Source organism: Acromyrmex echinatior, chromosome 15 (assembly GCF_024713525.1).
Source record: "Acromyrmex echinatior isolate Ae372 chromosome 15, ASM2471352v2, whole genome shotgun sequence".
Classification (NCBI taxonomy): domain Eukaryota; kingdom Metazoa; phylum Arthropoda; class Insecta; order Hymenoptera; family Formicidae; genus Acromyrmex; species Acromyrmex echinatior.
In genome coordinates this window covers 6,903,221-7,191,578 of record NC_141866.1, presented here as the reverse complement: position 1 = coordinate 7,191,578, position 288,358 = coordinate 6,903,221, and the positions used below count along the sequence as shown (strand labels likewise).

General features: G+C 30.3%; 29 protein-coding genes, 2 long non-coding RNA genes and 2 pseudogenes across 57 annotated transcripts; 20 read left to right on the top strand and 13 right to left on the bottom strand.

Annotated features, from left to right (window-relative positions):
* Nucleotides 1-2,455: 2,455 nt before the first annotated feature.
* On the top strand, nt 2,456-4,809 carry LOC105147033 (peptidoglycan-recognition protein SC2). The gene is made up of 4 exons (XM_087413841.1): nt 2,456-2,624; nt 3,633-3,793; nt 4,104-4,266; nt 4,348-4,809. The coding sequence occupies exons 1-4, from the start codon at nt 2,555-2,557 to the stop codon at nt 4,530-4,532; spliced, it is 579 nt and encodes a 192-aa protein (XP_087269967.1). The 5' UTR covers nt 2,456-2,554; the 3' UTR covers nt 4,533-4,809.
* LOC105147034 (hypothetical protein) lies at nt 4,529-6,491 on the bottom strand. Its single transcript, XM_011057758.2, has 4 exons — nt 5,906-6,491; nt 5,365-5,507; nt 5,161-5,286; nt 4,529-5,047 (listed from the first exon to the last, which is right to left on the bottom strand). The coding sequence occupies exons 1-4, from the start codon at nt 5,949-5,951 to the stop codon at nt 4,922-4,924; spliced, it is 441 nt and encodes a 146-aa protein (XP_011056060.1). The 5' UTR covers nt 5,952-6,491; the 3' UTR covers nt 4,529-4,921.
* A 3,772-nt stretch (nt 6,492-10,263) lies between these two features.
* On the top strand, nt 10,264-30,447 carry LOC105147016 (uncharacterized). 8 transcript variants are annotated; one of them, XM_087413724.1, is made up of 22 exons: nt 10,264-10,543; nt 13,625-13,782; nt 13,921-14,130; nt 14,773-14,974; nt 17,421-17,581; nt 17,708-17,839; nt 17,928-18,107; nt 18,196-18,414; nt 18,725-19,240; nt 19,838-20,026; nt 20,122-20,285; nt 20,767-20,914; nt 21,147-21,261; nt 22,195-22,329; nt 26,036-26,095; nt 26,173-26,294; nt 26,399-26,542; nt 28,608-28,812; nt 28,887-29,035; nt 29,123-29,338; nt 29,610-29,711; nt 29,780-30,447. In XM_087413724.1, the coding sequence occupies exons 2-22, from the start codon at nt 13,633-13,635 to the stop codon at nt 29,861-29,863; spliced, it is 3,603 nt and encodes a 1,200-aa protein (XP_087269850.1). In that variant the 5' UTR covers nt 10,264-10,543; nt 13,625-13,632; the 3' UTR covers nt 29,864-30,447. The 8 variants fall into 8 exon arrangements, with proteins under 8 accessions (XP_087269850.1, XP_087269849.1, XP_011056025.2 ...); XM_087413723.1 differs by having other exon boundaries at nt 19,817-20,026; XM_011057723.2 differs by having other exon boundaries at nt 19,814-20,026.
* Nucleotides 22,336-24,080, top strand: LOC147907249 (arginine kinase-like). The gene has a single exon (XM_087413730.1). The coding sequence runs from the start codon at nt 22,395-22,397 to the stop codon at nt 23,571-23,573; it is 1,179 nt and encodes a 392-aa protein (XP_087269856.1). The 5' UTR covers nt 22,336-22,394; the 3' UTR covers nt 23,574-24,080.
* A 121-nt stretch (nt 30,448-30,568) lies between the features above and the next one.
* On the bottom strand, nt 30,569-32,546 carry LOC105147017 (uncharacterized). Its single transcript, XM_011057729.2, has 4 exons — nt 31,992-32,546; nt 31,444-31,806; nt 31,067-31,370; nt 30,569-30,936 (listed from the first exon to the last, which is right to left on the bottom strand). The coding sequence occupies exons 1-4, from the start codon at nt 32,124-32,126 to the stop codon at nt 30,680-30,682; spliced, it is 1,059 nt and encodes a 352-aa protein (XP_011056031.1). The 5' UTR covers nt 32,127-32,546; the 3' UTR covers nt 30,569-30,679.
* LOC147907248 (allergen Tha p 1-like) lies at nt 32,294-37,731 on the top strand (annotated as a pseudogene).
* Nucleotides 37,732-39,787: 2,056 nt separating this feature from the next.
* On the top strand, nt 39,788-40,975 carry LOC105147018 (ejaculatory bulb-specific protein 3-like). Its single transcript, XM_011057730.2, has 2 exons — nt 39,788-40,042; nt 40,752-40,975. The coding sequence occupies exons 1-2, from the start codon at nt 39,829-39,831 to the stop codon at nt 40,916-40,918; spliced, it is 381 nt and encodes a 126-aa protein (XP_011056032.1). The 5' UTR covers nt 39,788-39,828; the 3' UTR covers nt 40,919-40,975.
* Nucleotides 40,976-41,116: 141 nt separating this feature from the next.
* LOC147907247 (ejaculatory bulb-specific protein 3-like) lies at nt 41,117-43,950 on the top strand (annotated as a pseudogene). The gene is made up of 2 exons (XR_015547534.1): nt 41,117-42,875; nt 43,561-43,950. The product of XR_015547534.1 is annotated as an ejaculatory bulb-specific protein 3-like (transcript).
* A 2,055-nt stretch (nt 43,951-46,005) lies between these two features.
* On the top strand, nt 46,006-48,751 carry LOC147907246 (ejaculatory bulb-specific protein 3-like). Its single transcript, XM_087413731.1, has 2 exons — nt 46,006-47,713; nt 48,394-48,751. Exons 1-2 carry the CDS (start codon nt 47,518-47,520, stop codon nt 48,558-48,560), a joined length of 363 nt encoding a protein of 120 aa, XP_087269857.1. The 5' UTR covers nt 46,006-47,517; the 3' UTR covers nt 48,561-48,751.
* A 2,337-nt stretch (nt 48,752-51,088) lies between these two features.
* LOC105147035 (ejaculatory bulb-specific protein 3-like) lies at nt 51,089-53,500 on the top strand. The gene is made up of 2 exons (XM_011057759.2): nt 51,089-51,324; nt 53,159-53,500. The coding sequence occupies exons 1-2, from the start codon at nt 51,129-51,131 to the stop codon at nt 53,305-53,307; spliced, it is 345 nt and encodes a 114-aa protein (XP_011056061.2). The 5' UTR covers nt 51,089-51,128; the 3' UTR covers nt 53,308-53,500.
* Nucleotides 53,501-58,523: 5,023 nt separating this feature from the next.
* On the top strand, nt 58,524-62,783 carry Pex5 (peroxisomal biogenesis factor 5). 2 transcript variants are annotated; one of them, XM_087414109.1, is made up of 10 exons: nt 58,524-58,824; nt 59,383-59,747; nt 59,889-60,011; nt 60,153-60,272; nt 60,360-60,783; nt 60,873-61,416; nt 61,474-61,642; nt 61,708-61,865; nt 61,957-62,124; nt 62,462-62,783. In XM_087414109.1, the coding sequence occupies exons 2-10, from the start codon at nt 59,406-59,408 to the stop codon at nt 62,499-62,501; spliced, it is 2,088 nt and encodes a 695-aa protein (XP_087270235.1). In that variant the 5' UTR covers nt 58,524-58,824; nt 59,383-59,405; the 3' UTR covers nt 62,502-62,783. The 2 variants fall into 2 exon arrangements, with proteins under 2 accessions (XP_087270235.1, XP_011056033.1); XM_011057731.2 differs by having other exon boundaries at nt 58,525-58,714.
* Nucleotides 62,784-63,391: 608 nt separating this feature from the next.
* LOC105147020 (Hermansky-Pudlak syndrome 3 protein-like protein) lies at nt 63,392-69,507 on the bottom strand. Of its 2 annotated transcripts, XM_087414108.1 has the most exons (5): nt 68,080-69,507; nt 64,685-67,929; nt 64,483-64,597; nt 64,209-64,397; nt 63,392-64,046 (listed from the first exon to the last, which is right to left on the bottom strand). In XM_087414108.1, the coding sequence occupies exons 2-4, from the start codon at nt 67,901-67,903 to the stop codon at nt 64,216-64,218; spliced, it is 3,516 nt and encodes a 1,171-aa protein (XP_087270234.1). In that variant the 5' UTR covers nt 67,904-67,929; nt 68,080-69,507; the 3' UTR covers nt 63,392-64,046; nt 64,209-64,215. The 2 variants fall into 2 exon arrangements, with proteins under 2 accessions (XP_087270234.1, XP_011056036.2); XM_011057734.2 differs by having other exon boundaries at nt 63,392-64,397; nt 68,147-69,496.
* Nucleotides 69,508-69,869: 362 nt separating this feature from the next.
* Nucleotides 69,870-72,603, top strand: Cndp2 (Cytosolic non-specific dipeptidase 2). Its single transcript, XM_011057735.2, has 5 exons — nt 69,870-70,393; nt 70,688-71,138; nt 71,239-71,667; nt 71,756-72,229; nt 72,326-72,603. Exons 1-5 carry the CDS (start codon nt 70,359-70,361, stop codon nt 72,368-72,370), a joined length of 1,434 nt encoding a protein of 477 aa, XP_011056037.1. The 5' UTR covers nt 69,870-70,358; the 3' UTR covers nt 72,371-72,603.
* LOC105147022 (alpha-L-fucosidase) lies at nt 72,261-75,341 on the bottom strand. The gene is made up of 6 exons (XM_011057737.2): nt 74,285-75,341; nt 73,944-74,195; nt 73,501-73,863; nt 73,165-73,383; nt 72,834-73,057; nt 72,261-72,706 (listed from the first exon to the last, which is right to left on the bottom strand). Exons 1-6 carry the CDS (start codon nt 74,550-74,552, stop codon nt 72,614-72,616), a joined length of 1,419 nt encoding a protein of 472 aa, XP_011056039.1. The 5' UTR covers nt 74,553-75,341; the 3' UTR covers nt 72,261-72,613.
* Nucleotides 75,242-78,694, bottom strand: LOC105147023 (alpha-L-fucosidase). 4 transcript variants are annotated; one of them, XM_011057739.2, is made up of 7 exons: nt 78,422-78,694; nt 77,583-77,848; nt 77,103-77,348; nt 76,663-77,022; nt 76,306-76,524; nt 75,978-76,201; nt 75,242-75,911 (listed from the first exon to the last, which is right to left on the bottom strand). In XM_011057739.2, exons 2-7 carry the CDS (start codon nt 77,839-77,841, stop codon nt 75,813-75,815), a joined length of 1,407 nt encoding a protein of 468 aa, XP_011056041.1. In that variant the 5' UTR covers nt 77,842-77,848; nt 78,422-78,694; the 3' UTR covers nt 75,242-75,812. The 4 variants fall into 4 exon arrangements, with proteins under 4 accessions (XP_011056041.1, XP_011056042.1, XP_011056040.1 ...); XM_011057740.2 differs by lacking the exon at nt 78,422-78,694 and having other exon boundaries at nt 75,242-75,927; nt 77,583-78,129; XM_011057738.2 differs by lacking the exon at nt 78,422-78,694 and having other exon boundaries at nt 77,583-78,120.
* Nucleotides 78,695-78,867: 173 nt separating this feature from the next.
* Uch (Ubiquitin carboxyl-terminal hydrolase) lies at nt 78,868-81,405 on the top strand. Its single transcript, XM_011057742.2, has 7 exons — nt 78,868-79,036; nt 79,109-79,120; nt 79,295-79,423; nt 80,130-80,272; nt 80,347-80,488; nt 80,617-80,692; nt 81,057-81,405. The coding sequence occupies exons 1-7, from the start codon at nt 79,004-79,006 to the stop codon at nt 81,200-81,202; spliced, it is 681 nt and encodes a 226-aa protein (XP_011056044.1). The 5' UTR covers nt 78,868-79,003; the 3' UTR covers nt 81,203-81,405.
* A 3,710-nt stretch (nt 81,406-85,115) lies between these two features.
* LOC105147025 (proton-coupled amino acid transporter 2) lies at nt 85,116-103,417 on the top strand. 3 transcript variants are annotated; one of them, XM_011057747.2, is made up of 11 exons: nt 85,116-85,590; nt 93,392-93,480; nt 95,542-95,661; nt 96,888-97,038; nt 97,211-97,338; nt 97,755-97,839; nt 98,099-98,371; nt 98,755-98,933; nt 99,042-99,074; nt 99,278-99,450; nt 99,734-103,417. In XM_011057747.2, exons 2-11 carry the CDS (start codon nt 93,392-93,394, stop codon nt 99,973-99,975), a joined length of 1,473 nt encoding a protein of 490 aa, XP_011056049.1. In that variant the 5' UTR covers nt 85,116-85,590; the 3' UTR covers nt 99,976-103,417. The 3 variants fall into 3 exon arrangements, with proteins under 3 accessions (XP_011056049.1, XP_011056048.1, XP_087270241.1); XM_011057746.2 differs by lacking the exon at nt 85,116-85,590 and adding an exon at nt 89,179-89,492; XM_087414115.1 differs by lacking the exons at nt 85,116-85,590; nt 99,042-99,074 and adding an exon at nt 89,180-89,492.
* An 8,835-nt stretch (nt 103,418-112,252) lies between these two features.
* Nucleotides 112,253-120,433, top strand: LOC105147026 (uncharacterized). Of its 5 annotated transcripts, XM_087414110.1 has the most exons (10): nt 112,296-112,358; nt 112,701-112,767; nt 113,648-113,736; nt 114,525-114,644; nt 116,447-116,654; nt 116,873-117,348; nt 117,912-118,089; nt 118,177-118,398; nt 118,887-119,116; nt 120,137-120,433. In XM_087414110.1, exons 1-10 carry the CDS (start codon nt 112,332-112,334, stop codon nt 120,302-120,304), a joined length of 1,785 nt encoding a protein of 594 aa, XP_087270236.1. In that variant the 5' UTR covers nt 112,296-112,331; the 3' UTR covers nt 120,305-120,433. The 5 variants fall into 5 exon arrangements, with proteins under 5 accessions (XP_087270238.1, XP_087270237.1, XP_087270236.1 ...); XM_087414112.1 differs by lacking the exon at nt 112,701-112,767 and having other exon boundaries at nt 112,253-112,358; XM_087414111.1 differs by lacking the exon at nt 114,525-114,644 and having other exon boundaries at nt 112,293-112,358.
* Nucleotides 120,434-122,916: 2,483 nt separating this feature from the next.
* LOC105147036 (luciferin 4-monooxygenase) lies at nt 122,917-134,745 on the top strand. 3 transcript variants are annotated; one of them, XM_087414105.1, is made up of 10 exons: nt 122,917-124,481; nt 127,537-127,583; nt 128,897-128,989; nt 129,164-129,286; nt 131,728-131,935; nt 132,120-132,595; nt 133,165-133,339; nt 133,417-133,638; nt 133,817-134,046; nt 134,463-134,745. In XM_087414105.1, exons 3-10 carry the CDS (start codon nt 128,972-128,974, stop codon nt 134,628-134,630), a joined length of 1,620 nt encoding a protein of 539 aa, XP_087270231.1. In that variant the 5' UTR covers nt 122,917-124,481; nt 127,537-127,583; nt 128,897-128,971; the 3' UTR covers nt 134,631-134,745. The 3 variants fall into 3 exon arrangements, with proteins under 3 accessions (XP_087270231.1, XP_087270233.1, XP_087270232.1); XM_087414107.1 differs by having other exon boundaries at nt 127,537-127,622; XM_087414106.1 differs by lacking the exon at nt 127,537-127,583.
* Nucleotides 134,746-136,341: 1,596 nt separating this feature from the next.
* Nucleotides 136,342-143,928, top strand: LOC147907244 (uncharacterized). The gene is made up of 9 exons (XM_087413853.1): nt 136,342-136,524; nt 137,148-137,236; nt 137,425-137,541; nt 139,062-139,269; nt 139,451-139,926; nt 140,425-140,602; nt 140,712-140,933; nt 141,123-141,352; nt 143,351-143,928. The coding sequence occupies exons 2-9, from the start codon at nt 137,189-137,191 to the stop codon at nt 143,519-143,521; spliced, it is 1,650 nt and encodes a 549-aa protein (XP_087269979.1). The 5' UTR covers nt 136,342-136,524; nt 137,148-137,188; the 3' UTR covers nt 143,522-143,928.
* On the top strand, nt 141,359-142,825 carry LOC147907245 (uncharacterized). Its single transcript, XR_015547558.1, has 2 exons — nt 141,359-141,994; nt 142,077-142,825. It is a non-coding gene; the product is annotated as an uncharacterized LOC147907245 (long non-coding RNA).
* Nucleotides 143,929-148,230: 4,302 nt separating the features above from the next.
* Nucleotides 148,231-155,886, top strand: LOC105147027 (uncharacterized). Its single transcript, XM_087413807.1, has 8 exons — nt 148,231-148,266; nt 152,076-152,192; nt 152,646-152,853; nt 153,041-153,516; nt 154,128-154,305; nt 154,429-154,647; nt 154,743-154,972; nt 155,415-155,886. The coding sequence occupies exons 1-8, from the start codon at nt 148,246-148,248 to the stop codon at nt 155,589-155,591; spliced, it is 1,626 nt and encodes a 541-aa protein (XP_087269933.1). The 5' UTR covers nt 148,231-148,245; the 3' UTR covers nt 155,592-155,886.
* Nucleotides 155,887-158,546: 2,660 nt separating this feature from the next.
* On the top strand, nt 158,547-163,757 carry LOC147907243 (luciferin 4-monooxygenase). Its single transcript, XM_087413808.1, has 8 exons — nt 158,547-158,762; nt 160,022-160,141; nt 160,575-160,782; nt 160,990-161,465; nt 162,012-162,189; nt 162,273-162,494; nt 162,742-162,971; nt 163,359-163,757. The coding sequence occupies exons 2-8, from the start codon at nt 160,031-160,033 to the stop codon at nt 163,521-163,523; spliced, it is 1,590 nt and encodes a 529-aa protein (XP_087269934.1). The 5' UTR covers nt 158,547-158,762; nt 160,022-160,030; the 3' UTR covers nt 163,524-163,757.
* Nucleotides 163,758-164,772: 1,015 nt separating this feature from the next.
* On the bottom strand, nt 164,773-169,899 carry LOC105147028 (zinc carboxypeptidase). 2 transcript variants are annotated; one of them, XM_011057752.2, is made up of 7 exons: nt 169,854-169,899; nt 169,429-169,588; nt 168,194-168,706; nt 168,026-168,113; nt 167,661-167,863; nt 166,310-166,394; nt 164,773-165,516 (listed from the first exon to the last, which is right to left on the bottom strand). In XM_011057752.2, the coding sequence occupies exons 2-7, from the start codon at nt 169,573-169,575 to the stop codon at nt 165,305-165,307; spliced, it is 1,248 nt and encodes a 415-aa protein (XP_011056054.1). In that variant the 5' UTR covers nt 169,576-169,588; nt 169,854-169,899; the 3' UTR covers nt 164,773-165,304. The 2 variants fall into 2 exon arrangements, with proteins under 2 accessions (XP_011056054.1, XP_011056053.1); XM_011057751.2 differs by having other exon boundaries at nt 169,769-169,877.
* A 1,357-nt stretch (nt 169,900-171,256) lies between these two features.
* LOC105147037 (zinc carboxypeptidase) lies at nt 171,257-174,881 on the bottom strand. 3 transcript variants are annotated; one of them, XM_087413842.1, is made up of 8 exons: nt 174,630-174,879; nt 174,121-174,274; nt 173,346-173,858; nt 173,154-173,241; nt 172,881-173,083; nt 172,540-172,624; nt 172,274-172,309; nt 171,257-171,559 (listed from the first exon to the last, which is right to left on the bottom strand). In XM_087413842.1, exons 2-8 carry the CDS (start codon nt 174,265-174,267, stop codon nt 171,504-171,506), a joined length of 1,128 nt encoding a protein of 375 aa, XP_087269968.1. In that variant the 5' UTR covers nt 174,268-174,274; nt 174,630-174,879; the 3' UTR covers nt 171,257-171,503. The 3 variants fall into 3 exon arrangements, with proteins under 3 accessions (XP_087269968.1, XP_087269969.1, XP_011056064.2); XM_011057762.2 differs by lacking the exon at nt 171,257-171,559 and having other exon boundaries at nt 171,610-172,309; nt 174,630-174,881; XM_087413843.1 differs by lacking the exons at nt 171,257-171,559; nt 174,630-174,879 and having other exon boundaries at nt 171,609-172,309; nt 174,121-174,271.
* A 1,967-nt stretch (nt 174,882-176,848) lies between these two features.
* Nucleotides 176,849-182,292, bottom strand: LOC105147038 (zinc carboxypeptidase A 1). 2 transcript variants are annotated; one of them, XM_011057763.2, is made up of 7 exons: nt 181,535-182,292; nt 180,755-180,915; nt 179,101-179,619; nt 178,918-179,005; nt 177,835-178,025; nt 177,529-177,613; nt 176,849-177,243 (listed from the first exon to the last, which is right to left on the bottom strand). In XM_011057763.2, exons 2-7 carry the CDS (start codon nt 180,911-180,913, stop codon nt 177,029-177,031), a joined length of 1,257 nt encoding a protein of 418 aa, XP_011056065.1. In that variant the 5' UTR covers nt 180,914-180,915; nt 181,535-182,292; the 3' UTR covers nt 176,849-177,028. The 2 variants fall into 2 exon arrangements, with proteins under 2 accessions (XP_011056065.1, XP_087269871.1); XM_087413745.1 differs by lacking the exon at nt 180,755-180,915 and having other exon boundaries at nt 181,535-182,289.
* A 364-nt stretch (nt 182,293-182,656) lies between these two features.
* On the bottom strand, nt 182,657-187,101 carry LOC105147039 (zinc carboxypeptidase). Its single transcript, XM_087413746.1, has 7 exons — nt 186,953-187,101; nt 185,847-185,992; nt 185,028-185,558; nt 184,851-184,938; nt 184,509-184,711; nt 184,184-184,271; nt 182,657-183,450 (listed from the first exon to the last, which is right to left on the bottom strand). The coding sequence occupies exons 2-7, from the start codon at nt 185,985-185,987 to the stop codon at nt 183,251-183,253; spliced, it is 1,251 nt and encodes a 416-aa protein (XP_087269872.1). The 5' UTR covers nt 185,988-185,992; nt 186,953-187,101; the 3' UTR covers nt 182,657-183,250.
* Nucleotides 187,102-188,473: 1,372 nt separating this feature from the next.
* LOC105147029 (threonylcarbamoyladenosine tRNA methylthiotransferase) lies at nt 188,474-190,732 on the top strand. The gene is made up of 2 exons (XM_011057753.2): nt 188,474-189,180; nt 189,388-190,732. The coding sequence occupies exons 1-2, from the start codon at nt 188,780-188,782 to the stop codon at nt 190,604-190,606; spliced, it is 1,620 nt and encodes a 539-aa protein (XP_011056055.2). The 5' UTR covers nt 188,474-188,779; the 3' UTR covers nt 190,607-190,732.
* Nucleotides 190,733-192,523: 1,791 nt separating this feature from the next.
* Nucleotides 192,524-231,245, bottom strand: LOC105147031 (uncharacterized). 2 transcript variants are annotated; one of them, XM_011057755.2, is made up of 3 exons: nt 230,252-231,240; nt 228,673-230,060; nt 192,524-194,448 (listed from the first exon to the last, which is right to left on the bottom strand). In XM_011057755.2, exons 2-3 carry the CDS (start codon nt 229,903-229,905, stop codon nt 194,194-194,196), a joined length of 1,488 nt encoding a protein of 495 aa, XP_011056057.1. In that variant the 5' UTR covers nt 229,906-230,060; nt 230,252-231,240; the 3' UTR covers nt 192,524-194,193. The 2 variants fall into 2 exon arrangements, with proteins under 2 accessions (XP_011056057.1, XP_087269870.1); XM_087413744.1 differs by lacking the exon at nt 192,524-194,448 and adding an exon at nt 228,296-228,582 and having other exon boundaries at nt 230,252-231,245.
* Nucleotides 231,246-239,194: 7,949 nt separating this feature from the next.
* LOC147907242 (uncharacterized) lies at nt 239,195-244,778 on the bottom strand. The gene is made up of 2 exons (XR_015547574.1): nt 241,123-244,778; nt 239,195-240,778 (listed from the first exon to the last, which is right to left on the bottom strand). It is a non-coding gene; the product is annotated as an uncharacterized LOC147907242 (long non-coding RNA).
* Nucleotides 244,779-252,993: 8,215 nt separating this feature from the next.
* LOC147907241 (DNA-directed RNA polymerases I, II, and III subunit RPABC4-like) lies at nt 252,994-254,321 on the bottom strand. Its single transcript, XM_087414000.1, has 2 exons — nt 254,120-254,321; nt 252,994-253,810 (listed from the first exon to the last, which is right to left on the bottom strand). The coding sequence occupies exons 1-2, from the start codon at nt 254,175-254,177 to the stop codon at nt 253,692-253,694; spliced, it is 177 nt and encodes a 58-aa protein (XP_087270126.1). The 5' UTR covers nt 254,178-254,321; the 3' UTR covers nt 252,994-253,691.
* A 323-nt stretch (nt 254,322-254,644) lies between these two features.
* On the top strand, nt 254,645-255,542 carry Rpb12 (DNA-directed RNA polymerases I, II, and III subunit Rpb12). Its single transcript, XM_011067625.2, has 3 exons — nt 254,645-254,875; nt 255,205-255,297; nt 255,410-255,542. The coding sequence occupies exons 1-3, from the start codon at nt 254,818-254,820 to the stop codon at nt 255,430-255,432; spliced, it is 174 nt and encodes a 57-aa protein (XP_011065927.1). The 5' UTR covers nt 254,645-254,817; the 3' UTR covers nt 255,433-255,542.
* Nucleotides 255,543-287,566, bottom strand: shn (zinc finger protein schnurri). Its single transcript, XM_087413765.1, has 8 exons — nt 284,540-287,566; nt 268,276-268,775; nt 265,215-268,041; nt 264,538-264,658; nt 262,361-264,433; nt 261,735-261,921; nt 261,402-261,650; nt 255,543-261,308 (listed from the first exon to the last, which is right to left on the bottom strand). The coding sequence occupies exons 1-8, from the start codon at nt 284,547-284,549 to the stop codon at nt 260,748-260,750; spliced, it is 6,528 nt and encodes a 2,175-aa protein (XP_087269891.1). The 5' UTR covers nt 284,550-287,566; the 3' UTR covers nt 255,543-260,747.
* Nucleotides 287,567-288,358: the final 792 nt, after the last annotated feature.

Genomic DNA, 288,358 nt, shown 5'->3' with positions numbered 1-288,358 from the left:
CAAATTGATGTTGAAATCATCATATTTATATTGATTCAACATCAATTCGACTCATTTTTCACTGGATAATATTTACTTTTTAAAAATAAAGTTTTTTTAAAAAATATTTTCTCTGTATGAATACTTTTTGCACTCACTGTATCTTTCAGAAAAAAGATTTTACGATTGACACATTGACAAAACCACTTTTTGGAATTTGCGTTACACATATATGTATATCTGTTGAACACACTGACCTGTATATTGCATTCTTCACTCTCATTCATCAGCCGAAAATAACGGACGATTTAAATACTTACGAGTAGTAAATCTGCAAAAAAAAAACGTTAATTTACTGTTAGTTTATCACGAAGATTATCTCCTGGGAACGCTCATAAAAATATCATTTTGTCAGACACGTGGAATCAATAAGATAATCGTGTATAGTATAATATTATCGCAACTTCATTATCATATACTGAGTAAAGTTCAGAAAGATCAGATGAGATAAGTGTCCGAATTAGATTTTCATACTGCGTTTCGTTGCATGTGCTAATCAAAAGATTTAATCAAAGCGTAAACAAATTGAAACGTTAGTACGCATTTATCAATAATTTCACGTTATCTTACTAGTAAATTAATTTGTGTAATTAATGATGGTTATCGTTCCTTAAAAAAACCCCAGTCTTTTTTAAGTAACACATGAATGACGTACTATCTCTTATATTTATCATTTTCATTCATACATATTTAAAATATAATTATGTATTGTCTCGTTATTTCGCATTTCTTATTAGCCAATAATACGTAGTTCTGTATATAACAGTATTTGTATATAATGTATATGTATTATATGTATTATAAAATGTAATGTATATGTATTATAAAATCCTTCCCATTTATAGTTAGTTTAAATAATTATACACATATATTAAACACATATATAACTATACTAAATAATTAAGTTTTCCGCAACTGTTACAAGATAATTTGTTAATAAAAAAGTTATCTAATTATTTAATAAATTATTTTAATGACAAAATTCTATGAATTATACAAATTTTGTTGTAAAATATATAAATATATACCTATAAATAAATCAACATTACAATTAAATGATTTAAGCACTATTATCAAATTGCAGCACTAAAATTCCGTTAGTCTTCCCCTCCCCTTTCTCAAGTCATTAGGTTAACAGGAAAATCCCGTTTGGAGATTATTTCAAATGTGTATGTATGTATATGGACATACGTACACATCTGTTATAGGCCATGTGAGAAGTCAAAGATCGTGTCCTGTACAATATCTTGCATTAAAAGTACTTATATGTATATTGGTATAGTGTGTGTTCGGGGAGACGTTATCAACGCTATTCATAGAGCCAACAACTCGATAGTATTAGTAAATTCCATGAACAACAAATGTAGTGTTGGTAGCATTCGTCGAATTAGATTAAAATGGAGTACAGTAACATTTTATTAAAAAAAATAGAATATATTTATAAAATAAATTATATTTATAATAAAATGTCAAATTTTTTCCAACTTATGAAAGAAAAATTATTTTATGTATTACACAGTTTAAATCATATTTTCCTTATAATAGAAATAATTTATTTATGTGCATTATTTTTAGAATTTAAATTGTTATGGTAAAATAATTTATTTCTTATTGTTAGCAAATCGTATCGTAAATGATATCAACAATAATGTAAAATATTAATTGTTGAATCATAAAAAACTAGAAAAAATATTATTTAATGGAGATGCGAGAGAATATGTCATAATTTATGTTACGAAATATTTTGAATAAATCTTTATTATTTACAAAAATATATTCATATCATGTTCAAATAGAGATGATGATACAAAAACAGATCAAAAAATTAATTAAGGATTTATAAATTTTACAATAATTAAATATTTACAATTAAAAAAAATTAAAAATAGTATTTTATATTAGGAAAGTACATCTTAGAATCGACTAAATCTTTTTCGTTTAATATACTTGGAATTATCTCTACAACTTTTTCTCCTTGAATCGCCTCCATGGCCGTCTTTTTTTCTAAAATTTGTTTCCTGTTTTTCTTCAGTGATTTAATTGAATTTGGATATACAGGGAACTATAAACTATAATGGTTCTTGAAACGACGTTTAAGCCTTATATGATATAAGTGCTGCAAAGACTAACGCTGCCCATACACTTAAGAATTACTACATCTATTGTAAATCAAGACTAATACAGAATAACGCGGCAGAGAATTCAAAATAAAAAATTTAGAAGATTTTCCCCGGACGCCTTTGGAAAAAATCTTCTGGACATCCCCGGCTCTAAAAAAAAAAAAGAGGATGGTGTCCGGGGAAAAGAGGATGGATGGTAACCCTACCTCGAAAGGAATAGCGTTGATAGCGCGCAGTTACGACGTAAAACGCTACCATTGGTGATCTTATAATTGTTAATATTATCTATAGTTCCGCGAACAGCTTGTAGCGTTAAATAGCGCATACAGCGTCCCTCCGAACGCATCCTTACTTATTAAGTTGCATATGACATTAGTATCGTTTTGTAAGTCAAAATGTACGTCGCGACGACATCAATTTTCGTGACAGTTTATGTAATACTGATCATCCAGGAGACTGCTGCCAGTAATTCAATTAATATATTATTTATACCGCAAGTTTAAACTATGAATTTCGCTTTGTACCTCCATGAACATCAAAATTTTTAAAGATATTTCTTATAGTGCGTGTTGTTAAAGTTGTTAAAAGAATATTTTGCGTAAGCATAATAAAATTCTTATCCTTGTGATTAGTTTCAAAGATAATTAATTAGAAATTAATTTGTAATAGTAATTGCAAGTAAGTAATAAGATATAAAGTTGTAAAACTAAAAGTTAATTTTCAATAAAAATGAGTTTCTTATCCTGATGTCTTCGTATTTTCTTGATAAATTGAAACTGTTATTATATTTATGATGATTCATGGAGAAACGCTAATTGTTATCGATTGATTACTTAATAATGTATTTGCGCGATAAGTATAGTAGTTAAATATATTTGCATAAAGCAAAATATTTTTCGACGTGATAAATTATTATGGAAATATCCCGTGTGTCAAGATTGATAATTGTTATTACGTCAATACAATGACATTATTTGCATTTCGAATAATTTTTCCTTCAAATCAGAATACGATATTAATTTCAATTTGTGAGTGAGAAATATTTTTACTCTTCACAGTATTTATAAATATTTTTTATATTCTTATTTTTTTGTCAGTAAAAATCAGAGCATGTATGTAATTATCTTATAATAGCATTCATTTAATATTCATAAGGATCTAATTCAAAAAATAATTTTATCCACTAAGCGATAAAGTATTCCGTTCATGTAAAATTTAGAAGATACATATAAAAGCATGCAGGCTCATAAATCTTCGCGTTCAAAGAATTCCTTTAGAAAAAAACAATAATGTAAAATATAGTTTTATCTTTAAAGATTATTAAAATAGTAGCTTTTTTAAACTCAATTAACTAAAGTGGATTTTAGAATTACATTTTAATCAATTAATTTAATTAAAATTTATAATTCATTGTTAATGCTTATGCTTACATAAAGCATAATCATTCATTTTTAATTTTAATTGCTTTTTCAGATAGTCCAAATATCATTTCTAGAACAGAATGGGGCGCTAGAGAACCGAAATCGCAAACTAATCTTAAATTAAAACCAGCACCTTATGTGATCATTCATCATTCGGTTGGCTCCGGTTGCGAAACTCAAGCTGTATGTCAATTAAAAGTGAGACAGTTCCAGGTAATTAATATATCAAAAAACAAATCTTTTTGTGAACGGAAAATCTTTTTGTATTTAAATAAATGAACTTTTTGTATTTGTGTAACTCATTGTACGCAAACAGCCATATAGGTACAACTCAAATAATATTTTACATAAATATTTTACATAAATATTTTACATATATCTATTTTAATAGAATAAAGTTGATTCTTTTTTATTTTACGTTTTAATAAATAATAAATTTATAAATAATAAGTAAATACTGATGTTAATAAATAATAAATACTGGTACTTGCATATCACAACAATTATCAAATTTTGTTTCAAGAATGAGCACATGAATAAAAGAGGCTGGCCCGATATTGGCTATAATTTCCTAGTCGGTGAAGACGGAAACGTGTATGAGGGTCGCGGATGGGGTAAAAAAGGCGCTCATTCTATACCTTTCAATAGCAAGAGTATTGGAATTTGCATCATCGGAGATTACAGAAGTAAGCAACCAAAAATAAGATGGATTTGTAATTAATATCGCATATAGGTAACATGTATTTCTCTAACGTTTTTCTTATTAGACCGAACACCAAATGCAGCAGCGGTACAAACAGTGGCTAATTTGATTGCTTATGGAGTAGAAAGTAACGAAATAAAGAGTAATTACAAGCTTCTTGGACATCGACAAACCTGGTCAACCGAATGTCCCGGAAATAGTCTTTACACAATGATAAAGTCATGGCCTCATTGGTCGGAAAGTCAATGAATAATAATGTATATTGTTTTTAATACGACATGTAATAAAAATCTTTTTTATTGGTCGCTATTAGAACGATCATAAATCATGATTGCGTAATCAACAATTAATGAATATTTACGAAATTCACAATGCATTTAACTCTATAAATGTCAAAATTTACCATAATATCGTAATTTTTCATACTAATGTATATCGCTTTATCAGATTAATTAATATATATAAATATTATAATACATAAATATTTATAAAAATAAATCAAACAATCGTTGTTTATAAGCATAAATGATTTAATTCAATTCCATATATATTATATAACGTAATTATTATAATTATTATAAAATATTAATTTAATAATATTATTAGCAATAATCAAGTATATAATTTCCATGTAATTATTATATATAGATAGTAACAAAATCGTTGAGATATTTATCGTAAGTATCTTCCTCAGTCCTGACGCAAATTTCCAATCTCGAGAAATCGATTAGTTTATTGCTTTCGTAATCACTCTGATCCCTTATCTAAAATAAATTATTTTATTCTTTCTATATTTTCAATACGTGCCATGGAGAAATATCATTACCGAGTCTCATATTTTATAATATAGCAAACATAATATATAATAATTATACACCTGCAGGGGAATTTGTTTCCCGAATTGCTCATTCAATTCTTCTATACATATCTTCGTTCCATATGGAATGCCAGATTTCAAATTACCAGCGACAGTAACATAACGAGCACGACCATCAAGATAATCCTAAAATGAATTCGTATATATTAAAGAGAATGGTATGTAAGTCGTTTTTGCCACATTGCATCTGTCACGCTTATGAACCTGAAGAGTCTTCAATCCATTTCCTTGATCATCTAAATAATTACGTTTATCGTCCGTCTCGAATACAGGATAATATGCGGAAAGAGATACGTTATGAATAGCAAATCCCGCACATTTCAAATCCGTTCTATTCAAACTCTTGTCTAAAATCAATTATACTAAGCGTTAAGTAAATTTAACGAAATTAAACACTTAAAAAATTTAATCATTATAAATATTTTGAGAAAAACATATTTGATATTTATGACTATAATTAGACTATAATAAGATACTTATAATTAGGAGCCTTTTTCTTAATATTATTATTGCTATAATATGTTAGTAATAATAATTACATTTATGGTTTTATAAAATTTTAAAAATATTTAATATTTGTATAAATTATTATTATATTATTAATATTATAGCAGTAATAATTATAAAAATAGAGTTCCTAACCATAATTAATCTACTATGCAATTATAGTACCAAATATCAAACACTTTTCTCTCATTGTAGTAGTTTTTTATTGATATGCTAAATTATTAATAAAACTGCTTACCAGATGCGAAGACTATCGAAAACAGAAGTGCGAAAATTGCGAACATTTTTGTAATTAAATAACACAACTCGTATATCGTATCACGCCAATAATCGTTCTGATTACCAAATGACCAAGTACTTTTTTTAAAGCTGACCACTTTTAAACAATGATGATCGGAATTTGCTAACGCTTGACAATTTATTCAATCGCTTCTGAATACATTCTAAAGTCGGTTCCAAGACAACACACGCCTACACGTCACCATTAGCCAATGTAACATTGTCCTGTCATGTATAAACTCCATTTCCACGAATTATCAATATTGATGTTAAGTGATATTCGTTATAAAAACAATGTAATATTTTTTTCGAACGAAATGACATTGGTGTACAATGTTAACCAATGCGCACATTTGACAGTTATACACATAAAAAAATACATACCATACACAAATAATAATTATTTGTTTCAAACATTTCGAAAGTTTCTATAACTGCAAATCTATCATGAGTTCATTACAAAGGTCAAATTTAAGATATGTTCTGAATCCTAGTAAATTTAATACTTCAATCAAAATTATTAAAGTAAATCGATTTGATTATTATATGTATAAAATTGTTTCTTCGATTAATTTTACACAATATTCTTTAAAAGAAAATTAATTTAAGTTTTGAATACATAATAACAAATGAGTTGTTAAAATTTATAAATATATTTTAAGCATAAAAGAAATAAATATATATTTTAAGATTATCAAAAAAATATTTTAAGAATAAGCGCGTTATTTAAAAGAAAGAAAATTGAATAATAGAATGATATTTTTCTATGTGTTACAATAAAAGAATAATCCAACTTTGCTCACATTCATTAAATATTGTAGTATATATTCATATGCTTAATTATGTATACAATAATACAATGGCTATAGACAACATAGCCGAAATATACCAACTTTGCGCATATTCGCTTGGCCTATATTCATATAATTATGCATGGCATATGTGTGTATATGCTAATATTAATATACATTTACCACGTCCGAAGCCGTTACTAATGTATATCAATCATTATCATAAAGGATATCAATCATACTGTATTTATATATGATCAACATTAGCTCAGTATTGCTGATCTTTTATAAACAAAAGAAATCAAAATCACCATATATTAGGTGTAGTAAAAAGAAATCCATTATTTTTCCAATAGATGGCTTTAGTAATCTGTATTACGCATAGACGAGATACTAAAGCTATCTATTGGAAAAATAATGGATTTCTTTTTACTACACCTAATATATAAACATGGTATATATATATATATATATATATATATATTATTCTCATACCTATGTAAATTGTTCATCTTATAAGGAATCATGTCATTTATAATAATCAGCAATACTTTTTCCTCGATACATAATTATGATATCTATCCTAAATTTCAATAGATTTAAACAGAATCGATCGATTTAAAAATATATTTTTAATGCCATATTAGAAGCAGATTATCATTAAAAATATAATGTTTATTTCATAGCTTTACATAAGTTCTTTCCGGGAAAAAGTTTCACTAATGAGATATCGAGTAAGAGCAGTGACGACATATAAAAACAATCAGAAGTAATCCAAACTGCCTCGGTAAAAAATTTTTTATGCATGGATATGTATAAATATAAGTATGTATAAACAAACATAAATATTCGTAAACATACATAATTTTATATAAAATATATCCACACATGTTCATACATGTGTGGATATATTTTATATAAAATTATGTATGTTTATGAATTCTTCTTCTTTTGTAAAATTACTTTTTAATGTAATAGAGATAACAATAATAATCTAAAAACTTCAAAAATAATTTAAAAAGTAATTTTCACACTATTTATTTTAGAAAAAATCAAGTTCGAAGAAATATAAAAAAATTACTTATGTATAATTATATATAAAATTATACATAATTCTGTATGAGCAATTTTTTTAACATTTTTTCAAACTTTTTTTCTAAAACAAACAATGCGAAAATTATCCCTTTAATTCCTTTTTTAATGTCTTCACATTACTATTGTTATTCCTATTACTACTAAAAATAAAGAAAAAATGATATTTACCATAAAGTTGCTCCGCTGGTGCTTGATACCTCTCCCAGACCTCCTCCTCCTCTCAGAATTGGGTTGACATCCTCTCGCACAGGACACTCGCGTGGAACACTCGCGAATAATATACTATAATCGCGCGCGGACTAATTATTTAAATAAAAGTCTTTCGCGCGATACTGCAGCACTCCACGTTTACAAAATCCATGATAGGATTTCCATTTCGATCGGTGAAATCAATATCACATGTCGACGAGTACTTGCGAAACACACGATGAATGCCAAACAAGAGTTAAGCCCCACACGAAAGAAGACGAAATCGATCGTATCGAGTCCGTCACCTCTGTTTTACGCAAAATCATGTTTAAAATTGACTCAGTCATACGCCCTAACTGCTAGTTCTAGTGGGACACAAGTGGTGCTGTACCTCGAGCGATTTCCAAGAGACTGGTAGACGTGACGAGCTCCTCTAATAAGAGTAAAGTTGGTACCATCACCGATTGTCTAACAATCTAGACAATTCAGGAATGGAATCCAACCCCTCGGCACGAAGCTAGTTTTTTTTAAAAAAACTACTAGAGCTAGGCTCTGACCAAGTCAGATTAAACGCGATTTAGGCTGGTAGATAATGACAGAGAAATGAGCGCCCTGATCCAGAGTTATACAACTCCTTTTTGGACGACTCACCAAGGCGGAATTCTATAACTCGTTATGTAATCGTTATGTATAACGACTGCATAACTCGAGTTATCGAATACAGGCCCAGAGAAGAATCCGAATCGATCGATCACTTCTTAGCGCTAAGGGCCGAACTATTGACCGACAGACAGAGCGCGTCCTCAATTAGCCGACAGCAACAGTAGTTGCTAAACCGCGCGAACACGCACCACGAAGTGCGTGACATTACGCGGCTGGCATCACCTCGTGCCCGGAGTGCACTTGGCGTGAGAGCGTTGCAGTGACCGTAACCACCTCAGCAACGTCTCAATGAGAGTTCCGCTTTCCTGTCGAAACGTCGCAGATATGATTCCATCGCCGAAATAGAATTCCATCAAATGGGTTTTGTTAAAAGTCCATTAGTCCGATAATTTTAACGGCACTCCCGAAGCAAACGCGCGACGCGACGAACCGGCTGCGGTTCGTTCACTTTCAATTAAATCGGCGGACGAGGGTACGTTAGCTTCCCCTTCGTTGGATTTTTACACGAAGAGAATGATTTTACTCAAGTATTTAAAAATTTTCCTAGGTATATCATTCTGATAGATTCGAAAATTTTTAGATACTTGAGAAAAACCATTCTTTTCGTGTATATCCTCCAGGTACTGAGCCCTCACACCACGTCAAGGTGTACCCGTGAGAGGGAAAATATCGTCTGAAAAATGTAATATATTTTCTATGTTACTGTACAATTGTCGGTTAACTTGTAGAAATGAATATCAAACACATGTCACTATTGCGAAATAAACTCAGAACAGATAAAAGGGCTGATTCTCTTTTATTACGATGTCTGTAAAATACAATTAGAGTCAATGAAATGAGCTAGAGATTAATAAAAGAGAAATGTTTCTTTTATTACCGATAAATAATTTCGAAGTTACACTCAACTTTTTTATCGTATCACGGAAAATGCACGAAAAATTAATTAAATTATTAATTACATACATTATATTAATTGTGAAAATAGGAATCGCATAAATTACATTATTTGCATGAAAGTATTTATTAACGTTGCTTTTTTATAACTCGTGCGATACTGTTCGAAGAATAATCGAAAGTTATACTTAAGCGAGACACAAAAATGTTACATTAAACAAAAATAATTGTCCGTAATTATCGCGAAATAGTAATAAATTCTCTTTTTCCATCGCGTTTTGATTTCAAATGAATGAATCGAAATATCTGTTCCGTGATATACGATTGTTCTTCCCGGAAAAAAAAGTTTCATATATAATTATACATATATAAAATTAACATATTTTATATACAATTATATATAATTATATAATACAAAATATGTTCATACATATATAATATCATATATATGTTCATATATGTTCATATATATGTTCATATAACATTTTTTCCCGGTTGAATTTAATGAAAATATTTACGCACGCTTAACGCGTTCAAGTTTTTTCGCTTCTGAATGTGGAACAATAAATATTCAGAATTAACCATTAGGTAGTTGATTGTCGCTTTCATGGCGGCATTACGGCACCAAAGCTATACTTGCTAGCTATATCCCTCATAAATAATATAGAACTTGAGTGAATAGGACACGTGGAAAACGATACATCATCAGTCTTACAAAGTGGCTCGTAGCTTTCGAACGTGTTTTGTTCCATTTCAACACAAAAGGTGCTTTACGTAATACGATGAATCAGAAAGAAGCTTTCGACATAATAGTGGCGAATTAATCGTATTATTAATAATTAACGTACCGATAAGAATCGAAAATGGGGTTTTTCATTAAATAGTACGCGAGACGATATATTCACGATATTGTAAAGGCGACTTCGATAATTATCTTATTTCTTGGTAGAGTTACGATCAAAAAGGTGATTATCGTAGTTTTAAGACTATAGATTTATAGTTTTAGACTATAGATTTATAAACAATACCTACACTTTTATATAATATATTTTTGTTTTTCGTTCAATTACTACAAATTCAATCTAGCTTGTTAAATTAAAATATAAACTATTACTAATTTCATCTGAAATCACAAGCTTTTTAATTTTTAAATTATCTTTGTTACAACGCATTGTATGTTTCAACAAAAGCAAAATTTGTTGAAGAGTTCACGCGACACGGAGGTATCTATAAGCCGTAGTATGATCGATGTGTCATTGCACTGTACCCACTAACATCGATTGCAACACTGTGATATAAGAACAAATATGTGAAAATAGAAAACGCACGTATAAAACGTAACAAATAAAGAGATAGACATACCGAATGAAAGTGCGACAAAATATGATAGTTCGTTTTACTAGTCCATCACTCGATCAGGATTACTGCGACAGTGTCGATGAATGAAAGATAAAAGTCATTCCTGAAAATTTTCTTTCACGAAGATATTGATAAAGTTAATTCCATTTCAAACATTGATCAGAGAAAACACACATTTTGTGATAAATTCGTTTTTGCATCATTTCATCATATTAGACATTGCAATATTAATTACAATTGTACTGTTGAATATTACGAAATTAGTCTCATTTATAATTATAATTATATATTAACGAGTACTTCCATGAAAAGTCCCATTTCAGGGAAATATTTATTTCTTTGACCTTGTCGCTCAATTTTAATAATGTCATTGCGTGTCATTTGTACAATGAAATTACTTTGTTTGATTAGCAGCTTACACTGGGAAAAGAATGAGCTTGATTAAAGCGCATTTCTGTGATATTCCATTTTGATTAATTATTTTATCTTCCTTTAATTATTTTTTTAGTTAGTAATTGTTAGTTGAAGAAAGAAATACTGGTTACTAAAAAAATATAGCACAATGGGAACTTTTGATGTTTTTTTTTAGCAAATTCTCGTAGGCGATGCTTCTATCATTATAACATAATTTATCGTTATTTTGACACGTGGTTATTGACGCAGGCGGAGAAAATAAACATATACTACGTATCTTATTTCATTTTACGATCAAATGTTAGTCTGCCGAATGAAAGAATGCAGTTCCGTCGCAGGAAATCAATGATTGTCAAAGTATCTGTAACATGAATTCTTGATTGATGTTAATTCTTTATTTATTCGCCTAAACTGGACGTGAAGGAAAATTGTCCTCTTTTATGTCTAGTTCAGGCGAATAAATAAAGAATTAACATCAATCAAAAATTTATGCTACAGATACTCCAAAAACCGCAAGCATAGACTTTTCGCTTGTGAAAAACGCAGGTTTGCACAGGTGGCGTCGTGACGCCGAGCGTCAGCTTCATTCGACGCGCGACGCTTCCTCGTGTCGCAGCGTCGCGACGCCTGTGTGTCATATCTTTTTAGAACGCGATACAACGCACATTTTCCGACCCGTATAGTCATTTGATCGACACAGAAATGAAGCGAATCAGACCTATTCAGGTACCACTTTTTCCTTAATGCACTGCCGAATAAAGCACTATTAATTTGATTTATCTTTTAGCCGTATATTTGTTTAACAATTTTTTTGTTAACACAAAAAAAACGTCTCTTTTAGATATGCTTAGTGGAAATATTCATAAGTTTTAATGTTAGCCATTGATAACTTAATATAATATGTCGAATTTATCTTACCGGTGTGTTTTAATTTTTGAATCTATAAAAAAAATGTTAATTTTTAACTAGCGAAAGTTCGCATAATATGCTTTTATTTCCTTATAATATTAGACTTCGTGTAATTACTATAATTACAAAATCATCGATTGCTTTCGTAACATTCGCGATTGAAATCTAAAGCACAATTTAATTTATCTCTTTGTTTAAATTTAAAAAATTTAATTTCTCTCTTTGTTTAGATTTGTTAATTCATATTAACAAATGTTTTTTGCAAAGATATATAAAATTCATTTTAGAAGCTTATACATGAAAAGCTTTATTCATTATTTTACGAATACTAATCAAGCCATATTTTTTAAAACATACAGGATATATTGAAACATTATTAACCTAATAAAATATTATTAACCTAATTTTTATAATCACATTAATATTTGAAATAATATATCACATAATTATATAAAACGAAATTATATGGAACGCTAAACAACTGCACTTATTCATATTTAAGGATACATCGCAATTTCCAAAAAGAATAGAAATTGTTTATTAATGCTTAAAATAATAAAAATACATGTAATTAAAGAATACTTAATAAATAAATGTGCTTTAAAATAGGAAAACACAAATAGGAAACATAAATCACGATGATAGAATCTAAACGATGTGTTTATATTCTATTACAATAATCTATGCGGCATTGAATAAAAAGAAATAGGGAATTCACCGATTGCTTTTCGCAAAAGGAAAAGTTCAAACGCGTATATCAAATTAATGACAAGGTTACAATAATAAATAAATAACCGACGAGATCCAGTGCGATAATGCATAATGAAATCATTCCCACGACGTAATAGCCAAAACCATAGTATGATATGATCTTTTGCAATATAGCGAGAATAGTTAGCATGATTATGCAGTAATTGAAGAAAATCTGTCGGAACGCAAACTCTCGACAAACTACATATTGAAGCTTTCTAACTATGTATTAGAGAATCTCTATGCGCGCTTTCGACTGATATTACTTTTCGCGTGTCATGAATATCGCTGTTACATCCTGACCCGCCAATCATTCATAAAGCACTATGAATATGCAAGCAAAAATATATTTGAATGCTGCAGAACATGCAAATCAATAACAAAGAGAAGCCGGTAATGACGAAATGTCTGCTAATCCTCTATAAAACATAAAATACATTAAAAAGCTCTCATGTGGATTTCAATCAATAACAAATGCAATTACACACTTTATAAAATAGGATAGAGTGTCACTTTAAATAAAAAATTGGTACTCTTGCAAATAAACTGCGTCATGATTATTTTATATTTATAATATTTATCTTTTAAATTTTTGGATTGTCATTCTGTTGCAGGGGCTGAAATGCATTCGGCTGTAAAAAATTGGTTGAATCGTGGCGAACTTGAGAGACTCGAAAATGTTGTATTGGAGGGTCGGGGCATGCGTTTATTAGGTGAACAATCGCAAGATCTTAGAACTCGTGTCTTCTTGAAGGGACTCCCTAACTATTTGGTAAGTAATTAGACAAGATATATTTTAAATAGCCACTAAATTTTATCAATCTGAAAAATTCAAGCTCTCAAGCTGAAAGAGTTTCATTAGAAAAAAAAATATTGATAAAAATCAAATAAATCGTTCGATTTATTTTAGACGAAGATCTCTCAAGTGCACGATGCTGTTGCGCGCGGCTCGTTAGCTGAAACGCAGAAGATAATTTCTGAGGAATCGAAGAAAAAGCTGGCGATCGCGAAGGATTCATGTGGAATACCTTTGATACACAAAGCGGTCTACTATGATCAACCCGAGATAGTGTCTTGGCTCGTAGAAAATTACCCTATTACGCCACAACAGAAAGATAGAGTAAATCTTCTCCAACATTGCTATCCATAAGCCGTAAAAACAAATTACATGCATCATAAAAAATTTTACACTCAAACTTGAACACTCAATCGGTTTCAGTCAAAGCATCTTAAATATAACAATAAAGAGCTTGTTTAATGGTAGCAGTTTTTGTAAAACTAATCCACTGAATTTCTCTCTTTTTAAATTGCTCTATTTAAAAAACAATATCTTAATGGTCTTAATTTACACGAGCTTTAACATAGTAACGCGAGTATTAACTTCGATCGGTTATCTTCTATAATTCACAAAGTTCGCCTATTTTTACGATGGAATCGTGTCGCAAACGCTTGTTAACTTGCTCGAGAAGAAGCTCCTGAATAATCGAAGTACTTCTTCCTAGCAACGTTTGTCACGACCCCGCATCGCGTGACGCTGATAATAACGAAGTGTAAACCACCTGTTCTTTCCTTGCCAGCCATGAGCTTGCACTAACAGATATATACAAATACACAAAAACGAATGAAACAATTTTGATCTAACGCATATCGACTTTACCATACACATTTGTTTGACACCCTCTCATCGAAGACGTAAATCTCGAAAACTTTAAATCTATTTGATTAGACGATTATACTTAATATGTTATTCTTTACGATTTAGGAAGGACGTACAGCCCTACACTATTGTTGTGTGTGTAAAGATCCTGATCCAATCTGGGATATTCTCATAGAAGGCGGATGTGACACTAGTATTTGTGACAAGAAAGGAAATCCGGCTTCTTATTACTTGGAACATTCTTCGGAGATTGAATTACCGGAAGTAGAGATGACAACTCGACGAAGAAAAAGTACCGCAAAGGATAGTGAGTATTGTTATTTCATTTTAAAAGATAAAAATATTAAGCATATTCTTAATTTTATGATAATATTAGGTGTTGGAATTAATTCGTAGCGTTTTTTAATGAAAGAATGTTATTTATTTCACATGAGCATTAAAAAATACATTAATGAAAGTACTTCCCATCACTTGTAAAACGCTACGAATTAATTCCAACACCTAATATAAAAAAAATTATTTTTCTTGATCGAAAATTATATTTTTCTTTTGCTCTACATATCATGTAAGATATTCTTTAAAACTTTTAAATACTCTCTAAAATTTTTAGAATGGAATCTCTTTAAAAATTAAGCTAATCTTGAAAAAGAGTGGCTCAATTTTCATTCTTTTAAGTGAGATTCCACTCCAAAGAATTTAGAGAGCATACATAATATCCCCCTTTTGTAAAAATGAAATAGATAAACTAAGTACTTATAAAATGTTTTATATTGTTAAAATATATGCACATATAAAGCATATCCTGACTTTTTACAATCAATACCAGTGAATAAGCGTGCTTAAACATTAATTTCGTCAGCAAGTCGTTAAGACAATTTCGAGGAAATATCGCGAACGATTCGATAGGCAACCTTGTGACCGACGGAATGCTATAGCATTTTTCGCCTGTTTCCTACTTTCGCGGATATAGATTCTTCGCCTTATGCCCCACATATCCGTTTCTAATGACCGTGAAGAATCGATAGCACATAAATTTGTAAGGCAAGGCTAACTGCGGCGTTCGATACAGAGATACGGTCGAAATGAAGAATCACCTCGTGCGAATTATAAAATCTAAATAAAAAAGCAAAGCTTTAAACTTTTTTAATCGCAATTACACAACTTTATGCTATGCAAAAATTATTTCATTCTTAGTCTTAACATCTCTTATCTTAAATATTCATCTCACTACTGACACAAAAACAAGACTAATTTAAAAAATTGCAATGTAACGTAATTACATGGAACTACAATTATCATTACAACTATCATTATTTTTTCGTTCGTTAAATGACTTCGCAAACAAATATGCCGTGGATCGACCTATCATCCTAACAATGGCTGAGTTCTAATTTCACCAATGATAAGAACTCATCTTCCATTCTTCGATCGCATTGCTATGCTAGCAATTACGCTCAAGGATCGAAGTCAAGCAATTTCCTGTAAATATACATTCCAACAATCGACTTCTTATGCGATTGTACATAAGCAATTCTTGTAAAATTGCTTGCGCACGATACAAATAAATATACTTATATTACTTAAAAAATAAATTAAAAATAATATCTTTCGTTAAAACGCTGCTAATAATATTCTTTCATGTACAAAAATAATTTAATAGATATAATTCTTCTTTTCGCTATAAATTCAAAGATTGGTCTTGCATAATTAGAACTATCCATTAAATCATTATATTTTCATACAATATAGACTTATCGTTTTCGTATTTACACGTTCAATCCTTGAGAAATCTCGCGTGATCGTAAAATTTCACGAACCATTGCGGCAATAATAATTTATTGGAAATACTGAAGCACGACAGGTAAAAAGTTGTAAATAGAGTACAGATAGAGTAAAAACAAGTTCTCTTTATCGTGAAACAAAATGTCTACGTGCGCAACTGGAAACATGTCAGTAATATGACAAACTCTGCTACACTGCTCAACCTTTTAGAAAATTTATTAACTAGCAACTGTACTTGCCATCCGCGTATTCAAGACGTTATAAAATATTAAATGTAGCGTGCATGCAACTATTATAAAAGGCGCGCATCAATAGATCTAACTGAGCCACAATTCATTTTTAACGACAGATATTTCTGAATATAGCGGGCAGAATTATTTCCAATGTAATTACAAAGACACCAACTTTCGCAACTTAAATTATGCAAACAATCTTTGATACAAATATAATGTAACTTTTGAAATTATAAAATTACATTCAGAGAAAACAAATCTATTAAGAATAATAATCATCAACATTTTTACTATGATAAAGATGTGACATTCTAACGGAATTTCCCTGTCATAAAGAACATGTCATAAAGAACACTCTAAACACGGATTGTTCTAACATTTAATATTTATTGAGCCATAAACTTCTTGTGAATTATAAATTTAATGTAATAGTACGTAGCTCAAGGAGTCATACCGTTCACGAATATTTCATAAAAACATCGCTATTTAAATGTCATATTTGTAAAAGCTAGTCAAATCTATCTTATACTATAATGTCCGCGATGATCATGTGAAATTATTTATTTTTATTTCATATTCTTTGTTCATTATTTACCCAAATATAAATTGACTTGATATAGCTACATCTAAATAATTTTTAAAATTTATCGAAAAAATAGTACAGTGGTAACTATTTAAATTTATATTTTGTAGTTGATCTAATATTATCTAAATGATATTCATTCATTTTATGCTCAGATATGGATTTCAAGCCCTCCAATATCAGGATATGGATACACAACAAAGACATCGGAAAATTACAGCAAGTGTTGTGGGAGGGACATGGATCTAAACTTCGATGCGAGACCAGCAATAATCCGCGGATAAGAAGATTCTTAGAAGCCGTGCCCTTTATTATGGTACATCAATAGATGAATTAGTAATTACACGTATTTCTCAATTGTTCAATTAATTATAAAAAAATAAAAATCTCAATATTGCAGTAGCTAAAAAATTATTAAATAAAATTATTATGGTTTCGACAGGGCACAATAAAGGATATTCATGCAACAGTCATTAATAATGATTTGGAGGGTCTCAAGACAAAATTGGAGGAACCTATTTTGCCTATTATTTTATGCGGCAAGGACGCAAATGGCTTAAATGCCCTTCACAAAGTAAGCTTTTATGATGAAAGTCCAATAAATTTTTTCAACTGCTAAAATTCGAAGCAAGAAAAATTTATCCTATCTTTTTTATCGTAAGGCTGCTGGTTTGGGATACACGGACATCGCACGTGAAATCCTTGAAAGATGCCCTGCAACGGTAATGGCTCAAGACAATGAAGGAAAGACTCCACTGCATTATGCAGCTGCACTTAAGGACGACGGCGTCATGTATGATCTTTTAACAGAGCATGGAGCCGATGAAAGTAAACTAGATAACGTGAGTACCAGTCCATTATTTATAATTAAAAGGAAATAATTAATCGATAAGATTCTACCATAATTCTATAAACCTTGTTGTTAATCAGAGACAAAAAGCGCCTGCATTTTACAAGAACCGCCCTTCGGACGTAGACCTGTCGAATTTGTCAATGATACCGGAAGCTCCCCGAGTTTCCGATACTTATCCAAAAAGTTGGGACTGGAGGATCTTGGAGGGAGCCATTATACGAGGCATGAAGAAAGTTAACAGTGATGATAGCGCTTTCGGTAGTGCCGAATCCACAATGAAGGATTCGGATGAGAAGGTACATTTGTCATTGTTATCTAAGTTATATGCACGATATTTTGCCTGCCTAAGTTTGGATTTGATATATTTATTATTGTATAATACACACATCTATATCGATTAATAATTATTTAGTGCACCATCAAATCACTTATAGCCGGACATAGAATGGCATCCCGGTCAAAATGTAGTGTCGTAGTCGGAATGAGTAGTTATATAAACAAAAATTTTTTTCTTTTTTTTTTCTCTTTCGATACGAGGGGGGTTTCCAGTTCATAATTCCAGGTCAATGATATGATGGATTATATATGCGAGATTTGGTAAAACAGAAAGGCGATGATGAGCAAGAAAACGAGGAGGCTGAAACTCCGAATGGAGACGAGGAAGTTGAGAATCCAAATGGAGAAGAGGAAGCACAGAATGAAGAACAAGAAGTACAGAATGAAGAACAAGAAGCACAGAATGAAGAACAAGAAGCACAAAATGAAGAAGAGGAGGAAGCACAGAACGGAGAAGAGGAAGCACAAAATGAAGATGAGGCGAATGACGGAGGAGACGAAAATGAAGCCGAAGCAGAAAATAACGAGGAAGATGCCACCAATGAGAACGAAGAAGAGCAAGAGGAAAAAGCATCATCTGACGATGATGTGGTAACTGGACCTGTCGCGGAACCAACGAAAGACGAGGAGGATGGGCCTGAAGCTGTCCATAATGAGGATAGTATCTACGAGGAATCCCCGAAGATTGAGGAAATCGCTAATGATGAAATCGTCGAACACGAAGAAAGAAACGAGCCTAGTACTGGCGATTCTGGCGTTGACGATCCTGCACAAGATGAAGAGCAGGTATTGTCTTAATCGAATTGTCACGATCACTGCACTGCGCCTTGTATAATACAAAGAAGAAGCCGGGATATTTCAATCTATGTCCGTCCCTGGAATTACGATGTTATATAATATCTATGTATAATATGTAACAGTAATTACGTTCAATAATAACATTTTTTAAATTGAGAAAAAATTTGCAATTCACTTCCTCCAATAAAATGAAGAAAAGAAATTCTCTTACTTTCTAAAACTTTTAGAGTGAATTGTCACTCTGAAGAATGAAATATCACTCTTAAAGATTAAAAATTGAACCACTCTTTTTCAAAACTGGCTCCATTTTCATTCTTTAGAGTGAGAATCATTCCAAAGAATTTAAAAAGTACGATTCCTTAGACAGAAGTCTATTTGTAAGACTCGAGTTACCCACAAGAAGAGTTACCAACAAACTTTTTTTTACGGACACCCTGTGTGCTATACACACGTGCGTAGGCATGGCGAGAGACACACGATCGATTCGCATGTAGGATTAATATCTCCTATCGATCGTGTGTCTCTTAGCCGCGCGCATGATTTTGTACTTAAATATGACAGCAGGTCATCGTCGGCGAACATCAGGAGCCCGCGGAAGTAGAATTGACTGAGGGTAGTATGGGCCGAGATCTAGAAGTAGATAGTTTACTAGAGAATGACAATATGGAACAATTAGCGGTTCTCGTTCTCAATGGTGAAGGCCGACGATTGGTCGGACGACAGTGCGGAAATCCCGAACTCCAAGCTTTCATCGACAATGTTCCGACTTATATGGTATGTTATTGTTATAATAACAGAAAGCAAAAGCGTTTTATATATATATATATATTTATTTATAAAATATATATATATATATTATATAATATTAGGGAAAAATTCATGCTGTGCACATGGCAGCGCGAGAAGGAAATCTTCGAGACCTGCAAAGCGCACTGGATCGCCGTAAATTCGCAGTGGCGCGAGACGAATCGTCACCCCATGGCGCAACGCCATTACATGTGGCCGTTATCTTTGGACATACCATTATCATTAGGTATTGTTAACATATTTTCACAATATAAAATATATATATACACATTTAATTTTATATTCAACATACATTTTATGTTTGCTCTGCGTTTTGATAACAAAATTTTATAATTTCTTCCTTCTAATCAATAACGCTTTTAACCTTTAGAAAATGAAGATCTATATTTAAAATCTTACAACTTTTTCTTGAGTAAGATTTGTTACAATTCATTATTTTATTGTATTTCTTGTTTCAAAATATGACAATGTTCCAGTGCCACTATAGTGGCACTTTTCCGTCCTATAAAGGTTAAAAATCTCGTTATTGATAAAAAGGATATAATGCAAGAGTATTACTTGATAAGTAACTCGTCTATGTAACTGTTAGACAAACCGTCGATAGCTCATAATTTATCTCTGCCATATCGATAGATTTTTATTCGAATGATAGGTTATAAACTAATACTATCAAATCCATTCAGTTGAATATTTTATACTTGATTTAGGTATCTGGCAGGAAGATTTCCAGAAACTACTAACGCGATCGATCTCGACGGACGAACTCCGTTACATTACGCTGCAACGCTCGCAGACAATGGTCATTACTATAATCTTTTGCTACATTTGGGTGCCAATCCCTTAATAGAGGATAATGTGAGTTAACCTACTATTATAATGTCTTATTGCATTCTTTATTATTATCATAATTCGACAATCATGAATAGTGCAATTTTGTTCTCTCAAATGAAATAATAAAATTTAAAAAAAATTTTGAATTCTAGTAGAAATAAAGAATTAATTTATGCTAAGAAAATACTCGCAGAATTTTCACAAATTAACTATTCTGCTAAGCAAGGTATTGATAAAATCTTATCTTTTCACGCAGTTCGGACAAAAGGCAGATTATTACAAGCGAAATCAAAGCGACTTATCGCACAAAAAACTTCTTCGCAGTTTCGGGGCTAGCGAGACATTCGCCGATGAAATGTTGACAGATAAAGGTATTTCTTGATTTGCAACATTTTAAAGCACCATTAGCAATATAAATATTTAAAAAAAAATCGCGACATAAATCCGGGCACTCTCATCTCGCGACGTCACCCTTCGTATTTTGTGTTCAAAAAGATGTTTCTAATCCAAATTAAGATCTCGTAAAGATCCTCGACAATGTCGCACTTGGCACAAATATTCTATGTGTCGCGATTTCGTTAAGTATCTATTAACTGTTTCCCGTTTGCACATAAAAACATTGTTAATTTAATTATTTTAGGATATCTCATTTCGTACACGATCGATTTATTATATTTTTTAGACAAGCGCAATCAGGTCATCCCTCAAATACCGTGTAAGAATCCTAGTCGAAATACTTGTTGAAATGTTTTCCCATTCTAATTTTCTAATTTTGTAGATTGATTAGTGCTTTGCTCAATTATTTTTATAATAGCATGTATCCAAGTCAACACTTAACACTTCAGCGCGTTGATCGAGCTAAGGTGTGAAATATAAATTCGCTACTTATATATATATATATATATATATATATATATATATATACTTTTATTACCCCAATTTAATAATTTACATTAGAACGTTATAATTACTAGACCATTATAATTATTGTAAGATTAAGAAAAAGAAAATTTTGATCGTAAATGATTTAGTCATCACAATTGCATGAAATTCTTGCAATAATTATTCTTTACAAAACTATACAACATCTCAAATATGCAAAAAATCATCATCATAAATTGTAAAAACAACCAATTTCATTTTCTCATATACTTCAAGTGAAGTATTTTATTTGAAGCTTAATTTATTAATATTTATTCTTTGATAATTGCTACTAACATCACCGCAAAATTTGCTTATTCACTTTTCCTCATCAACCAACCATCTCTCAACGCCGCTGCTACTGATTCAACCGAGATCTACAGTACCCGGAGGTGATATCTACTCGGCTCGGCGTGACGTAAGCGAGCCTGAAATCCTGGCAACTCTGGAACGATGTTTCCGATTACTGGCGGGCAATCGGCGATCGTCGTTACCAAAAACTCCGTCGTCGAACGCCGGTACACTAGTCGCTCGTTGCCTAAAACGGCCCGTGTTCGATTTGATCAAGCACCGTGTGACTCGCATGGATCACAATCTTTTTGACGTGATCTGGCCTTCTCTGAAAAGGTACGGTACCGTCACAGGCAACGGCAGCAAGACCAGCAGTGCTCGCTCGAACATCAGCATCGCAGACGAGGATCATGGTTATGGCGTGGTCGCGCCTGATTTTGAAAGTTATGTCGTCTTTACGGAGTTCTTCGATCCCTTCATTCGGGAGCTGCACTGCGTAACTGCAAGTGGCGATCTACCCGATCATTCGCTACCACGTTTCTTCAGCGAAAGCGAAGAGGGCGAGGAGGCTCCGCCGGATGAAACGATTGTCACCGCACTCGAACAATACGATCTAGACCCGACCGCCAAATATATCCAAGCCGGTATTTTAGAGTGTACCCGGAACCTAGTTAATTACAGCCTACCATTGACTTTGACGGTCAATCAGCTGGAAGAGGTCGAAAGGGAAATCACCAATCAACTAATGAGTTCAGAGATAACCGACCTGATGGCAGAAGGAAGCAGTGAGGACGAAGCTGGCACGTACTTCACTCTTAATGAAATTCTCGAACAACCCAGCCAAATACGGGCGCAATTAGCGGCAGCCGGTCTATTGTTACCAATCACGGAATTCGAGCCAAACGACGAACGACGTCTTCACGGCAAGCATTGGCCCTATGGACGTGGTGTGTATGTCACTACCGCCGGCGATCTCGCGGCATGGGTAAACATTCAGGATCACTTGAGGGTCATCTGTCGCACCAATGAGAACCGACCAGGTTTACTGGGTCGCGCTTATGTTAGGGTAGCTAAACTAATGATGATATTCGACCAAAGACTAAAATTCAAACGAGATCAGAAACTAGGTTTTCTGTCCGCCCGTCCACACACCCTCGGCAACACCATCAGATTCTGCCTGATCATACGATTTTCTGAACTTTCGAAAACACCTGACAATTTGCGACATCTATGCGTGGTGCGTGGCTTGAACGTGCGTGACACCGTGAAAAGCGATATGGTGAGGATCGGTAATCAACAATCACTAGCCATTACCGAACTGCAGACCCTCCAGGACTTCTCCAGAGCGGTGCACAATATCATCACGCTGGAGAAGGAATTATCGCTGAACAACTCGATGAAGATCGCCAATCTCATCACCGGCATATTCCGCAAGCGAGCGAACGCGGCGAGGAATCTCGCGAAGACATAAAATTGGTGGTCACAATTTCGAGAAACAATAATATTAGATTTTAAGTTATTAAAAATGATCTATTTAATCACCTTCTGCTCGCTTTAGAGACAAAATTGGCAAGTAACAGTTTGTTAAAAACAAACTGCATAAGGCAAACGAGAATTATCGAAAATAATAATTTCTATAAAATGTATATGTATATATATTACATAACTTATCAAAAAAATTAATTTTAACATGGTTTGAGGAATTTTACATGGCAAAAACTCTTATTCATTGTCAGACATATTTAGATAAGCAAAACGACTGATTTCACTTTTATTCGTTATTTAACAATACTAATGATTTATCTTTGAGAGCCTCCGTTCTTTAAAATTTCTCTCCAGTTTTTCTATAAGAAACACGCTTTCGTGAAAATTTTCTGTGATAATTATCAGCCAATGTTATCAGCCAAAATTAATCGTCAATTACAATTGACAGACTGAACTTTTTAAATAATATTTAGACTATAATGAGCGAGAGGGAGAGAGATAGAGAGAAAGAAGGAGAGAGAAATGCGTTGGAAAGATGTGTGAACGTTATTTTATTTCCTCTCGTGCACCAGCGTCTCTCTTATGAAATTAAACTAAATTACACTCGTAGTCGCTCTATTAATCGGATTAACCGGCGACGAAATCGCAGGATTGCTGATTAGGTTAGTAATAATCAGCATTGGTATATATTATACACGATATATTGTTGCACAATATCTCACAATCATATCTTGTAAATATTTGTTCTCTTGGAGTAATTCGGCAAATTGTAAAAATTTTATATATTTTAACATTACTCATAAGAGCAACGATTTTACATGAATTCTCCTCGATGTATATAACAAAATAAATGTTTATTCAAATCAAATCTAACAAATGCAAACTAGCAGTAACAGTGTTTTATATCAATGTTATAATTTCCCACTCTACAATATAAATGTAATATAATACATATTGCACGTAACAATTATATTATTGAGTGAAAATTATAACATTGATGTGATGTTACTGTTAGTTAACATTTACTGAGAAGATTCGTAATTACAAATGTGAGAATTATAGGAAATATTTAATAATATTTATCGATAGATTGTCGTGTTTATATAAATTCTTGATAAGCATGACACTATTTTCATGTAAAGTCGAATATATAAAAATTTTTTAGGCGATATTGGTGGCACAATAAGCTTGAAATATGTTAAAGTTTTTTCAATAGCTTTCTTTATATGTAATGCACGAGTCGATGTTCACACAAAATAAAAATGGCGAAGCACACGTCTTTCCAACTCAGTGTTATTATTCGTACTAAAATAGACCTATGTACCCTTCTCTTTTATTCTTATTCTAAGCATCGCGATGTAAATTTGTTAATTAAAAAATGAGCCAATAGGCATCTAAGTGTCAAATTGTAATTAATTTTTATAAATATATACGGGTATACATGTATACTTCATACATTTTTATTACTGTTATCCTGTTTTGTGTAATATATTATGCAATAACTATATTTTATCACACAATAAAATATTTACTATAATGGAAGAGCAATAAATAAAAATTGATATTCTACTCAATAGTAGAAAATAACTTTATTATCGATAAATCGATAACAAATTGACATTTATACGTCTATTGATTAAGAATTGCGCGCGATTATAATTATTCATTGTATTATACAGTATAATTTACGAATGTACTTTTTTAGATAAATCAATTGTCTTTATGTTATGCAATTGTGTTTGTTTATGCTTTTGCACATTAAATTTGAGCTTGTGTGTGTGCGTGTGTAGTATCGTAATAATATTAATTCTGTGTTGCTATCACGTTTGCCGAGTTGTTATATTGCACAGAGTTTCTGGTATATCTTTAATATAGCTGAAAACAATTATCGCATGAATATAAAAAATTCTCTTAAATCATAGGAGATAATTAAAATATAAAAAAAAAGAACTTTTTGCTTGGGATTTCACTGAAACTTCATTAAAATTTGCATGTTATATAAAAATGTATTAATCATTTTCAGTAAAAAAATAGCAAAAGTAAATTAAAGCTAAAAACGTGCATGCTAGTTTTTATAACAATAAAATTTTAATTTATGACTTAATTATACGGAAAGAACGCTTTTTTTGTTGAAGTATCTAAAAATTAAGCTAGATGTAAAATTAAAAATAATGTTGCTTATATCATTAAAATAATTATATAAGATGGTAAAACTAATTGCTAGAATATCAAATTTGTTTAAAGCATCGCTCTTCGTGTGTGCTTGAGTTTCCTAATTTCCTACATAATTATTTTGATGATACAACAAAATAATTTTCAGATCTGTATCTAGCTAAAAATATTTAGATACTTCATCAAAATTGTTCTTTCCGTATTTTTTAAAATTAAAATAATATGCGCACAATATTTTTTAAATTATTATTCGACCTAATGGATTTATTTTTACAGATGATAGTGGAGTTGATGTTCCAATATTTCGTACGGAGGAAGGACATTATTTAGCATCATGTAAGCATAGCATACACATAGTCATAGCATACTTTTATAAAAATCTATTATATGTAACAAAATCATTTGTTCTTCAGCGCTGGGTGATCCTTTAATTAAAGGATTAACAGAAGTAGCTAATGCACGTCCAAAGGATCCGATCACATATCTTGCAACATATTTATACAACTTTGCGAGCCAGAATAAAGCCAATGAACAGGTATATGTTCGATTCGATCGATTGAAGAATTGAATGTCATGGAATATTATTATCGTATTAATATTGGACTGTTTCCCGCTGACTTTTTTTCACTCTGCTTTCAGGAATCTGATGTCCTCTTAATATCCGATCACGAAGAAGAAAATTTGGATAATAATATCGAGAATGACACTTTCGACGATGACGCTGGCTATCCTCAAAGCCCAGATTCTGATATACCTGAATCCACATTTAGCAATCCTAATAGGGTATGTGAATAAAAATGTATTTCAACTTTCATAGGATAAAATTTTTTAGAATTTACGCTAAAATTTATTTGCAAGATCCTTTGCAACACACACGGAAAGACACATACTATACGCAAATAATAATTACTTGCTTCAAGTTTTTCAAAAGTTCATATATTTACAAATCTATCATAAATTCATTACAAGTATCAAACTTATTTAAAATATATTTTAAATCCTAGTAAGTTTAAATTAGATTGATATTTTTACTCAATTATTTTAGTCTTTCAATTTTTATATATAAATACTATTATATTATATAGCAATTAGATAACACCAAGGATAACATGAACAAGTCAGTTAAAATTTCATTTTTGTGAGCAAAATATCGAATTTCTTCTTTTGAAAAATTAAATAATCCATTATTTATTCTACATAAAAAGAACTTATTCTTTTAATTTAACATAAAACAACATAAAAAGAATTTATTCTTTTAATTTAACATTTTCGTATATAGAAAGATTTATTAAATCTATCACGTTGACGCAATTAAAATGATTTAAAAAGTTAAGGATCCATTATTTTTAACCCTTAATACACCCCTCTGGATCATTCGTGTCCTATGCATTTTTTTTTCCCCTAATACTAAGAGCACCTGGTCAAATATTGGTCTCTTTTCTATTCCTAAAAAAAGTTTGGCATCTAGAGAACAAGTTTTGTTCTCTATTTTTTTTATATTATGTAAAATAAACTAAAATCCCAGTAGTATTTCGTCGCGGAATTTATAAAATAATTTGTTGCATCGATTTTTTTCAGAAATTAGCAGTTTAGTTTTAGCGACGTGTGTTATTTATTTTATAATTTCAAATATTTCGTTTAAATAAGCAATATATTAAATAAATTATATGTGCACTATTAAAATATATATTTTTTTAATAAAAAGATAAAAGAATTATTTAGAATTTATTATTTTAAATAATTTCTGACCTGTTTCTTAACCCTTATTACACACCTTAAAGTTTTGAGCAACCTTACCTTTACATAATTCGCGTTCATAGATATCTAATTTTTACGAATTAATGCGCCATTCGAAACGATTCGTACCACTGCCATCCCCTTCGAAGGTCGCCGAGCGAATGTCAAAGTGATGACGCAGCAATCGCGCTCCCCCACGCTGTTCGCGCTCCCCCTCTCCTGATATGCCGCGCCGTTGGGATACCCAACTGTCGCGTATGAAAAATATTCAGTTTATTCAAATATTCGTATTTTATATGATTTTGACAAATGAATATTGTACATTTCGCGCTTTGCTTTGTGCTGACACTTGTTTCTATTAGGTCATTTAAAAAGTATCCGCGGTTTTTTGTTCAATTTTTGAATGAAAAAACCGTGGATACTTTTTAAATGACCCAATATATTACTTGCGCAATTCCTTTAAACCTAATTAGTAATTATTTGCGTCAGATATTTTTGATATTTCAACATTATGTCTCATCTCATTATTCTTTTTAATCATTTATATTTAAAGATTGATATTCTATATATTCTTTTTAGATAAAGATACATGCAAATTTTCTTAAATTAATATATTATTTCTAGCGATTTTAAATTATAAATTCCTTTTTTTTTAAACATCAGTTTCGTGATTTCCAAAAACTATAAACGATATTTTTTTAAATAAGCTCAAGTTCCATGTATCTTCTCCAATACAAAATTTGCTAAACCATCGTTGAATTGTGTACTCATTAATATTTCGATCAAAATCATTAAATTAAAACAAATTCGATTCGCTTGTTATATATAAAGTTGCTTTTTCGACAAAATTTTATGTTGTTCTTCAAAAGAAAATAAATTCTTGTTTTGAATACATGGTTAACGAATTTTTTTAAATTTCTAATAAGCATATTTTAAGATTATTTTAAGAAAATATTCTTTGTTGAAGATAAGTATTACTTAAAAGAAAGAAAATAAAATGAATAATCAGTGTAATCATTTTTCTTAGCAATAGAATAATATTTTTCTGCATGTAAAAATAAAAGTGACTTTTTGTAAAATGGCAATGAATAAGAATAAAAACGTTTTTTAGGACGAACATGGGCAAAGTATGATCCACTTCGCTGCGGTTCGTTCCTATTCAAAAGATGGCTTGTATCACCTGCTGCTGGAGACGCAAGTCAATGTCGGTTTCAGGGACGAATTGTATCGGACAGCCAGAGACGTTGCTGAACAGGCGAATATCCGGGAGAACATCGAAGAGATCGACCGCTTCGTTGTTTATCTTGCGGCAAGAGGTAAAAAGAGAAAAATGCAGCTTATGTAAAAGTTAGGAGAATTTATTTCAATCCGATCTCAATCTGATACGCAGGAGAGACTGAAAAGTTGGTCGAGCTTCTACTTGAGGGCTACGATCACATTCTAGACGCCGAAGACGACGAAGTAAGCATCATCGAGGTAGCCGCGCAAAGAAAACACGAAGCTACTGTACAATTTCTACAATCAATTCCTAATTACATAGTAAGTTGATGTTCAATAAGTAATAAAAAATATTATTTTGTGAATTATGGCTTAACGTGATCGTCTAATTACTAATATATATTTTAGAATCAACGTGAAGAAGTACATGCTGCTATTCGGGCCAACGACGAGGAACGTGTAAAGGAACTTTTGAGTAAAAATAATGGAGGTGGAAAATTACTGGCGGTTGGAAAGAACTCGATGAGCCGATGCGCTCTGCATATCGCTGTACTTCAAGAAAATGAAGAACTTGTCAAGTTTATCGCAAAAACATATCCAGAAACATTACGCATCGGTGATAATGTATGAATCATTGAATTGAAAAAACACATAACGCCGAAATATTGTCGTATCTCTTGATAAATAACAAAAAAAAATTGAATCAACTTAATTTCGTAAGAATCGCTAAGAATAACCGAGTAATGTAAATCTCTAATGTTGACATGATTACAAATCGTTAGCATTAAGATAATTAATTGATGACAATTATACGATCAATACTAAAAAAACATATTCTAAAAAAATAAGAAATGCTGCAATAAGATATAAGAAATATTAATCCTTCTTATTCTAGTTGGAGAGAACAGCTCTTCATTACGCAATGGGTGTGACGTCCGTGGAGGTCTTGAGTAACATATTGATCAAGGCGGGTGCAAAACGCATCGTCAAAGATCTGGTACGTCGCATATATATGCATTTCTATAATTAGTGACAAAGCAGAGAGCTAATTTTCTTGGCTTTCAGAAATCCCGGCAACCTTCATATTACTTCATGAATAAGTCTGATATCGAGCGACTTCAGGAAGAGGAAAAATCCATGATCGCGTAAATATAATCATACAATGTTAAATATGCATGGTCGCCGTAATAACACGATCATACACTTTGATATGTTCATGTGTTCCATTGAAATGTTATATTGAGAAACAAAAGCTGATGAGAGAAAGGAAAAATCGATATCAATAAAGAACACGAACAGATAAGCCGTTACACGTATCAATTTACAATGTCAAATATAGAATAAATATATAATTTCGAAGATATCTTAAAGATATCTTTATATTTAATATATGTATTCTACGTTACGTTTTATTTGTACATATACTAGACAAAGAATACTTTGTAAAAAAGTTTCGTCATCAGGATAGCGATCTTGTAACTTTTTTCCTTAGGCGAAAATATGAAAAATAAACTATTATTAAAGATAAAATCTTAACTTTTCACGTTTCCATCCTACGGAAAAAGTTATACATAATAGCCCAGGACCTGAATTAATTCTCGGCCCATTAAAAATACAAGTGTTAGTATGTATAGGTACATCAAAAATATATGAAATTATAGATTATATGAATTTTGTCAAACTTTGTCGGCAGTTTAGTGCCTTATAAATAAATGTAATGAGACTACAACACATATATTACTATCATTTCGCTTAATTCTACCAAGAATGTAATCATAAAAAAATTAAGAAATGAAAAAAAAGAGTAGATTCAGGATTTAAAGGTATTAGATGCCTTTGAAATGTAACTTCAAATTTGTTCATTTCGCTATTTATTATAATTTAAATGAATACTTAACAATCTTAAATTAAGTTGTGCTTATCCGACGTATTAATTACCTAAGCTAAATTGAGATCAAAAAAGATTTAGCGCTCCTGAATGAAATTCTTAACGTTGGTCTCGGTGGCATTATTTTGTCGTGTGATCGTAAGGTATTCTTCGGTGATCTCTTCGGGCTGAATTTTATTAAAGTACGTTTCCTGCTCTTTGTGTATATAGTATGTATCATCAAAGTTAAAATGCAATCCCAAAACTATATTTAGCGCAGAAGTGTCATATGCGTGACAACCAGAATATCGATATTGTGGTTTTTTATTGAATCTACAGCCTGCCGATTGCGCACCTACAAATATTTAATTAAAAACTTAACATATATAAAGAATTAGATACTTATTAATACATATAAAATTATTTATGCAAATACATCTACATAAAATTTAGAAATATTTAACATTTAAAAGAAAGATACCTACCAATAGGGGAAATACAATCTCTCGTCAATGCACACTGGACCCAAGGTAGCATTACTTTTTCTCTGATGTCTTTGAAATTGCTGATTATTAAGTGTGATGCTCTAATTAGTGGGAGAAAAAAGAAGCTCTCAGCAGAGGCATGAAAATACTCATACATCTTTGGATGTGTTAATGAACTAATAGCGTGCCTTGTAGGCCAAGTTAAGATTCCATATTTTGGACAAAGATATTTCGCAATGTCTGAAGAATTGAGGCGTACATTGGAATCCATATAAATTATACTACCTAGTGTATTTAAAGCTGTCTGCGGCATAAAAGCATTATTCAATTAGTATCTTCCTTCTGAAAATCTATAGACTTTTTCAATGATTACTTACTTGAATAACTAAAGGTCTATAAACATGTAGCGTGTCATCTTCGACATGAGCAGGAAATGGACTTAGATCAAAGTGAGTTACGTTACATCTTGTAGAATTACAGACAAGTCTAATACTTTGTAAGGAATCTTCATTTAAACCAACGCTATAAATTACAATACTATTATTTGGCAAAAAGTGGCTGATGTTTCTAACGAAGCCATATATATATTGCTCGTTCCCAGGCCTTACGAGCGACACAACCGTTACATTGTGAGATTTGGAACTGATCGGCGTGGTGACTGTCTGTCCATCCAGACCAAGCAATGCAAGGTACTTGGAATCTGTCACTAGACGTTTCTCCTCAACATCTTTTAAATTTTCCTAAAAACAAGATCTTGCACATGAGAGAAACAAGGAAAAATAATCCAAGTAGAATTTACTGAATATTAATAGGTACTTTAGAATAACTTCTTGTACAGTTGATCTTTTTCTCTTCAACGTGAAAAAAAAGAAGAGATAAACCGTATAAAAAGTTCATTTAAAAACAATAAGTTTATTATACTTGCCTGGAAGCTCCGTAATTGCTTGTGAGTCTCCGTCACTATAGTCTGAATGGAAGATCGTTGATTGCTGAAGGCGATAAAAACAATGCTGCTCCCTGCTATGCAGATAAGCAACAATAGCAGGCCTTTGATACGCATCGCTCATCGTTTAATAAGATTTTGTGGCCAATCGGAGACAATAATATACCGACTACGTTACGTCAAGAACGTCCACTTAAGGTTAATTTCTCGTCGTAACTTCATAATACATCACGTTGCGATAGACTGAGCACTGTAGGACCCCATATCTAATGCATGAGTGCAAAATGCGGTTTATCAACCTAATATTTACAAATTTACCGGCGATTAGATCAAGGTCTTTGATAACAAATTATTTCCGCGAGTCTATGGGACCTTTTCCACGTAAGCGATTGCATCTTACATAAAACACGACTGAACGCGATGTGAAAACAGGCAATAATACCAGAACACCAGGGCAGAAGGCCAAAACTAGAATGCGGCTTACCGTGAAACCAAATAGAGGGGATACACATTCACAAAAGAATACACACACACACGCACACGCACACACACGCGCGCACACACGCGCGCGCGCGCGCACACACACACACACACACACACACACACACATACACGTGCGTCCGGAGCTTCGACCATCTTCCGATAATATAGAAAAGGACAAATAGATAATCTATTTTTTCTCGCGCTAAATTTGCATTATTGCCAGCTGGCTTTACAATTCCGATATACACTGTCATTAAAAATCTATACTGCACGTTACTTGTATTACAGATTTTCATTACTGCGCAGTTACATCGGAACACGATCTAAATTATGCGTACTTTACTATGTACTTACAATGTTTTTATATGTGTAATAAGATACGATCAACATAATGTTACAAATGCTTTGAAACATTCCTTGATTGGTCAATTTGTAAAATTCTTTCTTTTGATTGATTAATCAAACGCTTCAGAACATTTGTAGAGACTTCGACCACACCCATAGAAGAACACGAGGTTATAGCCACCACTATTTTATACAATAACTTAATTTTGTTAATATTTAAATTTAAAACTTAATCAATTACATTCGGCAAGTTCAACTCAGACATTTATGCATAAGATGTATAAAAAATATTTTTAAATGTCTTATATCTAAAACATATCTAATTAACATTTTTTAGATATCTTATACAACACATTATCTGGGAATTGATCTTAAATTAGATTCAAAGTTAAATGAAATATTTATTACTTCAGGTTCGTTTATTGAGACGCTGTATTGATTGTATCAAATTAATTGCTACGTACAGTTTTATTACATTTTTTTTTAAATATATTTCATAATCTTGAAATCTGTAAGATATGAGGCATAGTAAAATATCTATTCGATATATCACGTAGAATTGTAAAATAATTCTTAAAATAATGATACATTTCTCAACTATCAAAACCGTATCATTTCATAATTATTTTACCTTTCTATTATGAAATATATCGGACAAATATCTCAGTTTGACGCATATTTTACAAATTTTAGGATTATGAAATAATTATGTTTTTAAGAAAAAAAACTAAAAAATAAAGTTGTATGTAGCAATTAATTTGATATTATACAATATAGCGCCTCAAGGTAGCAGAGTCTTAATATTATTTATTTATAGAAATATAACAACACTTCATAACGAATTGAAGAGAAGTAGAGACAGTAATTAATGTGAGCCCTTTACAAAAATAGATTTAAAAAATTGGTTTTGTTTAAAAAACAGTATTTGATTACAAAAATTATACATTCACAAAAAAAAACAATAAAATATTACAGGATGTATGGAAACATATATACGTACACATAACTTTTGCATACAGCCTGCTTAGTACTAAAAATCTATAGTATCCACATATAGTATGAACTGTAGATTAGCAGTAGAGTTACAATCGATTTATCGAATAATTATTTTTATATATGAAAACCTCGAAAAAGAGACCGTCAGCGATAAGTATGCTCAGGAAGCTACATTAATAAAATGTTAAGCTATTGTTTAAATTATAAGTGCATCGAAATGTTTGTACAGCTAAATAAAATATTAAATAGCGAGCAACACACACAATTATATACAGAGTATTTCTTAAATAGCGGACATTAACTATATAGCGCTATTTCTAATCAAAAATTGAGTTAAAAAGTCCTTTACTATTTTGCAATTTTCGTAATAGTTAATGGTTGGGCAGCCGGATATATGCTTATTCGGCAATCTTTAGAAATTAATATTTCGTCAATCATTTAATTTTTAATCAAGAATAGCGCTACATAAATAATGTCCGCTATTTAAGAAACATTGTATATCGTGATAATGCACAAAAAAGATATACATATTAAAATGAGGAAAGAAAATCGTAAATACTTCATTAAATTATTCATTAGCTATAATAGTTTCTTACAATTAAATGAGATCCATATCAATTTTAATAGTAATGTTTTGAGATAAAAATCCGGATTATCATTTATCTACATCTGTTTATGAAATAACAGAACAAAATAAGATTGCTTTTATATAAAGCTATTTTTTTCTGTTATTTCAAATAGATAATAAAACAGGGAAAAAGAGAGAAGAGAGATGATTCGAAAAGTTAAACTGAAAAAAAAATAGACCTAATATGATCGAATGCAAGAGATCTTACGTCAAAAATAATTTTTTTTACATTATTCAATACCTATATAATTAAAATGATACAATTTTATAAAAAGTTAACAAATTTGAATGTAGAAATATTTCAGAGAAAAGTCGTTTAAAACATTTTAACAGAACTGCAATCTCACAAGACAGATCCGTTCAAAGAATTGATCCCTATCGCCGAAAAGTTAAGTCTAATTATAGCATATTTGTTATAATAAATAACATTATCGCAATATGTTATTTTATTTTAAAATAAGTGCAAAATTGACTATAAAAAATATTATATTATGAAAATTATTTTAATGCTTGGAAATTTCATTAAACGTAGAAAACAGGTTTTGTAAACATTAAACATTTCCGGGATAATCAAAATGTTCTATCTTTTATATGTATAATGCATTACTTATATAATAAAGAATAATTTATGATAATTACAATGGTTACTTTTTTCATTGACAATCCAAGGAAAGCGATTTATAAATCAGAGTTTTCGTCATCTTACACATGTTAATTTTTTATCTTGTATTAAGTGTATAAATAAGAAACACATTTGATCGGTTGTCCAGTATCTCATGTATTAGTGTAAAAGTAAAAGAAACGATAACTCAATTTAGCTACATTGTAGCGATCATCAATATCGCATATGTTCTGGCAGAAGAATTCTACTTCAATCAGTACGACCACATTGACGTCAAGAGTATTCTTCAGAACGATAGATTGCGAGATCAATATTACAATTGTTTGAAATGGCGCCATGCATAACAGCAGATGCGAAATTCTTCAAAGATATACTTTTATGCACAAAATATTTCAATGAATAAATTTTCACAACAGACTCTTTAATCACTTAGAATCAAGTATTTCTCAACAATCTATATGTATTAGTAGTTTTGAAATAATTAATGACCGTATAAGGAACTTCTAACAATAAAAATAAATAAAAAAATTATCAAATATTTTTTACTTAATTTGGGAAAAACATTTTTATTCAAGAGACTAATGCCTAAATTCTAAGTAAATCGTAAGGCTCATAACATATTCTTGTAAGACTGGTAAAAATTTTTAAATGTTTATACTTTATATTTTTACAGACAGCTTCTTACTAGTCACAAAATTTATAAGAAATCATAGATATTTACAAATAATCTTATGATACATACACAGAAAATTAGAATACTAGTCGTTCTTACAAGTTTTACGAGCTTTACGATTCTAATTAGAAATGATCCATTAGACCCCTATTCTATATAACTCTTAATGACGATATCATTACAATATCTTTGGGTAGGTTTCACAAAAAAAGTTGCACAACGACATAACAATATCATTACTGCCATTAAAAAGTACAGAATAGAAGCCTTAATAAAAAATATACATATAACTAAAAAATCGAAAGTTACTAAAATTGAATACATATTCAAATTCTTCCTACAAAATTCTTCCTATTAAATTGCTCGAAGATTGCATTATAAAGTAATGAAGTATGTAATACATATGCAAGATAAATATTACGTATCTTTCAAGACAATCACTGATTTTTGTATTGTTGAGTTTTGAATAAATTTTTTATCTTCTTAAAAATATGACAAAAGAGGTCATCTCGAGAGGAAATTATTATTTTTTATAAAAATCGCATAGATCTCAACTTCAAAAATATTTCTTGCTTCTACTTAATTTTCCAATATTCCATACATGTTAATTAGAAAAAAGATGAAAAAAGAAAAAAAGGAAAAAAAGAAAATTTTATGCAATAAATTAATTAAAACCAATATGTCAAGAATTTTGTAATTTAATTTCAGAGATTGCCAGCGAAGCTCTCCAAGATGAATGTAGGAGATGTAAAACAAAAGGAAACATTGAATTTAATAATGGATTGGTATACAAAAAATAGATCTGAACAATGGAAAGCTTTCATCGCAAAGACTATTGACAATCTAAAAAAGAAAAACGAAGATGCATAATTATTAATAACTGCTGAAATAACTCAAATAATGAGAACATGGAAAAAATAAAAAATGCCAAACCATCTACAAAATTACTGAAGCTACTTTTATATTCAAAAATATTTCTTTAGAAAACAAAAAATGTCTAGATACTATAATTATTATTGGAATCAATTGTATTATAGTGTGTGCGTGCGTGTGTGTGTGCGTGCGTGTGTGTGAGTGTGTGTGTGTGTGTGTATTATGTTATAGATATTGGAAATAAAATGAAGAACAATTGAGACTTCATCTTCTTGAAAATTATAATCATTAATTTGGTCGATACTATTACTTTTGCAGTATCCTTATTTAATAAATACGCATAAAAGAAGATGATAGTTTTTATATAATAACAATATAATAATTATTCTCATGTTTATAAATGTATAATATTAGAGCACATGCATACAAATAATTATGTACTACACTTCATCTGATATTCTTAAAGGAGTGCCAGTGCATCCTTGCTAATAATTAATTGAATATCAGGAAACTAATGACTAGTAATATCAGAAAATAAAAAAAAAATGCAAAATTTTCCGAGATTAAAAGTCTGATTTTAATTTCGGATAATTTTGCATTTTTATACGCCTAATGATTTCAACGATATAACAATTTAAATGTTCGCATGAGCGACGTTTTTTATAAATTTATGAAACTTACAATTTATGAACTTACTCAATAAAATTTCATTAAAATTTTTTTCACGGAAAACTTATCTCATATTTTTATGTGTAGACTAAGAGGTATGTTAGCAAATTTAAAAAAAAATAAAATGATGTTAAAGGTGCCCGGTTTGACGTGGAATATCTCATAAATTATAAGTATTATAAATAAAAACTAATAAAGTCATTTAAAGAGAGAACATGTAAAATATTAACTTATTTTTAATGGTATATATAAATTAATACAAATTCAATCGTGTTAATTTTTGCCCTGTGTTATTTTCTTTACGGTCCTGCCAGCTTAAATATTAAACTATTAAATATTAAATATTAAATATTAAACTACACCGTTACTGTTTTCTTTGAAATGACATATAATATAGAATTGTTTTTGGCAATATAAAATAGTACAAATTCAATCATATTGATCTCTAATATTTTTTCTTTTTTTCTTTTATTTGGAATTGGTCCTGCCAGCTTAATATTAAGTCAACAGTGCCATGATTTTTTTCGAAATCGTATACGATACAAAAGTATCATTAATAGATTTTGTACAATTTAGTACAAAATGAATACTAAAAATTTCGAGAGGTCCGATTTGACTGATTTGGTCCTGCTAGCTTTATAGAGCTCGAAACCATGCAACTTTTATCTGAAACATTTTTTCGTATCTTCTATCGTATCTATTTATATCGTATCTATTTTCCGAGATATAGAATTTGCCTGGAGTAATTAAAATAAAACACGTGGTATATGTATGTATAATATGAGGTTTGTTTTTCCTAGAACATTTGTTAGATATTTTCTTTTATTTGATGCACGAATTGCGTGTTTTACGTTTTACATTGCGTGTTACATTTTTGCACGTTTCGCATTTCGCGATCGAGTCCTTCATTGTTAGAGCGGAATTCTCTCTTCATATTCCATAGGTCCGTTTTTTATTGCTACACTCTGAACCGGTGCAATGAGTTAAAGTGACATAAACATATATTTGTTTCACTTCAACTTATTGCACTAGTGTACTAATTCAGAAAGTGTAGCAAAAAAAAACAGACCTATGGAATATGAAGAAAGAACTATTCCGCTCAAGCAGTGAAGGACTCGATCGCGAAATGCGAAACGTGCAAAATGCAACACGCAATGTAAAACGTAAAACACGCAATTCATGTATCAAATAAAAAAAATATATCTAGCAAATGTTCTAGAAAATAATTACAACATATTTTGTACATTCTTCTTAAAACTCTTTGTAATGCGTAAGACAAAAAATGTGCAAAAAGAAGAGATAATAAAAGATATCTGTTAAATAATTTGATCAATTTTTCCTTAGAAATTGCATTTAGACATTTTTTTTATTATATATAATGGAGTTTTAATAAATAAATAATGTTAAAAACATTTGCTAAACTTTGACATAATGTATATTTTCTATTCAATTTTGTTCTACTTACAGAATATTTAAAATTATTCAATAATCATAATATAAGCCATTATAAATTTTTTTAAAGTAATAAAGAATGACAAAAATATAGAGGGAAAAAAAGGAAAGATAAATAGTGCAAGAATTATTAAAAAAAAAAAACAGATCTAATGTAAGATTGAATATAATATAATCAAGTTCGTAAGATTTCTTGTGTCAAAAATAATTTATGTTTTTGTCTAGTACATAATCAAATAATTCTAGAAACATTTTAAGACCAAAACTGGTCAATTAATGTACTTTACTCTTGTGTGCGAGCTAGCACCGCCACACTATATAAGTTGATTTTTTTAAACAATGAGCAATAAATTCAGAATCGGGATATTCTTAAAACTAATAATTCTATAAACATTTTTATTTGCTCTAAATAATAATCATTGAAAATAATAATCATTGCAAATAGAATGAAAAAGATTTTATTTTTTAATATATGTGTATAAAATATCTGTATCTAATCCTTGTTTCTTTACCTGATTCAAATAATATTTGAAATTGTTTGGGTGTGGACATATTTTAAAGAAAAGATAGTCATTTAAAATATTTTAAGAAAGCTACAATCTTAGAGACATTCGATAAATTTAAAATTTGAATAGAAATTATTCTATTGCCAAAAAGTTCAATTCTAATTTTAGCATATTTGTTACAATAAATAAAATTTCTCTCTCTCTCTCTCTCTCTCTCTCTCTCTCTCTCTGTCTCTCTCTCTCATCATAACATATTATTTTATATTAAAACAAATGCAAAGTTGACTCCAAGAAATATTATACTACATGTATAAGAATTATTAATATATGGAAATTTCTAGAAACTAACGAGTTAGGGAAAACATTTATATAATGCATGATCAATAAAAAATAAGTTGGTTAAGATAATTAACACAGTAAATTTTTTTATTAGCAATCAGAGACATGCAATTCATATTACTACCAGGTATATACTATAATTCATCATCTTACACGTGATACTTTTTTTATCTCGTGTCAAATGTATAAAAAGATAAGCACATTTAAACGATCGCTCAGTCTCATAAGTTAATATGAAACTAGAAGAAACGATGGCTCGATTTAGCTACTTTATGACGATCATCAGTATTGCACTGTTGTGCGTTTCGGCGGAAGAACTCTACTCTGATCGATACGACCAAATTGACGCTGAGGATATACTTCAGAATGATAAATTGCGAGATCAATACTACAATTGTTTTATGGAAACAGCACCATGTGTAACAGCAGATGCGAAGTTCTTCAAAGGTATACTAATTCACAAAATATTTCAATAAATAAATTTTCACGACAGATTCTTTAAACACTTAAAAATCCATTATTTCTCAACAATCTATATGTATTAATAGTTTTAAAATAATTAATGACTGTATAAATAAAGTACTTTTAACGGTAAGGATAGACATAAAAACTACCAAATAAATATTTGTTATTTAATTTGAGAAGAATATATTTTCATTCGGAAGACTTAATCAAAAAGATATACACATAATAAAAAATTTTTAAAGTTGCAATAAGTGAAATAATGACATATTTTAAATTTTTCCTAAAAATTGACACAAAGTTGTTCAAAGATTGCATTATTTAAATAATTAAATGTAATGAAATAATAATATAAGCAAACATTTAATATATATATATATGAGAATATTACGATATTACGTACCTATCTTCTCATTCGGATCATAGATTTTTTATAATATACATCGTAGTTTTTTGACTAAATTTTTCTGATTTCTTAAAAATATAGAAAGTTCTGGATCTTATTTTTTGTAAAAATTGCATACATATCAATTTGTCAAATATTTTTTGTTTCTAACTTAATTTTTCAATATTCTACATACATTATACGTGTTAATTAGAAAAAAGATGAAGAAAGAAAGAGAGGAAAGAGAATTTTTATGCTTACTATGAATTAAAATCAATATGTCAAGAGCTTTGTTTGGTTTGATTTTAGAGATTGCCAGCGAAGCTCTCCAAACTAAATGTAAGAGATGTACTGAAAGACAAAAGGAAATAATGAACTCAATAGTGGATTGGTACACAAAAAATAAACCTAAACAATGGGAAGCTTTTATCGCAAAGACTATTGAAAATCTAAAAAAGAAGAACCAGAATGCATAATTGCTAACAACTGCTGAAATAACTCAAACGAGGAAAGCACAGAAAAAAAATAGAAAATGAATTAATTATTTATAAAATCACTAAAGCTTTTATATTCGGAAACATCTCTTTAGAAAACAAAGAAATTTCTAAATTCTATAATTATTAATACAATTAATGTTTGTATTGTAGTATTATGTAGTATTATGTTATAAATATTAATAATAAAATAAAAGTGTAATTAATTTCACTTGTGTTGCTTGAAAACAGTAACCGTTACTTTTATCAAATACAAATTAGGATATTTATTTGCAACATCCTTGTTTGACAAACACACTTAAGAAAGAAAACATAATTTTTATATAAAATCAGAATATATATTATTATTCTCTCACAATTAATAGCACATAGTCACCTTAATATACACATGCATATTTAATTTAATATTTCACGTGAATTTTCACTGTCAATTTTTGACTGTTAACTTAATTTTTCATGAAACATTATCTCTTTGTCTAATCAACTGAAATTTTTTCCAAAACAAAAAACGATTCGATTTCGCAAAATAGGTAATGTAATGCATACAAATATGCAATAATGAATAAAAATATTTAAATAACGTGATGTATTAGGTGTTGGAATTAATTCGTAGCGTTTTACAAGTGATGGGAAGTACTTTCATTAATGTATTTTTTAATGCTCATGTGAAATAAATAACATTCTTTCATTAAAAACGCTACGAATTAATTCCAACACCTAATATAATATATAACATAATTTATGAATATAAGTATGTGTGTAAATATTTTGTGAGCGTTTTAACTTATTTTTCTTTATCATTAATGTTTTTGTACATATTTATCAATGATTAATATTAAGACGTATCCTTAGCAAACGTATCCTTAACAGGTAATCATATTTCTCCCGGAACAATAATACCATGTTATATCAAGAATATCTACTTTAGATTAGTTTCTCATCGCAGGACCACATCTTATAAGTTAGCATAATTTGTTGCTCTTAAAATATATAAGTTTCGAATTTGTTATTTGCAAAATATGTGAAAAACAGCGATACTAAAGTGCCAGCAAAAAATTACTTAAAATTGATATTGAGATATTGTCTGAATTTATTGCTCTCAACGTATCCAGAGATTAAGACCTTAATATCAAAGAGAGAAACAAATTTTTTCTGGTATTTTACTGTTTCAATCGTCTGCACGCTGAGACGTTTTTCGTTGTTACATTTATTTCACAATCAACAAAATTTAAATGTTTCGACAAAAACAACAATTAGCAACAACATTCCTTAACATTATTATTAAGTACAATTTCGTTATTATACATATATATTATGTTCCGCTAACTTAATGTTCCTTTAGAGGAACATTATTTTTTAAGAAAACTTACAGAGCAATAAATTTATTTCCTTGGAATTTTTTACAAATAAAAACAATAATTAGAATTAATTCTGTTAATTTTATTCCGCTTATAAGCATTAAAAATTATTACCTGGAATAGAAACTTCATGAAAACATTTACGTTATTTACGTAACATTGCTATTAACCACATATACTCAAATTTATTATCTGTATGACTGAGAAGATAATTTAAGACACTATCGCAGTTGATTTTTTCTTATTATGCAATAAGACAAGCTACTTTAATACTACAAGGTATTCGTCATTCTTACACGTCAATGTTTTTATCTCGAGTGTATAAATAAGATGCACATTTGAGCAATTGTTCAGTTTCTTAAAAGTTAGTGCAAAAATAGGAGAAATGATGGCTCGATTAAGCTACATCGTGCTTATCGGAATTGCACTGATGTGCGTTCTGGCGGAAGAACTTTACTCCGATCGATTCGACAATATTGACGTCTCAAGTATCCTTTAAAATAACAAATTGCGAGAAGAATATTACAATTGTTATATGGAAAAGAGCCCATGCCCGACAGAAGACGCGAAATTCTTTCAAGGTATACTTACACTTAGAGTGTTTCAACGAATAAATTTTTATAATAAATTCTTTAATCTCTCTCAAGAAATTAGAAATCAAGTTGCCAAGTTTATACATATATATCAGTAGTTTCAGAATAATTAATGTTGTATAAGAAATTTTTAATGATAAGCTTAAACAAAGAAAATAACCGAATAAATAAATATTTTTCATTTAATTTGGGAAAAATATATTTTCTATCAGAAGTATATTAATCAAAAATATACACATATAATAAAAAAAAATTTGAAAGTTGCAAGAAAATTTGAAATAATAACATATAATATTTCAAATTTTTTTCTAAAAACTGGTACTAAATTGCGCAAAAATTACGTTATTCAAACGCAATTTAAAAATAAACATCCCATATATACTCATGCATAAGAAATATTAAGTTTTATTTAAGACAATCAAAAGTTATTGTAACGTTAATTTTTGGATAAATTTTCTAATTATCTTAAAATATGACGAAAGAGAATTATATTTTAATTTTATATATTTTTGTAAAAACTGCATAAATATCGGTTTTTTTATTTCAAATGTAATTTTTCAATATTCCATACATATTTGTTAATTATAATGAAGGAAAAAATAGAGAAAGAAGAGAGAATTTTACGTTTGCTATAAAAACCAATATATTAGGAGCTTTCTTTATTTAATTTCAGGAGTTATGAGTGAAATTATCCAAACTAATTGTAAAAAATGTACTGAAAAACAAAAAGAAATGTTTACTGAGACGAAGAATTGGTTTACACAAAATAAACCTGAACAATGGGAAGCTCTTGTCGCAAAATCTGCTGAGGATATGAAAAAGAAGAATGCTGGTTTATAATTGCTGAAATACGATAATAAAGAAGAGTGCTGGTTTATAATTGCAGAAAGAATTAAAAATGTTAATCATATAAAGTTATTGAATGTTTTATATTTAGAAACTCTCTTTAGACAACATAGAAATTTCAAGATGGTATAATTATTAGTGTAATCCATGCTTCTATTGTAGTTTTATGCTATAAAATGTATAGAAATCATGAAATAAAATGTATAAGTATATTTAATTTACACTTTTTTCGTGAAAACCATTAATCTTTTTGACTGAGATTGAAAATAATTCGTTATTTGTAATGCCATTACTATTATAGTTAGTTTCTTTTGATAACAGATTGGTACTTTTTTTTTATAACTGTAACAGTAATACAGTAATTTAAGTCTTTAAGATGCCAAAACGGCTTTGTGATTGGTTTATAATATTTTAAGGTATCATTAATCAATCACAGGACTGTATTATAAAAACAAACTTTATGAATATCAATCTTTAAATTTGACGAAAATAATGCATGTATAAAATTTATTGTAAAAAATAATTCAAATATCAAATTAACCATGTTATTGTTTTGCTTGCTGTGTTCTATAATGTATTCTATAATGTGTTCATACTATTTTAAAATAAATAAGAATATTAAAATCAATAAAATTATGTTATTATCAGTTAAATCAAAATAAAATCAATAATTTATTAAACAACTTGAATTTAAATTGTATTAATTGAATAGTTAAATAAAGTATCCCTAAAGCATATTTTATATAAAGCCTATTCTACAAGTGCGTAAGCATAGTTGTAAGTGATTGTGTAGTTATAAAAATTCACCAGCCAAAAATACGAGAAGAATATTTAATCGTGATTGATCAATTTTTATAACTACAATCACTGACAATTATGCTTACACAATTGTATAATAGTTTTAATGTTTGCTTTATAATGTTTGCGATATGAACAATACAATTTTTACGATATGTATATATCACAAATAAAAAATGAACTAAATGGCATATGTTATGCGCTACTTCATTGTTTCAGTTATCGTAAATTTCACAACATGATAAAAGAAATATTGTCGAGAGAACACGCAAAAAAATCTGTACCACTGATATACATATATTACATAGACTGCTGATTAATATTGCCAAGGCGTTTGTTTTGCAAGGACAGTTGCTACGTGTGCATCAATAATAATTTGATATTAAAACGTGACATATAGTGCCTTTATAAAAATATTATTAAAAAATTGTGAAATTAAAAATGGAATATTGTTGTTTATGTAATATTATAATAAATAAAGTATCAAAATGACAATAGTGTGCTTATAAAACGGCAAATGTTCAATTGACATTTAGTAACATTAATCAACAATTCATCTAATACACATCAGTGAACAATTATAACAAGGATTTGGACCAATAAAAATAAATTTAATTAAATAAATGAAATCCTATATTCGGTCAAAGCGGATCTTAGTGATTAATATTTCTATGTAAATTTATATATATATATATATATATATATATATATATATATATATCTGATTTTGTAAATCGCACGTTAAAATATTTTTCGATTTTAAAATGTAATCATGAACGGAAATAAAGTAGTATTATTAAATTGATTTATTAAATTGATAAGCAGTTTTTATGCTAATAAGCATCTTTATAAGAATATTAATAATCTAATTAATCTGATGTTAATGAGAACCTTAAATCTGCGAATAATTTGTTGAAAAATACTTGCCTCAGTTGGCAATGGTTTATTTATCGACACGTTCGAATAGAAGAATTGACTGCGTTCAGCAGAAAAAGGAACTTTGCAACTATTGTAATTCTTCAATATGATTAGTTTATACATTTAGATGATCCAATGATGATTTAAGGGCAAGACCAATCGTATTAAAGAATTTTACAACAGTTGCAAAACTGCTTTTTCTGCTGAACGCAACCATTTATAGAACAGTAATATATGTTGTGTTATAAAAAAAAAACTAACTGTTTTATATAATACATAATTGCATAAAGTATATTTTCCTTATTTCCGATGTACAATGTGATTCATGATATAATCGCTTGATTATCTCGATTTAATGAATGGAAAAGATTAATGCTTGCAACACATGAACAATATAATTTTTATTCGCAATCAGAGGTGTAATCGCATATTTATATATCCGGACTATATATACATTTTTCCATTTAAGGATGTTTTATACATATTTTCAAAATAATAAAATTATTTTAAAAATTATGAAAAAATTACAGATTACTCTAAATTAGATTATTTAAAAATAAAATGACAAATTTAATGACAGTTTACTATCTGGGTCATAAGTTATTTTAATAATTAATATTTTTTTTAATTTGTGCTCTAATATAGTTTATTTAAAGTGTAAATATTAAACACATTTTCCAAATTTAATTTTCTTTGCAAGGGTTATACGTGTGATATATCCTTGAGACTTGTATAATAAAAATAATTAAACAAATTGCAGAAAAATAGATATTCTTTTATTTCAAATAAAACAAGTAACGAACTCTCGAGAATGTTCATCGTTTGTGTCAATCGAATACATATACATTTCAGAAAAAAAAAAATTATTTTAAACATTGTTTTAGAGAAAACTAGTCCAAGGCTAATACAATATTTCATGCGTATGATTGCAGACAGAGAGATTCTCGAATCTCTCTATCTTATAATTAATCAATAAGCTTGAAAAATTTATCGTATGACAAAAACGTATAAATATCTCACCCTTAAGCTATGTCCAACAATCTAAGATTCGAAAAGAAATGGTTCTATTGCTACTAAATATTTGTTACAATAAATAACATCTTTGCAACAATTGTTATTTTATATTATCAAGTGTACAAATAAGTTTCCGCCATTTGACAAAAGACGGCGCCACTAGCAAGCTATGGTTAAAATTGTCTGATGTAAAACATTATATTATAAGGTTGGACATCTGTCAATAACATAACCTTGAAGTACTAGCGATTTTGTATCAGCATCATATATTTTTTTTTGTGCGAAAATGCCGAGTTTTGAGCCGAATAAGCGTCATTTGCGGGAACTTTCGATTTACTACTTTAATTTGAAGAAATCTGCAGCTGAGGCTCATCGATTGCTTGTAGAAGCATATGGTGAGGCTGCCTTAAGTAAGAGAAGTTGTCGTGAATGATTTCAAAAATTTAAGAACGGTGAATTTGATGTCGAAGACAAAGAACGTAGCGGAAGGCCGAAAGTGTACGAAGACGCGGAATTGAAAGCATTATTGAATGAAGATCGTGCCAAACGCAAAAAGAACTTGCACTTACATTTTGACTTACATCAATAAAACATTATCGTTCTTTCACAATAAATGCTTAATTTAAAACGGCGGAAACTTATTTGTACACCTAATAAATAAATAAAAGATAAAGTTATTATATACAGGAAACACTATATTATATTTATGAGAATTATTAATGCCAGAAAATTACTTGGAATTACTTGGACATTTTATGAGACTATTTTCGTTATTTGCATTGTTATTAGCTACAGAATATATATTGTATAATATCGTATAATATATATTCAAATTTCATCTAAATTTATATTATCATTTCAAATTGAAAGAATAATTTAAATATATATAACTGTCGACTTTTTCCCATTGCATTAATGAGGCAAGCTATCTTATATTATAACATTCATCTTCTGTAAATGTCAATTTTTTTATTTTATGCTAGGTATAAATAATATACGCATTTGATTGACCATTCAGTTTCTCTCACGAGTTAGTGTGAAAATAACAGAAGATATGGTTCAATTAAGCTACGTTGTGACGATTATCAGTATAACACTGTTGTGCGTTTTAGCGGAAGAATTATATTCAGATAAATATGACAACATTGATCTCACAAGTATCCTTCAAAACGATAAATTACGAATTGAATATTTCAATTGTTATTTGCAAAAGGAGTTATGTCTGACAGAAGATGCGAAGTTCTTTCGAGGTACACTTATACTCGGAGTATTCCAACGAATAAATTTTTACGACAAACTTTAATTAATTAGCAATTAAGTTGTCAACAATTTATACATATCAATAGCTTTAAACTAATTAATACTTGTATAAGAAATTTCTGGCAATAAGCATAAATAAAAATATTAAAATAAATAATGTTTTTCAATTAATTTCGAGAAAACATTTTTTCATTTGAAAAATATAAGAAAATATAAAAATTAAAAAATCAAAAAGATAAATAATTAAAGAACTAAAAAATTGCGAAAATTATAATAATAACATATTTTGAACTTTTTCTATTCTAAACTCTGACATTAAATTGCGCGAAGATTGTGTCATTCGAACGCAATTTAGATGTAGACATCCCCTATCATAGGACATTGCTTTTCATTAGAGACGAGTTCAAAGATTATTGTAACGTTTAATTTTTGGGGATAAGTTTTCTAATTTCTTAAAAATATAAAGAAAAAGGCTTATTTTTTAATTTTACTTTTGTAAAATTTGCATAAATATCGGCTTATTAAATTTTTATTGCTTCAAACTTAATTTTTCAAAATTTCACATATATACTTGTTAATTAAAACAAAGGAAAAATTAGAGAAAGAAGAAAGGAAAGAGAATTTTATGCTTACTATGAATTAAAACCAAAATATGGCAATTTGATTTTAGGAATTGCGAATGAATCTATCCAAACCAAATGTAAGAAATGTACTGAAAAACAAAAGGAACTACTACTTATGCTGCAGAATTGGTTTGTAGAAAATGAACCTGAACAATGGGAAATGATACTTGCAAAGGCTAGTGAGGATACGAAAAAAAAGAATGCTAGTAGATAATTGCTCAACAAGGACAGCACGGCAAGAATAGAAAATGTTAATCATTTATAAAATTACTTAATATTTGAAATTACTAAATATTTGAAAACACCTTTTTAAAAAAGATAGAATATTTTTAGATACTATAATTATTGATATAATTTGTACTTATGTTATTATGCAATAAAATAAAATGTAAAAGTGCATTTAAATCAATTTTTTTCTTAAAAATCATAACTATTAATCTTTTCGATACAAATTAAATCGTTTATGCGATTGTGAAATAATATATGTAGACTGTGCGCTGTCTATTTTAAATAATCTTAATATTTATATTCGCTCAGAAAGAGAACGCGATATTGAAAAGTAATAGCCTTTTTAACTCGTTTTGTGTTAAGAGGCAGGACTATTTAATATTATCATATTATTATCCCCATTACTAATATTTTAAAGAAAGGTCAATACACACCAAGCTCTTTCTCTCTTTCTAAATCAACACAGACAATTTTATTGGAATGCTCGGTCCACATATCTATTGCGTCCGCATTTTTATTTAATCTAATGATATGTATAATGCTAATATTTTTATTTAATAAATGTGAATGTGAACCGCTTACTGATTTCTTTAATATGATTGATTCTTGTTTTTAGTTCTTCACTCTAACAGTAGGTATAGAAACTAAATACAATATAATAAAGAATAATTGAGCGCTTATTGAACAGCTGTTTCTGCTAAATTCTCTCACAATCAGTCATATTAAAATATACTCAAATATATTCAAATGATATTCTATTTCTTATTGTTATATAAAAAGAAATTATTATTTAAATTTATTTATATGTCGTATCAATCGTATTGCTATTTCATTTTGAAAACCATTAGATATTTAAAACCCACCCTGTACATAACAGTTTATTATATTAATGTAATATTTATAATTTAGATTGTTTGTACTTTTATTTAATTTATGTGTACTGCTAAATTTAAAGAAATTAATCATTTGTCTAAAACTCGAGCTAGAGTACATAATACCTAATTAATAAATAATACAGCTTGCACGTGCCGTAAAGAAACTGCAACAGAAATATTAAATAATTAACGAAGAATTAAAGAAGATTATCAAAAAGAAAGAAATTAAGATAGCCCAGACAGAAAAAATGCGGTAAGAAGCCTCCAAACGTAACGTGTGAAGGAAAAATTGAGAAAAATCTTCGAAAATGTTTAAAATGCACGATCGTTAAAAATAAATAATCATTCCAACGTTATTCTTTTTCCTATTCTATAGGCGTTAAGAACTAGCTTTTGATTTCCCTATTATAACTTTCTTCTTCAATTTTCCTCCTGTAGTAAATTTTTCGCATCTTCATCTCTTCGGATAAATCTTATCATCTCGTGAATCACTGCATCTTCTTTATGGCACATGCAAGAGACAGTGCATATTGCGCGAAGTGATAATTTACTACATCAACGCGACTGATAATGAGATCGTTGCGAATACGACCGGCTTCTCGTATCACGTTTAACGCGTGTCTAACGTCGACGAAACCTTTATAACCACAATACTCTGCGAACCACAATAGTTTGTGTCACACCAAGTGCGTAAATCACATGGCTGATAGACGTAACGCGAGACAATCCATTTTCTGGGGCGGTATATATTTGCTCGCATCTCTCGTGCGTTAACCGTGATTAATCGGCGTTAATCGACTTATCGGCTTGCTAGATGCTAATCTCACGAGACAAGCTCGATGGTAAACGTGGCAAGAATTGGGCACGTATTGCAATGATCTCACATATCGGACCATATCCCGCGCATATGTAAGTAAATTTCAATTCAAACCCAAGAAAAAATTCCGAAAAAAATGCAATGTCCTTTGCACGTGCCGTAAAGAAGTTGCAACAGAAATATTAAATGATTAGCGAAAAATTAAAAAAGATTATCAAAAGGAAAGGAATTAAGATAACCGAGACGGAAAAAATGCTATAGAAGGGAGACGCTTTATACATAAAACGTGTAAAGGAGAAATAGAGAAGATTAAGAAGAGTCCTTCAAAGAGTCCTGACTTTTCCCAGTTTCCTTGATCAATTTTTATTTCCCTAACTTTTCCCGGTTTTCTGTGGCAATCCTGATAAGTGCAAAATTGTCTCCAGGAAATTAATATTATACTTTTTTCATTTATGTAATCAGAAAAAATGTTATGCTATAGGTATATTTCATTTATTATACTAGCTCATTTATGAGAATTACGAGTGCTTGGAAAATTTTATGTAGAAACTTTATGAAAACATATACATACTGTATTGTTAATTAGCCATATGTATTCGAATGCAAATGTTTGTATTCCGGATCGGTATGACAAAGTTGTCGCAGAAGATATCCTTCAAAATAATAGATTGCGAGATCAGTGCATTGATTACTTAGAAATAACCACAGCTCATTTTTTTATTTATAATCAGATACATTCTGTTTATAATACCATGTGTATTCATTATCTTACATATGATAATTTTTTATCTAGTGCTAAATGTATAAATAAAATGCACATTCAATCAGTATCTCATAAGTTAATGTGAAAACAGAAGAAACGATGGCTCGATTAAACTACGTCGTGACGATCATTGTTATTACACTGATTTGTGTTTTAGCGCAAGAATTGTACTCCGATCGGTATGACAAAGTTAACGCAGAAAATATTCTTCAAAATAATAGATTGCGAGATCAATACTATAATTGTTTTATGGAAAAGGCGCCATGCATAACGGCAGATGCAAAATTCTTTAAAGGTATACATACATGATTTCAACGAACAAATTTTCACGAGACTCTTTAACTCATAGACTCTTTAACCCTTCGTAGTCACATCTCTTGAAAATTTTACGTTGGTCACACAGAGGGCAAAATAATCCCAATATTTTAATTGATTGCCATATTTACAGCTTTATTTCTTTAAAATCACATAAATTACTGAACATACTTTAAACATTATAGAATATGGAATGCAGGATTTTTAAAGTTTTTATTTTAACATATTTAAAAAAATCGCAAAGGCTGACATCCAAGGAACAACACGCGGTTGAAAGTGCAAAAAGAATATTTTAAATTTTGGACAGTTTAAATCCCATTTTTAAAAAAAGACTTTAGGAATATAAAGTCTCATACCTTTTTGGGATCTTCTAGATGATCAATCCGTCATGATCACCTCCAGGTGAAAGAGTAATCAATTAGAAATTAAATATTCCTCAACAATATACATGTAGTTACAGAATAATTTATGATTGTATAAGTAAGAAACTTCTGGCAAAAAAATAACCAAAATAGTATTTCGCAGTTAATTTCGAAAGAACATATTTTCACTTGGGAAAATATACTCAATCAAAAAGATATGTAATTAAGAAATTTGAAAATTGCGAGAATTGAAATATTAACATACTTTAAGTTTTTCTTAATAACTGACACTAAAAGTGCATCAGAGAGACGCTATTTAGTGCTATTTGTGTCACTTTACTTTTAATTTTCATTCCATATAAAACGAGGATAGAATACAAATAATGCTAATAACATCCCCCCCGAACCCTAAATATTGTTCAAAGATTGTATTATTTAAATGTAACGTATATTAGATGTAGAAATAGATTAATAGATATGCAAAAGGAATATTATATATAATATAATTTGAAACCATCAAAATATTTTGTATCATTGATTTCATAATAAATATTCTCATTTCTTAAAAATATGATGGAGAAAATGTTCAATATTATTTTTTGTAAAATCATTTTTTGCAATTGATTCACTAAATATTCTTTGCTTCAATTTCAATTTTATATTCATACTTATTAATTGTAAAAAAGTTTGTTATAAAAAAGAAAGAAAGAAAGAAGAAAAGACGGAAGGAAAGGGGAAAAAGAGAATTTTATGTTTATTATAAATTAACCTTTTCTCCCCTTTATTTTTTCTCCACTTGTCATTATGGGATCATTCGTTTTTTACACTTCTATTAAAGAATTACATTGTAATGAGATGGTTTTCAATCATAATTTTACTTAGTTTCAACTTCTAGTTAATTCTACGATTAAAAAGTGAAATAACAGTAACAATTGAAACGACAGGCGCATGCAGCATGTATTTTACCGATATATGTGACGCGCAAAATTTTGCTAACAGAAGCGAGAATAAGAGAATCTAAAGGTTAAAATCTCTATAGCAAAAAAAGTTACAATATTACAATAAAATATTACAAAATTACAATAAAGTAGTGACGTGCGAATGTTCAATCAAGCAAAACAACAAATCATCTTGACATTAAACTGATGTTATAATAAATCGTAAATGATTGAAAAGTGACTTTTAATTATTATTTTGGTATCATTTTGATGTCATAATGACTGATGTTCTACTTGAGGATTTTGCTAAGTATGATATCATTATGATATTGTTATACAAATATAATAAAAATTGCATCTCATTGTAATTTTTTTTGCATCTCATTGCTATTTATGACATATACTGCTCAAAATAATAATGTGTATCACTCTGATATTTTAACAATCTGACAGTGACTTTTTTAATATGACATGTCAAGAATTCGGTTAAAAATTTTTTTTTTATTGATTTCAGAGATTATTGTAGAAGCTTTTCGATCTAAATGTGAGAAATGTACCGAAAGACAAAAAGAAATGATGAATTTAATACAGGATTGGTATAAAAAAAATAAACCTGAACAATGGAAGGCTTTTGTCACAAAGTATCAACAAGAAAAACGCTGAAATAACTAACAAGGAAAGTACGGAAAGAACCAAAAATATTAATTGTTTAAATAAAATATTATTGTTTACAACATTATTAATTTTTTTATATTTCGAAAGATCTCTTCAAAAAAGAGAAAAATTTCCGAATACTATCATTATATAGCATAATCAATTTTTGTATTACGTTATGAAATAAAATGTAAAAGTACAATGGTTTCAGCTTCATTTCATAAAAATTGTAACCATTAATATTTTCTGATATAAATTATGCTAGATTTTCTAATAAATGTAATAGATGTGGACTGCGTTCTCTGTCTTAATTGGTCTTAGTATCTTCAATCTGTTAGAAAGAGATCGCAATTAAATCTTATTAGTATCTCTCTTTAATTCGCTTTGAGTGGGAAGCGCAATAAAGAAAGCAATAAAAAGAGCAATTTAATTTTTATGTAATTATCGCCATATTTGAGTGAGAGAGAGAGAGAGAGAGAGAGAGAGAGAGCGCAATATGTATCTAATTACCTCTCTCTCTTTCTAAATTATATAACAACTTAGTAAGAATGCACAATCTAGATATTACGTCAATGTTTATAATATTCTTATCTGATAAATACATAAAAAAAGAATGACATAGTAGTTTTATATAATCAGAATGCAATAATTGTTCTTGCATGTTTATAAATATATGGTGCTAGAGCACATGTACACAATTATATAATAGTTTACTACGTTGATATATTTGTATTTTTAATTAATTTACGTTTACATGCATTGTTAAATAATTGTTAAGAAATCAACAATCTATCTAACAACACCATATATACTCGGGAAAAATGTTTCATATACAATTATATATAATTATATATAAAATTGACATATTTTATATATAATATAATTATATATAAATATATAATCTATCCGTCATATAACATTTTTTCCGGATCTACAATCTGAAATACAAAAATATCTATTAGGTGTTGGAATTAATTCGTAGCGTTTTACAAGTGATGGGAAGTACTTTCATTAATGTATTTTTTAATGCTCATGTGAAATAAATAACATTCTTTCATTAAAAAACGCTACGAATTAATTCCAACACCTAATAATTAACAAATAATATGCGCACTTTCTGCGATAAATATTTTTATGCTTGTACAAGTATTATAGATTTCTATTCTCAAAACCCCCCTATTGCATTATTCTATCATATTCGCTTTTCTATTATCACTATTTTAAAATGTCATAACTTTTTGAACATTATTTTACCGTTTTAATTTATCTATTATTATATATATATAATCTATTATATAGATATATAGATATATAGATATTTATATCTATAAAATTATTAAATTTTACTTAAATATCCTAAATCACCATAAATTACCATTAGGCGAAAGCAAAATATCCACCAGCTAATATATTAAACTACAATGTGAGAAAGACTTATAATGTCTAAATTCTAAAGTTCGTAACATATTCTCTAAAACTTGTAAGAATTTACAAATGCTTATAACTTTATACAATATCTTTGCAGATAGCTTCTTGCTAGCCGTAAGATTTACGAGAAATCATTGGATATTTACGAATTATCGTACATGGTACATATACACATAAAATTAGAAACATCAATCATAAGTTCTTATAAATCTTATGAGATCAAATTACGAGCCTTACGATTCTACTTAGAATTGATCCATTAGTTTCAAAGAGTGCTGATAATACACGCAATTATTAATTTCAGTAAATTGTAGAATACCTGCTTACTCATATTATTAGATAATAAGGAAAACAATATAATTTTTTCCTTTGAGAAGATTTTGCTTTATTATATCGGACAACGTCTACATTTAATTACAAAAATTATTATTAATTATACATTTATTATATAAGTAATCACAATCATCATATATTTAATACGACTATCAATTTTTAATTCAATTTTCCAAAAAATATTATTTCTCGTTATCTACCCGAGAAAAAATGTTTTATACATAATTATATAAAATATAATTATATATATAGTATTTTTTAATCAATTCAAATTTCTTCCCAAACAAAATGCAAACTAGAAAATAATAAATTTAAAAATAATAAATTTTTAATTTTGCAAACTAGAAAATAATAAAAATAATGTATAAAAATATATATATGTAGTATAAAACGTGATATAGCATAATTTGTGTAAATATCTTTATATGACGCGTTTTATTCGAGTAATAGTAAAAAGTCTTTACCATTAATGTTTTTCATATTTACCGACGATTAATATTTATCGACATATCTTCGACAGATAACCATATATGTATCTTCCAGTTACCATCTATTACTTTGATTCGATAGATTCTACTTTTCACCATATTGGCGAGGGTATTTCATCGTTGATCATACATCTGCGTTCAGTTTGATCACACGCTTTAAACTTTTATGCCCATTTCCACCAATATAGATTAACTTTAATCTCAGTTCAACTTACTCTTCATCCTTTTCTAGTTCTAAAAATTAAAAAAAGATGAAGAGTAAGTTGAACCGAAATTAAAGTTAATCTACATTGGTGGAAACAAGCATTAGTGAATTCGATTACTGAATCAGGACATATATTAAAAGCTGCTTTATATATTAGGTGTTGGAATTAATTCGTAGCGTTTTACAAGTGATGGGAAGTACTTTCATTAATGTATTTTTTAATGCTCATGTGAAATAAATAACATTCTTTCATTAAAAACGCTACGAATTAATTCCAACACCTAATAAAATATCTTAATATACAGTAATTATACAATATAATCAACTTCGACAATTAATTGATACATATATATTTTGTTAAATAATGTAATAATATCATTAGTAGATAGTCAATCATTTAAAATATTTATATACTTTTACATTTGAATTTTGCCAATTTCATGCATACAGGATGGTCCACTTAAATCGATTCTGAAATATCAAATATCTCACTTATTTTTGATGATGTAAAAAATGTTTAAACCAAAGTGGAACGATTTCGAGAGGGATGTATTTTAGTCAATTTGCTTTTATTCTAGGTGGAGACATCAAAAAAATATGGAGATCACCTCCACTTTTTTAAATAGAATTGTACAATTTTTTTACACAATATGATTCCTTTTACTATTCTGCATATAAAAAAGGATTAGACTAATTCTATAATGTGCTTTTTGTTTTCTGTTTCTTGCTGTTTGTTTCTTGTCTTATTGATCAAAAAGGCAAGAGACAGAGACAAACAGCAAGAAACAAAGAATACATTATAGAATTAGCCTTTAGATAGGTAGAGGTATCAAAAAACCAATAATTTTGAGATATTTTATACTTTATTCCGATACATATTGACATAAATAAAAATATTAAATAATTCATAAACTATTAATTTTTTTATAATCGTAATTTTCATTAATACTTTAATGAAAAGAATAAAAGATGAATAAATTGGTGTAAAGAAAACAAATTGCTTTAAACAAATTTTATGCAAAATCGATAATTTTTTAAATAAGCATTTATGTGTTTCCTTTCCATCAACTGATTCATTTCATTATTCTTTTCATTAAAGTATTAAGGGTCTATAGGTCATGGAATCTTAAGTCGTAAGAAACCAACCAATCACAATCGAATATAAGAAGAATACTCGATTAGAATTGGTCAGTTTTCTACGACTTAAGACTCCACGACCGTCTACGACTTCTATGTAGAGGACCCTTTGACAATTATTAAAAAATTAATAGTTTACGAATTATTTAATATTTTATGTCAATATGTGCCGGAATAAAGTATAAAATATCTCGTAAACTATTGGTTTTCTTGATATCTCTATCTTAATTATTTTTATATGCAGATTAATTAAAGGAATCATAGTATATAAAAAAATTATACAATTCCATTTTAAAAAGTGGAGGTGACCTTCATATCTTTTGGCGCCTCCACTTAGAATAAAAGCAAATTGACCAAAATATGTCCCCCTTGAAACCGTTCATTCATTTGAAACATTTTTTTATATCAAAAATAAGTGAGATATTTTTGTTCGATTTAATGGATCATCCTGTATAACACCTTTTAGTATGCACTGATCTAGTGTGCAGCAAGTAACCGAATTCACTATTAATTCTATCTTTATTACATATGGAAGAAAAAAATGATAAAATGAAGCCGACAGCGCGTGAGCAGCCAAAAGTCTTTTCATGCTGACGCTCATTTTCAGCGTCAAAATAGATGTAATCAAAATTGATGCTTGATATTCGTCAATTTCTATTACATGACTTATTTTGACGCCGAAAAAGAACATCGAGCATCAGCATGAAAAGGTACCTAAATGAAAGCAGCCATATAATAAATTTTTAGCGCGCCAACACTGTACAATTCATCAGAGACATGGATGACAATCATCAACAACGCAGCCAATTTTACAGATTATATACATGTACCTGGTAATACTCGAGTTTTCATCGTGCTGTCGATGTACCTGGTCGAGAAAGTGATGAGAATAAGCGTAGAGAACAATCCAGATTCCCAACCCACCAAAAACTGCTTCTCCGAGATCCTCGCCATTAGCTCGGTATTATTAGCACACAACAGCAATCGCAATCAATGTTTTATACATCACGACGATCGAACGACGTTTTACAAAACACTCGCGATCACTATTTGCGTCTACGAGTCCCCTTTTTTCGGACAATAATTACCACGAGAAATACGAAATGTCCTCCCGCCTTCCGACTTCGATGTATCCCGCAACAAACAACTGAATAACAAGTTCGAGAATCGCAATATCGCAGTTCAAAATTTCGATAATCGAAGGAATTCAACATGGCCGAAGCAGCGAACCAATCAGCGTCCAGCAACTCCGAGCTGCACGCCTAGCATCACTTCAGGTGTGTTCGGGGAGACGCTATTAGCGCTATTAGCGCTATTGTGTCATTCTATCCTTGTTTTACGTCTAATAAACAACGAAGATAGAATAATAGAATAGCACTAATAGTCTCCTCGAACACACCATTCACTTGCCGCGGCCACAAATATGCATTTCTCTCAAGGTGCAGAAGGCGCAGATTATTGAAATAACGGACGAAATAAATAACATATTGCTCTGAATTCATTACTAAAGCAGATTAATATATTTTTCTAATCAGTGTCCTATCGGAAAAGGGAAAAATGTATGTTTTCCGTTTTTCAAGTTTCTCGGTTTACATCTCTTTTCTCGCTGTCTCTCTCTTTCTCCTTCTACTCACCGATCTACTGCGCGCGTTCGATCGGCGAGAGTTCAGTCCTCTTCGTACTTTTCCCCTTCTCCAATTGTTCCAGTGCAAAGTCTCGATCGCCAAAATCTTGCTGCTCTGTAATGTTCTGAGAAAACACGTCACGATAACGCTGAGTGTCACAACAAGGACGGAACGGACGAAAGCGACGAGGAAATACCGAGGTGGTTCCGTTGATCGTTGTTTTTACGCGACTCGCGAGCGAAACGGCACCGACAGAATTAGCTGACTAACGTCATCAAACTTCACGCGATGAGATTTCTTTTTGACGATCGTACGCCAACTTCAGATTCTGAACGCTCAATCGCAGCTATCTTCTTGTCCTTCTTGTCTTTGAACAATTTATTCTACATAATACGAGATTAAAATCTTTGCAATTGCCTATCTATGCTTTACGCGTATGATACATTGACTTCTGTCTACAGCTTTCTATGATTTTACATTAAATTTTGTGCATCTAAAATATTTATCTCTTTGATTCAATTTTTAGATAAAAACACGTTTCATATGTTCAATATTTCTTGCATTTTACCATTTTTTACCTTTTACCTTTTACCTTTTCTCTTATTCTGTTTCTTCGTTTTCCGTCAAGATAAAAGTGAATTTCGAAAGAAACAAGAAACATATGATGTAACAAGAAATATGATTGTTATTAAAACAGTCGCAAAAAGAGAATATGACAAGAGATAAAAAGCAATAAGCAAAGAGCACTGTAGATTAGGCTTTAGTATCTATTATTGAACTCATATACTTAATATTTAATGTAAATAATATAGCAGATGTCTATATAAAAATATATAAGAAAATAAAATAGAAAATTTTTTCAATACAGGAATCCAATAACAATATAAAACGATGGCATTTCGTGAATTAGTAGAAGGAGATTGTGGAGGTTCCAGCTCTCTGATACATTTGGCATCACATTATGTGCGAGATCATGGCTTCAAGGAAGAAGGAATTCATCGACCGTTTAGTTCGTCAGAAACGTTCCAAACACCGGACGCAGATCAATTGGTCCAACAATTTTTAGAGGAACCTGCCTGCCCACAGACATTTCGAATGGATAATCTATTACAAGAAATGAGGGAAATAGATCAGAGTATTCATCCTCCCAAAACTGGACCTGAGATCATAAGGGAATTAAAGAATGACTTGGACAAAGCTTGGGGACCTTATCTTACATCTCTTACATCAGACGTAATTTTATTAAATTTATCTCTGTACAATTATACTTATTTCTAATATTGTAAAATATTTCATTATTGCAAATTAATTATCCTACAATTCTTGGAGAAATCTGCTTGCCTGCAGATGTTTTGAATGAATAATCTATTACAGAAAATAAGGGATCAGATTCATTCAGGTCTTCATTCAGAAACTGGACCTGAGAACATAACGGAATTACAGAATGATTTAAATGCAGCTTGGGGAAATCCTTATCTTACATCTCTTACATCAGACGTAATTTTATTAAATTTATCTCTATACAATTATACTTATTTCTAATATTGTAAAATATTTCATTATTGCAAATTAATTATCCTACAATTCTTGGAGAAATCTGCTTGCCTGCAGATGTTTTGAATGAATAATCTATTACAGGAAATAAGGGATCAGATTCATTCAGATCTTCATTCAGAAACTGGACCTGAAAGCATAACGGAATTACAGAATGATTTAAATGCAGCTTGGGGAAATCCTTATCTTACTAAATCTCTAGATGTAATTTTATTATTTAATTTATCTGTGTAGAATTGTACTTATTTTTAGATTTAATACAAGATAATTATTGCAAATGAATTCAATTAGGAACTTCATGCAGACGATATATGGAGTGCATCTATTTTGCCTGTTCAAGAGGAAGAAGGTACAAATTATGAGATAAATGAATTTGGATTAGATCCAAAATGGGCAGAAGATTTTCTGGAATATAAGACGGATGCTGTACAGAACATTACTAATAAAAATGATATTGCTCAAATTAAAGAAGATGAAGAGCCAAAATTGGCATACTCAAGGTTTATGAAATTCATGGAACGAGAAGGTGATATTCCTATAGAAAGCAATCAAGCAGCAATCAACTTGGATGGTACAAGCGAGGAATGGATAGAACAATTTATAGAAAATGATGCAACTAATCTCAATGACAATACAGTTTTGAATAAAGTAGAAGAAGAATTAGAATTTGCAGGTACATGGATAGACGAATTTGTAAAGGAAAATCCTGTTGCAGGTAATATTTTAATTTCTTTTTTTGGAACTAAGCATGTGTGTCTTTAATTACAATGACTCTGATTAATATAAGAATAATTAACATTTTAGGAAATAATATGGAATCATTATGGAAACGATTTCAAGAAGAATGGGACAAGATCTCTGCAGATGGAAACTCCTATACGCACCCGTGGGTATCAGAATTCGACACATATTATGATCCATTTAATAAGGAATATGATTTCTCTGAGACAAATCCTATGAAAGATTTGCCAAATGCTTTGGCAGAAGGCAAGAAACGACTAGAGGCAGGTGATTTACCAAGTGCTGTACTATGTTTTGAAGCTGCCGTTCAACAGGATGAAAATAACATTGAAGCCTGGCTACTTCTTGGCAAAACACAAGCTGAAAATGAGCAGGATCCTTTGGCCATCTCTGCTTTAAATCGTTGTCTGTGTTTGGATCCATCGAACAGCGTTGCTCTCATGACATTAGCAGCTTCCTATGCAAACGAGTCTTATCAAAAGCAAGCCTGCCTAACACTAAAGGAATGGTTATTAAAGAATGAAAAATACAAACATCTTGCAAGTTCAGAATCTAATATTAAAAAAGATGAACATCCGAATTTCAATGTGTCTACTTTATTATACGAGTAAGTCAAAAGTCATTTTAATTTTAGAACATTTTTTTACATGTTATTTCATTGTAGCAAAATATATGATGAAGTCAAAGATCTATATATTCAAGCCGCAAGAATGAATCCTCGAGATGAAATTGATGCGGACGTACAGTGTGGATTAGGTATATTGTTCAATTTATCGAATGATTACAACAAAGCTGTGGATTGTTTTCAAACAGCGTTGCACGTGCGTCCCGATGTAAGTAAAATTTATTTCTGTTGTGATAAATGAAACTAATACGCATATTTGAATATTCCCGAAAGGATTCCAGATTGTGGAATAGATTGGGAGCTACTCTAGCTAATGGTCAACGATCAGAAGAAGCTGTAAATGCGTATCATCGTGCCTTAGAATTATCACCTGGATTTATTAGAGCACGTTACAATCTCGGCATATCTTGCGTTAATCTTGCAGCGTATCAGTAAGTATAGATAAATATAAATAATTCTCAAGTTACAAAAAAATAATGTATCAATGAAATTATTATATTAAAATTATATACTATGTTAAAGGGAGGCAGGTGAGCACCTTTTGACAGCATTGAACCAACAAGCTGCTGGAAGAGGTCCACAAGCTAATAGTGTACCTCCTAAAGCAATGTCGAATACAATATGGTCAACGTTAAGATTAGTTATATCATTGATGCGTAAATATGATTTAATGGAAGCCGTAGAAAGCAGGTAACATTTTACACAGAAAAAAATTCTTTGTTCAATTTTGCTTTGCATGTATTTAAATACAAGCAATTATTTATATTTTTCTTTTAATACGATTTTACACAATATTTTGTAGCTATATATTAGGTGTTGGAATTAATTCGTAGCGTTTTTAATGAAAGAATGTTATTTATTTCACATGAGCATTAAAAAATACATTAATGAAAGTACTTCCCATCACTTGTAAAACGCTACGAATTAATTCCAACACCTAATATATAGATATATATATAGATTGCGCCTATAAAAGCATTATAACAATTACTCACGTATTTAAAATATCCATAATATATTCTTCTAGAGATTTACCAAGACTAAACAAGGAATTTGGAATAATGTAAACGGACGCAAATACTATCAGGGTTTATACAATAGTTCATTTTTATATGGACTATTTAGAAATACATTCGGAATTACATAGGTATTCAACAAATAATAGAATGTCTTCGATATACTCTAGCATTTAATTAAATTCTAAGATATTCTAATTAAACAAAAAAATGTACATACAAATAGATGACATTTAAGATATTGTTGAGTTATTGCATTTTTATATGTACTGGCTCTCTAACTTTGATATTCTGTATATACATATATAAGAAATATAAAACTGGGACAAATAATTCATTTATTGTTAACGTTAAATAAGATTTATGAATAACAAATGAATAATATTTCAGGGTAATCTATTATACTAACTGTAAGGACTTGTCAATATCTTACACTTCTAATATCTATTTTTGTTTTTATAAAAAGTAGATGTAAGTGTATATTTTAAATTGATTTCTATTGAAAATATTCCAATTACTCAAATTTAAATCTTGCTATTCTATTCCAATTTTGAAATCTAATTTTAAACTCTCTCTTGATTTTGATACTTATAAAATTGTTATTTAAAATTTTATGTACACTCATGGACTGAAAAGTTTTAACTTCTTTTTTAATAGATTAATTTCAAAAGGCAATCTATTCACCAACCGATTGATTCTTATGGATCTATTAAGTGGTGAGTAGGTTGCATTCTGAAACCCATCAAAAAGAAAGTTGCAACCTTTTAGTATTATTCTATGAGTATATATACTGAAACTATATTTTATGAGTTATTATTACAACATTAATAAAAATATAGAATTTTATATTTCTTCTTTTATTAATAGTTCTAATAGTTATTATTGATTACTTTGTCAGGAATAGAAAATCATGGATAAGATATATAAGATAAAAATGCAACTGAGAGGTTATTATGTATTTATTTTTTATGATGAATTATAAATATTATTAATCATTCTAACATAATTAGATTTATAATAAAGAGAAATCATTGCTAAAGGCACATCAAAGTTACATATTTTGTAACACTCAAAAATTGATTACGTAAAACTACTCGTTAGTATCAACAGATTTGATAAAAACTATTTTAGTAAAATTCATTTCACTAAAGACATACCTTCTGTTCCAGAGCAGAACGAATTCGATTGATAATTAAACACTAAAAAAATCTTGGTATGATCTATGTAGAGCATTCAAACATTGTATAATTATTTGTAAATACAATCATTAATTAATTATACTTAAATATTTTTATGGATGTAATGCACTCCAAATTTCTAATTTCGTATACATTCGTTATTTTAGATAAAGCTTTATGTAAGCTTAAGTATTATTACTTTTGCTCTGGGACAGACTTTACATTTTTAGTTATAATATAATATATCTATATAGAACGATTCAACAGTTAATTATAGATGAATTCTATTTATAATATCTCTTTTCGAATTTCATTTAATAATTGATGAAAGTTATTGATTGTTAAAAATGCGTGCATCGGCACAACTATTAACTAACGAACATCAGTTTACATGACTGCATTAATCAGGAACATATGTCTGAAATGTTTGTAGAAATGGTTAATCTGCGAGTATAAGTGCACACAAAGTAATTTTCTGCAATATTGTTAAAACGTGATATATCAGAATTTATATTCGTAATTCCTTAGTATTATCACTTCCTTGTCTAGAAATTAGCTAATAAATGATATTTAATGGAACCTTATATTCACAACTTTAGAGTTGTCAAAAGTTGTTGTCCAGTTTCCATTATCAACGATTTTACGTGATCCGCATGCATAATTTGATTGCACATTTCGGTGCATCTTTGAAATGCTGCCATGTCATCTCTTGGCAATATGCGATGTAGACTTTTCATAGGCAATGCATGCGGCAAATAATTTAGGATTTCTATAAATTTAGAAAAAATCGTTGTGTTATATATTGTCTATTGCATATTCTGTTTAAAGTATTGTTCATATTATGTTCGACTTACCTTTCATAATTTGTGTGTACAAGAGATGTAACTCCTGTTCCATCGTTGAAGTGGCAATTTTGTCCCGCGTTAATTCAATAAGAAACTTCCACTCAGTATCCTTCGTATATTTATCCTGAAACATGGCAAAAAGATTTAAATTATCTTATAGCAAAACGTTTACATAAAAATTCGATATCTCATGTTACTATGTTAAAAATACCTTCGCATATTGTACTACAGTTTGTGGACAGCTGTCCATCAGAATTATCGTTACTTCTTCCGTATTCTGAATGCATAATGTCTTGAGAGATAAATTTCCGTCGATATTTTGCGTTTCGAGAAACTGCTTGACTTCGTGCAAACATTCAATCGGCAGAAATTCGCATGACAATACGGATTGCAACTTAAACAATTCCTTAGGTATAGTTTTTTCGTTTTCGGATGTGTTGCTAAAATTCGTTATATCCTTAAAATCGTTCATGCTTAAAATTTTTTGATAATCTTTGGCATACGGTGGCATTTTGTTCAAATAACTCGGTCGATATTTCGCGAACATAAAGTATTCTTTATCATTTTCTTCCTGATCCTCTTTGGGATCCGTTTTATACACTCTTGTTTGAGTTAATTTCCCTAAATATGATCGCACTAATAGCTTGAATGCCTCAATAAGAGCAAAGTCTGATCGTATCTGATTTTTATTTACAGTTGGCCATTCCATCATGAATTTCGAACTGAAATAATTATGTAAATACTTCTCGAGAAAAACTTGCAAAGTGGTGGCTGCGTTGTGTCCATCTCTTCCAACTCGTGATGGCAAATACTCCAGGAACACCTGTATGATTTGATGTAATGACAACGTACCTTCTTCTTCTATTATCTGTATCAGAATATCGGCGAAAGTAGTGTTCTTTATGAGCATCAAAGTACCAGCAAAATCCGAGAAAGTAGCGATCATAGGACTCCTCTTTTTTATTACAGTTACATCGAACAGCAGTTCCCAGCGTTCCAAAACAATCTGCTTGATACATCGCACGGAAACTGGTTCCAACGCCTTCTCCGCTTGTTCTTGTTTGTCTGCTTGAATATATAAAAGCGTCAAGGCGAGTTGAACGATATCGCTGGTTTCATGTGTTAGCAGAAGATTTATCAATTTCTCGGTAGCGTACTCCCTTAACACAGAACTGCCGAAGATCAATTTCAACAAATCCTCTGTCTCCAACTTACAGATGATTTCTATTATATTTTGTCCTTGGAAAAGCGCGTCCGCCTCGGATCCGCTTTTCATTGTGAGAAGCGCATCCGTCAAGAACGTCAAAAGTCCTGCTGCGTCCTGACAGCATTTTCTGGATAATACTTCTGAAGGCTTTAACCCAGACATTTTGTAGTAAGAAATACATAAATCCCAATCCGATTCATTCTCCGATCGTATGTAGTAATCCGCGAGCAACGCGCACGATTGATTGTAGAGATTTTTTAACTTGAGATCGTTCTTGCGTGTCATATCGTCGAATTCCTCGTTATTCATATCATAGAAAACATCCTTTGCTAAGCGTATCAAGGCGTGTGCTTCTCCCAATAAATGTCGATAAGTGCTTGGACTAGAGGATTTATGATTCCTTGCTGCATTCAATATATCGAAATATACGTTCTCGAATTTAGGTAAATTCAAAGAGTACATTGTCCATGAATTGTCGGCTTTAGCCAACAGAATTATATAATTCCTTGTATGCAACAATTTCTGTATTCCTAAGAACGGTCTTAAACCAATCAAACTTATCGGTTCGATCATACTGGGACAAGTCACTCTCGTACCATCTGTATTATTTGACAATTTCACGATATGATGAGAAAGACGTAATGTGTAGGACTCGAGACCAGCCTCGGTCAATGCATGAAGTACTGTGTGCTCCAGCGCCACATGATGAACAGGTGCGGTGAATGGATAAGTGGTCAGGCACGTCGCATCCACAGAACTACTGCTTGCCGCGGCAAAGTGATACAAATATCCTTCTTGCGTAGTACAAATAAAGCAACTTATACCTTGCAAGTATCTATACTTGTCAGATCGCAACATAGACTTCTTAACACCAGTGGTGTTACATTCCTTCTTCATATACAATGGCTTCAACACCATGCATTTGAAGATTTCTAAAATTCCGTTTACCTTGGCATTATTATTTCCAGCATTGATTTTTAGACATAATAAATTTTTTATCATATAATTTTCAGACCAGCCTACATCAGGTGAAGTTGTTTTAATAAAAATCCTTATGTCCGCTGGATTTAATATAAAAGGACTGAAAGCATGACCTGGACCAACTCTTTCTAAACTTATCAACGGCAGATTCACCGTCAATGGTTGTGAAGAGGGATCAATAATTCCTTGCGTAATTAGCCTTTGCATCTCATCTTTTTCATTGTATATTAGATGTTCCCAGTCTATGTAATTCTTATTATTACTTGCCTTTTTATTGAAATCACCTGTTTCTGACTTATACCATGTACTTCCTGTGCCCTTGTATTTTTTATCCTTAGATTTTACATTGGATATTACCGTCTCATTATTTTCAGATGTCACGTATTGACAATCTTGATCTACAGTTTTGTGCTTTATATTTGTTCCCTGCAGTGATGCATCGTCATTTCCAAGACTACTGCTATTTTCTACAAGAGATGAATCTGTGGATATAGACGTTTTGTCGACGGAAGAAGAAGTGGAAGTTAAAGAGCTAAGTTGGTCAATATCTTCGTACATTGAGTTTGTAAGACGAAAAACGGATAAAGTTGTATTATCCATGATTGCTATAAAATCCTCTATGATTTCCATGCGCGTAGGTATAAACGTGAATCCTAATGACCATGGTCTAGGCTCAAAATCTATAAACTTTATCTTTGATACTTGTTGCGTCTCAATCTTGAACTCGTGCAGAATGGCACTATTTCCCGAGGCTATCAGTAAGTTTCCTGTGCACTGGCAGCAAGCAATCAATGTAGGCTGCACGCTCAGAGGTAACTCTATCATTTCTAAGCTGTTCAAGGGTCGATTTAAACTCGGCGTGACCCGACCGGCAATCCTGGCTCGCATTGGCTGACTCTGATCCTTCGCTATAGCCCAATTTACATAAATCCTTACAAAATTAGAAGTAGCTCTATTTGCATGATTATTGCTCGCAGTATCTCTGAGATATTTTGATTCCAGCGTCACGACATAATCTCCCTTAGTGCAATGTACCATTTGATTGATCATATCCACTGTGGGGAAAATAGTATGCAGTTTAACGTCCGAATTCATCAGCTCCCATACCTCCACGCAATGTGTGGGCAATGCCAGTAGGAGCATCTCTTGTCCCTGGTTGATTGCTGTGCACATCGCCGTGGGCTCCTCGATTTGGGCGACATTCTGCCCTAGGAAATTGTGTACCGTTATCACACGTACCATCTCTGCACTCCGTTCTTATCGTTTATCTAAATGAATAGAATAGAAATTTATTACTTCAACTTCGTCTATCTAATTGTTAAAAATATGTTTTCAGAAACAAATTATTATACAAGTTAAAGATAGTAAAATGAATAACTAGAGAATCAGATATGTATATGTATTCTCCCTTTACATACCTAATTTATCTAGGACTCTACAACTTTGGGAATTACATGCAATGTAACACAGGCATTATAATTATACTTCTGTCTTCGTTGAAGTTTCTGCTTCGTTGACAATTGATGTGTGAGCGTCGTAACGAATGAGCATTCGGTTGATGTTTGCTTAGTAAGTGCCAATGGAATATGACTCAACGCACGGAGTTACGATTTGTGGAGAAGCGACATGCTGCCAAGTATCTCGTTATGGAGCAATGGGCCGGTGAAGTCGTGAGTACGTTTATTGGCATTATGTCGTTTGTGAGTTAATCTCACGGAAATCACGATGCAATGCGACACACACGGTGGAGGATTCACAAAAGAGAGTTGTAGCAAATCGCATCAACAAGCGCGATCGCACGGCGTATTCTCCTCGGCCGGCGTCATGCTTGGCGTCATGCTTGAGATGCGTTTCATTCGACGAAAATGATTATCTAACGCACAGTAGGAGGGAGAAAGAGAGAAAGAAAAGAGTTGGTCTGTTTGACATTTCCTGGCAAATTGCGCTTGCGCGTGAAGAGCTTGACAGCGCGATGTATGCATCCTTGCAGCCCCTGCATTGCATTATGCTTACAGTCTGACTTAAAAAGAAACCGATACATAGGATTAGATATGCAGAAAAAAGAGAAAATAGATGAAAAATATAGTTTGACTGCAAAGAACAAGTTGGAGTACACCACCGTTGAAGTCAAGTTATGTCGACAATAAAATCTATATATCGATGGACAGTCGACTTTTGACGGATGCATGACATGCGTACTGCAGGGATAGTTTCGGGTGAATGTACTCACAAAAGAGGCGTCCTGTATGTTACCCATTTTGATAGGCTTTAAATATATTGTCAAGCATCAAAAAGATTAGATATTTTTTTCTATATTTTTATAGTCTAAAATTGTACTAATTGTAAGTTAAAGACAGTATATTCATATGCGATTTTGCATTCAATATCATCTTAAAGTCTGATTTCAAGTGTAATCTCAAAAGCTCATCCCATGAAATAATATTGTGCGGTATATATCTCGAGGTCAAAAGATATTTGTGACCTGATTAAGAGCGTTTTAAATCTATTCTTGCATCTATTATTTTAATCTAAAATGAATTGCATTTTAAAAGAAATTCTCATACCACATATTAATAATATAATCGATGAAATGATTATATGTCTTATTATGATAATATTTAAAACGATATTAAACACACAGCGCTTACAAAGCGTTAAAAAAGTGCATATAATCGTTTTTTAGTGCTTTACACAAGCGTTGCTGTAAGCGTTGCTGTTTTACTTGGGTAAAATATTCATAATCAATTGATTATATTATTAATAATATGTATGATAATTTATTTTAAAATGCACCTTTATATCTTAATCTATTAACTTGAAAAAAAAATTTTAAAAACGTTATTTCAGTAATTATGTGAAAATATATTCTTGTATTTAAATATGTAGTTAAATGATACATATATGCATAAAAATATTTAAACAACGTTTTATGTAAAATATACTAGTAATGATAATTATCAATGTAATTACAATATTACAATGGTTGCATTTTTCATTTTTCGAAGCAGAATAACATATGTTATAATTATTTCACTCTGATATCTTATTCTGATGACTTTTTTTTTATTCTTCTTATGATTAAACGAAACTTTTATTTATGAAATATTACTTATAGACCAAAATAAATTAATGTATAATACGTCAAACAGAAAGAGTTACGCGAGAAAAGTAAAATTGAAAAAATATATATGGACGTTCTACGCCAATGTTCTGTATTTCACAGTCACATGATAGTAGAGATAATACGCGACATGTTTATTTGACATTAATATTGGATAGATAACGCTGAATAATTAACCATAACTTTTAACTGTTTATAAAAACGTAAAATGCAAGATACACGCTACAATATTACGTTTCTATGAATTTCTGTATAAAATATTTTGATTGGTCATATTCGAATCATGAATGATTAGATATTATTATGTGCCAATATTTCTTATACATTTGTGTCAGAGAAGTGTTACGTTATTGTTGAGTTCGCAAGACGTTCTCTAGAGAAAAAAAGAGAGAAAGGGAGGGAGAGGGAGAGAGAGAGAGAGAGAGAGAGAGAGAGAGAGAGAGAGATGGAGGGGGCAGGGAGGACGATCACGATAAGAGTACTTGGCCATTGATGTATCAGTTGTGCCTGAGTCACAGTTGGCAGTCGCATTAGTTTCAGTTTGTACTGTGTATGATCTGCATTTGAATTATTACCATGGCGTTACCAATAGAATTGACAACTTTGTTTCAGTACGTTTCGTTTTATTCTTTAAAATATTTCCAATTTGAGAACAAAAGCAAATGTATTCGAAGAGATTTTTAAAATTCAATATACACGTATATACACGTTCGTGTGTTCTCAAGCAGAACAAATCATTATGATATCAAAATGACTCCAAAATGATCACTAAACATCATTTTTCAATCATTTTTCAATCCATTTTCGATTCATTTTGATGTCATTTTAACGTTATCGTGACTTGTTCTACTTGGGTACATTTTATTTCTAATTGTCGTTAATCTTTCACTTTTTTATACTTCTAGCTATATAGATGAACAAAAAGAGAGATATATAAATAACTTGAAAAAGGCAGTAGCTATTAAATCTGTGTCAGCATGGCCGGACCACAGAGACGAAGTGATTAAAATGATGAAATGGGCAGAAACGAGATTGCAGGATCTTAAAGCAATTACGGAATTGGTTGATATAGGAAAACAGACTCTTCCTGATGGCAGTGAAATCCCACTTCCTCCTGTGTTACTTGGAAATCTTGGCTCAGATCCGAAGAAAAAAACCGTACTTTTATATGGGCATTTGGATGTACAACCCGCATTAATGAAAGATGGCTGGGATACTGAGCCGTTTACTCTTATCGAGAAGGATGGAAAACTCTATGGTCGAGGCAGTACAGATGACAAAGGACCTGTTCTTTGTTGGATACATGCATTGCAAGCTTATAAAGCAACTGGAATCGAGATTCCTGTCAATCTCAAGGTACGTTCTCACGAAATTAAGAATATTTAATTCGGTATTGTTAATCAATATTTATTTTATAATACATTCATCTCAACTTACCTTTGGAATCTTTGCTTAGTTTGTCTTTGAAGGAATGGAAGAAAGTGGTAGTGAAGGTTTGGATGAACTTCTTTGGGCAAAGAAAGATAGCTTTTTAAAGAACGTAGATTATGTCTGCATATCCGACAATTATTGGCTGGGCACCAAAAAACCATGTGTCACTTATGGTCTACGAGGTATTTGCTATTATCTAATAGAAGTCACTTGCGCCACTAAGGACTTACATAGCGGTACTTTTGGTGGATGTGTATACGAAGCTATGGCAGATTTAATTTATTTAATGAATACTCTGGTCGATGTTAACGGTCGCATCTTGATAGATGGCATTTATGATAATGTCGCAGAATTGACGAAAGCCGAATTAGAGAGTTATAAGGATATAGATTTTGATGTACATGAATTTAGGAATACAGTTGGAACTAAAGAACTAGCACATAAGGAAGATAAAGTATGTACATATTTAGTTTCTTTTTTCTACTAAAAAAATTCTGAAATCTACATTAAATATAAGTCTCTATTTATATCAATTTTTACAGACTAAACTCTTAATACATCGTTGGAGGCAACCTAGTTTGTCTCTTCATGGAATAGAGGGTGCTTTCAGTGAATCAGGAGCAAAAACAGTAATTCCGAGTAAAGTTACTGGCAAATTTTCGCTTAGAATAGTGCCTGACATGACTCCAGACGAGACGACTGACAAGGTGATCAAGTATATAAATAAAAAATGGCAAGAGAGAGGCAGTCCAAATATTATGAACGTGAGCTTGTTCCACGGTGGCAAACCATGGTCCGAGAATCCCGATCATCCGAATTACGTAGCTGGTCGAAAAGCTACTCAACATGTTTACAACGTAGAACCTGATCTCTCTCGCGAAGGTGGATCGATACCAGTTACTTTGACCTTCCAGGAAGTTACTGGTAAAAATGTATTGCTTTTACCAGTCGGTCAGGGTGATGATGGTGCACATTCTCAAAATGAAAAGTTAAATGTACATAACTACATCCAAGGGGTAAGTATAACTATTGAAATTAGCAGTCGTCTAAACATTCACTGACTTTTTATTATAATCATTATATTAAATAATTTATTTTCTCACTGTTTCCAGACGAAACTTCTTGCAGCTTATCTATATGAAGTAGCTCACGTGTAATATTTTGCTGTGACAATAGCTTATCCTGAGGTGCTTGGAATTTTTTTTATTATTAATTTACTTTGAAGCGTTACACAAAATCTTAACTTAGTTAAGATATATAAAATTTTGCATTTACAACATTGTATATGCCTTTTTTAAAAATTTGACAAAAATTCTATAAAAATGTTTTTTAAGATTTATACAGATTTTTAAAATTAATGTACAATATAAAATACATTCTCAGTAAATAATATGTACATTTTAAAGAGTTCCAATCCTTAGTACCCAAGCTGGCTCACCTCTGTGTGCGTTAGCTGGTAAAGTTATTACTAGCTTATTATCGGATTGTTTCCACTGAAATGAATATTCAAAATTACTGTCATTTACTATTTACTATCATTTTCATAATATATACTTAAATAAATAAAAGCAACATATATTTAACATATATTTAATTAAATAAAAGTAACAATACACTTACTGGAATTATCGATGAATAACCAAGTAGATGTATCTGAGAATTCTTCGAAAGTTTGAGCGAGCCTAACAATAAGATATTATCATCTGGCCATTCTAAAATTGAGGCATACAATTGTTTTTCATTTTTGCTTAATGTGTACCAGACACTTCCTGTTAAAGTATCATTTTGTACTGTCCAAGGCTTAGTATCATAAATAGCTTCGCCGTTAACTGCTAGCCATGCACCTAAACGATAAATTTGTGGATCATTAAGATCATTAGAAAATTGATATTCGAATTAATCGAGATAATAAAAAACTAATAAAAAAACATGAAAAATATAAAAGATATACCCATTCCGCGTAGTCTTTCTTCAAATATTGGCGTAATGATGCCATCTTTTGTTGGCCCAACGTTCATCAGTAAATTTCCACCGCAGCTTACAGTAATTACTAACTCCTTCACTAATCCCACCAATGTATAATATTCGGATAAAACAGCGTTTCTGCGGTATCCCCAGGATTTTTTATCAATAGTCATGCAGTTTTCCCACTTGTGTGGGAGAAGTACGCCTAACAAATAAAATTTTATTAATTGTAAATTCACCTATGTACAATATATATCTTCATTTAATGATATTATTCTACACATAATTTATATTGTTATATTATAATTTTTGTGCTATTTACCAGGATTAAAACGATCTGTACATGTAAAGAAATCACCATGATGGCACGGTATATTACTACCCCATCTATCATTCACCACAACCGTATCTTTTACAGGACTTTTATTATATAACCATGCTAGAAATTCCTTCGATTTCCAATAAGAATCCGATGCTTCCCAATCTCCATCTGACCAAACTACTTCTGGCTTGTATGTTTCTATCAACTCATACAATTCTGGTATTATTTTATGAATCACGAATCTATCTGTTGTAAAATTGTTTTGTTTGTCTGTTACATAAAGGGGATTATACCATTCATACATAGAATGATATAAGCCAAACTTTAAATCTGTCTTGCTACGAATAGCTTCTGCTAGTTCACCTATTTTATAGAAAAAGAAATACATATGAGAATTGTGTACTTAATACGAAATCTTATTGTTAGATATATATTTTTATTACCAACAAGATCCTTTTGAGGTCCAACATCCATAGAATTCCAGCTGAATGAATACTTCGATGGCCACAATGTATATCCTTCATGATGTTTGCTTGTCAGTACAACATACTTTGCACCTGATGCCTTGAATAACTCAGCCCATTCAGAAGCATTGAAGAACTCGACAGTAAAATCACGTGCAAAGTCTTGATAAGTAAAATTCGGAGGATATCTTTGTTTCATAAAGTCGGAATATTTCGTAGTTTCAGTTTCCTCTATAACATCACACAAATACATAACATTATATAAATATTATAGGTACTATAAATACTCATTTATAAATATAAATAGTATGACACTTTACTTTTCCAATTGTTCCAAAACCATTCAGAGCCAAAACTAGGCACACTGAATACACCCCAGTGAATAAAGATTCCAAATTTTGCAACATCATACCAAACTGGTAACGGCCGACTGTCTAAACTGGGCCAAGTTGGAACATATTTGGGCGTTTTTGTTAAAATTGACACAAAATTTTCTTCTTCCGTTCTCACTATCACGGTATAATCCGCCTTTACTGATACGCAAAAAATTAACACAATGCATACAATTATGTGTACAAATAGCATCATTCTGATCCGAGGCTTGACATAAATGAAAGCAACAGATGTCAAGTCGATCTTTTATTCCTCGGTTGTATGAAATCTCGACGAAGATTCTATTTCTGTGTGCTGTTTTGTATCGTATCGTATTTCGAGATTAGATTAGATCATTACTGTGAATTGTTCCACAGAAAACATTTTATATTTATGTTAGAAACGATTCAAGAACGATTCAAGTTAAAATTTTGCATTACATTTTTAATATACTCGAGTATTAATTTAATCCAATGTGATTATGTTATTAAAAAATTTTGTATTAATTATTTTGTGAAAAATATTTAATATTTTTCAGTACGAAAATAACACAACCTGTATAAATAACCTAAATAAACAAAAATAATGTATTGTATAATATTCTAAAACGTAAATTCTAACATAAATGAATAAAATATACGTTAACTTAACATATAAATATTAATTTTACTAAAAAAATGTAAACGTGTGTTTATCATCTGTATTAGCTTTGAGAATTGACTACATAATTATGTTCGCATTTTGTTCCAATCGTCATAATTAAAAAATATAAAACTAAAATATACTAATATATTCGATATACAATTTATGTTATAAAAGAAAAGAAAGCGATACAGTGAAGGAAATAAATGTAAATATAAGAAATTGCTTAAAAGTGAAAAATGATACACTAAGATTCTATAAAATTTTCTTTTTTTTTTTTATGAATATCTTTTTGTATAGAAAGTATTATTTGTGCCAATTTTAAGGAACGATCACTATATGTTAATGGCTAGTTTGATGTGTATAATACATATATGATTTACTACCAATTGTATGGTTATCACTATGACCAATCGCACAAATATTTCAAGAATATTATATCGCACAATTCGAGAACGAGAATCTCGATTTGTGCTTTTCATGAAAATAAGATCGCAGGAATTTAAAATAAAAGGAAAGAAAGAAGAGTTTGCTATGTGGACAACACCTCATATTAGTATCCATAAGATAAAATCTATTTTTAATACATATATTTTATATACATATGTACATATTACATACATACATATTGTGTGTGTGACAATCTATATATTTTATATATAAAATAAAACTAATTATTAGGTGTTGGAATTAATTCGTAGCGTTTTACAAGTGATGGGAAGTACTTTCATTAATGTATTTTTTACTCATGTGATATAAATAACATTGCTCATGTGAAATAAATAACATTCTTTCATTAAAAACGCTACGAATTAATTCCAACACCTAATATATTTAATCAATATTTTTCTTAATCCTTAATACCCAAGCTGGTTCACCTCTGTGTGCGTTAGCTGGTAAACTTATTTCTAGTTTATTATCGAATTGTTTCCACTGAAATGTGAATATTCTAAATTATTTTATTATCACTTTCATAACATATACATACGTAACACTTACGGGAATTATTGATGAATAACCAAGTAGACGTATCTGAGAACTCTTCGAAAGTTTGAGTGAGCCTAACAATAAGATATTATCATCTGGCCATTCTAAAATTGAGGCATACAATTGTTTTTCATTTTTGCTTAATGTGTACCAGACACTTCCTGTTAAGATATCATTTTGTACTGTCCAAGGCTTAGTATTATAAATTGCTTCACCATTAACTGCTAGCCAAGCGCCTAAAATGACAAATTTACTTGTATATCATTAAGATTAAAAAATTGATATCTGAATTAATCAAGATACTAATAAAAGAACATGATAAGATATAAAAGATGTATACCCATTCCTCGTAATCTTTCTTCATATATTGGTGTAATGATACCATCTTTTGTTGGTCCAACATTCATCAGTAAATTTCCACCGCAGCTTACAGTAATTATTAACTCCTTTACTAATCCCGCCAATGTATAGTAATCGGATAAAACAGCGTTTCTGCGGTATCCCCAGGATTTTTTATCAATAGTCATGCAGTTTTCCCACTTATGTGGGAGAAGTATACCTAAAAAACAAATTTTGTTAATAGTAATGTAATAACAGTTATTGATATCTATTAATGCCTATCTATTAATATCTATTAATTTGATAATTATAATTATACTTAATTGTAGACAAGAGGAAAAATATGATAATAAATTACCAGGATTAAAACGATCAGCACATGTATAGAACCCACCATGGTGGCATGATATATTAATGCCCCATCTATCATTTACCACTACTGTATCTCTCACAGGACTTTCATTGTATAGCCAGGCTAAAAATTCTTTTGATTTCCAATAAGAATCTGTTGCTTCTGCCTCTCCATCTGACCAAATTATATCTGGCTTGTATGTTTCTATTAACTCATATAATTCTGGTATTACCTTCTGAGTTACAAATTTATCTGTTGTAAAATTGTTGTTTTTGTCTGCTACATAGAGAGGATTATACCATTCAAATAAAGAATGATACAAGCCAAACTTTATGTCTGTCTTATGAATAGCTTTTGCCAGTTCCCCTATTTTATATAAAAAAAGAAATATTTACAAAAATCATTATATTTAATGCAAAATCTTATTAGAATTACATCTTTATTACCGACAAGATCCTTTTGAGGCCCCACATCCATAGAATTCCAGCTGTACGAATACTTCGACGGCCACATTGTATATCCTTCATGATGCTTGCTTGTCAATACAATATACTTTGCACCTGATGCTTGGAATAACTCTGCCCAGTCGGAAGCATTAAAGAATTCAGCAGTGAAATCTCGTGCAAAGTCTTGATAGGTAAAATTTGGAGGATATCTTTGTTTCATAAAATCGATTACAGTCTTCAATCCTCCTGCAATATTATTTATAATTATAAGATATTACATTAATCTTCATAATATTTTTTCATAATATTTATTATAGAAGTAGAGCATATGAATATCTTTCAGCAAAAAAACACAGATAACATGGCACAGATAACACAGTGAATCAATATCTTTGTTTGCCAATGTTTAACAAAAATGAAATAAACACTGTGTTATAATACTATGTCTCTTACTGGAAAGTATCATATCATATATTCAACCTTTCCAATAGCTCCAAAACCATTCAGAGCTAAAGCTGGGTACGCTGAATACACCCCAGTGAATAAAGATTCCAAACTTTGCCTCATCGTACCAGGATGGTAGCGGTCGACTGTCTAGACTAGACCACGTTGGAACATACTTTGCTTTTGTTGAAAATGATACAAAATCCTCATCTCTTTTCGTTATCACATTAATATACGTCTCTGACAATGATACACAGAGGATCAAAATGACACACGAAATATGTACAAGCAGCATCGTCCTGCTAGGAAACTTATTATATAATGAAAGCAATGATATTGTTGGACGACGCATTTATTTCTATCGTCTGCCTTAAACATCATCGAGAATTCTATTGCTATATATTGTTTTGTATATTCTGAGATTAGATTAGATCGAATCTCTTGGTCTATCTAATTTTTAAGACAAAGATTACATTACTATTGATCTCGATGCATCTAATATCTTTATACGTTAAATATAATTTAACATTTATTGATCGGAATTATTACGCTGTAATTCCACAAAAATAAAAGCACTAGAACATCTTATAAATGATATTTAAATTAAAAATAATGTATATATGTACAAAAATTTTTATTATAAGATATAATTAATTTAATTAATCTTTATTAATTAAGATGGATTAGGTATTATCATAACAGAAATCTATAAAAATCTCAAAAAAATAGTATGTATTTAGAAAATTGACAATTGCAGATTTATAAACTTAAATTTATTGATATTTTTTTACAAATAATGCTGAATAAACAATTTCGTATTTACAATATTATTAATCATATAAGTGATAAGTGTAAATACTATTACTTTCTCCTACCATTGGAGTATATTATATTATCTTTGACCAATACATGATCATGTGTGTATCTTAGGTCCACTTTGATCTCACAGAGATTGTTTACAAGTAATTACATCATCCAAGATGCGATTTATAAAGTAGATGCTCGTGCAATCTATGTTGCACTTGCATAAAAAGAGATATATTGGGTCATCTAAAAAGTATCCGCGGTACTTTGTCATTAGATATATGACCATCAACACACATCTAGTGACAAAAAACCGCGGATACTTTTTAGATGACCCAATACAATAATTTCATACATTTTTGTATGCGACATTTTTCAAGAATACAGCCCCAAGTAGTCGCCCGCGTTCTGGAATATTTTCATACGCGTCCAATTGCAAGTGAAATCGCACAATTTGAAAACGAAACGTAGCGTGATTTGTCGTTTTTACACTTTCATGGAAACAAGGCTGCAAGAATTTGAATCGACTTTGTGAACAAGGACGTGAAACGAAACGTGAGAAGATCAGCTCGTTAAAGGATAAACCGGATAAATAGCATTTACCGGCGTTTTGGAACAGAATTTCTTGTGGGAGATATCACGAGATATTCAACATGGCTTGGGTGCCCTTGGAGTCGAATCCAGAGGTAATTGACTCTTCTATCGAATTGCGATACGTTGTTCGTACAGCAATTGAATAAGCGTGTTTTCTGTTTTAGGTTATGACGAAGGTAAGCAATTGCAACGTTCAGTCAGTTAATTTCATTATTTCCTCAATTTGAACACGATACTTCGTCGATCAATAACACACTTCTGGTGAAAAAACAGGGGAACCAGTCTTCCAGATTTCTCCGGCATGATTTTTGAATGTACAGAAATTCAATGTACGATTTTTGTTTTTATAGTTCCTCCACAAGTTGGGTGTACCAAAGAAGTGGTCGATCTTAGATGTATATGGCTTAGATTCGGAATTGTTGGCGATCATCCCTAGGCCTGTCCTTGCCATCATTTTGCTTTATCCGATATCTTCAAAGGTACATACATGACGTATGACAATATACTGGATATCTCATAACAACATGCATTGAACATAATAACGAAGTTCTCATTTTTAAACAATGAAGTTCAAGACACAATTTAATATTATAATTATAAGTCTGGTTTTGATGATTAATCTGATATATACTTTTGGAACTTAAAATGAGATAGATATATGTTTGATAAAATGAGATAGATATATGTTTGAAAAAAGCAAATAAGAAAGTTACATACTCATATTCATAGGTCTTATATTTAAGACTTCCTTAAATTTATCAAATGCTGTACGAATTATTAGCTGTAAAGTATCTAAAGATGAACTTAAGGAAAAGTGAATGAATACAGGCACTAATACAGTCTAATACAAAAATAAAAAACAGATCTTATATAAAACTGTATTCAGGACTCTATTCGCAGAGCTGTGCAGGCTGCAATTCCACTCATGCTTACATATGTCTGACACATATGAAAGAGTTTTATTTTACTGTATACTTCACAACCTGTTAGAAGTCCAGTACTTTATCACATTTGATTTACATGGCATTTTGACTTCGAGTAGAAAACCATTGGGCAAAGAAAAAGGGAAGATTTTGTGCGTTAATTCAAGGTCATTCATTATGAGGTTCCAATGTATAATTAAACATTTCGAAATTTGACTGGTGTGTTTTTACAAACAAGATTTGTTTTATTATCATCCCTTAGATTGAAAAGACTAAAGAAGAGCAAGTAGAAACTAAGGATAGCAAGAATGATGCTGCAGAATCTGTTTATCATATAAAGCAATCTATTTCGAATGCGTGTGGAACCATTGCATTACTTCACAGCGTGGCGAATAATTTGGATGTGTGAGCATCTACGATCATACATAATTCAATCTATTATAATGATAAACAATAAAAATATCCTTTTTTCGTTACAGAATACAGTTGGAGGATGGCTTTTTCAAAAAGTTTTTAGAGGATACCAAAGGACTTTCGTATATTGAACGTGGCGAACGTTTAGAAAAAGCGCAAGACATCATTGATACTCACATGGAATCTGCCCAGGAAGGACAGACTGAGGTACTTTCTATTTCATAACTGAAAATGATTTTCTTTTAAACCATAAATTTCAACCATTTAAACAATAAATTTAAACAATAGATTTTATATTACTATATATTTCACTATATATTTCTTTTTTATTTTAGGCACCGGCTGAAGATGTGGAAGTGTACCATCACTTTGTCGCGTTTGTCCATAAAGACGGTTCCCTGTATGAACTGGGTATGTATTCGATCCACATTGACTTTACAACACAGTTAAATTAATAGCGAATTTGGATTATTAGATTAGTGTATATCTATTAAAGCTGCTATACATGAAATTAACGAAGTTTAATAAAAATTTATACAAGTATTTTAAAGATTAAATTTTGTTTTATTTAAATATCTAATAATGATATTGTTACGTTATTTAATAGAATATACATGTATTATTTTATTATTTATGTATTGTTTTATTATTTCAAAATTATATTATGCCGTTGCATTTAAATACTTTATATAAAACAGCATACTAATTTAATGTACTAGAAGTGATTATCTACCGAATTTATAGTAACCTGCACTAAAAAACATTGTTTTGCCAGACGGTCGAAAATCTGTCCCTATCAATCACGGTTCAACTACACCGGAGACACTTCTCGATGATGCCGCTCGCGTGTGCAAGGAATACATGGAACATGATCCTAATGAAGTGCGTTTTACGGTGGTCGCACTCGCTGCTAATGAGTGAATGGCGCCTCATCCTCAAGTGCATTCGCCTTTAAGCTAATTTAAGCCCAAATAATTTATCTTATACGTTATATATATATTATATAATGTTACATATATTTTACTTTAGCAACACATTTGTTTTGTCAATTTTCTTAATTGCCAGCTTTTTTAATACTGTGTAACTATGTATGTTGAATGAAAAAATTTATATACGCAGTTGTATATGGCACTGTTTCGTTTTTATTGCAAACAATAAGTTCTTATTACAGTACATTGACTTTCCATGCACAGTTATATTGAGTTTGTCACAAGTTTAATAATATTGAGAGTGATATTGAACGTAGATATTTTTGACTCAAAAAGACGATAAAAATATGCGACGTGAGTTGCTACAGAAGAAGCATTTAAAACAAACTCCTACTGCGCGTCGGTCAAGGTCTAAGCTTTACGCAACAAGACGAACGACTGCCAGAGCAAATTCTGGTTTGCAAGTTGGAATTGATGATAAATTAGGACTAATAATTCTCACATTTGGCATAGACTTGACGCATTGATTTGGTGATATTCGCTTTTAATCATCAACTTTTTAGTCATATATCTCGCGTCCGTTTTAATTTTCATTGAAAGTGTCGACCATTTATTTTTTATGGTATTTAATGCTCTTATAGTAATTATGCATTACATCAGAACAAGATAAATATTAATGTTATTATAAAAGATAATAACGAAGCTTTTTGGAAATTGATCAATTGTCGCAAAAATGGTACGGGACATTATTTTTATGAAATTGTATTACATTACATAATTGCTTTGTTTCTTAATTTTGTGTAAAAATTCAGAGTGTACTTACAAAGATAATAATCATTTTTACAGATTTTATTTGATTAAAATATTTTATAAATAATAAAAAATTTACCTATTATAACGGGTAGTTTAATGATTGAGGGAAACATTTAAATAAATAAATGAGAATCGATATGTTTTATAAATTTTATATTTTGTTAGAATATAAACCGATTTTTAAAAGATTTATTTTTTTCTTTCTTAACATTTATGAGGATTTGTTATACATAGAGGCTTTGTTTAATTTGATGTTTAATTCTTATGTTATTAGGAATTACGAAATGGGTCGGTCACTGACCAGCCTCCGAAAGCGTCTGCTATTTTGGATACCTCTTCCACGTATCTTGGCACTGATTCTCTAAATAGTGTGTGCAAAATATAAAATAGATTTACCTTCCAGTAACGCGATCTGCCTATATTATATAACGCTGCTTCGTTCCAAATCGCGATTTAGAAACTTGCCTATGACGAACTGCAATTTTAATTACAAAACATAAAACTTAAGACAATATGGCAGGATGTCATTAGTATAAATTTTGAATTGTTACTATTTTGTACTTTATGGATTATTTTATAGTATTTATAAACAGTACAGAATTTAATCGAAAAATAAACATAGAAAACGATTTTTTCTTTCAAGTACACGCATGGAATTTTTTCATAGGCAAATGTGTTATCTCGGGATTAATAACATAAATGCACGATGATCTTTTTAAAGTTTGTTTACAGTAAGTATATTCTTATAGTTATCAAAGACCTCTTGAAGTGCTGCGTCATCCTAATGGAAAATTTTACACTCTCTTGTAATTTGCCGCGAGGACTGAACCAGTTAGTATCAATTATCTTGGACCGGTCACATTCTAATTAATATGTGATAAATAGCCACAGATCATACATAACTTTTACGCTATTAATATTATAGTAGAAATATCGCTACCTCGTACAGATTTCTTAAAGTTCGAAGAAAATATTGATCGAATAAACGCAATTGAATAGCACAAAATTCCATTACGTCACAATCTAATCAGTATATTTGTCTTCAAAATTATCATATTTGATATAATCATGATAATTTGTTTAGCGATCTTTATTTCTTATCATTAGATTTCAATAACGTGATTGAATGATAAGATGAAATTATTAAATGTATCTAATATCTCTAATAAAAATAATTTTAAGAATTCGAATATTTTTGAAAAATAAAAAAGAATGTGTACTTTTTAGAGCTAAACTCAACGAGAAATGACCGTCAATTCAACATCAGTTGCTGAGTTATTTTTTGTTGGGAAGGTATTAGTGAAGGTTTATTCGTTCTATCATATTATTTATTGAGTTCACGTATCAGCCCTCCAAGATGAAATCCACGATTGCGAATATTATGTACTCTTGATATTTTGTACGCTTCTCAATAGAGAAACTGTTAGCTGATAAACGGGGAGCCTAAAGCAAATTTACTAATCGCACGACGAGTATTACTTAAATTGATGAAATCACTTATGATGGCAATAACGCGAAGCTTTGCGATTAACCGATGATATCTGTGTTTCGCCAGAGATTCACAGATTTCGCAATGCAGGAGAAACAGCACTTACGCAATTACATATAAGAGAATAAGTCGCCAAAATAAGAGCCATCTGTTCTTGATTAATTCTAATTGTAAATGTAGATCCTTACATATATATTTTTGTGAAGGAAGTGCAATGCTGAATTAATTAATTAAAATATTTTTCTCAATTTCTAGACTACTCGAATATTTATAAATTTTCTGAAAAAACATTAATGAAATATAAAAATATTATGGATTTATACAAATTTATATTTTTAAAGTTTTTGATCAAACAATGTATAAAAGAGGAATTACCATCTTTTTAATTATCCGAAATATGTATTTTTATGTGAAATTAAGAAAGGCAATTTAATTTCATCAAAGTGATCATTCAATCAAATGATCATTTTGATGAAATTGAAAATGAAGAAAATTTCTATTCTCTTCATATCGACCATTATATGGCTTCCGAAATAACAAAATATCTTATGAAATAGGAATAAAAAAATTCTGTTCCGGTATTCGAGTATACATTTGCACATAAGTGCGTGCGTATTCATCATTGCACAATGGTTTAAGGTCAACTTACGTCTATAAAATCATATGCATGGCCTCGTTTCTGTTTCTAAACAGCGTACTTTTACGCGAGTCGTTCGTTTTCGTTAAAGTCGAGACGTTTGCTGAAGTAACAGATTGACGCGTGTAAATTTTTCAATATATTATCCACCATATGCACTTCTTATCTTGCTCCTTTACCACGACTCTTATCGCTTTTCTGATCGCATCGGTTTTAGTTGCGGTTTGTGCATATGCATGTGCGCGAAGGCCTTGGGTGTCTCAAACTTTTACTTTCAAATAAGGAACCAAGAGGAAACCTTCCTCGTGCCGAAGTCGAGGACGCGTGTCAATAGCAAGGTTGGATTTCTATCGAAACCATTGTTTTAAACTCTCGCGACGCGTATCCTTCGTTATTAAGGAAGTAGAGTTGATATTTAGATTATTAAATGCGATGTCACGTCATCTGCTGAGTTTAATATTCCCTTCCCGTCGCGATTACATGCGAACTTTCGGGTCAGAAAACATTTCTCTCTTTTTCTAGCTTTTATTGGCTTATAGTGTCTGCGAAGTTCGACCTTTGGTGTGAAAGCGAGTGCATTGACCGGTATAATATATCAATCTTTGCACGTTAATGCCGCGCGCTATTGAAGTCATTTATGCTAATGAATGACAATATTCACGCAAGTTATTTCGACTTGTTAATCTTTAATTGCAATCACGAGAAAGTGTAAGGCGATCACAATCATATACGACGCGACGCTTTGATACGACAGTTAATTTGGTCAATTATGATCTTTCTTTGGCCTCGCCAAGGTCATTTTTAACTTGCGATTTATTAAATTTCTTTTTTTAGTATCCTTTATTTGAAATTACTCTGAGTAATCTGTTAATAATCAATTTCCTAAATACGCTAAATAATTAAATCATCTATTATTCTATTAAGTAATATTTAAATGATTATTCTTTGCCATTTTATCGCTGTGTTACGACAAGTTTTACTTATGATTTTGCTTTTTTCTTTCGCAAGAAAAAATTTTATTATTTCGTTAACGGCCCTATTAAATCCCACAATCAGTAAATGAGATCCGTAAATGAGGTACATTCCTAAGTGAAGTTATGGCCTTCCTCCGGATTGAAGTATTAGATTTTCGGTCCGTGCACTCGATGATGAAACCGACACGGTCTCTGCCTCGGACTGCAACAAGTCTGATGCCAAGAATAAAGGGACACGGCATTTCGGCACCAACAGCAGCAAGCGAATAGTCAGAAGGACGTAGACAGCCTTCGAGTGATTGTTGCGCCGAGTATTCTTCGACGGTTTCATACCGACATCATTTCAGTCGCGAGTAAGCAGCCGATCGTTGAACGTTGCGTCGATTGACGGCATCGATGGGTTATCAGCATTCGTGTCCTTTTATTATTTGGATATAATCAAACCGAACAGCCAAATCGAAAGAAAGGTACATACTTATGTTAATTGTTGTTAGATTTTGACATGTTTAATTCTTCATCGGTCTGTTGTTGACTTTTTCTAATTTCTGGCGTGCCACAGGCTTTATTTACTGTGCGATTTTGAATAGCGAATGATCTCTTCTCGCGCGCATTCTTCCTTGGAACTAATGAGAATAATTTATTTTCGAGATTTAAATATTGCGAATGGATCAACATAAAATTTTAACATGTGTACTAATCATCGCATGAATAAAACAAATAAAATTTCTTGATTGAAGAAATAAGCATATGAAATTGCATTTATAATTATCCTATTGTTGTTCACAACAACAACAATACACAATTAACAATTGACAGTTGATAATTAGACTAATATTGCTCTAATATTTGAATTCTGATTAAAAAAACAAAATTTTTCAATGATTTTAAAAATATTTTATCATAACAGAGAAATCACACATATAAAAGATACGACAGTAAAGATTCGATAGGTATAAAAAATATGACACGCATAATGTCATATAAAATTTTAAATTTATTACCGCAATTATAAAAGTACACCAAATAATAATGCATTGCAAAAAAATTGTTGCATTGGCATTGGCATAATATCATAATTATTAATAACTTTCTTAATAACAGTCCTTATGGAAATCAAGGCAATTTATTTTTCTAAAATAGAAAGCTGAGAACTTTTAAAAGTATACATAATTTTTATCTTGTTATAAAGATATGAAACATCTTTCGCACAAATTAAAATAAAAATCCAATTTGAAATAAATACGTAGAATTAAGTGATTTACAGATCTAAACTAGATATTTTTTTTGTCAATTCTTCTGATTATGAGTATTGCATGCTTTTAAAATTTTCGATCTTTTTGCTAGATCATCTGTAACAAATATTGTACATAAATGTGCAAGTGTAAAAAAGTTTAAAATTTTAAATATCATTTGATAATTGAACTAATTAATTCAATTATCAAATGATAATTCAAGATTTATTATCTTTTTCGTCTGTGTGTAGGTAATGAAAGATTAAACTTGAATTACATGTTATCTTGAAAATTTGTGAATTGAATTATATAACAGTAAGGATTCATTCTATTTTGAAGATTGGGTACCTTTGTTTTGTGTTTATAAACTTTGTCAGAATTATGAATTTTCCCAAACGGAACAACAAGTCGTTATGATATCAAAATGATGTCAAAATGACTCTAAATAATCAATAAAAGTCATTTTTTAATAATTTCCGATTTATTTTAATGTCATTGTGACGTTATAATGACTTATTGTTCTCTTTGAGTTAGTATGAATGATGTCACTTGCATTTACTTACTTTTTTTTGCTTTTGTTTTGCTTGATTCTTAATATTATCGATTTATACTCGAATTTTCTTTTTTAATAGCCAAATAGTAAAAATTATTTCAGTCATGAATATTGTCATTTCGAGCATCATCTTAAAATATCTTCGTAACATCTTTGAACACTTATACGACATGCGACAGTTTCATCATGTTGTTTTCAGATAAGTTTTACTTAGACAGTTAGCTTTAACTGCAAGTACATTCGTTTATCTTTTTTTACGGCATCGTTTTTACGTCAAGACTGTGACATTAATTTTCTTGTAAGTGCCGAAATTGTATTTAATGACGCACTATATATATATAGGCTTAGCTCCGAAATATAGATACGATTCGATCAATATAAACACGTGATGTGGCAATATGTTTCACGTATAAAGATGCAAATTTCTCAGAAGCCAAATGATCAATCGCACTTTCAGTGTATTTCGTACATAATTTTAAAATACCGACACGTGCATAAATATATATATATATATATATCCCCGGGAAAAAAAATGTTTTATATATAATTATATATAATTATATAAAATTATATAGTTATATAGTTATATATATAAAATTGATATATTTTATATACAATACATATACTTATATATATATATATACAATATGTCTACATAGTATATAGCTTTTTCCTGGGTCTCTACTCTTTGTTTCACGAAATTAAACAGTTTGCTTCTGCGAGGCTCGTTTATATTAATGTAGCAAGGTGAAATAAAAATTTATGGTAATAGCAACTTGTACTATCGAATGTATTTTAAAAATTGCACCTATATGTTATGTTACACCTAGGATATATCATGTGCACATCACATGATGCAATTATGTATTGCATCATGTAATATGCTTCACTGCACCTTCGTAAATGTTAATACACCTAGAAAAAAAAATTTATCCCGGTAACGTACTTCAAGGATATCAAGTGCAACAATTTAAATTAATGATTGCAATGAATTGCAGTTATGTATTAAAAAATTTGCAGGAAATAATAAAAATCAAGAATAGCAGAAACAATTTTTACTGAATGGAAATTTAAATATTCTGTTTTTATCTGTAATTTTTGTCATGATTTCACTATTATGTATTATCCATGTTACATAAATTAAATGAACGATACCTTCACCTACTTTAACTGCTAGGGAAGTGCAAGTGAAAGTACGCTTTATTTCTTGTATTGCGCGATCGAATTTTTTATAGACAAGGAATATACGTTATACGTGAATTATCGCAAAATGATGTCAGCTTATCGTATGATGACATTCCGTTGTGATTGCGGTTTCATATTGTTGCTTGCTCGCGAATTGCCGAGAGCGATAACTACACACATTTATATACATATATGTATATAGGTATATATACATATACATATATACATATATACCGCGTGTTCCGGAACTTATGCCATATCTCTGAAATATTAGATATTAAAACTGAAATGAACATCTATCGTTCCATATTTGAGACATATGTTTATAAAGATAACTAAGTCTTCAGAGCAGAAATTGTCAAAATCTGTAATATAATTACTGTTGTTATCTGTAAGACCCATTCAATTGATGTTGATTGATGAAGACACTAATTAATTTTAAAAAATCAAAATGACATAACTGATACAAAAAAGAATGGATACTAAGTTTGTTTTAATAACATAATAATTCAAATTTGCAAATGTAACATAAAGAATATATTTAATTGAGTGAGTCTAATAGACCGTCAGCTTTGAAGGATTAAAGATAATTATTTCCTGTAAGTTTCTCTTCTTAAGTCATCTCTATTCTTTTAAGTTATCGGGGGCACTTCAATTTAATTTTAGAGATGTTTATCTTCCGAAAACTGTTTCATTCTTATAAATTCTCCGAAAGATCGACGCATCAATTCCTCGCGCAATGTTTATCAGTCGTGCTAAATAATAATCTAATCACACTTGACAGTTTAAACAGATCGCATCTTAATCGCGACTCAAATGTCATAATCATAATTTATATAGCGACATCTGATAAAATCTTGCAATCGCCGATATCCCACTCGGGTGGTCAAAATCAATCTATGAGCTTTTCTTTCAAAAATTTATTTCAGAGATAGAATTTAGTGCATTTCAATGCAATCGCGGCTCGTGTTTGATAAAAGGTGCACGTGATCGAGAACCAAAAGAGCGCTGATGAACGCTTCTATTTCGGTAATATCGTCGCCGGCAGCGGTAACATTGCCAAAAAGTGAATTCGCGTCAGTCAGAGTAGATCAAGCTGCAGTTTCCTCGAGTGAGACACGTGAGACAGAGATTTAGGTCGACCAAACTTCAATGGTTGCTCGCACCGTATACCGTGGGATCGTGAAATTGCAAACGTGATCGTGATTGACTCATATATGATTGACGCGAATCTAATAATACCGTGGGTGATTCCGAATGTAATTACCTCTTGTCATGTGGATTATGAAATATAAAAATATTTAATACCCTCACAATGCTGCTTCACCTCTCTCCGATTAAAACAATCTTGTGGAGCCTGTTGAAAAAAGCCTTCTGACAAATTACGACAGCAGTTATGGTGATTACATTAAGTTAGTTAACTGGATAAGTACGTTGTTAGTATTTGCCATATGGTCGTGTGATTAACTTACAATGAAAAGGTAGAATACAAATTTTTGACGAATGACATATCATTTCCTTTCGTTCCTGTATCATTATAGATAATAAAGACGTGTTTGTCACTGATTTACTGATTTAATATTATCGTTTTGTTTTTTTATCACATGTCTGGATAAAACATATTTATCTAGTTTATTTAACATGTACCTTCATAACTGATTTAAATTTTGATTGATTATTTGAATATTTGTGAAAATCTCCAATCGAACTTATCTAATCAAATTTTAATTTAAAAGATTTGAAGAAATCATAACGTGAGCTTATCTCAACGTATATAACTCTTTTTCTGCAATTATATTTTTACTCCCTCCATCAGAAATCTAGATCTTTTTTGTCCAACTCATTTTTTTTACTGTTTTAAAGATATTTTTTTTTAAATGTGGAAAAATTCCAGTAATTTTCCAAAATCTCTATTACATTAAAATAGATATATAAGATATTTTAAGAGGGGGAACGCCCCTCTTCTTTATTTCGAAGACATTTGAGAATGAAATCTCGCTCGTGTTAAAAAAGATCCAAATTGTAGATGGAGAGTTAATCGTGTTTAAGTTTTCTCAATGTTTATTATAAAAGTTATTATAAATTTTAATCTTTAAAGAAGTATGAGATAAAAATTCTATTTTTATAGTTATAAGTTTTTAATAGTATGTATATATAGATAAAATTTACATTATTTATATTTTTATGAGCTATAAAAAAGTAAAAATGATGAATTTTAAGATTTTTACACAATATTTTTTTTCAGGTTTTTAAGATAATTATGCGTGCTGTAACTACTTATTTACTTATTTACTTAATGTGAGCAGAATTTGCTCAATACACATGCGTTTATTTTCATATAAATGCTTAATCAAACGAAAGTAGTTTAGAAAAGCGATACACAAAATAACAGTAATCAAATTAACAGTAATGATCTAATAACTAGCTAATTAACTAAAATAAAATTTTTGCTAATAACTAGCTCAAGTATGTAATATATCTATGAGATTAAACGGATTATTATCTTTCAGAAATATCATATTGTTCTTGCTGCTAAATCGTAAAGCTCATTTGTCTGTGTGCTGCAATCGTTTAGTGATAAATTACATATCATTCCAATAAATCATATATTTATTATAAATGAAATACAGTATCAATGATTCAATACGGTACATTTTAAGAGGAAAATACAAAATAAAAAAATGTGATATGTAAATAGAGATATAAATATGCTATTATTATTTATCATACGCATACATGCATAAAACATGTAGTTATTACGTATTAAATGTAAATAAATAAAACAATAGAAATATGAATAATACCAAAATTCGACCTTGCACATGCGATCATATTTTATCTTTGCTGCGTTCAAATCAAATATTTGTAGCGTAAATTCGAGCCTGCATTAATTTAATTGTCTTATTTATATCTCCCTGGAATTTGAATTTCTTTCTGACTATAATATTTTATATCTCTAAACTTGGAAACAGTGAAAAACATCATTTAGCGTAATTATTTGCCGAATCTATGCAAATATGCATAAGCAATGCATCTATCGTAGTTCTGCGCGAGAGATCAGATTTAGATCTGATTAAAGATCATGATTCATAATCTATTAGTATAACACATTACATTTAGAGGATATTATCTAATACAGACAATAATCTGACATCTCCTCCTATATTTAATTCGTACATTTTTACTCAAACATTTTACATTCCATTATGACTAATGCAAGTTTCTATGTAAATTAATTTTAATCTCGGTTCATCTTACTCTTCATCTTTTTCTAACATTTAGAAAAAGATAAAGAAATAGATATTTTAAGCAGATAAAATTTTTTAATGATGCATAGATATTTCAAGCAGATAATTAATACGGTAATCGTTGTTTTCCATTGTTTCCGAGCTTAGAGATACGGAATATTAACAGAAATGGGCACAAATGTTTTTTTCTGATATGTAAGCTACAAAAAGTATTGGCGATGTTTACATTTCTCTGCATGCGTTTATCTATTTTTGGTGTTATCTATTCTTCTACATTGGCATACTGTCGATGTCATGCACGAAGCTACATAAAATAATCGCATAAGTACGGTGTAATTATCTATTGTTTGTCTACATTATCATTGACTGTCTGGTATTTTTGCAAAGTTACAGTTTTTTTAGAATATTATGCATATAAAGATATATATCTTGCATCAGCTAAGCTATCGTCTTACATTAGCTGTAAATATCTCATGTTGTTCCACTTGCGCCGGGTGACAATTCGGCACTTCCACGTGGCGTTAAATTTACTACACGTTGGGTTTACTACATTAAGTATATAATAGCTTTTCGGGTTGTAACCTGAAGAATATCTCGATTAAGATCGTTTATGTTATTAAAGGTAAGTGGCACAGGAAATGATTACAGGCGCGTTTTACATGATAATTAATATATAAGGTCATTCCTTTTTATTTCGTTTGAAGAAATGCTTGATAATGATTATACTTTTTACGTTACAAAGTTCTCTTCGTTAAAGACACATCATCCGTTCTTCATATTTACTACGTAACAATAACTAGATATCACCGATAAATCTTTTATCTTTCTCAGAAATTTTATTTTTAAATTCCATTATATCTACCAGATAAAATGGAAAATTTATACCCAATTTGTAGATCAATGATTCATTGCAAACAACAATGAACTTAGTAAATCGCGCGCGATTAAGCATAACATCAATCACTATTATAATTTCACATTCAACTCAATGTAATTGTTACATACATATATTACATATTATATTACATTTATGAATGTGAAATATTGATGTTATATTACTTTTTTAATGTTTACTGGAAGATGTATATTTATTTAATCTCGTCAGAGACAAATTAACAGAAGAATTGATTACAAACAGAACTAAATTGTTTGTTCTTAGTCGTATGTAATTTATGAGCAAACGTTGCGATTAAAGAGCAATATTCAAAGTAAATATTTTGATTATGAGATTGATCAATCTATTTATCTGATGTATCGATTAATCTTCATTAAGTGAAGAAAAAAGTTAAAGATTTTTATTATTGTTTAAAAAGTTAACGACTGTAACGATTTATATAACATATGATCACAACTATTTGCAAGCTAGACTTATCACGTTTCTCACACGTGTTCGCACATGAGCGTTTTTCCTCTTTTTCTTTTTTCTCAATCTTTCAACATTATATTGATCTCTGACGTAATATTAAATGCTGTACACGCTATACGGATTAATTAAAAAGCCAATCAATATACGGAGTCGTGCAAGGCGCGTTCAATTGAACAATATGTTGTTAATAATGGAATAATACCGAAGAAATCACTTTTGATCTATCTCAATTTGTCACGTTTTCAGTGAGACAAAAACAATACACGGCAAAAGGATGTAATTCGAGTAAAAATATATACTCGAGCCAACACTTGATGCCAATGACAGTTTAAGTATTTGGCGTTTGATTGATCGCATATATACATACGCGTTTCATTCACCACGTTGTCGTAATACGTCTAGACGGTTGAACAAAGGATTTTTGACGTATTTCTGACGTATTTGTTACGAAAAGTGCGAGTTCGGAGTTTCGGACTTGCAAATAGAGTCGCGTGCGAGAATATTAATTCTTTAGGTATACATTATTCTATACGTATAAACATTTAATATAATATATAATATATTATATATTATACAAAATAATATGTACATAATAGGATATTATACATACCTTATACTATATATGTTTTTTGAACATATTCGAAAATGTGTTTTCACTGTTTTATACCTCTAATTATCTTACAGATGGAAATGAACAACAGTCCGATTTCTGTGATCTCGTCGAAGAAGAACTCTGTTCACGACGATGAAACAACTTTTAAGCAGCCACTTGGGTAAGTTTATCTTAACGTAAACAATCGAGAGTGTAGAAACTCTATTAAGAGAGTTTCTCTCTCTTTCTCTTTCTCTCTCTCTCTCTCTCTCTCTCTCTCTCTTCTGTCTCTCTATTCTTCTATTAATATATAATCTATTAATATTGTGTTTCACTTAATATTCCAATAAACTTAATATTCTAATAAACTTAATATTCTAATAATAGTCATTTAATCATAAGTTCATTCTACTAAAGATGTTTATTAATGAGCTTTGTTCAAGGAAAAACATTTGTTATCTAATAATCGAAAAGTTGATTATTATAAGACACTGTGACAAGCAATATGAACCGCTGTGACGGATAGTAATTGCATGAAGATTAGTACAATCGCAAATGTATGACACTGTAGCTAATTCTGATTATACGTGCCACATGAGAAATGTGATTTAATTACTTCGATCTAACTTAATCACTTGCTGAGTTGCATAATTACAACGGACGGTCATTAAATGATGATTTGGTGTTACGCGACTTGTGATAAGCGGATTAAAAAAATTTTTTTTTTATGTTACAACTATTGAACATGGATAATCAATTGTTATCAGTATCTTTTGTACTATCATGATTATTTCTCTTGTCTAATTGCTTTTTATAAATATTTGTATGCTTACTAATAGTGATAAAAAAATATCATAATTTATAGCATTGAGATAAGATACATTGAAATAAGAACAATACGGAAACAATTAATAAACGTCGAAACAAACCTTTGCCTTAAATTTATAGACATGCTATTTCAGGTATCAAATCGTTGCCAAGAATGTCGTATTGTTCCACTGGCACGATCATGTCTATTGAACTCGTTAAGAAAATATTTTTCAACTATATATTTTTCTATCTGTGTCACTCTCAAGTTGTTATTAATGTTAGTTGTGAACACTTAAAAATTACAGTATTCATCATATATATATATATATATATATATATATATATATATATATATATCTCCGATAATTAATACCATTGTCTAAGGAAAATTCTGTGAAATATCAAGGTTATGGATGTACATATTCAGAGAGCAAAGTCGTCTAAAAAATGACTAAAAGATGACTAAACTGTTATAAAGATATCTTTTATGGAAAGAAGATAGTCGACGAAAAGATAACTAAAAGACGACAGATGTCGCACCGTTAATCATCTTGTAGTCTTATTCATATAACTAAAGAATGATGACTTCTTTGAATATCTTTTGGTCGTCTTTAAGACAATGCTTAGTTTTTATATTGGCACATATAACGTTTAATAACATCGAATTCCTAAATTAATTTTTACACAAAGCGAAATGAAATTGCATGACTGATAAATATATACATCCCATTTCTATTTTACAATGTTTGTCGGTGGCTTAAGAACTATTATCTTGGATCACAGATCTCCTTTGGGAACTCGATTATAAAAAATAATTTATTAGTGTTTATTAGAATACGCATATAAAATTGCATCTTTTATTCTATCCTGCATGGTTTTCAAACACAAGAAACTAATTTCCATCATGTCCGTCTGGTGGCAATCCCGCATACTACTCGCGGATGATAAAAAATACTAAAATAACAGAAAAATATCTTTTTCATATTGTCTTTTTAGCAATACGAAAAGATATCTTTTAGTCAACTTTCTGCTTTGCGAAAATGACAACCATAGAAAGATGACGAAAATTTTTTTTAAGTTGTCTTTTCGACGAAACTAAAAGATGTCTTATTATATAGACATCTTTTCATCTTGCTGAAAAGACAATTTAAAAACGATATCTTTTCGTCATCTTTTAGACTTTTCGCTTTGTCAGAAAGACAACTTTAAAAACATCTTTTTTCATTATCTTTTAGTATTATTTTGTGCTATCTGGATAGCGACAATTAATATAATTGCAACTAATTTCTTCACCCTGATAATTAAATAGAATTTTTTTAGAAAAATTTTTTTACTTAAAAATAGGTCTGTCATTCGTGATGATTAATAATTTATTATATTATAACGTATATAGTATAATCTCCAATTTTTACAAATTCTTGTTTTATTACAGAAATAGTGGAACTTATGGAGCATTCCAGTCGAAGGATCCTATTCTAGCGATAGAGAAGAATAGCGATACCACAAAGAATGGAAGTAATGAGCATGGTATCTCTGTAAACCATCCTACCTCGTAAGTTTGATTTGCGTTAACATAACATCATTTACAACCACATAGATAGATTTATAGCAAAGCGTGTTAGATAAACATCGCGTTAACAAAAACAGAAGATCATTCAGTGTACGTCATATACGAACGATAAAAATAATATTACATCTTAACAGTAAATGTATCTAGAGAATCAAACAAACATTGCAATGTGATTAGATACGGCGAAAAAAATGACACATGATTGCAAAGTATGTGATTTGAAAAAACGGAAGCGAGTATTTTATTATCTCGTTACTCGTTTACGATAGTCCGATAAAATACCTGTACTTCCGTATGAATGGTAATTACTTTTTTCCGGGAAGAATCACGTTTTGTTGGAATATGACTTTGTTTTGACATTGACTTGTTACAATTTTCTAGCATTTTCAGCTGTGCAAAATACATTTGCAGATGCATTGGTATGGTCGAATCGCAAGAGAAAATTCGTCTTTTAATCGTGTTAGGGAATTGACAGACGAGATGTCCAAAATAAACATTTTTGGCACAATGATACACATAAATGTGCATCAATTTACATTAATAATAGGATTTAGCTTGTAATTTATTAAGGATCCCGAATTATCGAGCTTTTATGTTCTAAATATAATTTTTTAAATTTATTGATATTTATTTGAATTATATTTAAAAATAAATTTTAATTATATTTCCAAATTATAATTTCTTTAATAAAAAATTTAAAAATTATGTACGTACGATTATTTCATAATTATACGTATATAATTATGAAATAATCGTACGTACGCAGATAGCAAAGTTGTTCATATTTATTAAAAATATTGATAAATCATGAGAATTTATTAATTGATTAACCACGAATTACAGCCGTAAAATTTTTGAAAAGTTAATTGTTTTTTAATATTTATTTTGATATTTAAACCGAAAGATAATTACATGCTAAAATTGATTCATATAATTAAGTAATATAAAAAAATGAATTTAATAAATTAAGTAAGCAAAATTGAACAAAGTTAATGACTAGCAAAATTCAAAGATTTCCAAAATCTGTGCTATATATGTATATTTCTTTCTTAGTATATTTTAAAATATATTGTATATTAAATATTCATACTCACTTTTCGTGATGTATAGTCATAATCTTTATAATGATTGGAATTTCGTTTTCGACACATTGCATAAAGTTGAGAATAAATTAAATGCATTAACTAAAGTGAAATGGATAACTGCAGGTATCTGGAAACGATGATGCATCTATTCAGAGGTAATGTCGGTTCGGGAATCTTTGCATTGGGAGATGCTTTCAAGAACGCTGGATTGCTGTTGGCACCACCACTAACGATCTTCCTTGGTATCATTTGCGTGCACGCTCAACACATTCTCGTACGATTAATTAATAATAATAATAATAATAAATTATATAAGCAAAATGGGAAATAATGACTCTATTATAGGAGAACAATTAAATATAACAAATTAATAATATCTTTTATAAATACTTATGAATTTACAAAAGTATACTCTTAATTCTTATGATACTTAATATTTCTTGCAGATTAAATGCAATAAAGAGGTGACGCGTCGTGTTGGTCATGATACTAACACAACTGGATTCGCCGGAACAGTAGAGATGTGCTTCGCTACTGGTCCCATTAGATTTCGTAAATATTCGACTTTTATCAGGTGCGTGATAGACAAAATAGCGAAGCCAAAGGATCGATTGCGTATCTTGAAACGAGGTAAAAATTATGAAAGTGAGCAAAATTCACGATTGTGTTGACCAATGAAATTATAAATATTTTAGTAAATTTGCTCATTTTTGTAATTTTCATCTTGTTTTAAGATATACAATCGACTCTCAGAAAGCAAAATAACAAGATATACAAGCTCACGCAAATCACGTTTTTGTTTCTACTTATACTTTTCAGATTTTTTTCATCTGGATTTTTCATCTGGATTGCGCCTTCTTTTCAGTTTACTCTTTACGCACTCTTTTATATATAACACAATTTTTTAATTTAATTATTTTCTATAATTTTTTATTAGTCTTTATCAAAAGCGCATGTTGTTTATGTTGCTCTCTCGTAATTTTGTTGCAGAAAGTTGGTTAATGTATTTTTGTGTGTCACGCAATTTGGATTCTGCTGTGTTTATTTCGTTTTCATTTCCACAAACATGAAACAGGTAAGGGATCTTCCATTGATTCCATCTTAACTTTTCTTAATTTTAATATATTTCGTTCGCTACGTGTCCGTTCTTTTCTGTCGCAAAAATATAAAATTGCCCAAGAATTGCTTACAGATAACATTATCTTCACCGTATACATTAAGTAATAATTTATTAGGAAACCCAGAAAACTGTACTTTTAATTTAATCTTTATATTTAACAGTAAATAAAGATTTTTTAAATAAATATTACAATCTGTTTTATTTTGCGTGGTAGGTACTTGACGCGCATGGAATTGAGATGGATGTTCATGAGCATATGGCCGTAGTATTGATTCCCATAATGCTTAGTACTTGGATCAGGAATCTCAAATATCTAGTACCTGTGACCTCGATAGCGAATTTCCTAATGATCGCTGGTTACATCGCCACCATATACATCATGAGCTACGATCTGCCATCCATTCACGAGAGAAGATTCGTCGCGGATTGGAACAATTTACCTCTGTTCTTCGGCACTGTGATATATTCTTTCGAGGGTATTACTTTAGTGAGTAAAATACCTTTTGTTAATGTAACTCGCAGATAAAAATAAGAGGAAAAATGATTTTGCTGAAGTATCTCAAAATTTAGCTAAATACAGATCTGAAAATTGATATTGTTGAACCATTAAAATATATAGTTATATGTAGAAAACTCAAGTGCAAAATGAGCAATATTGCAAAAAGTTTTAATATATTCTAGCAACTAATTTGAATATCCTACGTATACAATTATTTTGATACTCTAATAAAATTATTTTTAGAACTATATATAGCTGTATACTTTTAAATATTTCAGTAAAACCGTCTTTTCCGCCAGAATTGTAAGAATCGGCATTATAACATATTTTTTATGTTGATAACGTACTTTCTATGTTCTGACAATGTACAGGTACTGCCATTAATGAATGAAATGAAGAAACCTAGCAATTTTAATAAAGCATTTGGTGTTCTCAATGTCGGTATGGTGATAGTCGGAGTTATGTTCGTCACAATGGGTTTCTTATCTTATTTGAAATATGGTGATGATGTCGCCGGTTCGGTCACACTCAATCTTGCACCACAGGAAATGTAAGTAAGCTAATTATATTTCGTGAAACTATTCTTTGTGACTTATCTTATGTCAGCTTAATCGTTGGCCGACTACATATTATAACATTTTCTTTTCTGTATTCAAAGGGTGGACGGAAAAGTCATCTATAATCAATTAAGGTTTATACCTAAACATTTGCTGTGATAAATATTAGCCAAAATAGCTTCATAATTTCGCAAGAACTTAACACAAATAATGTGTGCTTCGTGCATGTTTTAATTATTAATCATAAAGCTTGAATCATATTTCAGTTTTTTAATTTTTATTAAGTAAGATATAACAGACTATCTTTCCTCGACTAACAAACTGATTTTCTGTACAGTTTACCGCAATGCATCAAGATTGCCATCTCTTTGAGCATATTACTTACCTACGCATTGCAATTTTATGTCCCGATTGCAATAATGTGGCCTGGCATCGTTGACAGATTTGGTCCATTTAGATGGCCAGTGTTCACGGAAATCCTATTCCGTTCTACCATGTGTTTTATTACATGTAAGTACAAACTAAAGTATTGTATTAAACTAGATTATTTAAATCACAAACTTATAACTTATAACATATAATACTTTTTTTACCAAACTTGTCTCTCAAATTGTAATTTTATATCTTTTTTAAAAGGTATTTTATTATAAATATAAATGCAGAGAATAAAAAATTTTGATGTTTATCTGGAGTGTATCTAAAGTTATAAATTTATTAATATTATTTGGGATGGAATTAAATACTTTGCAGCTTGTTTATGTACATTATGATCTAAAATTGAGTGTTTCTCTAGTTATTTTGGCAGAGGCAATACCAAAATTGGGTCTCTTCATATCGCTGGTCGGAGCTGTTAGTAGCACCGCCCTGGCTCTCATGTTTCCGCCGATGATCGAGATGATCGTCTGTTGGCATAACACCAATTTCGGTTTCTTCACAATCACAAAGGACATGATCATAATACTAATCGGCGTGTTGGGTTTCATCACTGGAACGTATGAGAGCGTGACGTCGATCGTTAAGTCGTTCAGCAATTAAATTAAATTATGCACTTCAGACACTCTGTACAAATTATTCTTAATTTATCTCTCGTAAAGACGTACGCGCGCAAGTTTAAATGGACCATGACACCTACGGTATTTCCGTGCGTGGATAGTGAAGTTCACGCACTTCAAAATTTTGCATGCTCGTATAGATGTCGGCCGCGTCTCATGCACTGACATTAGCCATTTTAACGTGACGGTAATAATTTATGTGTGATATATCAATAGATAGCTAATAAGGTGTAACGTAGGTTGCGCACACCAATGATTGTTAATAATAGTCAAACAACGCACTCCTTTGAGTTTGTCTTGTTTGACTTGTGCTTTATTTATGCGTTTAATAAATTCATATGGATTAATTTGGACTTTAATAGAAAGAGTAAAAGCCATAGTGATATAAGTCAATTAATTATGACTTTGAGAAACAAAAGATTTTATTGATTTGATCTATCCATAGTTAAAAATCCGTGAAAAGAATGAATTGAATGTTAATACTAGATTATGATTTATTTTATTTTTTCTTTCAACATATTTGCTTCAGTAGACTAAAAAAGTGACTTACACTGTTATGACTTTTACCCTTTCAATTCATAATAATCCATATAGCACAGCAGGGGTGTGCAACGTTTGTACATATGCAGCCAGAAGTTATTGAGAGAGATGAACTGTACCGAGATTCGTTGAACTGTACTTGAACGTATTATAAATGAAACGCAATTGCAACTTCCTGAATGTTGACAGCGTCTTCATTAAAATTGTCTTTTTTTATTGTTCATTTTTATCAATACAGAGAACTTCGATTTCAATTTAACTTATAAAATCTTATAGCGAATTTGGTTGGACGCACTAGTGAGTATACAGTAAAACCATTGTACATAAAATAACGTAAAAAATGTGTTTAAATATACTTGCAAATATAAAATCAGATAAAATCTTCAATATACTTTATTGTATTTATTGTGTTGTTTAATAAAATATGTACCCGAGAAAAAATATTTTATATATAATTATATATAATTACATAAAATTATTAGGTGTTGGAATTAATTCGTAGCGTTTTACAAGTGATGGGAAGTACTTTCATTAATGTATTTTTTAATGCTCATGTGAAATAAATAACATTCTTTCATTAAAAAACGCTACGAATTAATTCCAACACCTAATATATAAAAATTACATATATAATTATATATAATTATATATAAAATATGTCCATATATATAACATTTTTCCTCGATGGATATTTTATAATTCGAAATTTATTTATTATTTACATTTCGCTTTTACATTTAGATCAATATGACAACTTTAATATGCACCAATGCGAATTAATGCATCCAATCAAACTTGCTATTAGACACAATTGAAAAATATAGGCAATAAGAATGTTTCTGATGGGTTGGAATCTATTATTTATTTTTGTTGGTTTTCAATTGTATCTAAGATTTATCTATATCTTTTTCTACTTAGAATTAGAAAAAGATAAAGCACAATTTATATATAGCATACTTTTTTGTCTCCTTTTTTAATCGATTTCTATATATAAATAATATATACACATTTTTGAAACGGAAAATTATTTTTGGCGGCTGGCGACCAACTCTCTTTGCATACCTCTGTAGCACAGACCTTCAAAAAACGATTTAAAGACGTTCAGAGAATGTTCTATGTTCTATGAATGTTCTATAAAGACGTTTCCCGATGGTCTCTCGTACAAAGTGCTGTGTGAAAATGAATTGAAGTACAACAATGTACAGTAATTTATATAACGTAAAACGAAAATGTAAATAAAAATACATGATCCCTTCCGCAATTATATGCAGATCTTGCAGCAGCGATGCAGATAAATAAAATACTCCTCAGTCTCGATTAGTGCTTGTTATTTTTTTTATATTGAAGGATTCGTTACAATTAGCGAATTATAGATATTTGCTTTAATACCCTATAAATAGAACATGGATTGTTAAGTAATGAGACTAGTCGATTGTAATATCTAATTGAAACGATCATTGTGGATTAAGAAAAAAGTATTCATTTGCTAATTACCGTTAAATTTTCTACAAAAACAGAAATCTTGTTTTAGAAAAATATTAATTAATTAATATTTACAATAAATAAATTAAGAATCATAAGATTGCAATTTATATTAAATTAATTAATTCTAAAAGTAATGTAAAATTATACTGCATGTTACTGCAAAGAAAACTGCATGTCTCGAATATAAAGAAATTGTATTATTTTTTAGTTGAAAAAAAATCAGTTAAAAGTATTCGTGACGAGGATATACATTGCCTAAATGACTTTGTTTGTAATTTCAACATTATAACAGCGACGTAACTGTACGTTATATTTATTTATATATGCTTCAGAGTTAGTTTCACCAACATTATTGAACGTTATATTTAACGCTCTGTGAATCATATGGGATGTGATATACTCTAGCAAAATAAATTTTTATAACTTTTTAAAAAGAACCGAGCGCATGTTTTTTCGTGCAACTGGAGAATGTGTTGTTATCAATCATATTGAATTATAATTATATTTATAATGAAGTATAGCATAGAGTATGAAATACACCCACATATGATCCATGTTGATTTTCTATCTGGTTCGTGAAGAATTAACGTTATTAAACGTTATTATACTTAAAATTTATTTTTTCTGTATTTGCTATAAATGTGAAGAAAAAAGAGAGAAGCAAAAAAGATCGGTTAATATAGGTGAAACTAATTCTCCACAGAAATCGGTATTTTTAAGAGACACAATATGTGAACTAAAAGAGCCAATAGTATATGATGTTATAGACTTACTTTATTGTTAAACTTTTTATATTCGTAGTGACGAAACATAATGAACTGCAAACACAGTATCTTAAAAAATGAATCATCGACTATGTACAATTTCGATACCTTATATCAATTGATATAATTAATTTCCCCATACTATTCGGAGGTTCAGCGAAGATCCTTCGTAAATTTCCAAATCCTGTTAATATATATTATATTATACATACACAGTTAATTTATTTTAAATTAACTGTATTAACAAAAAAAAAGACACAATATTAATCGTTAACATCGCAAAACTTTTCTTATAGGAAAACTCAAATCTCTCTCAATCGAGATTGAAACGATTTTCCATCTCTACGTAAATAGTGTATGTTTAAACAGTATTAATGAAAATTGAAGGGAAATACTCATTAACGATAAGACGGTGTAAATATCAATAGACAATATGAGCGATACAATAATATTATCGTGTCTTTTTACTAAAGTATGTTGTATTATCAAAGTACAAAACTCACTCAGGGAAATTTATATTAAAAAATACGTATATGCTTTCTTTCTTTATATATTTAATAGCAGTGTGTAAGATGGCCCTCTTAGCTGAGGTTGATGGAAGAGAAAGAGATATCAATAAACATGTGGCACAACGAATTGTCTATTCATGTACCATGTGTTTCCACGTCGAACTATCTCGCAGATTTCTCATTGCTTCTCTGTGAAAATTGATGCAATTATCTTCAACGTAAACGAGTTTCGAAATAATACAGTAACAGCTGCTCAATGTTTAAGAAAAGTGTTATAAACGTAAATTATAGAGCTATTTTTGATAGCAAGATCGTGTTTCAAGGTTGGGCTCTATATATAATATAGTAAAAAAGATAATTTCTTTTAAAGATAATAAAGCAATTGTCGATTACAATGGTAAGAGCAGATTAAAAATTTTTTTTCAATTCAAGTAAGTAGAATATTAATTTGTAACACACACACACACACACACACACACCACACCACACAATACACACATGTATAATTATATATAAAACATATCCATACATATTCATACATTCCTCTTTCTTTTATTAAATTACTCTTTAGTGTAACATAGTTATGTGAAAACACAAAAATAATTAAAGGGATAATTTTAATATTGTTCGTTTAAAAAAAAAACAAATTTGGAAAAATATTTAAAAAATTGTCGCAAGCAATATTAACAATCAATATAAAAAAAAATCAACATCCATCAAATACAAATTCAATTTAAAAAACATTCATATTTATAAAAATTTATACACAAAATAATTTTATATATAATTATACATAAGTGATTTTTTTACATTTCTTCAAACTTGATTTTTTTCTAAAATAAATAGTGTAAAAATAACCCTTTTTATTATTTTTAACATTTTTACATTACTTGTTATTTCTATTACATTAAAAAATAATTTTACAAAAGAAAGAAGAATATATGAATATGTATGGACACATTTCATTTAAAATTATATATGTTTATGAATATTTATGTATGTTTATACATATTTATACGTATTTATTCATGAAAATTTTTTACCGAGATATTTACATTCTGGTTAGGTTTGGATTACCAAAAATTATAAAATTTCATAAGCTGAATCAGACGTAAAATAAACTTTGATATTAAGATATTAAGCAATTTATAAACACATAAATAACGCTAAAAAGAAATAGTTTGCAAGGTCTCAAAGTTCCGATCAAAAAACTGAAGAAGCGGATTCTCTCAGAATTACGTAAGAAAGTTGTCGCTTGTTTTCACAGTGCATGCTTGTAATTTAACAGTATATGACATGCGATGTAGTTAATCATCATTCCATTGTATATCTTCTCAGCAGGTTGAAATTAGACGTTCTCATTCCTTCTAAGAGAATACGCTCGAATCATGAATGGGTGTAAGGAAACTAAAATGCATTTTCAGCATATTTACCTTCACATGATAACATTATCATATATTATACATCTAATAAATAAGAAACATCAGTATTTAAAAATATCGAAGCATTGATTTTGTATGATTTTTATCAACGTGTATTTTTATACATATATTTTAGAAATGTCATTAAAACTATCAACTATTTTTATAAATATCACTATGATTCAATGTTGATATGTTAAAATGTGAATATTTTTTAAATTGAATCTGTTTGATTAATGTTGATTTTTTTTATATTAAATGTTAATATTGCTACAACAATATTGAATAAATTAATATTAAAGTCGCTCACTCGAAGATAGTATGTGATATTGTTCTTAATAGACGCAGCGGAGTAATTTTCTCGTAACTAAAAACTATATTGGATAAAATAAAAATAGTGCTATAAGATTTTTTATCCGGATTTTAATGAAATAATTTTTAGAAGCTGATCCGAAGACTCTAAGATAAAAGTAATATATTTTGGATTTAATTTTATTTAATTTTAGGTAAAAATTAATTTCGGAATCTAATATTCTTAGAATTTATATGATATTAGAAAAATATTGAATTGCAACGTCTGCAAGATATTACTTCAATGGACATTTCAATAAATGTTTCTGGAATAATATATTTTTACAATTCAATGTTTCTGAGATGTTGACTCAATATTATCACAATATTGTTTGTAACGATCGATATTTCTGGATCGATATATCAGCACTAATTATGAAATCATGATTTTTTTTTTGTTGATTAGACATTATAAAAAAATTGATATGGATTTAACATCATGTTTATGTTCATTAATTCTTATATTAATACCAACATGAGAATTATGTTAAATTATTATAATTAAAAGTAAATATATCTTGAAATTATGTGAAATAATGTTAAAGAGAGAAGGGAGAAGGGAGAGGGAAGAAGGGGGAGAGTGAGGGAGGGAAGGAGGGAGGGAAGGAGGGAAGGAGAGAGAGAGAGAGAGAGAGTCATGATTATTAAGCAATTCAATCTTTCGTCTTATGCATTATTACTATAATGTTGTTTTTTAAATTCTAACAAATTATATAAACATCGTATAATGTCATATCTATATTCCTTAGAGCGTACATTTGTAATTTTAAACCGTTTACGAAATTTTATTAAAACACCAGAATGCGGTAATTAATAGAAGATGAAAGCGATCTATCAGCGATATTAAAACTTGAGGAGAAAAAGAAAAATAAATGCGTGAAATGAGAAGGATCAAGAAAAGCATTCGAGTGCGTTATTATCGCAAAAAAATGCTATTTTTGCTAAGCAATTATCGTTAAGCGATACTAAGTTGCAGACAGGTAAAAGTTTATTACGTTATATAATAAGCAAATATCAAATCTAATGTTATTTATAATATAATCTATACCAGAAAAAGAAGGATGATAGTAAATGTCGCAGCATATTTTAGAACATTCGTGCCGCACGAAACATTCGCGTCAAATCGTCGGAATTGTCAACATCCGCTCACGTCATAACTCAATTTTCTTACGTATATATTATTCGTTTGTAATACTTACAGCCTTATATAACTAATAATTATTTGCTTTACTAGTACATGTAATCTTTACTGATCCGTACGTATTATAATTACGTTGTGAATTGATATTTTATAATATGTATACGTTCAAGAAGTATATTAAAACTAAAATAATAATTATCTTTCTAAGAAAAAAAAGGAATTGTATATGAAACTGGAAAAACTAAGATGGAATTGGAACCGAGAAGCGGCAAAGATAATCGAGAAATGTCACGCGATGTAACAAGCTACTCGCAAGGCTTTCAATTTAATAGTAAATGAAAAACGGAAAAAACATATTGATAATATTTATAATGTATAATATTTATTAATGTATGTATAAAAGATACCTATGTATGTATAAAATAAAATAAGATAATAATTAAATTTGCAAAAGCTGTCAAGATTAATGAGGAATCCCAGCAACTGAAATTAACTAACTAAATAAAAAAATGAAGACGTTCAAAGAAAAATTTTTTTATAAAATATTTTTAACTCAGGTCCATTTAACATCATTGTTATTATGCAAACTGAATTTTACAAACTTGAAAGAAAATGAAATTTTTTATGTTACAGCTAAAAGAAGAATTGCCGTTTATGAAGATAAAATAGAAAAAGAAGTGGAACATCGAAATATCGCCATTTGACGAGAACGCGAGAAAAGGAAGAACTTTATGAAAAACAATCAAATGAAGATTCATACTTTTGTATCCTACCATGACCAACTTTTTATTTAAACATGATGTTTAATTAACAATGTTAGATAATTTATCTATAAATAGAATTATAACAATCTTTTCCTTTGTTCAATCGTATCTGTGTTATCCTCTGCATCATTGACATTGCTCAATTTTGAACACTTTTCTTACTAAAGAGCTTTTTTAATCTAATATTAATTTCTCTGAAGATAATTTCCAATGGATATCCATTTTCAAGAAGCAACTTTATATATAATTCTAAATTCTCTTTATAAAATGTAGGATGAGATAATAAAATCATTCTCCACAAGATTGTAAATCATTCCAATCTTGAGACATAATGGATGGTTAGAAAGAGACGACAGAAATCTGAAAAGATTTTCTTTTGAAACCGATTTATAATTATTATGTCATCCTTTACAATTAACAAGATATCTAAAAAGCTTAAAGAACGATTACATTCCATTTCAAAAGTAAATTGCAATCTCTTATAAAGACTATTGAACACATCAACAATATTTTGAATCTGATGTGAAGGTGCAATTAAAACAATATCATCCACGTATCGATAATAAAAAAATAATTCTAAATTAAGACTATTTAATGCTTTTTCTTCTAAATCTTGCAATATCATGTCAATTATTATAGATGACAATGGGAACCTCATTGAGATATCAAAGATCTGTTTGTATATCTTGTTATTAAATAAGTAGTTAATATGAATTCATTAATGGAGATGAAGTCCTCATATGGAATATTAGTATTACATTCGATTTGTCTCCACCTTTTTTTCTATATTTCACAAGATCCCGGGGAATGTTCGTGAACATTGACTACATCTAAAGAAACCAAGACATTCATCAATACTATTATTTATTTTCTTACTCGACAGAGACTTATATACCTCAAAACTATTCTTAACGTGTCCATTATTAAAAATTACATACTATTTGTAATGATATAATGTATAAATTTAGCAAGAAGATACAAAACCGTATTAATTGATGATACAATTATTCTATATAATAATTCTGATTTATGTATTAGGTGTTGGAATTAATTCGTAGCGTTTTACAAGAGATGGCACAAGCAGTACACTATTTCGTTGTTACCTATAGTTCTGTATACATTGTAAACATCTATCATAGGACGTCATTTGCCGTACATAACCTTTCTTGAAATCATAAATAACAATACTGTATAATTCATTGAATATGTCAAAATTTGTGCCAGATAAAGTGTTTTTGCGGGGAGTTTTGCTTCATTACTTTAATATGAACAAAAGTGCAGCTGAAGCTCATCGTATTTTAGTGGATGTGTATAGTGAACATGCTCTGGCTGAGCAAACGTGTAGGAAGTGGTTTGCACGTTTTAAAGCTGGTGATTTCGACTTGGATGACAAGGAGCGACCTGGTCAGCCGAAAAAATTTGAAGATAACGATTTGCAGGCACTGCTCAATGAAAACTCATGTCAAACACTTAAAGAATTATCTACGTCATTGGAAGTTGACTTCTCAACAATAGGAAAACGTCTTAAAAGTTTGGGCATGATCCAGAAGGAAGGACATTGGGTCCCATATGAATTGAAACCAAGGGATATTGAGAGACGTTTTCTCACGTGCGAACTGCTGCTTCAACGGCAGAAAAGAAAAGGTTTTTTGCATCGGATTGTTACCGGTGACGAAAAGTGGATCCATTATGACAATCCAAAGCGCAGAAAGTCATGGGTTAAGCCCGGCGAACCATCAACATCAGTGGCAAAGCCCAATATCCATGGCTCAAAGCTCCTGCTCTGTATTTGGTGGGATCAGAAGGGTGTCATATACTACGAACTGCTAAAACCGCATGAAACCGTTACTGGAGATCTCTACCGACGGCAACTGATGCGCTTGAGCCGTGCATTGAAGCAAAAACGGTCGGAATACTTCGAAAGACACGATAAAGTCATCTTGCTGCACGACAATGCTCGCCCACACGTTGCAAAACCGGTAAAAACATACCTGGAAACACTTAAATGGGAAGTGCTACCGCACCCGCCGTATTCTCCTGATATTGCACCTAGCGACTACCACTTGTTTCGATCATTAGCTCATAGCTTGTGCGAGCAGAAGTTCACATCTTACGAAGATTGTACAAAATGGTTCGATTCCTGGATTTCATCTAAAGATGAACAGTTCTTCCGACGCGGTATTCATTCACTGCCCGAAAGATGGTCAAAAGTAGTAGAAAGTGATGGGAAGTACTTTCATTAATGTATTTTTTAATGCTCATGTGAAATAAATAACATTCTTTCATTTAAAAAACGCTACGAATTAATTCCAACACCTAATATTTTAGGTAAATCAGATATTTTTGGAAGAATCAAATCACTAAAATATAAATAAAAATACGTCTTTTTAGATATAAAGTTCCTTAGGAGCCATTTTTTTATAATACTTCGATTTTCGCTCAATTGTTTTAATAGGATTTTTATTAACCATAATATAAATAATGTCATCTTATATCTTTAAACAAAGATGAATATATAAATAAAATAGATTTCTTCTATTTTATTTATATATTCATCTTTGTTGTCATGTTGGAAAAACATTATATACCGAGTGTCTCAGATCACCCGTACATCTCTTTTATCTCGGAAACAGAGTATTTAAAAAAAAATGTTTTAGACAAAAGTTTGAGATTCTAAATGATCTATTTAATGATCTAATCAGTCTTGAGTGGCGTCACCAAGGTCAGAGCAATGTCACTTTGAATTTTTTAAATGGAACTTTTTATTTTTCATTACACATTTTTCGTATTAACACACCTCGAGATGTAAAGTTTCCAAAATACTATAATAATAAAAATTTATATCGTCGATTTTTAAATTGATAATTGTTTCGGTTTCCTTGCAAGTTATAATTTTATATAGTCGATTTGTATGTTAGTATTTATTATATTTAATATTTAGACTTATAAACAATGTGAATACGAAACGTTCTCTCATACGCTCTCAAGACATAATTATAAATACATCGCGTTTATAACAGATCATCGTTATGCTGAGTATAATGTAAGGTTATCTAACTGATATAATTAATTTTAATACTGCGATTATGAATAGTATTTCAAAATTTCACTTATTAATTTGATTTTAGCTAAATGACTGAATTAATGTTTGGGTATCCAGCTAAATACAACAAACGATTATGAAGTTCTTAATTTTGGACAAAACAGCCTAACGATGATTCATTATTGTATGCGCCTATATCATTACAACGAATTAAATTGACTCCGAAAATGTTTTTGACAAACTGAAGAGGACCGAATCTTATGGTCGAAACGTTTGTAATTGATGATTAACATATATATTATATTTGATTACATGTACAACTGTGTTATTGGCTCTCATTGGCATTATACACCTTTATTGTTTTAATCTTTGGAAACTTTTTTAATTTTTATTTGTTACTGAAAAAAGTCTTCATAAAAACGAATTATGAAAGAGAAAATATCAGTCTTTTTATAATTTTGAAATATATAAAGATTATGGGTTTTTTGTCTAGATCCATTCTTGGAATGCCAACGTTTCGTGAATCTTGCAATCCACTTTATCAAGGCGAGGAGCAGTCTGATATTGTTACTGATCAGGCTGATAAAACGTTGACATTCCAAAAATGGATCTGGACACGGAGGAAACCCACAAAACACATAATCTTTATATAGAAAGCACCCAAGGAAGTCTCAAGAATATTATTAAATTCTGAAATATATTTATATTTCTTTTATTAATTTTTTAAATAAAGATTATGTGTTCGTATATAATAAAATGTAAAATGAAGTATTTTTTCTGCGTATATGCTTCTTAAATGATAGCAATTTAAATTTTATCGAATCATCATATTATATAAAGCATATCGCATGCGTGATCAAATTGTGACGGTAAAAAATTGTCAGAAAAATATAGTTCCTCCAAATTATATAAGTAGTATAGATGTTAGTAAAAGAATGAGACATTTACTCTCAAGATAATATATAATTTGTTACATCTTTAAATGATATATTCTGACTTGATTATCTATAGATTAATAAAGATTATCAAGGTCAGTTAAATCTTCACTCTACAACTCAAAGTTCATAAATTAAATAGTAAACCTTCTTTCTTTATATCTAATACTAAATATAGGTAGCAATTTATGATAATATTGGCCTTGATACATAGCATTGACTTGATACATAACATTGACAAACAACATTTCTGTCTGATTTCTTTCTTTTCTTTTTACTATAAATTTTACATAATTTATAATATACTTCGAATTAATTATTCTTAATTAATTTTAACATTTCAAACATTTATTTCTCTACGATTATTAATATTTACATACATAGTTTTTATTAATTTCGCAATCTCACATAAAACTTCTATAGTATTCCGAGAATGCATTCAGAGTGAAGATTTAACTGACCTTGATAATCTTTATTAATCTATAGATAATCAAGTCAGAATATATCATTTAAAGATGTAACAAATTATATATTATCTTGAGAGTAAATGTCTCATTCTTTTACTAACATCTATACTACTTATATAATTTGGAGGAACTATATTTTTCTGACAATTTTTTACCGTCACAATTTGATTGCGAACTAACTAATTATTGCGTCTAACTAATTATTTTTAATAATATTAATTGATATAATAAAGTTTGACATTAACATTTCAGATCTTTGACAATCAAACAAATTTATTTAACGAATTAATGATCTTATGGACGGTTTATGTCATTGAAATGCCTCTATATTTCATTCATGATAGCTCTTCGCAGTGTATGTATAGTAGATATCTAGAGAAAATTGCATTAACATCATGAAATTCAAAAAACAAAAATATTTTTTCTTTATTAGACACGAATGATATTCTCGATTATATTTTATATCTTGACTTCCTATGACTACAAAATAATTAAAATTTTTTTTATCATTATCTTTGATCTGTTAATTCTTTTATATTAGAACTTAATTTCTTAAGTTATAAAAAAATAGCCTATATAAATCTCTAACGAAATTTTAAAGAATTATACTTTAGAAATATATAACTTGATATTTATTATATTTTTAACAGACACCAATCAATTTTTAATTGCATAGCATTTTATGTGAATTATACTTTGTTCAATAATTTACGTCATACTTAAGTTAATATTAGGAAACATCAAGTGACCAGTATTACGTTGTATTAAGAACAATGGCTCCACAAAATTTATGATTTGCACAGTTGTATAGTGCACATGTCAATTGTACAGTTTTTAGAGAGAGGGATATCTAGAACTATATATGGCAGACCTGTAATAGGTAGACAGTAAATAACAGTCGACTTTTATTCACGTTCATATGTGTTTCGTTCTGTACTTGCCTATTGTAAGTTTCTCATAAAGAATAATCTTTACGTAGTGGAAAAGCTGTTTCCGGATATGGAATCTTTTCTTTAATGCAATTAGTTATATTGATTTTTATAATAATCGATTTTATCGATTTTTATTCAAGTTCAAATGGATATACCAGTTGCATCGACTTAGTAGCAACTAAAGACGTTCTGTTCAAATTTTTTTACAAACATGTCATCTATCTGTATTATTTTTGAATTGTTGTTTAGAATAATTTATTTCTTCTAATAAGCAATTGTTTTTTAAGCATATTATTAGTTTTATAACATATAATGACAATTGTTCAAAATATTTTAGTATTTTTCTTCTTATTCAGATATATTATACTCAAAAAAAATATTCTGCCGATAAGCGAGGAATTCCTCTTAGCATTTTCTCTAATTGTAAGCAAAAAATCTTACATAAATCAGGTGCATATATTTATAATACGTATTCATCTATAAAAATGAGGAAATGTGAGTTACGTCTCATCATTTTTTAAGAAGGAATATGCCAAAATTTTTAATTCACTTCGTTTTCTCCATATGCAAATCTTTTTTGTCGCTTTTAATAAGTTCGAATAATAATTTTCTTCATTACAAATAATAATCTCTGAATGTAAGTAACAATCTCTGATTAGTGCATTCTTTTATTAATGTGAAATAAAGTTTAGAGCAATTTCAAACAGAAAGTGATCTTGAGTATTATGAGAGTATTATAATAATATGAATCAGTATTGTATACAACTATCTAATCAGCAGACAATATTTTGAAATATATAATATAAATTTCACGATACTCAAAATCAAGATCACTTTCCTTTCGAATTTTTTCTCTACTAAAGTTTTATTTGTTTATCGTAATATAAACAAATAAAATACTTTTTGAAAAGTTTTATTGCTATATGATAATTAAGATAAGATTTCTTTTAATAATTCTCTATTTAAACATTAAATACAATAGAGAATGCTAACACAGTCAAAGTTAGATGTTTTGACTAATACAATATATTTTTTTAAATCAATTTATTTCAGATTGCGCATAGTTTTTGGACTTTCACAATTAGTCTGAAACTAATAATTTCCTCTAAATTAAATTAGAAAAACTGTAAAAAACTTATTGCGAAAAATATTATCTCAGCCAGGATTCAAATACAGGACCTCTCAATTTTTTGTTCTTTATTTATAATTCGATTTATAATTAATTCTATTAATCTCATTATTTTTTAAACCGATTTCAATTTATTTTGTGCATGACCATACATAGAATTTGTTTATGATGCAGTGAATCTAAACTCAGTGATATTGATCAACCGCGTTCAGGGTTTCTCCGATTTGCAAAACCCGAATATTTTTGGCAAAATGGATGTAAAGGTAAATATAAAAACGTTCTTTTACTTATTAGGTGTTGGAATTAATTCGTAGCGTTTTTTAATGAAAGAATGTTATTTATTTCACATGAGCATTAAAAAATACATTAATGAAAGTACTTCCCATCACTTGTAAAACGCTACGAATTAATTCCAACACCTAATACTTATTCTAGCTATAGATATAACCCTAGCTGTACACACTGAAGTCCCAAAAACCTTAGTACAATTTGCTAGGTCAAGATTTTTTCATGTTTCTGAACGTTTCTTTTCCTTTAAATCTATATATCTCAAAGCTTCTTAATTCTATCGACACATTACAGACTTGTTCCTTAATCAATTCTCCATCGATAAAAATTAATTCAAATATGTCCATTTTTATGGAAGTTACGGTAACAAACATAGATGGTATCTCAGGGATCTGAGTATGTTTTTATCAAGGATAGAAAGAAAGAGTATAACATAGCTAGAGTTAATATTCATTGTCAAAATCTTTAGATACAAAGTAAATTTTCATCAATATATTCGAAATTTTTTAAAATTATATATAATGGAAAGTAATATTTAATGCTTAGCAGTTGTTATAACAATCAATCTTCACAGTGCTATGAAGTATTTTTCTATCAAGGCAGTAGATTGAGTATATATTCAGTGCATTGATGAAAACGCGAGAAAATACATATTAATTAAAGTCAAAGTTATCGTCAATGTATGGATTAACGTGAAACATATAGCTTAATTACAAAGAGTAAAACAAGCAATTGAAATAATTTAACTATATGCTGTTAACAGAATTTTATTGTGGAAAATGGCGTTTATAAAGGAGAAGAGACGCATCAGTCGACTAAGTATAAGAGCCTTGGAGAATTAATGTGGGTTAGCATTACAAGTCATGAGGACAAAATTGCACATGTGAGTCAACGTTTACATGTAATATTAATTTTTATATCTGCAGGAAGATATAACTTTTAAAACTTATAATGTTTTACTAAAAATGAAAAAAGTTTAAAAGTTTTAGAACAATAAAGAGCAAATTAAAACTATATTTTTAATTTTAACATTTTCAAAAATATTTGAAAACGTTATTAAAATTTAAAACATAGTATTAATATGCTTTATAGTAGTAATAGTATACTACTATACATATAACAAAAAAAGCAGACTAAAACTAGCTATTTCTTTATAGAAAAAAAGGAAATAAAAAGTGTCACTTAAAAGCCAACACGGTTAATGGTACGCAAAGAAATTTTTATTAATATTTAACAAATATGCATACGTACATTTCGATCAATTATTTAGGTCCTTAGCAATGCAAATTACAAATATAAGCTATTGATAATACATAAATATACCAAATGACAGCGAATGTCTTATAATTACGTGTGGACAGCGCATGATGTCTTGCCTAATGGTCATCTAATTATTGCAGAAGTCAGAGTTGCGAACAAGAAAAAGTCCATAAATTAGGAGTATTATAACAGTGGTTGATTATTAGATAAATCAATGTATAAACGCCAGTGATATATAATTAAAATGCCTTCCAAACAATGTATTGTCATCTGATATAACTATTCAAACAATATGAAAAACAAGTGCTGATAGTACTCAGTATAAAATAGCGTTGTGTTAAATATATATAATTTAATATACAAGATACAAAAAGATGATATAAAAAATTTTTGAAAAATATATTATAATATGAAAGATATAAAAAATAGCATTCTGTTGAATTTACATAATGTAATATACAAGAGATGAAATATATAATAGCTGAATATAATGTCCAAATTAAAATTAAATGATGTGAAATATAAAATTATATAGAATTGAATATAGAATTGAATTATGTCAAAAATAATACAATAGAGTAATGATGTTATATTATATAATATCTTAACTTATATAAGAATGATACGGAGAAATTTTTTAATGCTGCTGTGACAAATGAAAATGATATTAAAGCGAAATAAAATTTCTTAACTATATTGTTAACAGTTAAGGCAATAATGACGGAAAATATATAAACAATATATAAACAAATATACAAATAATATATAAATAAATATTCTTATATTTATAATGTTCTTATAATAATAGGTCAAGAAGCAACATGATTTTTCTGAAAAAAATTTTTTTATTTGAAAATTTTTCTGAAAAATAATTAAAAGGGTAATTTTCATTGTTTTTTTTAGAAAAAAATCAAGTTTAAAGAAATTTAAAAGAACTACTTATCTATAATTATATATAATTGTGTATGAACAATTTTTTATACATTTTCCTAAATTTGTTTTTTTTTTAAACAAACAATGCGAAAATTATTCTTTTAATTATTATTATTTTCAATGTTTTCACATTATTATTATTATTTCTGTTACGCTAAAATATAATTTTACAAATGAAAAAGGAATACGTGAACATGTATGGACATATTTTACATATGATTATACATGTTTATGAATATTTATGTATGTTTATACATATTTATACATATTCATGCATACAAAATTTTTTAGAGATTTAAATTTAAAGGTTTTTTAAATCAAACGGAATACGAATCCGATGCCAAAATTGATAAATTCAAAATCATGATACTTCTATACAATAATTTTTGCAAAAATCTGAATATTTTTCAAATTTTAACATCCGCTATGTTAATTTTCGTTTATTAATTAATTCTTTAATTTAAAATTTTACATAATAATAATATTATATAGTTGGATGCACATACTGATGAAACATTTACATATGCGGAGTTGCAAGATAAAGCTGTGAGATGCGCTTTATGGTTACAAAAGCAAGGAATCAAATGTGGCGACGTTATTAGTGTGTGTACGAGTAATCAACCCAACTCCATAGTGCCTTGTATTGCAGCGGCATATGTTAACGCAATCTTTAATCCATGGAACGAAGATATGGACTTATGTAAGATTTCTCGATAATCGTGTATATCAAATATTATATGTTATCTTAAACATTTTTATATATTATATTAGATTACACAAGTGTATTTTTAATAACAATGAGCACGAATAAAATTTTCTACCTTGCGATAATTAAACATAATTTTTTCTTATTTATTTATTGATTATACAGTAATATTTAACATAATACTTCTTTATTAATTATAAATTTGTTACCAGCAACTGCATTGCACGTTTTACAACTGACTACGCCGAAGGTAATCTTCTGCAGCGAGAAATCTGTGGGTGTTATTTTGAATGCAATGAAAGAGAAAAATTGCAATCCTATGGTGGTGGTTTTCGGTAATCATGACAGCACGATTTCGTTGTCCGATATCCTAAGGAATTGTAACAATGCGGAAGCTGCAAATTTCCGCTATGTTGAGCTTGACGACGTCAAAAAGACGGCATGCATCATACATTCATCGGGCACGACGGGAATGCCGAAGGGCGTCGAATTGTCTAATCACACTATGATATTCATGAAGGACAACGGTACCTTGGATATGACAAATGTACCAACACTTTGGTTCTCATCTCTTTATTGGATCAGCGGAGTAATACTGAATGTGAAAGCGATTTCGCATGGTGGCACAGTGATCCTTTATTCGCAATTCGACGAGGACATGACTTGCCAATTAATTGAAAAATATAAAGTAATGTTATTTGTCAACATTTAATTTTTTTAAACTTAATTTATTGCATAATTAAAATTTAAGTACAATTCCTAATCTTTAAGATTTTCCGATTTAAAAAATAATGGAAAAAGAAATTGATCTAAATAACTGCCATATTTTAGTCTGCTGATATAGATTTTTTGCAAAATAATTTTTGTAAGTGATATCAATTATTATAGTTTTTTCGCGAAATTGTATAACAAAATTGAATCAATTCCTTTTAAACAAATTGTAATATTTTTAATGTATAGTTAAAATAATTCATAATATATAAAAACCTTTTGTTATAATAATAATGTTACAAATTTCCTGTCAAAATTGTTCATCATTCGATGAGACCAATTTATAGGAATGTATCTTTAATATAAGGAGTGTATCTTTGTAATATTATTTTGATTTTATTGTTAAGATAAATGTAAATTGCTACTGTAAGGAAATATATTATATTCATAATCTTTATATCTATTTGTTACATTGCATAATTATATTTAAAAATACACAAAGTATTAAAATTTAAAAACGTAACATTTTTATCTATTCAGGTAGCAGTTTTGTTTCTTAGCTCGAGTATGATAAACCGATTTGTCAGAGCAGGTTACGTAAAGAATTATTCATTACCATCTTTAAAAGTTATACTAGGTGGTGGTGCAATAATTAAACCAAAAATACAGGAAGAACTAAGACGTTGTTTACCATACGTTCAGATATTACAAGGTTATGGTAAATATCGTTAGAATGCGATAAAATATTAGTACACTTAAATTTATGTTATGTATATTGAAAAAATTTGTTTTCTTGTGTTATTAGGAATGACAGAAGTCGGTGGTCTTGTAACATGTCAATTACCAAATCACAAAGACGGATCTTGTGGAATAGTAGCTAAGAATATGCAAATAAAAATTGTGAATCCTGAAAGCAGGAAAGTACTTGATCCGAATCAATCGGGAGAAATATGGATAAAATGTGCAAACATGATGAACGGTTATTATAGGAATCCCGAGGCGACAAAAAGTACAATTGATGAAGAAGGTAAACAGATTATATGCATTATTAATTAACAATAGAAATAAAATTTACGTTCGACTGCCAAATGAACCATTTGTCTATCTTGGGAATATTTTTTTATAACTATTTTAAAAAGTTAATTTTTATTTACAATTTAAAAAATTAATATTCATTTAAATCATAACATTTAAAGAATCATTTGCAGAATATTAATAATAAGCAAATAATTAATGCTGTAAAGTATTGTATAAGAGAGAACTACAGTACAGACAATCCAAGAACTATAATAATTGTTTCTTTAAATAGAACATTTTTTGAGATCAATCGTTCGTTCTTGAAAACTTATATTTGAGAAATAAAATTAGCATGAGAGTCGGAGGATTAAAAAGAATTAATTATAAGTTAATTAATTGACTAATGCAAACCGAATAAATTCTGTACCATAAAATCTAAAAGTATGTAACTAGTAATAGAAATCTAATACCACGAAAATAAACGTAGAACTCTTTCAGGATGGCTGCACACAGGCGATATCGGTTATATTGATGAAGATGGAGAATTGTTTATTATTGATAGGATAAAGGAACTCATAAAGTATAGAGGATATCAGATCTCACCCGGAGAAATCGAGGGTGTCTTAATATCACATCCAGCAGTGCTAGAAGTTGCAGTAATATCGATACCTCATGCAACAGATGACGAACATCCTCTTGCATATATTACCAAAAAGCCCGGCGCCAAGGTACAATTTTTTATTACGATATGATAAAGTCATAGAATAAAAATTTATAAAATTAAATGTATTAGTTATATCTACATTTGTTTGTGCTAACTAATACAAAATGCATCTATTATATACAGTCTAAATAAGAATAATTGCAAACCCATTTTAAGTATTCTAAAAAACATTGTTTAAAAAATATAGTGAATACAAACTTATTTATAATGATAAAAACTTGTCTTTGCTAACGTTTTTCACTGTTGCATATAGCTCTTAGGAAAAAGTGTTTTAATATATTGATTAACTATTCACCAGCAACTAATGAAATCATCAGTTGCCGAGTAGTTAATCAGTAAATTGAAACACTTTCCTTAAAAGAGTAATAATGATATAATATTAGATGCTTTGAAATGAGTCATTAATATTAATTTTTTTTCTTATAATATAAATCCTTTAATATTTTTATATTATAAAATAATATACAATTTTATATTTTCTTAATTACATTTAATATTCTCTTAATTACATTATCAAGATTTTTTTATATTCTAACTAAAGATTCAAGTACGTAACTTTCTTGTTTCAGATAAATAAAGTTATAAATATTAATGTAGATATGTCAGACAAATATCATTATTTATACGTGTATATTATAATATATATTTTTTAACTCTTTCGCTCCGAACGCCGGATATATCCGGCATGCACGATGTGACTCACAGCGTCGTGGCTAAAGCTGGCAACAATCGCGATATTTTTTGGATAGCCATTTTTATACCCATTAAATTTTTATCTTTATACCCATTAAATAAGTTTATATCTTTTATGTAAAAATTATGAGTACATTGTTTTAAAGAAAAATCTCTTTTCTTCCAAGATACACTGTCCACGCGTAATGTGTATACTTTCGGCGCGGGGTCCCGTTCAGTGGCGCTACGGCAGACCGAACCGCCGTAGCGAAAGGGTTAATGCAGAATAAAAAATATTTATTTTTTATATTTAAGTATTCTTTATTGTAATGATTAAATTGTGTTTTTGCAGGAAACGGAGCAAGACTTGATAGACTTTGTAGCAAAAAATATGATGGATCACTACAAACTTCGTGCTGGAATTATATTTTTAGATGCCTTTCCGTATACAGGTTCAGGGAAAATTGCAAGGAAAGATTTAAAAGAAATGACTAAAAAATTATTTAAACGCACTAGTTAATTATACGTCTTAAATATATAATATATATGTATATATAATTGCACTACACTCTGTCGGATTGTAGACATTATAAATGAAGCAAATTGACATTTGTTTGCTTTTATAAAAAATTATCAGAAAAAAAATAAATTTTCTTAAAAATTAAAACTAAATCCTACACATATATATATATATATATATATATATATATATATATAAAATATATATATTGGGAGTGTGAATAAGTTCTCGCCGTTTTTTTGTGAAAATAAATCTTTTATAAAAAAAAATAATAAAAGAACAAGTCAATTAAAGTATTGCCCATCGCTGGAGACAACTTTGTCCCATCTTTCTGGCAGCATTTGAATTCCACGTCGAAAAAACGACACTTCTTTTGCGGCTATCCACGAATCGATCCAATTCTTGGTATTTTCGTATGATGGGAACTGCTGCTCAGACAGGCCGTGCGTCATCGATCGAAATAGATGGTAATCAGAAGGCGCAATGTCTGGTGAATACGGCGGGTGGGGTAGGACCTCCCACTTCAGCGTTTCCAGGTATGTTTTGACCGGTGCCGCGACATGCGGTCGAGCGTTATCATGCAGCAAAATAACCTTATCGTGTCTTTGCTCATATTGTGGCCGTTTTTCTTTTAATGCTCGGCTCAAACGCATCAATTGTCGTCGATAGAGATCTCCTGTGATGGTTTGGTTGGGTTGGAACAGCTCGTAGTACACTACCCCCAGCTGATCCCACCAAATGCAGAGCATGAGCTTGGAACCGTGTATATTCCGCTTTGGCGTTGATGCTACTGCTTCGCCGGGCTTAACCCACGATTTTTTATGCTTCGGATTACTGTAGTGTATCCACTTTTCATCACCAGTGACAATACGATGTAAAAAACCTTTCCTTTTTTGTCGTTGAAGCAGCTGTTCACACGTGACAATACGCCGTTCGATGTCTCTCGACTTCAGTTCGTACACACCCAAGATCTTTCCTCTTGTATCATTCCTAATGCTGACAGACGTTTTGAAACTATTGTTCGATCAACTCCTAATAATTTTGCAATCGGATTGCGTCTGACATGGATCTTCATCAAGTAATGTTTCCAGTTCTTCGTCTCGAAACTTTTTTGATGCACCACTGCATTCTCTATCTTGAAGATTAAAATCACCATTTTTAAATTGGTTAAACCAATCTCTGCATGTTCTTTCCGACAAAGCATGATCACCATAGGTTTCTACAAGAATTCTGTGCACTTCAGCTGCAGATTTCTTCTGAATAAAATAGTGCAGTAAAATTCCCCGCAAAAACGGTTTATTTGGTACGAAAAAAAAATGTTCTTTATAGATTAAAGGAAAGACACGCACTGATTTTAAACATAGGTTATAGAACTTCAATATAGAGGCGTCATCATCTTTATACACACAAACTTTTTATACCGCCATCTGATGGTGAAACGGTGAGAACTTATTCACACTCCCAATATATATATATTGGGAGTGTGAATAAGTTCTCACCGTTTAAAAATAAGTTAAACATCTGCAATCTCTCTCTCTCTCTCTCTCTCTCTCTCTCTCTCTCTCTCTCTCTCTCTCTCTCACACACACACACGCACGCGCACGCGCACGCACACACACACACACACACACACACACACACACACACACACACACACACACACACACACACACCATACATATGTACATACATAATATAATAGCAGAGTATTATGACGTATGAATATTTATATAGTGAATATTCCAAGAAAACTAAGCATGATTTAGAAGATTAGATAAACTAATGTACTGCACGAGTCAGTGACGTAGCCAAGGAGGGGGGGAAGAAGCTGCAGCCCCCCCGAAATTCTGAATAATTTTAATAATTTCATAATGTGTAAAAAATTGTTGAGTCGTAAATATAAGCCGGAAATTAAATCCTGTTGGGATTTTCATATTTCTCATATTTTATTTAGTTACAAAAATATCGTTTATTATGTAAATATATTTGTTAATTTTCGTTTGTGTTTGGCACGTAAACAAAAATTTGATAAATTACATGGAAAAAATGTTGCTACTATTATATAATGTTGCTAATCGCAAAAAGTAGCGGGAGAACGGCAGCATTTCAACTCGCGAAATCTCAGCCGGATATTAATATTTATTATTCAAATTTTTACATTATAATCTTTGACATATTCTGCGACTTGTAGAGCTATTCCGAAATTTTCGAAGCACTTTAATAACAAAATAACGGATTTTTAATATTTTGTCGAGTTTTTAAATTTTTTGTTCAAATGTTAAAATTATGTAACAAATTTTTAAATTAAAAATTTCGGGATATTATAAAAGCACGCTTTTATCTCTGAAATTAAATACTAGGTGGGGTGAAAAGCCTCCCTGGGAATGAAAAAAATTTTTTTCTTATGCAGAATCTCGCCCAAAATATGGCGTGTTCGCTCAGTACTAATCTTTGTAGCATCTGCTAGCTCGCGCACCTTCACTTTCCGGTCAGCCAACACCATTTCATGTATTTTTTTGACATTTTCCTCGGTAACCGCATCGGAGGGCCTGCCGCTGCGGACTTCATCGGTAGTGGAGTTGCGGCCACCACGAAACTCTCGAAACCAATATTTGACGGTGTAATCTGACGGAGTATTAGCCACATAATATTTATCCAACTTTTCTTTTGTTTCCTTCGCCGTTTTGCCTCTCAAAAAATAATGTTTTATGAGAGAACGAAAATCGTTTTCGCAAACACGTCAACAACAATCAGCTCTCAAAACAAAACTAAGGGCAGTATCGCACTGCCACTTGGCATGTCTGCCTAAATATGAACGGACTACAAGGCACCATAAACTTTTTTGCAGTAGTGGCGCATTCTGGCGGTCAAGGAGGTTACCTTTCACCCCATCTAGTAGTATGTGTAACACATTAATTATAGCATGTTAATGCACTAAAACATAATAACCACATTCTGAATATGACGAACTTTGATCTATGAAAATTGTAAGCGAGATCTTAATCAATATTATATTTATTGAGCATATCAATAAAATTTTAATTTCAGTATTTGTTAAAAAATAAATTAAATACAATAATAAATTGAAAATATAATAATCAGGTTTTAATATTAATGAGGCGTATTCATGGCTTGAAACGTAAACAAGGTTGTTCTTATTTCACTTTTAAAGCTCAGTTTTACAACTCATGTTTGATTCTTTATCAAGATTCAACTTATTCATTATCTCTTTTCATTTGGAAAGAGATGAGATATAGATTGAATCTCAATTATGTAACGAACCGTGAGTTGTGAAACTGAATCTAAAATTCAAGATCTTAGTGAAGGCCGAGAACATTATTCTCACTCACGCAGCACATATGGAGGCGATTTTTCAACTTATTCTAATTTAAAATTCGCTATTATTCCAATGAATTTTAAAAATCTGTTAAATGCAGAATGTTATGTAATTAAGTTTCGCTTTGTAATTCTGACATAGAAAATACATTAAGTAATATTAAAAATAAACACAACGATGATTATCTATTTTAAGAATATATATTTTAAGATAATTATTAAGAAATATTGAATAGTTAAGAAATCTTACAATTAATTTAATAATGATTCAACAAAGGTTATAGTTTGCTTTACGTGGTGGGCGCGCGCGCGCGTGTGTGTGTGTGTGTGTGCGCGTGTGACTAGACTTACGTGATTTATGAGAGATTATAGGTAAAGCTGGCTGTACATGATGCATGATTTTCATGTTTACTCTGTTGCATGTTGATCAATACATGTTACTTTGCTTGGCTTACATAAAAGTCATCATACGAAGATAGCAACCGTGGTGACCCTAACTTACATCTCACATATGCATGACACCAATCAATCATGTGAGTGATTTTTAACTTTTGATTGATGCGTGCAAGAAAACAAGACAGCAACATGAAATAATGCCCCATATCAAATACAAAAATTAAGGATGGTAATATATTTCGCTCAATGCACCAAGATGTTTAGCACGCATCAGAACAGGCACAGCAGTATGTAAGTCCATTATGTAGGAAATCATGCACCGTGTGCGGCCAGCTTAAATATCTAATGGGAGGGATATCACAGATATATCTGTACATGAGATGACAGCGAATGCTTTTAGTAGTATAGTTTAGGCCTTACAACCATATGGCTTACGTCCATAAGTGTATCATTTATTTGTTTTATTTGTTCAGTGAATATTTATTTATTCAGTGGATATTTATTTGAGAAAATAATCTTTGAGTAGTGAAAACATTTTTCTATTCATTATTTACGGAATCTTCTTCGTTATAATTGACATCGATTTCAAATTTCAACATTCTTTCTCATTATACAACATACCTTAACATTTACAATAAAAAATATAGTGCATCTTATATGTATAAATATGTATATTTAAATCTTTTTTTATACATAAACAAAATATTCTATTGTGGCTCTATCTAATTATTATATATTGTTTATAATATTTTACTAAATTAATTGGTAGTCGCGTGTAGTAGTAGTTTTTTAGTAGTTACATTTCAAGAGGAATTGAATACTAAAATAATATTGCTAGTTATTATGTGTGTACCGGTATCATATATATATCTACTTTTTTTATAATATCGATATTTCAAAAACCTTTAATAAATACCGGTATTGAAGATCAAATATACGGATTTATAATCAAAATTCTCATAATAGCAGTATGCACATAATTTTTCAATAATATCAGTAATACGAATAAATTATTGATATATATATTATTATTATTATATGTAAGATATTTTTTTAACTTAAAAAATAACTAAACTTTTACAAAAATTTATTTATGATTACCTCAAAAAATGACTTGCAAATATTATTCGTAAGTACATAGGGTATGAAAACCTAAAACTATTAGTTGTGAAACTAATTCTTTTAAAAGAATTCATATTTTTTTATTCAAAACAATATTAAACAATTAAAAAAAAAATTAATAAAATAAATTAATAAAATGATTGAAATAGTTATGATAAAATAATTATGATTAATCATAAAGATTTAAAAAATTATAAATTTAAAAGTGGCTTACTAAATATAAACAATAAATAAAAGGAGCCATATTCAGCCACAGAATGTTTTTTGCGAATGTCATATATTTTAAAATTATACATTAAAAATATAAATTCATAAACGTTTCGGCTATTATCAGGCCATTTTTTTTATTATTATTATTAGGTATTATTGTTTAATTTATAATTGATTTTGTTATATAACATACTGAAGATAACCTGATAATATAGCCGAAACGTTTATAAGTTTACAGATTTTAACGTACAATTTTAAAATATATGACATTTACAAAAGTATCCTGCGTGTAATTGAATGCTCTTTTTATTGTTTATAAAGATTATGGATGATTTTATTTTATTTTATTTTATTATTGTTTTATATGTTTTAATTGAAATTAAATAAAATAATGACAATTATCCATAATTAAACTCCACGTACTAAATGCGGATCAATTCACCAAATTCTTTATTCTTTGGGCATTATTACATCCCACAAGAATAATAAAAATGATTTGCACATGCATATCGTAATATGTATAACGAAATTATAATTGACGATTCACATCTAGTTCTAGGGTCTAACTGTGGATCATGATGCAATTTTAACACATTCAAGTTTATTTAAAATTAGGAACAATTAAAAATCAGTGATAATTAAAATTACAATAAAAATTAATAAAAATTAAACGTTTAGCAAAAAACAATTAAATTATAAATAGTAACACTTTTTGCATATAGATGTTGCATAATCTCATAATTATTCATAAAATTTTAACGATAATTTTTATATAATTTTGTATTAATAATAGAAAGATTAATATTAATAATTTAGTATACCAATATTTTTTTTATGATATGTAATAAGTGTCTAATTTAATAAATATATATACGTGTATATATATATATATATATATATATATATATATATATATACACACACACACATATATAACGGTATAACCGGTCATTCTGGTTATACCAGTTACAAGTACTTAAATTGCTAGATGTGAATACTGATATAACTGGTCATACCGATATTCATACCAATAAATAATTTATTTTAGTTATTACATAATATAAAGGGGAAACCGAGGCACCATGGGTCATTAATTGACATAATCTAGAATGTTTAAATTAATACTACTGATACAATTAATACTATTACTTCGTTGCTCATACTTTTTATTTCGATGGCAGTGATTAAATTCTATTATATCGATCATTAATGGTTTTCATGGTGCAATAGTAACTTTTCAACTGCATAAAAATGTTTTAATATTATTTTTGTAATAATAATAGAAGATACATGTAGATAAGGTGCAATTTTCTGCGCATCTTTTCTCAATTTATTACGTTACAAGTAATAATCTAATATTTATTTTTTATTAAATGTACAATTAAATGTATAATTGTGGTATTATGGGATCTGCATTAAATATTCATAATGAAACTGGTAATATAGAAATGTATGTACTAAAAGGGCAGTTTATACTTCTAAGCAAATAATTTTATTTTATCGTAATAAATTTTTTATCTTATATTAATGGTTATTTCTCATTTGTTTTCTTATAATTTTCTAATGTTATTTATTTATATGTTATTTTTTAATAATTAGTTGTAATTATATTTTATAGTATTAGTGACTATGCTAAGAATGTGGAAGTTAATTGAAAATACTTTTCAACCGTTATTTATTGCATAATATGTACTACTATTTTATATGTGACTTGGTATGATACTCCGAGTATGAGATACCCTGGGCACCATTTCTTAAAAAAATATATTTTAATTTTTTCTTAAAAACTAAGTCTTTTGACTGAATATCCTTATTAAATTTTAAAAAATTTTATGCATTATAAAATTTTTATATTAGGTGTTGGAATTAATTCGTAGCGTTTTACAAGTGATGGGAAGTACTTTCATTAATGTATTTTTTAATGCTCATGTGAAATAAATAACATTCTTTCATTAAAAAACGCTACGAATTAATTCCAACACCTAATATTTAAATACTTTTAAGAGTATAAATTTTTGATTCACAATGCCTCGGTTTCCTTTATATGATTGCTATTTTTATATCGAATGGGAATTAAGAACGGTATAACTGGTTATATCGATTATATTGTTTTTCAGTTCATGTTCAAAAGATTATGTTGTTTTATTAATATTGTAATTCAATTCTAGGTTCCAGCGACTTGCAATAGCTCTTCAGATCAATTGCTAGTGTTATTGCAAGTATTTTGTTACATGTGTCTGTTCTATACTTTTCTGTAAATATATACATCATACAATAAATGCATATAATAAAATCAACATTTATACAATTTAAACAAAGATAAAGATTATAGAATAAAACTTAATTAATGTTGTAATAAAATTCAATAAGTAATATGCAGATATAATTATATTAATTGTTAAAAAACTAATCTTTTTAATCACTTTTATTACTGTTTTGTATAATAACTAATATGCTGTGATTATAGTAAATATCTTTTTTATAAATTTTGAAGTAAAAAATTAAATCAAAGAATCAAAAAATCCTCTACAATTTTGCAATTTTAATGATTGATAAAATATTGATTAATTCTAAAAATTGTCGAATAAGCCGCCCAATCATTAACTATTACGAAAGTCGCAAAATAGTAGAGGATTTTTCGACTCAGTTTTTGATCATAGGATTATGTGAATAACATTATGTGATTCGGCAATCGCTTATTCGGTAATGTTTAGAAATTAATATTTCGTTAACAAATAGAAAATGAATAGAAAAATGTATTCTAAAAGTTAAGCACTAGATTAAACATATATAAGTTCGTGATCAAATGTTTGTAAAACTTATTAATGAAATGCAAAAAATTAGACTCATGGTATCAAAATCCAAGTTTGGAGTTTAAATTTAAAGAAATTAAAGATTAAGAAAAAATAAGGTCTTTTTTTCTATAATAATTTTAGTGAAAGTATGTAATAATAAGTTAAGAAACATAATTCATTCATATTTTATTCTTTATATTACAGAATTTCTATAAATGGAGAGTGTGCAGAAAATTATAAATGTTTATTACATTTACAAAATAACAACACATAATGTCACGACAAAATTCTAATTGTGTAAAAGAAATACTCGAGATTCATCGTTTGGTTTTTTTACTGTAAAACAGAATGTGGAAATTCTTGTTCTACACTTTTCTTGATATGACAATTGGCGTTGTAACATTACTGTATGAAGCATCTTCACATATAAAAGAACATGTTTATTCAATTACAACTCTCGACTGTTGAATTTAATGTCAACTAGATGTAACTCTGCGTTTTAAGAATATTATTGAATTACTGAAGATGGCCAGATTGTGGCCGAAACGTTTAATGTTTTAATTAATGTAATAATAATTAAATATCACAAACTATAACTTGTGCTATGGTTTTTTATACTCTTATTTTTTATATGTGTTTATTACATTTTTCCAACACACACATTTCACACAATTTGATAGTTCAATTTAGTTCGCTCATTTAGAATAACTAAAATGTTCTATTTATGATCCAGCATTGTAAAGTGATATTATTGGAGCACATTCAGAATCTTATATTTACGATAAAAGATCCAGATATTTCTAATAAAATGGTTAATGAATCAATGGTAAGTATAAAATTACATAGTAATCATCTATTGATGTAGCTAATTTTTTCATGTTATATTCCATAAAAAAACCATGATTGTATAATGTTAAATATGTATATTAAAAATACGTAATTTAAAAGTATTGTGTTCAAAAGTATAAACAATTAAAACAATCTAATTTATTATTTACAGATTTTCACTGTGGAAAATGGCATTTATAAGGGGCAAGTAACATATGATGATATGAATAAATACAAGTGTTTCGGAAATGTGATGTGGCACAGCATTAGAAGAAATGGAGAAAAAATTGCACACGTGAGTCAATTTCATATACAGGATGTCTCGTGAGACTTTTTCAAGCACTTTTTTGTAGATAGAGCGGCCTAAACTGAGTCGAAAAATCCTCTATCATTTCGCAATTTTCGCAATGGTTAACGAAATATTAATTATTAAAAATTACCGAATATTAGTCTTCAATAATTTTTTACTCAAATATTATCAATTTCGTAGAAAAACAACATGAAGCAAAAATTTATATTTTCCTCATAGAGCTCTAAGGATTTTTTCAGAAATTTTGATCAACTTTTTAGTACTGCATTTTCTTATTGACAACTATTTTTACCAACATGAGAAAATATTAAAAAGATGGTATTAAAACATTCCATTGAGAAAATTACAAAATGATAAAGAATTTTTTGACTCAGTTTAGACTACTCTATCTACAAAAAGCGTTTGGCAAAAGTGGCTCGCAGAACATCTTGTATAATATAATATTAATATGTAGAACTTACTAGAAAAAAATGTAAACTTTAAAATTTATGTATCTATAATAAGTAGGTAATAAGAGAAAAGATTTATAAAAAATAGATATTTAATATTAAAGATGATAAGTATATAAGTTACGATAAATTAAAATGTTTACACAGTGATAAACTGATAAGCTGTTAAGCTCTACTAGATTAAATCTTCAATCAAGTCTTTGATTAAGATATTTAAAGAATTCACCAACAGAATGTCAAAAGTTTGGATTCTGTTATTAAAACAGTTTAATGTACTTTACAAATATAAATTGTCAAAGATTATAAACTAGCTTATTCAATTTTTGTTTTTATTCGAATGAAATAAAATATTATTAGGTGTTGGAATTAATTCGTAGCGTTTTACAAGTGATGGGAAGTACTTTCATTAATGTATTTTTTAATGCTCATGTGAAATAAATAACATTCTTTCATTAAAAAACGCTACGAATTAATTCCAACACCTAATATTTCAGATTAATTAAAATAAGACATGGAAGATTTTCAAAATACTATTCAAAACAATTAGAAAACTAAGCAAGTGTAAGAGAAAAATTATAAAACAATTGAAATATAAATTTAACAGATGAACATCAAAGATTGCGATAACAAAATCAGATCTATATGATAGATGTGTTCCGAAATATGCATGAAATGCATGATGCGTCATTTGTCCTTATTGTTCACCAAATAATAAAGAAGAATAAAATGTCATGTATTTCATGTGGAACGCACCCGATATTTGCCGATAATCGCTGATTAGTGAAGTCGCGATATAGCTGATATCAAAGTTTTACGACGTATAAAATGGAAAACATTTTAATTATAATTTTAAAATAATTGCAGAATTAATCATAACACTAACAAAATTATTATAAATAAAACTCTTATTATAACATTATTAAAATCGTTTTTAAACAATAAATGAAAACGGGCAATTAAGAGCCTAAATTCGCAGTAATTGAAATAATTATATCAACATATATTTCTTAGTACTACATATATATATATACTAGGTGGGGTGAAAAGTAACCTCCTTGGGAATGAAAAAAATTTTTTTCTTATGCAGAATCTCGCCCAAAATATGGCGTGTTCGCTCAGTACTAATCTTTGTAGCATCTGCTAGCTCGCGCACCTTCACTTTCCGGTCAGCCAACACCATTTCATGTATTTTTTTGACATTTTCCTCGGTAACCGCATCGGAGGGCCTGCCGCTGCGGACTTCATCGGTAGTGGAGTTGCGGCCACCACGAAACTCTCGAAACCAATATTTGACGGTGTAATCTGACGGAGTATTAGCCACATAATATTTATCCAACTTTTCTTTTGTTTCCTTCGCCGTTTTGCCTCTCAAAAAATAATGTTTTATGAGAGAACGAAAATCGTTTTCGCAAACACGTCAACAACAATCAGCTCTCAAAACAAAACTAAGGGCAGTATCGCACTGCCACTTGGCATGTCTGCCTAAATATGAACGGACTACAAGGCACCATAAACTTTTTTGCAGTAGTGGCGCATTCTGGCGGTCAAGGAGGTTACTTTTCACCCCACCTAGTATATATATATATATATATATATATATATATATATATATAAAACAAATATTGGTTAAACCTATTTTGTTTTAAACTTAATAACGGACGGAAATGATTAGTAATAAATATCTTGGGACTATCATTTCGGAAATTTTTTATGATACAATTCAATAGGTATTAAAAAAAGTTCATAGTAAATAAAATACATAAATAAATAAAACGAGAATTCAAATGAAATTCTTTAAAAACTGATTGAACATTTTTACAATTATATGTATAGTTTTTGTAAAATTTAATTTCTTCTTTTAATCAATAAAAAATGTTTTGGAATTTATAGATGATTCTTTCAATAGCAAGCTAATAACTCTGCAATATAACTAATTCCTTATTGTTTTGAAACATTTTTTATAATAATACTATGCAGTTAGACGCATGCACTGAAAAGTCAGTCACATACGCAGAGTTACAAGATAAAGTTGTGAGATGCGCCTTGTGGCTACAAAAACAAGGAATCAAATCTGACGATGTCATCAGTGTGTGTACAGGGAATCATTACAACGCCATCGTGCCCTGTCTTTCAGCAGCTTATATCAACGTGATTTTCAATCCATGGGACGAGAACATGAATCTAAGTAAGTTCTTTTGCGACTGTTAAATGTTACAATATTCCATGTTATGTACAATAAAATTAAAAATAATTAATATATTTCCAGTAAAATACGCGCAAATATAATTTTATTTATTTTAAAATATCTTTATATTATAATTAAGGCAATGTTTATTTTTTTAATTATATATCAGTTTATTTATTATTAGAAACTACGCTGTACGTTTTGCGAATGATGATGCCGAAGATAATCTTCTGCAGCGAGAAATCGATAGATGTCATCTTGAGCGCGATAAAGGAACAGAATTGCAGTCCCGTGATAGTAGTTTTTGGCGAGCATGTTGACGCGATTTCGTTCTCCGATATTCTGAGTAATTGCAGCGATGTAGAAGTAGCAAATTTCCATCACATCGACCACGTTGACATCACAAAGACGGCATGTATTTTATGTTCATCAGGCACTTCAGGAATGCCAAAAGGCGTTGAATTGTCTAATTCTGTTCTATTACGTATCAGTCAGAATAAAAGTGTTAACTCGGTTGACATGGTACTTCTTTGGTTTTCTTCTCTTTATTGGATTAGTGGGCTATTCCTGAACTTGATTACGATCGAGCAAGGCGGCAAAGTGATCATCTATCCTGAATTTAATGAGGAGATGACTTGTCGACTGATCGAGAAATACCAAGTAATATTATGTTATATATAAAAAGTTTTATTTTTAGTTTCATTGAATAATTAAAGTGGAATTATTTTAATTTTTTATATTTTCTAAAAATAATATAACTAAATTGTTTCACACTAATGTAAATAGTAGCAAATAATTTTCTGCTATAAGTAAATTTTTACTCCAATTTAATTTTTACTGTTTCGCGAGTTCTATAATGAAGTTGATAAATTGATTTTTTTTAAATATAGTCTAATGTTTTTAAATTAAATTAATAACTGATGTGATTTCTATGTAATGTAACTTATCTTTTATTAAAATAATTATATTAATTTTTGTATCAATTTCTCGTTTAATGCATCTGTAAATACCAGATTGTATTTTGATGAATTAATAGCATATATAACATCTTACCAATTAACATAAGTGCAAATTGTAACGACTAAGAAAAAATATATTATAACAATGTTTTATAATGATATCTATCTACTTCTTTACATTATAAATTAGATACCTGATTAGTTTTATATTTATAAGTTTGCGCATGATATGTAACAGAATTCAAAATATGATATTGTTTTATTATCTAGATAGAAGTTATTTTTTTAAGCACAAGTTTACTGAGTCGATTTCTCAAATCGAGTTGTATAAAGAAATATCCTTTATCATCTCTGAAAGTTATATTGTATGGTGGTGCAGTTATGAATAAAAAAGTGCAGGAAGAACTGAAATATATTTCAAACATCCAAATATTGCAAGGTTACGGTAAATACAAAAAAGGCAATAAGATATTAACATATATTATAGTGATATAATTTTAATTATATTTTTTATGTTTCTAGGAATGACAGAAACCGGTGGTCCTGTAACATCGCCGCAATCACATGATAAGAATGGATCTAATGGAGTCGTAGCCAAGAATGTGCAAATAAAAATCGTGGATCCTGAAAGCGGGAAAATATTTGAATCAAATCAACCGGGGGAAATATTGATAAAATCTGCAACTATTATGACTGGTTATTATAATAATCCTGAAGCGACAAAAAGTATAATTGATGAGGAAGGTAAATCTTATTTGTCGTAATAATAAGTAATAATATAATTATATTTTTAAAAAATTAATTATAATTTAACATATGCAAAAACTAAATCAATTATATTCCATTAGATCCCAAAAATATATATAATAATATAAATATAATTATAAAAATATAATGGCATAAAAATAAATTTAAAAAATAGGATGGTTGCATTCGGGTGATATCGGTTATATAGACGAAGATGGAGAATTGTTCATTATCGACAGAATAAAGGAACTCATAAAGTACAAAGGTCAGCAAATCTCTCCCGCAGAAATCGAGAATACGTTAATATCACATCCAGCAGTGCTAGAAGTTGCAATAATAGGGGTGCCTCATGCATTAGACAATGAACATCCTCTTGCTTACGTTATCAAGAAGCCTGGCATCGAGGTACAATCATTTGTTAGAAATATATAATAAAGTCATAAAATAAAGGTTGACAAAATAAAATCAGAATATTTCTAATAGCGAGCCGATTTTGAGTATTCTGTCAAATATTTTCTTAAAATATTTAATAGATGTCTATTAGAAAGAGAATTACATTTATAGAAATAAAGATCTTGATGTGATTAAAATAATTAAAAAACAAATTGAAAATATTTGCATATTAATTCGATCAAAATTAAATGAATAAATGCAATGAATAAATCAGTTTAAGAATTTAAAGAAATAAAGATTTGATAAGAATGAATCGTGAAGGAAGAAATAGCTTCAAGATTATTGTTATGTTTATATATTACGTTTTTTAGTATAAAACAGGAAATATTTTATGTACTGGATTAATGTTTTTCAATTTCTTTGTACAGGTGACAGAACAGGAACTGATAGACTTTGTGGCGGAGAACATGGAAGATCGATGTAAACTACGTGCAGGAGTTATATTTCTGGATAGTTTTCCATATACAGGTTCAGGGAAAATTTCAAGAAAAGATTTGAAAGAAATGACTAAGAAACTAGTAAACTATGATGATTAGTTATATAATATAATTATATTCTATTGTAATAACTTTAATTTATAAATGTGTAACTCTTATTACTTCAGAATACAAGCTATAAATATAGATTGTTTTTTTATTATTAAATAAAGAATTATTTTATTAACACATATACAAAATAAGAGCATAAAAAACCACAGCACAAGTTATAGTTTGTGATATTTAATTATTATTACATTAATTAAAACATTAAACGTTTCGGCCACAATCTGGCCATCTTCAGTAATTCAATAATATTCTTAAAACGCAGGGTTACATCTAGTTGACATTAATTATTTTATTGTAAATGATAGAAGTATGTAATATTTAGATTTAAATCATTCCTAAAAAATGTGTTTCTGCTATGACAGCTGCACAATTATTTTTTTTTTAAATTTGTATGCTTTATAATATTAATATTTGTTTTGTTTAATATTAAAATATATAAAGAGAACAGAAGAGTAATTAAAATAAATTATATGTAGAAAGTATATGTTAAATAATATATCTAATATTAAAAATTATTATAATTCGATAGTTATAATCATTTAAAGGCATTTAAAGCCATAACAACTAGTGAAAAATAACTTATTAAATTATTAGCAAGTTAACATCGATACAATGATTTCGATTCGATATCTAATTGATAATCATTTCTCACTAAAAATCACATCATGCATTTTCGAAATTATTAAAGATATGCAAGAATTTGTCCTCGCAATTGATCTTTGATTAGGCGCATTTGATTTTCAATCAGCTAAAATCATATATGAATTGATTGACGATTTACAGCTTTATCGAATTTTGCAATAAAGACAACTACTTATACTTATTTAATTGCTTAATCGCCCCGAAGTCAATAAAAATCAGTAAACACAGTCAGTAGTCAAAAAATAATAGCATCGTCAGTAAGAATCAGTGAATAACATCAGAAATAATAATAAAACTATTAAGAACTAGTAAAAAATAATTGAGAAAAATGAGTCATTGTATTATTTTATTATAAATAAATTGATTCTATCGCTTTGGTGCAAATCGTTTTAGTTAAACTTTGAGTATAGATAATTGTTAGTAATTTACGTTTAAATGAGTTTGTGAGATAAGATTCGACTCATTGTTTATAACTTCTAATAAGCTCATATCGAATGTTCCCCAAGGCGAAACAGTTTCATAATATTTTATTTGCATCGAAAGATTGAAGTACAAGGTTACAACGACATTCATTTATAAATAGGTCATATAGGCCTATTTAAGTCAAGAATATTTTTTTTAAGATAAATATCATAAAACGTGAAAAAGAAATTAATTGATCTAATAATAATAATGATGATGCAAATGTTTATAATTTACGCAATTATGGAAACTAAACGTGATTTTTTATTATGTATATATATATATATATATATATATATATATATATATATATATATATATCATAATATATATATCATAATATAATAAATCACGTTCAGTTTTCATAATTGCGTAAATTATAAACATTTGCATCGTCATTGTAATTATTAGATCAATTAATTTCTTTTTCATATATATATATATATATATATATATATATATATATATATATATATATATATATATATATATATATACAATAGATATATAAAAGAGAGATATATTATAAATAATTTACATATGTGACGAATAATCAGTAAATACTTATGTATAATCTACTACTAAATACTTAATAACGTTCATAATCGCTTTATTGCTCACTTGTTTGCTGAATGTCCGTGTAGAATGATCTTCGCGTAGTGAAAATCTTCCGTCCACCAGACACGAAATCTTCTTCGTTATAATCGACGCTACCAATTTTTTTTTTAATTTCAACATTTTTTCTCTACATCGGATACCTTAACGATCTATATAATCAAAGGTATTGATTTAAATATATTTAAATCTTTTTTGTATGTAAATGGATTTTGTATATAATGGATTCTATTGTGTCTCTATTTTATTTTTAATTGTTTATAGTAATTTATCAATTTGACTGCAAATAGTGATGGTTTTTTAGAAGTTATTTTTTAGTGTTTATTTTTAACGAGTATTTTAGTACTTCTTCTTTTATATAAATAGATAATACTTATATAAGGTCATAGGTAATCATCAGATAAAATATATAAAGATATTAAAACATTTCCTACTATTTCATTTCTTATTATTTAAGAGGAAAAATTAAAAATTGTAATTTTATTATAGCTCTTAAATTTACGGAATTTGCGATCGCTCTCAAGGCCAACTGCTAATTATAAATGTTGTGTTACATGTATCTGTTTTGTGTTTTGTAATAAGTATTACATAATAAATTCTTACAATAAAATTAGTATTTATATGATTCAAAGTAAAGGATTATGCAACAAAACCGTCATAGTTTTAATGATATGATAAAAATCAATAAGTACACAACAAATATTCATACACTTCATATATTTTGATAATCAATTTTAGTTTACTTATTTAGAATAACTAAAATGTTTTATTTATGACACATTACTGTAGAGTAAACATTGTTGGAACGCATTCAGAATCTCATATTTACGATGGAAGATCTAAATATTTCTGACAAAACTGTTGAACATCATCAAAAGGTAAATGTAAAATCACATAGTGATCTATTACTGCGTCTAATTTTTATGTTACATTTTAAGAAAAAAGTTATAAATGTAGTGTTTCACGTGTGTGTGTATGTGTGTGTGTGAGTGTGTTCGCGATCTTTTAAATTAAAGACATATAATGCAAAGTAATAAAAACAATCTGATTTGTATGTTACATACAGAATTTTACTGTAGAAAATGGTATTTACAAGGGACCAGTAAATAACATGAATAAATACAAGAGTCTCGGAGAAATGTTATGGATCAGAATTAAAAGTTACGGAAACAAAATTGCATATGTAAGTCATGTTTATAAGCATATAACGTTAATATAGTATAATAAAATAAGAATTTATTAGAAAAATAGATTTCAACTTTTAAAATTTATGTCTATCTAAATAAGAAAGAAGATTTATTAAAAATATACTCTGGAATAAAAAAGATTCATATTAATAATAATATAAATATAAATTGCCCTATTACTTCTACCAATTCTAGTTTATTTTGTACGATACAATTAAATTAAAATTTGTCAAAATATAAGATAAACAAGTATACTAAAGAAAGAATTCATATATCGTACATATGATATATATAAAAGATTATACTAATATTTCGATATTAAAACTTCAAACGAATGTTTCATGCGAATATTTAATTGAATCAGTTCTGCTTTCCTCCAGCACTCTTTGCAGAGTTGTTTATAACGTAATTATAGAAGCAAATGCAAAAAAAGAAACATTAAAATTACCATTATTTTAATGTTATAAAATATACTTTTATATGTAAAAATTTATTTAATAATTTATTAATTTTGTAAATTAATATTTTATTTTTGTATGATAATTTCAAAATATCTAAAGATATTTTACATATATAAATTGTTACAAGTTAAATACCCATTGATTAAAAATATATTATTTTAAATTAATTAAAATAAGACATAAAAGATCACAAAAAATTTGTCTAAAATAATTTAATTGTAAAGTGCTAAGACAAATACAAATATATGAAAGAAACAACAAAACAATTAAAATGTGGATTTAACTACAGACAACCGTACAAGCGATGATGAATCATGTTTTCATTATATTAGATAATAATCTCTAGCTAGCAAAGTCACGTAATAACGACGTCAAAGTGCAGGATAAAACAATAAAAAACATTATTGAATAAATCGTTAAAATTTAATATTGACGTCATTTATAAAGATACTAATATGTATTCTTTTATCACATGTTTTATAATACTGTTCAATAAATTTAATATCAAAATAATTTCTTATTTAATGTTATGTAACACGTATACATATATTAGCAAATATTCACAAAAAAATTTAGAAACAACATATAAAAAATTTAAACTATAATTTTAAAATAATCGCGGAATTAATCATAATTCCGTGATTATTTTATCACTAACAACAATATTATAAATAAAATTGTAATAAAATTTATAATTTAATATTATCAAAAATTCTTTTGTTTTAGACCTAATCATGAACAGTAATTATTAATAATAAATGCCTTAAGACTAATTTTTTCCGTACGTGATACGATTCAATAAATGTTTCTAAAAAGAACAAATCCGAAAAAGAATTCTGAAAGCAAATCAAAATAAAATTCTTTAAAAATTGATTGAAAGTCTTTACGATTGTACATAGTTTTTGTAAATTTTAATTTTGATTATTAATTAGTAAAAGATATACATTTTAGAATTGTGAATAGTTCTCTCTCTCTCTCTTTTAATCGCGAACTAATGATTCTGCAACATAATAAATTTTGTGGTGTTTTGAAACATCTTTTGTAATAATATACAGTTGGACGCATGCACCGAAGAAACAATTACATACGCGGAACTGCAAGAAAAAGTTGTGAGATGTGCCTTGTGGTTTCAAAAACAAGGAATTAAATCCGGAGACGTTATTAGTATGTGCACAGGCAATCATCTCGACTCCATCGTGCCTTGTCTTTCGGCAGCTTATATCAATGCAATTTTCAATCCGTGGAATGAGAACATGGATTTGCGTAAGTTCTTCCTTAATTATCAAATATTCCATATTTTTTTTGTATTCGATTAAATTATTAAATTTGAAATAATGCATTAATAACAGTGCAAGTAAGTCCAATTTTACCTTCTATTTAATGCATCTTAATACTTAGCACATAATATTTATTTTTTTATTATTTATAAATAATTTGCCATCAGAAACTGCGCTGCACGTTTTACAATTGACTACGCCAAAAGTGATCTTCTGCAGTGAGAAAGCAGTGGATGTTATTTTGAGCGCGATAAAGAAACAGAAGTGCAATCCCACGATAGTGATTTTTGGCAAGCATGTCGATGCGATTTCGTTCTTCGATATTCTGAGAAATTGCAATGATGTAGAAGTAGCAAATTTCCGTTACGTTGAGCTCGACGATATAAAAAAGACGGCATGCATTTTGCATTCGTCGGGCACTACGGGGATGCCGAAAGGTGTCGAACTATCCAATTATGCACTATTAGTCATTATCCAGAAAAATATTTTGGATGTGGCTAATACACCATTACTTTGGTTTTCTTCTCTTTATTGGCTGAGTGGGACAGTGCTGAACTTGAATATGATCGCGCAAGGCAACTTAGCGATCCTTTATCCAGAATTTAACGAGGAGATGACTTGTCGATTAATTGAAAAATATAAAGTAATAATATGTTATAAATATTCTATAAATATTCTAATAAAAATATAATGTTTCACGATAATATAAATAAGTAAAAATAAAAAATAGCTTCTTACTATAAATAAATTATCGCAGTAGTTTATAAAGTTTCTTGCTTTTGTAAAATCTATAACAAAGTTGAACTGAATTGGTTTTTTTCAAGCATACTTTAACATTTTAAATTAAGCAAACAATTGACACAATAACTTATTATTATTAGAATAGTATTATTAATTTTTGTATCTAAACTTCTTGTTCAAGTCTCGTGTGAGTAATAAATTGCATTTTTATAATTGATAATGAATTAAACATGATACAATCAAGTGCAACGTAACTATATGATTGTAAGAAAGAATATATTAAAATCGTGATTTAATGATATCTACTTATATGTATATATTATTAGCATTATATAATATTTAGAAGTAGTTTGCGCACGATATGATATAATTCAGAAGTATAAATTATTTTGTTATCTAGGTAGCATTTATTTTTCTTAGCACAAGCATGATCAATCGGTTTCTCAAAGCGGGTTATGTAAAGAAATATTCTTTACCATCTTTAAAAATTATAATGAGCACTGGTGCAATAATTAAGCCGAAAGTACAGGAAGAATTGAAATGTATTTTACCACATGTCGACATATTGCAAGGCTATGGTAAATATCGATGTAATGCAATATATTAATATATATTATTAATGTGTGTTATAAAATTTTAATTATTTTTATTTCTTTATTTTAAAATTTTTATTTCCTTTATTTTGAGGAATGACGGAAACCAGTGGTTTTATAACAAGTCAATTATCGAACCACAAATACGGATCTTGCGGTGTAGTAGTCGAGAATGTGCAAATGAAGATCATAGATCCTGAAAACGAAAAAATTCTTGGTCCGAATCAATCGGGAGAAATATGGGTAAAATCTGTAACTATGATGAATGATTATTATAGAAATCCTGAGGCAACAAAAAGTACGATTGATGAAGAAGGTAAAGATTTCTGTCATAACAATAATCATAAACATAACTATATTAAAAAAAAATTAATTATAATTAAAAAATTAATTATATATTCAAAAACTAAATAAATTACATTTCATTAAATTAAAAAAATATATAATAAAATTATGAAAAAATCTAATCTATTATATTATGTATCTGTAAATTTTTAAAAAATAGGATGGTTGCACACGGGTGATATCGGTTATGTAGATGAAGATGGAGAATTGTTCATTATCGACAGAATAAAAGAACTTATAAAGTATAGAGGATATCAGATCTCTCCTACAGAAATTGAGAATGTGTTAATGTTACATCCAGCAGTGCTAGAGACTGCAATTGTAGGAGTACCTCATGCATTAGACGATGAGCATCCTCTTGCTTATGTTACCAAGAGACCTGGTGCCGAGGTATAATCTTTATAAATATGATAAACTCGTAGAATAAAGATTTACAAAATAATTTGAATATTATTAATAATAGTAGAGAAATGTCGCCGATAATGACATAGATTTCATAAAACGACACCTCCTTATAAACTACAGCTTCTCATAAACTATTGCACTTACGTATTAATACTAATAAAATCATAATCTGTTTAGCTAATTAAAGAAGTACAAACTAATAATTCGCATATTTGTGGTTTGTTTTTATACCTGTATTATTTTATAAATAAGCTAAAATCGAATTCTACGAATGTGAAAATAAAATTCTTACGATTTTCTTTGCAAATTGCATAGTAGTATTTAAATAATAGTGATTATATTATTGATAATATTACGTTGTTTTAAATGCTTGTAATTTCTTAAATTAGTTTTATTTAAATTATTTTTTCTCATAGTTTTTTCATAATATGATTTTAAATTAAAAATTGGAGTGCAGCGTAAACCGCCACATTTGTTTGTAAACCATGAGAACTAACTTAATTTTTGTAATGTTGCTTTATAATATCAAATATTCTATTGGAGCTGAAGACAATTGTGTATATATGGAAAAACTCTTGGAAAATTATCATCGTATTACATATTTGCATCTTGCAGAAAAAACAAAAAGTAAATATGCATATAATTCAATAAAAATGTTTTGTAACGAAGTGAAAAGATTCTGGAAAATCTTATATTCATTCACTTGTAGATACTTTATACAGATAATTCCTGTAAAAAAAAAAGGAATACGTGGACATTACTACCTACTGTTTGGACTCCATTTTCAGACGCTCATTTTTGCTCATCTTATGAAAAAATTAATTATTGCAAACAGTATTATAAAAACTGCATATCATCTAATAGAAGACACCTTTTTAATTTGTACTTATGTTTTTAAAGTTTTATTTTTAAGAAATATTTGTTTAAGAAATATTGTTTACAAACAAAGTGGTATCGGTGATTTTCCTCTAAAATGATCTTGAACATTCCGCTAGATAAATTTTCTTAAAATATTCAATAGATAGAGAGAATCACACTTATATTATAAAAACAAAGATATTGATGTGTTAAAAAAAAAATAGAAATAAAAAACGAATTAAAATATATGTACACTAATTCGGTCAAAATTATGATTTCAGTTTCTTACTGTTAATATTAATAAAATTATTGTGAGTTGAATCGATATCATTGTAAGTAAAATACAAGTGCTTTCGTATTCTTTGTTTAATGTCTTGTATATCCCACTTTGGGATATACGGCATTTTTAACGAGCGGGATTTATGCCCAAAGTGCGCAGATTGAATTCAGTGCACTAAATGCAATGAACGCATTATATGAAATATGTACCTTATGTTATAATATTTGTAATATATGTAGGAAGATTGTAATTATTATTTATTATTTCATATACATATTTATCATTCTTATTCTTTAATAAAACTTTATAAATATTATAAACATATTTTATAAGTTATTGTGCCATTTTACGTCTTATTCATATGCATTATTTGTAAATTTTTCATGAGCCGTACATACCCTCCCTCCCCTTATGAATAGCTATATATCTCACCCCTATAGGATATACGACAAAAATGCAAGAATTTCAAAAAGTTTATTTTTTAATATGAAAAATAAATATTTCGGATTTCTAATATTTTTTTCATAGTAATAGATAGTACAAAATTTTTACTGATATAGTTCGTTTACTTTAAACATAATAAATAATACTTAATAAATTAAGTTTTTGAGTTAAGAATAAATTAAATTATTAAATTAAGTTAGGTGTATATATCGGAATTATCCTAGGACCATCGTGTAAATTTCATATTTTTACTTTGTAATAAATGAAACATTATTTGATTATTAGATTGAAAAAGTATATCATTAAATTTATATGACTATTATTTTTTAATAAAAAATAGGAAATATTTTTATGCATTAGAATAATCTTTCTTCACACTGATTTAATTTTTTTTTGTACAGGTGACAGAACAGGAATTGATAGATTTTGTGGCGAGGAACATGATGGATCACTACAAACTACGTGCAGGAGTTATATTTCTAGACAATTTTCCATATACGGGTTCAGGAAAAATTTCAAGAAAAGATTTGAAAGTAATGACTAAAGAATTGGTAAAGAACTATATTGATTAATAACGTAATTATCTTTTTCTGCATACAATAATGTATAAATATATTTATAAATATATATAATCTTATTACTTCAGAATGAAAGATATTAAAATGTGTATCTTCGTGCTCAAATCCATTACTAGAATATTAACATTTCATGAACATTGCAATTTACGTCATCAAGGCGAGGAGCAGTCTAATATTGATTATATCTAGGCTGTCCTCGCCTTGATGAAGTAAACTGCAATATTCATGAAACGTTGGCATTATAGAAATGGATTTGGACGTGGAGATAATTCACGAAACGCATAGCTTTTATGAAAAATTCCCGTAGAAGTCTTACAAATATTATTATATATTATATTATTATATTAAAAATATAGATTATATTGTTTTGTTAACAAATAAAAATTATTTTATTTAATCAATAGAGGTACATTCTTTAGATATAAATCCTATCCGAGAAAAATGAATTCTAAGTTCATGGATTAAAAATTATTATTTTAAATATTTATGGTTTTTTAATATTTAAATATAGAAGAGATCGGGGCTAAATGGACAATGAAGCTAAGCATTTGAATTTTGAATGGCAAAAATATATTTTATGAATTTCCAATTTATATCATAGATAGATCTCGTGTGTGTCTTCTTTACCAACGAAGTTTGGTTAGTTTAAGTGCCGCGTTATTATGTTTAGGTAGTCAAACGTGTTTTCGATCAAAAGCAATTTTAGAGATTTCATTTTTCGAATCACATCATTTTTTATGTATATGAATAAAATGAAGTTGCAAACACTAAAATTTTTTGCCATCTTGTAGTCTTATAATCACTCTATAAAACGCTATAATAATAATTATTTGACTAAAATCGGTTACTTTGTTATTGAAAACTGCAATTGAAAAAAAGATGCCCACTTAGCTTTTCTTATATAAAAAGAAAGGTAAATAAAATAACATTATATGTATCTGATAAATCCGATAAAAATCGTAAAATGAAGATTCTCTGTCTCATCTCTTAAGTATATATTATATTATGTCAAATATGAATGAGATTTAAAAAATATTTAATATAACTTTATTTTATCTCAATAACAATTATTTTGTTAAAAATTATATAATAAAGCTGTGAATTCAAGAATTATAATAAAAGAATATATGGGAAATTCCACGCTAAATCAGACAAAAAAATGTGTATTTTTTTATCTCTCTGAAAAGTTTTATTCTTATACATAATATTATAAAAAAATTTTTTAATTTACGCAAATTCCAAAGCCACGACTGTTTTCTACAGAACTCGATCATTATATAATTATTATCTGTAAGAATCATTCAGAAAGAACAAAAAACGCTCATTTTTTCTAATTTGTATACTGAGAAAAATGTCTAATGCTTTTGATCGGAAATAACCGTTCTAATGCTTTCTTCGATCAATTTTGATTAAATTCAGGATTATCCGATGAAGTGACAAACACTTTTATCCGATGAAATGTAATTTCTGATTACATATGAACGAAATATGTGCCATCATATGCCTATCCGTTAAAATTTCACCGGAAACTTACAGCTTGATCAGACATTAGACTTGAATCAAAAGAAAGTATTTTATTCGCGATCAAGTTTAATATCCGATTAATTGAAAGGCGCTAGTCAATCGTAGAATAGTTGATCATATGATCAGCGACTGTTTCCGTAGACTCTTTAGGCTGATGGCATTACTTTCATGTTGTAATCGAACTAGCATGTATCTCTGGTGCGAATATCTATTTGATTTTTATTATGTGTCTCTATTTGATTTTTATTATGTGTCTCTATTTGATTTTTATTACGCATTTGTTCTTATTCTTGACTGCATAAATTGCAATATCATTGCAGTATCGAAAAAAAGTGTGTGTGACAATGAAGGATATAAAAACAGTGCTCGAAATTATAAAAGTTGAGAAAAAAATAATCCACATTTTTATAAATAAATCTTTTTCTTGTATAAAAATTTTCATGTTAAATAATCAATGCTTGTTAGCTATGTATAATTTGATCAGTTAACGTCCGATCAAAAATATATGCAGACTTGATCGAACACAATGTAATCGAATAATCCATTCAAAAGGTAACGAACGGATATTTCTCATCGGATATTCCGATGAATTTATTTCCGACTAAATGATCGGATTTTTTGTCCGATCAAAATAATCAGATTACTTTTTGAAATGATAATCCGATCATTATAATCGGAAAAAGTCTAGATATTTTTTTCAGTATAATTATGACCGTAAAATCACCTACATGTCTCATGAAAATCAAGTATGTATGAGTATACAGGGTATAACTGAAATAACGCTCACTAATCATACATTATATTCCTAATAAAAAACAATATAAAGAAGTATAGGACATATTAAGGTTGTGAATTTGTTTTATCTGAAGATGGCTCAATCCAAGAGCTGAAACATGTAATGTAATGTTTTACAATGTGTTATTTAAAGACTTTTTATTTATACATTTTTATATATCGTATTACAGTTTTTGCATTTATAATTAATTACGTTGACTCTTATACTTTTTTATATTGTCTTTTAAAAAATTAAGAGTCCTGTACTATTTTTTATTTGACTTAATAAAAAATTAAATCGAAAATTCTTCTACCATTTTGCAATTTTTGCAATAGATAATGAGATATTAATTTCTAAATATTGGCTAAACGGATAAAATCGGATGAGATAAGATAATTTAAAAATATTTTTCCGTGTTCCTTGTGAAATATTTTGAAGATTCTTCTTAAAGAAACAGAAGGATAACAATTTGTGTGAAACCTCTTCAATATTTAAAAGTAATAATAGCTAATTACATTGCTATAAAACTTATAAAAGATTTCCATTATCATAACACATTATTCTAAATAAAACATACATAGTATGTACGATAGTTTTTAGTGTTAGTATTTGTTTAAAAAATATACAAATTAAATATTATAAAAACTGAAATAAAGAATGATATATAATTAACTCTAGGTGTACACACTGGGGTTCCCAGCATCCTTTATAAATTTAATTTAATTTAATTTAATTTAATTTAATTTAGTTTATTGCAAAGCCATATGAAAAAAGATTACATATTAACAGAATAATAGACATAAAATATGATACAATAGACTATAGTTAACATAAACATAAATACAATAGACAATAATAGCTTGCAAATGTTAGGCGTGAACAAAATTGCTGTTACAAAGCCTACCAGTAACAAACCAGAATAAAACAACAATGCAATAAGAGACAAACCAATAGCTGAAATCATATACACACGCGCACATACTCGCAACACATCAATTACATCAGTCTCGTTTAAATACTGTGAGTGACGCGATGAAAAACGCGAGATATGCGGAACGAAAGAGAGGGAGAAATATAATTCCTTTTATTGAAAGGAAGGGAATTAAAATATTTGACAGAAGTATAGGAGAAAGCGACACAGAACTTAGTAGACCGATATATGTGGAAAGATAAGTAATCTTGGTATCTAGTGACAAGAAGATTAAAAGAGGAATGATATTCAAACGTTTAATTGAAGGAGATATCGCAGATATAGAGGAGTATTGGAGTGAAGGAGAGAAAATACAAGATAGCACAAATGGAGAATAAAACGTTGCCAAATCATAAATCGAGATTTTTTTGCGTTTCTAAATTTTTCTTTTTTTTCGAACCTATATATCTCGAAGTTTCTTAATTTTATCGACTTTTACACATAACTAAGTACAAATTTGAGTATCTGTAGGTACATAGCAAAAAACATTTTATATTTGTGTTAGAAATAGTCCACTCAAATTCTTGTTAAAATTTTGTTTTGATTTTTGTAATATATCCGATATTTTAATTTAACATAACATGATTATGTTGTTTAATAAATATTTTGTGTTAAATTAAAATTCAACATTTCTGTTAAAATAACATAATTTATAGTTAAATAAACAAATAACAATAAAACAAATAAAAATTATCAGATTAACTGTGACAAATTATTAAATATCAAATTGAACAGACATATAATAAATAATTAGATGATAAATAATGACTAATAAAATATTAAACTTATGACATACAGGCACAAAGCTGGATTATTCGTAAAAATGATCAATTCTATTGTTCGCATATATATGACCAAGCGCAAACGAGACTAAGCAATATACGGCAAGAAATGACACGGATTCTCTAGACGCTATTATAATAACTTATTTACAAGGAAGTAACGTGCTTCCCTCTTCTTACTGTCATTGTCAACATTATACAGGGTGTTAGTTAAGTATGTTGCCATATAGAGTGGTTTATTTTAAGTAAAAAAGTCACTATAAACATGTGTCTTAAACATACTTAACTAACACCCTGTATAATGTTGACAATGACAGTAAGAAAAGGGAAACACATCACTTCTTTGTAAATAAGTTATTATAAATAGAGAATCCGTGTCGTTTCTTGCCGTATATTGCTTAGTCTCATTTGCGTTATTTTAGATGAACAAGAATTTTTACATAAAAGGCTAATGTCAAAAATAATTTATATAAAGAAACAAATTAATGGTTTAAATATCAACGACATGGATTCTCTAGATGCTATTTATAATAACTTATTTACAAGGATGTGATTTCCCTCTTTTTACTGTCGTTGTCAACATTATATAATATATAATATTTGGTGTTTAATAATTTGTCATAGTTAACCTGGTAATTATAACAAGGCAAATTCGAGGATCATAATAATGTATCTGCAATTGACACATGTAAGTCCAATATTTTAAAAGCTATTACATATGTTTATCTAATGCGATATTTAATATTTTGTCACAGTTAATTCGTTAATTCGTTATAATGAAAATATGCTAGGACAACAAAACATTTATAACACATCTATAACACAAGATTCGCATAATTTGATTAATATGTTAGTATGACTTAAGATTTCTAAGTTCATTTAAATTTAATTAGCGATATTAAGAAGGATCTGATGTGCACATTTCGTGTAGGATTAGAGTTATTTGATGGAGAGATATCATAGATATTTAGAGATATGCGCAATAAATAATCAGTAAATACTTGCAATCAACTTTTAACGTTTATAAGTTTTTATTAATCATTTGTCTATTGAATGTACATCAGAAAGAATAAGTTTTGCATAGTGGAAAAAATTTTCTATTCACCAAACACAGGATCCTCTTCTTCTTCATTACAATCAAATAATTTTATTCAAAATTTAATACAGTTTTGACTAAGGTTACGAATTCGAACAAAATTTACTCAGGTTACAATATTAACATCACTCCGGACATATTTAACGAGTCGTTTGATATACGTAACATTAACGAACATTGGCTAATAAATTTAAGCAATATTAGCATCTCTGATAAAGCCATAATAATATTACAGCTAGGTCAGCAATTTAATTTACCTAACAATTTGGTGAATAAGGAGGTTATTACATGTAAGTTTATCAAACATGTGGAAGGTAACCTTTTCAAAGCTGATGATGACACAAGCAAAAATATTAGAAATGAAACGATTCAGATTTTAAAATCTATTAATAAATGTAATATCAAATCGTTTGAAAATACTGTCTTGAGTGAAGGTGTAGCGGAAGTGAAGAGACTGATCTCAGATAATACAGATATCTTAATCACTAGAGCTGATAAAGGCAATATCATTGTGGTTTTGAGCCGTGATAGTTACAAGGAAAAAATGTATGACGTTCTCAATGATCATTCCATATACATTTTAATAAAAAAAGATCCTACTAATAAAATTACCGCAGAAATCGGAAATTTATTGAAATATTGGAAAAGCAAAGGTTATATTGACTCAAATGTATATAAAAAATTGTATGTTTCTGACGGCGAACTTCCCAGGATATATGGACTGCCAAAAATTCATAAGGAAGGTCACCCTCTAAAAATTATTGTTAGTTGCATTAACAGCGCTTTTTATCCTTTACCGACCTTTCAAAAACCCAATTGGAGAAGAATATAGTTAATAATTTCGGTTATGTAAAGAACAGCTTAGACTTAGTCTATAAACTTAATGGCAAAGCTATGGATATGGATTTTAGTATTGTATCCTTTGATGTTATTTCCATGTACACAAATATTCCGACTGAATTAGTTATAAGTAGTATTGAACGTAGATGGAATGACAGTGGTAATGTGGCTTCAATTCCTTTGCACGAATTTATCAAAACGGTTACGACCATAATTGACTCCACATTTTTCGCGTTTGACAATAAAATATTTAAACAGATTTTCGGCTTGCCAATGGATTCTCCGATACTCGCTAATATGGTTTTACAAGATTTGGAAGAAGAAATTATTACCAAGAATAATATTGTTTTATCTTTTTATTTTCGTTATGTGGATGACATCTTATTAGCCGTGCATAAAGAAAGCGTTGATGAATTTCTGGAATTGTTTAACACATATCACGAAAGACTAAAATTTACTGTTGATTATAGTGACGAAAATGGTATAAATTTCTTAGACGTTAAATTAATGAAACAAGAAGGAAAGATAATCTTTGATATCTATAAAAAAATAAATATCATAAAGTGTTATCGATCAACTTGATAGAATTATATTTTTGTCTCATCCTAAATTCCAGGAAAAAAACATTGTTGAACTAATTAATGTATTCTTGTGTAATGGTTATCCGTTGAAATTTGTTTTCTCCACCATAAACAACAGAATTAAAACATTAGCGAATAGAATTAACTTGGAAGAGAACCGTGTAGAAAACAATTCGAACTTTATTTCAAAAAAATTTTTCACGATACTATATCTTGGTATATCTGAAAAATTCAAAAAACTTTCACATATTCATGGGTTTAATATAGCCTATAAACCTATGAATACAATGAATAAGTTTATTAAGACGGGAAAAGATTCTCTTTCCAAGTATGAAAAAAGCGGATTAGTCTACAAAATAAACTGTCAAAACTGCGGATCATCATACGTGGGCCAAAACGAAAATTAAAAACTCGGATAAAGGAACATAAAGCGCATGTAAGGAAACCGTCTTCTGAGATCTCCGTTGTTTCGCGTCATCGTCTTAGCGGGATGCATGACTTGGATTGGGAGAATATAGAAATTTTAGACACGGAATCTTTGATTAAAAAAAGAATTTCGGAAATGATACATATAAAAAAACAAACAAGAGATATCAACAAGTAAAGTGACACGGAAGGTTTGCCTGATATTTATCTTCCTTTTCTTAGGTAGGTTCTCCTTTTCTTTCAATAATTGTTTTGGAACTTTCGAGAGTTTTGACTCGGTATATAAATAGTGGTAAAATACATGTTATTACTAGTAACAACACACAATGTCACGACTAAATTTTAAGTGTGCAAAGTGATATTTGAGATCCACCGCTTAGTTTTTTGGCTGTAAAACAAGTAACGTGTCTATGCTTTATATTTCGAGTATAAGAGATTAACGATATACAATTTTATTCTGATTAGAATCTGGAAATTCTTGTTCTACATTGTCCGGATATGAAAACTGGCATTGTAAGATTATTGTACGATGCATCTTCACACAAATAAGAACACTTTTATTTTATTTTAACAACCGACTGTTGTATTTAACTCAACTAAATGTAAATTTGCGCCTTAAGAAGATTTTTAATTACTGAAGATGGCTAGATTGTGGCCGAAACGTTTAATTGTTTATTGATTGATATGTTGTATTGATAAACGCTTAAAAAAAAAATTTTTTATTGTTGAAAATTTGATTATCACAACCGACAACCTGTGCTGTGGTTTTTTATGTTCTTTGTTTTCTAATTTTTAAAATTATAACCACGTTTATTTAAGATATATTTTAATTTTATTCAATTTTGAGAATTCTATTCCATTATATACGGATACTTTTACATTTGCCGATGGTACTGTGTATTCTTTACAAGTTTAAATCTCTTTTATATGTATATAAATATGATCCATCATGTCTCTATGATTATTATATTTAAAAAGTCGTAAATATACAAATCAATGTCGTCAATGTTACAAATCAAAAGATTGTTGTAAAATACCTGAAAAAAATATATAATTATATAAAATTAAATATAATTATATAAAAAATTGACATATAAATAATTATAAACAATTATATGTAATTATATATATATATATATATATATATATATATAAAATATGCCCATATATGTATATATAACATTTTGTTCTCGGGCATATAGATCTTTAGACATGTAAGATAAAAACATTGTGATGAGCAATTGATATTGCTTATCACAACATTTTTCATACACTTTTAGTTATTAAAGAAGCAACGATAAACTACGTTCACATTAATGTTATTGCAACAGTACATTAATGTGAACATAGTTTACCGTTGCTCATTTAATATCTAACAGTGAATAACAATTAAATCAAATAAAAATTAAGATAATAAACTAAATTTGAGTCAAATTTAATACATTGCTTTAAGTTATATTATTTAACTTTATTGTATTTTTGTTAAATTATACATTGAGTAGAATCAGCCATAAATAAAAATAGTTCAAATTGGGTATAATTTGTTGCATCCAGATTTTCACCATGGAAAACGTTTACAAAGAGCAAGCGCAGCATAAGTTGAGTAATTATAAAAGTTTAGGAGAATTAATGTGGATTACCATTAAAAGCCATGAGGATAAAATCGCACAAGTAAGTAAAAATATATAATTTGGAATAATTGTGGAATTAATCCTAACTAGCAACAATTTGTTTTATTTGTCTTTAATATATCACTAAAGAGAAAAATTATCTTAAAGTTTTAAAAAGTAGTTCTCACAATTAGATAAATACGTTGAATAAATACGTTATTATTTCAGTACATTATCTAACGTCTCAAACATGATTTAACATACGTTTTTAAAAGAAGAATTTATTTATAGGACATTAAAGTTTAAATAAAATTACTTAAAAACTAAGTACAAATATTTGCAGAAAAGTAATGCTTAAATTTTGTTTTATATATATATATATATATATATATACAATTGATAAAAAATTGATACTCCAAAACTAAAAATTGTTCTTTTAATCATAAGTCTAATAACTCTACAACATAATTAATTTCTTGTAATTTTGATACATTTTTATAATAATACTATGCAGTTGGACGCTTGCACTGAAGAAACGGTCACATACGCGGAGCTGCAAAATAAAGTTGTGAGATGCGCATTGTGGCTACAAAAAAAAGGAATCAAATCTGGCGATGTTATCAGTATATGTACAGGCAATCATCTTAATTCTATCGTGCCCTGTCTTTCAACAACTTATATCAACGCGATTTTCAATCCATGGAATGAAAACATGGACTTGCGTAAGTTATTTTGCGCGATAATTATTATCAAATGTTCTCACGTATCACACCCAATTAAATTAGAGGGCATTAAAAATAATGCCTTCCTTATAATAACAATTTTATTTATTTTGTGTTAATTAAATATAATTTAATCATATTATTTAGCGTTTATTTTTTATTATTTATGAGCTATTTGTTATATCAGAAACTGCATTGTACTTTTTGCAACTGATGATGCCAAAGATGATCTTCTGTAGCGAGAAATCTGTTAATATCATTTTAAGTGCGATAAAGAAGCAGAATTACAATGCTACGGTAGTGGTTTTTGGTAAGCATGTCGACGCAGTTTCATTCTCCGATATCCTGAAAAATTGTAACGATGTGGAAGTGACTAATTTCCGTTACATCGAACTCGATAACATTAAAAAGACAGCGTGCATTATGCATTCGTCGGGCACTACAGGAATACCAAAGGGTGTCGAACTGTCTAACTACGCTATGTTATTTATCAGCCTTCAATATGAAATAAACTTGACCAATGTGCCATCACTTTGGTTTTCTACTATTTATTGGATTACTGGGGTAATAATGAGCTTCAGCGGAATCATACAAAGTACCAAAGCAATTATTTATCCAGAATTTGACGAGGAGATGACTTGCCGATTAATCCAGAAATATAAAGTAATATTATTTTATCTGAAAAGTTTTTTTATCGAATAATTGAAATAAAAGAATTTTAATTTTTTAATTTTTTATTTTTAAAGAAGTAATTACTAAAAACGAGATACGTTATTACGCTTATCTGAACTATATATAGGTTTTATAAACAATTACAATGTTTGCTTTAATTACTCGTAATTTCTGTGATAAAATTGAGGCAATTTATTTCATAATAATAATTATAATAGAGTTATTATAATAAAATTTAAAATTTATTATAATAAGATGCTTAATTTTCTGCTAGTATTTATCGTACAATTAAGAATTACAAGCATTTTAATGAATAATGAAATAGATATTAAAATGTTCCAATCAAAATAAATGCTAACTATAAAACTAAAAAGAATGTATCATAATCTATTAGTCTTATATTTACTGTTGTAAGTAATAAATTATTTTTTTATTTATTTCTACATTTAATTAATGATAGATATTAAATAATTAAATAAAAATAATATTTATTTATTAATATTGTTAATTTTATAAATAATTTTATATTTAAATGCAATTAAATTTTATATCATATCTCGACATAATATAGTAAAAGCATAAATTATTATTTTACTATTTAGATAGAAACTGTGTTCCTCAGTACAAACATGATGAATCGTTTACACCAATCAAATTGCATACAGAAATATCCATTATCATTTTTGAAAACTGTAATGTTCGGTGGTACATCAATTAGGCCAAAAGTGCAAGAAGAACTGGAGCATCTTTTGCCACATGTTCAAATATTGCAATGTTACGGTAAACATTATTAATGCAATAAGATATTAAATAATAAGCTGAAACATGTAAAATATCCTTTTCGGTTAATAATGTATATTTATTTATTGTAAAAAATTTCGTCCGTATACTTTATGTTCCTAGGAATGACGGAACTCGGTATTATAACAATGCAACTACCGAATCACAAAAACGGATCTTGTGGGACAATAGTCAAAACTGGGCAAATTAAAGTCGTAGATCCAGAAACCGGAAAAGTACTTAATCCGAATCAGTCAGGAGAAATATGGCTGAAACTACCATCCATAATGAATGGTTATTACAAAAATCCCGAGGCAACAAAAAATACAATTGATAAGGATGGTAAACAGATTCTTTCTGTCATAATAATTATTAAATAATATTGTATAATTATATTAATTATAATATGTTAATATAATTATATTAATTATTTTTAGGTTGGATACATTCGGGTGACATTGGTTATATAGATGAAGATGGGGAAATATTTATTGTAGACAGAATAAAGGATCTCATAAAGTACAGAGGATATCAAATCTCTCCCACAGAAATCGAGAATGTTTTGATATCACATCCAGCAGTGTCAGAAGTTGTAGTAATAGGAATACCTCATGCTATAGATGACGAACATCCACTTGCTTTTATAATAAAGCAACCTGGCGCTAAGGTTGCTTTATTATAAATTTAAATAAAATTTCTTTAAATAAAAATATAATATGGAATAGTAAAACAATAATTTACTAAATGAAATCTATTTGATAATTGCAAACTGGTTTAGCATATTCATCCTGATATTTCTTTAAAAATTTAATGAATAGAATGTCTTGTATAGAAGTAAAGATATTGTTTTAGAGACTCAATGAAATAATTCAATTAAAAACAAATTAAAGATAATGGTAAAATTATCACATTAATGTGTTTTTTAATATTTTAAATATATAATTAATATAGAAATTTCTATTTCCTTTATTAAATAGTAAATTGAATTAAACATTATTGCGTATATTGAGAGAATATCATTACGTCTATATATTACATTTTAATGTAACGAAATAATTTTTTTATATTAGAATGATCTTTCTGTCATTGATTTAATTTTCTTTGTACAGGTGATGGAACAAGAATTAATAGACTTTGTAGCAAACAATATGATGGATGATTGTAAACTACGTGGAGGAGTGATATTCCTGAGTAAGTTTCCATATACAAGTTCAGGAAAAATTTTGAAAAAAGAGTTGAAAGTAATGGCAATGAAGTTGATAAAGCACAGTGATGAAATAATTTAAAATAATAAATAATATATACATATATAACAAAAATAAATAATTTTATAGTAATATAAAATTTATAGTAATATAAAATTTCTATGTATGCATGATCGTGCATTATTTCAAAATGATATGTATTATAAATGTGAATTATTAGTAGTTTCATAAATAAGCAGAAAATATCTTTTCTTTTTATATATAAAAATAATTTTATTTTAATTAACAAACATATATAATCTTTTTATTGTGTATATTGTGTATACTTAAATCTTTTCTAATTAAAAAACGAATATTAAAAATTAACGCAACAAAATTATTTATTTAGATATTTGCAATCTATTATAAATAATATTTAAAAATGTATAAAGAAAGAAAATAAAAAAATAAAGATATAATCAGATCTTATTATGTATACAGCCTATCTGAATTTTGGGATCTTTTTTATATAAATATTTTATTAAATATTTTGCTGAAATTGAAAACTAATGAGCAGATTCAAAATAAAAAATATTTCTCAACATTAAAAAAATATATGAAATGTTTTCAAATATTTAGATGGGTGCAATAAAAATTAAAAAAAAAAAGTAGCAGTTAGAATTTCGATCATATTTAATGTACATATAAATTGAAACCGAGTGATATAGCATTAAAAATGATTACAACTATTTAAAAGCATCGAGTCTGCATAGTAACAGTCACGCTATGTTTTCTCAAAACTATTAAAATGCAAGAGTACAGAATTTTTCACTTGAACTTTGACTGTGCACACTTGATTTATAATCAGCTAAATACGTCAAAGTATCTAATTAACGTTGATCTAATTTTTATTTTTCTTTTTTTTTTTACGAATAAGTTATATTTAAAAATTAATAAACTTATCAGTACGTTCTAGTATCAATGTGCTTACTCTGAAATGAACAACAAGGTTTACAAAACGTTGAATCATTAACCTTGAATCATGATACAACGATAACCCTTAAACTTTTTGACATCTCTGAAGAAAATATTCGTGAAAGCTTCAAAAGTATTATTAATAGTAATTACAGTTTTTTTTTTACTTAGTAACAATGACAAAGAATTATTTTTAAAAAGTAATTTTCCAAATTTTGAAGCATATATTATACTGAATTAAGACTGAATTAAGAGCTTAAAAATCCCATCAAATTCTACAATAAAGAAGGTATACGTACATATGATTGCCTAATTGCAGGAATCAGTAAAAATCAGTATGGTAAACTAGGATTTATTAGCACAAGAGACAAGTTTGCATTGCGTTTATGTATTTATGGCAAAAGAAATAATGGAAAAGTTATCACAATAAAATATCTTTCTTAGATAATAGATACTTTTTTTTCTAAGTTTTACTTAGATCATACGAGTATTACGATAAAAAAAGATAAAATTTACAGAAGACAAATCATTTTTCGACTCCTGTTTGAATTATTCTTAGCAACAATCATTGGTCAGACGTTCAGACGATACTAAGGCATGAGAATTATATCAAATTAATAAATCAAATAAAGAATATCTTTGTACACACTAAATTACTTAATGCTTATATTTTTGTCCTTTACGTTTTATATCTAATAAATAGATAAACTGAATACAATATAAGTTCAAGTTCCACTTATTATAAAGAAACTATACAATATATGTATATAGAATATAGTATTATTTCTGGCACAAGAATGTAGAGCAAGTTTTTCTATCACATTAATACAATTTTATTTATTATAACAATCAATTATTTAAAAAGTTGAATATTAAGAATGAAATTCTTGAATTTATATTAAAGATATAAAATATATACAATCTGATTTATCTTAAATAGAGAATCAATAAGAAATATTTAAAAGTTAATAAGAATCAGTGAACGAAGTTAGTTAAAAATAATAACAAAACAGGTCAGTTGAAAATAATTTGGAAGTAATCGCACACTTGTTAAATAATTCTATTGCACCATTGCAAGTGCAAATCATTTCAGTTAATCTTTAGGTATAAAATCCGTATTTTATGTTATGAGATAAGAGAGAGACACTTTCGTCATATCTAATATATAACTTCTTCTAATCAGCACTCCCATTCCAAAGTGCAACTCCTAAGCCGAAACAAACTCACAATATTTAATTTATTGTATCAAAAAATATAACAAAGTAGACACATTTCGTTTTGAATATTAAGAATATTTTAAAAATATTTTTCCCAAGATAAGTATTAGAGAATATTGAATAAGGAATATTATTGATTGATCTAATAATGATGCAGCAAGTTTGCCATCACTAACATAAGTGATTCATATATATTTTTATTGACATAAAGGCATAAATTATTATTTCAATAATCAAAGCTTTCATGTCAATAAAAATATACATAAATTAATCACTTATATTAGTGACAGCCCGTAATATAGATTTTAATTGTATCAACAGCATTTTTTTCTCAGTGTAGATAAAGATTAATATTTCCGATGTAATACTTAATGATCGTGATTTGATTTAAAACATATAGTAGATTATCAATAAAATTCTAAGCCTTTCTTCAGTTTTTACATACAAAGATAGTATTATGTATAACTTTATTTAGAAACATCGACATTTATTCTTTAAAATACAGATTATTATGTTTAGTTCGCCATCATTTTACTAAATATCGGAATTGATTTTAAGACCTTCCCCAATTTATAATAATATTATGACAAATTATTGCAACTGAAATATTTTAAATAACAATAAGAATTTTAGATAAGATTTATAGTAATAAAATATTTAAAACATTAATATTTATACATTGTGTAATATTTAGAGTTAGTAAAAATTTCTATATTAACTTGTTTGTATACTTACTTAAAAACTACAAGTCATTCAAGAATACTAAAATAATAATAATGATGCAGCAATGTTCAAGATTATGCGTTGTATCATTTGTGATAGAAGGAAAATGTTTTATAGATAGCTAGAAATAAATACGTATGCGATAAATACTTACAGTTAGTTTCTAACAACGTTCCTAAGTGCTTCCTTGTCTGAATGTTCATTCATCAGAAAAAATAATCTTTGTGTACTTAAAAAGTTTTTTTATTCACTTCATTAATATCGATTTTTAATTAATGAAATCTTCATTAATATCGATTTTTATTTAATTGTTGAGCTTTCTATTTATTATATACGGATACTTTGATATTTACCGTAGGTACTGTGCATTTTCTATAAATTTAAATCTGTTTTATAAATAAATATGATAATCTAACCATATGTTTTATTTATGTATCGATGTATTTATGGATTGATTTACAATAATTTACTAATTGTAAGACAGCTGCGTATAATAATTTCTTAGTGTTAGTAGCTACTTTTTACCTATTATTGATCACAAGTATTTTATAAGTTATATTAACAATAATAAATGATTTTATTAAGACCGTAATATGTGAATACACAATAAATAAAAATATTAAAGCCTATAACGGTCGAAATTGGAAGTCTTTAATGAGTTACACAAGCTTTTTGTTAAATTCATATTATAAATAACAATACATGTTGATAATTATTATATATACATATCTGTTTCAAAAAGATGAACGCTCAAAATAGTATTATATTTTGTTTCATCATAATTCAATCCTTACTCTTAAGTGACTGGCAGTTATTCTCAAGATTATTGATGCTATTATGTTTTTTTCCGTATTATTATAAGTGTTCCATACGACTAAGTTTTACAATGAAATCAGCAGTCATATAATTGTAAAGATAAAAGATTACATAAAAATGTAGTAAAACTTTCATTTTTTTGTAATAAAATTTATTGGTAAAACAATTTGCAAATTTAATTTCTATCAATAAATAATGCTTTTAGAGAATTCTACTACTAAGAAAAATTAGTGAATAATAAAAATGATTGATAGTAATCAGTATATTGTCTTATTTTAATTAAAATTTATTTCGGAAGAAAAATCTATTTTTTCATATGTGCATTTCACCGCATCTTCTCCAACATACATAAACACATACATATCTTCTGTACATATAGTACATATATACATATATGTATACATATATATGTGTACATATATGTGTACATATAATAAATATATATAGTATATATAAATATGTACATATAATAAATATGTATAGTAGTTGCTCTTTCCATTAGTTTATTTAGAACAGTTATAAAACAAAATTTTTTCCTGTATTATAAAGTACATCTTTTAATTATATTCAAGAATCTACGCTTACGATCTGACATCTGAATATTTCTAATGAAATGATTGAGAATAATTTAAAGATAAGTGCTAAGCAAGCGTGATGAATTTTGATGTGATTAATTTTTTCATGTTACTTTTAAAAACTCGTAAACATATGAGTGGTATAAACCGTATAAATTAAAGACACAAGCACAAAGGCATTGTGGTATACAATTAAAATAATCATACTTATATCTGTTACATCTAGATTTTTACCATGGAAAATAGCATTTGCAAAGGACAGATAAAGCATAATTTGAATAATTACAAAAGTTTAGGAGAATTGATTTGGATTACCATTAAAAGCAATGGAGACAAAATTGCGCGCGTGAGTAAAAAATTAAAATTAAAAATAACTGTGAAGTTAGTTCTATACCAACAATCTGTTTCTATTGAAACTATATTGTTCTAAATTTTATCTTATAAAAAAGATGATAATAAATAAATAAATAAATATCTTAAAATTATTTCAGCAGATATTAATAATGATTTTCTAAGAGAGAAATTAACTTGTAGAAAAATAAAATTTGAACAAAAGTTACTTAAGTACAAATAATTGTAGATACATAAATTTTATACTTAAATTTTATATTTAAATTTTATATAATTTTGTTATATATATAGTTTTGATAAAAAATATATTTCTGAATTATGAATTATTTTTTCAATTGTGAAACTAATATCTCTACAATATAGTTTTTATCATTTTTTGTTATCATTTTTTGTGGTTTTTGAAAATTTTGTATAATACTACTATGCAGTTGGATGCACGTACTGAAGAAACAGTCACATACGCGGAGATGCAAAATAAAGCTGTGAGATGCGCTTTATGGTTGCAAAAACAAGGAATCAAATCTGGCGACGTTATTAGTGTATGCACTGGTAATCATCTTAACACTTTTGTGCCCTGTCTTTCGGCAGCTTATATCAATGCGATCTTCAATCCATGGAACGAGAACATGAGTTTACGTAAGTTCTTCTGATGTGATTATCAAGTATGTTCTCACATATTACATTTTATTAGATTAATGAGTTGTAAATAACGTTTTCAATAACAACAATTCAATTTTACCTATTTTGTTAATTGAACATATTTAACTGTACAATTATTTAACGTAGCGCGTTTATCTTTTTATTATGTATGAATAATATACTATTTGTTGTATTTGTTATTAGAAACTACACTGTACTTTTTGCAACTAACGATGCCGAAGATGATTTTTTGTAGCGAGAAATCTATAAATGTCATTTTGAACGCAATAAAGAAGCAGAATTGCAATCCCATGATAGTAATTTTCGGCAAACACGTCGATGCGGTTTCATTTTCTGATATCTTGAAAAATTGTAACGATGCAGAAATAACAAATTTTCATTACATTGAGCTCGATGACATCAAAAAGACAGCGTGTATTTTGCATTCATCGGGCACTACGGGAATGCCGAAGGGAGTCGAATTGTCTAACTATACTATGTTAATTTTAATGCAACATCATTGGATACACATAACCAACGTGTCATCACTTTGGTTCTCTCCTCTTTTTTGGTTGAGTGGAATAATGATGAACCTCAATGGAATCATGCAAAGCACCAAAGCAATTATCTATCCAGAATTTGATGAGGAGATGACTTGTCGATTAATCGAAAAATACAAAGTAATATTATTTATTTTATATTTGGATAGCCTTTTTATCAAATAATTAAAGTAAACAAATTAAACAAGTTAAATTTTTTTCTATATTATATTTTTAAAATGTGATAACTAAAATATGTTATCGCACTGATAATTACAGATTTTTTTGTGACAGCTAAATTTTACAAGTAATCATAATGATAACATTTACTCTTCCTATGATAACATTGAATCAATTTCTTTAAAACAAATTATAATGTTTTATTTTAAGGTAATAATTTATTGTATTAACTTGTGGTAAAAATTATTATACTAATAATTATAATATCAGCAATGTGCTATTAATTTGTTATTAATACTTTTCGTACATTTAAGAGTTACAAATTGCATTTTAAAGCAAGTTAATAACAAGTTGTACAATATATTAATTAATATCTTGCAAGATAAATGCAAATTGTAACTAAAAAAAAGGTATTACAATTGTTTACCTACTCATTAAATATGTATGTAATTAATTTTATGGACATAATACGACGATAAAGTAAAAATTATGTTATTATTTATCTAGGTACAAGTTCTTTTCCTTGGCACGAATTTGTTGAATCGATTTCTCAGATCCGAATACATACAAAAATATCCATTATCATCTTTGAAAGTTATAAAATGCGGTGGTTCATTACTTAAGTCAAAAGTGCAGGAAAATCTAAGGCACGTTTTACCGCATGTTCAAATATTGCAATGTTACGGTAAATAATGTTATAATGCCATAAAATATAAATATATATTAATATGTGTTATATAATTTTGATTATATTTCTTATGTTTCTAGGAATGACGGAAACCGGTGGTATTATAACGATACAGCAACCACATCATAAAAATGGATCTTGCGGAGTGCTAATCGAGAATGTGAAAATAAAAATCGTTGATCCAGAAAGCGGGAAAGTACTTGGTTCGAATCAATCAGGAGAAGTATGGATAAAAGTTCCAAGCTTAATGAATGGTTATTATAGAAATCCCGAGGCAACAAAGAATATCATTGATAATGAAGGTAAAGATATTTTTTCTGTCAAAATAATTATTATTTAGGATTATTACTTAGTACGCAAAATGTCTTAAAACAATTTACATTTATCTTAAAAGATAAATTAATTTTATCTTTAAATTAATTTATCTTTAATTTTATCTTTAAAAGTAAATTTACTTTGTAAATTTTGTGTTTTATATTAAATTCAAAAGCTTATATTTAATAATATCTTTATCAAATTATATAAAAATAAATTCTTGCATATTTGTAGGATGGCTGCATTCGGGTGATATCGGTTATGTAGATGAAGATGGAGAATTGTTCATTATCGACAGAATAAAAGAACTTATAAAGTATAAAGGTTATCACATCTCTCCCGGAGAAATCGAAAATACATTACTATCACATCCAGCAGTGTTAGAAGCTGCAATAATAGGAGTCCCTCATATATTAGACGATGAACACCCTCTTGCTTATATCAACAAGAGGCCTGGCGTCAAGGTTCAATTTGTTTGTTGGAAATATAATGGAATCATAAATTTACAAAATAAATTTTCTTTGATCAAAAAACTAATTGTGCATATTCCAGAATATCTCTTTAAAAATCAAATAAATAGAAAACAATTTTAATAAAAATATTTGTTTGAGATATAATTTAAAAAAACATAAAAAAATTTTTCACATTATTATATTAAAATTTTTTAATATTTTTAGTATAAAATAAATATATAAAATTTTATTTCTTTTATTTTAATAAATCAAATTAACTGTTATTGTGTATATTGAGTGAATGTCATTATTATTTATACATTATTTTTTAATTCAAAATAAGAAATCGTTATATATTAAAACAACCTTTCTTATATTAATTTAATTTTCTTTATATAGGTGACAGAACAGGAATTGATTGACTTTGTGGCGAAGAACATGGAAGATCGATGCAAACTACGTGGAGGCGTTATATTTTTAAATAGTTTTCCATGTACCGATTCAGGGAAGATTTCGAAAAAAGATTTAAAAGCAATGGCAAGGAAATTGGCACAGCAAAATTAACTAAGATAATTTTATAATTTTTGTATAAAATAATTTTTAGAATAAAATAAAGTTGATGAAATTGTTAAATTATAAGACGCATTTATAAAAAGCATGTTTAAATTTATACTTGTACATAATAATAATTATTAATTATTAATTATTATACAATCACGTTAATTATATATAAGTAATTAAATATGTAGAAATATTTGAATATACAAATTGTAATAATAAAAACTATTACATTGTGTATACAGTAATTTATTATTAATGATATATGTTTCCGTATATCTTACATATGCTAATGATAATGCATAGATAATAGGCTATATAACTGTTATATTATTTTTAGAAATTTTTTTTTATTATTAATATTTTTTGAAGTATATGTCTTTTCTAATATTCTAATTTCTTATCAAAGCTTCATTATCAAGATACTCTTTTGTGTAATTGTAAGTAGATATATCAAAAGTTGCGAATAAGTATAAAAATGAGTTGTACGTATAAAATTTGTTAAAAACAGATTTGATATACTCGAACATGTTCTTCGTTTCTATCTTAGAAAACACCTTACTTTCTGTGCAATAATATTCCGAGAGCATCCATTACACAGGTTGTGTTCTTAATGTATATTCAACTTCCCCGTCTCCATTGATAGATATGAAAAAACTCCTTTATAACTTGCACGACTATATTACAAAAACTTATAGAGGTTTCCTCTCCATCATCCTCGCCGATCTTAATCGGTGGCCTTTTTTTCTTTATATACATGTTTTTTATTATTCATTATTTTATTTATCGTACAATTTTTTATAATAAATACTACAATCTACAAAGTAAAAAAATTTGTGTATTTGTGTGGAAACACTCACGTTTGTGTTAACAGTTTGTGTTGAATTTTTTAACATATTCGAATGTTAATTTAACATAATGTGATTATATTATTTAAAAATTTTTTGTGAAATTGATATTCAATGTTTTTTACTGTCAAAATAACACAATTTATGAATAAATGAACAAGTAATATAAAAATAATGTATTTTAAAACGTAAATTCTTGAATAAAATCCGTGTTAATATAATATATCAATGTTATATTAACACGGATTTTTAAAAATGTTAATTTTCTGATAAAAAAATATGCTTTTACGGTTTGTTTACAAACTGTGTCAATGTTATCTTTCTTTGTATTTATTCTCTTACATAATATTTGTGTTACCTTCTAATATATTCTTGTGTAAAATTAACTGAAAAATTTGAGTGGACCGTTTGGGACATGCAATTTATTTAAATTCAACATATTTTTTCCACCTGTGTATTTACATTTCATTTATAATATGTTGCAATTTATTTTACGTAAATAGAATCGTACGGTTTTTTCATTTAATAATACATGACATAAATTTGTAATTATTGCCAAAAATATTGATGATCTAGCAATAATTTTTTGTCAGAAGAATATACAATCAATCATTTTATGAGATTGTTCTTCGGATGTAAAATCAAATAACAAATCAATGATGTATTAAATAAGAATAAATTTTACAAATGATACTTAGCAGCCAATATTGTATTATTTAGAATTTAATAACTGATAAAATTATAATTGATTAAATATATTATAATTATAAATCATTAATTTTTAATTCTCAAAACATCATGTATCATTAAAAACAAAAATAACCAAGACATTATTGTATTATAGATTACAGATATTGAAAAAGAATTAGCAAATCGTCGAACATAAAAATATGCCATCAATAATAATATTTATATGAAATTTAGTTAGCTTTAATTTTTTTAATTAGCTTTAGTTTTTCTGGGATATCCATGTGCGTTTGCTTCTTTAAACATGGCCACAAGAGAATCCATAATCTCTTCTCCAGTCGGAATAATTTGATCAGCTGGCAACAAAAAACCATAACGACCCGTATCACGTAACTCATAAGTGTAGGTGATAGGTGTACCATAAGTGCCTTTAACCCAATCCATAGAACCTCCGGATGCCACATCTGAAAACAATTTTTTACAAAAAGAGTAAGCTTAAAGAACCATATTTTTATATACAATTATCTTAATTTAAGACTGCAATAATTATATCAATTTTACGACGTTTTAAGTATAATACAGGGTGGGCCATCTATTGGTACGTTTTTGAATTTCGTCGTATGGCAACACCGAACGAGCTAAAGACCCAAAATTTTGACAGTTTATTAGTCATACCGTCCGCGGCACGAAACAACATGTTTTCTCTTGAAGAGCGTTTTGAAATTTTAAAAACTTATTTTCAAAGTCAGTGCTGTGTCGCCGAAACTGTACGAATTTTGAAAAGAAATATGGGTCGTGATAGAGCACCCACCGAAGGAGCTATACGCAAATTGGTGAGGAAAGTTCGTGAGAAAGGGATGTTAGTGGATGACATTATATTACGACTGTTTTGAGTGAAATTGGCGCCGAGATAGTCCAAAATGTCATTAATAATTGGGGTGACCGAATGGCATACTGTAAGGCCAGTAGAGGGAGCCACATGAACGAAATCGTTTTTCATTCTTGACGCGGATACTTTTAGCTTCACAACAAAAAAAAAATTAATAAAAAATATCAATGTATGCTCATTTGATCGCATTTTTAAAAACGTACCAATAGATGGCCCACCCTGTAGAATTAAAAAATTGTCAACAATAAACCGTTCGAGAAACTAAAATGTATTTAGATATAACAAGACAAATTGATAAGTAGATAGATAGATGGATAGAAGATGAGAAAAAGAAAGAGAAGACAAATTTAACGAAATTTTTTACATACATATTGTCTCTGCAATATTTCCAACCGTATAATGAGTTCCATATTTCTTTTCAAGAGCTGTAGCTGTTTTCACGCCAATATCATACTAAAAATCATAGAAATAAAATAATACAAATACAATATATATAAATAATAACATATAAACATATAAATTTTATGTTCTACAATATTATTTCTACAAATATGTGCATTGAAATTTTTTGAAATAATACATAATATTTTAAATACTTGTTATAAATAATTATATTTTTATCTAAAATAATTTATACAACAATAATAAATAATGTACATGTCGATAAAACTAATATTCTTACGCAAAAGCACTGTCTCGATGGACTGTGACCTCGAAATCGGAAATTCACCCGAAAACACTGTGCTACCAACGGATTACAAAGTGATAATTATATATTGTATATACAATTATTTGCATTTACTTATAATTCAGTTGATACTGTCTCACTAATAAATATAGTACTGATTGTTCTATCTAACTAATTACAGAAAAACTGATTGTTCTATCAGTTTAATACTGTTCTATGATACATAATTATTTTATTATGAATTTTTCTATTATAAATTTTATATAATAAATTTCAAAATTATATTTATTTTACTTGGAGCGCTCAAATTAAAATTATAATTGACAAATGTTTCAACTCTTTCGATTGGTCTTCCTTAGTGTAAAAATAAAAATATTCAATAATTATATAAAAAATAAAAGAAACACAGTAATTTAAGTCATACTAATTTTTAACATTATCTGTTTGATATGTATTTTTAATACACTAGAGTTCCTATATATTTTCTTCCTTTTATATATTTAACGAGAAAAAAATTTTGGGCTGTAGGTTAACCCACTCTCAAATATTTGCAATGATCTCTGCACTAAAAATAAACTTTTATCGGTTTTCTTTAGAAACTTTATTCCATGTAAATATACTAATATGCGATAATATTGGTTTCTTTTATTTTTTTTACTAATTATTGAATATTTTTATTTTTACACTAAGGAAGACCCAATCGAAAGAGTTGAAACATTTGTCAATTTTTCTCAAGAATAAAGTATACGATTTCACACACGCCTAACCTGTGTTGGCTCGTTTGACTTTTAAGTATTACATAATATAATAAATAATTTAATAAATTTATAGAGATAAAATTGGTTTTATAAATTTTATAAATTTGTGTATATTACTATTTTTTTGAAGTTTATTTTTTGAATTTTATAACTAATCAAGTATTACAAATTTTTTAAAAAAGGCAAATTTGACTGATTTACATCTATACTTGGACTAATTATTGAATTATAATTTACATTTGACTACTCTATAATTAAAATTATAATACTTACCAAGTCGTCATAATTATCAAGATGAGCCGTTGTGTGACCATATGGGATCAACAACAGTTGCGAGTAACTATGGAACGCGATATAAGCGTACAATTTATCGGAAATAGAATCAATATATTTGGACAAGGTCTTTGTCTCAATTTCGGAGAATGGTGCACTTCCAGCGTAGGTTTCGGAACATGCAGAATTGCTAGCGCCTCCAGCTGATAATATCAAATTACATATAAATATATGTTTATAAATAATACTAAAAATCATCGTGTTAATTTCCAAAGTCTATAGATTAATTTCAATTTTTTATTAGATAATATTTAATTTTTTTATTATTACATGGAACAGTTTTCTAACATAATATAAATTCTTACTATTCCATTTGTAACCCCAGTTTCTGTTGGGATCGCTGCCATAACAGAAGAAACTATACTGTTTACGTGTTTTTCTCCATAATCGGTTCTAAAATAAATTAAAAATATTCGTATAATTAATGTATAATTAGCAAAGAATGTTCTATGTTATTATAAAATGTAATTTACTTTGGTGTGTGTGTACACGTATCCGTCCGGATTGAACGATGGGAAGATATACCAATCGTAGCTCTCAGCCAGAGCTCTGATCTCTGGATTGTCACTTTTCAACAATTTATGTAGGATGTACATGACAGTTGCTGTCGAGATCCATTCTCTAGCGTGAATACCACCCTCAATAAAGACTCCAGGATTATTAGCTTTAAAGGAAACCTTGACGCCTTTGATTTGACGTCCCTCATACGTCTGGCCGCCCACAACAGTTTGCACAAATTTGGAATATTGCTTCGCTGTGTCATCTAGATTTTTATTAATTACGTCTAATGTGTGATAGTTTTTAAAATCAAATGTCGATGATGCACTCGCAGGAGCTGCCCGATTGATTAATGTCTGAACATTCTCAATAAAAACTGTATAGGGTATTTGCATCTGCTTCATCATTTCATAGAATTCAGGCAACTTGTGCGGGGCTATCATAAGTTCCGCTTGTTTATTCGCAAACGGTGCAATCCAGTAGGAAAACTGTAAATGAAGTTTAATACTATTTATTTAATAGTAACAATAATTTTAGTTTAAAAAATTATTTACAAATTTGTCAATTTTTTTATAACTTTTAAGTATTACATAATATAATAAATAATTTAATAAATTTATAGAGATAAAATTGGTTTTATAAATTTTATAAATTTGTGTATATTACTATTTTTTTGAAGTTTATTTTTTGAATTTTATAACTAATCAAGTATTACAAATTTTTTAAAAAAGGCAAATTTTCGGAAATTATTGGAAAAAGTCTGATTATGTTAATTAAAATTCTTAGTATAACAAATCAAAGATTAACCAAGACTCCTTAATCAAAGAACTGGAAAGGATACGGGCAGTAGGAGTCAAGCGCAGAAGACGTCGCGCAAATTATATATCTATAAAGTGTGAAATTTCTTTATTCATTAAAGCGTAGTAAATAAAAAAATTTCATACTTCATAGATATATTATTTGCGCGACGTCTTCTGCGCTTGACTCTTACTGTTCGTATCCTTTCCAGTTCTTTAAAATTCTTGGTTAAAAATGAACCAGAATAATTCTTGAAATAACCAGAATTTAAATGGTGATATGAGCAAAATCTTCTGAATCGTTCATTTTTAAGTAGAATTTTTTTATACATACTAATATAATACAATGGTAATGTTATACAAAGTATATTAATTTATTTTTACTTGTCTTTCTACTTGAAAAATCTACTTACTCCATCATGATTTTTTGTTAACTCGTAAAACAATTTCGCCTGTCTCAGTGTAGTCGCATTAAATCTGATGACCTTATAATTGTTAAAAGTAGCCTGCTCGGCAGCCACAAGGCCCACGATCATGTAGAATATTAATAACTTCCACATAATAATCAGTTCCCTTTAATTTTAATGCGCAAATATCAATTTCAGTTAATATTTTAGAGTACAATTATAATCAAAATTTATTTTATATTATTTTATATAATTATAAATTAAATTAATATTGAATTAATATGTATTACTGTATATAAATATTATTTCATTATATACAGACATAATGTAACTTAAATCCACTTACGAGCAAATATCAATTGTGATTTAAGCAACAAAACATATAATTCTTGTAATATATGAACAATTTATATTCCAAGAAGAGAACTTACTTTTCTATAAAACGGAGCACTGGTAATTACCGATATTATGAGGTTCATTAATTTAAATACCCTGTTGCACACGGCACTAAACTTTCATTATCGCACTAATTTACTTGGGGTTTTGACGTAGAATGTTATACAGGGTGAGTCAAAAATAAAAAACCTCTAAATATCTCGGAAAATATAAGTTTTACAGAAAAGTGTTTTAGACAAAAGTTATAAGATTTAAAAAGATCTTTTTACTGATCTTATCAGTTTGACCTTAGTGGCGTCGCAAAGATTCAAGATCAAATCGATTTTTTAAAACGGAAATCCTCATTTTTCATATTGTATATTCTTGTAGTTTATTTTGAAAACTTTTCAAAATACTATAATAAAACATTTTTCTATTAACTACTTTTTGAATTATAAGGCATGAAAGTTACACTGTCGCTAGCATTATCTATGGTATCCAACTGACAATTAAAATCTTTCAAGTATTATTTCAAATATTGTTTCAAGAATTATGACCTTGATAACATTTGTTAAAATCATGGCTTTTTAAGATTGTTCTTATTCTTACGCTAAAAATTTCCTAACAAGTTCTTTTACTCTCATCCTGTACATTAAACATACATTTATGTGCATCTTTTACAAGTCTTTTATATCGACACTTGTATTAGCCATCTGTATACATATTTACTTGCACACTTATTAATCTTAAGATGATCATTTTCTCGCACAATGGAAATATTGCTACACAGAAAAAAAATGATATTGTTTCAACAAGCATTATTTTAATTGAAAATAATCTTGTTTATTTGACAATATCAATGAAACAAACAAAATTTTATTAAAATAAAAGCATAAGTATTTATTTTATTAATGATGTTATTAAATTAACAAAATTATTTTCAATTAAAATAATGCTGTTGATACAATATCATTTTTTTCAGTGTAAGAGCATAAAATTATTAAATTATTTATTAAATTATTTAATTTATGCAGTAATATTTAAATGAATTTTTTTAATTCCTATATATTAATTATTGTTTTCATATGTAGGATGATCCATTTTAATTAATCCATTAGAATATCTCAAAATCCTTAAAGTTAATAACCAATTTTTTTATCACTGACTTTATTCATGAGTTATGTCCTATACATCATGAATAAATGGGATATCTGGAAGATATCTCATAAATAAAGTTATTGGCAATTTATCTAGAGGTGAAGAAATTGGCAATAAGACAAAAATATTTCAAACAAAAGTTGCTTTACTAAGGGGAAAGAATATACAAGGGATAGATGATAACATTGATTGATCTTGAGAAGATGTTCTTAAAGCCAGATTAATATTACTTAAAATTTTTTTAATAAAAATTATTTTTTTATTTCATGTTTATGTAGATTCTTCAAAATCTTTTTAAAACACTATAATAAAATATTTTTTCATTAGTACCATTTTTTATTATTTTTTTCAAAATATTTTTCAAATTATGGTGCCTAAAAGTTGACAAGTCAACGCTTAATTAATCCATTGATTAAAAATTTGAGATGAAGAGAAGACAATGACCTTAGTTGACAAGTTATTCTCGGGTTGAGATCATCTTGAATATTTTAAATATATTCTTTATAATTTTATATTATATCTTTATAGTATATCATTATTCTTGAGCGCTAAAATAGTATCTTCAGGTGCCTTACGGCGTTGTCCGACCTCTTCTCCGGAGAAACTAGAATATATTTAATTTCATAGACTCTATAATTTTTTTTGTCTTGAAATCCAGCCACATTAATATATATGATAAAAATATAATTTTTTTTACGTTTTGTATTATCAGTTTTATTGACTTATTATGAAACAAATTAAATGTTACAACTAAAAACATCAACAATTTTTTAATTGCTTCATTAAGATACGAGAAAAATCGATCTAAAATCTAAATAAGTGAGATGATTGAAATAGACAATAAAATACAATAAATAAAGTTTTGGGAAATTAAAAGAATAAAACATGGATCTGAAACATCTCTTAGATGTGCCATCTAAATGACACATCTAATATAAGTTTGTCGAGCACAAGAATATCAAAACATTGTAACATAATTCAGATTAAATTAAAATTTATATCATAAACAGTCATAACACATAATATATAACAACTTATATCTATAAACTCAAGAAAAACTGGACTAAAACACTAATAATTATAAAAAGTTAGATAAATAAAAATTTCATCGATATAATATTACTTATTGTTAGCAACATCAAATTTTACAAATCATTTCTGACATATTTTTGGTACATTGGTATCTCCTTAAATATGGTTACAAGAGAATCTACAGTCTCTACTCCAGTTGGAATAATTTGATCAGGAGGTAACAAGAAACCGTAATCTCCGCGATCGCGCAACTCGTATACATAAACGATATGCTTATTATAAGTACCTTTGATATAATCTGTAGTAGTTCCGGAAGCCAAATCTAAAATGAAAAGTGTAAATTAAAAAAAATAGCACTTTGATTTTTTTGCAACTATTTTTATCTCCAAAATATTTGAAATTAGTTTACATTTCTCATTTACAAGAATAAAGAATAAAAAAAATTTTCTTATAAACCTATCTATTTTATACTTTATATAATTAAGCATTACTCAATCACATGTACGCAGAAATAACATTATAAATAAGATAAGATAAAATTGTTTTACTTACATATTGTCTCAGCAATATTTCCAATTCGATACTCGGTGCTGTATTTTTTTTTAAGAGCTACAATTGCTTTTAAACCAATGGCATACTAAAAATACGAATATATGTAGAATAATTCAATCTGAATTATTCTATTGATCTTGTCAATATCATATTAATATAATAAAAATCAGATTAATTAAAAAACAAATTTCAAACTAATTAAAAAATGTCACAAACATGTTGATAATAATAATAATAATAGATAATAAAATAGATATATAAAATTAGATAATTTATTATAATTTCTTTTTTATACTGAATATTTCTAACAATTACAATATCTTCATAATAAAATATCATACCAATTCGTCATAATTGTCGAGATGGGCTTTTGTATGGCCATAAGGGAACATTAAAAGTTGCTTAAAACTATGAAATGAGATATACGCATAAAATTTATTAGAAATAGATTGAATATACTTCGATAAGCTCTCTGTTTCTATTTCAGAGAAAGGTTTAGTTCCAGGATAAGAATTGAAGCACGGATTTTTGCTGACACCAGTAGCTGAAAGTGTCAGTTTATAGCATTAGTTAATTACTAAGGAGCTGTATTCACAGAACGTATGAGCACTTACTATTCCATTTGTAGTTCCAATTTCTATTGAGATCTGTACCAACGCAAAAAAGATTTTGCGGTTTACGATTCTTTCTCCATAAACGATCCTGGAAGCATATAACATTTATTTTATGTATATTCATGTATATCATTAACTTAATTTGCATAAATTAGTACATGATTCTATGTAACGCTAGAAAATAAGATTTACCACTTTGTGCGTGTATACATATCCATCAGGATTGAACAAAGGGAATATGTACCAATCGTGGCTATCAGCCAGATTTCTGATGTCCGAGTTATTGCTGGTTAGTAACTGATGCAGAATGTACATGACAGTCGCCGGCGATATCCATTCCCTGGCGTGAATGCCACCCTCAAGGAAGATTCCGGGATTATTGGCTTTAAAAGAAACTTGGACGCCTTTGATCTGACGTTTCTCGTACGTCTTGCCGCCTACAATAACCTTCACTTTGTTAGGATACCGTTTGGCCAAGTCGTCCATGTTATTGTAGATTATTTCAAGACTGTGGTAACTCTTAAAATCAAACGTTGATTTATAATGAGGCATTGTTTGGTCAATTAACGTTTGGACATTTTCAATGTTAATATAATAGGGTGCACCGATTTCAGTTATCACTTCATAAAATTGCGGCAGATAGTTTGGGACTATCATAAGATTTAATGTCATGTTTACCCAGACTGGTGCTTCCCAAAATATAAACTGTAAATGAGATTTAATTGCGTAATTAATTTTAATGTTAATATAAGAATTTGTAAACCTAATTTTATATAATTATATATAATACAAATCTAATTTATTATGTATATATATAAAATTGAATTTACACGTTGGATAAATTATTTGAATGTTACAAAACTAATTTTTCAAAATTATAACAATGAATTTATATGACATTGATTTTTCTGAAGAAAAAATGTCTTTACACTCTGTAGTGCTTATGTTTACAATGTTCATATCTTACTCTATCATGAAATTTTGTTAATTTGCGAAGTAATGTGATATGTTTCTGCGTGGTTGGAGTAATCCTAAAGACTTTATAATTATCATATGTTGCCTTCTGAGCAGTAATTATAATTACAATCGTAGATAACACTGTTAACTTCCACATAATATCTCTGTACAAAAAGATTTTTAATAATTGTTGTAGTAAAAATCTACTTTCTTATCATATTGCAATATATCATTCTTATAAAAAAATTTAATTGTTGAAATGTGTCTGTTATTGTCAGATAAATTCTTAAGTTCTAAATAATTTAGAATACTTCTTGTTGATTAAGAAACATTGACATACATGTCTGCATTGTAGTCATTATAAACGCATATATGATTAATGATATAATATAAATATCTAACATTATTTGAAAAACAATTGAATATTATGATATAATTGTAAGTAAAAAGTTATATTGGGAAAATTATCCAATAAATGTAAGTTAAAGATTTATTATATTAATATAATTATGATCAAACCTGCTAGGTTAAGGTAAATATTCACATAATCCGTAATATCAGGAGTGTTTAGTGGATAAAAGTAAGAGCCAGCCACATAAATAGTAATGCAAAGACAAAATATGATGAAAAGAATCTACTAATATTGTCTTTTAAAAAATCGATATCAATTTCCAGCAATTGGACTCAAATCAGTAACAGATGTATCATTTAGAATAAAATATTCAAAACAACAACGTATATGTTGATAACTTGTTCGCGTTCAAAATATGACCTCTTTGCGAAGTCTTTAAATATATTCAATAATTGATCAAAAAAGATAAAAATTAATAATATACTAATTGTTTATCCCTTTAAATATAGAGAAATGTACATTATTTAAAGAAAAAAAAATTTTTTTTGATTCTCTTTTATTGATCAATATTTTATTACACTCTCTACAAAGAATGCTTAAAAAAAGGTATTTAGAAACAGAACTTCAATAAAGACGATGAATTATCAAATGATATAATTTCCTTACATTTATTACATTACATTTATTACCACATATAATGCTACATATTTTTAATAAAGATTGTTTCTGTATTATATATATATATATATAATTCTTTATATTTGTAGATAATGTATCTTTTATTATTTCATAAATAGATCGTTAAATGTCTGTTTAGTTATTTGTTATTAACATATGCATTTCTGCAATATTTTATACAACTATTTTAATATCTTCTATAAATAATAATTATACAGCAGTATATATATATATATATATATATATATATATATATATATATATATATCAAAATTTATTATCAGTGCTAAAAATTTCTAGTTACGTGTACTATAGGTTTTCAGCACTAGCAGTGAATTTTAGAACACAGTTTACGTATCGTTATCTTATCTAAATAATTATTATCTAAATAATTATTTTTAGTTTACTGCAAACAGAAATAATTGAAATTAATTTAAATTACTATTTTAAGTATTGTACTGTTTGTATTGGGAGTGCTAAAATAAATAAATAAATTAAGAATTATGTTTAATATTACATTTTGATAAATGTCAAAAAGTGATATTCTAAAATATAAATCGATTATTTTCAAAAATATACAGGTAATTCCGCTGATAACAATAACAAAAGCATAAAAAATCCAAAATTTCAATATATACTTAATATACGTAATATCGAAATTATATATTTAATAAACGTAATATCGAAATTTATTTGTCATTATTCAGCTGTAGATTACATAGAAATATAATACGTTCGTCATTTTCATTAAATAAAAATACGTAATCAATACACAACAATAAATTATTTAAAAACATTATTTATAACATATTAATGTATCATTAATTATAGTTATAAAAGAATCTAAAGTTTCTTCTCCAGTTAGAATGATTTGATCAGGTGGTAACAGCCAATCGTAACTCTATACTATTTCTATACATACTGATATACGACAGGTCTGTTCTTTTTAACTAAACTTTTGCTCTTTTTCATCTTTCTTCCTTTTTTCTTTAATAAGAGAAATGTAGGAGGATATACATGTATATTAGAAAAATACTTAAAAAATGCTTAAAAAATGAAAATGCAATAAAATTGATAAATTATCAGATAAATATTATATTTTCGATTGCAGTCATAAAAATTAGTGTAATAATAACTTTCGAAAAGATGATTTTATAATTTGTTTTTTGAAGATATTAAATACTTGTTTTTACTGAAAATAATTTAATTTGTATTATCCACAAGAAATAATTCTAAAAACTTAACAATTTTTGTAGTTCATGATTAGTAACCATGATTATAATCATAAAACAATACTATTCTTCTATGTAATAATATTGCATAAAAAGTTATTAATATTACATAATATTCATTATAAACATTCTTTAAAAGAATTTCATGACGTAACAATTTTAAGGACCAATTCAATTATTGATAGCTTTCGTTACCAGTTAAATTTAATATATTTATGTTTATTGTAATTAAATACAAATGCAAACGATATTAACATTAATATATATATATATATATATATATATCGACATTAAAAAATTATATATGTCTAAAAATATCAAATAAAATCTTTTTAGAAATGTCATAAATCGGGATATAAAGCATCTCAAAGATCTATATCCTTCTGATAACTTCATAAAATATTTTGAAATTTTAAGGAATTTTTTATATTTTTATTTCTACGTAGTTGAAATTTATTTATTTTTTTTTTAAATATACATATATAAGTAATGTCGATAATATAAACAACAAAAACACAGAAAATTTAAAAACATCTTACATAATTAAAAAAATATCGAAACTTATTTAGTGGATTACTTGGAAATGTAATATTAATTGTCATGTATCAAATAAGAATATATAACAAAGAAACAATAAATTATAAAAATTTAACGTTTCAAGAATGAGTTATATGAGTTATCAAATCATAATAATGTGACAATGTCTCATTACACATAGCTATAAAAAAGTCCAAAGTTTTTTTTCCAGTCGGAATAATCTGCTTAGGTGGTAACAAGAAGCCATATTCACTTTTATCGTACAATTTGTAGAGGTATACAATGGGTGTGCGGACAACATTTGCGACGTAATTTGTGCTAAGACCACTCAACTCTAGAAATTATTTTACACTAGTTATATTATAAGAAGCAGCGTATTTTTTAATTTAATGAAAAATTAAAATAAAATTCTGTTTCAAATGTATCTAAATATACATATGTATATTTAAAAAGAAAAAAGAATTAAACATTATACTGATTTTTATAAATATTTTATTATGAATTAAAAAACTTATGAATTAAATAAATAAATTATTATGAATTAAAATTAAAAATTTTATTATTATGAGAAAAAGTCTTATTGCATGATAAATTATACTAAACAATTAAGTGTTCTTACGTTGGAATTTGCTAATACATCCGGTCTCATATTGAGTATTATATTTCTTTTGAAGAGTTTCAATTGCTATGAAGTTGATCTGGTACTGAAATCATAAATATTTTATATATTAATTTCTATTGTAATATTTAATTATATTATTAAATATGCAAATAATATAACACTATGAATTATTAGAAAACGAACAACTTTTTAAACTTAATATGAGTTACGTAAACCCATGAAAATGTATTGCTTTTATAATTTTATTTCCTTTTTACAGCGATATTTCGAGGATAAATATTCTTTTTTAATAAAGTTTATTACCAATATTACATAGTGGGGGATATTTAAATAACTGCAAGAATACAGTAATTGCTGCCCATAGCTGTGGAACGAGATGTACGCGTAAAAATGGCTAGATCTCATATATTGAGACATGGATTCTGTTTCTATTTCTGAGAATGCCTTGCTTCCAGGATAATCTTCACTGCAAGGATCGTTGCTGACGCCAGTAGCTGAGAATATCAAATTGCAATATAATACATTAGATAAATTTTAATTTTACAAACTCTTTGAAGCTCCTAAAAAAAGGATAATATCTCAAAAATCGTTCACTTCCGATTTCGATAAAGTTTTGTAAAAATTTTCGATTAAAATCAAAGCTCTTAAAAGGTTTTCAAACGACTCCTAAGACAAAGCCATTTTTTTAAAGATAAAACAATAAAAACAATGTATATTTATATTAATAAAATCACCGATTTCAACGACCTTGAAATATATTAGGGGAAGAAAGGTCCATGGATTCCAATTTTTCACGTAAAGCGACATCCACTCCACATCACTCCCTGCTTATAGTGCGAAGTGAGGCCTATAATATAATTGTTCAGTTCCACATAGGTTTCTATCTTTTTATGCAAATCCATTTCCGATTAGAAATTAAAATTTGGTTTCAGATTAAATTACATACATCTTTCAAATACAACCTCTACGTAGGAAAGAGAATGAAATAATCTATTTTCGCACATACTTTCCACGAGAAACGAAATTTGTCCCATATCACGTCTTGCTTACAATATGAAATGAGATCTATATATATAGGTGACTATAGGGATTCACATTTTATCTTAATTTGAAAATGTTCAATGTTATTTCTTTTAACATATTTTAAAATTTTGTCATTATTGTAAACACTTACTAATTTTATATCATTTTATCTTAAAAATAACTGGCATAAAAATCGCCAAAAATCCCTTTAAGAACTTTTATTTTAATTCGAAATAAAGCTTTTTTTACAAAGTTTCATCAAAATCGGAGGTAAACGATTTTCAGAACATTGTCTCAAAGTATGAACTTTAGATATAACACTTTTTATTATTTATTGTTCTCTTCTATTTGCTGAATATTTACTATTCCATTGAAAATCCCAGTTTCTATTAAGATTCGATCCAATACAGAAAGAACTAGACGATTTGCGATTTTTCGTCCATAATCGATCCTGAAAATTATTAAAAAAGATCCACTTATGTAAAGTTTTAATGTATAATTAAAATTAAATATATATTAGATAACGCTGTGTGAAATAAATTTTACCTTAGTAAACGAGTACACATATCCGTCAGGATTGAATATTGGGAAAATAAACCAATTATGATTGTCAGCTACATATCTTACATCCGTATCATTACTAAATAATAATTGATGCAAAATGTACATAACAGTTGCCGGCGAAATCCATTCCCTGGCATGTATGCCGCCCTCGATGAAAATTCCGGGTCTCGTTTCATTAGATATTGACACTTTTACGCCTTTAATCTTACGTCCTTCGTATGTTGTGCCACCCACGATAACCTGCACTTGATCGGGATATTTCTTGGCCAGTTCGTCTAGATTATCGTAAATTTTTTCAAGAGCATGATAACTATTAAAATCAAAGTTCTGTGATTGACTCTGGGATATTGTATTGTTGATTAGTTCTTGAACATTACGAATTTGGAGTCTATGGAACATCTTATAATTGCTCACAATTTCATAGAAATGCGTGAATTTGTGCGGAGGTATCATAATATCTACTTCTTTATTTATCTCAGTTGGTTCTTGCCAATAGCTGAACTGTAAATAAAGTTCAATTTCACAATTTCGCTTAACTGAAATTTAATCTTAAACTTATTGAGAAAATATATATATATTTAAATATATATTAATATATTTAATTTATGTTTTATATATATATATATATATATATATATATATATATATATTTCTTAATCCTATTCTTGATTTCGTAACATTTTATTTATAAGTTATTTGAATATGTATGAAACTAATTTCATTATTTCGAATAAATGTATAGAATATATGAAGAGAAAAGTCAGTAACGCCTTTTTTTTGGCTTGGATCAGAATTTTCAAAAAACAACTTCTTTTGTATTGTATAATCATTGAGAATGTAAAAAATAACTATTAGATGAGAAATAAATGATCCATGTAAAGTTATAATTAATTATTAATTTATAAGATATATCATCATGATATCTAAGTTTTAAAACCATCGAATTCAGAGCAATTATCATCAGAAGATGTTTAAAAGTCACGTTCGTAGTATTTAACATAGTAAAAAATTTAAAAATAAAAAGCAAAATGAAAAAATAAAACAAAAGAATATTAAAACCTCTACAAACAATCATCTTGATAATGTAAGCTGTATAGATGTGTAAGCAACTAAAAGTAATCATCTATTTGTTATGAGTACACATAAATAACAAAAAATTAATTCTTTTTACTATGAGACATATTAATCTTTATTTTGAGCATAATAAATATTCTAGTCTAAAATAACATTAATATAATTATTAAAGTGTCTATTTATTAATATAATTATTAAAGTATCAATATAACGAATAAAAATGTTTTATTAGAACATTCATTAAAAAGAGCTTATCATAGTGACATCTATATCTAGACTATTTATTATTAATGGTTTTATGGATCAAGTTTTTTTCACTTAATAGTTATTTTTTATATTCCTGATACCCATACAATACAAAATATAATCATTTTTTGAAAATTCTAAGCTGGCCTAAAAACGATTGATTCTCTTCCTTTATATTTTGAATATTGACTACTGATTTGAATATTAACAAAATCAATTAATGCGAAACTAATTTTCTAAAAGAAAAAATTTACATACAAATTATTCATATTTTTCTTTCATATTATCTTTATTTTTATTTAAATAGTCTATTTACTTCGTTCGAGTTTTTCAAATCTTGAAGTACTTCCAACTGCATGTATGTTCGCGGGTGAATCCTAAAGACTTTGTAATTCTCGTAAGAAGCCTTAACGTTAGTAATATTATCGGCAGCTAGACCCGTGATCGTAATACACAACGCTATTATCTCCCACATGACTATATACGAACAGATTTCTCATAATTGATGATTACTTTTTTAGATTATAACATTATATATCATGTTTTTGAGATATGATTAATCACAATTATTTTTATTAAATATTCATATAATGTCTACATTTAACTCTTTTTAAAAAAAAAATCGATACACTTGTATATGCACAAAAAACATTTCTGTCTTACGATTCTTTTCATTCATAATAATTATTATTATTAAAACATTACATCAATACAAAAATCACATCTACAATAGCATATCTGAGAAAATATTAGCTTTGTCTTGAAGTAAAGATATAATAAAATAATTGTTAAATTGATTTGTGAATATGCATCATCATTTGTTTGATATATATATTTTAAGAAAATTATATTATTTCTTAATAAATTTAGTATACATATATACATATATTTAATATTAGGCAACAATAATTTTAATAATATATAACAGAATACATTATTAAAATTTGCATGTATTATAATTATTTAATAAAAATAATATAATATTTATAATATTGTCGATGTAATCGCGATGCACAACAATGTCAAACATATCTATATTTAACTCTCTCAAAAGAATATTTAGAATATTTATTAGAGAAAAAAAAATAAATCAAACCTGCTTAATCTATTGCATTAGGCTTGAAATAACTTATGCCTATAAGTTAAAATCTAGCCGGACACAAATCAGAAGACAATCAAATGAATAGGGTCAATCAACTGTTCCGCACTTCAACTGATCATACAAATATATAAACCGAACAGAAGACATGTCAATAATAAATAATGTTAAATAAATAAAAGTATATGTATGTAAATACTATTTGTGTTTAAAATAATCTTATTTTTTCCGAAATCCTTAGTATTAATATGTTCAACAATTAAATAATGTATAACGAATTAAAAAAATATTCTTTGTCAATATCAAAAGATGTAAATTTAATTATGTAGATTATGCAATTTACATGAAATCTTATGCAAGTTTAAATATTCTTTTTCGCTGCTCAATTGGCTCTTTATTATGAATACAAAAAAATACTTATAACACGAATAAATATCTAAATAAAAAAATGCAATAAAATTGATGAGTTATCAATCAGAGATTTTAAATTTTCAATTTTATTCGTAAAAAATAGGAAAATAGTAACTTTCGAGAAAATAGATTTATAATATTTCGTTCTCGTTTTTTGACATCGTGTAAGTCAGATGCTTGTTACCTTTGCGAATTTGCTTATAATAACTTATTAAATAAAAAGACTATTTTATTGTACCACGAAGTGGACCACATTTTACATTTTTTTTTCTCGTTGTGTATTATTAGACTCTTAACAGATTTACTAAGAATTTTCTTATGACTTTGTTAATTCTTGATAAAAATGACTCGCAGTACATTACACGGAAAGAAAAAATTTTATATTAAGGAATTGTAAGAATATTGTAAGATTATGTACGAATTTTTAATTTAGAACAATGTTTATATTATTGTAAGATTGCATTGAAAATGATTCGATTGGAGTTGAAACGTTTGTTTTATTTTATTTTAATTGTTTTGTATTAATTTTGTTTATTTAAATTAAAATTCTTTTATACGTTATTGGCTCTTTGCCCTTCTTTTATACTATCTTTTATTTATAATATTTATTGCGCATTAAGAATGTTGTGCTTTTCAGAGTATAACCTGTAATTGAATTGTGTATTTTGATTAATTATAATGTAATTATAATATTATTAAAAAATCATATAAACATAATTTTAATTTTATTTATAGTTTTATACATTTTAATTTATAATTTATTGTCTATATAATATATAAAATTGATAAATGAATCTAATCGTTAAATCTAGTATTATTTGTTATTATTAATAACAAGCTTATTTTTATATAATCAAACTATTCTATTCTTCCTTCTTAAACATAATAAATACACATCATTATATCTATTTAAATAATTTGCAAATTATTATACAAAGAAGACATTCCTAATTTATTGCAAACAGAAACAGTTTATGTATATGTTGATTTAAACAAAAATTATTATTGCAAATATTGTATTATTGAAAATATTAAAATAAATAAATTAAGAATTATGTACAATAAATAATTCTAATGAAAAATGTCAAGAATTAATATTATAAAAAATAGATTAAAAATAGATAAAACTTTTATAAGATTCGATCTATTTTACTAATAATGACAAAAGCATAGAAAATTGTAAATTAGTAGAAGTACAACTATTAATCGAAATCTATTTATCATTATTCATGAAAATATAATATTCTTGTATTCTTTATTTATCAAATAAAAATATAATCGATGATAATTAATTATAAAAATTTAATTATCTTGAATATTGTTAAGATATAATTCAATAAACATAGCTACAAGAGAATCTAGAGTCTCCTCTCCAGTCGGAATGATTTGCTCAGGTGGTAACAAGAAGCCGTATTCATTCTTATCGCGCAAGTTGTAGAGATAGACGACGGATTTTTTTAAAACACCTGCCATGTAGTCTACACTAAGACCGCTCGGCAAATCTAGGAACGATTATATTTTATATTAGTTGTACTTTATAACAAAGAAGCAATATATTTTAATGTAATTTAATAAAACAAAATAACAAATATATGTTAATTTTATATATATATATATACATACATACATACGCGCGCTGTGTGTGTGTGTGTGTGTGTGTGTGTGTGTGTGTGTGTGTGTGTGTAAGGTGTTTCAGAATCTCAAACACAATTTCAAGAAATGATAAATTTCAATCAAAAGAATCAGCTTTTGTTAAGGAGTCCAGATTCTCCGACATACATTTTTAAGAAACTATTCATCTGATCGTATATGACATCTGATAAGTTTATATTCTTTGATTTTGTTTTTGCAAAAGACAAATAAAGTAAAAACTTGAATTATAATATTGTCAGACGACACGCACAATGCTGTCACGCGATCGATTCCATATCTCATAACAGTCATAGCCATTTCAAATGAGGACAAATAACTTCTTAAAAATACGTCGGAGAACATAAGCACTTTAACAAAAGCTTTTTTTTATGAAATCTACCATTATCTTGTGAAGTTTGTCTGAGGTTCTGAAATACCTGAAATATTGTATTCAAAAAACAATTAAAACATTATTATAAAAATCATCTTATAATCGTTTCTTCATAAAATTATTTTTGTTAATACTTTTATGAAGAAACGATTATAAGATGATTTTTAACGCGACAAATTATTCTTTAGATATAAATTAAAGTATTTACATACTGGTAAAAAACTCGCCAATACATCCGGTTTTGTACACAGTGTTATATTTCTGTTGAAGAGCTTTGATTCCTATCGAACTGATTTTATGCTGAAATTGCAAACATTACATTGATCTCTATTATAGAATTTAATTATCATATTAAATATGGAAATATAAGCACAGACATAGCACTACAAGTTAAAAAATGAATAACTTGAATATGTGTTTAATGCAAAAAGTTATATATAACCATGAAAATCTTTTCAAACAATATTTCCCTTTTATCTTATTTTATAAATATATATATTTCAAAGACAATATTTCTTTATTAATAAAATTGTTTACCAAATGATCATAGTTGAAGATATGTGCATTTGTATAACCATAAGGAGTCATTAATAGTTGACCGTAACTATGAAACGCGATATATGCGTACAATTGGTTTTTCACGGATTTTATATATTCGGACATAGTTTTCGTCTCTATTTCTGAGAATGCTCTATTCCCGGGGTAAGTATCACTGCAAGCATTGTTGTTGATACCAGAAGCTGAGAACGTAAAGTTACAATAACGTACATCGAATGAATCTCAATAAGAGAGCTTTTCAAGCTCCCAAAATAATCTTAATTTTCGATAACTCTTTTCTATTATTTATTATAATCTTCTCTATTCAGACTGAATACTTACTATTCCATTGAAAATCCCAATTCCTATTAAGATTTGCTCCAATGCAGTTAGGACTGAACGGTTTGCGAGATTTTCTCCATAATCGATCCTGAAAATCATTAAAGAAGACTCACTTGTATAGATAATCTTAATTTGTAATTAAAATAACAATATTAAATATATATTAAAAAATCTTACCCCATGAGTCTTATTAAATGTAAATGCATATCCGTCGGGATTAAATATTGGAAAAATAAACCAATTATAATGATCAGCTACAAATTTCACTTTCACATTTGTACTAGTCAATAACTGATGCAAAATGTACATGGCAGTTGCCGGAGAAATCCATTCCTTGGCATGTATGCCACCTTCGATGAAGATTCCAGGATTGTTTTCATGATTAATTATCTTAACGCCCTTAATTTGGCGTCCTTCGTATGTTTTGCCGCCAACAACGACCTGTACTTTGTTGGGATACTTTTTAGCCAGCTCTTCCAGATACTCGTAGATTTCTTCAAGAGTATGATAGCTTTGAAAATCAAAACCCTGCGATTGATTCTCAGGTATCGTATGGTTAATTAGTTTTTGGACATTTTTAATTTGAAGTTTAAAAGTTGATTTCGTAATATGCATAATTTCATAAAAAGTCTGGAGCTGATTCGGAGGTATCATAACTTGAACTTCTCCGTCTAGCTTACTTGGTTCTTTCCAGAACCAGGAGCCATACTGTAAAATAAGATTTAATTCGCAATTTCGTTTGACTAAAATTTAATCTTAATCTAATTGAATCTACGTATTTTTTTGTTCTATTCTTAATTTCATGACATTTTATTTATAAGTTATTTTAAATATCTAACAAATTAATTTTATTTATCTCGAATAACATAAAATGTACTAAAATTTGTGCTATTTTGAACATTAATAAAATCAATTAGTTTTGATATTGATTTATTAGATAAAAAATTTGCATATAAATTGTTCGTATTTTTATTTTTATCTAAATGATCTATTTACTTGTTTTATGGACAATTGAAGTAATTCCAAATGCCTATCAGTGGACGGGTAAACGCTGAAGACTTTGTAACCCTCATAGCTAACCATGTCACTGGTAGATAAACCCATGATCACGGTCCACAACACTATTATCCTCCACATGATGACTATATACAAACAGATCTCTCATAATATGAATTGCTAATTTTCTCTTATAGATAATAATGTTATACATATCCTTTTTTCAGATATATATAATAAAAATTAATAATTAAAATTATCCATATCCATTAAATATTCAAATTCTATATTTCAGATCCTTTTGAAATATATATATTATATAACGCGCGCGCGCGCGCGTGTGAGTGTGTACATGTGTGTGTGGATAACTATAATATATACACAAAATAAGAATATACCAACAGTATAACTCTCTTTAATAATTGCCGTTACACTTAATGTATTCAAACATTATATAAGAACCATATTAACAATAACATAATATTTTAAAAATAATTATTTTTTATAAAACAAATAAATAATTATTTCATAAATAAGCATTGTCATTAATCTGATATACACATATATGTATACACATATACTTGGAAAGAATAATGTTATTTTTAATATTAATTCTATTATGCACAAATATATAGTATTAAACAACAATGTAAATAAATTTTAATAATAAGTATATAACAGTATATAAGATTTGGATATATATTAAAATTATTTATTAAAAATATAAATATAGAGACACTTAATTGTTGTTATAATCATAATACAAGACTAGTACCAAATACATAGACATAATAAATATAGATTGCGTATTTCTATATATGAATTATGTTGATTTAGAATTCGAAAAACGAGATAGCTTGATTCATAATTCTCTCTCTCCCTCTTTCTCTCTAAAGTCAGATAAAAAAAGATTCTGATATGATTCAATACAAATATTATGGATTTCTTTTTAATGAAGCATAAATATTAATTATAAGATCATCAGGAATACGCGATATATATATATATATATATATATATGTATCTATAATTAAACTATATATTCTCAAAATTCTCAAAAGATTTCAAATTAAAATTATTCATTAAAAGAGAAGAATAAACCAAACCTGCTTAATCCAAATAATGCGTTATGCCAGAAATGACTAATGCCTAAAAGTCAAAATTTAGCAATATTAATAGGACAAGAAAGTGTTATTTTCTCCACGAAACTCTCTCAACGATAGTCTCCAACAAACTGATCCACACTGATTATAAGTATGAAAGTCGTCGGGCATAATAAGATACATCCGTCACGTGGACAACGACTCTAAACAAAAATAATTACGAGAATAACTTGTCCACGTTCTCAAAATATTTATATTTTTCTGAATCTTTAATTTGAATATGTGTCCAACGATTAAATATAACAATTGAACGGATAATATTTTTTGTTTTCTTGCCAACATAGAAAAATATAGATTTATGTGAATTATATCAAATTTTATATCAGATTTTGCATAGTAATATTTTTCAAGAAGATTGTACTATAATACAATTTATTTTTACAGATAACAAATATATACTCTTTTTGTTATTTTCTATTAAAAAATCATCTAAAATTTACACTTGAGATAACTATAAAAATTTTATAATTGAATCTTATAGATATCTGGGAAAAAGTGTTTCATATATAATTACATAAAAATTTGATATATTTTATATACAATTATATGTAATTATATATAAAATACGTTCACTTATATAACATTTTCTCCCGAGTATCTCGTAGAGATAGTCTTTTGAGCAGTATAATCAGTAAAATACTGTAATTCTTCAATATAATAATCTTTAATCGCAATATACATATATTATATACCAATTTTACTGTGCAATTTTATCGTCAATAACTTTTGTTTTCGTTTGTATTTATAATTATTAAATTTTAATTGATTTAATTCAGTAGCTTTTTAAAAAAATTAGATGTGTGCGGCTCTCATCGAATCTATAGACAAGAGTAGGTATGTGTAACTGCATTATCGTTTTATTCATTGTAATTGAATACAAATAAAACATGACATAAAGATTAATATATATAAATTGACATTTAAATATTGCATACATATATTTAAAAGAAATCTGAAAAAACGTTTTAAATTCAGATGTAAAGCAACTCAAAATGTCTTATAGATATCTTTCTAATAATTTCGTAAAATGTTTTCAAAATTTTAAGGAGTCTTTTATTTCTATCAATCTAACAACAATAATGTATTATAACTTTAATTTTGATTTAATATAATATTTATTTTCTCTGATTCTCCTTACATAAAAAATAAAATTTAAAAAAATAAAAACAAATTAAATACCGAGAATAATGTAATTTACATTGATTGAAACAGATATTAGTCGATTCCAAAAATATTACAGTTCTGTTTTGTAAGTGAAAATTAATATTTTAATTATTGATATTTTAAATAGAGATTTATGTTCTTAAAATTAATAAAATATGAGGCGAATATAGTCATACTAATTGTTCAAAATTTCTAAAAACCAATTTCAAAAAATTCCAAGGAAAGATTTAATTAATATAAACTTTTTTAAATATATTTTATCAATTAACGATAAAATCTCAACTTTTCTTTAAATATTTAATGAACAAAAATATCTCTAGATGGCACCTTATGTAATAAAAACAATATAACCTAACTCTAATCTATTTTAATTCTATTCTTAAGAACCTGTGCATTTACATTTAAAAGGTATAAATAAGAGCTAAACAATTAATAACATGAGATTCTTACTATTTTTTACAATTTTTCAATAATTTCAAGACAATTTATATTGGACTTGGATGTGTTAATTCAGTAACACATGCACTTAACCTCAAATTGTTAAAGTGATACGTTTTACGAGTACAGTGGACCATTTCTTAGAAATCATTTTTGTCTTTAACGAACATGCCTGCTCCATGCGAGGAAATTATCGAGGACATCGAGGATTTAATTGCGTCCCAGGACATAACGCCTAAGGAGAGATATAATTCGCGGAAACATATCACGATACGACCAAAGCGAAGGAAGCAATTGCAAGAGGAAGTATCGCAGCCGTCTATCTTGTCGAGCATAATACCCGGCACGCAAACGATTTATGTAAAAACATGGGGATGCACGCACAACAGTTCGGACACCGAATATATGACCGGTCAATTAGCGTCGTATGATTATAATTTGACCGAGGATAAACTGAAAGCGGATTTGTGGCTTCTAAACTCTTGCACTGTGAAGAGTCCTGCAGAAGATCAATTTAGGAATGAAATAGAGTATGGAAAGAAAATTGGCAAGCACGTTGTAGTTGCTGGGTATGTAATTATGCACCTGCAATGGTGGAACAAGAATTTGATAATGCATTATCTATAATGTAATATCATTATTTGTAAATTCTGTTATCTGATACTTGTATTTAATCGAACATTAGTATAGAATTTTAATAGTACAATGAACTTTCTAATTTAAAAAATTATTTAGAGCTATCTTAAGATTCTAAACATTTTATTTGTATCTTATAGATGTGTACCACAAGGTGCTCCAAAATCTTCCTTCCTTCAAGGATTGAGTGTAATTGGAGTACAACAAATTGATCGAGTAGTAGAAGTTGTGGAAGAAACTTTGAAAGGAAATACAGTCAGATTCTTACAGCAGAAGAAGGACCTTGGTAAGAAGACAGGCGGAGCTTCACTGAATCTTCCAAAGGTACGCCGGAATCCGCTTATCGAGATTATAGCCATTAACACAGGCTGCTTGAATCAATGCACCTACTGCAAGACAAAACATGCACGAGGTGAACTAGGTAGTTATCCTCCAGAAGAGATAGTCGAACGAGCCAAGCAAGCTTTTGAGGAGGGTGTATGTGAGTTGTGGCTCACATCGGAAGATACAGGCGCCTATGGTAGGGACATTGGCACTAATTTGCCAAAACTACTGTGGCAATTGATAGATGTGATTCCTGACGGTTGCATGATGCGCATCGGTATGACCAATCCACCATATATCTTGGAACATCTGGATGAAATGACCAAGATTCTAAGGCATTCTAAGGTCTATAGCTTCCTACATATTCCGGTACAGTCTGGTAGTGATCATGTACTAGCTGACATGAAGCGGGAGTATACATGTGCCGAATTCGAGCATGTAGTAAACTTTCTAAGCGAGCGAGTGCCTGGTTTGACTATCGCCACAGACATTATTTGCGGTTTCCCAACGGAAACGGAGATGGATTTCGAAGAGACGATGACACTCTGTCAAAAATACAAGTTCCCAAGCCTCTTTATCAATCAGTTCTTCTCTCGACCCGGCACGCCTGCCGCTAGGATGCCGAAGGTACCTGCGCAAAAGGTAAAAACTAGAACCAAGAGATTGTCGGAATTCTTCCAGTCCTACGAACCATACGGACACAAAGTGGGGCTGATACAGAAGGTGTTAGTAACAGAGGTATCGCATGATAAGCAGCATTACGTGGGTCATAACAAATTCTACGAACAAGTGTTGATTCCGCTGAAGCAGGGGTACATGGGAAAAATGATTGACGTAAGGATTATAGAAGCGACGAAGTTCTCTATGAAGGGAGACCCGATCGGTAAAGGTATGTCTCCGGCACTGAGGTCTCCTCTACCACAAGGCGTTGTTTCCAAATTACCCTATGAAAAGCCATCGAAATATGGAATAGTGACATTTACGATGCTGTTATTAGCTGTGATCCTTAGAATATTATGGAAATTTTTGATTTAGATACACGATTTAGATACAAAATTCTGCAACTAATTATGTAAATACACTGCTCATATAACGCTATAAATTATAATTTTATATTTGCATGGAATAAATATCTCAAAATATTTATTTTCAGAAATAAAATCTCTAAACATTTATATTAGTAACTTTTAGTATAAGTTATTTAGTTTTGGATAAAGTGAGAGAAAGAATACATAAGATACGCGAAAAAATACTATATTTAATTGACAATACAGGAACCTACCCTGAAAGGGCTTACAACATTCAATTAGCTTAATATACATTTGCTACAATAATTCTTCGGCACTTCTAGACGCATTTCTGAAATCGTTTCTAACGTATAAATTCGAAATAGTCTCCAACTACAAAAATATAATAATATAATAATAATAATAATATAATAATAATATATAATATGAGAAGAGTATTGAGCATTCTCGCATTTTGTTGAAGTATATCTTCGAGCAAATGTATTATAAAACTTATATACTAAACACGAAAATATGTTTGCTTTTATAAAAATATCAAATATTTTTCTTATTACCTTATGGAGGCACTTTATTTGGTATCACTTTTTCGTGTGTGTGTGTTTGTGTGTGTGTGTGCGTGTGTGCGTGTGCGCGCGCGCGCGTGTGTATTGCTTATATTGGGGCATTGAAACTAATGACTCAAGTTTTACTTGCTAAATTTATGCAAAGCATAATTGTAGCGAAAGAAAAATGCGTTTTCTTTTATAAAAATGTTATAACTTAGTGATGCAGGCGGGCTGTAAACCGATATAAATTCAGATATTATATATCAGTAAAATTTGAAATTATGTAAAATAATTGTATTAGAGTCTTCCAATTAAAATAATATTTAAATAACACTTTTGATTCAGATAATTAATGAAAAACTTAAAAAATATCCAATAAGTAATTTAAAAAATTCTAATGAATACCTGTGTGCATAAAAAATCGAGATATTATTATTAAAACTTTTTCACTTGAATTATCTTGTGGATATCGTGGTAACGAATAACTTCTACATCTATTTTCTTTTCTAGAGAGCATAAGAGAGCAATAATTCGTACAAAAATTTAAATGCAAAAAAAAATAATAAAATTTGTTTCCTTTGCCAATGTTATAAAAAAAATTTCACTAAAATCATTAAAAATCATCGGCTAAATCTTTTTTGTAAAGACTACACAGTAATCTGTGAAAAGAAACATCGTTAATTATATAATACAGTGATGCGCAACCTTTTTTAAGGATCATTTTCAGAGAATTATTTTCAGAAATGGGGTAAAATCTTGCGGGTCGCATAATAAATATTTAATTCGTTTATATAAAATAGAAAATATGATTTTATATTTTCAGTAATGAAGCAGGCAGGCCACAAAAATCTATAGGTGAGCTGCATGCGTGCCACAAGTTGCGCATTACTAATATAATAAACGTATTTTTATTCGTTTTAAATAAAAATATAGCGCAAATAAAATATCGATCACGAGATTTTATTTCGCGCTTACACGAATTATAAAATATATTACTATCACGCTCCGTTATTTACATGCAGTCTTTTTTTCGCATATATGTCGGTGTAAATAAGAGTATAAACATGAAAACTAATGCTACTTTTAAAATATCAAAATGTTAGATAGACTTGAATTAAAAAATGCGAACGAAAAAAAAAGAAAACGAAACAATATAATATGACACCCCATCGAAGATTTTACTTGAGGATAAAAGATGCCGAAACGCAAGCTCGTTTCTTTCTCCCTCATAATTATGTCCGTGTTTAAAATATGGCAATTATTATGGCGCGAACTTAATCATGGCACAAGTGCAGAATTCTTTGTACCGACCTCTAACATCAGGAAATGTGAAGCAAAGAGAATATTTTCTTTTCAAGTTCCTCGCTCTCGCGTAAAACTTTTTCTTTTCTTAGTCTATCGAATAACATAAAACGAGATTATTAAAAGTGCTCATATTATTGCGGGATAATAATTTTCTTGCCAATTGTATTGACTATTCATTTTTTCTGTTCTCACTTCCTATTCTGGCACTCATTATTTCTCGCACACTTGCATCCATCTATTACTATGCAATTTCGATAATACTTATTGAACGAATTAAGCGAGAGTATGATATTTACAGATTCGCGTCGGAAAAAAGAGAATGTGGACTCTTATAAAATTTTAACAATGTCTACTCGACATACAAAAGAGAGAAAATTACATGCTACAAATTGGGAATTTAAAGGCATACATCTGTTTTCTCATCCTAAATCTTTCTCATTTGTTATCGTTGAATATCATGTGTTGAATATCATATCAAATAATTTAAATCATATCTCGAGATAGTTACTAGATTTTATCATAATCCATCCCATTCTCACCCTTTTCTCTTTTTGCGAATTCAGTATTAAATATTCTGTTAAGAATAAAGGATTATTTAAACTGTTCGTGTCTTGTTGCGTAAGGTTAAAATAGAAACAAAATATTCGCCAGAAAAGATAGAAACTCAGTATGTTTCTAATATTTATGAAAAAATGATAAATAGAATCAAGCCATTAGACGAATGAGAATTCGTCTTGCTCGCGTCTTGACAGACATCGTGACGGAATTCGTGATCGTTCCGACGGTTACCGTGTTTTATGATTCCTGTGAGAGAAAGAGTGGTTTCTGCGGACAGGCCCCAGCCACAAGAAACGCACGCGGGCCCCTGGCCAACTCTCTCCCCGTTTTCATTAGGGAGCTAAGAGCGCCCGGTAAAAAGCGGAATATCCGGGCGACGCAAAGTGTTTCGCCGGTACCTTACGTGGTTTTACGATCGTTACCTTTATGGCTTCTCATTTCTCCCTTCCCTCCCATTTTCGCATTTTTTTCTTTTCTTTTAGTGTCCCAGGATACTCTCCCCCTTGACTCTCGTTCTCTCTCCTTCTTTCTCGCTCGTACTTTTGTCCGCTGCCGAGTTGCATCGCTCAGGGCGGAATTTACTCTGAGGATCGACGAGGAGGAGGACTGGAGAAGGATTCGATTACGTATCCGTCGATGTCGTTCGAGAGATTTAAGTTATACTTCAGTATCCAGCCCCTTCAACTAATGTCGACAGAACGGGGCGAATTAGAGTGTTCGTGGATTTTATGACATTTAAAAATTATTCACGAGCGGCATTTACGGCAGTTAAATACGCTTATACCACCTCGTAGGCTAATATCGTCTATACGAAAACACCCTTAAGGCGTTTTTCAAACTATACACTTTTAAGGCGTTTTTCAAACTATACACTCTTAAGGCGTTTTTCAAACTATAAAGATGTGTCGTATCGCTGCGATGTGCAATCAAATTCATTTCTATACGCAACAAGCACGTCGCATCCATTCCATTTAAATGTTCGCCATAAACTAGCCGGGAAAATTAATCACTAGAATATTAATTTATCTTTCAAATTAGACTATAAAATCGCTCTTGACGCTGTCGACGTTTATAATATACACATTTTATCTATAATGTACGTTTGCTTTTCCACTCGATAGAGTGCCGACGCAATTCTGTAACTAGACTAGTTCTTCTCTCCTCGACCAAAGGAAAAGGAATCGATTTACAATCGACGCAAATTCCGTTTGCTCTGTCTCGAGCCGGCGATCAGGCGTTTGTTGTTGCGTTTCGTCGGGGTGGCCAGTAAGGGCGTCTTACACGGACCAATGTGTGGTTTCGACGAGCATGAGATGCAAAACTCGATGGAACAACCCTGCCTCGAACAGGCACCCACGTTCTTCTCGCTATCCACATGACAAGGAAAGCTGCACCTCGGACATGGCAACAGATATTCACCACTAGCAAGCGTACGACTAGCCTAAAACAAAAAAGAAAGAGAAAGTTATTATTAATGTTGGAACAATGGAATGGATGATATAGATTCTTTTATTAAATTCATTACTTAATAATAAGTAAATGGAACGAATGTTTTTCTTGTGAATAAATGTCGCTTATTATATTCTTAAATGTTTTTTTATTAATTTTTAATTTCTCTACGTAAAGCTAATTTAAATTTTTACATAAAATTAAAAGTCTTAAAAACAACGATTCGATTTAAAATGATGTAAAAGCTATAATCTATTAGGATCCTTTGAAGATTTCCGACTAATCTTCTGTTAACGTTTATAGAAACATACTGACTTATATAATATAAGCTACGCTTACAAGTAATAAGATGCCTTCTCGCCTGTTGAGAAATAATTAATGAGATTAGTTGTGCCGATATATATATATATGTACCTGCTCGTGACTTAGATTGCGTTGACGCGAGATGAAGGTGACGCGACGCAGTCCTAATACACGGATTAAGAGAATTAAGTTACACACGTAACGTCTTTTGGAAAGAAATGAGACATAAAGATTGGAATACGATATAAGAATGAAAAACAAAAAAAAAATAAAACTTTGCAAAAAGAAGTTTATCTTTTAATTCCTCATTAAAATTTCCTCATTATCATGTGTTCTAACAACCATTAATATTTTGTAAATATTCTATAAATTTCAAGAATATATAAATGATTTTATTAGTATTAATACTGTATTTAAATTTAAAATAAATAAAAAAATGTTCTTCTATAAATATGAAGCAAAAAAGAAAAGTATACTCATCAAATTTATTTTAAAATTATCTTAAAAATTTAATATCATTTTACCAAAGGATTTATCAAAAAATACTGACTTTGATATACGTTTCATTCTCTTAAATTTTCATACCTTATTCTCTTAAAAGAATTGCAAAAAGAATTGCAAATTTTATTGTTATAATTTATTAGATTATTACTGAACGATATATACGCGTGATAAAACGCAGAGTGTACAAAGTATGATCGTTGTATAAAGTTGACGAAGCTGAGAGCACGAATTGTCCGGCGGCAGTCGATACTTTCTCAGAACTTTGATAAGAACTATCGCGTAACTTCCATAACGGAGAGTTGCATGAAAGTAGATGACGAAAGAAACGCGAGCATGCGTTTCTTGCTCCTCTCGACTCACTGAAGTGCGTTTCAGCTTGTAACTTTGATAGAAATAGAGATAGAAATAGTGGTAAGGATTAATAAGGAATATAAGATAAGAGAGAGAGAGAAAAAAAAGAGAGAGAGAGAAGCATTAATATAAATTTGTCATTCGATTTATGTATTTAATATCAAGTTCACTAGAATTCAATACTAAATGTAAACATTGTTATACAATTTATAAATTTTCATTGTGAAATAAAACAAGAACATTATCAAGAAGAGAAAAAGTATCATCATTCTCTATACATTTTTCTTATCCTGCAACCTTACGATAATCTTTTCATGCATCGTTAATAAATTGACGCATGACAAAATGCACATAAGACATACTTGAGATGAATATCGATTATAAATATTTGTCTATTATAAATAACATAAACGTGTTTTTTTTTAATAACTTATTAAAAAAACGAAAATGTTTTCTTCAAATGTTATGTTCAATATATATCAAAATATTAATCGAATATACATACATGTATAAGATATACATAAAAGATGGGAAGTTATTCTTTGCTCTTACTCTCGATCGCAACTGGAGAAATATGCAATACAAGATTAGGGCAACAATGTTGAGAAGTGTGTGTGCATATGAATGTGATGGAAGCAAATTTTTAACGACAAAAATAATTACAAAGGAAACGCAATTTTCCGTTTGTTTAATAAAATACTGTTTGTTATATAATTATACCATAACAATGGCTTCTTTCATATTTGTAGTAATTTGTATAATATAATATGTCTTTATATTAAAAAATAAATTATTTTATTTATTAGAGTAACGTACCTAATTAGTATTGATGTTTAAATTTAGCTATCTTGGACGTGATAAATTTTGTAATTTAATAGCATGTATGCATTAGGCAGTGTCTCGCGCCATGATGTTTCGCTTGTCTTAGCGCCGAGACACTACCGTGTCTCCAGACCTTAAAAAAATTAACTTGAAAAATAAAGGTTGTCAAAATAGCGTAAATATGTTAGTTATTGTGTGTGTTTGTGTGTGTGTGTGTGTTTTTTTAATAAAATAATTTTAATTAAAATAAAAAAATTTCTGATCCATTTCAAATAAATGAAATTACATTCAAAATATAAAAAATTTTTTTCCATCACTTTTCCTTCGTCATATCTAAATGCAGTCGGGTTGCTGAGAAGGTTGGGATCCTAAGCACACAATGTAAAAACTGGTCTGACACAAGCCCTAAACCATCTGGTTTTTCCGAGAATTATTACTAACACAACTACCTTTAGAAAAGCTACACACAGTGGCATCTTTTTAATATTAATGTAACCCCACCAATATTTTAAATTTCAGATGAATGGTCGACCAAATGTATAGAATGACAGGAAATTGATTGCAACATCCTGCCTTCAATAATGCACTTTTCTAATTTTTCATAATTCTATGAAACAGGTACACAAAGCAGAAATTTTTCGAAATCTCAATTTGTTTCTTTTGCATTAATATTTATATTTCATTAATTGTCTATTTTATTTTAGACTGATTTATTACGGCTACAAAAGATTGTAATTGTTAAAAATAATAATATAAAAAGTATAATTAATGTTATTTAACAATAAACGATCTTTCGCTTAAAAGCAAAACTAAAAAAATATGAGCAGAAGAAATGAACTTTTTTAAAACTGAATATTACTGATGGTTCCTCTTGCTTTGAGATATCAATATCATTCCTATAAGACGACATTCCTATAACGTACGATTTCCGAAGGGACTTCGTATGGCGAACATCCGATTGATGCAACAATGTGATATATTAAAAATATTTCTCTATCACGATTTATTTATCTCTTAATCACAACTGATATAATATATTTATTTTTTATAAGAAAACACATACTATGTTTAATTTTTAATATATAATTTAATTTAAAGAATATTTATAATAACTATAGGATAAATTTATTTTTAGTAAATTTATTTTTAAAGTATTGCCTTTCTCATATCTCCTGTTTTCCATTTAAATTTTATTTTATTACGAATTTAATGCAACTTTGTGTAAAGATTATTATTAAAAAGAGTATTTCTGTTCAATAGAAGACTATTATTCAGAAAATAATCAATCTTGTCAGATTGTCATGAAATATTATGTCGAGTATTCGTTATTTCGTCAAAGCCGCTTTTATTAATGGCTGTAAACCGATATCAGCATCATAGTTGCGTCCATAGCAATTTAATGAGAAAATGTAGAAACGGACTGAACGGCAGGGTCCCTAGTGGCCCGAACTGCCACAATGTAGTAGATGGCCTGAGCAACTTTGTATCTCCCGCATGTGAAGGGTTCACCGATCCTCATGAAGAAAACCACTTGTCTGTGTTCCATAACGACCATACACACACTACTATTCTTGTGGGTAGCGTTTACCCGGCACTTTGTAGCACGGAGAGAAAAATTCTCACGAATCGAAAGGGACGGTCCGACAAGATTTTAAAGCTGGATACACGAACATGTTCACTTCACAGAATTCATTTGTAACAAAGTAGTAATTTAACTTTAAAAATTCATATAAATTCGTGAAAATAATAAAAACAAAATTTTTATGTCAGCGATAAAGAAGATTTTTGAATTAATAAAATACATAATTAAATAAAATTTTATAACTTTAAAAAAAATAAGAAACAAAATTTTTTTATTTAGAAAGGAAATGTACTGAGAAAAAAAATAGTTGTGACAACTATAAAGTACAACTCTAAAATTTAAATACTCGTAACTAGTTTTAAAAAATAATAAAAACTAAAGTAGTATCGAATATTATAAAAATATAGTTTTCAGTATTATTTTAATTCTTATTACTTTGTAAAACTAGTTGCAGGTACTTAATTATTAGAGTTATTAATTTAATAGTTGTCAAAACTATATTTTTCTCTGAGTGTAGAATATCACCGTATTATCTGTGAATGTGTCGTTGCAAGAAAGTGTCGCGCGTGTGTTGTATATATCATAACAAAGCAGTCTTTGATATTTTGTCTCTTTCCCTTTGCTACCCGGCAACCGGATATAGAGGCGTATCCGAAAATGAATTGATAATAGTTGTTGAATGTTGATCTCTCTTTTGGTTGAAAATTTCGAGGAAGCTATGAGCGACTTATATATGTAAAAAAAGAAATTATAAAGCAATAATTTATAATTACACAGTAAAGAATTTTTAAAAGTTATCACCACTAACTGCTTTTCATTTTTTAGCTTTTCTCATTCAATTCACTATCCAGTAATATTTATTCGTTCGACAAATCATTTTTTATGAAAATAATATGATCGAAAGATCACAAAATTCATAAAAATTGGATGATAAAATACTGCTGCTATATGTAAATCTTTTTTATAAAGTAATTTTTTATAAATTCGGATAAGTAAAAAAATAATTAAAATATGATTTATTTGAGCCAAGCTCAAAGTTTGCAAATAATATTTTGGGAATCGATGATTATGATGCTAATATAATGATTTCTGTTCAACGAAATAGAGATGTCAAATTAAATAAATTATTATTAATCGATCAATTTTAGATTAAATACAAGACCAGTGTTAAAACCAGAAACTCCATTTAAATCTCTAAAGAATTAATTTACGTGAGAATAATGGTATGAAGATGTTTTTAGAAAATGGCAAGAATCACTAATATTAATGTTAATTAAATAATCGATTTCAAAACTGATAAGTAACAATAGCTCTATAAGATAAATCGGCATCGCGACATTCTGTAGAAGTTTATCGAATTAATATGTTTCGCAGAAACATTCTGTGGTCAACGCCGAGACTTTTAGCAACTGGGGCCGATTATGATGCTAATTTCTTTGATCGAGCGATCACGCGGATTTTTGCAGCCGAACATTTTGACAAATTCGGACCATTTATCCACGTCCCTTCGTCCATCGGATCGAATTAAGGTGTGTCCGTAATTTGATATCTTCATTAAGCATACTGCGTATTGAATTACGGACTCCGATTCCGCCGAATTATCTTTCGGCCGACTAGATCTTTTCAAAATACATTCCAGTTTCCCCGTTTACACTCGATTAAATTTAAACTTCTGCTCTCGAGCTTTTTTTCCTTCCCTTTCCAAAAATTTTAATAGATTTCGACATAAACTTACGTTACTTACGTTAGGTTTCGTAATAAAGTTTGTCAATATAAAAAAACATTATCGTCGCTAATCGTTGCTATAGTTTTTAACAAGAAGAGAACAATGATAAAAATATTAAATGAAAGTATTATGTAATGTTACACATAAAAATTTATTAGTAATTCGTAATAGTTCATAGAAATGCACATTAAAAGATATAATATAACAATTAAAAGATATAATAATAAAACAATTATTATATATAATTGGCGATTTATCGCCAATGAAATTGAAATAAATATGTTGTCACAATGATGCGATAGTTACTGTGTCCGAAATTCTCGACGAACCACAATTGATTATGAATAACAAATCGATAATTGAGAAATTCCTGAAGTATTATAACGAAATGGCTATAACCGATAACAAACATAATCTCGTGATATATTATATCGATACATATGATTATACCGATCATAAACTGCATGGTGCAATGGTATTAATCGAAGAACATAAGCGTTATTGGTAATGCATATAATTATTTTCATATAATTATTTTTCTTATATTAATATTATAAAATGTGCTAACTTCACATTTTCCCCAATTTGGGATTTGTGAAGTCAGCATGACATTCTACAGTTATACAAAAAAAAAATTTCCATATAGTAGCACTTTTCTCTATAGTTCTACAGTTCCTTATGAAAATGAAAAAAAGTTTCGCATTATCTATTTTACAACTGTAAAATAGATTCTAAAGGAACTCGAAATTTGTTCTCAAGAGTAATTCTTTTCGTTGTCATCGAAATCGTACATTTGAAGAAGAAACGCGCTGGATCACGTTACAAGACGCTACTTCGGGTTTTCGTATGGTAATCTCGATTCAGTCAAATATTAGATCATGTTCTTTCATTTAGACAAGAAATCAAATTGACAAGATTGTCTGTTCGTAATTATATTCATTAATATGCCTTTAAAATTTTTTAATGCAAAATCTCTCATATCATAAAAATTATAAAGTAATTTAATTCCAAATCCAATTAATCTTCTATGATTTTATTTGCTATCTTTCTTTCTTTATGAATATTATATCAAATTGTTATATGCATTCTATATAGAAAAACTTTTATAAAATTCAATAAATCATGCATCAATTAATTTAACTGATCTATAATACTACATTGTTCCACGTAATAAAAATGGACGATTCAAACATCTCGTAACAAAATTAGCCTTTCTCAGATTTGATCGAACATTGTAAAATATGATTTAATTAAAAATTATTCTTTTCGCGGATTCTTTTTATTTTTTTATAAACCTGTTTTCATGCCTGCCACGTAAATTCATTGGGAAAAGCCGCAAGCTGAATCATTTTCACGGACTAGACATATAGACCGATTTCTCAATGTCTTTAAACACCTCACTGAGAAGACGGCCTTTCGAGGTCACTTTCAATCTGAATTTATGACGTAATAGAGTAATTGGGCAATCACAAAGGCGGCATGTCACAAGGTCGGAAATACCTGTGTCACACTACGCTTTATTGGCAATTTTTGCGCCCAATGGTGCGTAACGAGATTTGCTTTATCAAGTAATGGCTATCGAAACGAAGAGATGCGTGCGACTCGACGAGACGAGAATGTGAGCTCGCTCGCGAGAAGAAAAGAAGCTAGGCTACGAGACCTTATACGATGAGAAGAGAATACGTGAATGTATTCGCGGGTAAAAAAGAGTTTAACGTTTCTCTTACAGGATTTAACGTTTCTCTTAAAGGGTATCCCCTTTAACGTATGTATCTCCTTTTACGTCCAATGATCCTCGTGTATGAAGTTGGCATTTCATCTTTTTGCACTCAAATTTTCAAATGTTATTCCAAATTAAAAGAACCATGAAGTTAGCACATTATATTATAATAACATTTACAAAATGACAGTTCCAGTAGCACTTTTCATAGTTCTACAGTTTTTTATCAAAATAAAGATGCGTTTTTTATACTAAAAAACCAAAATTAACACACCATATTTTCAATTTTAGATTTATAATATAAAAAATGCGGAAATACTTTTTATTTTTATAAGGAACTGTAAAACAATGAAAAAAATGTTACTGAAACTGTCATTATTTTTTTAATAACAGAATGTCGTTAATAACTAACTTCACAGTTCCTCCAAATTTGGAATCTGTGAAGTTAGCATGACATTCTATTTTATTAATATATAAAGATATACTTTGTCTTAGAAAATATCTAATGTAATCACATAATTTAATAATTTTAATATGCAATTTTCTTATAACTAATAAATTTTTGCAGTCGCAAAATTTGCTGTCGCTATATTTAAAATCGAAATAAAATCGTTCCTTTCCCATATATATCTCCCATATATTGCTACGTATCCTTCGTATACAAGGCCGTAATAAATATGTAGAAAGATATTTTACTTCGACGTACTTCGACGAAGGGCCGAAGCGAGACTTCTCGATGGAGGTTCAATTCGGAGAGACGTCGGGCGGACACAGCATCACTCTTCGTGAAACTTCGCGCATATCCGCACACATATGCAGGCAGCACTCTTGAGAGCGCTGTCGTATGTACACACACGAATGCATGCTGCGTGTATACACATCGGAGCGGGGTCGTTCGATTTTGAAGTGGGCCAGAGGCCCGCCGGCAACGCGCGTCGGATGTATCATTATCTCGGCCTCACTCTGTTGCTATGCAATTAGAGTCCGTTAATCGGGATCCCCACCTCACTCGAAACAGAGAGCGCGCCTTTCGTGACGCCAATCCGCAAAAGGGAGGGAGAAGTATCCGCAAACTACAGAGGAAAGTTGCCAGAGGAAGAAAGAGAAGACCAGCGCGGGACGACTGAAGGCAAGAATGAAGCGAGAAAAGAAGACGAAGAACATAAAGAAAAATAGAGACAGGCACTATGGTGCTAAACAAGGTTAACAGGATAAAGAGAGAAAAGGAGAGGTAACTCTAAAGAGAGAGGACTCAAGAGGAAATCCACAGCCAGTTCGCAGACGAAGATGGCAATAACAACAATAACAACGGCAGCACGTGGACGTTGGAAGGTCCATCTCAAACGTTCTCCACAGACTCCGAACTCTCTTTCTCTTTTCCCATTTCTCTCTTTCCTCTCTTTCGTCCCTGTTTCCTGGCACTTATTTTCACGATTCTTTTATTATGTTCGTTGCTCTCTCGCCCGTTGCGAAACTCCATTTTTCGCACGCCGGAACTTCGTTTCGGCACACGAATTCCTTGATCTGACGAGATGCTTTTTACAACGCTTGAGATTTCGGGCAATCAAAATTAACGTCTCTACGCATTTTTTGCTATAATCAACGCCAGAGCGACATCAGCTATCGGAATTATTCCAACAGTCTGAAAAGATTTTTACATGTAGAAATTTACGTGTAGAAATTTTATAATTCTTAAATAATTAATTCAAATTGTTTATATTTAAATATGTACCTTTCACTTTAAAGATCTAAACAAAAGTTTATGCACTGTACATTGTTACATGCAATAAAATACATATAAGAATAGACCGAGAATTCGAAATCATTGATTTTTTACAAACGATGTTTCCATCTTAATAATTATGATTTAGCAGCATTGATTTCTGGAGTAATTTTTTAATTCTGGTACATATATCTCCATGGATGAAAAAGACGAGATTGTGCCGGACAGGCTTCCTTCGCATTCATTAAGATCTTGCCCGACCTTGGGGGGATGTTGCGCACGCAGCATCCAACTTGCGCGGGAGATGCGTTGTCGCGGCCGTCGACCACGAGGCACTCTCGTTCATTTAATGTGGTCTTTCGATGTTTTTCTTTGTCTCTCGATCATCTGACATTCTTATTATAATTTGCCTTCAAACTGTGATTATCTTTTATGGATAAGACTACGCTTAACATTTTATTTCTCGAAAGAATTTTGAATTTATCGATATTTGCGTTAATGTATCATATACTTTCTCTATTTATATATATATACAATATGTATATAATATTTATTTATATTTTCTTAGCTTTACAGATATAAAAATATGACCTTTCAGATTAAAACTGCTATTAAAGATATCCCCAAAATTACAAACGGCGGAAAAAGAATAATTCATAAACGACATTATATATTCCTTTCTTATTTTCATTATTATTTAACATTTTTCATGTTGCTCAGATAGAATTATTTATCCTGTTTTCCAAATATAGTTATAGATTATTTACTCTGTTGAACGTTCAAATAAATATTTATTTAGTGAGTTTTTATAAATTTCATTTACGTCATTGACTGATGCATTATTTTAATTATTATTTTAAACTGACGTTAATGATTTCGCAAAGTAATGATGATCAATTTATTTTAAGCGGTTTCGTAATAAATTGAGGATTAACTAACCTGTACATTACTTAAATCATGACTACATAACTAATCTGGGAATTTCTTACCGCGTCATTTTTCTTAGAAATGATTGGTCTTAACTAAAGATCTAGGCTCTACATTTCACAAGACACGTTCTTATATTATTTTCGGATAATCGATTCTCATATTATTCCCTCCAAATATATTAAAACTTTGTTAAACGAACTTGTACTAATTAAGTAACGCGCACGTAAAAAATATATTTCAAGACTCTTATTGTCGCGATGCAACTCGCGAAATGTCCTTTGACGCCGTGAGATGCAAATTCTAATTATGATATTTCACACTTTAAAAGTTTGCTAACTACGCGTCTGTTTGACATTTAAAGCACTCTCCAGACGCATACAAATTTTCAATTTCGTTAAAAGCAATAATCGACAGTCTTAAAAGTTTTTCTTTTCATAATTTCAACTATAAAAAACAATTATTCATTTACTTTATAAATAATATTTACAAATTTTTATTTACAGAAACAAAAGTTACAGTTGCTAAATTTATCTTATTAAAAAAAGATATTACATATCAAAATCAAGAGTGTAAAATTGCATTAATATTATATTTAAGAAATACAAAGCGATTAAAGAATTTCTCATTATTCTCTCAACAAGCAGGATATATATAAAAGAGGCTTCCATTAAAATTTCTATTATCATTCATTATAGTTTTATCTCAATTCTTCATTTATCTTCGTTAAACGCGAAATTTGTTCGTCCTCCCACCATCGATAACAGATTTCGTGTCAGTACCGTTCAGGATTCAGGATATCTCGCCGATGACGCGTCCAAGGACGCGCGTTTCGTCCTGCGTAAAATGCGCAGCAGCTTTCTTGCCCCCTGCTCTCTCCGCGTCTTTCTTCATTCCGCCGCGCTAATCAGACCTCCCTCTCCGCCACCGTCATAAAAATTTCGCGGCCCTGGGCCACGCGTGCCTCTATTACACATACATTATTCAACGCAATCGTCCAAAAACTCTCGTTGCGAATTCAGCACGATGCACCGTAACCGGGTAGCAACAGGGACCCGGCAACAGGACCTGTCTCCGTTCTGTTCTCCCCCACTTCCAGCATCTGCGGCCACCACGTCCTCTGCAGCCGCGACCGTCTCTCTTTTTCCTCTCCTCTCCGCGATCGTCGCTTTCTCGTTAACAACGTCGGCTGTTCGCCTTTGGTCCGGCGCAGTCTCCCGCTTTTTCGGCGTGTTTCGACAGCGAAACGTCGCGTTTCCAATGGCGGAATTCGCTAATTGGAAATTCAGAAACGTAGTCTCAAAGACGTGGTTTTCATAAAATCAATTTTTGACAAGTACGAAAGAGACAGAAAGAAACGAAAAAGAATTAACATAAATTTCTCTCGAGCACAAATAATATTCTATACTGAATTTTAAATTAATTAAATGTAAATACAGGATTTATGATGCTTAATACATCCTGGTATTTACATTTAATAAATTTATTAGAAAAAAATATAACGCTTCAATATTGTACGGCGCGATAGGGCCGTATCAAATTAAAAATAACAGCATGTGTACAATAAGAAAGACCGGATATTAGATACGAATTATTCAAAGAAGGGAGACTAACACAAACGTACAATATCCGCCGACTGGTCTATTTGCTTATTATTTGTATTCCTATGCGTTTGTGGTGCTACGTGCCTGAAAGTATTGGAAGCACGTATGGGCGCGTGAAGACGATGACCTCTGTAAAACAAATCGATGATAATAGGGCCAGCCGACTAAGGCGTGTGCGAACCGAGTGGGCCAATTTAAATATTAATCGGCTCGCGCGCGAAATTGATATTGCGACAGGAGGAAGGCGTTACCCCGCGAGACTGTTGTACGAAATCGATCTTCTGTGCTCCGTTGCAGAAGAATAATGCGGCTGCATATCTGTCTTGCCTTGGTGGTCCATTACAGCGCCCACGCACTTCCGTGAGCGCGAACGCGTGAGAATACGTCCGTGAAGCCCAACACACATTTTATTAGCTCACGTAAATAATTGCATTATGACAGTTAATTACGAAGCTGAGTGGAGTTTATTCACTTCAATATGTATATTTTATGTAAATGATTGTTATGAGAACAAAAAAAAATTATTAGTAATAAAAATAATTTAACAATTCGTTCGATTAGAAATTCACGAATACAGATAAATTATAAAATTGAGATTATTATTTATTACGTAAATTCTGGACATTTTTTTATAAGATCACTTATTTGTGTCGAGCAATTTTCTATGAGCCCTCTATTCCGTTTTAATTCTATTCTTTTATCGAGAATCATTAAATCAATGTCACAAGATCACCGTACTTATCTTGGATACAATTAGTGATACGTTGGACGAGCGTCTCTTCGGGGTAGGTAGCGAAAGGGTGGCCCCTTAGAGGTACGCGATCAGGTACGACCGGGATCAAAGGTCAATGCTAACGACGGCTCGATAATGAGACATAGATAAACGTAAGATGGGTGTTCTACGGGATCAGCATAGAATTTCGACTTCATCTTTCTTTACAAGAAATCATTAGCACGATCTAAATTCAACCGATTATTAATAAGCAAAAAAAAATAAATTTTCTTCTTAATTTCTTTTTTACTTAACCTAAGAATTATCTAATGAGTCATAAAATAATGATATATAATTAGAATTATAAATCAATTTTTCTCGCCCAATAAAAATTTCCAAATCATGAACAGAAATGCGTTTTCAAAAAATTTAACGTTCTCTTCCAATATGTGCATATTTTATATATTTTATATATTCATATGTATCCATAAAAAATAAAGTTTAAAATTCTTCGTGTGCTATTTCATTTCATTTCGCAATATTATTTGTGTTAATTGATGAAAAGTCTTTCTCGTCTTAGAAAAAATGTTTCCTTGCCTTCTACTACTTTTGACTGGGATAATTTTGATAGTATAGATAAACTAAGAAAACTCTCAATCTCTTGAGACATGCTTGCTGCGTAAGGCGATGACGCCTACGGGAATCTGTTGACCGACTTATTGAACGCATTCAGGAGGTTAGATGTTTCATTCAGTAATGCTGAAAGTGACTTCATGAATGAACGAAGCAACCGGACGTTGTCGAAGGACGTCACTCAGGTAAAGGTTATCGAGAGCGTTGGACGCGATTACGAGCTCAAACGCCAGTTTTATTTCGCAACAAAGCGCCGGCTCCTAACATTACTTATGGCTTACGTGCGATGTGAGCAATGTACTTATCTAACAGTTTCCAATTACGACTATTAACGCCCTGATACGTAACGCTGTATGTCTTTACAAATCGATAGTACCCGCTTACGAAAGTGTTAAGTGAACGAATAATTTCTAAAATCGTTACCGGAGAATTATTTATTAACTTTAAAGTTAATAAAGTTAGTAAAGTTTTTATTTATCAACTTCAAAATTTTTCTGCCTCTCATGTGTCTAAAATTTAAGTAATAAAAATATTTAGATTCCCAATAACTTATTTATTAAATATTATTTTTACTTAATACTAATTATTCATGTATGTGTCGTATTAACACCACATGTATGTAATTATCAAAATAATGCAAGCGTAAAAATCATATGCGAGACAAAAATCAAAAAGACATATGTATATTAATACATATGTATATTATACTGTACTCTAAAAAGTATTCTTGTAATAATTGTTTCACATCTCAATTGCTTGTAAAAAGTATGTTCCTCCCCTGAACAATAAACCTTTTCTTCTGCTGTTTCTCTCGCAAATTGTTTTATTTACGCATCATTGACCAATTATATACGTTACATGAGCCTTTGATTATTCGCAGATTATGCAGTATGAATGTAGCATCCGGTGGATTCCAATTACATCTAACGGGAGCGCGAGTATATACTTGCGTGTATATTCTGACGAGCATTCCGCGCAAGGCCGTTCATCGCCCAGTAAAACCGCTAAAATGCCGTCTTCTATGTCGCGATTCTATTGGCTTATATAATCCGTATCAGATGTCATTATCTAAATAACTCTTCCTTAAGAATATTATCATCCAATCCGGTTTTGCGTCGTGCATGAATGCATATTATGATACGTGCAATATTTTACAATAAAATGATTCAAACTGTATTCAGTGAGAGTTATTACAAATCAAATTCGATTGAGTGATCTCACGTGTCTCGGAGAAATTATGCTACATAATACACAGAGATGAAATTTAAGAAAATGGTAACCAGGAAAATATGCGTAAATTTATAAAGCTAAGAGATTAATTACAAAATTTGTAACAAATTCTATAAAAAGAAGATAAAATTTTATGTTTTTGTTAAAAAATTTAAGATTTCTAAACAAAATTTAAAAAATTGTATTAGCAATTTATGCTGTTTTTATTTACAGCTCTTTAAATTTAAGTAATCTGCAAGTATCTATTTTACTATACATATTTTTTAACATCGCAAAAGGATTCTAAAGTTATAATGATTAACATTTTTGATTTGCTATCTACCGTTATGCTCATTTTTTTAATAATTATTTCTTAATTGTTACATTTTTCTCCTTTATTTTAAAGCAAATTCTGAATTACATTTCATCTATATTTTTTTACATTGCATTTTATATTCTTAACTTCCAAATTTAAATAATTAAAACATAAAAGACACAGGTTCAGTTATATTTATGATATATTATGAAAATGCATTTCCACAAAATAATAAATTCATATCTCCTTTGAAATAAATACATATGTTACCGTCGCGATGGAAAATGAACGCGTTTCAATCCTCATTAGTACACAGAGTATCCCTCTTGTAGCAACAAGAATGAACAATTCCTCTATTCATACGTATTCATACGTGACCATTATCTACGAATTGCGTCCCGCGATGGATTGCCGGACGGCAAAGCGCGCTTCGTAATTCTTTTATGACGATTCGTGAAGCGAATATACAAGTGAATTTAGTCGACCGATACGAGATTCGAGCGTATTGTGACGCTCATCAACGCGTCCAATTAATCGCGCGGTCGGCAAATCTATAAAACGATTAAGGTAATTACAAGTGGATGTAAAACCGACGAGAGTCTAAATGTCAACTGGTATAGAAACTAATCGTTCTCAATTGTATGTAATAAAATATCGTTAAACTGACTGACGTGCACATATATAACATAAGAAATGAAATGTCCTTTGCGCGCGATAATTTCGATCGTCGCTTTAGTGATACCAATTAAGCAATATAAATAATTTTAGCTTTTATTTATAAGAGATTTTTATTATAAAATCTTTATAATAAATTAATAATTATTTCTTCTTTGTTGAAAAAAAGATTTATTATAAAAAAAGCTCTTTCTAAAAAATCTGAGTATTATATTAAATAAACAATAAATACATCTATATTAAATGAATTTAAGAAAACGAATGTGCGTAAGAAATTCCAACAAGTTATATTTCAACAGAGCTAAAAAATGAAAAGCTCCATGCTGCGAGAGCACATTTCCTATCTTTTGCGACCCCACGTATTATCTAGATCGTGTTAAACGGAGGGCGTAGATGAGGGAGATTTGGAATTCGAGGGAAACGAAACAGAAAAGAGTATTTCACGAAGAGACACTTGATTTAGAAGTCTGTACGAAGAAGGAAGAGACGTTCGATGAAAGACGCGAATCTTTATTACAACTATTACGCACTGATGATAATAAAAGCGATAATAAAATAAAATTACAAATCTCTATATATATATCATATCATATTATAATTATAATTTAAAAAAAAAACACAAAATAAAATAATAAAATCATATCTTATGTCGGCTTTTAACATTATTATTTATTGATTTACTTCGTCAGAGTCTGCAGTTTCTTTATATGATTTTAATAAAATAAAATAAACATACATTGAAAAAAAAATGAATTCTCATAATTAAAATAAGCTAAAGTAAAATAAATATAAGAGAAATAATCGTGTGTATGTGTTAATAATAATTTACAAAATTGAGGAAAATATGAATTAGATTAGATAAAAATAAAATCTATTATTAGTTTTAAAGACTTGCGGTAGGTTAGAGATTTATCAGATGCTATTCAAAAATAAATGCTTCATTCTAATGTGTACAATTTTAATGTGTTGCTAAAAGAACCGCGTGCCTGCTCACACTGTTATGTGCAAATAAATAACACGTTGGAATGTCCTTTGACCGTGACACAGTATAGCAAAATTTTAAATCTTAAACATATTGGTTCTACTTGTTGGTTCAGAATTTTTTTATAATAGACACTCCCACGAGCTTTCACTTTCGGATAGTCACATATCGTTTTTCGATACGTCGAAATTTATATAACAAATTAAAAAATGTAAATGCAATCGCAATGTTAAAAATACTTTCATAAAATAAAAAAATGATAAAAACATCTCAAGATAAAAAGAATTTAACATATATTTAACATATATTTAAACATATAAATTTACTAATTATTAATAAAATGTTGATGTTTCACTTATAATATATCAATGCAAAAACATTTAATCATAAAAAAATCATAAATAATTAATCGCAAAAAAGAATCATTCTCAACATTATTTTTTTAATAAAAATATTAAAAAATAAAATTTGACTGATGCAATAATTGGATATCTTGTAGAAATACGACAGAAATTTGAAAAAATAAAGAAAAAAAAAGGGAAAGATAGAAATTAAGCGCGAAACTTTGGAGACCTTGTAAATCTTAACTGAAAGATTCAGGTTGTACCTCTCTCTTTCTCTTATCTTTTTATTTCTCTCTCTCTCTCTCTCTCTCTCTCTCTTCCTCTGCCTCCCTTTCTCTCTTCAGATCGCCGTCCTCTAGCGCTGGAACCGCGGAAGACGACCTGTTGCCAAGGGAAGCCTTAAAAGTAAACAACGTTACGTCATGAGGGTCCCTGGTATCCAGAGATCTACTGTATGGTGCCGGTTGAACGCCAGTCCCTGTTCCCTGTCGTATCTCTCTCTTTCTTCCAATACCGATGATCTTATTTCGGTCACATTTATGTATATAGGGTGGTCGCTTTATCTTGATCCTCTCCGGTGGCGCACTCATTTTTTTATGTCGCGAAAGAAAATTATATCTTTTTCTGGCGAGATGAATAATTATAATAGATCTATCTGAATTATCTATATTTGATAAGCCACTTTTTACTCACTTATCAATTTATATTTATTATATATAATCTGTTCATGCTAAAATATATTCAATTGTTAAAAGAAAAATTTAAATATAATAAAAAAATACGAAGCAATAAGTAATAAAAACAAATTCTTCCTTTAAATTCTTTCTTCTTTTAACAGTATTCGCGAAAACCATTTTGCGTTTCATAATTATACATGGCACGATCACATATTTGATAGAAATATAATATTCGCGCTACAATACTTTTACAAAGGATCTGAAGCGAACAACATCAGTATGTGTCAGTTGCATACGTTCATACGTCGCGACAAAACAACATTATAGACCCAGAGTATACAACCGCGTGCATACACGTACGGAACTACGAGGAGTAGGAGAAAGTGGTGCGATGGTGGTGGAGGTAATAAAAATAAAGGTGATTGAGCAGCAACGGCGGAACACGCGGTCTCTTCGCCGGCGGGCCGCACTGGTTATTCGGTCCGCGAATAATAATCATAGCGGTCGCTCTCCTTCTGTTCGTTTCGGCGCGACTACCTCTTTCTCACTCTTTCTCTTTCACTCCTCTCGTGGATCTCCGCAGCGGTCGCTGCATAGCAACAAGGATCGACCTCTCGCTCTATCCCGTGGGCCATGAGGAGGCCAGTCAGCCACGAGCACGGCATGATCGGGCCGTCCGGCCCGAGGACGGAAGGCACGCCGAGGACAGAAAAAGACAGAAAGTGAAGTGCGAGGAAGATGTAGTCACGAAACGCGGCACAGAGGATGCCGGAGAGCAAAGGAGACGTACGCGAAACGACAGATGCGACGAAAAGAGGAACAGAGAAAGAAGCGAGAGGGAAGTCTGAAGAACGCACTTAAGAGAACAGAGAACGATAGAAAATATAAAGCAGGACGGAGAGAGAGAGGCGACGTCACAATGTACCTACTCCCTTTCCTCTCCTCTTTCTCTCGTCTAGACAGCGTAAGATGCAATAGAGTGTGGGGTCCACTCACCATAGCCTCTGTCTTTGGGATCTTCACGCTCCTTTCGACTTCTTTTTTCATCCTGTGAGTCTTCTATTTCGCGTACCGACGAACCCTTAATTTTAAAATTCGTTGCAATCACTGACAGCTGTCGGACGGCAACGTGGGAGGATCACATCGCATCCTTCTCGTTGCTGTTCTCAGCACGGGACCCCCCTCGATGATTGTACTCGTTACTAAAATATACCTTTTGTACGTCGACGAACACGTAATTCACTGAATTTGGCGCCAACTAACTGCGTCAACTAACTGGTGTGTCGACACGTGTCCGTGTTGTTAATGTTTGGCGCCAAACAGCTAACATCCCTTAATAAACACGATGGACCTCCTCCAGCGCCTTAAGAACGCTAAGGCTAAAGTTCAATACATAAATTAGCATATATTCGCGCCTCTTTATGTCGGTCGCAAAACTTTTGCTACTTTACTTTTAAACCACAATTAATTTATTCTCTCGATTTCTTATAGACAAAGAATTTCCTTCTTTCTTCAAAGGCGAACAATTTCGTTTATATCTAGAGTTAACATTATTATAACATAAATGGCAATAATTCTCGTACAGTAAATTTCTCAGTAAAAATTTGAATCTATATATAATTTTATAATAAAAAAAAACTGACATGTTTTTGAAGTTTTCTACGTATCGATTATATATATGTAATTTCATATCTATCAATTTTAATCCTTCTATTAATGCAGGATTACCTAGATATTTATTATACATTGAATTTTAAACAAAAAAATTGTTTTATTTTTGTGCGAATCTTGTTAGTCATTTTTACATTTTTAGCGAAAATATTGCGAAACACGATAATGAAAAGTTTAAAAATTATGTATTGACAGAAAGGTTGAAAATGCGCGAAATTTTCGCAGATCAATTCATGGTTTGTACGTTTTGTCGGTGTTGCAGCTGGCGGTAGAAATTTACGCTAAATGAATGCAGCTGCGCGAAATCAATGAGGGTATGACAGCTCTTTCTATATGAATAATCTACGAGATCCTTTGGATTTCCGGCGGCTCGTAGGTCTTATCAAAACGGCAGGCAAAGAAATTATTCAGGTATAAACAAATCTACAAAATATTCTATGATCAAATGATATTCACTTTCGTCATGATCGTATGTGGCATTTCTCGTAATTAAGCACTTAATTTAATTGATTTATACGGCCATTTGATGTCGCCGATCGTTATGGGAACTTCAATCAATTTGCATGTGTTTAAATTTTCTAACTACACCTATTTACCATCAAATTTTATTTTTTATAAAAAATTAATGAAAACAGACAATATTTAATAATTTAAGGAATTATAGTTCAAACTTGCTCTGTTTTCTGCGATAAATGTAGAATTTATAATACGAAATAAATAGAAATAATCGATATATGATCCAGGAAAACAGAAATACAACATTTTTGACAACAAGATACGTTATTCTTGATACGTAATACAAATAAATAACTGAATTAAATCTTGGGAGGAGATTCCAAGAAGAGTATCACGAGTCACGTGGATGGGCCAGTCATATGGATGATGACGTCGCGAATTCGGCCAACTAGCAACAGCGGATATCGATCCGTTCTAGCGCGAGTTCCTTTACCTGCGTCTTTCTCTCTCTATCTCTCCTTTTACTCTTGACCGGATAGAAATTTTTGTGTCCCATCGACGGACTTCTGCCTCCGTTTCTGAGAAAAAGAGATGTGAGATTTACAAACGGTTAAAGCGGCGCGGCTGACAAAAGGCGCCAAAGGGACCTTCTACCTTCGCCTATGAATAATTCTCGCGATATCTGTGCGTAGTTAACAAGTCGAGGTCGAAGAAACTCGACATCAAAAGCGAAATTAGCGATAGGTTCGGCAACTTATGGAAATGAGCGTTAAGGTGTTCGAAAAAGATCCCCTTTAACATTTCTATGGATCGTTTCACGGTGAATCGGGAGCTGAATTTATACCAAATCGTGTATCTTAGATCGCCACTGGGGAATATTACACAGTTTCTTTCTCAATTCTATTTTTCGCTGCTTCGCTGCACTATGCATCATACGGTTAAAGAAATGAAAACAGAAACAAAACTCAAGTTTTTTTCTTTTCTTCTTATTTCAAGAGTTTATCGTAAAAGACGAGACCATTTTTAAATTATAATACATTTATTTTATTTCGAGAGATTCGAAGCAGAAAAAAGCATACAGGGATTAAACCCAAGGGATCGGCTTAAATTAACTTTCGCGACGCGTATATGCCAGACGCTCTCCAAATAGTACAGCAAATAATCACGCGCGTAGATAAGCTACGTGATACAACGTCAAATAGTATGTATTGCGGTCCAGCCGTTAGAATATATGTTATAATACCGCACGATGGTAGACGTCGTTTGAAACCGTGACTCGTCATTCTGAGTATTTCCGCTGTATAACAGAGTGATGTTTACAAGTGCGTATGTACATGTACATGCTCATGCGTGCGAAACGAAAGAGAGAGCGCATGTCCTATTATGATACTGCGATATGCGTTCCGATATGCGGAGATGCATCATCAAGCAATCTACATTGCAGCGTGATGCAGCAGTGTTGCGAACGATGTGCAGTGTCGTTTAACGTTTAGGTATATAAAGATCGTTCTACATTAGTCGCAAGTCGATTGCAGGCTTGTTGCAAATTAATCAGACTGATACCATTGATGATTTTATTGTCGTAAAAACGATCTTTAAACACAATGTTGCATGCATTATCGATACAGCTAATAATCAAGATGCTTTAAATTAGTTCGAATATATCATGAAAAATTCGAATTAATTCGAATATGATTCGAAATCATACAATCTTAAATGTCTTTAGAAGTCTTGAATGTCTTGAAAAGTCTAAGGGATTCAAGACAAACTAAGGGACTCAAAAAAGAAAAATTATGTTTAAATTGAAAAAATTATTTTTTTTTAATTAAAGTAAAAATACATTTGACGAAAAATCTACTTGATTTCAAGAAATCAAAGAAACCAAAGAAATATTTTTTTGATTTCAAGAAATGGCGTTCAAATCAAAGATTTTCTTTAACCTTTAACAACACTCAAATTTATTTAATTCAAACAAATTTTTTTAGTCGAAAAAATCGAGAATTATCAACTTTCAAGATCTATAAAAATCTATCAAGACTTTCAAGAGTATACAACTTCGAATAATATTCGAAATATTTCGAAACAAAGCAATGATTAAATTGATTGAAAATTCGTAAGAGAGAGATGATTGAGTACCTATTATTATATATAAATATAGCATTCTTACAATGATAAATATATCATATGACTCATCAGTTTTTTAAATGTTTTGTCATATTATCTATAAAACAATCGATTCTTCGCATGTAGAAAATCTATTATCGATTGTTTGTATTATTTTATTATTACTATCGAAATTATCGCAAGTAAATTTTTCTTCGGGAATCAAGGGTTCATTTCTTCAGTTATAATCCATCCCATCAAGAATAAATAAGAAATAAATCATCCTAGGTCATGGATAAGAGACACGTGTGAGACTAGAACATCGGCGAAACATAAAGGAAAAAAGGAAAAGATAACGAGAGGAATAAAAATTATAGGGAAGAAAGAGAGAGAAAGAGCTAAAACTACCTTGACAAAAAGTTTCTACACAGCTGTCGCTCTACCAGCAAGTTTTATCATTCCAAGCAGGGGAGGTTCTCCCTCTCCCTCCTGCCGCGTCTTTCGGTTTTCGACCGTTCCCTTTCTCTAAGTTTGCCTTAGACGTCTCTATTTCTCTTTTCCTCTTGTTGTCGATCTCCCTTCCTCTCCTATAGAATTAATACCTCTCGCTAAACGCGCCAGGGTTTCAAAAACGAATCCACAGTAAAGGGCAGCTGTTGTACATTCCGTCGTCCCTATCTTCCTTCGGAACCATCTTCCTTCACTCTCTTCATCTCGCATATCTCGCTCTTTCCACCCCCATTTTCGTTCTTTTCTTTTTATCCGCCACAGGCATACGTAGTGCTCGCCTTTGCTTGGTAATCTTACCTTTCTTGGGTTCACTCGTGATCTGCCCGCACCAAACATAATTGAATCTGAGTTGAAAGAAAATCCCGAGGAAATTGTAAGACACATTTCTCTTCGCAAAGAGGTCGTTGCAAATTTTCTTAAGGTTTTTAATATCGCACCGAATTTTTTAAAATCATTCTTTGTTATTATAAATTTAGTATACGTAAAATAAATAAGAAAAAAGTTTTAAATGAATGTGGGATGTAAATGTGTAAAAGATAAATGACACATTTCTTGTAAAATGTATATATGTATTTCACACACACACACCACACGCGCGCGCGCGCGCACATTCATGAAACTTATAATCTTGAAATTTTCTATTGGATAGATAAAACCGTTCATAAATTTTTATCTTTTTAATAAAGAATAATATTTTAAGCAATCTCCGAATTTTTATATATTTTGCTATTTATAATTTATAATTATATTTATAATTATATTTCATATTTTTTCTTCACTGTCTATATTTTCCAGGTTTTTTTAAAGAGAGAGCTAAGCAATTTTTTGGGGATATATAAAAAAAATTAATTATTAGAAGAAGCACTTTTATTAAACTCCATCTCTTGAGTTTTATTTGTTATGTTTAACTTCCATATTGATGTAGGTAAATCAATCTATTTCTGGGATTTCAAAATAAACAACATCTATATTAATGTATGCACTTAATAAATAATAGTAAATAAACTAAATTTAAGTCAAATTTAATAAATTTTGAGTTAAATTATTTAACTTCATAAATTTATTTTAGTTTAATTAATGATATGTTGAACAAGAGCAATGGTGACCTAGAGATGATTAAAAATAACTCTAATTAAATATAATTTAACATTATAAATTTAACAGTATAAAGTGCAGAATGTTCCCAAATATTTAAGTAATTTCAACTTGACAGTTTTCAGAAATTGAGACAGTCCAAACAGGAAACAATGAGTTACTTTTATTCACTACACAGTGCAATAAATTTTTGTAGCTTTAAGATTACAGTTACTATGACATGTTATCTGTCCGGAAGGTTTAAAGGGGTAACGGAAGGGTTAAAGAGTTTCGGTGACAACAAGCACATGCGGTTCAGTTGTTACTATGTGAGATAAAATTCTGAAGAGATTAAAACGTTTCTTTCAATTCATATCTCCACCGGAAGCAACAGAACGATGAGATTTGCCGCTGCAACACTTTTTCCATTCAGAAATTGTCTCCTTAGTTTCATAACCATGTTTTTTTTATCGATCAACACATTAGAAATGTGTCGACTGCTTTCGTAATCATGCTTCGAGGAATTAAACGAAGAGGAAATTAGTTGTCTACTAGTTCTGTATGCTTGTTTTGACGAGCGTATCTATAAATCAGAACAATAAATATCGAAATATAATAAAATATGATTTAATTCTGGAAAATTATAGAAAAAATTTTTTTTTCATTTGAAAATTGTCTACCAGTTATGTAATTAACGATCTTAGAGCTGTTTTTTAATTACAACGAAAATAAAGATATGGAATGGAAATTTTGTTAATAGAAGAAAAATTATGCTATATAACAATTTGAATAATTTAATCGAAAAATACGACTGTGATATATATTATTCTTTTTTATTGCATTTTTTGAGATGATCTGCTTTTAAATCAAATAAAAATATAAGAAGAAGAACGTTCGAAAAGAACTTGTTAGTAACGACATTCGAGCAGTTTCTGCGAAAGTCCTTTTTGCTTGATCAGGTATACGAGAAGAAAGAGAATTTTTACAAGATACGTATTTTACAATTTTAATAAATTCATGAAACAAGTTTCCTTGTACGGACATAGTAAAAATACATTATAAATGTATCGGTAAATATGAATAAGAAATTGTTCTCTAATCAATACATGTGAAGAAATATTTTCTCTATTTTGAAAAATTTTAAAACGCCAATCCCTACAAATATGTATTTATAAATTTATTATCAATATTATTTCCCTTAAAATATAATATTGTCCGTGAGACAATATTAAATAAAAAACATAATTAGAAAAAAATTAGACTATGGATTACTCTTATTTTCCATGAACTACTAAATATATTTTACGAGAGTTGTAAAATTATTATTTATCTGAAATCTCTATATAGACACGTATTTCACAATTTATTAACGTTTTTATGTATTTATACTAGATATATCGATAAATTAAATTTAAATGTTAGAATTTATATATCGATAAATTAAATGTTAAAATTTATCAAAAAATTGTATTAACATTATCGTAAATTATAATTATGCAATACTTATCAAAGATTGCAATTATGTAATACTTATCGAAGATCGATCTTCATTCGTATCAAACTTTGTTTGAACAATTCTTCGTCACTTTGCATATTAACACACTGCAGTAAACAGTGCGTATGCATAAGAATGCACTTAAAAGAATAAAATGTGTCGTGTTATTTATATTTCAGGATGAATTTGAGAAGAACAGGAAAGAATTTGAAGTTAAGAAGGGATATTGAAATGTGAAAAGATATTGTAAGAAGAAGTCCTGATTAATTACTTGTTCGAACAATATTATATTCCAAAGAAATGCCTCTTCGTTTTGAAAAAATGCAAAGGGAAAAGAAAGCTGGAATAAAAAAAACCATGAAATTGAATACTATTCGTTACTTTTAATTAAAGAATTTATAAAGAAACTCGAAAAAATCAGAGATTTAATAAACAAAAATATTATCCACTGCAAATTTATTAGTGATAATTTAACATCCAATACTCAACACTCAATTTAATTAAAGATGCTGCATTACTGAGAGTTCCACACAATTTCAATATCGATTTCAAGCGACAAATATCACAGTCGGATTCATACAGACTAAAAAGACGATAATTCTTCGTGTAATACAAAGCCCACACGCACAATGGACGGTGCTCGTTTGTGCAAGACGGATGACGAATCGAGTAAGTGACAATGAAATTCGACATGTAAAAAATGAGACGCGTTCATGTAGTCTGCTTTGTATTCACGCACGCGAATGCCGCCGCCTTGCAGTACAATTGTATTCTGACATGCGTATATCGATTCGTTACATTCGCCGAATGAACGATCATATCGGAACGACTGATATAATAAATGACAAAGTCTCTGCTAACATATGCACAATAAAAGATTAAAATTAAACATAATGAATAACGCAACGTGATGTATTAATTTTTATCACCATTATTAGTGTTCTAAAATTATCTGTAATTAATTTGTTTCATCCAAACTTTTATCAATATATGTGCTATATATTTTAATTTCGAAATATCTATATTAATAGAACATATAAATTATTTACTAACAAGAATCGCAAATCTTGGTCTTTTTTATATTTTTGTTTTACGATCTTTTTGCAAAATCAAAAATATTTTTCTATAAATTTTCTTCAATTTTTCTTTTTGCATTAGCAGTGATTTATTATGACTAGTCCCAATCTTTCTTCTACATTGCCTCACCTATCGTCTTGTCACGTATCGAGCAGTCTGTGCCACGCATCGAGCAAACAATTCAGTAAACCATATGTTACAAAAACGTGACCGAGCACAATCGTAGTACATGTGCAAGAGAAAGAATGGACACGATGAAGAGAATTCGCTTGTTGTAATCCTTCTTTCACAAAAATTCGAAATTTTCTTTTTCTCTCGTCAGCTTGACTACTTGACACGTAGGTATATTCCTACGAAAAGTTATAGCTACCCCATGCACGTCTACCACATTCTTGCTGACTACGAATTATGTATAAGATATCCAGGTTTTTTCGAAACTATAATATATACGTATCTTCGCCAGCTGTTCAATATCCCTCGATCCAAACACATTGAGATTTTCTCTAGCCGATTTTATACAACAGAAATACGAATGAAATGTTTCCCGATTTAATTCTGTAAAAATCTTGCAGCTGCGTTTTAAGCAACTTCGATTTTTCATTTTCATTTTTTAAAGTCCTTATTTTATTTTGACAAATGATAGTCTTCCATAAATTTTTCGAATCATCCTCTCGTTTTTTTGTCTATTTACTTCTCCAAACTACTTATGTGCGGAATCAGTTAATATTTGCGCCATTGTCCTCCTAGACGTTAATAATCGGTTGTTTTCTTCCTCAAAGGAAAAAGAGTTACGGGACGATATGCACCTTACCTTCTTATGAAGGGTCGCATGCTGAGACATTTTAACGTCACTACCTGCATATCCGTGCAGATTAATGATCTGAAGAAAAGGATTACGTCAGCAACAGCTGTGTATGCAAAGTTCCGACACATAATCTATCTATCTTTATATCGAAAAACTTATCTAGAACTAATAGACTAAGTTCTAAATGCTCTAATTGTTAATATCCATTAAAATTATTTCAATGCTTTAGTTTATTAATTTATTTTACATAACAGCACAACTTTTGCTAATGAAAAAACAAGTCTGTTATCGATCATGCAGCACAGATTAAAATGTCGATGCTTCGGAATTAAAGTAGATATTAATATATTCAACAGATATCATTGATTCGCATCCGTATAATATATAGCGAGTTATTCTTTACAAAATTTTTTGCATGCAAGACATGTAGATATGTAGCGGTATGATCCAACGTGCAATTTAAAGCGTTTATCGAGGAATCGAATCATGAGCTCATTCTTTCTACTACGAGCACGGCTTCGAGAAGATTGCAGGACCAAGAGTTCGTGTAATAATAAGTTTGCTCTCGTCTTTGGGAGGATATACGATACCCTTCGCGTTTTTTTTTTCTTGTTATATTAAAACACGGAAAATAAGCACTTATGCGAACCAAGCAATTTTACCACGACGCACAATCTTCATCATTAAAAATCTGATAAGAATATTTATCAAATTGTAATCATTGTAAATTATTGCAATCTTTAATTTATAAATTTGGCAATCTAGAACATTGTTATATTTTATAGCAGTTTTTTTTATTTTATTCTTAATAAAATTATTATATTTGCATAAATATTATTATAAACAGATTTTAAATAAAATTAAAATATAATCCTATTTTAAAAAATTAAAATAATTATAATATACAATATACTTTATACATTTTTACTTTAATGCAAATTGATCAATAAAAATATACTGAATATTTTATTAAATTTATTCGAACGTTTTCTCAAATGGTTGTTAATGTTTAAAATAAGTAGAAGTTTCTTGGAATATATATGCACTCTACAATTTGCAAAAGTTAGATGGCACCCTTAAGAGAGATTATTAGAGGATCGAAAAGTAGAGGATTGAGATGGGCATTCGATTAATGCATTTATCGGGGGCTATCGAGACATTCCTGGTCTTTTTACCAAGACGACGAGCGAACCATCGTGGGATCGCAAGGTTCGCTGCTGCCTGCAACTCGTTACACACATGCAGTCTTTCGATACCATATATATGGTTTGTAAATATGTATGCGAGAGAGAGAGAGAGAAAGAGAGAGAGAGAGAATTGGAAGGGTGAAAAGAGGAGAAATCGCAATACTGATAACTATCGATCGACCCCGAGTTCGTATCGAAACACAAAGATGCATGGCGAACCCGTGTTCTCGGGAGATATCCTTCAGATTCTACAAAGAATATTCTACGAACAGAGTTTAACACTCCACAAAATTTAAATTTTTTTATTGTCTTATGCAATTTAAACAAAATATTATTTATTTTTAATAATTTATATTTAATAATTTAATTCATGTTAAATTAATTTTATTATATTTTTAAAAGCAGAGTGTCTAAGAATTAATATAAAATATAGATTTCATATATAGGATTATGTAATATTTCTCTACAGTCATACATTATCCTTTCTCAATTTTTCAGATGGAGAGAAACAGGATAAGATCTGTTAAAAATATGAAAAGAATTTAATAATTAATCTTAAAATGAATTATAGGTCGTCGATTCCGAAATATTAATTTTCTCACAATAAAGTGTTACCAAAATTAGCTTGAAATTAACAATGCAAATGAGTCGGGAATTGTCGTGTGCCATGCATATTTCACGCAGTGACGGCACGCGTGGTTTACTCGCTCGTACTATTTTACTTCATGTAAAAACGGTTTCTCTGCTGTCCGTTGTATCGGACTGCTTTACGCTTCAAGAAGCACGCAGTGAGAAGGAAAGAGAGCTCCTGATCGAGACCTGATGCACCTGGCCAGGTGCTACATAGCAATGGGTCAATATGAACATATGACGATACTAGCACGGAGACCGTTGAGTAGGAAAATAAAACGCAAAATAATAATAAACGAGCTGACGGAATGTTCTTCCTTTTTCGCACTCGCAACTTTATCTCGCTTATATACAAGTTTGCTACTTCAATATTGAATGAATTAATTATTTGAGAAACGAGACAATCAATAAAGCTAAGTATGAAAACAGTATTATAAGTATTGTTGGTTATTTGTAAAAAAACATCGTCAATAATTTACAACGTCCTATCTTATGGATATAATACATGGTAATATCTTACAGAAAATTTTGCTTGTTCTTGAGAGAAAAAATTATTACCGAGTACTTTTGAAATTATTTTTTTATATTTTTAATGTGTTTTTTAAAATTCCATGAAAACCTCTGTGTAAAGACTAATATACCGATTTTTTCGGTGGTGAGATAAAAAATTACACGAAACTTAAAAACAAATCCTCGTGTAAATTCGTCTTTTTCTAAACCCGAGACGAAAGACTCGCTCGACCGGATTCTAGTGCGTCCCCTGTGAAATTGTCAAGGTACCCACCGGAAAAAGGGACTGCACAAGGAGTCTTCCTTTTCACAGGAAACACCCGCACCCCAGACCTGCGCTCGACAACGTTAGACGGCCACTCAACGGACTCCGTGCAGCCGTTGCTAATTATAAGGAACAATTTCTTCCTTCCTCTTTACAGGAATATCTTCGTCCGGTTTGTCGTGAAATTAATTTCCACAATCATGATAAAAAAACGGGCGTTATTATAAAATCGGAAGCACAGCGTTATCTTTTTGCTCAAGAGGGTTAAAAATTTCGACAACTCAATTTCAGATACTTTTAAAAAGATATAGAGTATTAATAACATTGAGAACGTAATCACTTGTTAAGAAGACAGGCAACTTCTTTTAACGATGTTTGTGCTTTTGTTATTTTCCGATTGGATAGAAGATATTCTTTGTTAATGTATTATTTATATATTTGCTGAAAATGGCTAAAACCGATAACCGAAACGTTTAAACTAACATCTTTTAATACACATTGTACTATTAATGATTATATAAATGTAGATTACGCACTTCTTACCGCGCTGACTCGAAAGTAGCCCCCTTCAATCTGTATTATATTTTTACAATATAGAGCATTTTTTATTAAAAATAAAGAGTGACATTTATAATTCATAGCATTCATTAAATATAAATTAAAAGAAAGTATTTAAATTTCCAAAGATAAATGTTTTTGTTTTAACGAGATTGAATGAGTAACTGTCGACTTTACCATGGTTTTAGTCATGCGTGCATGCGTTACATGTAGTAATGCATCGCTGACAGAAACGATCAAGGGAAGGATGTTCGCACATTCATTCTCATGAACGATCGTACTGTATCTCACCAAGAACTTTCTATGGCATCCCGCAAGGCTATCTGAGAAGCTAAGAGCGCCAAAATCATCAGAGAAACGTGAGAGATCGATCAGATTTCCTTACTCGCAAATCTACTGGAAACCTAATATCATAACAATACAATTTCCTTTAAAAAAATTCATCGTATTATTTAAAAAAAAAATTTAAAGATACGACATTTAAATGAAACAAAAGATTAGCCGTTAAAATATAATCTATAGATATAGCATTCTATATAAAATTCCAAATTTAACGGCACTGTATGCAAGTGATAGTTAATATTTTTCTTTCTGCATAGCAGAATAATTCTTTAATAATTCTTTTGCGGTTCAGACGTCTCGTCATTTTTTTTTTATTCGCACTGCACACTTGTGGTTTGGCATTCTCGTACAATTGTCGTAAAAGACTAAAGGGCTCTGCCCGCCCTTTGTTTTAGTGTGTCAGGTACCACAATATATTCGCATTGTTCTCTCTGTGGCCGGTTTTTGCCGCAGGCCGATTCGCGATCCAAAGAAGAAACGAGCGCTGGCGCGATTCTCTCTGGATGTGCACAAGGAGAGACGGGGACCTCGCTCTGATATATTATCTGCCAGACTCGATTTTGGTAGAGAGCATTAAAACACAACATTGCATTCGTTTGCGAACGTTAACGTCGATTTTTCTTTGCAACGCGTCGCGATCCGAATTTATTTACGATCCAACTATACCTTTTAAATCGCCATTTCTTTTGTCATCTTCCCACGCGATTTCTTAAAAACTCAATCATTGATGTTTTCTTCTTTGATATGACATATTACTTAACTAATAGTGAGCCGGAAAAATAAAATAAAAAATTTATGGTTTCAGCCATTTACAATCTAATATTATATATGAAAAAGATTTCAAATGCAAATCCGATGATGCATTTATATTACTTTTAACGATAGTTCATTGATGAAATTTTAGAACTTAATTTTTTGACGATTTAAATATCATATTTATGATGTTTTAAGGTGATTATTTTAAAGCTATACATTCATTTTAATATTTGTTCGGTAACGAGCTTTCGTAATCTATTATCTCACGAGTTAGATGCAATATACATGCGACAATACGCGTTTCATCGTTATCGTGTATTTCACAGTGATAAAGAATAGCAATACGAATGTATAGTCGGCATTGGCTTTGACATGAGCGCGAACACATGCCTCGCTATCGTTTCGCGCGGGCAACAAAAGAGCTTGAGGTATGCCACTTGCATCCGCTATTACAATCTAACGCGAGGAGGAATGCATCGCTCGTTCGACAAGAGAAAGAAAGAGAGAGTAGTGTCGGGGAACGGCAGGTAACCCCGTCGACGACGAGAACGAGAAAGCACGTACATCACTGTCACAGATTCTTCACGCCATCGTCTGACTGATTTCCGCGAGTAAATCATCGCGTTTGCTTCACCGCTTTGCTTGAAGTTCGCGTTCAAGTTTATGGACGTCCAACGGAACCGCGGCAATGTAATAGAAGCTATTTGTGCGGAAATGACACAATATACCGTAAAATATTTATAAACGTTACATAAAGTTAGAGCGCATGTCGTAATTCCTTGGAGAATCATTCATGTTTTACGAGAAAATTCTTAGATCTAGAATATGAAGTAAACGTTTATATCATCACTCTGGTAACCTATATATTTTATGATTTCTTCAATATATTAATGCGTAATATATATACATAAAAAATATAAATTGATTTTTTTTTCATGATTTGTTTAGAAAAGGGAATTTTTTATTGTCCATTATATCAAGTTTAAGAATTAGATATTGTGTTATTTAGTTTGTTAGCACAATTACATAAAAAAATAATTACATTTTTACATAACCTTTTTTTTAAAATGGCATCCAATTATCTATGTTGTAAATTAACTAGTTCAACACGAGATTTATACTGGCTATGATTAATTGCTATATAGCAAAAAAACACACTTATATGTAATACATATGTCTTGTGTGTATAGAAATTAACGATGAAAGTAATATTTATTCGCTGTCGTTACTCAAGAATCTAACTGCATCACCATTACAAATGTAACCTCGTTACTCAAAAAAACCCTTGTTACTAAAAAAAAAAAAGAAAATAATTATATCTAATAATAACAATGTTACAAGTGTACGTTATCAATAGTGTCCCAATATATAGTATAGTGTCCCGATTCTGAATTATATAAAATACATGACTAATTAAATACAACAATTTCTGATTGCACTGAAACGTAACTGCGAATATCGAGATGGATTTCAATTGCTATGTACGAGATAAAATTATGCAAAACACATAGAATCTCATCATTGAGAAACATCCGTCAAATTTTGCACACCGTCGACGGGTCTCTCGCTTATCTCGAGCCTTAACGACCCACGAAGCAATTATCCTTCGCGGCGGCTCAAAGCCAAAACGACAATAAATCAACGTCAAAGTAATGATCTCACAATCGAAACAATTACCCGACCGCGATTCGATTTTGTGCGCGCGAACTATGCGAATGCCAATTTAGTCGAAGAAATCTTGAGACTACCGGGCTATCGATTATCGCCTGGTAATTAGCCGTCGTGTTTCTGTTCTCGTGAGAATTACGAGCGCCAAAACGACGAAGAACAATCTACGAACAAAGAGAAACGAGCCAGCATCCTTAATTATGGGTTTCGACATACCTGACGTAATGTGCAAGGGCAAAAGCACACAATAAACAAAGTGTTAGTCGACTGTTATGTAGTTTAGTCTTGAAACATAACAGGTGTAAGGTTTAAGCCGTAAGATATTAGCCAATCACAGTCAAATATGAGAAGAATAATCAACTATAATTGGGTGACTTTTTACGGTTTCAAGCTCACTACACCTATTGTGATTTATAGTCGTTTATGGAAAGTCCTTGCCAATATGTGTAACCGCGCACATAAGTATAACAATTTTAATTGATTTTCATAAACAACTCAATTGACTCAACAATCGACCGACTTTGTCTATCATCTTACCCTGAGGCCACATTTAAATCACGATGCTGTGTGCTCTTAGCAGTGTAACAGACTTTAACAGTACGATCGATTGTGTGTGGAAAGGTCGATTATTATAATTATATGCATATTATGAAAATAATGAATAATATTTACAAAATAATGAATAATAAATTGTATTGGCTGCCGCAACTAAATATCGCGCATTGCCTGCTTGATTTTGAATGCATCGTGTATAGCAATGAAACATCAATAGTTTGTAAAAACATAATGTGAAATCAAATTAAATTATAAGGAACTGTTTAAATGTTTAAGATAATAATTACATCGTAATTATAGTTTAATGCACAATATTATCATACATTGAATTAGCTTTAAAAATGCTGCACATATATTTTCATTAGTTTTCATAATATTGCATTAAAGATCGATGTATGTAAAATATATTCAATGAAATCTATTCAATGAAATATATTCAGTCTATTAAAAAAATTGATAATATTTTTAATATTTTTCCTCTCATATTTTTCTATACTTCAGCAAAAAGCTATGTGTAGATAAAAGAGTAAGGATAAACATGTTAATCTCTCAAAAAAATGTAAATGTTAAAAGTGCTGTGTTCACTTTCGATAAATAGAGATAATCGCATTCAAATTGGCAAATTATAATTCTCGGTATGTTATATCTAGATCAAAAACTGCTAAACGTAATGTCAAAATTGGCTGAATGCGATTCTCAACGAAACATAATCATTTTTCTGTTTGCATATTATAGGCCATTGTAGATTATCATTATTCAATTAGGGTGAAAGATATATAAGTATCGCATCAAAGAAATGCCCGTGTCTTGTTAGACACCGACATACCGAATTATCTGACTGTTATGAGATAAACGAGATGAATACGACTCTCGGCGAAATGCAACATGCATTATTACAGATTCTCGCGGGTGTCGAATACGAGAACCCTGAGAAATGTAGCGTACGCAAATTCTTCGAAAGCTGCAACATTTCGCATCAGTCATTGACTTTGTTGTGAGTTTTCTCACGAATGCATTTTTACCGATAAATTTCGATCATTTGATTCCTTCAAAGTTAACATCGTAATTTTAATATTCAAATATATACATAGATATTCAAATATATATGAATCGCTATATAATTCTTCGAAAATAAAATAACATTCTTATTAAACCCCCGAAGCTGACGCTAAACTCTGTAAGACAGACACTTACTAACGCTAGATTTGTAAGATCCCTATATAATTTTTATTAATTAATTCTACGTCTGCAACCTGCGTAATTTTTAGTACAAGCAAAATTTTATTCTCAAATTTTCTAATTTTCTTTCTCCTAAAATTCTTGTTAAAAAACTACTTGTAATAGAAATGTTGAAAAGTAACTGAATATTTTTATATTTTTTGAAAACCTAGAAGAATAAAAAAATGGAACTAAACGAAGAGAGTATAAATATGATTGCAGAGGGTTAAAGGCATTAATTAATTTCAAGGAACCACACAAACTAGTATAAAATATAATTCATAAAAAAATGTAAAAGTAATCCAATTTGCAGATGTAAAGAAAATTGAATCGTTAGACATTTGTGACAAAGAGATTTACATTATAATTGAGTGGATCCAACAGATAAAATCCACCATCAGCTCCGGGTGTTAAGACATGACTTGGACATGAAGTACTACAGTAAAAAAATTAGTCATGATTTGTCTCATTTCATTTTATAATATACTCAAGTATATGGTATAAGAAATTAATTGAAATGATTTACCTTGACGAAGGAATGAAATTTAATTTTGCTCGGTGATACAGGTGGACTATTTGGCTGTACTGGAACCTGCAGCAAATTCTGTACATCCAGCAAGTATCCTTTCCGAACATAACGTCTGCTCTTAGGGCTCGTCTGTATATCCTCTTCACGCTTCGCCTTCTTCGCCATTGCGAACAGCCACAAGTTCTCCTTGATGGTGTTCTTACGCATGATAAAACTCATTTTTCGTTTATTGGCACACGAATCACTTTTGCAGATCTTCCTCCACACTCTGGATACCATACTGACCGAGCACAGATCTTGAGACGTGAGAAAAGATAAGATTTTCGACACTAGATTCAAATGGTTGCTTTCTTCTCCAAGAAGAGATAGGAAATCCACTTTCTCTCTTCCCGTATAGTCAAAAGTAAATCTTCGGCTATTCCGCAGCGACACACATAGACCGCGATGGCTGAAGTCCAGCTTCTTGGGCTTAATCTCGGATGAGGCAGCCAAATCCGTGATACGCAGTTCGCGCAACTTACGATTATCCGCTGACGTTATGATGGGACTGTTTCTCATATGAATCGGTGAGATCACAACTCGCGGGATCAAAACTTTGAGTTTCGGCGGCGTCCTGACCTGTTGCGATTTACCATGTGGCGTATAGACTAGCTTCATTTCCGCATCCTCCAGGATGGGCTCCGAGGCTACGTCAGATGAAGAGGGTACCGCCGGTGACGGGGGTGGAGAGAGGATTTGGAAATCCGTGGACGCGGGGGTGACAGGCACCGTGGTCCTCCAATTCCTCCTGTTCCTGAGCGGCCTGTCGAATTCATTGTTTGCACAGCTTGGGGTAGAATGCACCAAACTGAGATTCTGGTTATCGTGCGTGCACGACGGTTCCAATACAGAGTCCTGTTCGACGGACTTCTCAGATACGAGATAATCCAGAGTATTGTGGAACTCGGAGGTGTTTAGACGATAATTGAATTTGGAGCGATGCCTCAGTACCTTTTCGCACAAGAAGGGATCCGGACGATATCTATGCTTCTTGGTGGAGAACAATGCGCCGGTAGACGAACGCGTGCGATAACCAGCTATCTTTGGGGTACAGCCGCTGGTTTGAGGTGTTATAATGGACAGATAGCCGCTGTCGGCACTGTCATGAGAGATGCTGTTGATGGAGATGCATGGCGTCTTGACGACGTGCATGCTGTCGATGTCCTCCATCATGCTAAGGACGTCGTTCATTTAACTGACTTTAAAGACTTCTTCTGGCAAATTTGGACTCTTGGATTTCCGGTACGGACTATCTCGCCTTCTACTGAATGTCACATGAACGGTACATTCAAAGTGACATATTGAACAATACTCAAACCACCATCGAATAGCAAAATTGTAGGCTTCTGTATAAATTAAACAAACATTATATTACATTAAATTACCCTCTAAAGTTTTTAGAATAAAATCTTACTCTCAAAGATTGAAAACTAAGCCACTCTTTTTCAAGACTAACTCAATTTTCATTTTTAAGGATGAGATTCTACTCCAAAAAAATGTAGAGTACATATTACATTTAAACTTTATTTGTACAAACCTATTAGCAAATAAACAGCTATTATCCTGGTCTATTAACTTCGGTAATCTTTTCTAAATGGATCACTTCACTTTCGCCTTCCGTTTACCGTATAGATAAGATAATCACGCTTCTGCTAATGTCCACTGAGGCAGGTATATAAACACGTATTTACGGACTCTTTTAAGGTCTAACACATTAAATCTCGATCGTGTGAAACGATGTACTTTAACGCGATAAGTAAATCACTGATAAATCAACGAACAACGACCGGCACATATTTAATGACACACGAAACGGAGCTGTTTTAAATTTTCAGCTCATCACAACACTCGCGAATCTGTTTACGCCACGCGGGATAAGGGAACGAAGAGTGCGTCCTCGTAACGCGTCATCGTCTCGCTCGAAGATCTTTCATCAGGTCGAATCGCACGAATGTCATTCCGCTATAGTCGCCGTTTTTCCGAAATCGCGTCGACGTATATACCGATATACGTCGTGAAGTGCGGCGAACGCAGTTTCGTCGCGCGGCACTTGACGTTTCCCCGTTCGTGTTGTCACTCGCCTCACTTCGTACTGTACTCACGTGCATCGCGCGGGAAACGCGCGCGCCTCATGTCCGCCTGGCGCTACTTTCCTTTCCCCCTCTTCTCAGCCACTCACCCTTTTGCCGCTTTCAACAGCGGCGACGATCGCGGATGCATGAAAGAAAGTCTACCCCTCCAGCGTTCACAACAAAAGGCACTTCACAAAGAAGAGGCCAGCTCGTTCCGAGTCCTTTCACCGCGGTCGATTTTCTCGAGAGGAAATTCACGATTTTGACAACGTTTCGCACGATTTACACGAACATACACCTCGTCCTCTCGACACCGTACGCATAGTACACCCTCGACCAATTGTCACTAAGCGGTGTTTGGGGGTGCGCGCAGAAACGTGCGCACGCACCCGCTTGCCAGGGCTCTCCCTCTAACTTACCCACACGCTTCAACGTCCTACCGACACATTGAACGTCGCGCGTTCGTAAAGTCTGTTCTCACCGTCTATCTTTGCTTCCCCCACCGATCGATGCCTAACGAATCACGTGTGACGCCTCGTCCCGCCATTCGTTGCCAAGCAGCGTCATTGGCCGAGCTCCGTCGAACAGCTCTGTCGAGCAGCTCCGCGCCGGATGCTGGAGCTTTTGTTGCCGAGGAGATTTTCTCTCGCTCGCCCTCCCAACTTCTGATTATTTCCATTTTACATCAGACAAATAAGATATAATTTTAAAAAATTAATTAAATTTCAATCAATTTCAATTTTGAAACTTTAGTGGATATAGAGAATTATCTACTCGTTCGTTTATAAAAAGCGCGATAATATATATTATATTTAATTTTGATATATATATATATATATATATATATATATATATATATATATATAGTGTATATATATATATATTATCTATATTATTTTAATTGTAATCGTGATTAATTGCCTTTTCTAAAAAATGATGCGATTCAACGACTATTAGGCCTGTTATTTTTAAATAAACTTATTGTACGGTTCATATTTACTCTTTTTTCCTTTCTGAAAAAAGAATTGGAAGAAAAAAAAGAAAAATAAAGAAATTCAGCCAAAAAGAACAAACTTGTTGTAACTACTAACGTCATCTATCGATACCACAGAGAAACCTGAGAGAGAATATGAAAACTTTTTTCTTGTAACCGCGAATGCCACCGCACATTTCTGCCCTCTGAAGAAGTGGATGCAAACTATACAATAATATCCATTCTTTTTTCGGTGCTTCCGATGAAATTATATCGCTAAAATCGTTTAAATCTCTTAATTAATTTGACAGATTTATTTCAGCGATTTATTAATTATTTCCATCAGGAGCACTGCAAGAAGTGAATATTGTTGAAAATTATATATTTAAATTCACAATTCAATATGCGAAATTTGTTGAATTCTAACCACTAAGTTAAAATATGATACTAATTAAAATACAGTAATTTATAATTCTTGTATATATATATATATATATATATATATATATATATATATATATATATATATATGGATGCGTTCCAAATTACGCATGAAGCGTATGATGTATCGTTTTATCGTTCTTTATTATTTGATGAACAACAAGGACAAATGATGCATCATATGCGTAACGCACCTTGTGTCTACGATTCTGACGTACATATTTTAATTATTTCTAATTATATTGGGTCATCTAAAAAGTATCCGCGATTTTTAGATGACCCAATATAATGAAGTAATAATGCGGATTAAAAATGCGGAATAAGATGTAAATGATTGCAGAATTAAACGATTCAAAAGTAATAAAAGGCCACAATATGTCAATCTTTTGTTAAAAATATTGCGTACATTGCGCGGATTTTGTGTAACAAAAAGTTATTACAAACTAATTATTGCGTATTGTAATTTATTTCCTGAAGCTTCTAGGTATTGATCATGTAATCTTTTTCTCTAGGGCGGAAACGTGAAAAGTAAAAATTTTTTTTATGTGTACTTATGTATAGTTTTTATATTTTGTATATGTATTTTTATGTATGCATTTGTGTATGTGTACATACATACATGCATAAAAATTTTCATTTTTCACGTTTCCACTCTAGAGAGAAAGTTACATGATCGAGCGGTGCTTCAAATGGAAATAAATTGCTGAAATAAATAACTACTAAATAAATAACTAAAATCTATCAAATTAATATTCAAATTAATATTTCTCTCTGCCTGTATTTACAGTGAGATCTTATATTTAAGATCGTCTTAAATACAGTCTTAAGATGTTATGAATCAGATGTTAGAAAGCCGTATTTTAGTATCTTAGGATATTACTTAAGGTTTTAAAATAAAAATTGATTATGAATATCGGCCTTAATTGCATATTGGACACGATGAGAGATAAGCGAGCAATATCCAATAAAAACTTTGCTTTGTATCATCACGTGCAAAAAAGAAGAGCTTTCATGCAATTCAAAGCTAATATATAATAGATGCGTTCAGGGAGACACTATAGGGCTATTTATATCATTCTATCCTTGTTTTACATAATAACAATGAAGATAAAATGACAAAAGTAGCGCTAATAGCGGCTTCTTAAGCGCACCAAATGTAAGAAATTTATTTGTTAATACCTTTAAAATATCTAATTTTAAAACAAACTAACAAAGTCGTAGCTTATTTTGAGCTTGTAATTAGACTGACTTTAAATTAATACAATTAACATAACAATGTAAATACTATATAATTATCTAAATACAATTAATAAAATAATTTAAAAAAATATAAAATTACAAATGTGTCTTCTTATTTTTTGTAATCTGTGTTAAAACATTTGGACATTCGAATCTTACATGAATTGACACATTACCACTGATGGTTTATAAACATTTCATTATATGCGCTAATTGGTTCGTTAATTTAATAATGTATTTTTGCTTTACACAAGAAGGCTTTGTAAGCCGAAACGTGTAATTTTATATTTTTTAAATATTATTTTATTATAATTGTATTTAGATAATTATATAGTATTTACATTGTTAATTGTATTAATTTAAAGTCAGTCTAATTATAAGCTCGAAATAAGCCACGACTTTGTTAATTTGTTTTGAAAATGTACGAGCATTTTCACTTTAATATCTATTTTTAATTAGATTGTTGACATTTAAAAAAGTAACACATATATAGGTATTTAAATATGGGAATTCCTGAAACATGGACCAATCAATGCGCTACTTTATCATACTGCAATTTGCAATTTGGATAAAGTTGAAACTCTTCTAATTGTAAGCAAACCACATTTAATTTAAAATTGTAAAGAATATTTAAATGAATCAAAATGAATCAACCTCTGTAGAGGCTCTCCACCACCTCCGCCGATTTTATTGGCGGTCCTCTTTTCTTTGCAAGTATACTCACCCGTAAAAATGGCCTACTAATAAATTTAGTAGTCCGTTTTTACAGGTAAGTATATATTTTTAATTTAATTTTTATTTTTATGTCAAATTATTTTATCGTATTTTTCGCTAATTACATTATGATTAGCGAAATACGATAAAATAATTAGCAATCATATTGCATAACTTTTTTAATATTATCTTTTATTGTAATTCTTTATTCAATAATGCAATAATAATTGTTTACAGTACAATGTACAATTATAAATGCTGTTCGAAATATAATAAAAATTATATTATAGGAGCATAATTAACAAAATTAGTAATGCGAGATTGTAAACGTTGAAAATACATACAATAACACAAATTTTTCTAAACCAATATTTAATGAAATATTGAAAAAAGCGGAATGATATATTAACAACAATTAGATCATATTTACTATTAATTATTAACTTGCAATTATAAATGTTAATAATGTTTAAAATCATAATATAAAAAGTCATTAATATATTTATAACAACATTTTCATCGCGTTCAAGATCTCAATAATTTCATCATACCAAAGTCCCTCCGGTACGCTGATTAATATCCGATACAAAGAAGAACAATCTTCATAGTGAAGAGCAAACTTAATGTGTTCTGATTCTACGTCAAATTCACAAGATCCATTTACAAAGAAAAGTTAAACAATCCGTCAAATACCAATGATCTTGTTACAGGAAGATGTGAATCCCAAATCTTTCAGACTACTTACGATAGTAATAATTTTGGTAGCATGTCAATTACAATTACCATTTTTATTGCATCTTTAATATAATATTAAAATTCGCAAGAAAATATGTTCTGCCACACATTATTAAAAATCATCACTTAAAAATAAATGGATAGAATGATTTCCTTAAATAGTGGTTACGAAGGAATATATTTAATAATAATAAAATACACGCGTTATTATAATTTTTTATATGTGTGGGTACAAAAGTTTCTTGGGTACTAACTGTTCAAGATAAATCGATCTTGATAATAACGGGATTTTAAAGAACTATACTTTTATATCGACAAATTTATTATATAAAATTTAACAATTTTTATTTTACTGTATTATATAAAAATTTTAATTATTATTATCCCGTTAATATTAGGATATCCATTCGACTTATCTCGAATTTTTTGTACCCATACATTTTTAACTAAATTCATAATTACATCAAAAATCAAAATCTGTTAAATGTAATCTTATAATATCTGCATGTATTTTATCATAGAAAAGTATGTATATGTAAAAATTAATAATTAATAATGTTCTGGAAAGGCGGGATGTCCAATACCTAAAAATAATTTTAAAATAACAGTTAGAAAATTAAATATATACATTCGTAACCATATTTTTGTTAGGGGAAAAATTGAGTAAACTATTTGTATAAAATTTAAATTTATTTACTTAATAATTTGGAAATTTTTTTTAAACATAAATAATCATTATATCCATATTAATTACATAATACTAAATTTCTATTGTTATTAAGACAATACTAGTGGGAGAACATTTAATAAAATTAAGAAAGCGATAAAAATGTATACTAAAATATGCCACATTAACTTCGCGACTTGACTTCAAAATATAACAATATATAACAATTGTCACTGATTCACTGACAAAATTATTACTTCCAGTAACTACAAACAAGAAAACCCGGGATTAATTCCAATTCTATACAAGAATCTCTAACTAGACTTTGCGAATGAGAAGCGATGAGGAATAACTCTCCATGAGAGAAATAATTACGACTTTCCATCGCTACAAACTATATTCACTGGCATCTGACGCGAGGGACAATGATGAGGTCTTTGCATATAATAAATCAATCACTAAGATATACTTGTAATTCTAATCATGTTAAAAATATAAATGTCAAAAAGCAAACAAGAAGTTAACATTTAACCATTGCCTCGGTCAAAGCTCCAATCTATACTGACTTATTTAATAAATTTGTATATTAAATACAAAGAAAAATTGAAGATCATTCTAAACGCGAAATTTTTAATTAAAAGTCACTCAAAATTATTAATGACTTCTTTACGATATTTACGATAAAATCCAAATTTAAAGAAAGTTTTAAAATTAAATATTTATCAAATTCGTTAAATTAGTAACAATTTTTGTTGTCATATGTTTCGTCGATTCCATGTAATTTACATAAAGCAACAATAAATTTGATTTACTACGACAAGATAAATGCTACATGTATTGAATAGATATATAATAATATAACAATAAACGTTCCAATAAATTTTATGATTTATTAGTAATTATTGCGCAAATTACAAAAGTAAACATAATGGCATTTATCTGGACATAGTTTACATAAATTTTATATTATGTACCTAATACTATTATATATACATTTATTTATAACAAAATTAATTACAATGTTAACGCGTTACACGCTTTGTATATGTATAGAATTTTATAAGAAATTAAGTTTAATTTCAGGGGAGCTGAAAATTCAATGAAATTCAAAATTATATGTAATTTGGCTTTATTTTTATATTTGATAATTGGAACGGGATGCTGATAATTAAATAAAATTTAAAATTAATTAAAAATATTATTTAATTTTTAATCCCTTCTTTCCATTTATCAAGTATATACATATGATATCTATGTATTCCTACCTACATGTTACATAATTTATTAGTAAAATTTATTATGTAATATCTTTTAGTTTCATTATACTTATTTTTTATTTTTAAAATAAAATTTAATCACCCGACCGCGAAATTTATTGAAGTGTCATTTTATTTGTAATAATTTAATTTTTTAATTTAAAATGATTGTGTTTATTCCTACCTATCTATACTTATTGTCTCTACCCATCCATATTTTTATTGTCCTGCCTACCCGTATCTTCATTTATTCGTGTCTATTTGCGTATACCTATCTCCATCCGTGTATTCCTACCTACATTACTTCATAAATGTGCACTGTTATAATACATTAATGGTTGCGTTCAGAGAAAGTAGCTCTCAAATTTGCAAAATTCTTCAATTCGATTGGTTCTTGCTTTTGGTTCCTTATGGATTTAAATGTATGAACTAATCACATTGAAGAATATTATAATACAACAGTTGCAAAGCTGATTTCTCTGCTGAACACAACCAACGTTTTATCGCGTACTGATAAACTCAGCGGAAGTTGAGTAACTTAATCGCGATCATATTAATAATAAAGAAGCAATAAATAATTAAAGACTTTCAATCTTTAAAATACAAACAAATAAACAAACAGGGCTAATGAGAATTAGTGCGGATAATCAAGCGCAAGTTTTGTAGATTTCTTTAATCTATCAAACTTAAGCTTGATTATCCACGCTATCTCTCATTAGCCCTGTTGTTTGTTGATTTGTTTGTATTCTAAATAGTTCTCAAAAAATATAAAAACTCGCAATTTGCGAGCAAATTACCCTCCCGAATATTCAATTTACCTTTTACAAATTGAAATTGGTGTCACACACCAACGTACCTCTCAATGAGTAGAATATCTAAAATCGATACATAAAGACAACTTTACGATATCTTTAAGAATTCTTTTAGAATCATCTTTAAAATATTTCATAAAGAATTCTAAAAGATATTTTAAAATTATCTTATGCGTCGATTTTAGACATTCTGCTCATTGGGCTCGTAGAGATTCTCTTCTTTCTTCTGATCAGATTGGACTCACCTTTCGTTACTGACCAATATTCTGGCTTTATAAGCCAGATATCGGCAACAAGGAGAGACATACTCCTTTTTGCTGCCGACTACTGCCGACTGTATCGTCGGCAATAAGCGTAAGACTTTACGCTTCTGCATGATGCGCGAAACACGAACGCGTCGCGAAAAGGCCATCATATTAATAAAATTGATAAAATATTGATATAAACAATTATCATTAATAATAATAATAATTCTATTAACATACGAATAAACTTTGCGTTTATTTTCTATTCGCATTTATTCAAAATCAAAAATATAAATATGCGACTAAAAATAAATCTAAATTAAAAAATCTTCATGTCAATAACGTATTTATTTCAAAAGTCTCTAATATTACGAAACTACATTAAATTTCTTAATGTAAATTTTATAATGTATTCAATGGAACTTAATTTAAAAATAAATAACTAAAAATTATTAAATCGATTATCATCCGAGAAAATTCAAGGCCCATGTACGTATTTTTAACGATTCGAACGATTCGTTGCTGAATCTCATCTCAAAACATGCAGAGATGAAAAATTCAGATGAATGATGTAAGATCCGAAAGGGATATTTTTCCCACATATCAATAAATTCCTATCGTATTTTGTATATTATTAGAATTATTTTTGACTAATTTATTACTTCAAAATTAAGTCATGCAAAATTCTGAACGCCATTTTAAAATAGTTATAAAATAATATTCTTATATTTCTTGATAAAATGTATATTGGATCTTTCATCATGTTACTACTTTAATTGGTATAAAATCCAATTACTACATATGGATAAGTTACAAAATATTAGGCTGAAGTAAGTGCATTGAGATAAATAATAATAATTAATAAACGTAAAATGTCTTTTACAAAAAAGCGAGATTAAAATTATATGCTCTATATTAAAAAATTTTTGTTGTCATTTCATTAGTAAGTTGTATACAAAGAAGTATGAAACAATAGACGGAATTCCTTAGAAAACAGTTCATATTATACGTAAATATATAGGCATTGCTTTTTTGCACGAACTTCTATAAAACTTAATCCTGAATAAATATTTGAGGATAGGATAGATCGAAGATAGGAAAAATAATAAAATAACATTTATTAAACTGTAATAATCACTATAAAATGATATCCATAGACAATAATTTCATATTTTAATTATTATTTTATACAATCTTTATATTTTTTAAATTTCATATATTTCGGTATTTCATATATTTCAAAATTAAGAACATTTTATTCTTTTTCGTTTTAACTTCCAAGATGTTAATTATTTTATAATAATATAAAAAATGATAATCGAAAAATTCTATTTTTTACTGTACTTTTGAGATTAAATTACTTAATAAGCGTTCACGTTAACGCGTATGAATTTACAATTAGTACAAACAATTTGAGCTAAATTTAATAATAATTAGAAATAATTGAAAGTGAACAATAATCAATAAATATAACAAACGGCTCTCGATGGAAATAACAATACAAATATTCAAAATAAATAAGGACTATTAAGAGCCAAACACGACTCTAATTAATTAAGAGCTAAAGCGTTATTCAACGTTAATAGTTTCCTACTGAAGATGATCACATTAAAGATCGAAACGTATGGTTATTTTCAAATTTTTAATGTTTAATCTTTTAATTTTTAATGTCTTTAATGAAATTATACTGTTTCGGCAATAAGAATATCCAGTTCGTTTGGCTTTTTTCTCTTAACTTACAATCCTTATTTATTTTGAATATTTGTATTGTTAATTCAAAGTAAAAATTTTTTATGTGTTGATTATGCATAATTATGTATAAATATGTATGAAAAATATCCATAAATATGCATAATCATATATGAAATATATCCGTACATGTTCATATATCCCTCTTTCTTTTGTAAAATTACTTTTTAGTGTGATTGAAATAATAATAGTAATGTGAAAACATTAGAAATCAATAAAAGAATAATTTTTATACTATTTCTTTTAGAAAAAAAAAAATCAAATCTGAGGAAATGTATTTTTAATGTTTTCACATTACTATTATTATTTTTATTACACTAAAAAGTAATTTTATAAAAGGAAAAGAGATGTATGAACATGTATGGACGTATTTCGTATATGTATTTCCATACATGTTCGTACATCACTTTTTCTTTCGTAAAATTACTTTTTATTGTAATAGAAATAATAATAGTAATGTGAAAACATTAAAAATAATTAAGGGGTTAATTTTCGCATTGCTCGTTTCAGAAAAAAAAGTTTGGAAAAATGTAAAAAAAATTACTCATACACAATTATGCATAATTTTAATATATAATTATACACAAGTAATTTTTTTACATTTCTTCAAACTTGATTTTTTTCTAAAACAAAGAGTATAAAAATTTCCCTTTTAATTAATTTTAAAATGATTTCACATTACTATTATTATTTCAATCACACTAAAAAATTTTACAAAAGAAAGAGGGATGTATGAACATGTACGGACATATTTCATATATGATTATACATGTTTATGGATACTTATTCATATATATTTATACGTGCATATTTATACATTTATATATATTTATTCATGCATAAAGCATTTTTTACTGAGTACGTGTAACATGACATTATAAATTTCATAGTGCATGCACAATAAATTTCATATAATAAAAAGGTATTCAGGATTAAGTTTATCCTAATGTGTCATTACTTATCCATTTTAAGGCAACGGATGTATGGAATGCTATACATACAATTATCAGTATATTTTTAATAAATTGCATATGCATCTATAGGTACATAGTAATTAATAAAATTACCACACATCCGTTACCCCAATAAAAACATTAATTTATCACTCACCAATCCGATGAGCAACAGCGGAGTTATATCAGCAACGTCGCTACGATGATTCTGTAACAAAAAAGTATGAAATCCAAATTAAAACAAAGTAAAAAAATCAACTAATATTTCAAAAAATATTATTAAATACAAAGTTCTCTTGAAAATAAAATCATATAATATTCAAAATGTATAATTTTTATAAGCATCGATTTTTTTATATTATTCACCATTCAGTTATATTTATAAATATAATTATACATTTTCTTAAAATATGCATTTACAAAATTTCAAAATAATTTTAAAATAATCCTTTTTTTCAATCATTTTTTTAATCATTTTTTTAAATTATTAAAATAAAACAACTCAAAATTAAACAGAAGAAAGATTCTAATAAGCAAAAAAATGATATTTACCGCAAGGTTGCTCCGCCGGTGCCTGATGTCTCTCCCAGACCTCCTCCTCCTCTCAGAATCGGGTTGACATCCTCTCGCACAGGACACTCGCGTGAAACACTCGCGAATAATATACTACAAACGCGCGCGGACTAATCATTTATAAAAGTCTTTCGCGCGACACTGCGGCACTCCACGTTTACAAAACCCATGATAAGATTTCTATTTCGATCGGTGGAATCAACACCACACGTCGACGAGTACTTGCAAAACACACGATGAATGCCGAACAAGAATTAAGCCCCACACGAAAGAAGACGAAATCGATCGTATCGAGTCCGTCACCTCTGTTTTACGCAAAATCATGTTTAAAATTGACTCAGTCATACGCCCTAACTGCTAGTTCTAGTGGGACACAAGTGGTGCTGTACCTCGAGCGATTTCCAAGAGACTGGTAGACGTGACGAGCTCCTCTAATAAGAGTAAAGTTGGTACCATCACCGATTGTCTAACAATCTAGACAATTCAGGAATGGGATTCAACCCCTCGGCACGAAGCTAGTTTTTTTTAAAAAAACTACTAGAGCTAGGCTCTGACCAAGTCAGATTAAACGCGATTTAGGCTGGTAGATAATGACAGAGAAATGAGCGCCCTGATCCAGAGTTATACAACTCCTTTTTGGACGACTCACCAAGGCGGAATTCTATAACTCGTTATGTAATCGTTATGTATAACGACTGCATAACTCGAGTTATCGAATACAGGCCCAGAGAAGAATCCGAGTCGATCGATCGCTTCTTATAGCTAAGGGCCGAACTGTTGACCGACAGACAGAGCGCGTCCTCAATTAACCGACAGCAACAGTAGTTGCTAAACCGCGCGAACACGCACCACGAAGTGCGTGACATTACGCGGCCGGCATCACCTCGTGCCCGGAGCACTTGGCGTGAGAGCGTTGCAGTGACCGTAACCACCTCAGCAACGTCTCAATGAGAGTTCCGCTTTCCTGTCAAAACGTCGTAGATATGATTTCATCGCCAAAATAGAATTCTATCAAATGGGTTTTGTTGAATGTCCATTAGTCCGATAACTTTAACGCACTCCCGAAGCAAACGCGCGACGCGACGAACCGGCTGCGGTTCGTTCACTCTCAATTAAATCGGCGGACGAGGGTACGTTAGCTTTCCCATCGTTGGATTTTTATACGAAGAGAACGATTTTACTCAATATCTCAATAAAAATTTATCTAGACATATCATTCAGATAGATCCAAAAATTTTTACATAGATTTGAGAAAAACCGTTTTTTTCGTATAAATCCTCCGGGTACTGAGCCCTCTCACCACGTCAAGGTGTACCCATGAGAGGGAAGATATCATCTGAAAAATATAATATACAGCTATTATCAATATTACTATGCAATTGTAAGTTGACTTTTAGAAATGAATATTAAACACACGTCAATTCGTCACTATTGCGAAATAATTAAAAGGATAATTTTCACACTATTTGTCTTAGAAAAAATAAAGTTTTGTATCGGGAAGTAATTGTTAATTTGTAATAACATTATGTTACACAAAATCCGCGCAGTGTACACAACAAAAGAAAGATTGACGCCTTGTGACTTTTTGTTACTATTGAATATTATTAATCTTTATTTAATTGTAAATCATCAGAGAGAGCAATAAAAATTGAGATATATATATTGGGATGTCAGAAAAACTTTACGTGAGCAATTTTGTTAAAAATAAAACCACACCAATTTTTACTTCTTGCGCATTAGTTGATAGGAAACACTTGAAATTTAAACCCAAGTAACACAATTAAGTCAGGATAACGTCAAAATGACGTCAAAATGATGTCGTTTTGATGTCATTTTGAGGCGCACAAAAAATTTCACAAAATTAGAACTGATTTTTGGGTGTCAGAGATGGAGTCCCCCCTTAAAAAATTAATAAAAAATATATAGAAACCGAATATCTGTATAAAATGAAGAGCATAGAAATACTGCTAGAATTACCGAAAATTGTCGCTAAAACTGCTACAAGTAATCAACAAGACAATTTTTGACAAGTGTCATGCTAGACCAAATATTAAGATATTAATTGAAATTAATTAATTCTCTGAATAAAGCTCATGGGCGAGTAGACTAAATTGACAATGAGTCGAAAAGTTCTTTATCGTTACCAGATATCCTATATATTTCCTTGACAATTTAATTTGCGATATCGATAATACTTTCCTAGTTTGCTGAAAAATAATCGTACAATTATGAAAATATAATTTTTGTAAGCATTAAATTTTGAACCCATTATTTAATTAAAGATATAAGACAATTATGTATTTTCTAATATAATTATACTTTTTTTTACGAAATACATAATTCTAAAATAATTCTAAAATATATAATTCTAAAATAATTATGTATATTCTCTAAAGATCTTAATAAAAATTAATTTGTTGAAAAATAAATTGAAAAATAAATTGAAAAATAATCGTACAATTATGAAAATATAATTTTTGTAAGCATTGAATTTTGAACCCATTATTTAATTAAAGATATAAGACAATTATGTAAAATTGACAATTATCTAAAATAATTATACATTTTTTTATAAAATACATAATTCTAAAATAATTCTAAAATAATTATGTATATTCTCTAAAGATCTCAGTAAAAATAAATTTGTATAAAATTTTAAAGTATTGTTTAAATTTCAAAATTCAATGCTTACAAAAATTATATTTTCATAATTGTATGATTATTTTTCAGCAAACTGCATGCGTTCATATAGCAACTATTTTCTTAGTCAAAATAAATTTGTATAAAATTTTAAAGTATTATTTAAATTTTATACAAATTTATTTTTGCTAACATCTTTAGAGAAAATATATAATTATTTTAGAAAAAATATATAATTATTTTATCTCTCTAAATTTTAAATAACTCTCCTTTTATCTAAATTATGTAAAAGGAGAATTATTTAAAAATTATTTCTGTAACAAATAAATTAAAATCCAAATTAAAATTGAGTAAAAAAATAACTCATAATCATTACTTTAAAAAATAATTGCTATACGAACGCATGCAGTTTGCTGCAAAATAATCGTACAATTATGAAAATATAATTTATGTAAGCATTAAATTTTGAACCCATTATTTAATTATAGATATATGACAATTATATATTTTCTAATATAATTATACATTTTTTTACAAAATACATAATTCTAAAATAATTCTAAAATATATAATTCTAAAATAATTATGTATATCCTCTAAAGATCTTAATAAAAATTAATTTGTTGAAAAATAAATTGAAAAATAAATTGAAAAATAATCGTACAATTATGAAAATATAATTTTTGTAAGCATTGAATCCATTATTTAATTAAAGACATAAGACAATTATGTAAAATTGACAATTATCTAAAATAATTAAACATTTTTTTATAAAATACATAATTCTAAAATAATTCTAAAATAATTATGTATATTCTCTAAAGATCTCAGTAAAAATAAATTTATATAAAATTTTAAAGTATTGTTTAAATTTCAAAATTCAATGATTACAAAAATTATATTTTCATAATTGTATGATTATTTTTCAGCAAACTGCATGCGTTCATATAGCAACTATTTTCTTAGTCAAAATAAATTTGTATAAAATTTTAAAGTATTATTTAAATTTTATACAAATTTATTTTTGCTAACATCTTTAGAAAAAATATATAATTATTTTAGAAAAAATATATAATTATTTTATCTCTCTAAATTTTAAATAACTCTCCTTTTATCTAAATTATGTAAAAGGAGAATTATTTAAAAATTATTTCTGTAACAAATAAATTAAAATTCAAATTAAAATTGAGTAAAAAAATAACTCATAATCATTGCTTTAAAAAATAATTGCTATACGAACGCATGCAATTTGCTGCAAAATAATCGTACAATTATGAAAATATAATTTATGTAAGCATTGAATTTTGAACTCATCATTTAATTAGATATAACACAATTATGTATTATCTAAAATAATTATACATTTTTTATAAAAAAAATATATAATTATATAAAATAATTCTAAAATAATTATATATATTCTCTAAAGATCTTAGTAAAAATAAATTTGTATAAAATTTTAAAGTATTATTTAAATTTTATACAAATTTATTTTTTCTAAAATTTTCTTTAGAGAATATATATAATTGTTTTAGAAAAAATATATTACTTTATCTAAAAATTTTTAATAACTCTCCTTTTATCTAAAATCTAAATTATCTAAAAAGAGAGTTACTTAAAAATTTTATACAAATTTATTTTAACTAAGATCTTCTTTAAAATATATATAATTATTTTAGAGAATACATATAATTACCTTAGAGAATGTATAATTATTTTATATATATACAGAATTACTTTATATAATTATTTTATAGAATATAGAATTATTTAAATCATTTTATTTAACAATGATTTAAAAATAATCATTTTTAAATCATTGTCAAATAAAAAACTATAAATTTAAAATCTAGCGAAAAAAGATTAATTTTACACAAATAAAAAATAATATTTACCGCCAGGTTGCTCCACCACAGTGCCCGATGTCTCTCCCAGACCTCCACCTCCTCTCAGAATGTGCACAAGACACTCGCGTAAAACACTCGCGGATACATTGTAATCGCGCGCGGACTATAACTTGAGTCCAATAACTAGAACGGCATTCTCGAAACGCGCGACGCGACGAACCGGCTGCGGTTCGTTCATTTTCAAGTAAATCGGCGACGTTAGCTTCCCCGTTGGATTTTTACACGAAGAGAACGATTTTACTCAATATCTAAAAATTTATCTAGATACATACATTCAGACATATCCGAAAATTTTTAGATATTTGAGAAAAATCATTCTTTTCGTGTAAAATATCCTCTGGGTATTGAGCCCCCTCGCCACGTCACGGTGTACCCGTGAGTGGGAAGATAATCTGAAAAATGTAATAAATAGCTATATTACTATGCTATTACTATGCAATCGGTTAACTTTTAGAAACGAATATCACGTCTGCAATTCGTTATTATTGCGAAATAAAGTCAAAGTAGATAAAAGGGCTGAATCTTTTATTTATACATAGATAATGTCTGTAAGATATGATTAGAATCTATAAAATAGGCTAGAGATTAATAAAAGGGAGAAATGTTTCTTTTATTAATTGTTTCAAAGTTACGGTAAATTTTTTAACGGATCGTAACGAAAGATGCACAAAAACAAAAATTAATTAAATTATTAAACTGTATTAATTGTATTGAAAGCAGGAATTGCGACTTTTTTGCATGAGAGTATTCATATCAACGTTGCTTTTCTATGACTCGTGTGATACCGTTCGTGCAAACAAGTAACCGTGTCGCATACTGCTCCTTTTCACATTTCTTTTTGAAACATATAATAATCGCAAAAAGTGCTATGTATAATACGAAATGTTGTATTTTATGAATATTCACATAATACGATTACTAGTATGAATAATTATTCATACTAGTATAATACAACGTTTCGTATTGTATTAGACATTTTTCGCGAAAAAGATTTCAAAAAGTAATGTGAAAAGAAGCCGCGACACAGCTACGTTGTTTGTACGAGTTTCGGTAAGGGAATAATAACTGCGCGATAACTAGGCGTAAACATGACGCGCCGTTCCGTGCCACCTCGTACCATCCCCAACCGAAGGTCACGCGCCAACCGTCTAACCGTCGAAATACTAACATTAACGCCTCTTACAAAATCTGTAAAATAATCTATTCGTTACGTTTTAATATTCTTCGATGAATATTACGCGATGCTTTATTATACGATTTACGTTTTATTTTTTGAATTCGTTACGCGCACAACTCTATATCTTAGGCCGGTATTCACAGTCAAAGTATTCATTTTCAAGTAGTCATTTTCAAGACCATCTTAAGTATAATTTTAAGAAGTCACGAATCAGAGGGCCGTATTAATGTCTTAAGACATTACTTAAGACAGTCTCGAAATAAGAACGGACTGTGAATATCGTCCTTGGATATCTAATTTATATATCTGTAAATGTATAATACGAATTATATTTATAACATTATTATATTTAGTCCTGTTTCATAATTTAAAAAATGTTTGCGTTTATCTTTACTTAAAGAATGTATATTATTAATCTTATTATTAGAGTCTTTATTTGAACGTAAATTATCAAAGAGAATAATAAAGATTGAGATATAATTCTGAGTACACACCTTAGTTTCGAGCAATATTACTATTTGAGCATCCTTATGTAATTAATTATCAGTTCGCGTTCGTGAATATCTAATTTTCGTAGATAGTAGAATGCGGAGCGACTCACGCCACACGTCCATCTCGCCGCGAAGTCGCCGAGCGAATGCCGAAGTGATGACGATCGACCACCGCACCTTGCCCCCCTACGCCTTCGCTCCGCGTCCTACCGCTTTTCGTCGCCAGTGACCCCCTTCCCCTACCGAGCTTTTCGCCAGATGTTTTTAGATTACACCCAACTATCGCGTATTCAAACGACGAAAAATATTCAACGATTTATATAATTATATTTTTCATATTTTACATGATTTTGACAAACGGATATCGCCGTACATTTCGCGTTTTGCTTTGTGGCATCTCGGGCACAATCCTATATTATTTGCATGGTTCTCTTAAACGAATTAGTAATTATTCGCGTGAGATGTTTTTGATATATTTAATAATTCTCAATTTTCATAATTCTTTTTAATGATCCATACTTCAATAAAGATTGATAAAATATTCTATATATGTTCTTTATATAAAGATAAATGCAAATTTTCTTAATATCGTGAAACAATTTGTTGCCGAATACAGCTTTAGCTAAGAGTACTAAACATCTTGTTAATCATTATTTAATTTTTCAGTTAATAAATTAATTTAAGACACTACTGTAACGCCGATCATGGCTCGATAAAATAACGTACGAATTATTTAAAATAAAAAATAGAAAATAAGTTTCAGAAACTTATTTAAAATATAAAATCGAATATGTGCAAAAAGAAGGTGCAAAAAGCTTGTTTAAAGTAAAAGATATAAAACAGTTTCCGGAAACTTATATAAAATATTAAATAAGAATTAAGTCTGAAGTGTAGTTATTTAAAATAATGAATTAATACTAAATAACGCTTTTAATTTCTTTATTTAAATTACATACTTTAATTTTCGTCGCTTTTGCAAGTAAATAAAAATTATTAAACGGTTCTTACGGACATTTTGACATCTTTAGAAAGTATTTGTAAAGTTGTACATGTATAACAAATTGTACATAAATTGTTATAACTAACAGTTACAGTAGCGTTACAGTAGTGTCTTAAATTAATTTATTAACTGAAAAATTAAATAATGATTAACAAGATGTTTAGTACTCTTAGCTAAAGCTGTACTGTTCGGCACAAATTGTTTCACGATATTAAGAAAATTTGCATTTATCTTTATATAAAGAACATATATAGAATATTTTATCAATCTTTATTGAAGTATGGATCATTAAAAAGAATTATGAAAATTGAGAATTATTAAATATATCAAAAATATCTCACGCGAATAGTTACTAATTCATTTAAGAGAACCATGCAAATAATATAGGATTGTGCCCGAGATGCCACAAAGCAAAACGCGAAATGTACGGCGATATCCGTTTGTCAAAATCATGTAAAATATGAAAAATATAATTATATAAATCGTTGAATATTTTTCGTCGTTTGAATACGCGATAGTTGAGTGTAATCTAAAAACATCTGGCGAAAAGCTCGGTAGGGGAAGGGGGTCACTGGCGACGAAAAGCGGTAGGACGCGGAGCGAAGGCGTAGGGGGGCAAGGTGCGGTGGTCGATCGTCATCACTTCGGCATTCGCTCGGCGACTTCGCGGCGAGATGGACGTGTGGCGTGAATCGCTCCGCATTAATCTACTTAGATATTCACGAACGCGAACTGATAATTAATTACATAAGGATGCTCAAATAGTAATATTGCTCGAAATTAAGGTGTGTACTCAGAATTATATCTCAATCTTTATTATTCTCTTTGATAATTTACGTTCAAATAAAGACTAATAATAAGATTAATAATATACATTCTTTAAGTAAAGATAAACGCAAACATTTTTTAAATTATGAAACAGGACTAAATATAATAATGTTATAAATATAATTCGTATTATACATTTACAGATATATAAATTAGATATCCAAGGACGATATTCACAGTCCGTTCTTATTTCGAGACTGTCTTAAGTAATGTCTTAAGACATTAATACGGCCCTCTGATTCGTGACTTCTTAAAATTATACTTAAGATGGTCTTGAAAATGACTACTTGAAAATGAATACTTTGACTGTGAATATCGGCCTAAGATATAGAGTTGTGCGCGTAACGAATCCAAAAAATAAAACGTAAATCGTATAATAAAGCATCGCGTAATATTCATCGAAGAATATTAAAACGTAACGAATAGATTATTTTACAGATTTTGTAAGAGGCGTTAATGTTAGTATTTCGACGGTTAGACGGTTGGCGCGTGACCTTCGGTTGGGGATGGTACGAGGTGGCACGGAACGGCGCGTCATGTTTACGCCTAGTTATCGCGCAGTTATTATTCCCTTACCGAAACTCGTACAAACAACGTAGCTGTGTCGCGGCTTCTTTTCACATTACTTTTTGAAATCTTTTTCGCGAAAAATGTCTAATACAATACGAAACGTTGTATTATACTAGTATGAATAATTATTCATACTAGTAATCGTATTATGTGAATATTCATAAAATACAACATTTCGTATTATACATAGCACTTTTTGCGATTATTATATGTTTCAAAAAGAAATGTGAAAAGGAGCAGTATGCGACACGGTTACTTGTTTGCACGAACGGTATCACACGAGTCATAGAAAAGCAACGTTGATATAAATACTCTCATACAAAAAAGTCGCAATTCCTACTTTCAATACAATTAATACAGTTTAATAATTTAATTAATTTTTGTTTTTGTGCATCTTTCGTTACGATCCGTTAAAAAATTTACCGTAACTTTGAAACAATTAATAAAAGAAACATTTCTCCCTTTTATTAATCTCTAGCCTATTTTATAGATTCTAATCATATCTTACAGACATTATCTATGTATAAATAAAAGATTCAGCCCTTTTATCTACTTTGACTTTATTTCGCAATAATAACGAATTGCAGACGTGATATTCGTTTCTAAAAGTTAACCGATTGCATAGTAATAGCATAGTAATAGCTATTTATTACATTTTTCAGATTATCTTCCCACTCACGGGTACACCTTGACGTAGTGAGGGGGCTCAGTACCCAGACGATATTTTACACGAAAAGAATGATTTTTCTCAAATATCTAAAAATTTTCGGATATGTCTGAATGTATATATCTAGATAAATTTTTAGATATTGAGTAAAATCGTTCTCTTCGTGTAAAAATCCAATGGGGAAGCTAACGTCGCCGATTTATTTGAAAATGAACGAACCGCAGTCGGTTCGTCGCGTCGCGCGTTTCGGAAGTGCCGTTCTAGTTATTGGACTCAAGTTACAGTCCGCGCGCGATTACATTGTATTCGCGAGTGTTTTACGCGAGTGTCCTGTGCACATTCTGAGAGGAGGTGGAGGTCTGGGAGAGACATCGGGCACTGGTGGAGCAACCTGGCGGTAAATATTATTTTTTACTTGTGTAAAAATTAACCTTTTTTCGCTAGTTTTTAAATCATTTTATTTGACAATAATTTAAAAATAATTATTTTTAAACCATTGTTAAATAAAATGATTTAAATAATTCTATATTCTATAAAATAATTATATAAAGTAATTCTATATATATATAAAATAATTATACATTCTCTAAGGTAATTATATGTATTCTCTAAAATAATTATATATATTTTTTAAAGAAGGTCTTAGCGAAAATAAATTTGTATAAAATTTAAATAATACTTTAAAATTTTATACAAATTTATTTTTACTAACATCTTTAAAGAATATATATAATTATTTTAGAATTATATATTCTAGAATTATTTTAGAATTATATATTTTATAAAAATATGTATAATTAACAAAAATTATATTTTCGTAATTGCATGATTATATTTCATGAATTATTTTTCGTGAATTGTGTGATTATTTTGCATAAACGCATGCAAACTGCATGTAAAATTTAAATAATACTTCAAAATTTTATACAAATTTATTTTTACTAAGAAAATAATTACTCTATGAACACATGCTGTTTGCTGAAAAATAATCATACAATTATGAAAATATATTTGTATAAAATTTTTAAGTATTATTTAAATTATATACAAATTTATTTTTACTAAGGTCTTTAGGGAATATATATAATTATTTTAGAATTATATATTTTAGAATTATTTTAGAATTATATTTTATAAAAAAATGTACAATTATTTTACATAATACATAATTGTTTTATATCTATAATTAAATAATGGGTTCAAAATTCAATGCTTACAAAAATTATATTTTTATAATTGTATGATTATATTTCAACAAACTGCATATTTTTACTAAGATCATTAGAGAATATATATAATTATTTTAGAATTATATATTTTATAAAAAAATGTATAATTATTTTAGATAATACATAATAGTCTTATATCTATAATTAAATAATGGGTTCAAAATTCAATGCTTACAAAAATTATATTTTCATAATTGTATGATTATTTTTCAGCAAACTGCATACGTTCATATAGCAATTATTTTTTAAAGTAATGATTATAAGATATTTTTTTACTTAGTTTTAATTTGAATTTTAATTTATTTGTTACAGAAGTGATTTTTAAGTAATTCTTTTTTTACAGAATTTAGATAAAAGGAGAGTTACTTAATATTTAGAGATAAAATAATTATATATTTTTTCTAAAATAATTATATATATTCTCTAAAGATCTTAGCAAAAATAAATTAGTATAAAATTTAAATAATACTTTAAAATTTTATACAAATTTATTTTTACTAAGAAATTAATTGCTATATGAGCGCATGCAGTTTGTTGAAAAATAATCATACAATTATGAAAATATAATTTTTGTAAGCATTGAATTTTGAACCCATTATTTAATTATAGATGTAAGATGATTATGTATTATCTAAAATAATTATACATTTTTTTATAAAATATATAATTCTAAAATAATTATGTATATTCTCTAAAGATCTTAGTAAAAATAAATTTGTATAAAATTTTAAAGTAATTTTTAAGTAACTCTCCTTTTATTTAAATTAGATAAAAGATGAGTTATTTAAAATTAGGTGAAATGATTTTACATGTTCTCTAGAATTATTATATATATTCTCTAAATATCTTAGCAAAAATAAATTTGTATAAAATTTTGAAGTGATTTTCTAAATTAAATAAAAGGAGAGTACTTAAAATTTGGAGAGAGAGAGAGAGAGAGAGATAGAATAATTATACATATTCTCTAAAATAATTATATATATTCTCTAAAGAAGATCTTAGCAAAAACAAATTTGTATAAAATATTTTAAAATGATTTTTAATTTGTTAAAAGTAGACAAAAGAAGAGTTACTTAAAAATTATTTTGAAATTTAAAAAAAAATGACTTTAAAATTTTGTGTGAATTTATTTTTGCTAAGGTCTTTTTTAGAGAATATATATAATTATTTGAAAGAATATATGTAATTATTTTAGAAATAATTTTGGATATGTATAATTTTTTTATATCTAATTAAATAATGAGTACAAAATTTGATGATTACAAAAATTATATTTTCAAAATTACATTATTATTTTTCAGCTAATTGCATGCGTTTATGTAGCAATTATTTTTTAAAGTAATGATTACTTCTTTACTATATGTTCTAATTTGAATTTTAATTTATTTGTTACAGAATCAACATAGCGACGTTGCAGGTGTAACTCCACTGTGCGCATCAGGTCGGTGAGTGATAAATCAACATTTTTATTGGGGTAACGGATGTATAACGGATAATTTTAGTGATATTATGCACATACCTGAATACATGTATGCATGGATTTAATAATATACGGATAAATATGTATAGCATTGCATACATCCGTTTCCTTAAAATCAAAAAGTTAAAACTGATTAGGATAAATTTATGTCTGATTCTCTGGCGAATTTTATAAATCCATCGAATTTTCAAAGATTAGCGGTAGGAAATAGAGAAATTTTAAAAAACTAAACTTGAAGGGGAAATTAAGCAGGATAATGTGACAAAGTGTAAACTTATAACAAGAACATTGATTTCTTTATTCGCACAATTGTAAACTTATGCTACAACATGTTACTTTATTAAAAATTAAATAATCCTTATATGTGTATGTGTGTGTGTGTGTGCATGTGTGAAATAAATATTTTAACAAATGTAAAGAAAATAACGCTCTCCTCCGTTCGCCGTTCATATACTTATCGTGTATCGAATACAACTGAAAGCAAGATTATGGAATACGATTAAGAAAAATTTATAGAAATTCGATTTTGCTTGATTATATTTAAAAAATGTCAATTGTATTAAGTCGAAAACATAAAAAAACATAGCCTTTTTGTACGCTTCTTGTACATGATTCTATATCCACATTCTCTGCATCGAGTTGCATCTTTGGCACGAATCTCGTTATCGTGATGACATTCTAAAATAATGAGTGAAAAACTTGATTAACGATGTAAATAAGGTAAAAAAACGAAAATAGTTTTTCGTTACAATTTATCTTAATAATTACTATATATATCATGTTCGACAAAATTTCTCTACTTAGAAAGCGCTTTAAAATGCAATTTATCGATTTTCATAAACAATTGATATAAGATGTTAAAGTCTTAAAACTTTTTAAATAAACATATAAATGTGAATAATTTAATGAAAATTGACAAGCAACGATATTAAAAATTATTTATTAAAATGTGAGATTAGAAATAGTTGTCAACATGCGTGTCCTTACCTCCACAAATGTATACCATAGCTTGTTTCGGGATAGATTCAGATTTACCAGACTCCATTTTAACACTGTTGTGACATAATAAACAAATTGATTTTTTGATTTCAATAAATCTTCGTTATCGTAAAATACACAACATATTATTGTCAATGAAATTGCAGTACAAATATGATGCAGTTAGAAGACTTTAACCGACTAAGACCGACTTACCGACTATCGATTGGGAACTTTTATTGTAGTATCGCGCGCTCACGACAGAGAGAAACCTGAGAAAGCGAGGACATGAGTCTTTAGCATTGTTCATGTTGTCTCTCGGGAGCTGCTCGGATTGCTCCGAATGAAATCAGTGTATTTGAAATGTAAGATTCATGCGATATTCGTCATACACCTGACATTTATGATGAATGCAGAATGTCGTATCCGTGCGACCGTGCAGCTCTCGAGAGACAAACCAACAATACTATTTAAATTTATACGAGCGCGCTGTTACAATAAAAATTACAATAATCGATAGTCGGTAAGTCAGTCCTAGTCGGTCAAAGTCGTTCTTGCAATTGCATCGTATCGTTTAGTCGTATTGCAATTTCGTTGACAACAGGACGGTGTGCATTCTGCGATAAGGAAGATTTATTGTAACCAAAAAATCACTTTTTATATCAGTTTATATACATCAGTTTATTATATATCACATCAGTATTAAAATGGAGTCTGGTAAATCTGAATCTACTCCAAAACAAGCTATGGTATACATTTGTGGAGGTAAGAACACGCATGTGACTTTTCTAACCTCACAATTTAGTAAATAATCTCTTAATATCATTGCTTGCAATTTTTATTAAATTATTCACATTTGTATGTTTATTTAAAAAGTTTTAAGCCTTTAACATTTTATAAAATATAATATATAATTATATCAATTGTTTATGGAAATTGATAAATTGCATTTTAAAGCGCTTTCTAAGTAGAGAAATTTTGTCGAATATATATATTTTTTGATATATATAGTAATTATTAAATTGTAACGAAAAACTATTTTCGTTCTTTTATTTTATTTACATCGTTAATCAAGTTTTAACTCATTATTTCAGAATGTCATCACGATAACGAGATTCGTGCCAAAGATGCAATTCGATGCAGAGAATGTGGATATAGAATCATGTACAAGAAGCGTACAAAAAGGCGTATGTTTTTTTATGTTTTCGATTTAATACAATTGACACTTTTTAAATATAATCAAGCAAAATCGAATTTCTAGAAATTTTTCTTAATTATATTCCATAATCTTGTTTTCAGTTGTTGTATTCGATGCACGATAAGTACATGAGCAGCAAACGATGGAGAGCAGCATTATTTTTTCTTTACATCTGTTAAAATATTTATTTCGCATATAAGGATTATTTAATTTTTAATAAAGCAATATGCAGCATTTTACCGGAAATTAACTTTATTCCTATCCTACATTATTTCCCGCGCCCAAAGTTGTACTATCGTTCCTGCAAGATCATCATACAAAGACGCATTCGCGTATTATCACTCTTCGTACAATTTGCATTAGAATCCCTGGATCCGATGGATATTCCATCTAATAGAATTTGTTTCATGCGTATCGATTCAGTCTATATAATATACAAAATGCTTTAAGCAATGTTCCTTTTATTTACAATAAATAAAAATTACATTCTCATCATAATATAATTTAACAGAATTCACAGAGGAAGAGAAATGACGGTGACACTGGCAAAACAAGTTGGCGTTATTACCATAAATCCCGTTGTCACTTTCTCAAGTATACGCTTATAAAATTTTCACTCCGGTCCCATTGTCTGATATATACATGTATACGAGCGTAAACGCTCGATATACAGTATGGTTTTAATCGAAAAGTCATTCTTGAACTAGAGATGGTTTGTCAACGCAACTGGAGCTCGTAGAAGCACACAACATATTTGCGCGAGCACAAAGAGACGGGATATATTCTTTACCCGTCTCTCTTTCTCTCTTTCTCTCTCTCCCATGAAAAAACATTTATAAAATCTTAAAGATCCTATAATACATATAAAATACTATACCGCCAGGTGTTTGTAAGTGTCACCGTTCGCACGCTGCGCGTATACAAAATTTAAATTATCCATAAAAATATGGAGCGGAGCCGAGTCTTTATTTTCTACGGAAACACCGCAAAAATTCGGGCGACCAGGTAGTCGACTTTTGTCTCCGTAAAATGTAAATCGGTGTAAAACCATCTAGAAACTCGTACAAGCTCGATCTTTTCTTTTTATTTCCATTCATTGTCCGCAAAATCTAATACTGAGTCTGGAAGAAGCCAAGCCAAGCCAACTGTTTTTTGTGAAAATCGTAGACGCGCGGCTGTCAACAAAATAAATATGTCTCTGCTTCTTTCTTTTTTTTTATTAGATACGCTTGTACTTTTATTTTAGGATATTAGTCAGGATATTCGCCATATGGTTCTTTTCGCACTTATCACAATACAGATTACTTAACCGAATGTCGTAAATATTGTAAAAGTATGTCGAGTCGTCTTAACAAACATGTAACCGAATTATTAGACTGTACAGTATATATATGTATATATATATATATATGTGTATGTATATATATATATATATATATATATAATAATAATATGCGAGAGTAAAGGAAGATACAATTAAAACGGATTAATCGCACGCTCATGAAAAATTGCACAAATCTGTCCGAAATGGGAAGATAATGATAGAATATTATCGATCGTTCAATGCGAAAAATCGATTTTTATCTCAAAATAGAAGAAACACCGACAGCACATTTAGACATGAAAATTATTGTTAATCATATGTATTGTATCCGGTAATCGCTTTTCCATAATTTAAATTGTGCATACGTCTAACAATCATAATTAGAATTGTTCTTCTAAGTGGGCTCCTTAAATTAGACGAGCAATGTATGTATCTATATGTATATATCTATAATCAAATGCATCTCATTATATTTTTCCGCTAGTTATTTAGAAAAGTTCATGAATTTATCGCTTCGTTATCGAAGCAGCTCTCTCGTTTTTCAACAAAATTCGATGTTTGAAACAAAAATAACTGTCAAAAGACCGTTTCAATACGAAATTACCCAAGCAGAACAAGTCACAATAATGTCATTTTAATGTTAAAATGCATCGAAAATTCTAAAAATGTTCCCAGAACATCTCTTGGATAAGGATGTTATGTAGAATAAATGATTTTTAATAATTTTGGAGCCATTTTGATGTCACTATGACTTTAGATTTGTTCGAGTTGCTTGAAATCTTTAAAAATGTTTGCATTTAAAACGAAGCAAATATTATTTAATGCTTTTTTACAAATATAGTTTAATTTTAATCTTGATTCAATTAACTTTCATCTTTTTCTAATTCTTAGAAAAGAATTAGAAAAAGATGAAGAGTAAGTTGAATCGAGATTAAAGTTAATCCACATTGGTGGAAACGGGCATTAAATTTTTAGAGTGAATTTCAATGTAGAAAATATATTCGGATGTTGGAGAGAGACAGAAAAAGAAGATATTAAGTGCAAGCAACGCGAACAGACCTTTTATGTTCTACCTGGATATGTTCAAACTTCAAACTGATCAACTTCAATCTCCCCTGCATTTAGTAACTATGTTTCAAAATCATTTCGTGATATTCTCTTTCAACGTATATTCAAATTTGATCATGCAACAGCGATTGTTCGTAACGAATGAAGAAGTTTTTTCAATTTTTCGCGAATTATACGTTTCGAAATCAAAGCGCGAGGCCATTTAAACGAAACATTTTATCCACTTTTGCCAATGATAATTAACTTTAATCTCGATTTAACTTACGCTTGATCCTTTTTTAGAACTAGAAAAAGATAAAAAGTGAGTTAAAACAAAATTAAAGTTAAACTATACATTGGTCAAAACGGGCATTATAGGGGCATTAACGGGCATTATATTTTGAAACGCTCGTTAACGCTCGAAGATTTGAATCGCGACTACCTTCAGTGTGCATTCGCGCCGCATCCGTTACGGCCGTAACTCTCGCGAGCGCGAAGTTTCCCGCGTCGCAAAACGAGTTTCCCGCGTATAATCGTGTCTTCGGCGGTGGACGGGGTACACGAACGTGATTCTTATCATCCGCAGTTACCAACGCGCACTTCCGAGACTGCTCGGAGTCGTCGAAGTGTCCATCATCGTCGCGGGCGTAGCACAAAGACCCGGTGAGTAAACCTAACTTGTACTGCGTCATATTTGGATTTCAAACGACGAGAGACGCACGGTCGTCCACCGTTTCCCGATTAATATATCGGGAATACGGCGAATCTGATATGTATTTTACGACACGCTCGCTACGTGCACGCCGGGAAAATATACCGAAGTGATATACTTCTACGGACGACAACGTTTCGAAAATATATATGTGTATGTATATATCGCAATATGACTCTACAATTTGGAAAAAGTACATTCCTTCGAAATCACATATAAGTACGCATGCAAATAGTCGAGAGAAAGAGAAAGAGTATATAATATGTATATACGTAGATGTACGTTACACGTGTAAAATTTTGGAAAATATCGCGTTTCGCGCGTGGAAGGATCGTCATCCGGGAAAAAATGTTTCATATATGTATATAATTATATATAAAAATTGACATATTTGATACACAATTATATATAAAATGTGTCCATGTATATATATATATATATATATACATATAAAACATTTTTTTCCCGGACATTTCCGAAGTTGACTTCGAAAAGCGTATCGTTTCTCTCAACAAATCCTGTCAAACGCAAATTGTGTTGGCTTGGCATTTCGGGGTGCTGTGTACACATCCTGGAAGCTCATACGTAGTTAACGCGCGTTGGAGTCGACAGAATTACAGACAGTAGATATATATCCAAAAAAATGCTATGTTAAACTACGCTACACTGATATCATTTAGTGTGAACATCACTCGGACTGGACCTCATTGTATATACCTGGGCGGTCGTCTCGTTCTACGTTTACCGTATTATTCTTTTTATCCTGGCTCAAGCACACCTATTAGGTACAAACCGTGATAACCGGAGTCTGATTATGCGGAATAGGAAAGACATTCTCGTGCTTGAGTGAGATATTAAAACTGCGCGTAGAATAGATAGACAGTTAATTATGAGATACGGTAGCTGTCGCTTGTGGAAGGTGTATGGCCTCTTCAAGTTGCTCACTGCAGTTATATTATAAGGCCATCAGCGAGAAATCATGTAAAGCTATTTTTCGTATAAAAATTAATTTTTTTGGAGGCTTTTATTTGCTTGATAAAAAATGTAGATTGTGACAAAGACATTTCAATAACGCGAGAAAAATTTATATGATTTTTTTCGTCTTGGACAATTTTCGCTGTGGATAATTCAATAGAACTGCAGCGAGAAAACAGGAGGCATAATTATATCTTAAACAGAATCAGTGAATCGGTCCCTCAGACCATAACAAATATGCTCAATTATAATAAGATTTAAAAAATAACTAGTAATATCAAAATATCGAAGTAATTAATTATTCAACAATGTTTGAGATAAAATCAAACTTATTAAGATGCTCATCACTTGATTCTTGCTTACAAGAAAATCTTTTAAGACAGAAAAATTAAAGAATCTACTGTGTGAATTAAAAATAAATTTATAAGTAATCTGAGCAACCGACACAGTTTCTTGATTTTTTTCTTAAAACTATTATAGAAACTAACATGATTTTTCGTTATATTTTACATAAATATATACAAACACATTTTCTCTTATGTCAACAATAATTCTCATAATTGTTATACTCTAATATTGAACAAATATACATATATACACATATATGTATATACATATGTATATATGTATTTATATGCATATATGTATTTATGTATAAGTTTTATATACCAATTTAAAGTATAATAATTTGTAATATTAGAATACTCTTCAATATGTCGAAAGTAACGCATTTGTGCTTTAAATATAGAATCACATACCAGTCCATTGCACCTCATTTACTACAAGAAACACTATCGTGTATATAAATATTATAATCATATCAGATACTCGAATTACGTTTCTTTTCTTTTGCATTTTATGCGTTATACGTACTAATTTCGAAAGAAAAGATTTAAAAGCTTTTAAAGAGGATTAAATCAAATTATATCTGTTTGTAATATAAACAGGCAATGTTAGAAATGATGTGATAAAAGAAACATGCTCGAAATCACCGTATTTATCGCCGTCGTGATGAACTTAATATATGTGTATTTCATTACATACATATTCATGCGATAATATATTCCAGGTTCATATTTTTTATGTTAGTCCTCAGAAATTTGCGAAATATTTCAACAATGTAAAATTATTTTATATTTGCAGCTTTTTAAGAACGCTTCATTTAAATTTTTGCAATATTATAATTTTCAAGAAACGTTTTTTCAAATGTAAACATCATTAATGGTATAACCTATTGAAATAGTTTTTTAAGACGACCGAGACTTTTTCATTAGGATATCTCTGTGATGCATTCCATATATGATACATTATAACCACGATTTCTCTAAGTAGTATGGCAACCACTCGAAAAATTCTTTTCGCACGCTATATTGTTTTGGCACTATGTATCCTCTATCCTTTGTCTTTTGTGATCTTCCTTCACTACGGATTCGTCCATAATTCTTTTTTGAGTATTCTCTTTTTCCCTACATTTACCCGCACTTCTATCTCCATGAATATTTGTACTAGAATCCGTCTCAATATTATGTTCAACAAAACAGTGTACCTGTAATTCATTTACAGTACGCATAGATACGGGGCAAACTTGGCACTTGTACGATTGTAAACTGTCTTCCGGTCTTGCGTCTTCCGGAACGACCACCGGAATTGATCGCTGCTCTTTAACAGAGTAATCACGTCTATGCTGATTGAACTGAGGACTGCGGAGGCGAACGTCGTTAATGGCTTTCGGTTTCTCGGGGACGATTGACATGTGATATGGTCGAGAAATGTCTGCGTCTGTTGTCGCTTTCACGTATGTTGCATGAAGTGCGTGCTGCGGTATAGGCTCACCCTCATCTGACGAAGTCTCACTGCCACTCACGACCGGTCCGGGCAGAGTTTCCGAGTCCCACTGCGCGATTTTCGCTGGATCCTTTTCGCCTAATCTTTGAGCCAACATCTGTCGAGGATAAAAAAAAGTTCATTTTATCGTGATGTTTTTTCTTTGTTAAATTTAAAAACCGCGCGTAATTATGATTTCATTATTACGAACCTGCAGACTATTAAGACTATTATCACAGTCTGTAGTATCGATATCATTCAAGTTGATGCCAGACCTTTCCATCTCTGCATATGTTCCAAAAGGCAGTTTGCCCAAGCATTCTAATTTCATGATATGCATCTTGCTGCGAAGATGCTTGGCCAAATGTCCATGTATTCTGAATGCTACCTTACAATCTGTACACTTGAAAGGTCTGGGATTGCTAGTAGTCGCTGCACCAAACGTAGAAGTCATACTGACCTAATAATACAATAACACTACTCGTACATTCGTGCTAAAAGATATAACGTTGCTCGATGGAAATAAAGTTGATTCGTCGTTTACCTTATTGTGATGGGAAACGGATCTTTCATGTTTCGTCAAGTGGCCTTTAGTCCGGAAGGAAACTGCACAGTTTTCGCATTTGTATGGCCGCTCAAAATAATGAATGTTGAGGTGCAACCGTAACTGACTAGGCTTACTGAACACCTTATTACAAATCCCACATACACTCCTACCATCTTCTGTGACACTGTAATCATATTTCATAATTTCAGTTTTTACAATTAAAATTATTTTGATAATTCTAACGAATAAAATTTGAATATTATTATAATATATATTATATACATTTCGATTTGTGAATTGAGAATATTTATAAACACAAATATGAGTAGCAATAACATAGACGTTCAACCCTTGAATCAAGACTCTTGAGTCAAGACACAGTTAAGTGCACACGTACCCGGTAAATATATTTAGTCGATTTTCTCAAAAACAAAGCATTATATGGAAAAATTTTATTCTATATTTTCAGTTTATTTTTTCATGTATCATTCTATGTTGCGTTAGAGATATATATTAAATTAGTATACTTTAATATGTATTTCTAACGCAACATTAAATAATATTATTAAATAATTTATGTGTCAACAAATAGTAAGAGAAAATAATTAAAAATATTTTCCTACCTGACATAGTTAGGCGCGGGTCCACTCGACGGTTGTAGAAATTCCGCTTGCGGTTTCGCGTTTACTGTGTTTGGTGAAGGCGATTGAAAATCTGACCCACCGACGACTATCTTTCCGGCTACCGCATGTTTCATGCTATCTAATGCATTCTGTTTAATTATGTCTGCAGTGTGTTTCGTATCATAATAAAGAATTCGTACTTTTTGCGGTGACGTGCTTCTCACGTCTACGTTCTGCGACTTGGATGGTTCGTGTATAGACTGTAATATTTCGTAATTGGCACGTGGATCTTGCGCATGCGTTCTGTATTCCGCGAGAGCTCTCATATCACGGCTCGGCGGTCTATTATCTGGATTTGCTTGCCGGATTTCCATGTTTGCCGATGGCATAAGCTCCTGAATAACTTGCATATCGTGAACGAACGATGGTTTGTACTCACGGCTAGGCGGTCTCATTTCTTGACCGCGTATCTTGTACTCCTGTTGACTCGGTAGCCTCAATTCCTGATTCTGTGTTCTGTACTCTTGACCGGGCGTTCTGATCTCTCTACTAGGCGGCCTTAGATCGAGATTTCGTGGACTATGATTCTGCATTCGAATATCATTAGTCGCGGTTCTCATCTCGTGATTAGCAGATCTTACTTCCTGACCAACAGGATGGCATTCCCTAGGTCTTTCTATTTCACTCACCATCTTCATCGCGTTGAACATGGAATTTCTGTCAATGTCGTTGTTCGTATGTTGCATCAATTGTGGTCGATTATTGACGTCCATATTTAAAGATTTCGGTGAATGACAATCAATACTGGATGTGTTGCGAACAGGTACAATAGAACAGTTCGATCTCTCGATCGAACTATTGTTCCTGGTCATGGCTAGACCATACTCAATACTTGGTCTTGTGCTAGCGGGACCGTTAGTAAGACCAAGCTCAAAATTTTCACGATCAGAAACCATACGATTAGTCTGTTCTTTATTCTTGTGAATAGCCTCGTAATCGAATGTTCGTCTTTCCATTGCCATATTGTTCTGATAAATCTTCTCCCTAATTTCCATCTTAATGTCGTCACTGGTATGCTTCGTCATTGGTTTAATCCTAGATTCCATAACGATATGCTGCATTTTGCTAGGATCAGTATACGTCACCGTCGGAATACCGTTGGAATCTATATGCCTGGACCTATTTTGATCCTGATGACGCAGGTAAATATCTCTTTCCTGTATCTGCTTATTGTCCTTGGTATTTCCCACGCGATACTGTTGCTTAATTTTGCTGTCCATCACATGTCTCTCCGTGAGGTAGGCCTGCAACATGTGGCCCTCCGCATCCGGTTTCCATTCTCTACCCTGTATAGGCAGCCGTTCCATTGTTTGGACTATCGTCTGCAATAAGACCGGCTCCGAAACGGGTGTCAGAATGTCCGCGTGTCTAACTCTTCGCGGGACCGGCGAGGGCAACACCTGAGTGGTCTGCTTCGTCGTGAGATCCATGGGCTGCGACAGCTGATGACGTGACTCCGTGACTTCGGTGATTTCCTCGATCTCAAAGTCAGAATCATCTTTCTTTGACGATTGGATGACACTGATCCTCGTTTCTTCCGTCGTATTTCGGTTTGATGGGAAGTAATAACGATGCGATAATTCATTTTGGATCAAAGTTGTTTCTTGCGTGGTGACACTTTGACTGATGGTAGACGTAGCCGCGGTAGTGGACACGATGCTCATCGTGGAAGTCGTAGGTAAAGTTAGCGTGTATGGATACGTTGTGGGTCTACCAGACGGCAACAAGCCGGGCAATCTATTCGACGTGTTACGTTGTGAAAGACTGAGTAGACTTTGTGCTGCTTCTTGCTCCTCGCTGCCCGATTCTTCGCTTTCTTCTCCGTCACTTTCTTCCTCCTCCTCTGAAGATTCTTCCGTGTTACCGCCACCAGCAGCTAATCGCGCGATAGCCTCCTTGTCGATATTTTCGTCGCAGACAGTTGTAGGAACTGGTACTACGCCCAATTCCACACACTTTTTGTAGTGAGCTTTGGACTTCATGTGTTTCGTAAGATTACCCTTTGTTTTGAAACTATTGCAAAAAAATTATAATTCCGTAAGTAGGTTATCAATGTTACAAATAAAGTTAGAAATATAAATGATTGCTCTCTTGCTGTAATATTTGCATCAACTTACCTAAAGGTACAATGCTTGCAAGTATACGGTCTAACATCCGTATGTGTTCTGATATGTTTCTTCAACATAGATGGTTTTTTACAACGAATACCACATTCTTCGCAGACATAACGTCCTCGTCCTTAAGTAATATATGAAATAATTGAAGATTTATTTTTACAATATTAAGATTATAGCTGTAAAGTCTTAGTAATAAAAATTGAAATAAATTAGATTAATAGTTATGAAAAGAAGAGCATAAAAATCACCGCACAAGATATTGTTTGTGATATTTAATTATCATTACACGTTTATACATAGTTATATTACATGACGGTTGAATTTAATGTTAGATATATGTAATTTTGCGTTTTAAGAATATTGTGAATTTACTGAAGATGGCCAGATTGTGACCGAAACGTCTAATGTTTTATTAATGTAATGATAATTAAATATCACAAACAATATCTTGTGCGGTGGTTTTTATGCTCTTCTTTTCATAAGTTTTGATTTATAAATGTTTGTTTTTATTATGTATTTAGATTAATAGATAAAAATATAAATTATTAAATTATATTTCATAATAAAATAAAATAAAATAAAATAATATTTTAATTTTAGAATAAGAACGTTAAGCAAATTTGGAGATTGTACAAATTTTGTTTTATTTTGAAAAATAACATTTAAACATTCCTCACCTCTTCCGCGCACATAGGTGTAATCTTCGTTACTCTCAAAACCTCCGTCAAATATCTTCACTCTTTTCGTCTTCTCCTGCATGTCACTCTCCAATCCACTGTCCGGACTGGTGGGAGTGGTTGGTCTTTGCGAAGAGTGAGTTAAAATAGCTTCTTGTTTCTTCCAAGCGGTCGTGTAATTGAGAGGTCTATGTCGAGAGTCGTAGTGTGCCATGTCCACATCTAGTGGTGCCTCCTTGCATATCTTCCAATTGGAGTACATCGACAGACCGTGCTGCTGTGTGACATACATTGGCTGCGGTCGATTCAAGGTACAATAAAACACCCTGGTGGAACACTTAAGACCTAGATATGTGTAAGCATGCCCATTTAGATATAATTGTCCATACGACTTCTTGGGTCGCGGAGTCTCCGGACTGATGAGAGGAAGCGTGTTCGCCGTAGGCGTGATCCCGTGATGCTTCTTCGGCGTAAACGTGCCGGGTTTCAACGGTAGAGACGTGGGTCTCAAGAACTTATTAGCATTAATTGTTTCTTTAACGACGTCGCCGCTCTTCGGCGATTTGGCCTCGGGTTGTTTGTCCTTAACAATTAATTCTACGGAAGTTTTCGTTGGCACTTCTGTCTTGGAAGAATCTAAGTTTACAAGTATTACCGATGACGCGTTGTCGGCCTTTATCTTAGCGCCATTGAATGCGCCGTATCCGTCCGCGACTTTAATCCATCCACGTGTATCCGAAGGGACACTATTTTTTAATCGACCATTCTCGTGAACAGGTAAGTCTAACTTAGAGATTGCAGTGTGCGTATCTATTGGGAGTGCTCTACCAGCATCAACTTCACTGACACCCCAATTCGATGATCTCTTCTTGTTTTCCGAAATGGTCTTGGGCGAGTATCTCATCTTGTTGTAAGAGTTCGAAGAAATTGTGGGATCTACGCCATTTGGATAACTAAAAGTCTTGTCCAACTTTGGACTCTTGTCGTATGTAAAATCCTTTCTCTCTCGCGGACTCTCTATACTCCTGTATTTTACGGCCGTATTATTTTTGATATGACGATCGAGCTCTGCTTTGCCGGTCTCTCCACCGGTGAGAGTTGACGGCATCCTCGTGCGATACTTGTCTGTCGAAGTTTCGACCTTGACGTTAGGAACTTTGGGACTGGTCAAACCGCTCTTCAGACCATCGCCATTAGGTGTCTTGAAACTGATCTTCATCGACTCCTTTGCCGGACTAGCCAAATCCAGAGGCTGGTCTAGCAAGGAAGGAACATGTCCAGACAATGGACTGGGCATACCAGGCACCGTACTGGGTTGTATCTTCACTGAACTAGCCAGGTCGAGTGGCTGAGGTATCATGTGTAGGCCCGGTAGGCCCGGTATCACTTTATAACCGGCTTCGCCAGCCGTTATACTCGGAGATATGTCTATAGTCGGCGTACCAGTCAGAGTATGTGGTCCGGGCATACCAGGTACATAAGGTATCACCTTTCCGCCATGGAGGATACTTGTGATACCAGCTTGCGGCAAAGTCAACGGATTGTAGGCAGTGATGCTCGTCAGCGGGTTGAGGTGCGACTCCAAGTAGTCATAACAGGACATAGTAGGCGCTATATTCGGGGTTGATATGTTTGGTATAATGGGCGCCAATATCTTCGGTGCGTTGGGCAGAGATATGGAGGAATTGGACGTGTTAGCCGATATTTCCGGCGGTTTATGCATCATGGTACCACCAGAATGAAGTCCCGATTTTACCACTATCGATGCCGTCTCCGAGTTGATGCACTTGCTATTGACAACGTGCTCGTTCGTGGGCGAATTTGTCTGTCGTGGCTCGATCCTCATCGTTTTCGTTACTTCGCCCGTGTTGTCGAGAATCCTCACTTCACCACCGAACATCTGTAGTGAGTTTGGACGCGGATACTTGCTGAGCTCCTCTAGCGATCTTAAACTGGTCGGCACAGTTTCCGTTCTTTGCTTCTTGGCAGGTGGAGCGTACGCGTCGACTAGTCTGGTGTTACCTAGTAGAGGACCCGGCGAGGGTAACGGTTGCAAGGTGCTATAATAATCGGCAGATTTTACATCGAAATCAGAATCTCGTTTTTCTAAGTCCGCGTGATAATCGGTTCCTTTTCTAGAATTGTCAATACCTTTACAGTAATATCTGCGGTGAGCCTCTAAATTGTCTATACTAGTATAGGGGATGTTACAAGTGGGACAGACAAAATTTTCTACAGCAGTCTCCAGTACTGGTCCGTTCATAGAACCGCGAGTTTTTAAAAGAAGATCCTTAATGATTGAGCTATCCGGAAGCTCATCTTTCGCTTCCTGAGCACAACTATCGCTATAACAACGCTTTCTGTTGTTCAAGATCTCCTCCGCGGAAGACAAGTTTAACGGCTGCTGTTCAAATGACTGTTTTGTCTCGACTAGGCTGTGTTGGCGATGCATTAGTTTGTGCAGACATGGATCCACTGCATCGACGATTGCCTGATTGTCTGTAATAATCTTGTCGATATGCTCCTGTAGCTGCTCCGCCTTAGGTTTAACAGAATTGGAAGTGGAAGTATTTGTGGAGGAAGACAAGCAGGAACTGTTAGAAGAACTGGGCGATAAGGAAGACGTTTCGGTGTCACTGTTCACGCACTGTAATGCTGTTCGGGCTTGAAACTTTGGCTTATAGATCTTGCCGGTTTTCACGGTCTTTACTACAGCAGTGGATACTGTCGTCGTTGCCGTTGTGGACGTCGAAGCTGGCGGCGGCGGTGGTGTACCAGTACCATTACTGGCGCTATCCGATAGACTTATGTCGGAATCCTCAGATACCTGCGAAAAAAATGTTATAGATTGTCGCATATTAATTAAATATCAAAACTTATAATACTGAATTGCCTAATGAATGAACTAAATGATATTTATTTAACATAAGAAAGTTACAAATGCCTATTAAATATTAAACGTCTGTATTAATCGGCAACTACCTTATTAGTTCTTTTATGTAATATCAAGATTTTATCAAAGGCCATTAAATTATTTAGACTAATTTAATCAATAGAGTACCTTCTCTCCTTTCTCCATCTTGTGTGCATGAGAGCGCGACCTACAGTGCTTGTACAGATTTGATTTGGTCTTGAAGGAAATTCCGCATGGTACGCATGGATACGGTCGTTCGTTTGTGTGCGCCCTGATGTGCTTTTGAAGGACACTCGGCTTGGTCCACGTCATCGGGCAGAAAGGACACGCGTAGCTGCCGCTCTTTCGAGACTCAGCGATGGGCTCGACTCCCCCTGTCGGCTCCGGCGAAGGTTCGAGTTTGTTGCCGAGTTCCTTCGATGACTCCTTGCCATCCTTATTGTCGTCCTTTCGTTTTGGTGCCTCGTCAAAAATGACGTTGTTTGCCGTGCCCTCCTTCTCGACGACTTTCGGCGTAACTTCGGTCGTCGCCATCTTCTTGAATTTCTTGTGTAGGTACTTTGGCTCGCCATCGTTGTTGTTGTTGTTGTTATTGTTGTTATTATTATTGGTCAGCTGTGGGTCTGTCATCGCCACAGTATGGGTCTCTGCAAACAGTGCAGCACCAGGTATTATTAATCACTGCCGACTGTCAAAGTCGGAAGAAAAAGAAAAGGCGAGATCATGCGCGGCGAACGGGTGGGTTCTCAGGTGACTCAGATGCGAGAATGAATGTCGTCGTACACGATGTTCCGTGTTGAGAGGGGAGGGTGATTCACGAAAGATTCTCAATATTCTGCGCGAATCGTTGAGACTATTCCATGAAGAGAACGCGCATGGCGTCGATTAATCCGATTTTAATTGTTGATTATCTCTATTGTAACAGGATGCTATAGTGTGACTGTTGATGTTGGGAAAAAACAAGCGTAAAAAATCCCGAGGTAATAGACACAGAGTAAATTTTTGATTACGTGCAAAGTGACCTTACGTAACGACACTAATAATGCATCGAATTTACGATGACGACGGAATCGTGTGACACGCGTGCGACGACGATCGTACATAAGGAAAGGTGTTCGAGGTCGCCCCAAGTAAAGTATCACGATGACGCCGATTGGAAAATTCTAGTCCACTGTGTCAATTGCCTTATGACGTTTTCATAAATACAAAGGCGTTAATGCACTCTTGGTGAGATGAGAAAATACTGACAGTCGTTTGGTATGCGTTATATTATTCCATCGATTACGTGAGCACTAACAATTACGTGACGCACAAAAGTTGTAAGAATTAATTTGCTGAATAATTGCGTCGAATCACGACCGAGACATCAAATGTAATAGAACGTTAAAGTTACCTATCTCGATTTTTTATCGAGATATTGCCCATCATTATCATAATTAACCGTAATTGCACAAAATTGTATATATGTATGTAAAAAATATAATATATTGGAGATATATTTATATCCAGGAGTGGTGTATTCTATTTTCACGTCTATGTAGATGACAGCGCATTTAGTTTCGTATTAATTAATTTTATCGTATAAGATAAAAATGTAAAATTTTTGTTCAGATTATATGTATATCGAGGAGCGGTATAAAAATATAACAAATATACATATATTTATTTTATATATATATATATATATATATCAATTTTATATACATACATATAATTAAATTAAATTAAAATGAAGTCTATATGTATATGTATATAAGTTTATCATACATATATTCTGCACAAGGAAAGTAACTGGCAGATATTTCGCAGTACACTTTCGCGATTGAGAAAATACTTGGCCGTGAATAATCGCTAATAATAATCAATAGATATTTTTCTTCGCAGCGAAAAAATAGTTAATCTAAAATGATACATACAGGGAAAATATCGGCGGTCACATAAGAACTCCGCAAATAATTCAATTAGGAAATTCGATTACGCATCTTGCGGTACGCCAATTCTATTAGATTCCGCTCTAATGGTGTAGACACGCTTTTAACTACGCGTTATTTTAAGGCATCCTTTGTGAGATTAACTTTTCTTTTAGCACGTAGTATATACACATCACAGGATACATTGTAGTTTCAACGCCCGCTAACTAGATAATCATAATATTTTTTATAAGTAGCGCTTTTTAATTCTGATAAAATTCTAACAAATATTTCTGATGTATAAATTAAATTTTATATCGTTAAATAAGTTCAACAATATTTATATATTAACATCATTTAATAAAATCTGCAACGTTTTAAGCGGAAATAGATTCCAACGCAATTATCTGCATGTTCAATATTCAAAGCGCGACAGGTCATCTCCGCGAAATTATACAGCAATGTGACGATGCAGAAACGGAAGTTTAGAACGGGTTTAACAGTTCACACACATACACATACACAACAGTTCATTTACGTGAACGAGCGAGGAGACTTCTCTGCGCTTGCATTTTCGTTTATAAGCTGAGTTTTCCCTTCCGTATTTACTCACCGGCGCGACTGATCGACGACGAATTATTTAGCGTATTATATAGAAGGTATTATATAGAATCATAGTCTCTCGGCATATTTATCTCTTCTTCTCGATGCAATAATTATGCGATCGATCGTATGTAGGTCGATAATCTAAATGTCGCATTCAGTTGACACTTCATTACAATTTGAATTTGATACAGTCATTAGTCTGATATCATTAGCATTTCGTAGTTATATCGTAGTTATATAAAGATATTTTGAAATTAATTTATATTCATTCTATGAAATATTCAAATTAGTACATATAATGTAATGTAATTGAAATGTAATTACTAAAATAATTAATTAGCTTGATATCTACTCAAGACATTAAATATTATTATTAAAGATTTGATTTTTTTTCTTTGTAAATTTTCTCATTAATAATTTTTTAAGTGTATTGCGACACACATTTTAATTTTTAAAAAATTTACAATGTATCGTCATTATGTAAATTATTCGAATATATATATATATCTTCTCTCTCCTCTGTATATACCTATGTTTTAAATTTTTGATTAACCCATCGAGTTATAAATATTTGCAAGCACTTAAAATCCACAATTTCCAATCCGCAAAAATTTGATTGCCATCGTCATTGAACACAATCGTTGATTATAAGAAATTAAATTTCATTACGTTTTGGCAATCGGTATTAGCATTTTTAGAGAAACAATTGAATTTTACTTTATGAATACAATTTACATCGATCGATAACTATTAAAATAAAAATATTCAATAATCATGCAAAAATAAATTTATGTCAAAGGAACAATTTCACAAACAATTTAATATATTTTGTTTAATTCTAATATTTTGAGAAAAATTTATCGCGTCTTAAAACATTAAATAATCCATTAGATAATTCATTTCTATTTACTCTTCACTTAAAAAAGTTTCTCTCCTTTTATATAGTCGCTATAAGTTTTTGCATAATATTTGACATCAGTTCGGGTAGTAAAGACTTAAGTAAGATTCATGAATAACTCTATATTTTTTTGCGTTTTTCATTTGCATAGTTGCTCTCATCGTATCCCTCGTTGAAGAATGCGCGTCGCCAACCGAGCGTCCACGTCGTTCTCGCGTATATTTTTATAACTAGCAGAAATCGTCGGCCTTTTCTTGGACTCCACTTTCGCGGCACCGTTCGCCGAAGTACCCGGTAATTTTGGATCGCGCTATTTATATGCGCAAATAAAGTAGAGGGAGAGGGAAAGAAAGAAAAGAGAGCGAGCGAGAGAGAGAGAGAGAGAGAGAGAGAGAGAGACAGAGAAGGACAAAAAAAGAAGCGTGAGGAGCTGGCAGAACGCGAGCCAATCTCGTACGCCACGAAGGCATTTCTTGCGGAGAATCACTGCCAGACTTACATCAATCCATTTGGCAGCGGTGATTTCCTTCACTCGGAGAAGGAATACCAGGAAATCACCATGAAAGTTTTGATTCTCGTAAAAGACATTGAAAGTATCGCGCGATATATTATAACTCATCATTTAAGTGACCTAAGGTTAGACAACAAGCGAAATTTCACAAAAGTGTAGTTCATTCTTCAGCTATTTTTATCGATCTCAATAGATTTTAGATGAACATTAATTTAATATAATTCTATCTTTGTATAATATCTTATCGTAATATCAATGTCTATTTATTCAATCTAAGATCCATTTCTATAAATGTAGATAAACTCTATACACGCAGATTAACTTTAATCTCAGTTTAATTTACTTTATCTTTTTAGAATTAAAAGAAGATAAAAAAAATTAAATTGATTGTGTGATTTAAAGTTAATCTGCATTTATATAGAAACGAAAATAAATTGCTCGTCTGATTGGCGAAAACGGTCGAACGAAGATGAATCGCGTTAATTGCAGTTGTGGCTGCAAAGTTTACGACGCACACGCAAGCACAATACGTCGATCCGTGAATAAAAACACTCCTTTATGAGCAGACACGTCGTGGGAGGATACGCGTGACGCAAGACACTTAGGTGGATTTCATTAGCTCTTCTCCGGCTGCAGTGATGAATGAAGTGACGATGGCGCGCTCTTTACTGTCAAAGTCATTCTTATTCGCTCAATCCTACATTCTCGAACGCGCGATATCTACGCGTTATTATCACAGGATGTTTTATGTATTGCGAACCGATCTAAGAGTTGGTGCACGAGGAAACTGAATCATCGCATCGCCGGTGATATTTACGCGCTATCGTAAATTTACATAAAGCGTCCGTGTGTCGTAACAGTGTATGTATGTACACGTACACTATACTATTATTTGATTTTAAAGAGGAACGTATCTGTATAACAGTAGTGTATATAATGACGATATGTGTATAATATCACGTTGAAATATTCAAATAGTAGAGGTTTTAACATTGTTAAATATTAAAGGAGCAATATATATATAGTAACTCAATTCCTTGAATTAAATAATATATTATTGTTTTTAATTTCCATGTATCAAAATCAATCCATTTCTACGATTATTCTCAAAGAAAATAGTTTCTATATTAACGTATGCACTTAGTAAATAATAAACTAAATGTTAGTCAAATTTAATACATGTTCATGAGTTAATTTGTTAAACTTTACAGTTTTAGTTAAATTAACGACTGAGTATAAGGAACATTTTCTATAGAAGTGATCACTCACATTATAATAAATTATGAATTTAACAATATAGCTTACAAATAGCTGCATTATAATTCGTAAGAGGAGATTAAAAGTTGGAGAATTTATCCAAATTGAACACACAACATAATACTAAAATTAATTATCGGCGAGTGTGCTAGATGCTATTCTTCCTTCGTGTTTTAATTGTATCGCGTGCTCCGAATCGAGGCTGATGTAACATCGATGAATTGAAAAAGGATAAACAGAGAAGAGATTATCATCGAGGATGTATCGCCCGAGAGTTTCAGATTATTCAATTAACGGCCTCTCAAATATTTGCTTGAAATTACAACTTGTTATTGAAGTTATTCGGGCATCACACGTGCATATACTCACGTAAGCTGCCTCGTAACGAATATACATACTTCGCAAACGCGTATGGCAGCGCAATAAATACGCATGCACTCGCGGAGTCCGCAGAGCGACGAAAATGGGTCACGATACGTTTTGTTTGCATTTCGAGCAAACGCAGATGCAGATTTTGGTCGACTATACTCGGCAGTATAAAATACCGCCGCAGTTATTTCTCTACGAATAAACCGCTCCAATTCCGTGGACGCGTTTAATTCCGTGAGAAACTAAAGCGAAATAACTGTAGGTATCCTGTTATTGCTTGATAATTTTTTTGTGAATATTAGAGAAATTAAAACCACGAATTAAAATAAATTATTTCCTAATTTGCTTCGGAAGACAATAAAAATTCGTAAGAAATGAAAATGAAATACCAGATAAGCTTCTACATAAAAAAAGTATAAGAATTTATTATAGCTTTCAGAGAATCTTAAAAAAATACTTAAAAAAATACAATCATAAGATTTCAATTTACTTGGAATAAAAGAATGAAAATCGATGTGATCTTATCTTGCATTGATATTTATTATTTATCATCTGGAATTACGTACATTTCACAAGCACTACAAAAATCTCAAGGAAAATCACAATGCCTTTTTATGCGAAAATTATTTTTGTCTCCAGTAAATCCGCTTTTTAATTTTATTATAAAATGTCACACATCTAGCGAAAGATCGTCAATCATACCGATAAAGTTCCGAAAATAAAATTCTTGGAAATAAAAGGGAATTAACTTAAAATAAAATTGTCTCAATCATTTTATTTTAGATCGATCATCGGCACGTCAGAGAAGACGTGAGGTTTTCTATGTACCACTGTGCACGTAAAGTTAGTTGCGGACTCTCGCCGTAAAGTTTTATTTTCGGACTTTCGATCGCCGAGTTTAGCGATCTCGCCCACGTCGTTTTCCCCAATTCGAGTAAAAGCCCGATATAGAAGCTTCAGCTACGGGAGTCTCGGGAATACTTTATTGATGTATTAGTGTTATTATTGTTTGCCCTCTATCTTGATAGCTCGCTCCCTGACCTCGGGCTCCTCTCTTGACGATGCAATAGCGGGTGTGCGCGCGCGAAGATAACTCTCGTTGCATGTCGCCATGTTTGGCCAACTAAGATGCAAACATAAGACAAATTTATACGATTCACGATCGTATTTGTATTAGAGAAAAATGAAGCATGAGTTTCTCAATTTCTCTCATCCATTAAGGTTAATAGGCAAGTTTTTATAAGCACCTTTTTTAAATGTAACATAAAAATTTGCATAAAATTATGTTATATAATCAAAATTGCAAATAAGTTTCAATAATCATATATAAGTTTTAATTAAAACAGTATATAAGATATTTTAATTAAAATTATTTCAATCTTTTTTTCTTTAAAATTTAAACGATTAAATACAAAATAGGAACGCAAATTAAGTAAATGGATGTAAGTAAGAATGCAAGTCGTAGATATTGTTTCGTATATTGGCTTAATCCTGAGTGAGAGTTCGAAGAGGCGAAGCGTAAACTCGTACAAACGACCAATTGCAACCTATGAATAGTTCGTTCAGTCTGCCACACGTCGTACAACGTACATCATGCCACCACACGTTATATGGACCTGACAATTCGTTAATCGTTTTATGCCGGACGCGTCAGACATGTTAAACGCTCGTTCAACTGACCGCAGCTTAATCCCGTCATGCCTCAATTTTCGCACTTATTTACGTCTGATTCTCAATTAGTGCTTTATCGTTTGAAATATTCACAAATTTATCTTTCGTCTTGATACGTTGCAAAAAGTGATAAATCACACGTCACCGAATTCTGACAATTTTAGCGGCTACATAAAAAATTTGCGATTAGTCTTTTGAAATTCCTAATAAAAGTTTTTGCATTTTGTCTTAATTAAATTGAGTTTTTAACATTAAAAATATCAAACGGTTATCAATCATTATTAGCTGTTTCTATTTTTTTTTAAATTAATATTAATTTCTTAAAATGTGGAATTCTGAAATTTTTTACTTTTCAATAATTATGTCCTTTATGCTGATGAAATATTTAGTTTTTTTTTCTCAAAGTCTCTCTTTATTTTTATAGTAATTTAATTGATTCTTTTAGTGAGCAAGAAACCTGTACTGGTACTTATAATTTTTTATAGTATTAAGTCAAGATTTTCTGTTAGATTTCAATGATTTTTCTATTAATACTTTGTTTTTATTATTATATCAGTTTTTTTTTAAATACGCGATTTAAATCATGCTACATTACTGACGCGTACATAACACTTATCAATCATGCATAGTGCGTAGTTAAGCAGGAAAACGCGACCACGACTAATCGATTAATTATCGCGCAAAACATAAGAAGCCCGTGTAGCTCGTTCTTATCTGGCTCAATTGATAAACGGGAAATCAGGCTTGAATGGCATTGCGCCATTCTCATGGTTATCATACAACTACGACGACAACTTCTCCGCACCTGTATACAAAGTCAGCGAATACTCGGAATTCCGTCATACGTGAATCAGTGATCTCGAAAGCGTTATCAAACACTGGATTGCAGAAACCGGCTGCATCGTTTCACGACTTTCGCCGGCGAGAGATCGCCGATCCCTCAATTCCTCGCCTCGAGGAAGAAGCGAGATAATTTTGGCAATGCCGCGAGCTTTTAAATATTTAACGTGACGAACTCTAGTGGGAATTCTTCAATACGTAAGAGAAACGAACGCGCTGAAACCTCAAGGCATTTTGTTGATTCTGAGTCAGACCTCGGGTCAGTTCCCCGCTCGTTCATTAATTTTGCTTAAGCTACGATAGCTGTCCGATTCTTTTCTGCCGGTACGAGGTGAAGTTTAATTTAACTGATGCGATAATCGATAACGGTAGAATGTTTCTTTTTATAGCACGGACAGTGTGTTGTTTCGGCATAGTCATTCAATGCAGCGTCGATAATTTTAACTGTTTGTTAGTAGTATTTTAACGTACGCAAACAACATATTTATTTATCATGGTTTTATTGCCAGATTGTGTGTGTGCCAGATGGACGAAATATGTCGTCCAATTAACGTCCACTCAATGCAGCATTTTGCGTAAATCAAATCAGTGATGCGCAGTATTTCTCTTATGTGAACTATTTGTAAATGAATCTCTTCTTTCACATTGAAATACATTCAGTGTATAGACTGTAATATTTTACAACTTTAAAATGATGTAATCAAGATACTTGCAGATTATGATTTAAAAAAAACTAAACTACCTCTTTTCCATGTAAAGTGTTGGAAATTATTATCATACATTACGAGAGAGAGAGAGAGATCTTCCTGGAAATTAGATTACATCAGCAGTATGTCGCTACGGAAGCAATATTGAGAAAAACTTAGGAGGTGATAAAAAAATGTGCAAGAAATTTCAGTAATCTATCAAATTTTAATTCGTTAACACGCATTGCCAATCTGCTTTCAATTAATTAGACTATCTCGTTTTCACCTGAACTATTACAATCATCATCGATTATTGTTATATGTTACAAGATATTTCTATAGAAATTAAATCACATCAGAGGGTTTTTGTAAAACTCTAATGATTAGCACGCATTGCTATTTTGCTTTCAATTAATTAATCTATCTCGTTTCCATCTGAAGTATTGGAATTATAATCGAATTAACGATTGTTATTGCGCGTTACGATCCTCCTATGGAAATTAGATCACATCAAAAGTCTGTCGCTGCGGAAGCGAAGTTGGGAAACACTGGTGTATCGTGTAGCGGATCTGTGTGGCGGCCAAGCGCGCGTCGTTGCACCGGATGAACTCTCTGATCATGCGGTGGCCGCTGCCGTCACCGCCGCCGCCTCTCCTTCGTCTGACTGTATACTCGTATGCAATGCACGCGGTGGCCTCTCGGGGGTCGTACGGTGCTGCCATCGGCGAGGAAGCGGGAGATTCCCGCGATGTGCAAGTGAGTCACGCGCGCAACCCGAGCCACCGCCGCCGTCGCCGCGTCGCCGCGTCGCCACGCCACGCCACGCCGCACCGCGCCGCGCCGCGCGCGTCTGACGAAGAAGCGGCATTCCCTACCTTTCCCTTCCCGCGCCCATCAGTCGCCTGCTTGCGTCTGATGGAGCACAACTCTCCCCTACCGTCGGCCTTCGCACGGCCACTACTGTCCTGACGCACACAGCCGCACACATACACACACACACACACACACACACATTGCAAACAACACGGAACGATCTCGCTCGCTCACGCGCTCGGGGATTCCGCTCGACACTCTGCGCGCGCGCTACCGTACTCCGCACTCCGCGCGATAGTCCCCCACCTCGCGCCGCGCCGACGGAGAGACTCGACACGAATCCACGCTGCTCCGCTCGCTCGCTGCCGGTGAACGGGTGATTGGGTCACGCACCCCGCCGTGCGTCTACGTGCCCTAGGACGTTCACGGCCGCCTATCCACGGAATCCCTCCTTTGCCCCACCCTCCCCTTGATGCTTCCTCCCAAAGAAAGGAGACTCTCTTCGAGACTGAACTGATGATATGAACGAATGTTTTTCTCCCTTCGCGGATATATACATTCACACGCATGCAACACGTATAGATACTCTTTCTTTCTCTTTCGTTTTCCACAATTTTTTAAATTTCATTCTATCTATTCGATCTTTTATCTCAATTTTATATTTTAAAAAGAATAAATTATCATAAAAATATAGAATGTAATAAAAAGTCAAATATTTCTGTATAAAGGACATAATTCTTGAAAAGTCAAAAAATTGTGGAATCCTATCTATTATACAAGAAACGCAATTATTAACCTAAAAATAGAAACTACAAAAAATAGAAAAGAAAAAACAGAGTGGTCAATAATGACCGCTCAGTACTTCCGATGTTAAAAACATGGTGTAACGTTCGTGTAATCTTAATTTCTGTGGAATATCATTAACACTTCATTACTCGCATCAAGTATTTTTCTTGTTCTATTATGAAATGATTACGCCATAGAGATTCCCCGCTTTAAATAAATTCGTTAAACGTATGAACGCTAAGTATTCACATTATTATATTGTATTTAGCGCAATTGTTTCTCAATTGAACAATTTTGTTTGCATTTATTTTTGTATAAAGTATAAAATATTATCAATATTTATTTAATTTTAATCATTAAAGAGAACAATGAAATTGAAATATATGTGAAAGAGAGAAGAGTGTCAGAAATTCTGCGCGAATAATTACGTTAAAAAAAATCACGCGAGTAATGTAGGGCTAAACTTTCACTCGATTATGTATTTTGCGAGTAATGCGAGGGAAAGCGAATCAACGCTCGAGATTTTAATCTTGCCCTCTTCATTCTCTGTCATTACATCATCTAACTTGCACGTTATCTTGATCGTCACAACTTCGTGTAGTCGATAAAAATCTGATATAATTCAACACTAAAGAATGGCATAAAATAGATATGCTCTCGCAGTACTCTAGATTTTAATTGAAAATGACCCGACAATTGAGTCATTCGAGTATTGCTGTCAGTCGTGCAAACAATATGACTTCATATTTACCTTCCGATTCGTTTAATTAGATTCTATCACTGACGAGTGCCGTTATCGCCAATAGGCTTTTGTGTGTGTTTATGACGCATGGCGCATAAATCTATATAATAGCGAATTCTTCGTATTTGAGCTTTGAGCGTCGTCTCGTTACAACAAATATTACGTATCTCTATGAATTGCAAATTCACCGAAGATCATCAATCGACGATCCGTGTGAGAACGGAATTTAACGTATATTATACCGTGAATATTTCTAAAAATTAGAACGAGTATTTACCGAGTAAATAACGTAATTCTTCCGGTTTCGACGCGAGTGATGGTACCGTATCTCTTGTGGCTTCTTTTCCGCGAAAACAAACGTGCGAGAAACGGTTATTAATGCTAGTTGAAAGAATACGATAAGCTGGCTACAATTAATCGTGGTAGCCTCAATTGCTGATCTTCATGTCACGATCGATGTGGAACGTGATATAGTATAACTGTATCTCTTCGATTATCAATGCCCGCCGTCAATTTACCGTACGTCAAAGGACTCGGAATTTTCGTTTAGCTTGAAATTGACGAGTGATTTAAATCTTACTACTAGTAGGCAAGATTAAATATAAATTAATATACAGTATTCGACTGTCGTCAAAAATTGATTTCGAAGATTAATTCCTTAAGATAAAATCACTAAAGATAAAATCGATTTCTCTTTTTCTTAATTTTATAGAAAGTCATCCGTCATATTCCGTCATATTCCGTCATATTCCGTTATCGTTATTCACAACATAGCGTATATACATATAATAACAACAACAACAATAATAATAATAACAATAATAATAATATGTGTAGGTAATGAAATTATTTCCATTCGCTGTTCAATGAAGGAGTCAAGTTCGAGAGATCACATGGTGGCAATTAAAATCTCTGAGGATACGTCCAGCGTGAATGGGTGAGTGTCGTACAATCCTTTTAAACTTATTACAAGACCGTAACGGGTTTATAGTATCGCCGAGCGAGCGTAATGAAGTTCGGTGGATTTATGGGGGTGCACGGACAGTTAAAGTAAATTTAGATAGCGAGTAAAGTAAATTCCATTGTATCACGTGTGACCGCCGCTTTTCGCGAGATATTTTAACCCGTGGATGTTTGCGCCGCGAAACATGAGTTTTCCATTTGATCTCGTAATTCTATTTTGGAAAAGCCAATGATCACTGACATCGATTATCCCATAATCATATATAGCTTGATTTAAGCGAGAGTTATGTACGTGTGTATGTGTGTGTGTGAGTGTGTGTATAATATATATATACACATACATACACGTTTACACATATTTCTAGTAATTGGAAATAAAATTCACAATAAATTTATTATTAATGTCTATCAACGTAGATTAACTTTCATCACGATTTAATTTACTCTTTATCTTTTCCTTTTTATTGTAGAATTAGAAAAAGATATAAGTTAGACCGAAATTAAAGTTAATCTGCATTGATAAAAACAGGGAATAGACGATTAAATATTTATAAAAAATTTTCTATCATATTTTTTACACGCAACACGTTCACAGATTGAACGTCTTGCATCGTTTCATAAAGCATTTTTATATTTTTTGCAATTGGCGTCGTTATTTGCATCGCAATTTCACAAGAAACTAAGCAAAAAAAAAAATTAAATGATGACGAAAAGCGATTCCACGAAAGGTGTTAATCGTCAACAGCTGATCTCTTCCGCATAAATACGTGCTTGATATCGCGACATATCGAATTCCTTTGACAGATTTATGCGTAGTACGAGATTCCACACAAATCAGTGGAGATTCCCGTCGGCTGATGAATGATCCAACGCTTAACATCTCCATATTCTTGTATAAAGTTAGAAATTCCTAGTAAACCAGGAGAATTCCGCTTACATTCGAGTTACTGTATTCTCTATAAGTTATCTGAAAGGAGAATCATAGCGAGCTGATAACAGAAGTTATCGCGGTGTTATCTACGCAATCGATACTCTTGTAATTAAAACTTTTGTGATCGTAATCGTGTTTACATTGCGCGTTATATATGACGAATTGCTACTATATTCGTCATCATTTTTCATATTTGTAATTAGAAAAAATAATGTAAAAATAGTTTCGAAAATTTTCAATTTTTTGATAATTTTTTAATTTTTATAATGCGTTTTAAGTTCACGGATAGAACAATTTTACTAAAGTATTTCAAAAATTTTGGCTAAATACATATCTAAAAATAATTGTGTTGAGTTATTAAAATAATTGTGTAGGTCAAGTATAATGGACAAAAATGTAAAGGAGTTGCAAAGGAACTTGACATTCTTGCAATCAACTTGTGCATCACGCAATTATTACATACACAATTATTTTATTGGTCTAACAAAATTATTTTTCAGACCTGTAACTAGCTGAATTTGTAGATATTTTAGCAAAACCCAAGGTTTAGGTTTTAAATTGATCGTTCCATGTGCTTCTGCAACTAGGTGACTTTCCAATTGATAGACTCCCGAGAAAATATATAAATGACATTTTTTGTGAAAAATTAACATTTATAGCGTCACTTGTCGATTATTTTAAAACGTAACAGAATACGTATGTTTACAGAATATAATTCTCCTTCATTTTACGTTTCTTTAACTTGTTTCACGAACTTGTACTATCATCTTCGCGTGCTATTGTTTATACACAAAACAGCCGCCAAGTTCATCGCATGTTTATGCTTGTTTCAAAGAAATGTGAAGCATTATAGCGACTACTCATCCTCGAGTCTCATTCTGTTCCGTTTTCATTATACAAGTACTCTTCGCAGACAAGGAATGTTCTCTGGGTTCTCGAAATTAAGACAATATCTCTTACCGTTAGATGAATAGCTATCTCAAAGATTTATTTTAAGCGCTGACTGTTCTAATATGAATCGCACTGCTCGACCAAATGCTTCCCGAATGATTTGAAAATGGAGTTTGCATAACATTCGAATTATTGTTCGCCGATAGAAATATCCACGAATGGAGGCACCTCGCGCTGTAAGTCTGAATCTCTCGGGGCTTACAATTCTCCGGGCCTGGGAGTCCTTTCCACGAATAGACGACAAATCGAGAGAAATTCCGAGACGATCCCACTCGCAGTCCGGCTGATTCCGGCTTTATACGGCTTGGCCGTAGGTCGCTGTCGTTTCGTCGTCGCGTCGTCGCGTCGTCGTGTCGTCGCTGTAGGCATAGAAAGATACGCGCCTTATACTCGCGGAGCTCGCTCGCTCGTTCTCCGTGTCTTCTTGGCGTAGCATGAAAATAGCCCAGCGTACTTGGAATATCGCGTGGCCTACGCGCTAAGCATGCTAAAACGGCGTCATCCAACGCCGCTCGACCAACGGACGTGGCGTGCGTGAGTGCGTGCGTGAGTGCGGAGCGATTACTTAAAGAAGCATGCTCATCGATGCTTGGCTATTAGAAAGTACTCAATAATTTTCTTTGAATACTTTATATAGCTTCAGTATTTACGCATCTAGATGTAACATTCGCAAGACAAATATTCATTTAAAAAAATATATGTAAGAATTAGATAAAAACGATCGGAACAGCTTCATGAATAATGATTTTTTGTATAAAGTAAAAAATCATTTATAATAATAATTCGAATTACATCTTTTACAGTTGGTATAAATACGTGAATAGAAGAGAGAAAATAATTACTTTGATTTCCGTTTTCGTGGTTTTATAACTGTCTGCTATGCATTTAAATAAATTAAGCTAATATGGGGGGGAAATTCCTATAAAGAAGAATTTTTCGGAGCAGAAAAACGAGAAGAAGGGAAGAGAAAGAGAGGGAGAAGCTTATTATATCTGTCAGTGTGCAGTTCAAAAATTGTTCTCTCGCCATCTACCCGCTCTGCAACTTTGTCGTACAGACTATCTCTCTTGAAGTTCACATGTACTTGTTTGACCAGAGGTGGTCGACCAGCGATACTGGAGAAATACCGACCAACGATTAATTATAACTTGCCGGTTATTTACGGCTTTAATTTGCGTGCTGATTCTTCACAATCTAACGGGTGTTTCGAAATTACTTCTTTTCGATTAAGCTTCAGTTGCATGAAATTTTCCTACTAATTTTGTTCCTACTAATTTGAAAGAATCTACTGGAAATCTAGGAAAAAAAAGATATAACGAATATCTAGGAAATTGCCATGTGAACAATTTTCATTCCTCTTCATTCATTCATTTATAATACTATTGTTAGATTTTATATAAAAATTTTATTTCATACAAACGTGCAATATCATTTCTCACGTGTCTGTTTAGCGAGTTAAAAATAAAGCGCGGTTGTAAGTATATAAAGACTAAGACTGCGTTGTACTTTCAAGGATAGAAACGTTAGTCAGCGATAATGTTAAACGATTGCTGTCATTATCTGTGTATCTCCCTCTCTTTATATTGGAAAACATGACAGCGTGACAAAAAAAGCCTTTCGGATAAAGTAAAGTCGTCGTAAGGATCGTAAATGAATATCGTAAGATACCTATGCGCAATGCGCATATATAGGCACGTATTGCGCGCGCGCACGCACGATTGAAGGCTGAAATTACTATGATCGCATATACGCGATGCTCGCACGCGGTCCGGTTTGTAAAAAGAAGAGGGGAAAGCGAATAGAGGAGCCAACAAAATGCTGACACGGAGGAGGGCTTGACGTAACGACCGCAGCATCCCTCGTAAATTTTTACAACGCGATCGTAACACCGTTCACAATGTACGAAACTCTGGTCAAGAAAGAATCCAATCATTTCTCTCCGTCTCGTTCTCCTGTTTCTCTTTCATGATCACTCAGCTTTCCGAGTATCACGAAAACACGTCGATGTATCGAAGCGATGAGACCGCAGAGAAGGAAGGGAGCGACCGAAAAAGGAGAACGAAGTAGTGAGCGTCGAGAGGGAGAAAGAGAAGCGATAAAGAGAGAGAGAAAGAGAGAGAGAGAGAGAGAGAGAGAGAGAGAGATAGTGGAATGACGAACCAGGAGAGGAGGATCGAGATCGGAGAGCATGGTCACAATGCACGAGAGAGCAGGAGAGAGAGAGATAAAGGAGAGAGGCGAGAAAGACAGAGGCAATGTTGTCGCATCATATCTCGCGAGTATATGGGGTCAGAGGAAAAGAGGGACAACAAACATGCTGCGCGAAGAGTGACTATGGAACGAGAGAGAGAGAGAGAGAGAGAGAAGAGAGGACTGATAGTGAGGAGGTCGCGGAAGAGAGAGAGGAGGATGAGGCGAGGAGGAGAGAACTACGGGGGGAAGAGAGAAAGAGAGAGAGAGAGAGACTCATGGTTCACCTGTCGTCATGGCAACGCCGCTTCGCCGCTCACTTGTTACTCCATCGGCATAGCTCGGCCCTCGGCGGCGGTCCTCTCGCAGCCTCCGCAGGAATACGAACGCGAGTCACGATCCATCGCGTGGGACAGAGAGCGAGCCGACGCCTCCTTTCCTGATGGGCGAGCGCTCGGCTTGCTGGAGGCGCGATCTCTCTACCGCGCGAAGATCGACTTGAATCCTCTCTCTCCTGTTTTTTTTTCTTTTTTTCCAACCACACGGGCGGGAAAAGAGAAAAAGAATCTTGCGCGCGCGGTGAGACACGAGATCACCCTTTTCTTGCGTTCCACCACTACAATACGCACTATACGAATTATCACAGAAGAAATACGCACTCCATCGCGAGATATTTGTATATATGTATATATATGTATGTATGTATATGTATTCTCGTCGTCCTCTCCCGTTGTTTCCTCTTTCACCCACGGAGAAACGTAGAATTCGAACGTATCACAGAAACGTGGAGGTGGGGAAAAAGTGAGCACAACATCCACCCTTCTCTTCTCCGATTCGTGTGTTTTACTCGCTCCGTCCTCCCGCCACGTACTTAAGCCGAAGTCACTCTTCTATTTTAAGCTCCGCACTTGCCTCGTCCGTCGTATCCTCTATCTCTCTCTCTCTCCTTCTCTTTTTCTCTCTCCCTCCTGCTGATACCAGTCGTACGCACGCACGGCACGCACGCACGCACGCATGCACGCATGCACGCACGCATGCACGCACGCGCTGAGCGATATTCACACACTTACGAAGCGCCCAACGATCTCTCGCGCTATATACGGTGTACGTGCGCGATTTCTCGTTATCCACTTACTACGAGCGCGTCAATCTGTTTGCTATGCAAATCCCGTCCGACCGGCGCTGACGATGATAACGGGCAACGAGTGATAGCTCCGAATCGGCAGCTCCGAGTCGTCGGATATGATATCTCTCGTTAACGTAATCGGCCGCGCGCGGTTAGTCATTGCCCGCCGACGACGAGCGACATACGTTAGTTAGAAAAGTATAATCGGCCACCCGCGCACCGCGGATTTCACAGGGGTATCCTTACCCCCACCGCGAGGCACGGCACGACGACGACGACGACGACGACGACGACGGATGACGAGGAGGAATAAACCACTCGTACGGTCGAGCGTACACCATCAACACTGCTACTATCGCGCGGTCACCACTACCATCACCACTGGTACTACCATCGCCGGCGATCGCGGCACTGCTGACTGCCGAGAGCGTCGCGCCGTGTCGCCTCGCGTCTCGCGTCTCGCCGTGTCGGGGACGCGTAAACGTGCCGCGCGCGCGGCGAGAAACTCCGACCGCGAATTCCCCCGGCGGCGGTCTCACTCGCACGGTGACGTCATTGGCGCCTAAACGCGTCGCCGTGGGGATACCCGCCGCGTCTCGCCGTGCTCTCTTCTTCAAGAGTGTCTCTCTCCCAAGAGAGAGAGAGAGAGATCAGTAGCCGATCTACTGACGCGACCTCGTTTACTACAAAGATCGTGTCCCTACCAAGACGATCGACGGCGATCCGTATGACGCTCGTCCAAACTTTTAAAGTCCAACACTTTTGCCTCGATGTTATTCCGACGTAGCTTGATCTACGATCGATCGGCGCACCTCTCGCTGCTGTTCCTCGTGGTCGCTCTCGTACTCGCCGCGTGATAACACTTGACTACTGTTCCATTCATTCGATCGATAGCCGGAGATGAATGTCGATTCGATCCAGGACGGCTCGCGAGACGCTCCTTAACGATTCACCGCGCCGATCGACACTTCCGCATGTTCTCCATCCGAGGGTAACGTTCGCGAATCCCCCGGCTTCGCGATCTCTTCGGTATCTTGAGGTTTCTATCCGATGGAAGCCGAGATACAAGTTTCCCTCGTGTAACGACCGACGTCCAAAGTCACGCTTTCCCGCTCTCGATCGCGATCGATCGGAATTCCCTCGGATTCTCCTCCTGCTCCCCTTTCGTGCCACGCGCGAATCCTCCACTCTTGACGACGTCGCACTCCCGTTACAGTCTCTCCTCGTTCTCCAAAGATCCCGCGAGTCTTTACTGAAAGATTGCACACTTGTACACGTTTTCTCACACCTCGTCACACGCGTCGCGTTACTCTCGATCGCGCTCGATCATCGCGATCTCTTCTCCCGCTCGCGATCTCGAGTCACTCCTGTCAATCCCGCTTTGCCTGCCACAGTTGGTGTTGGCGCGCGAAAGTTGACTTTTCTCGACGACGATCACTTCCAGATTTCTTCCTTACGTTCTTCCTCTCCGTCCCCCCTCCCCCCCCTTGTAATCCGTGCGAGTCGCTCCGTTTCACCCGCGTTCACCCGCGTTGCTGTCAACAAGTGTGATTCCTCGCGAACGCAACGGTCGACACACACATACACCCACACACATACACACACACACACACTACGCACGATCCACGGTGTCGCGTTGCGGTGTCGCGCGCCGCACGACGCTACGCACCTCCTGACGGCGTTGTTATTGTTGCGTAACTGACGGGCCCCGTGTAGCTGGCTGGCTCCGCAGCCGCGCCGCGAGACAGAGTGTATGGAGTAGTGGTCGGGAGGAGAGAGGCGTGAAGGGGAGGGTAAGAGAAGAGGACGGAGAGCGAGAAGGGAGGAGAGCAAGAGAGAGAGAGGAGGAGGAGAGGGCCGAGAGGACGAGGACGAGGGTAGTCCCCGTGGGTGAGCCAGTGGGCGAATACGCAACGAGAGAGAGAGCGTGCGAGCGGTGCGCCGTCTGGCGTGGTTGGCGACAGTCTACTGCCTTCCGAGAACCACGAGGCGATTCCGTGTATCGAACGCGCACCGAGGACCGTCGACGACGGTAGTAGGGGAGACGGGATCGGCGCGCGATCCTCTGGTAGGGAGTTAGCATCAGGGAGCGTGAGGGACGAAGGGACGGTACGAGTAAATATGAGAAAGCCCGAGCGACCCAGAGAAAGAGAGAGAGAGAGAGAGATGAAGAGAGTTCAGACACGAGGCTCTCGTCAGGGACGCAGATATGCCCCGCGCACGTTTTCTTATGAGCACCACGGAGAATCGGCGCGTTCGCGTCATATTGGAAGACGATAATGAGGGTTTTAACCGTGGCCTTGCCGTCGTCAGCGGCGAAATGGAAAATCTACCGCAAAATCACGTTCGACGTGTGAGCGCCGAGATCCTGGCTTACTATATCGGGTTCGCTTTGTATTTTCTTTCCTGTTTTTGCCGCCGTTCGTCATCGGTCACAGTCGACGAACGGTCGAGAATCGGTCCAAAAGTTTGAATGGGCAACTTTCTCTCTCTCTCTCTCTCTTTCATGCAAGTCGCTAATCGAAAAGTTGATCGTCCTTCGGATAGTCGGTTAGTAGTCGAGTGTTTTATTAAACTGGCGCAATTTCGTAAGAAACGGAGGTAAACCGATCCGTTCGAGCTCCTTTCTTCCTGATCAATTCACGTTTTTCGATTTGCTTACATTTACAAATGTACGTACAATGTGCTCGATGCAACCTGTTTCCGCGGCGCGCATTGCGGTGTAATGTTACCTGTTTATTAAACGCCTGCCTCCCCTCCGCCGCGCGAGACTCCATTCAAACGCCGAGATTAGCGACTGCGGTCGATTTCCAATTTTAATCATCGTCTGGTCCCACTCCGCGGCCAGCAAGCCAATGTTGTTGGCGAATTAGTGCGTTGCTTTTTGAGATATTCAGTCTCTTTGGCGACGGCACCCAAACAAAACGCTATAAATAAAGCTGTGAAAATAGAAGAGCGGAAAAGTACCTCAGACGAAGAA

Coding starts and splice junctions, on each gene's coding strand:
- LOC147907243 (XM_087413808.1), top strand. CDS start 160,031: ATGGAAAATAGCATTTGCAAAGGACAGATAAAGCATAATTTGAATAAT. Junction 160,783..160,989: donor GAACGAGAACATGAGTTTAC/GTAAGTTCTTCT, acceptor ATTTGTTATTAG/AAACTACACTGTACTTTTTG. Junction 161,466..162,011: donor GATTAATCGAAAAATACAAA/GTAATATTATTT, acceptor TTATTTATCTAG/GTACAAGTTCTTTTCCTTGG.
- Pex5 (XM_087414109.1), top strand. CDS start 59,406: ATGGCATTTCGTGAATTAGTAGAAGGAGATTGTGGAGGTTCCAGCTCT. Junction 60,273..60,359: donor ATCTTACTAAATCTCTAGAT/GTAATTTTATTA, acceptor GAATTCAATTAG/GAACTTCATGCAGACGATAT. Junction 61,866..61,956: donor GTTAATCTTGCAGCGTATCA/GTAAGTATAGAT, acceptor ACTATGTTAAAG/GGAGGCAGGTGAGCACCTTT.
- LOC105147025 (XM_011057746.2), top strand. Junction 97,339..97,754: donor AAATATTCGACTTTTATCAG/GTGCGTGATAGA, acceptor ATTTTGTTGCAG/AAAGTTGGTTAATGTATTTT. Junction 98,934..99,041: donor AATCTTGCACCACAGGAAAT/GTAAGTAAGCTA, acceptor CTGTATTCAAAG/GGTGGACGGAAAAGTCATCT.
- LOC105147039 (XM_087413746.1), bottom strand. CDS start 185,987: ATGTGGAGGATAATAGTGTTGTGGACCGTGATCATGGGTTTATCTACC. Junction 185,559..185,846: donor TTCAATTGTCCATAAAACAA/GTAAATAGATCA, acceptor CTTATTTTACAG/TATGGCTCCTGGTTCTGGAA. Junction 184,939..185,027: donor CATTTAATAAGACTCATGGG/GTAAGATTTTTT, acceptor AATGATTTTCAG/GATCGATTATGGAGAAAATC.
- LOC105147035 (XM_011057759.2), top strand. CDS start 51,129: ATGGCTCGATTAAACTACGTCGTGACGATCATTGTTATTACACTGATT. Junction 51,325..53,158: donor AGATGCAAAATTCTTTAAAG/GTATACATACAT, acceptor TATTGATTTCAG/AGATTATTGTAGAAGCTTTT.
- LOC105147026 (XM_087414110.1), top strand. CDS start 112,332: ATGTGTTTCGTTCTGTACTTGCCTATT. Junction 116,655..116,872: donor GAACGAAGATATGGACTTAT/GTAAGATTTCTC, acceptor ATTTGTTACCAG/CAACTGCATTGCACGTTTTA. Junction 117,349..117,911: donor AATTAATTGAAAAATATAAA/GTAATGTTATTT, acceptor TTATCTATTCAG/GTAGCAGTTTTGTTTCTTAG.
- Uch (XM_011057742.2), top strand. CDS start 79,004: ATGGCTTGGGTGCCCTTGGAGTCGAATCCAGAG. Junction 79,424..80,129: donor TTTATCCGATATCTTCAAAG/GTACATACATGA, acceptor ATCATCCCTTAG/ATTGAAAAGACTAAAGAAGA. Junction 80,489..80,616: donor CCCAGGAAGGACAGACTGAG/GTACTTTCTATT, acceptor TTTTTATTTTAG/GCACCGGCTGAAGATGTGGA.
- LOC147907244 (XM_087413853.1), top strand. CDS start 137,189: ATGGAAGATCTAAATATTTCTGACAAAACTGTTGAACATCATCAAAAG. Junction 137,237..137,424: donor CTGTTGAACATCATCAAAAG/GTAAATGTAAAA, acceptor TGTTACATACAG/AATTTTACTGTAGAAAATGG. Junction 137,542..139,061: donor ACGGAAACAAAATTGCATAT/GTAAGTCATGTT, acceptor AATAATATACAG/TTGGACGCATGCACCGAAGA.
- LOC105147029 (XM_011057753.2), top strand. CDS start 188,780: ATGCCTGCTCCATGCGAGGAAATTATCGAGGACATCGAGGATTTAATT. Junction 189,181..189,387: donor AAGCACGTTGTAGTTGCTGG/GTATGTAATTAT, acceptor TGTATCTTATAG/ATGTGTACCACAAGGTGCTC.
- LOC147907249 (XM_087413730.1), top strand. CDS start 22,395: ATGGATCACAATCTTTTTGACGTGATCTGGCCTTCTCTGAAAAGGTAC.
- LOC105147022 (XM_011057737.2), bottom strand. CDS start 74,552: ATGATGCTATTTGTACACATAATTGTATGCATTGTGTTAATTTTTTGC. Junction 74,196..74,284: donor GTTTTGGAACAATTGGAAAA/GTAAAGTGTCAT, acceptor GTGATGTTATAG/AGGAAACTGAAACTACGAAA. Junction 72,707..72,833: donor GTTATTCATCGATAATTCCA/GTAAGTGTATTG, acceptor TATTCATTTCAG/TGGAAACAATCCGATAATAA.
- Rpb12 (XM_011067625.2), top strand. CDS start 254,818: ATGGAGTCTGGTAAATCTGAATCTACTCCAAAACAAGCTATGGTATAC. Junction 254,876..255,204: donor TATGGTATACATTTGTGGAG/GTAAGAACACGC, acceptor TCATTATTTCAG/AATGTCATCACGATAACGAG. Junction 255,298..255,409: donor CAAGAAGCGTACAAAAAGGC/GTATGTTTTTTT, acceptor TCTTGTTTTCAG/TTGTTGTATTCGATGCACGA.
- LOC105147018 (XM_011057730.2), top strand. CDS start 39,829: ATGAAACTAGAAGAAACGATGGCTCGATTTAGCTACTTTATGACGATC. Junction 40,043..40,751: donor AGATGCGAAGTTCTTCAAAG/GTATACTAATTC, acceptor GTTTGATTTTAG/AGATTGCCAGCGAAGCTCTC.
- LOC105147016 (XM_011057723.2), top strand. CDS start 13,633: ATGCATTCGGCTGTAAAAAATTGGTTGAATCGTGGCGAACTTGAGAGA. Junction 20,286..20,766: donor GGACATACCATTATCATTAG/GTATTGTTAACA, acceptor TACTTGATTTAG/GTATCTGGCAGGAAGATTTC. Junction 20,915..21,146: donor ATCCCTTAATAGAGGATAAT/GTGAGTTAACCT, acceptor CTTTTCACGCAG/TTCGGACAAAAGGCAGATTA.
- LOC147907246 (XM_087413731.1), top strand. CDS start 47,518: ATGGTTCAATTAAGCTACGTTGTGACGATTATCAGTATAACACTGTTG. Junction 47,714..48,393: donor AGATGCGAAGTTCTTTCGAG/GTACACTTATAC, acceptor ATTTGATTTTAG/GAATTGCGAATGAATCTATC.
- LOC105147038 (XM_011057763.2), bottom strand. CDS start 180,913: ATGTGGGAGATAATAGCGTTGTGTATTACGATCACGGGTCTAGCTGCC. Junction 179,620..180,754: donor ATTTGAAAAACTCGAACGAA/GTAAATAGACTA, acceptor CTTTATTTACAG/TTCAGCTATTGGCAAGAACC. Junction 179,006..179,100: donor ATGTGTACTCGTTTACTAAG/GTAAAATTTATT, acceptor AATAATTTTCAG/GATCGATTATGGACGAAAAA.
- LOC105147028 (XM_011057752.2), bottom strand. CDS start 169,575: ATGTGGAAGTTATTAATATTCTACATGATCGTGGGCCTTGTGGCTGCC. Junction 166,395..167,660: donor TTGATAATTATGACGACTTG/GTAAGTATTATA, acceptor TATGATTTTTAG/TATGATATTGGCGTGAAAAC. Junction 165,517..166,309: donor AAATATTGCAGAGACAATAT/GTATGTAAAAAA, acceptor AATTGTTTTCAG/ATGTGGCATCCGGAGGTTCT.
- Cndp2 (XM_011057735.2), top strand. CDS start 70,359: ATGGCGTTACCAATAGAATTGACAACTTTGTTTCA. Junction 70,394..70,687: donor GAATTGACAACTTTGTTTCA/GTACGTTTCGTT, acceptor TTATACTTCTAG/CTATATAGATGAACAAAAAG. Junction 71,139..71,238: donor AGATTCCTGTCAATCTCAAG/GTACGTTCTCAC, acceptor ATCTTTGCTTAG/TTTGTCTTTGAAGGAATGGA.
- LOC105147033 (XM_087413841.1), top strand. CDS start 2,555: ATGTACGTCGCGACGACATCAATTTTCGTGACAGTTTATGTAATACTG. Junction 2,625..3,632: donor CATCCAGGAGACTGCTGCCA/GTAATTCAATTA, acceptor TTGCTTTTTCAG/ATAGTCCAAATATCATTTCT. Junction 3,794..4,103: donor TAAAAGTGAGACAGTTCCAG/GTAATTAATATA, acceptor TTTTGTTTCAAG/AATGAGCACATGAATAAAAG.
- LOC105147020 (XM_087414108.1), bottom strand. CDS start 67,903: ATGGTACGTGTGATAACGGTACACAATTTCCTAGGGCAGAATGTCGCC. Junction 64,598..64,684: donor CTGTAGTACAATATGCGAAG/GTATTTTTAACA, acceptor GCCATGTTTCAG/GATAAATATACGAAGGATAC. Junction 64,398..64,482: donor GTACACACAAATTATGAAAG/GTAAGTCGAACA, acceptor CTAAATTTATAG/AAATCCTAAATTATTTGCCG.
- LOC105147023 (XM_011057738.2), bottom strand. CDS start 77,898: ATGCGTCGTCCAACAATATCATTGCTTTCATTATATAATAAGTTTCCT. Junction 76,525..76,662: donor TGCTGATCGTTTTAATCCTG/GTAATTTATTAT, acceptor TTTGTTTTTTAG/GTATACTTCTCCCACATAAG. Junction 75,912..75,977: donor GTTATTCATCAATAATTCCC/GTAAGTGTTACG, acceptor TTCACATTTCAG/TGGAAACAATTCGATAATAA.
- LOC105147017 (XM_011057729.2), bottom strand. CDS start 32,126: ATGCGTATCAAAGGCCTGCTATTGTTGCTTATCTGCATAGCAGGGAGC. Junction 31,807..31,991: donor AGCAATTACGGAGCTTCCAG/GCAAGTATAATA, acceptor TCTTGTTTTTAG/GAAAATTTAAAAGATGTTGA. Junction 30,937..31,066: donor AGATTGTATTTCCCCTATTG/GTAGGTATCTTT, acceptor AAATATTTGTAG/GTGCGCAATCGGCAGGCTGT.
- LOC147907241 (XM_087414000.1), bottom strand. CDS start 254,177: ATGGAGTCTGGTAAATCTGAATCTATCCCGAAACAAGCTATGGTATAC. Junction 253,811..254,119: donor TATGGTATACATTTGTGGAG/GTAAGGACACGC, acceptor TCATTATTTTAG/AATGTCATCACGATAACGAG.
- LOC105147031 (XM_011057755.2), bottom strand. CDS start 229,905: ATGAACGACGTCCTTAGCATGATGGAGGACATCGACAGCATGCACGTC. Junction 194,449..228,672: donor AATTTCATTCCTTCGTCAAG/GTAAATCATTTC, acceptor TTTTTGTTTTAG/GCTAGTCGTACGCTTGCTAG.
- LOC105147034 (XM_011057758.2), bottom strand. CDS start 5,951: ATGTTCGCAATTTTCGCACTTCTGTTTTCGATAGTCTTCGCATCTG. Junction 5,508..5,905: donor TTCGATAGTCTTCGCATCTG/GTAAGCAGTTTT, acceptor AATTGATTTTAG/ACAAGAGTTTGAATAGAACG. Junction 5,287..5,364: donor ATGGATTGAAGACTCTTCAG/GTTCATAAGCGT, acceptor AATTCATTTTAG/GATTATCTTGATGGTCGTGC.
- LOC105147036 (XM_087414106.1), top strand. Junction 133,639..133,816: donor AAGTATAATTGATGAGGAAG/GTAAATCTTATT, acceptor TTTAAAAAATAG/GATGGTTGCATTCGGGTGAT. Junction 134,047..134,462: donor TCAAGAAGCCTGGCATCGAG/GTACAATCATTT, acceptor TTCTTTGTACAG/GTGACAGAACAGGAACTGAT.
- LOC105147027 (XM_087413807.1), top strand. CDS start 148,246: ATGTATCTGCAATTGACACAT. Junction 154,306..154,428: donor TCAAATATTGCAATGTTACG/GTAAACATTATT, acceptor TTATGTTCCTAG/GAATGACGGAACTCGGTATT. Junction 154,648..154,742: donor AAATACAATTGATAAGGATG/GTAAACAGATTC, acceptor AATTATTTTTAG/GTTGGATACATTCGGGTGAC.
- LOC105147037 (XM_011057762.2), bottom strand. CDS start 174,267: ATGTGGAAGTTAACAGTGTTATCTACGATTGTAATTATAATTACTGCT. Junction 173,859..174,120: donor TAACAAAATTTCATGATAGA/GTAAGATATGAA, acceptor TCTCATTTACAG/TTTATATTTTGGGAAGCACC. Junction 173,084..173,153: donor TTGGAACTACAAATGGAATA/GTAAGTGCTCAT, acceptor TGACACTTTCAG/CTACTGGTGTCAGCAAAAAT.
- shn (XM_087413765.1), bottom strand. Junction 268,042..268,275: donor AGATGGAGAAAGGAGAGAAG/GTACTCTATTGA, acceptor TTTTTTTCGCAG/GTATCTGAGGATTCCGACAT. Junction 261,922..262,360: donor CCCGCGCCTAACTATGTCAG/GTAGGAAAATAT, acceptor ATATGATTACAG/TGTCACAGAAGATGGTAGGA.